This window comes from Cervus canadensis, chromosome 6 (assembly GCF_019320065.1).
Source record: "Cervus canadensis isolate Bull #8, Minnesota chromosome 6, ASM1932006v1, whole genome shotgun sequence".
NCBI classification, from domain to species: domain Eukaryota; kingdom Metazoa; phylum Chordata; class Mammalia; order Artiodactyla; family Cervidae; genus Cervus; species Cervus canadensis.
The window spans coordinates 30778071-31066428 of NC_057391.1; the positions used below are offsets into that span (position 1 = coordinate 30778071).

At 38.7% G+C, this 288358-nt stretch overlaps 1 protein-coding gene, 1 long non-coding RNA gene and 1 other non-coding gene across 3 annotated transcripts in view; 1 reads left to right on the top strand and 2 right to left on the bottom strand.

Annotated features, from left to right (window-relative positions):
* Window positions 1-18783: 18783 nt before the first annotated feature.
* Window positions 18784-164644, bottom strand: LOC122443357. The gene is made up of 3 exons (XR_006269992.1): window positions 164606-164644; window positions 163838-163934; window positions 18784-18894 (listed from the first exon to the last, which is right to left on the bottom strand). It is a non-coding gene; the product is annotated as an uncharacterized LOC122443357 (long non-coding RNA).
* A 33485-nt stretch (window positions 164645-198129) lies between these two features.
* The window catches only part of SPRED1 (sprouty related EVH1 domain containing 1), a 111264-nt gene continuing 21035 nt past the window's right edge, over window positions 198130-288358 (top strand). Inside the window, exons 1-4 of the mRNA XM_043471423.1 lie at window positions 198130-199031; window positions 253705-253879; window positions 275938-276106; window positions 278435-278484. Coding sequence (XP_043327358.1) covers window positions 199000-199031; window positions 253705-253879; window positions 275938-276106; window positions 278435-278484 — 426 coding nt within the window. The 5' untranslated portion in view covers window positions 198130-198999. The remainder of the gene's footprint in view (window positions 199032-253704; window positions 253880-275937; window positions 276107-278434; window positions 278485-288358) is intronic.
* Window positions 218394-218524, bottom strand: LOC122444450. The gene has a single exon (XR_006270282.1). It is a non-coding gene; the product is annotated as a small nucleolar RNA SNORA70 (small nucleolar RNA).

Sequence of the window (288358 nt, forward strand, 5' to 3'; positions counted from 1 at the left end):
CCCGTTTCCCTGTTGCTTGATCCTGTACTCTTCCAAATCTTCCTGCATTTAACACACAGAATCAGTTCTTTGTGGTAAGAAGCTCCAGTTTTATCAGTCTTAAAGGTGCCACTTTCTCACCTCTGTTTGTTTTAACTGTTTTAACTTGGGGGACAGAACACACCGTCTATAACCCTGCAAGGGTATAAATTATGGCACTCTATTCAGTTAGATTTGCAATCACAGTCAGAGTACCTTTGTTTGCAAAGTCATTCTTTCTTTGCTCTCTGCTTCAAGATTAACTATTTAGCTTAAGTTTGCCTCTCCTAGTAGGACTTCCTTGCTAACAGAACCCCATCCAGTATCTGAACCCAATTCAACCTCTACATTGTTCCTCACGTATCTCCAGGGAAACGTGCAAGGAGAGATCCTTGCAACATAGTTAGAAAAATCATAGATTAAAAACACACACCCATTTACAAGTAAATTACCTGAAATTAGACCCCATGTAATTTACTTATTTTGACTGGCAACTGGGTAGTATGAGGGACAGCTAGGAGGGTTTTGTCAACGTCATCTCGGGTCAATACTTCTTATCGTTTGCCCAAGTGACATGGAAATAGAGTGACCAGCACTTGAGAAAACCAATCAATATATTTAGCATAAATTTATGAAAATCTGCAGTAAAATACTTCAGTTATTTTTCTTTTCCAAAGCAAGTGAAGATAAATCCGAGAAGAAAAAAATAAATCCAAACTTTCCCTGATGGCCACATTTATTTTTTTATGCTGTTGAACAATACATGTATATTTATATATGTATGTATATTTGCAAATTCTTTTTGGAAAGAGGCGAGAAACAGTAGAAAAGGAGGGGTTCCAGTTCATGATGGTGACATAAAGGGTTCTGAATTCAACTCCTCCCACAAACACACCAGATCACAGATATATACGGAACATGGTCCTGTGTGGGGCAAAAAAACATGGAAGCTGGCTGAACAACTCCTACATGTCAGGCCACTGAGAGAAAGCCCACATTAAGAGGGTAGGAGAAGCTGAGACATAACCCCACACTGGGAGACGCAACCCACATAGCGTAGGAACTCAAAACCGGAGCTTCTCCCTGAGGAGCAAGGGGTTGGATCAGCCAAAAAGGGCATTTTAAGACCTGCACCTGAGAGATATTCCTCCAAAATGCCTAGTGTTGAAAATCAACAGGGCTCTGTGCCCGGGAGACCCACAGCTATGGGAATCTGAGAAAGGGCTCCTGCTTGGACTTACCTGCCCAGGGTCCAGCATGGAAGCAGCGGGTCCAGGGCAGCCCAGAAGGTGTAAAAGAAACTCATTTGCTTTGTGCTTGTCCTAGAGCTTCAGCCTGAAGGGCAGGCAGCAGATTTGACACACCCTGGGGTCCTGCAGGGCACCCTCCAGCTCCGAGACACGGGCGCCATCTTTACGCTCTGCACGCGCGCCTTCCAGGTTCCGTGGGGGAGGGGCGGGAGGAGCTTTTTCACGCGGCAGGTGCACCAATCTCTGCAGCAGCTGCCCAGAGAACAGCCCGCTGATCACCTGTGTCTGGAAGCTGAGGGGGCTGAAGGGGCTGTGACGGGCTTATGCTTGGGTCGCACAGGACAATATAGAGTTGCTCACTTTAAAAGCTGTTGCCTGAGGAGCCAGCTTCCAGTCAGCCGGAATCTAGACCCAATGTCCTTTGGGACATTGACAGGTGTTGGCCCCCCCTCAACTCTGGGGGACCGTTAAAAGGAAAATAGGTTGCTTGGGCACTCAGAAAGGTTTCAAAGACAACCGAAAGCTGGGGCAGCGTTCAGCGATAAATTTCAACTCCTACACAAAGCCACTCCTTGAAGACTCGGAGAGGTAAGTGACTTTTCTCTCCTGCATAGAAGCCAACAGATAGAGTCAAGCAAAAATGAAGAAACAGAGGGAAGGAGGGAGGTAAGACAATGCAGTGGCAAGATGGAAAAAGGAACGCTATGTGTGATAGAACAGATCAAGATCCAGGGGTCAAAATGGATAGATTCAGCCACTCAGTATCTATTTATTAAATAATAATTTTATTCTGGGCTTTCCTGGTGGCCCAGATGGTAAAGAATCTGCCTACAGTGCAGAAGACCAAGATTCGACCCCTGAGTCAGGAAGATCTCTTGGAGAAGAGAATAGCACCCCACTTCAGTATGCTTGCCTGGAGAATCCCATGGACAGAGGAGCCTGGTGGGCTATGGTCCAAAAGGTTGCAAAGAGTTGAACATGACTGAAGTGACTTAGCATACAGGCACATAACCTAACCTTGTGTTTACTACTAATCCCTTTAAATTCAGGTATCCATAATTCTACCAAATTCAGGTAATCATAATTCCTCAAGCCAGGTGCTGGGAGTACAAAGATGGAAGTGCTGCCTTGGTTGTGCCTGCGAGCTGATGGAGACAAGGCTGTGGTGTTGCAGAATTTCAGAAAATGCTCTCTCAAGGCATACAGTAAAGTGGTCTTGGGCACACTAGACTTGAAAAATGAAATAAGTCCTATACGAGTCAAACTCTGGGAGCAAAAAATCAGTTATTAAGACAGTCTAGATGAGTTAGGGAAAGCCTTATATAGAAGGTGGTAGCTGAGCTGACTTCAGAAAATGAGTGGAGGGTTGCCAGGCAGAGAAAGGAGAAGGGTCTGCCAAGCACTGGATAAGATAAACATGTGTCAGAAATATAACACTCTTCTGACGCCTAAAATCTCTGTGTTCCATAGGATACCTATATTAAAAACAAACAACCTAGTGTGTAAGGAACTTTTAAAGTCACACAGTTCGTGAAAACTCATTTGAATCAAGACTTAAAATGTTCTGCTTTTTTGTTTCTGTGATAAGGACAACCAACTTGGGAGCCCTCTCTGAATTACCTGCCCCTCTCAACATACAGAAACATCAAATTTTGTGTGAAAACACTAGACTTTTTCAGTTCCTCCATTGTACCCAACTTTTCTTCCCTTCTTAACAGTACAAGGAAGGCAAAAGAAGTCACTAGGGCAAGTCAACAATTCTGCAGCATTTGATGCAGGTTGTAGTGACTCTACTTCAAACTTTTTAAATCTAGAGGTAAGAAACATTTAGATAATAATTAGCCTCTGACCTACTCAATGGTAGGGCATGAAATGCAAGACACTTGTTCTACAAAAAGGTCATCTGGTTTACAAGCAACCTCAGGATCCAGAATTTGCTGTTCTGCCTTCCCTAACAGGAACACTAGACAGAAGAAAAGTCACCTCTTATATTAACTGCTCAGCATGAAAAGTAATTTGCCTTAAGACCAAAACAACTTTAAAGACTCAATTTACATTTAGACCTAAGAAGAGAAAAACAAATGGAAGGCTCTAGATTCTGATGTTTTAACCCTTCCTAAACTATTCAAACAACTGAAAAGCTTGTTTCCAAGGTGCAGCATTTTCTTAACTCCCATGATTTATTGTCTGGAACAGATGATAAATAAGCCAAATATGCTCAAAGCATCCATTTTATCAGTTAAATCTCTTTAAATACATTTTAAGAAGTATATGGGATTTCCCATGAGAAAATATATCATTGTTGCTAAATCTACGGTCTCTGAAATCAGATCTCCTTGGTTTAATTTCTAGCTTCACCCCACCTCCCAGTATAACTTTGGCAAATCACTGTGTCTCTCTAAACCAAAGTCTACTCAACTGCAGAATGAGGCTAATGAAACAGCAACTTCACGTGGCTGTTGTGAGGATTAGAGGATATGATCTGTGCAAACAACCTACTATACCTTACTCAATAAATCCAGTTTTTCTCATTTCATTCCAGTATTTTCCCTTTAAATTGATGATGAAAATAGAGATTTATGAGAATGCTTGGGTTTGTTTTGTTTTGGGGTGGTTTTTTTGTTTGTCTGTTTGATTGTTGGGTTTTTTTTTGTTTTTTTTTTTTGGTTTGGTTTTTGGTTTTGATTTTTTACTGAGGTATAGTTGAATTGAAATATTATGTTAGTTTCAGCTGTATAACATAGTGATCCAAAATTTTTCTAGATTATATTCCATTTAAAGTCATTAGAGAGTGCTTGGGTTTTAATGCACTTGCACTCTGGATTTATTTTGAGCTGCCCATATTAATAGTGAGAACACATCTTTCTTCTTTTACTCATGTTAGAAAGCCTTAAGCAGTGAATTGCAGTAGGGATGGCAAGCGTAAAATGAATGTATACAAGAATATTTGAGAGAAGGAATAAAAAAAGGAAATGAAGATCGAAGAGATTTACAAAATCATTTAAAAGTGACAATTGTATTTAGGACAATCTTTCAGTTATCCATAAAGATCATTAGATAAAGGAAGGAAGAATCAGTTGGCCAGTACAGCCCCAGATCTCAGTCTCCTTGCCTTTCCACAGATTTTAAGTACACTGAAATCACAGATTGATGTGTATTGAAGTCCCCTTTATTAGATCAGAATCAGGTCCTGAAGCTCATCATCAGTGACATGAACCTGAGTTCACTTGGATCTCCACAAGGCCACCTAACTCACCTTGGCAGATGAGATGAGTCTAGGCAGGGAATAGCTGCATTAAGGATATTTTGTTGTTATTTTGTTTTGTTTTAAAGGGGAGGTATTAGTTTTTTGGGAGCAGAGAAGTAAATAGAAATTTAAACTCCTATTTCCAAGCTACAGTCAATGGTAAACACTTGGCTCCTGCTCATGGTCCTCGATTTCAGCTTTTTTTCTTTTCCGGTAAGAAAAGTTTCCCCTGATGCAGAAATGACTTATGACATAGAAAAAAATGCTTGATTAGTAACCAATCTATCTGTCTCCAGCTGTGTAGCAGACTCATCTTAAAAACGTTTGGAAGGTTCTACTTGAAGCTGTGGGTTCATTTCAAAGGAATCCAAAAGGCGGGGGTGGAGGAGTGGGATATTATACAGGAAAATCTCTTCCCTTTGTCTTCTGTACTCTTCTAGAAGGAGAGCACAAAAAGAAAATACGCAAGTAAAGGAGGTTCAAATATAGTAAGAATCACGGTTTCTAAACGATAGTGAAAGGTCAGTGATTTGAGAGTCAAGAAACTCATGTCTAATGTTTACTTCAGCTGTGACTCATTATGAAATGTTGGCGAGGGTCACAGAAACCTCCGGCTCTTGGTTTCCCCATCCATAAAATGAAGACTTGAATCCACATTACATCTGATGTATTTTCAGAGACTAAGAATCAAAGTCATGAGCATGTATTAATACAAAGACTAGAGATCCCCTTCTGAGAAGGACTAGACTAGCAAAAAATAAAATTCACATTTGGATGCTAATTGGATGTCCCAGATAAAAATAATTGAGTAAAAATTAGTGGGAAGAAAAATCTGTGGTTTGGTGATAAAGAGAGAAGATTTCTATAAGAAGAGGCAGACAAAATCGTAGAGATTCCATGACTCTTATCTACTTGGAAGAATTAAAATGCTTCCCCTTCATCCTATAAGGGAAATCCTTGAGAAGTTTGCGGACTGTCACCATCTGCTCAGCAAAACATGTATCAACATAATATTTTCCACATGTTACATTGTTTTTTTTTTAAATTTGAAAACAGAAATTAATCTTTTCCTAGCCAAGTGTTTTACTATAACCATTGTCAAGGAAAATTAAATAGAAGCTCTCTGTTTTGATCCCTGTCTTCTCTCTACCCACACCCACCAGCAAATCAATTCTATGCATTTTCTATGGCAATGTATGGCTTAAAGCTACAAAGAAGCTAGTAATTTGACTTTTTTCCAAAACATAACAATTCTATATTTCCTAAGTCTGTAGAACTGCTCTGAAGCCTATCTTTCATGTAGCTGTAAAGTCTAAGCTCTCCATTTTCCTTCTCAGAACCCCATAGTGACATCCATCAATGAATTGATTAAGGCTAAGTTTACCATCACCACCTGAGTACCCACTCTTGGTTGTACCATGGCAGCCAACCACCCCAGACCCCTACCACCGCTTCTCTGACTGATGCACTTAGGACCAGGCCTAGAAGCCAATACAGTCAGCCAACTTGTGCTGACCAAGGCCCAGTTCCATGCCCAGCAGCAGGCAAGGGACAAAAGGACATGGTTGAACAATGCTAGACATACTTTCTATCCATAAACTTGTTGGGAAGAAGAGAGAAGTAGTAGAAGATAAGACAGTAAAAAACATCCTGTGTGACATGGCAAAAATGATGACAACAATGATGATGGTGATGACCATAAGGATCAGTCAGGATCTCCAAGTTAACTACTTTTTTTCATCTGTGACTTCTCTTCCAAGTTTCTTGACATTGGTTGGCCATATGAAAATGAACTTTTAATCTGGTTTAACATCTATTCTGCTCTAATAATTTTGGTAGTCCCTTTAGGTAAGATTCAGTTGTGTATGCTTATTTTCCAAAATGTTAAAATCTTAGAGAATAGTAGTCCTGTCCATTTAACTGGTTTTGTGTAGCTCTGAGCAAATCTTGTTCCATCTATGACCTTTGATGATATTACTGTCTCTCTAAAAAGTAGATTTATTTCTACCTAGCGGCAATTCCCATAAAGAAAATAAACAATGATGTGCTTATGAAAGACATGTAGAACAGGCATTATTGCTTTTAAACAAGTAAACTGAGACCCAAAAAGTTTAGCAATACTTCAGAATAATTGATATGGACTGAGTGTGTCCCCCCAAAATTCATATGTTAAAGTCCTAACTCCAAGAACCTCAGAATGTGACTGTATTTGGAGAGTGTCTTTAAAGAGGTGATTAAAATTAAGATGAGATTATTCAGATGGACTCTCACCACTGTCAATGTGTCCTTCTAAGAAAAGAATATTTGAAGAATATATTAAACATTGACCAGCACAAAGGGAAGACCATGTTCAGACACAGGGATAAGGCAGGCCATCCGCAAGATAAGAACAGAAACCTCAGAAGAAACCGACTTTGGCGACACCTTTATCTCAGATGTCTGATCTCCAAAATTGTGTTTAAGCCACTTAGTCTGTGGCCCTTTGTCATGGCAGCCCTAGCAAACTAATACAATAAGCAGCCTCTAAAAACAGCTCTCTTTGAACAGCACAACAAAAAGATAGCATTTTCAATCTGTTTTTCCATTGGTATTAGCTCTTTTACATACTTCAATAGTGTCTAGCACAATAGATTTTAAATAACATTTGTTAGATTGATGAGTGAACATTATCCTTTTAGCTAATTCAAGATGTAATTTTAATGAATTTTACCAACCAAAATAGAAAATTAAACTGAAAAAGTAACTTCCTCATCTTAAAAATTTCTACATATATATGCTAGGTAATTTCTAGTGATTCTTTAAAAAGATTCTTTTAAGGTCAAAATAGTAACAAGCTACAAAAGTCAGTATTTCCATAAATGTTAATGAGTTACTTTCCTGGGGTAAAAGCTTCAAACTATGGAGAAGTAACTGATAAGTCTTTTATTTGAATTTTCATTTATGTTTCTATAGTCAGAGTCCTCATCAGATTCAATGCCTTGTTACCTTTTCTTTCTATCATCTCACTGATCTCTTCCAAATCCTGGTGAAGTTGTCAGTACAGTTTGTAGTGAGAAAGTAAACTGGCAAGCCAAGTCTTCAATATTGCAAAGCACGTTCGTAAGGAAGGCAGTTAAACCAGATGAGAACAGTGAAACATACGTACTTGGTAGAAGGAGAGGAGAGGAGGAAGGGGAAGGAACTGAGGAGGAACACAATCTTTTCCTCCATCTCCACCCATGAGTTTCATCATATATATCTGAAAAGAAAGTGATAGTTGCTCAGCCATGTCTGATTCTTCATGACCCCATGGATTGTAGCCTGCCAGGCTCCTCTGTCCATGAAATTCTCCAGGCAGGAATACTGGAGTGGGTTGCCATTCCCTTATCTAGGGGATCTTCTCGACCCAGGGATCGAACCCAAGTCTCTTGCATTACATGTGCAGTTTAGACTCCGAAAGGATTTGGTTCCAGAAGTATCTCCGAGATCTAATTGAAAGTCCTTGACCTCTATGCAAGCAGCCCCATTCATTCATTCATTCATTCAGTAACTACTCACTGAACACCTACTATGTGTAAGACACTCTATTAGGCTTTCATGTACACTGTCTTGTAGTGAACAAAACACCAAAACATCCCTGCCATCACAGGGCTTACATTCCAGGGGTGAAGACAAAAAAATAAAAATGATAAATAAGTAAAACATGTAACATACTAGAGAGTATTACATGCTAAAGAAAAAAATAGAAGTGGGATGAAGGGTATAAAATGTGACTGCTGGATTGAAATATTAAGTTAGACAAGATAGGTCTCGTGAAGATGTGTTAGGAGACTGACTGAACAGGTAAACACTGAAACACTTTCTTACCTTCTCAAACAGTATCCTGAATTTAGATCCAAACAGCCTGACTTCCACTCACTGCTTTGCTCTTTCTTTATGTATGAAATCGGAGCAAATTTCCCCAGTTTTCTGGATCTCAATTTCTTTATCTGTAAAATGAAAATTATACTTAACCTTACAGAATTGTTGTTGTTGTTGTTTAGTCACTAAGTCGTGTCTGACTGTTTGTAATCCCATGGACTGCAACACGCCAGGCTCCTCTGTCCTCCACTATCTCCCAGAATTTGCTCAAATTCATGTCCATTGAGTTGGTGATGCTATCTATAATTCTACTTGTAGAATTATAAGGAATTAACGTAATATATATGTCATTAGGTACAGATGTAAATATAGATATATACCTTTCAAATGCTTAAAACAGTGCCTGACATATAAGAACTCAATGAATAGTAGGTTTTGTAATTGCATTTTTATTAGTGGTCTTCCTATGACTTGATTTCAACATTGTAAAAACAAGACTAAATGCAGACCACCTCACTGGATTGTTGTGGAAATCAGATGTAGACACAGAAGGTGCTCTCGTAACCTGGATCACGTGAGTTTGTGCTCAGTTGGCTTCTGTCATGTCCAACTCTTTGTGACCCTATGGACTGTAGCCCACCAGGCTCCTCTGTCCATGGGATTCTCCAGGCAAGAATACTAGAATGAATTACCATGCCCTCCTTCAGGGGATCTTCCCAACCCAGGGATAAAACCCAGGGGTTAATTTCTGGCATCTCTTGCATTGCAGGTGGATTCTTTACCCACTGAGCCACCTGGAAAGCCTCAATCTGGATCACAGTGAGTGCAAAATACATTCCTCTTGCCCTTGTTATTGTTGTAACCAGGTAAAAGTTTTATTTTCATAACAATTGCAACAGCTTTTCTCTCAGAAAAATAGCCTTTGGGAATAGAAAGTGAGATCCTAGGGGCAAGGATGTGTGTCTACAATAATTAAAGCTAAAAAGAAAGGAGAGCTAGTTAAGCTGCACTGAACTTGAAAACAAGACAGTGGGGGTGGGGAGAAAGAGGGAGGAGGGAGGAGGGAGGAGGATCCAAGGAGTTGTTGTGAGGCTAGGGATTTTACCTGGCAAGGGAACTGGACGTGCTCTCTAAGGAGGCAGTGATGCAGAAACATGTTGCTCATAGGGATGCATGAAATTCAACTAGAAACTGTTCTGTTGCAACATGAACCCTTCTTCAGCCTGTTCATGACACCAAAATCTGTAATAAAACCAATTATACTCGCAACTGCTTTATATGAATAAATAAGTCTTTTGTACAAATTGGGAAGGGTTTAGTGAGCCAGAAGTGATCATGAAAATATAAGAGCTGCAAGAATTTGGAATAATCTTAGAGAGAAATTTAGGCTTCTATGGGGGAATGGATGAGGCCTTTAAGACAATCCTACCTAGTTCTCTGACATCTGGATGATAGTATTAATGATAACGACCACAGCATTGGAAGGTGTGTGGGGGGAGGGTGTTGGTGGTGGAGGGAAGTGGACATTATAGGAACCTTACACAATGGTGCGTGCTAAGTTGCTTCAGTCGTGTCCAACTCTTTGTGACCCTATAGACTGTAGCTCTCCAGGCTCCTCTGTCCATGGCGTTCTCCAGGCAAGAATACTGGAGTGGGTTGCCATGTCCTCCTCCAGAGGATCTTCCAGACCCAGGGATGGAACCGGTGTCTCTTATGTCTCTTGCATTGACAGCTGGTTCTTTACTATTAGCGCCACCTGGGAAGCCCTACACAATGGTGGAGACTAAACAGTTTCTGTTAGTCTTTTTTTCCTAAGGTTGGAGCTTGAAGTCCACAGGGCAGGTCATCAGAATAAGTAGGTAATATATAATGTTGGGGTAAGCAAGTACAGTCTGGGACCCATAGGGCAAGGACAGACTGGAACCATTGTCAGTGATAGCTGTCTCAAACACCGATGATGTGGACCTTCTGCCTGAAGAACCCAGGGCCCTTTGTCACAGAACTAAATACACATGTGGCCCAAGAGGTAGAGAACTTTACAGAGGATCCCCAGGAAGGTGGCTGCTGCCTGGTGCCAATCAGGTGAGCCAACAGATAGCAACAATGCCTGCCAGTGTGAGTTACCAGAGTGCCTGCTCTGATCTTCTGTTTCACTTTCAACCTCCAAATCTACCACAGATATGTCTTTTGTGGCTCATTCCAAACAAACACATTCAGAGAAGGGATTTCTCAGAAATGTAATTCAACCTGCATGCCTACATGCCAAGTTGCTTCAATTGTATCTGACTTTCTACAACCCTATGGACTATAACCCACCAGGCTCCTCTGTCCATGGGATTTCCCAGGCAATACTGGAGTGGGCTGCCATTTCCTTCTCCAGGGGATCTTTCTGACCCAGGGATCGAATCAGCATCTGTTATGTCTCCGACAATGGCAGGCAGGTTCTTTACCACTAGCACCACCTGGGAAGCCCCAATTCAACCTACTTACATGTTAATGTATGACAGAGCCACCACACTAATAATTCTCACTACAATCCAGCTCCATTTTCAATTGTGAAAAATGAGGTTTGGGTGAGGGCCCCTAAGTTGCCTGGAGTCACAGAGCTAGTAAATGGCAGAGCCAAAATTCCAAATGCCTCTAATTGCCTAATTAGACATATTAAGTAACTGTGGTCCAAATGGGAATAGTGATTTCATATGTATCCCAAAAGGACGTCTCCAGTATTGTTCATTTTTATGATAATAATCCGTTATAAATGTAAAGCACTGTACTTTTCAATATAGTCTCTTACAAGCTTTTCCTCTGGATCCTCAGAATACCACTGTGAAAAAAGTATATATTTATCACCTACATTATACTGATAATAATTAGCTGATGAGCAAATTAATTCTTGTTTAGACATTCCCTAAACCATACAGCCAGTGGCAGAGCCAACTCTGGAATCCAAGTTTCCTGACTTAACCCATTATTCCAGAGCCCTCATCACTTCAAAGTAGCTGACCAGAGTTGACAAATGACACAAGAAGGAAAGGAAAAGAAAGATGATAAAAGAGCACGAACAGCAGTAGACCTTGTGGCAATTCTGTTAAAAATTTTTAAAAACTTGGCCACAGAGCTGTTCCTTATCTAGCAAATGAATTTACCCACTTCCTCCTTACCCTCATCTCTGTTCCAGTAATAGTAAGAACCAAACAACTGCCCATGACCTGACATGGGTTGCAATGTTCCAGCACTAGGTTCTGAGTCTTTCTGGGTTCTCAGGGTAGGAGGTGGGCACAGAGTCCATCTAATTTAGGGAGAATCAATGGTGTCATCTGTGAAAGGAGTAAAATTCCCTTCTGTATATTACTGAAGACAAAACAAAACAAAAAACTATAGTTCTCTCTTGTCCAGACTTCAAAAAGAAATTCAACTGTGGTTATATGTTGTAGCTAGATTTTATTCATTCCTTCTACAAACATTTGTGGAATTTCTATCATAGGTAAACCAGAACATAAGGAACTCCACATACATAACATGAATCAAACATAGATTCCACCCTGAAGGAACTTACAGGAAATAAATGGGGAGACATGGGCATGAATCTGTGTACCATTGAAATACCATAAGAAACACTGTAGACCAAGTGCTTTGGGAGTTCAGTTAGAGAAACTCCTTCTGGTTGGGGATAAAAAGGGAGACTTTGTGGGGTTTGAACTTGAAGATAGTTTCTGAAGAAAGCAGCTTTAAAAATGTGGAGTCTTTTAGATTGGCATGACTATAGGCATGTGAGGATAAGTGGGAAACACAGTTAGAAGAGAGGGAAATAAAGTTAGAAGGGTAAGTTGGAGCCAGATTGTGGTGGGCCTTAACAATCTAGATAAGGAATTTGAAAGTTAAGCGTGAGAGTTGAAGTTCTCAAAGAGTTCTGAGAAAATTTGAAACACTTAGGTTAACTCTAGTTTGCAAAGTTTGAAGAAAAGCAAATCTCAACTTATTTACATTTAACCATTTTCTGTCCTACTGAAGGGTCATGGAATAAAGATGATTAATTCTTTTTAATCAAGGTAATGTATTAACTGGAGAAGGCAATGGCAACCCACTCCAGTACTGTTGCCTAGAAAATCCCATGGACGGAGGAGCCTGGTAGGCTGCAGTCCATGGGGTCACTAGGAGTCGGACATGACCTGAGCGACTTCACTTTCCCTTTTCACTTTCATGCATTGGAGAAGGAAATGGCAACCCACTCCAGTATTCTTGCCTGGAGAATCCCAGGGACGGCAGAGCCTGGTGGGCTGCCGTCTGTGAGGTCACACAGAGTCGGACACGACTGAAGCGACTTGGCAGCAATGTATTAACTCCGGCAATGATCCCTTCTGACTAGTCCCTTACCCTCAGTGATGAATGTCTGGGTTTGGATTGAGATGTCAGGAGAGGCAAAGGAAGGGAAAATGTCCTGTTGGTGACTATATCCGATGCTCAGTTTAACTCGTTCAAACCCCGGGATAAACCTGCTTTGTTGTCTTCAATTATTGTTTTCTATAAGCTGATGGCCCTTCACTGGAAGAGGAATCCTTAGTCCATCTATAAGTTCTAGTACAGGGAAAATAAAAACAGGCAAATCAGTACCTAATTTTCTGATGGAGAGAATCCATTATAAGGATGGTTGCCTCTGGAAGTATCTCAGCAGGAGTCCCATCAAGTCTTTTCATTCCAGTGACTAGGAAAATGAATAAACTTAGGCGAGACAGCTCATGAAATTATCCATCCCTGCATCATCCAGCAGTCATATGATAATGTCCCAAGCTATGGTGACTGTATAATACTCATGTGAAACTTCATTCTCATAGAGGAGAAGAAATCAAGTCATTATACTGGCACTGTCTCCTAAGAAATATTTCACAGCCTGAGACTGTGAAAGAATAGGGGGAACTTTAAATTGTTCCTTAAATATACATTTTTATGTGTACAAATACACAAGTACATTAAACATATTAACATTATTTAATATCATTTTATTATATTATGTTTAATTAAAATAGCAAACATTCTTGAAAAGTGAAAATTACCCATGCCCAGTAACATGTTCCACAGACTAAAGGGCACATATTCAGTTATCCTAACTGCTCATTTTTTTAGTAAAAATAGTTTACAACAGTCAGTTACAATACAAATGATGATAATGATATACACATTTTTCACACACTTAGTTATAAATTTTGGCTAAAACTACTTTATAAATACCACTGTCTTTGATGGGCATAAAAAGGCAAAGGAACCCCAAGTACTGGTGACCTGGAAAATTCCCCAAGTGAGGAAGGAAGGCAAGGCGAACAAGCAGAGGTGAGAACTCTGGACCAGCCAGGCCAGCAACCCGGGAGTGCTGGAGGGTTCCATCCGCCCCCCTCCTCACCACCACTACCCCCTCTCAATTTACCTTTCAAGTTTTTATTTAGTCTTTATTATTATTCTCCTAATATGAATACTGTTCCCTATCTAATGACTCCTTCCTAGCATATGAGTAAAACTCACAATTCAGAGAACAATCAAGTGAAAACGCAAGTCGCCCTCTAGCAAAACTGTTGAAAACACATTCCTTTAACGTTAAAATTAAACAGTCTCCTCTGACTTTTTTTCTTCCCCATGACTGCAAACCCTGGGTAGGTCTCACGCCTTCTCACACCTTCCCCGGCCACCCTGCACATTTATACCAGCTCAGAGACCTCCAAGAGGCAAGTAGCAAGGCAAATTAAAAAGAAGCAAATGATCCACAGATCTAGTGCTTTGTTTCTAGGAGCAAGTGACATCCACTTCCAGAATCTCTGAGGCTAGAATGATAGGGGAACTGTGTGGTCCAGAAGAAATTATGTGTGGACCTGAATGTCTTGGCATTATTAAATTTCCCTACTGGGCCAACATACTGCCTCCTGGCAGTTTACCAAATTTTGCCTAACCTCATCCACATTTAAAAGCCTATGGAAAAACAGGAAGACCTTTCAGGGGGAAATTCATTCATGTTTGGATTCAGGCAGACTGAGGAACCTTTAATAGCACTGTCATTATCCTGCAAGGCACACCACAGAGCAACCAGTGAGCTCTCCCTCAATGGACATAAAATTTCCTCTGGAATTTACAGAGCAGAAACCTTAAACACACATCGCCATAAGAACCAGATTACATAATGTCTCCATCACCCTCCTGACAGCTACAATTATGAGTCAATCCCTGCTTTAAATATGAAACCGGAAGCTCCGTGTTTCCCCTCTGACTATGTGGCAGGCTAAGTGGAGCTCTCCGGGCCTGTCAGTTTGGAGATCTGAGCTGCTCCCACAGTCACTAATTTAGCCTGAGACCAAATGATTGGGGTAATTAAAAGCAGCACTGCAGAGACCCACTCCAGGACCAGATGTTCTCCTTGTTTAACCATTGCCCACATAAGGAACAGAAATAATGCCCACCCACCTCTTTAATTTTTCCTTTTTTTTTTTTTATCCTCCCCAGCTAATTTCCGGCTTCTGATCTTTCAATCCCACAAAATAAAATAAAAATAAAAGCCCCATTACCAAAAGATGACATGTTATTGAACACATGCCTGTAAGTTGTAATGTGACCTGTAGTCTCTTCTTTGTACTTCTTGAAGCCTTCCAGCTCAGAAGACTTAAGTTGCCCTGGCAACCTCACAGGACCAACAACTCTAGAGAGCCCCACCTAGCTGCAAGAACGTGAATTTGAGTCAATACAGGCCATTCTGGCACTTAGTAGCCCAGAGACTAGCAAATAACACTGCTTTTTGTTCTATTTTAGGAGCCAAAAACTGGCTGAATGAGGCATCATCTCCCCTTTTATTGCCAAAAAACAGGACATGTAAATGTCTCCACCCTAACTTCTAGAATGCATTGGCTAAGACGGCCATGGATCATCTGGTAAATAAAGGAGAGGTCTTTTCTTCATTTTTCTGGCTACTGGACAAATAACAAGACAGAAAAAAAGGGAAGTTGAACTAATAAGTTAAATCTTTCAAAAAGGGAACGGCAGTAGGTAATACAGCTAGTCCAGTCTCGCAAATTAGGTGAACTAGCTTTCTTTGCATACGTCCTTTGGGATCCAGGATCTGGTCACCTTCTAAACTGCAAGCTGCCCTGGCACTAAAATACCAGAGATTGTAACGACTCTCTTGCAAATCAAGAGAATAGAGAATAATTCCCCAGTTTCTGACCATAGACAAGCCACTTTTACCTCTGTGAAGTAATGCATTGATCTGCAGTGGGGAATGATAGTTTTTGCTGTCTTCTTTTCGGGTTCTTATCTCTGCAAACTTCAACCTCACCAACTATTTCTAGGCATGTGCAGTTCTAGTTTTTAAAATAGAAGGTATTACCAAATCCTGAGGACATCCAAAAAAAAAATAGGTATAGTCCTTTAAAAGCTAAATGCATCTAAATGCATGAGACATGATTGTTTACATGGTATTTTTGACTCTATATCGGTGTTATAAGAACCTTCCATTCTGGCCTTCAACGATCCATTTGGATCATTAATTATTTGGGAGAGTCAAGTAGGTTGATCCAATCATTCCCTATTAATGACCCAATCGGAAATAAACATAAAACTGATCTGAAAGAAATACTGTAAATTGGAAGGAAACAAATCTTCAATAATTTGGAGAAAATTCAGGAGCTCTGTAAAGTGAGGGACACTGCTACTGATGCTGTATATAACTTTTGTTCTATCAGAGAATCATTTCATATGTGGGGTCTGATGTGGGTTGTGCTTACTCATTGAGAAAGACCCTGATGCTGGGAAAGAGTGAAGGCAAAAGGAGAATGGGGTGGGAGAGGATGAGATGCTTGGATAGCATCACCGACTCAATGGACATGAATTTGAGCAAACTGCGGGAGATAGAGGACAGAGGAGCCTGGCATACTACCATCCATGGGGTCACCAAGTGGGACATGACTTAGTGACCGAACAACAACAACAGCACCCCCCTGGCTAAATAGACAGGAAGGAACAATTTGAAGAGTTTCAACTCTCAGGGATGACAGCCACATCAAGACAAAAATGCAACTCAGAATAACAGCCAAGCAGGGCCACATGATAAGAAACAAAGTTGAGGACAGTTGTATGTTGGGCATACTGTACCCTGACACAAACATCTTTAAACTGGACTTTATATTTCTCAACACCTAACTCTGTGTGTGTGTGTTAAGGAAGCTGAGGGAGTTGAGAGGAACATCCATTTGTTTATATCAATGTCACTTCAGTGGTGTTTCCTGCAGATACCTGGAGATGTATTTGAAATAGGATGTTCTCTACTGTCTCATTTATGAGCATCCTCATTTTGGTGAAAAAAATTTACTGGTTTTTATTGAATGGTGAAAAAGTCAGGTATTCAAGCCCTCAGAGGAAAACACTCAAGTTACAAGTCTAAACAAAGCCCCAAATAACAAGAATCATGGAGATATATTTAGATCAATATATAAGAAACATGATACCCATCATACATAGCCACTGTGTCTTACTGTCCCACATCCATGGGATGTTCAAAGAATGAAGAATGAGCTATGCACACTCCTTGCAAATATAAAATGTGATTCAAGCTTGCCAGTATTAACCATCCACTCAGGGAAAAGAATGCCTCCTCCACCTCAGTGCCCCCCTCTGCTTGGGTCACTTCAGGAAACATTTGCGGCATGTCTGTGCTCTCAGAATGTCTTTCTGTTCCTTCTTTCAAACTTCTACCTAGCCAAGGGTCCCCAATACCCACCAAACTTCTATTTCTTGTTTACATTGTAAGTGACAGAAAATGGCATCAAGTTAGTATTAATTCTTTATATTCCACATATGTGTTGCCCACTCATGATGGTCAGGCAATGCTCCAGGGACAGGGGATGCCAGAATAAAAGACAGGTTCCTGTCCTCAAGAAGGTATATTCTAGTGGAAACAGATATTAGACTATTAGCCCTAGTTATAATTGGTGCAAAGTCAACAAAAAACTCTGCGATCCTTTTACATTGACATTTACTGCAGATTCAGGCCCATACATCTTACACAAGTGCTCACCTCCAATTCAGAAAGAATCCTGCCAGCACCCAGAGCTTTGTGGTATCAGTTATCTGGCCTTTTGTTATTCATTTTAACAGATGAAAAATATTAAACTCAGAGAGGCTACGTGGGTTTTCCCAGGGCCACACAGTTGTCTCAATGGAGGAAACAGGGAAATCTTAGAGAATAATCCTAGCACTAAAATAGCAGTCGCATCCAAGAACGTCAACGTTTTCAGGTTACATCATTTTACATCTGCATTTTACTGTGACCAATTCTGGACCTGCGACATAGCCGACTCCACCTCTGAGAAAATGGAAAACCGGGAGCAGTGACCTCAAAAACAACTTCCTCCTCCAAACGCCAATTTCTTGTCCGCCTAAACCTTTACAGCAGGGCAGGTGGTGTGAGTTTTACCAAAGAGTCTTTCAAAGCAGGAACTCTGGCCTGCAGGTCAGCCTGGATGTTGTCCAAATTGGGTTCCACCCACGATGAAAACCAATCTGTTTATGGGTGCTTCTTTACGATGCTACAGAATGTCTGCGAGAGACGGGCTCCAGTTCCCGCCTGCTCTCTAAGTCGCCCGCCCCACAAAGGTGCACACACAAACGCGAGACAGAAGAAGCAGCTGGATGGGCCTGCCCTCCTCCCAGGCCTGCAATGAAATGCGCTTTAATTGCATCAAAGGGCTCTTCTCAATGGGGTTTCAGAGCCGCGAGAGCAGCGTTCCCGGCGAGGGCTCCTTTCCGGCTTGCCAGCATTCCTCTGCTCGGCGAAGGGAAGGGGACGGGGCTCCTTCGGGAGGCCCGCAGGCTTATTTCCATTCCGTTCGCATACAGCCTCCGTTGTGCGATCTGGGCCTGCCGAGGGCAGCCTCGGCTGCCCGCGAACAAAGCCCCATTCATCGCCAGGGCCGGCTTCCTCCCGGCCGCGCGGCCGCAGATGGGCTGCGCCGGCACGCCATCCAGAGACCCGGGCGCGCGGCCCGGTTGGGCGCGCACAGGCCCGGATTCAGGAGGCCGGCTCTCGCCAGGGCCACCCCGGCTTCTATTTCGGCAGACTCTGCAGTGAGGATCTGCCGAACCCCGTTTCCACTTCAGGGCGGGAGATCTGCGGACACTGAGTCTTTTCAGCGTGGAAATTCTCAGTTTACTCACGAGTCGTTCAGAACCGAGCTGTCAGTTTCCACGGCCCTCCCCGCCCCCACCCTCCACCCCCGGCTCCGCCACCCCTGCCCCTCGGGATGGTACGGCCCAAAGTTCCCCGAGTTGTGAGAGGACTTTGTTTCTCGTCCGCGGCCTCTGAAATCCCGACGAAAGGGTCACTTCCTGACTTTTGTGTCTCTTCAATCCAGCGCCTGGAACGTTCTTACCCTCTTGTTGTGACTAGAAGTACATCATTGCAGGCCTTCTCCGTTAACTTTTTTTCAGAACTTAAACATTCCTCTAGGCTGAAGTTTGGAACTATGGCTTCACAACAAAGACCACTGTTTTTCCTCCCCCGTCTCACCCCTGGAAAAAAGGAAAACAGAAAAGAAAACGCACTTGTTCACTACCCCTGTTTACAGCTGTGAAGCACATTTCCTCTGTCCCACACATTAGACCAGCAATAGGTTAATGCCACGGAGAGCTCTAACGTCAAATAAAAGAGTTACAAGCCTCTTTTTCCTTAATTCCCAGGCAGTTGGAGGGGTGTGGTGAGGAAGGGGGGTGGGGAAGCTGGGGCTGGATTCCTAGTCCACAATCTAAAGCACAAAGTTCCAGATCCACATTCCTATGGAGTAGATGAAACGGGATGGCAAAATCAAAGAACACCAGATATAGGAAGACTTATCAACTGTAGTCCATTCATTTCACAGATAAGAGATAAGATCTGGGAGGGGAAATGACATGCCCACACTCAAAAGGAAGCTGGTTCATCTTAGTAAAAATTACCCTCAACCAAACCTGGAAAATAACCCCAAAACTAATTTTCAACAAGAAAATTTCCAAGAAAAATTATTGTTTAAAAAGATGTATTTGATGTCTTCTTTTCCCTCTGCATCAGAAAAGGCCTCCCCTTGTGTTGGTGGAGGAAAGGTGAGAACCTGGGATTGAAATGAGGTTTAGAAGAGAATCTTCCAAGTGTTTTCAGAAAGAACGCTCCCTGTGTTTTTTTGCTTCCTGCATTTTGAATACTGCTGACCTCCCTCCTTAAAGCAAAATATTGCATCCTTGATGTGGTTAAAAAACACAACAAAATAAAAACTTGTTACTCACCACTTTAAGACTCTTTTCCTCTTGCTGGAAAAAAACCTTCAGGATGTTCAAATGGTGATAGGTGGTTGCAGTGGTTGTTTGTGAAGGTACAAATGAATCAGAATATGAGAGAGAGCACGCAGGTGTATGCTTGTGATGTCCAAGGCACTGTTCTAAGCCCTTGACACACATTACCTCATTGGATCCTCACAGTAACCTCTGAGGTTTGCTATTAACCATACTTGAATTTTACAGAAAAAGAAATCAAGGCTGAGAGAGATTAACAAGATCTCAAGGATGTTAAGTGTCCAAGCAGGGCAGTCTGTTACCTGAGCCTGATCTCTAGCACACCAGGCTTTACTTAAACTTTATGCACAAATATGCAAGAATACACCCTGGGTACAGAGATCTGGAGTTGGGAGCCTCGGAAACTCTAACCAGACATAGGTCTTTGTGCTTCTGAAAGAGGTCACGCTATAGGCCTGAAGGCTATGGGAGGAAGAAGCTGCTTCATCCGGTCCCACCTGGAAAGAAACCATTTGAGGATTTCCTAATGTAACACTGAAACTACCCTTTCAGAATACAAAATAGTGGAAGTTAATTGTCACTACTTATTCTGAGCAGGCTTGTGATTTTATCTTTTAAGCAATATTCTGTAAACTTACAAGAGTGTCGCAGTGTGCCCAGTCAAACAAAACTTGGATTCAAATCCAGATCTGCTATTTCCAAGAGATGAGACTTTGGAAAATTTATTATACCATAAACCTCAGTTTCCTCATCTATCAATTGAGAAAATAAGAATAGCTATCTCATTGGGCTGTTCTGAGGATTAAATGAGATTTTCCATGTAAATGTTCACAATAGACTTCTTCCTACATTCAGCATTTGTATGAATCCCTGTAGACTAGAGTATGCTGTGGTTTAAAAAATGTGTATTCTAACAGCATAGATTTATTTCTCACCCACTCTGTATGTCCATCCCAAGTTAGCTGGAAACTCTGTTCCATTTCTCTTACTGGTGAAGTATCTGCCATCTCAAACAAACCTTGCTAGTTGTCATGGTACAGGGACAAGAGAGCATTGGAAAGTAATTATTCTGGTAAGAAAATGCTCAGTCTGGAAGTAACACGCATCACTTTCTCTCGTAACTCATCAGCCAGAACTAATACACTCCCTCCCATCTCACAACCCACCTACTAAAAGGCCAGGAAGTACAACCCTACCATGTGTCTAGAATAGGGGAGGAGAGGGACTGAAACTACATGGTGACCAGAATTAATGACTTCATCACACTCAATAAACAACAATTCTTCTTTCTTGTTTAGTTGTGAGTTTGTGACCCCATGAATTGTAGCCCACCAGGTCTCTCTGTCCATGGGCTTTCCCAGGAAAGAATACTGGAGTGGGTTACCATGTCCTTCTCCAGGGGATCTTCCTGACCCAGGGACAGAACCTGTGTCTCCTGCATTGGCAGGCAGATTCTTTACCACTGAGCCACAAGGGAAGCCCATTCTTCTTCCTTAGGATATCAAATACTAGTTCTTTTTCGCAATTTCCAAATGTATAGGTAGTCTCTGCTTTTTAAAAAAAATAATTTTGATTGGTGTACAGTTGATTTACAATGTTGGTTTAGTTTCTACTTATAGCAAAATGAATCAGTCATACACTACATATATCCATATACATAGTTTATAATTATACATATACATAGATTCTTTGTTATACATATACATAGATTACACATATACATAGAATATACATAGATTCTTTTCTCATACAGGTAAGTTATACATAGATTGTTTTCTCATATAGGTCATTACAGAGTATTGAGCAGAATTCCCTGTGCCATATAGTAGGTTCATATTAGTTGTATATTTTATTTTGTATATAGTGTGTATATGTCAATCCCAGTCTCCTGATTTATCTCTCCCCCTCCCTTTCATCCTTGGTAACCATAAACTATCTGTGACTCTATTTCTGTTTTGTAAATAAGTTCATTTATAACATTTTTTTAGATTCCCTGTATAATCAATGTCACATGATGCTTGTCTTTCTCTTTCTGACTGACTTCACTCAGTATGACAATCTCTAGGTCCATCCATGTCACTGCAAATGCCAATATTCATTCTTTTTTATGACTGAGAGTCTCTGTATTAAAGAGGCTTTGAAGCTGCTTTAATGCAGAAGGCTCTGTAATCTCAGGAGTCATGTTTTGATAAGATTCAACAGTAGCTTCTGGCTGCACCAAGGTATAGAGGTGTTCTACTTCTTAGGAGCTCCATAAAAGAAACACACACACACACACTTAAATTGCCTTACTTTGGCCTACCCAACTTGGAGTTCATCGTGGGAGGAAGCGGAAAACATGCAAATAAGGGCAAACACAAGTTTCAACCACAAAACTAGGAGAGTGTCTAGGAAAGCTGTTGCAGTGACAGGGAGCACCAATGATATTTTCTCTCCTACTGGCCCAGCTGTGTCTTGTGGAAATGATTCTTAACTTTGCCTCAACATTTCCCCTAGTCATTTCAAATGAACTTGCCTTTGTTTTCTGAACAATTCAAGCCTCATCTGGAGTTCATTTAACACATGCCTTGCTGATTGACTGACCTACACAGAAATGTTCATCTACTTCTCTCTTTTTTGCCTTCTGCATATAGTCAGTCAGGCTTCCCAGTGGTTTAGTGGTAAAGAATCCGCCTGCCAAAGCAGGAGACACAGATTCAATCCCTGGATTGGGAAGATCCCCTGGAGGAGGAAATGGCAGCCCACTCCAGTATTCTTGCCTGAAAAATTCCATGAACAGAGGACCCTGGCGGGCTACAGTCTATGGGGTTGCAAGAGTCAGACACGACTGAGTGTCTGCACATGCATGTATTACCCATATATTCATGTATATATACCCATATATTCGTGTATATATACCCATATACCCATGTATTACCCATGTATTCAGTTTCAGATCATCCTGTTATATTCTTATTTGGCCATTCCTTTACTGTTGGGCATTTTAGATTGTTATTGATTTTTAATGTTATAAATATAAAAAGTAACACTAAAATTTATGAGTATTATGATACATAAAATTTTGTCTGCATATATAATTCTCTTGAGGCTGGAATAACTAGGTAAAAGTATGCAAATTTGGACAGAGGAGCCTGGAGGGCTACAGTCCATGGGGTCACAAGAGTCGGACATGATTTAGAGACTAAACCACCACCACCATGCACATTTTGCTGCAGGAAAGCAATCAGACCCAAGTGTGTGCACTGCCGCTCAGTTGTGTCCATCTCTTTGCACCTCCATGCTCCTCTGTCTATGGAATTTTTCGTGCAAGAATACTGGAGTGGGCTGCCATTTCCTCCTCCAGGGGATCTTCCCGACCTGGTGTCTCTGGCTTTGAATCTGTGTCTCCTGCTTTGGCAGATTCTTTACCACTGAGTCACCTGGGAAGCCCAGTCTGATCCATGTGACAGCCTTTACCTTTACTGGTAGAAACACAGAACATAGAAAACAGTTGCTGTAGGAAGCTGTGTCATTACCTACTGCATCATGGGAACTTCCTGGCCCACAAGCCTCAGGGATGACAATGGGACCAGATTCTTCATGGTACTGTATAAAGTGGCCTGGTCTAATGATTTATAGGATCATGTTGAACAGAGAATGCTTATGAGTCACGAAGTGAAAAAAGCAGGCACTCTGATTACAACTGTACTTTTTTTAATGATTGTGAAAAGAATTATTGAGGACCATTTATACATAAGTTTTCATATAAGACATTAGGAATTATTTTTTTCCTTTAATCTTCCAGAATTTTAGATGACGGTTGTATTGATTTATAATAATTTTAAAAACATAAGTAGAGCAAGGGACACATCTGATGGGAATGCTAGCTAGGAAAGCTGTGCAGCAGCTGCTCTTTTAGAATTCCCAGCCATTGTTGCACTGGAACCAGCCCCAGTTGCCTGGATATGGAGGCCGCATTTGGGTTCCCCAGGGTTTTCTTGTAGCTGCTTCCTCCCCCTCGAAGGGGGGGAAATACCCGGGTGGCTAAGCAAACAATGCAATGTGGATCACCACCAGACCTGACTGGGAGGCCTTCTGAAGGCCTGAGACTTCAGAGAGAGGGGGGCTGAACTTGCAGGGGGCCTTCAGAGCAAGAAACCATTTAAAAGAAACAGGAAATGAGCCCCTCAAACCCAAACCATGTGGGAAGACAGGCCACATCATTTAAACAAACCAACAATACAAGTCTGTATGAATGCCCTGCTACTCCCACATTCCTGAAAATCATTTGCAGTCCAGTAGGGAAAATCTATTTATTTAGTAAACATTTCTTAAACACCTCTGTGGGTCAGGCACTGAGATCATCTTAAGATTTCAACTTAAATGTTTTGGCCCTCTGGGGACATACATTCTATGGAAAGAGACATGGAAATAACTCATCAGTCTGGAAGTAGGATAGATTTAATATAAGAGGCAACACATGCCTCTGTGTTAATTAACAGAAAAGGCACCTGAAAGATGCACTAGATTTGGGAATTGCAGAAAAAATTCCCAGGCTAAGGAATGAGAGATAGAGGTAGGAATGAAGTGCAGATCTAAGATGGTATGGACTGAATAAAGCCTTGTCTCTCCAGAAGCTTAGCCAACAGGAAAAGAGAAAAACAGGATAGTAGCTTAAATTGGAATTCAAGATCAAGGGAGTGTAATTTCCCAGACGGGAGAGGCCTAAACATGTTTATAGATTGAAAGGAAGAATTCCATGTAGAGGAAGAAATTGAAGATACAAGATAGGCAGGGGAGATGGGAGGTGAAGGCATTTGGTACATATTTCACTACTACTATCTCTTCCTCTTGGAATTTTTACCACATCAACAACAAGTTGTCAAACATTCCTCCCTGTTTAAAGAGCTCCTATTTTCTAGCTCTTCTCCTTGCCTGTTTTCAGCAGGACATTAGACCTAAGATTCTATCTTATGTAAATCCAGCAATTTTTAAATAATGATGATCTTTTACAGTTTATAGATTTTGTCTACTCTAAAAGGCATCAGACTTACAGTTATCTGATACTTCCCTTTGCCTTCTCTTCCTACCTCCAGATCTTGCCTAAACATGACCTCAACGTTTCAGGGGCCAAGAAACAAAGATGCACTGCAAAATCACTGTGTTGAGAGAAACCATTGATCGTACGTTAGAAGAAGAAAAAAGGAAAACAGTTATCTTAGGGAATATTACATTTTTCTTTTCTTTTTGAAGTGTTTTAGTTTTGAGTTACATTTCCTTTTAACCCACTTTATTTATTCTTTTAAAACCCATTGGTTTATTATAGCTATATACCTGGTGACCAAACATGAGTAATATAAAAGAATGAAAAAAATTAGTTGATAGAAATAATACTTTTTATATTAAGTAGCTACCTGTCTTTTTCTTCAGTTAATCTCACCCATGCTAATTTTCTAAACATAGATCTTTGAGTAGAAAAGACAATAATGAAATGAAACAATCCTTTGCAAGGAATTTTTCAATTTTTCTTTTCAAATATGAAACTTTCTACTGAATTCTAGTGGGCAAAGGAAATTATAGGATACAGGATCTAAGAAACTTGAATAGCAAATCTCCATCATTTAGAGATAGTGGTAGTCTAAAAACCATCACTTCTTGTTGCTGTGAGCAGTAGATAACCCTTTAGTGCTAACATGTAAGGTATTTGTTATTTCACTTTCACTCAAAACCAGCACCCAAACTAGCATGGATAAACCAAGGGGCCAGGAAGTCTGATGCGGAAGCAGAGCCACTGAAAATACCAATGTGTCTTTATTTATACCATAAATTAGTTGTAAGAAAGAAAATGGAGATATTTCTCTATTCATCAAATTTCAGATATTTACAAAAGTTCACTTCTTGACCTTTTTCTCTTTCAGTTCTCGAACTTTGCAAGAGTTTGTTTATTTTTTGGATTGTTAAGGTCTCCAGGTATATTTTCAGAAGAACACATTATGTTGTTATTTAAGGATTAAAAGAAGTTTTAAGAGACCATTATCTAGAACAAACTTAAAAAAAAGAGCTCTTCATATACCAATAAGTATCAAATGCCATCTATCAAATGCAGTGAGAACCATTTAGGCAGGTATCAGGATTCCCACTGGGAAATAAATATAGAATTATGAGTACACTGCAGAATGCTAAGTGACTGATCACTACCAAATAAACGATATTTCGTGAAGTTGAATACATAAGGCTTCTAGGAGGCTTCTAAGAAACATTTACTAAACATCTATTTCGTACAAGGCACTGCACTAGATACCACATAGGATTCAAAGACAAAACACAGATTGATTGTGCTTTCCAATTATTCTTTCATCTAGAGCCTGGGTTTTGTTTTTTTTAAAAAGGTGGGCAAAAGAATAAGAAGACCTCCTTTTCAGAAAAAGGAAAAAGAAAGGAGCTAGTAGGGCCACATCTACTTTGCTAAGTGTCATGGCAACAAAAGCATTACTTTTGAATAGCTTGATGAACAAGGACTTTTCAAGAGATAAAAACAAAATTTGAAAAGATTGAATGGTTGTTCCTACTGGTCAATCCAGGCATATTATAATCCAAAGGAAGGAATGATGAGAAGTTTATCTGTCAAGATAGTGACATCTTTAAGCCCCTGACACTGAGTAAAAATATGAACAGTAACTCAGTCCCATTTGGTTCTGCTTATCTCAGAATTCTACTCCAAAGGTATTCTGAGAAACCGAAAGGTAACCACCCATTGGTAGTTTTGTAAACTCACCAAGGAAAGAAACCGCACCCTGGGGTCCTTTTGGTGCCACTGGATTAACAGGAATCGCTAGGTTAGGGCTGCACTTTGTTGCCTGAATTTCGAGTTGAAATGATATTGAGACTTGGGTTTCCCTGAGTTAAACTCTAGTAGACTTGGAGCCTGGGAACTCTAATTATAGTAGTTTTTATTGAAGTACAAATAAGGTGGAGTTTTTAAACTTCCAATATTTAAGTGTTAATTCACATCTCTAGAACATGGAAGCCCTCTCTAAGGAAAAAAAAACCCACATAGCTCAGAAAACACCCTACTCCAGTACTCTTGCCTGGAAAATCCCATGGATGGAGGAGCCTGGTGGGCTGCAGTCCATGGGGTTGCGAAGAGTTGGACACGACTGAGCAACTTCACTTTCAGTTTTCACTTTCATGCATTGGAGAAGGAAATGGCAACCACACCAGTGATCCTGCCTGCAGAATCCCAGGGATGGGAGAGCCTGGTGGGCTGCCGTCTATGGGGTCACACAGAGTCGGACACGACTGAAGCGACTTAGCAGCAGCAGCAGCAGCTCAGAAAAGGTGTTTTACTCTATGAAAGTGCTCAGCTCACCTGTTCTATTGAGGACAAATCAACATTACAAAGTCAGCAGGATTGACAGTAAGGACTATTTATTTTGAATGAACAGAACAGAAGGCAGGAATCAGTTATTTTACCATCTGGAAGTAACTTCTGGTCTAGAGCAGGGATCAGTACCCTGAAGTCCCTGGGCCAAATCCAGCTTCCCACCTGCTTTTGTAAATAAAGTTTTATTGGAACTCAGCCACACACATTCATTTAGGTACTATCTCTGGCTGCTTTTGTGCTATGATGAGTTAAGTAGTTACAAAAGAGACCATATGCTTCAAAAAGTCAAAATATTTACTGTCTGGTCCTTTGCAGAAAAGATTTGCTAACCCTGGTCTAAAGGAGTGTGAAGGCTTATGTCTATTTCAAATATTACATAAACAGTTATACAATATTTTAAGCCCTTGGCTCAAAGAGTATCTGTACCTTTCCCTAAAAGGAGAACAATGTAAAATTTAGCCCAATAAACAGTTCTTTCTTAAACTTTTTAATTGTCTATTCATGTCAGCTGTAGTAAAAACTGGTAACTACTTTTCTAATACACTCCCCAAACTCCTCCAAACCCTTAAAAAGCATGGTTAGCCTTCCCATACCACTCTAGAATTTGAAGAGCCTGATCCACTACTTTATATACATGTTTTGGTCAAAGTGGTTTCTTCCCACTCTGTGTTCAGTTCTATTTTCAACGTTTACCCTTCTGTATGAGGTTTTTCCCTCTGAACAATAGATAATATCTCAGCCCACTTAGCTATTATTTCTATCCTTGGATTCCTTTCAGTATATTTGGGTTTGGTTTTTTCCCAGTGTGTCTCTGAAAATGTGCATTTCTATATTTATTCTGCACATGACGCTTTCAGTGTGCTTCATTTTACTTCCTTCCTTAATAAACTATTTTGTTAACAGTGTTTATTTTTTCCTCCCATCCTTTATCCTGTTGTGGTTATTTTTAAGGTGCTACTGATTCCCTGACACCCAAACTGCAAGGTGGAGTATGTCAGATCTACTTCTCACCAGGCTTGGCAAAAGGGCACATGAATCTTTGCTTTTCTTAGGATATTTTCCCTGAAAATCTGCCTTCTTATGAAAGATCCTTTCTTACTAGATTCAAATTACATGTTTTACTGAACATCTAAGTAGGTTGTTTTTTCTTGTATTTTTTTGGAAATATTTATGATATCTGTTGTTACACCAAAAAAAAAAAAAAATTCCAAGGGATGTAAAAGAGCAACAAACCCACCTTATACTAACCCACTTAAGTTACATGTTATCATGTGCCATTATGTGCAAATTGAAATGAAACAACCGTCTTTTCTTTAAGATGGAAAATATTGGCCAGACAATGTTTATTTAATGTGCATTCACAAACAGCTGAACAATTATGACAAGAGAATGTTTATCATTTGATGTCAACCTGTTCCGAGGTTGTCATCACTAATGACAGATCACAAGGTTCCATAATCAAAGCTGTGCTTTTCAATATTTTTATTCTGATTTAAATGAAAGCATCAGAGACTTGCAGTTATACTGATGGCAAGTTGGAAGGGATACCTACTAGGGAGACAAGCACTATGCTGAAATAAACAAGGTGAAATGAACAATGATAAATATAAAATTCTACCTTTTAAGTTTTACATAATCAATTGTTTAGTAGCCTACTAGGAAATTATGTTGGTGCAGTAACTCATGCCAACATGTGTCACAAGAATGGAACTCTTTAAGCCAACATTTTAATTTGGCTTATTTTAAAAATTTTAAAAATTAATCTTTGTGTTCATAATATTCTGACATTCCTAATAATATTAGTTGTATTCTGTGATAGAGCAATTCACAAGTGTGCTCTCTCGCGCTCTCTCTCTCTCTCTCTCTGCTTGTTCTGTCTCTCTTTCTGGGCAAGTGGAAGAAATGCATTTTTCTGTCCTTTGGAGTTCAGTCCTGGTCATATGATTTGCTTTGGTAAACGAAAAAAAAAAAAAGTAAACAGAAAAAAAATACATCCCTATGTCCCTTACTTATGCCAAGAGGGCAAGCCTCAGACAGAAGATCTAGTATGAATTTTGTCAGATGTTCATTTCCTTCTGCCACTATGACCAGCCACCTGTGCGCAGTGGTTGACCTATCTGACTGGTTGCCAGGGCAAAGATGACAGTGACAACGTGGAGCTCCCAGCCAATCCAAAATGGCCATGTGGAACGAGCCACTGAGATTTCAGCATTGTTGGTTAATAATCATGTCATAGCCTGTTTTCTATTAGCATGGTTGACACTACTTCTGGAATATTATGTCCCCATGCTTTAAATCCAGAGGCTGATGACAAAAATTATAAAGAAAAAAGACTCTCTTGTGGAAGAAAAATTGGCTTATTGAAAAACACTCCAAAAAAGCAAATATAAGCGAAACTTTGAGTTTATTCAATGGAGTAGACTTGTAACAAAAAAAGGCTCTCCAAAAAAGGAAAGGACTGGCTTATCAAGTGGTGATAACGGTGCTAAACAACAGAAGTGCTTAAAGAGTAACTTAATGGCTAGAGACCTATAGAAAAAACCAGAAAGCTTTAGTTTAGAAATAAATTCTAAAGTTCCTAGATTTTCTGAGATTATAAAACTGAAACAGTTTTAACAGTACTTGTCACATTTCCAAGACTGAAAAACTCATTCCCTACAGCCTTATAATATATTGGATGGAAATAAGTACATATATGATTATTTCTTCTTAATAATCATTGCCAATGACTTTCCCAATGGCTTTCAGAAACCTTGCCTTTCCCACATTAAGATAAGTCCCCAAATAATAGCTTTTAAGCACTGGATGGTTTCTATTGATTTATAGCTCCCTACTGAGAGATAGTTTTACAAAGATTTCTATTACCTCCATGATTTTAGGAACGATGGCTTTGGTTTTACCCCTGACAGATCCTATAATTTGAAATTAAATACTATGCTTATTTGCTAAAGTCCCTTAGGTAATGAAGTTTCTTATTTCGAAGGTTAGTAATAGTCTTAGAAAAAACTTGCTTGCCTCCTGATAAGAAAGTCTAGGAAATGCTCCCACATAGACCTTGAAGCATCCTCCTGGTTTTCAAAATGAAAATTCTTGTGCTGATAGAATATCAACCTACCTCCTCCAGTGCATTTCAGAAAGATGAACAATTCCAGCTTCTTTACATCCTCTAACATTTTGATAGCAAAAAAGTGTTGGAAGACTGCATGATTTCTAGATCACAATTTATGTTACTAATATTAGGTACATCGAAAGCATTAAGACAGAAATATTTAATATTTTGCTAAATCTGTCACCTACATTGGCATAATTCCATTTCCTTTACAATATCCTATTTGCTTTTGGTATTTCACAGGGCTCCAAAGCTACTAAAACATACTGTGAAATTATAATAGAAGACTAAACTCATTGTACTCTTTGCTATATCCTGGTGTCATCTGTAAGATAAATTGTCCAAACTCTATATCTCAATTTCTTCTACATATGAAAATATCTCAAGTATCAAAGATCTACAATCTTTTCTTCTAGCAAGCAAAAGCCCCACAATATGTCAAGTCGATGATATGTCTATTTAAGGAAGCAGGCAGAGATAGATCTTAGATGTGGCCAGCTTGACAAAGGTCATCACCAAAGCAATACAGGCCAATGGTTAAGAACTAGACTATAATCAAATTGACCTGGATTTGCATCTGTGCTCCCTCATCACCAGCTATGTCAGTTTAGGCAAGTCATTTAACCTCTCTAAATGTCAGGTTCCTTATCTATAAGGCAGAGATGATAATAAGGCAGTGAATTATCCTGTGAGTGAAGTAAGACAATACACTAATCATCTCGGTGTCTCATAGTAACTATATCAATTACTTATTGTATAGCAAGCCACTCTTAGGACTTACTGGATTAAAGTTGCTTGGTTTATTCATGATTCTGTGGATTGGCAGTTTGGACTGAGCTCATCAGGGTATTTTTTTTTCTTTCCATAGTGCAATGGCTGGACTCATTCATGCATTTATGATCAGTTGACATCTTGGCTGGGGCTGACTGGTCTTGGATGGCCTCACTCACATGTCTAGAGACTTAGGGTGGATAATTGGAAAGACAGGATGTCTGGGATGGTCTCTTTGCAAATGCTGTCTCCCTCCATATGGTATTGCATCCTAAAGGAAATTAGACTGGGCTTTCTCACCAGCAGCAGTTTTCCAAAAGGGTAAGGCTCAATGTGTAAGTGCTTTATCAAGCCTCTTCTTGCACCATGTTTACTGATGTCCTGTTGGGCAAAACAAGTAATAATAATCAACTTCAGAGTCATTGTAGGTGTCCACTGTACAAGTTGTAGATACCAAGATTCACAGCTCATTGGGGGCCATTCCTTTTTTAATGCTGCAATAAATTAGTAAACTACTTTAAGTTAGTAAATGATAGCTATCTTTATCATCATCATCACCATCACTATATTCAGGATTTATGAGTTATCTTTGAAGGAACAAAATTTGAGATTTCCAAGTTCAGCAATTTGGCTGTCAGACATACAACCCACAAGTGTTTATTGAGCATATACATACATCTGGTTCTTTTCTTGAGGCTGAGGATACAACAGTTACCAAGGCCCTGCCTTAAGGAACTTATGCCCACTAAAAGTGGGCAGAAAAGTAAACTTGAGAAAGAATGGTAAATATATGGAATGTTCAGGAAAATGGATAATATTATAATATTAGGGCTTTCATACTGAACTTTTGGACCTACTGAGAAATGTCCTCTAACAAATACTTCTTGAGGAAACTGCTAGTCTTAATCAGCCAGGATTAAAGGAGATAGAAGATTATAAAATAGTACAGTACATGATAACTTGTACATGATAACAGTATGTGATAATAGTACAGTACATTCACTAAGCCCTGGCCACATCAGTGATCCATTTTACTCCTTTAGGGAACTTAATTCCTTTTAGCTTGGTATATGACTTCAACTTCGGTATTAAATAGAGAATCTCATTCTTAGGCCAGGTTAGGATTCAAAAGGAATATTCATGCTCTGGTCTAGAGCAATGAAAGGTGATTAGCTTTATAAAGCAATGAGATCAGATTGAGTATTCCTTGAAATGTCACCTAGGCAATGTCCTGAAATAGGATTAGAAGTCTGCAGCCCTAAAATTCAGTTTGCCTTTAAACCATCACCATGGAGTAAATCACTAGATTATCTTATTTAGAAGTAATCTGAGAATCTCTAGAAATTATAAGGATATTCAAGGACCAACTTGGCATTTTAAGGTATTTAATCCAAAGATTTAATGAAGAGGCTGTAGCAGTATGTCAGTTATCAGGAGCCCAGGAGGAGAGCAGCAGGAGCCCAAGATTCATTGATTATGTATAGGACTCTGACCAGAAGTGGAGAGCCAAAAATTCCAACAAAAATTTACTATTAATATTAAAATCGAGAAATGTGGAATTAGACATGAAAAGGAAGGTCTAGCCTGTACATAAAGGAATGAGATTGGAAGTTTACTGAAGCTATGAGCCTTAGACATTTCAGCTAACATTGATTGGGGGCCTATTATGTGCCCAGCAGATAATCTTGGTCTAGATTCTAGGAGTATACAGAGGAATAGAATATAACTAGAACAGTCCTCAGGTGGACTGGCCAACCAAAGGAAATGATCAGAAGCAAAAGTTGGGTCAGAAATCAGAATACAGGAACTGGTTGGTCTCATACCACAAACTGTGTTGTTTTGACATGGGATGGAGTCAGTTCCTCCGGTTAAGCCTTCCTTGACCACAGATAGTCATGACTTCTTCCATTCCTACAGTTCTCTGTTCTTACCTTTAATGTAGAATTTATCCTACCCCCTTAAGTCAGGTTTTCCCTAGAAAACATGCCCACCTTCTAGCACAAAGTCTGGCACATAGCAGGCATCTAATAAGTGTGTTGTAATTATATGCTCAATTAAATAAATAAATAAAAGAGTGAAGCAAACTGCTTTGTTTGAAACCTTTCTTTATGGATACAGATCTTGCTTCTGAATTAGAAAAGGCTATGTTCAGAAACAGGTCTGTGCTGGAGTGAAACACACCATGTACTCACCTTACAATACTCTCTTTCCTTCTCTTCAGCTCATAACTTGATAAAACACTGCAAAACACTGCAAACACATCAAAACTAATTTGATGACTGTGTGTGCACTCAGTTGCTTAGTTGTGTCCAACTCTTTGTGACCCCGTGGATTGTATCCCACCAGGCTCCTCCGTACATGGCCTTTTCCAAGCAAGAATACTAGAATGGGTTGCCATTTCCTCCTATAGGAGATCTTCCCAATCCAGGGATCAAACCCATGTCTCCTGTGTCTCCTGCGTAGGCAAGTGGATTCTTTACCACTGTGACACCTGGGAAGCACTAATTTGATGATTATTCTAATGTAAATAATTTTGATTATCTAGAAACGTATGGGAAATAAGTCTTTTAATTATAGTAAAAGTCCATTTGTTTACCAGATTCTTCTTAAAGACAGAAGTAAAAAAGCATAGCTAAGAGAAAATAAAAGTTAAACATTTTAGGAAAATTAGAACACAGTGAGCCTCATCTTTCTCTGTGAGGGTTTTCATATCCACGTCAAGGATGAGATTAGATCTCAAGCACATATACACATACACACTGTGTTGTTACTTTAGTCTCATTAACAGGTGCCTTTCAGTTACTTCCTTTTTCTAAATCAAGAAGTACTGAGTCAGTGATTTGGCTGGGGGGAAATCTCCAAGCAACGACTATTAATAATGAAGACTTACTAAAGTTGGCAAAATCTATTTCCTCTTTAGAAAACAGAGAGAGCAAGCTATCAAAAGTTAGACTCACTCTTGGAGACAAAGAGATTAGGGAAAAACTACTTCTAGACGTCTTGGTTTAGTTAAAATTTGGACCACATATTTTGGGACATGTACTAGAGTTCTTTATGTTGACTATTAACAGAAGCAGTTTCCATTTCAGGGTAAAAGCTAATGGTTCCCCAGGTGGCACTAGGGATAAAGAACATAAGAGACGTGGGTTCGATCCCTGGGTTGGGAAAAGTCCCTGGAGGAGGGCATGACAACCTATTCTTGCCTGGAGAATCCTATGTACAGAGGAGCCTGACAAGCTACAATTCAGGGGGTCACAAAGAGTAAGACATAGACTGAAGTGACTTAGCATGCTTGCATGCAAGTATTTCTATTGCCCAAGTATTATGATAAATTCTTGTATATAAGTTATTCTTCAACCCCTCATAACAACCCTGAAAGTAAGACTGAGAATGGAGATCTGATATTTCTGACTTAAAGGACATGCTCTTCTCTGCTACTTTACACTGTTACCTACTGAAAAAAAAAAAAAAAGCACAACCTAAGAGTTTAGAATTATATTTTATTTGGCAGACTTTCTGAGAACTTCAAGCCAGGATGCAGTCTCTCAAGTATCTCTGAGAGACTGATCGGAAGAAGAGGTAAGGGAAGAGGCAGGATATATAGGAGTTTTGCAACAAAGACTTGGTAGTTAGAACATCAAAAGATTAAAGAAAAACAGATATCTCAAGGAATTTAGTGCTTTTCTACGTATGGGAAGATACAAGAGTCTGGGCTGATTGAAATCACTCCTTTGATATATATCCTAGCTATTTAGGGCCGGTATCCTGTTCCCTCAGGGTGCACCGTTGGGTAGCTGCTGTGGTTGATGGCTACAACATCCTTTTTTTACTGACATGGCTGACAACATTTTTCCTTCACACTGTATTAGCTGATATCCCTAATTTCAGGATAAATGTAATTGAAAAATGGATGGAGTCTCTATTTGGAAGAACTGTGTTCCACAAATTTCTCATTTCCCTTGTCAAGAGAGATTGACAGTTTCCCCAGATGTACCAGCAATAGGATTCAAAGCTTGGGACTGAATATCAGACAAGCTATTACATATTTCCTCTTTCTGTTTATAATTTAAGGGGGTTGGTTCATCTCTGAAAGACAAAGGCATTTAAACTGTCTCACTGACAACCCATGCAGGTCAACCCACCACATTCACTTGAAACAAGGAGTATGTGCAGTGTCTCAGGGTGACCCAGTTAAGAGCAGTCTCCTTTAAAGCTATTAAGTGTGGTTTCTTTTTCAGTGAGGTCATCCTGTTTAATCCCTCTGGACTGAAAGAGCCTATAAAGCAGTGTCTCTAACAGCTTATCTCAGTCCATTTCTTGGTGGACTAGAGGGCTCAGCTACTTAAGAGTGCTCTTTTCAAGTGAGAAGAAAAAAGAGGTTGGTAGTGAGGAGAGGGGGATAAGTATGAAAAAAGCTAGCAGTAAAATGCTAGTCACTTGGAGAAACCACCCCATGGACTGCAAAAAGACACAGAAGGAGGTTGGGAGCTTGTACAAGCAGGAAGTTTGAAGAGTCCTCACCCACTTCCTCAGCATTCAGTAAACCTTCCCTTGTGGAACCAACTCTACAAAAAGCAAAATACAAGAAGGACTGCATTCAGAGCATGCATCCCTCTGTTCCACCATGGGAAAAATGAGTAGCTGTAACTTCCTGGTGCAGGTTCATCTGTTCATAAAGCATCATAATGATGCCTTCCTGGAAACATGCATAAATAAAAAGGTACATTTTGTACGAAATATTTCTCCCTTGATAAACTTCTGAATCAGAATCTTTGGGTGGAATGTAACTAAACCAAATATTGCATATTAATGCATATATATGAAATCTAGAAAATGGGTACAGATGAACCTATTTGCAGAGCAGGAATAGCGATGCAAATGTAAAGAATGGACATGTGGACACAAGATGGGGGAGGGTAGGACGAATTGGGAGACTGACATTGACATATATATACTACCGTGTGTAAAATAGATAGTTAGTGGGATGTTATGTATAGCACAAGGAGTTCATCTCGGTGCTCTCTAATAACCTAGAGGGGTAGTGGTGGGGGGGATGGAGCTCAGAAAGGAGGGGAGATATGTATACATATAACTGATTTGTTGTACAGCAAAAACTAACACAATACTACAATGTGATTATACTCCAATAATAAAATTTATTAAAGAGCCCTTGGGTAAAGTTGGACTTCCCTGATAGCTCAGTTGGTAAAGAATCCACCTGCAATGCAGGAGACCCTGGTTCAATTCCTGGGTCCAGAAGATCCGCTAGTGAAGGGATAAGCTACCCACTCCAGCATTCTGAGGCTTCCTTTGCAGCTCAGCTGATAAAGAATCTGCCTACAATGCAGGAGATTGGGTTTGATCCCTGGGTTGGGAAGATCCCGTAGAGAAGGGAAAGGCTACCCTCTCCAGTATTCTGGCCTGGAGAATTCCATGGACTGTATAGTCCATGGGGTCGCAGAGAGTTGGACACGACTGAGCAACTTTCACTTTCACTTTGAGTAAAGTTAGGGAATCTGTGGTTTATAAAATTTTCTCTCTCCCACACAACTCCAGCATGAAAAGATAATCAAAACCATATGAACTTTCTTCAATCAGACTACAAGATGTTAAAAAGATAAAATAGATCTATATTTACTCAATGCTAAAGTGAAAAATAAGGTGCAGAATACTATGAAAGGCATGACATTTGTATAGTAAAAAGTTATCTATCTACTTATCTATCTATCTCTTCTGTTCATAAATAGAAAATTTCTGAAGGAACCATAAACAATTGTTATATCTAGGGATCAAGATACTTGGGATGGGTGAGAGGAGGGGAACATTTACTTTATACATTTATGGCCTTTTATACCTTTGTTTGGAGAAGGCAATGGCTACCCACTCCAGTACTCTTGCCTGGAAAATCCCATGGACGGAGGAGCCTGGTAGGCTGCAGTCTATGGGGTCGCAAAGAGTCGGACACGACTGAGCGACTTCACTTTCACTTTCCACTTTCATGCATTGGAGAAGGAAATGGCAACCCACTCCAGTGTTCTTGCCTGGAGAATCCCAGGGACGGGGGAGCCTGGTGGGCTGCCGTCTATGGGGTTGCACAGAGTTGGACACGACTGAAGCATCATCTTAGCAGCAGCAGCATATCTTTGTTTACCATAAGCATTCCTTCTTTTTATGCTTTTGTATTTTTAAGAGTTCACAGTCAATTCTAATGATCAACTGGAATGAAAAACCACTGTAGAGAAATGGTTGTTAGTTTTCATTATTTTAGTAGTCATTAAGTGACTATTTAAACACTTGTTCATTGACTCTGGAGTCTCTCAAGCTCGTTGCTTTCTGAAGCGTCTTCTAAGTCTTGCTCCAGAAAATGCATGTGTTTAAGATAGGAACATCCTTGGTCCTATCCTTGAAGCACCAGTCTTTCAAGACCAGTCTGGAGCTTTACATCACAGGATCCTCTCAAATCCGTTGTACAAAGTCCAAGTTTCCACATACTCAGATGCAGCAGCAGTGTGGCCAAATTCAGGAAGAAGATACTGAGAAATACAATTTGGTTTCCTTGGATTAATTAATCAAAAAATATCAAAACCATTTGTCGAAGAGGATCCAGCTTGCTCGCTCTATAGAGATCAGCATGCCCTGCTAGTATCCAGGAAGGAACATAATTTTCAAGAGCAGAACAAACCTGCGCCACTACTCGAATAGGCTGTCCTTTCCAGTCACCTAGAGGCAGGAAGAAAGCCAGGCAAAATTGTTAACCTACCCTAAACGAAACTTCAGGTCTTACTGCTTTCCCTTTTCTAAACCTCTCCCATTCTTCTACTGCTGAGAGAAATCTGAGCCTCCAGTTCTGTTTCCTGCAGTCCTCAAAACCGACATCAGACGGTTCAGGAACTTGCCTGCAGCACCCACCCATGGCTGCCCACCATAAAGCATCTTCAAAACTATTTCCTCATAATTACTCCTTCTGCAGAATTACTCATTTTGGTAAAATCAAAATTTTACCTTCTTCCTCCTTTCCCTATCCCAATGTCTAATCTCCTAATGTTCTAGTTTTCTGTAGCTATAACTGAAGAAAGTGATTCCAGAAAGTCAGTCATACCAAAGTCATACCAAGTACTTCTCAACTCCCGAAAACACCTGGGAATTAAGACATGAGATACAGTAAGGGAAAGGGGAGACGAGAAGGACTATATCAGAATTTTAAGGAGGATGAAGAGCCCCCATAGTCCTTGAATGACTTCTTTTGAGAATCACTGGGTTAGCTAGATAATAATTTCACAGTTAACTTCTCAGGGCTGTTTATGTGTTAATGGAGCAATTCTTTAAACCAAAACTGAATCTCTAACTGAAGCTACAGTTATGTTGCTGGTAGAGAAGATATTTTGGGATAAGGGAGACTTCCTGGGTTTTTCCCGAATATGTCATATCAACGGGTGCATATCTCACCCAGCCACTGGGCTTTCTCTCTTACTCAAAACTTGACTAAAGACTTGCTAAAATCTTTTTCAAGAGATTAGTGTGCTGTGCTTAGTCGCTCAGTCATGTCTGACTCTTTGCGGCCCCTTGGACTATACAGTCCATGGAATTCTCTAGACCAGAATACTGGAGTAGGTAGCCTTTCCCTTCTTCAGGGGATCTTCCCAACCCAGGGATCGAACCCAGGATTGCATTGCAGGCAGATCCTTTACCATCCAAGCTTCGAAATTCCACTTACTAGGCTAATTCTGCCGAAGTAAGGCAAGGGAGGAAAACTATGCATACTATCACCTCTTTACTTTTAATGGTATTGACTCTTGAAACCCAGAGGAATGCTAGCTTCCATGAGCTCCTCTCCACAGACTGGTATTTTAAGTATGGAATGCTTGGAACCAACAACTGTCATTTTGCCCTTGTGGACAGGACATGGTTTACCTGACCTAGAATAGGCAGCTCTGTTTTTCTGATGGAAATCTTGAAAACCAACATGGAAAATATAATGAGGATAGCCTCATAAAATAAGGAAATATCCACCCACAAATATATTTTTAGAGCCCACAGTATCACAAAATGCTTTGCTCCCATTTTGAATGGTCACTTTACTTTACCTACAACACCCCAAAATTACTCATTTCTGAAACCCCCTGGACACCACTGAAAATACTGAACTCCACTCTCCGTATTGGTCTACCCATCACCATCTAAAGCAATCTCCAAATATCTTTGCTATCACAAAAATTCAAAATGACACCATTATTACAAAAGCAAATGCCACTCCTATAAGTGGACTATAAAAGACACTACTAAACAGATGTTTGGGTTTAGCACAATTTGATTGGGATCATGGAGAATGGGACCAACTAATCCTAAGAGTGAAAAGGTAATAGTCTAAAAGCCAAATCAGATTGTTCACGAGATAAACCACAGAAAAGCTGAATGTTGATGATTCTGATCATAAAACTTCCAGCCTGACATCAAGAGGGCAGATCTAATGCCCTTTTACCAAGAAAAGCTGTAGTAATTTATTAGAAGCCCAAATATTGACCAAAGCCTCAGAGTGGCATTCCATTGAAATTTTGGCACTCAAAAACTGTAACCTTGAGCTGTCTAATAGGGATTTAACAAATACCTTAACACAAATCTCTTTGGCTGCAAATAACAGAAGCCCATTTGAACCAGTTTCACTAAAAGGGGAGAGAGAATTATTATAAGACTGTCTTATGGACCCCAGGGGAGGCAGAAGAGGCTTTATAAGGACTAGGATCAGACACCAGGAAACTTCCAGGAATTAAGGCAGTGATTTGATTCCCTTTTCTCTCTCTATTTCTGCCTCCTCCTCTTAGTCCCTCCCCACCTCCTCCATCTTCCCTCTCTTTTCCCTTTCTCCCCATGGTTTCTCATCTCTGCCTTTCTGAGGCTTTGCCTCCATGTTACCTCTCAGCAGAAGCACTTTCTTTGCTTCTCCATGCACCAAAGACCATCTCTCAATCAGCAGATTCTGACCAAAAGCTCAACTGCAAATCCTAGGAGACAACCAGCTAGCTCCAACATGGGTGAACTCTCTCTTTCTGATTAAGTCAGTGGAAATACAAAGGGGCTGAGTTTTATAGTATAAATGTGGCTTCTGAGGCTTCATTTTGTGATGGGGCTGGGAAGATATTAATTACTCCTATTAATGAAAAATAGTTTAAAATATAAAGGTCACAAATTGACAAATGGAAAAAACAGTAGACTAAACCTTTGGGAATTCTCCTTTTCTTTTTCCTCTCTCCCCATAGAGAAGCATGAGAGTTGATAAAATATCCTTTAATGTTCTTTCATGAGGAAAAAAATACATATATACCAACAAGATAAATTTTGTGTCGTCAAAAAATCAGTTGACTCAGAAGTTTTAGGACACTCAGGCTGCACTCCTAACCAGCAATGGGGAATACTGCCTGATTCGCTGCTGATCCCCAGGTCTCCTCATCCTATGTCCAGTCTCTAAGGCTCCCTCCATCTCTAACATGCTAATTCTTCTGTGAGGTTAATATCTGCTCTTACAATATCTACTTAGAGAAAAGAGCTATCTGGCTTCTGTGGTGCCTTTGGGAGGAATATTCATTCAGGGACAAGATCAAGCAGGTCTGCACCTTGTTTGGTTTTTTAGTTAGTGTTTGTGGACACTGGAGATTAGGATTCATGGGTTAAATCGGTTGCATATTGGTAGATTCATTCACTATTTCAAGCTATTTGGGTGCTAATTATGTGAGTCTCTAAAGGAATTGGAATCTCAAAAGTGAGTTAATTTACCTGATATTCACCAAGAAAATTAGTCTCCAAGGAATTCAAACACACTACTGCTAAATTGGGCCTTTTTAGTGTCACTTAAATTCCAATGTGCATTCAAAATAATAACCACAGTGATGATGCACATGGCCCTATTAAGCTCTACTCTTGAGTTCATGCCAGAGTGAGAGTGAAAGAGCATTAAACATAGAGAGCATCTTGAAGCTTGCTAAGTCATTTCCTTTGATGGAGATCAATAAGCTTTTGACCATCAACACATTATCAAAAAGCAGATACTCAACAGACCTGCCACACCTTAGATTTCATATCCTTTCCCATTAGAACTGCCGAGTGTGGCTTTTATACAAGGCCAGGTCAATCAGATGTAACAGAAGATGTTTCTTGTCTTCTCTAGCACAAATTTCCATTCTAAAAGGAAAATAAGTTCCTATTTTAAAAGATTGATAATAAAAGAGCGAAGTGTAGCATCCACTGTGCCAACCATACTTTTTTTTTCCTTGTATATTCTACTTTGCAATTGAAGATATTTAGGAGAATCAATTAGGGATTTTACCTCTAGTCAGTTGGGGAGTTTACAAATGGCCTGTCACTCAAGGGAACACTGTTAATACCCAAGAAAAAGATATCTGGTTATATTTGATTGTAATGTATATAGTGAATTAAGCACAAATGCCTGGCATGTAACTGGTGAGCAATAAATTCAGGTTTCCCTTCTTTTCCTGAGTTGAATCAAATGTGCAAGAGAAAAGAGAGAGGATGAAACTTGGAATTTTTAAAGAATTTGTTCACAAAACTATAATATTTTAATTTAATTGTAATTTTCTCCCCATGAACTTGAAGTGCTATCACATTCATCACTGATCTTTTACAATTACCATATGATGCAAACAAATATTATTAACTCCATCCTTAAGCATAGCAAGGAAAAAGAAGCTTGTTCAAGTTTTTAACAACTCAATAACAGCGGAGAACTCAAAGTCTCTGACTTTGGTTTATCACCCAAGTTATTGATAAAATGCTTCATTAAGAATCCAATACTAACAAGCCCTGTGTGACTGTAAAATGTTTTTCGTAAAGGACTAGATATATATTCTTTAAAAAGTCGGTCACCAATATCACACAATAAAAATTAATAGCCAAATTGACTCTATTATATATTTGTCTGTATATACATACATGGGCTTCCCTGTTGGCTCAGATGGTAAAGAATCTACCTGCAATGCAGGAGACCCAGGAGATGTGGGTTCAATCCCTGGGTTGGGAAGATCCTCTGGAGGAGGGCATGGCAATTCACTCTAACATTCTTGCCTGGAGAATCCCATTGACATAGGAGCCTAACAGGCTACAGTCCACAGGGTCCCAAAGAGTCTGATACAGTTGAAGCAACTTAACACACACAGGCATGTTTACACATACATACTTAAATATACACATATATACTATCTTATCATGTCCCAGAATTGCTTAAGAGAAGTTCTGAAAAATGTGAGGAATACATTTAAACATGAAAAGTAGAAAAGATGCCACCACATATGTGTTATTCATATTGCACTCCCATCTCAAGACAGTAACCCTCTTGATCTACTCTGATTGAATATTTCAGCTTGAGCAGAAATAATGCAGGATTTTAATAGTTTGAAACCTAGGAAAGCAACACCCATAGATGAAAAATTATTGTAGGTGTTAATTGTGTTCAGGGATGTTTAGAGAACTTAGCAAGTCTTGAATAATAAGCAGGAGGTTAATTTTTACTCTGGTTGGTAACAATTATCCTTATACACGTTCATCACGTGAAATCTGATGGACAGCAGCATTCAGCACTATCACATTTCCCAGACATGCCATTAACGCACACTCTTACCTACTGCCAAAGCCCAAATATGCAACATGATAAGGCTTTCAGTAAGAACCTTTCCGTTCCATTGACTTCCCTCTTCTGTCCTTCCCTTGATGCAGTTTGCCTCAGAGGCCTGGGCAGCATTCTCAGTCGGAACTGGCATATACTTCTGTACTTGGATTTGTCAAAACACACTGAGAGGAGAGGAGATTCATGGTTTGCCTTCATCTGTCCATGAGAATAGCCCTCTGGCCTCTTTCCTACTTTATTATATACCTATTACCATGTCTCTTGTTTTCTTTTTTTTAAATTTTGATTAAAAATTAGAATTTAAAATTCTATTTTATAAAAAATAATGTATGTGTATCAGGTCATAAAAAGGTCAAGTACAATTGTCATCCTGGGATGTTATATCACCATCATTCTGGAAATTCCCTTATTTTTCTTCTGTATTAAGTCCACTTTTCAGAATTCCATGTCTTTTTCTTTGTTGTTTTAGTCCCTCATTTTGATGGAACTTGTCTTCCAGTAAATTGCTCAGAAAGGCTACTTGAGAGGTAAATGGCATGCATGGCCATTAAATATCTTTGGCAGTCTGATTTGATAAAGAAATCTAGTGTAGAAATAATTTTTATGCAAAAATTTTGAAGATTGCTCCATTGCTTTCTAGCTTCTGATGTTGCTATTGAGAAGACTGATGTTATTCTAATTCTCAATTATTTGTGAGGTATTGTAGCAGGATGGTGGTGGTGGTGGTGGTTGTTTTTTTTTTTTTTTTTTTCGCCTTCACTGGAAATTCTAGATTTTTTCTTTAGCTGAAGTTCAGAAATGTCACAGTGATGAGGCTTGGTGTAGGTTTTTTTTACATTCACTGTTCTAGGCACTTGGTAGACTCTTTCAACCTAGAGATTTACAGTCTTCAGTTCTGGACATTTCTTTTGTATTATTTCTTTGATAATTCCTTCATCTTCATTTTCTCCATTCTCTCTTTGTGAAATTTATTTTGGCTGAAGTTAAATCTCTTAGATGAATTTTCTAACTATTTATCTTTTCCCTCTCATTTTTCATTTCTTCCTCTGGGAGATTTCTTTAGCTTTATTTTCCAATTTTTATTCCAAATATTTTTAGTTCTGCTCTCATATTTTTAATTTGCAAGCAACTTTCCTTGTTCTTTGTATATTTTACAGTGCAGTTTATTCTTTTATCTTTCTGAGGAGATGCATTTAGGAAATTTTTTTTTTTTTATTCTTCTTCTACTGGGAATAGGCTGCATTGCCTTTTTTAAAAAGTGTTTTTGGGGTTCAATTTCTTATTCCACATGAACAGGATCTGGGTATCCTTCACTCTCTGTTCATATTTAAGAAAGACACCTAAGAATTAATTAAAAGCATTTGGGGTAAGTCATACACTTGGTAGGGTTTCATAACTGGTGGGCCTTGCTATAGTATGATTAGGAATGGTTATCTAATATACCAAATGTCAAAGCCTGTAAGCCTTTTTTTTCCTAGGCCAGATTTCCTGGAGAATAACCCCTGTATCTCCTGCCTGGCTGCTAGGACTCTGCATATCATGTTGGAACAGGAGGTTGGGGGAGGGTCACACTCCTCACAATGTAAATTGTCATAAATCTTCCCAATTTTAATACTGCTTTTCTTGCATATCCCCACATATGCCTTGTGTTCCCTAACACAAAGCCTTGCTGGTTAAACCTCTTTAGTTTTATTTGAGCCTTCTGCCAGAGGAGATGGAGTAGTCGCAGTGGAAATGATTCAAGGAGTATCTGGGCATCTAATACTTCTCTTATAGACCCCAATTTCTAGCTCCTTCTACACCCACTTCCAGAGTAGTGTGCCTCTAATTCCAGAGTTTTTCTCAAATTAGTCAGCACAGATCCACTTGTTTCCTTTTATCCTACCTCCTGCAGGCACTTAGTTTGGGGCCTCCCTTCCTTACTAAGTTATAACATCTTCCAAAGTTTGATGACATTTCTTTGGCACTTTACATCTCTTTTCTCTGTCAGATGAATTTGAACCTTTGTCTTCTTTGCTGCCATTTTAGTGGAGTTTGAGGAGATGACTGGTGTATTCCACCTGACTATAGCTCCCTCATTCCTCTTTCCACCATGCTTGATTAATTTATTTGGCCAGTGTTCTCTCAACACTACTATATACTCAGGAGAGTAAGATATAGATACAAGATATTCTTATCTGATACAAGATATTCTTATCTCTAATGGAAATTTTACCCAAGTTAAAATACAGAACACAGATAGATGAGCAAATTAAATGTACTGGAATGGGTTGCCATTTCCTTCTCCAAGGGATCTTCCCAACCCAGGGATCAAACCCAGGGGTCGAACCTGGGTCTTCCACATTGGAGGCAGACGCTTTAACCTCAGAGTCACCAGGGAAGCCTTTAGAAATATGATAAAGTGCTAATTCAGTACTATATGATTAACTGAAAGGAACTGATAAAGCTAATTGCTGCAGGCATTGAGAATTGAAAACAATCTTATTGGTCTAGAATTCAAGGGGAGGTTTACCAAGTAGAACTTAATGCCATAGAATTTAGAAAGCCACTGAGAATGAAGGAATTCCAAGTGAGAGAAACTGAGAAGGATGGCAAATGGTGAACGCATTTGACAAAAACAGGAGTTTACTATAAGGAAACTATAAATAGGTGATCATCAATTACACATTTTAGATGAAAAAAATATGATAAGAAAAATATGGATAACAATAATAATAATCCCTGAGACTCCAGGTTATGGTCCTAGCTTAGACTTGATGTTCAGTGAGGGTGAATCACATACTGCTTCACTTCCAAGTTCCCACCCATATACTGTGAATTATACCTATCAAAACTGTTCTTCTTTATGGTGGAACTTCTGGGCCCAACAATTAGCCTCCCCTAAAGGAATTAGCAGTTGAAGGAGCAGATTCTGCAACATATGCTTTCTGAACACTTTGTAGAGAAGAAGCCAAGACGTGCTAGGCTAAATGTTTTTAAAAGGGGGAGAGTGAGTGGGTGCATTACAGCTATCAAGGAAGTGGTCATGAACTTTTAAATAGAGAAAAGGTGAACATGGGATAAAAGATTCTCTGGGACAACAAATATGCTGAAGATGGTAGTTGCATAAGAGTTCAGAATGTAACTTAACAAAGAGGTAATTCACATTACTCAAAAGAGGAGGAAGATGGGAGAGGGAACATTTAAACTGGAACACTGCACTTATAAGAAACTCAAGTGCAATTGATTTATGTTTGCAGAATTGTATATGACTAATTGGTAGCAGGAAAAATTGTAAATATCTGAGTCTTATAAATATATGGCAGGCAAATATCTTCCATGATGAACTAAAAGCACTAACAAGTTTTCTCCTTATTTTTTTCTTTATTCTTCTTCCTCTCTCAGAACTGGTGTATCCCCTCTTCCCACCCAGGACTCATCCAGGATCCTGCAGTGTTCACAGTTTAATATTCTTTCTTCCATTTTCTTCTTTTTCTTGTTTGTTTTGTTTTGAAAAGTACCGAGAAATCCTTTGTATCAACTCTCTTGACAACTGTCTAAATGTGTAGATATCTGTCTTTTCTCTGGAAATGCTGAAAGTAACCCAGTGTTTCCCTAGTGACCTTTCAAGGAAGCTGTCTTTTTCAAAGGTGAGTAAGAAGGAATCCTAATCTGGGAGGTGATCTAGAGCTATGATCTTCACCAGATTCTTGCTCTAGGAGCATAGCTCCACTGCTGATAGTAACAGATACAATTTCCTGAAGTGAGGCTCTATACCATGCAATAGCCAGAGTCACTCCAAAAGCCAAATTTGCAGTTACTTCCCTCACATTCTAAGAAATATTGTGTTTCTAAGTTACATATATATTCACAGAAAAGGCCAATAGTCTGTAATCACTGTCAGTTCATTTTTCTTATGTGTCGTTATACTGGATACCTTCTGTCTGTCTCTCCAGGTCCTCTCTCCATTTTTCTCCATTCTGCTCTGTCTTGCTCAGCTGGCCTACAAAAACCATGTCATCAAGAGTCCCATGACCTCTGGTTTCTTGGGTTTGGCCAAAGAGAGCCTTGGCAGGAGATAAAAGAGTGGGATGAGCATGAGATCAGGGTGTGTATTCCTCTCGGAGGCAGCTTTGGTTGGACATGTCCTTTCAGATGGCTCAGGGTGCCTTTCTAGGTGATCTTCTCCACCCAGCTTTTCTTTCTGGTCAGTAACTGTTACCTTCCCTCATCTTTTCAGATATAAGTGTAGTAACACTTCATCCACTGCTACTAGCCTCAAATTGCTGCACTATGTCTTGTGGTTTCCCTACACTCTATCTTCACCCTTAACACGTAACTTTATAAACAGTCTCCTTATAAATAAACCCTCCTGGAATCATCCTGATTTGGGTATTCCACCTGTTTCCTGCTAGGAACTGAAAGAGGTAATCACTCAAGAAATAAGTCATTTTTTAAGAAAGATTTTATTGAAAAAAGTCTATACCTGAAAAGAGGTGAAACTAATTCAGCAAGTGAAGACATTCCAGCTTTGAAGTCATAGATAGTTTGGTTCAAGTTCCAGACCATCCTTTTATAAACTGTGTGTCCTTGAACAAGGTACTCAAACCTTCACAGAAGTTGTTTAATCTTTAAATGAACATAGCTATAGTACCTATATCACAGGATTGACAAAGATTAAATGAAACAATTTTAAATGAGATTTTAAAGTTTCAGAGATAGCAAGTTCTTTATTCTTACTAGCTAATAAAAACAATCATAAAATAATATATTTATTAGATAATAACTATTCTTCTGAAAGAGGCTACATTCACAAGAGGAACTTGAATTAGATCTTAAGGACTGAATAGCTGAAATATATGTTGCTAGGCTTGGGTAGGACTTACTCAAGATGTGTTTCTTCACACAGGATTATTGATTCAATCTCCCATCAGTGTTCTAACTTCAGACTTCTAAAAGGAAAGTTACCTTGAGATTTTGGCAGAGAATCAAGATCAGAAGTCACTTCATTTGTTACTAGATATAATAACTACTTTGTCCAGAAATTTTCCTTAGGACATCATATACAGGTAGCATTGCATATACCTGAAACTTCTGTCAAAAGCAAAAGAAGCCTCACCATTCCCCTATCAGCAGCATGAATTAGTCACTTGCTTTAATTAGGAATCACATTCTAGAGGTTTCTATAATTGGAGAGTTAATTGAATGAGCTATTGCAAGGTAAAGTAATTTCTACTTCCTTGAACTTAACTGTGGTGAATGGAATTTTTTTCAGGAAACCAATTATCTTAAGCATTTCCACACAATCTACTTGTGATCCTGTTTGCTCCAATCCTGCAGGAGTTTGAAATGAGAAAGATGCTGACAGTACATGCATAAGGCAGATGTACTTTTTTTGTACAGAGTTTACATATATTAATAGGCTTAAATTGATCTATGAACAAAGTCAATTGCCATCTCTTAATTATTTATGTAAATTAAAGGACAACTTAATTTCTACCATATGAGCCTTCTGGCAGCAAAGGATACTGAAGGTTTCAGTCCTCTTTTCAAGGGTTTGGAGAAGAAAGACAACCTACTATCTGCCAATAGTTAGCTATACTTCATAGAAGGCCGTTATTTTGGATCCTATAATAATCTAATCAAGAAAACCATGGATCTGATGTAACTTCCCCTACTCAGCTCCAGCACCTCTCCTAGAAAAGACCATAAACAATCTGCAAACAAAAGAAATAAAACTGTATAGAATTTCACCACCAGGCACAGTCCCAAACCAAAACATGCAATTTTAAGGATCTTAACATCGTGACCAAAATAGACAAAGAAGATGTGGTTAGCTTAGTTGACCATGGATTACTGGTATAAAATGGAATCAGGATAAGTTAACCCCTGCACCCAGAACCAAGGAATGAGGTGCTTCAGCAGCCAAGAAAGAGAGATTGTGCTTCTTTACCAATACTGATATGTACATATTTGAAAACAAACATATATATTGAACACTATAATTAGGTTGCTCTTTTCTAGCACCCTTTCGATAGTGCATCTCCAACATGAGAATAAATAGGAGAAAAAGAAAGTTTTTCATTTATCTCATATACAGCCCTTATCAAGAATGGTTTTCCACAATAAGAGTATGTAGGCTATATGGTTTTTTGCCTGGGTTTCCCAACTCAAGAAAGACATAATCTAGTTCTATTTATTCTTGTACTCTACTCTGAGAAAAGGTAGAGAGGGAAGACCATGTCACACCACCAGCATTAACTCGAATCGCATTTCTGCCTCTAACTCACTTCTATTGGGGGTGGGGTGGGGAGGGGAGCAAATATCATCTCTGAGTTTAAAGTTCAAGTGAGATCATTCAGTGCAATGAGATAAAATATATATATGAATTTTAGAAATTCTAAAGTGCTCTACAAATGAGGGTTAAATGAAAAACTTAGTTCTGTTTCTCTTTCTTAAAAGTGTCCAACTTCAATAGTTCAGTAGAAAAAAAAGGAGTGCAAATTTTCTCATTGATATTCTTACATTCAATACAATAGGTATGATAAGTAAAGCCAATGCAATTATCCATTTTATATAATAAAAATGTTTTATGTAAAAATGTTAAAATGCAGCTTGTAAACATTTTTTTTCTGAATCACTTTCATGAAAGAAAAAAAGAAGTGTTTATCAACAGCTTAAAAAATAAAATCAAGGGTGATAAATCCATGAGGGGTAACTAAGAAAAATTGTGCTATAAGGTTATATACTTAAAAAAAAATAAACATTTTTTATCTGACTGCAAGAATAGCACATGCTCATTGGAGGACAATTGAAATTATTTTTTATTATTAACACTTTTTAGTGTTATGGTCCCTTTTATCCCCCAGTCAGTTCAGTTCAGTTGCTCAGTCGTGTCTGACTGTTTGCAACCCCATGGACTGCAGCACACCAGGCTTCCCTGTCCATCACCAACTCCTGGAGCTTGCTTAAACTCTTGTCCATTGAATCAGTGATGCCATCCAACCATCTCATCCTCTGTCGTCCCCTTCTCCTACTGCCTTCAATCCTGCCCAACATCAGGGTTTTTTCCAAGGAGTCAGTTCTTCACATCAGGTGGCCAAAGTATTGGAGCTTCAGCATCAGTCATTCCAGTGAATATTCAGGACTGATTTCCTTTAGGATTGACTGGTTGGATCTCCTTGTAATCCAAGGGACTCTCAAAAGTCTTCTCCAACATCGCAGTTCAAAAGCATCAGTTCTTCAGCGTTCAGTTTTCTTTATGGTCCAACTCTCACATCCATACATGACTACTGGAAAAACCATAACTTTGACTAGACAGACCTTTGTTGGCAAAGTAATGTCTCTGCTTTTTAATATGCTGTCTAGATTGGTCATAGCTTTTCTTCCAAGGAGCAAGTACCTTTTAATTTCATGGCTGCAGTCACCATCTGCAGTGATTTTGGAGCCCAAGAAAATAGTCTGTCACTGTTTCCATTGTCTGCACATCTATTTCCCCAGTCAAATGTATGTATATATTACTTCTTATAAAATTTTTTCTCTCTTACCAAAGGTGGGACTATTGGCAATCAAACCCTCCTGGTGCTACCTGTCTGTGCCATAGTTAAAGTGAGGGTACTGGACTCAGTGGGCCAGGTCTAATCCTCTCTGGTAGTTGTTTTGTTTTCATACTCTGTTTTGACATAGCAGAGAAAGGGGTTAAGTTAAGAGTTGTGGGAGGCAGAGTTTTAGGTGACCCTTAAGATTTCTAGCCCCTCATATAAACACATCTTCTCCCAGGTATCCTATCAAATACTAATCCAGGGGCTGCTAAGAAGAAATTTGCAGATGTAATGAAGGTCACAAATTTATGACCCAGCAATTCCACTTCTAGGTATTTACCTGAAGACAAGATAAAACTAAAAAAGACATCTATATGCAAATGTTTATTGCAACATTGTTTACGATAGCCAAGATACAGAAACAACCCAAGTGTCCATCAATGTATGAATGGATAAAGAAGAAAAAGTATATGTATGTATACACACACACACATACACACAGCAAAATATTACTCAACCATAAAAAAGAATGAAATTATGTCATAGATGGCCCTCAAAGGCATTATGCCGAGTGTAATAAATCAGGTGAGAAAGACAAATATCATATTAAGGCTCTCTTAAAGCCTTAAAGATAAAGGCTTTTATAGATAAAGAGAACAGATTGGTGATTGCCAAAGGTAGGGGGCAGGTGTGGGAGAAATGGGTGAAGGAGGTCAAAATATTGAAAAAAAGTGTGGTGCATTACTGAGTAACAACAACAAAAATCCAGTAATCGTTTAAAAAATACTTGCAAGGAATAAGTTCAAAGGGCTTGTTTTGTATACATTTCATGAACAGCCTATAATTTTCACATATACATATGGATATTTTATATATATATGGAGATTATCCTTAGTAGGCCTGATTTAATCAGGCAAACCCATAAAAGGGACAGGGTTCTAGCCAAAGAAAGAGATTTGAAGCACTAAAAACCTCTATGAACTATGAGTAGCACCTGGCTGACAGCCAGCAAGTCAACAGGGATCTCATCCTACAGCTGCAAGGAACAAGATTCAGTCAGCAACCTAAATGAGCTCAGAAGAAAATCCTTCTCCAGAGCCTCCTGAAGAGAACACAGTCCAGACAACACCTTGATTTCAACCCTCTAAAACTCCAACAGAGAAGCCAGTCATTCTGTGCTTGGGCTTCTGACCTACATAATTGTGAGTTAATAAGTGGATATTGTTTTTAGCTGTGATGTTTGTGGTAATTTGTTGTATAGCAATAGAAAACGAATGTAAAAGTTCTATTTCTGACGTCTCCAGTTTACTTGGATTAAGGGAAGCAGCTCTTTCTTTTCTACGGCTGCTGTAGTATTCTATTGCATAACCACACCACCATTTGTTTATCCATTCAGCTGTTGAGGAACATTTGGGTTGTTTCCAGTCTGGGTCTATTCTGAATAATGTTGCTATGAACATTGTGTACAAATCTTTTGGGGACATCTGGTGCTACACAGAAAACACAGGAAACATATAGGGAGCCATTAACTCAGGGACATTTCAGTTGAAATCTTCTGACCTGTGACTCCCTCTCTCTGAGTTCTGATCCTTGAGAATCAAGCACCCTGAGTCTCAAGGAGCCGCCAAGAGGCCTGGCTGAGTCCCCCGCTGCCTACCTCCCCACCTTCCAGGGGATGCTCCATAATGCCCACTTTGAACTTTACTTCTGGCAGTTCTATTAAAAAAAAAAAAAACTAAAGATATCTACAGACCACAGTAACTTACATTCGAACTAGTTAGCCTATAAAAAGGAAACAAATAAACAGAACAGAAACCACCTGATCTCCACATCATGCTCCTCACCATGTAAGTTAATTTCAGGACAAGTGCGTTCATTGCTGTTAGCAATGATTTTGAGATTTCCCACCAGTTTTCACTGTATTTTCCCAGCCCTAAAAAAATATCAGAAAAGTATTTCAGAGTCACAAACACCGTATTTCTTATTTACTTACAGAAGATGATAACAGGTGTTTTTAATACAAAAGGTGAGAAGACCAAGTTTAACCACTTACTGAAAAATTCAGAGTCAAGATTGGAGTAAGATTTCAAGTGTTAGGAATTCTCATCAAGTACACTCCACATTAACAGGTAGTCCTTTTCACTTGAAATAAACCTGGAACCAGAGACACTAGAAACGCATTCAATCACAATGAATACAATACTTACCTTAAACTTTTGCTTAAGCAAATTTAAGTTCTTGCTTAAGCTTAACTTTTCATGGTTTTGTAGGGGGGAGGAATTAATTTGATCACTTAATTGAATGTGATTTGTGTTTGTGAATGTGAAGAGCCACAGGGGAAAAGATGGGAAAGTGGAGGAGATACTGACTGGGGTAACTGCCCTGAGATGCCTAATTTCAAATTTATATTCCCTCAAAATCCTCTCTGTTGATAAAAGGTTATCTAGTTTCGAATAAACAGGCTTTGGCAATGCTAACTTCAAGAATGATCATCAGTCATGTAAGCTAGTGCCTTGAGATAACCAGAATTGAGGAAAGAGAAGTTATTTCTAGAAACTGGCACAATGAGATGTACAATTTATTTGAGAATAGAGAGAAAGTTCTCCAAACAGATAGAACTGGCCTATGCAAGAGAAATATGCCAAAAGAAGTCCTAGAAAAGATAAAGTCATCTGTTTAGAGTTCAGCTAATTGTTGAACGAGTGGTTTTGACTTAAAACAACATCCATTTGACCTCCTCTCTAATGCTTGAAATCCTGGCTGACTGTGATGTCACCTCTTCTATCTGAAGTCAACAAGCATGATTCAGTTCAGTTCAGTTGCTCAGTCACGTCCGACTCTTTGAGACCCCATGGACTGCAACACGCCAGGCCTCCCTGTCCATCACCAACTCCCGGAGTTTACTCAAATTCATGACCATTGAGTCAATGACGCCATCCTACCATCTCATCCTCTGTTGTCCTCTTCTTCTCCCACCTTCAGTCTTTCCCAGCATCAGGGTCTTTTCAGATGAGTCAGTTCTTCACATCAGGTGGCCAAAGTTTTGGAGTTTCAGCTTCACCATCAGTCCTTCCAATGAATATTCAGGACCTATCTCCTTGCTGCCCAAGGCACTCTCAAGAGTCTTCTCTACCACCACAGTTCAGGAGCATCAATTCTTCAGTACTCAGCTTTCTTTATAGTCCAGCTCTCACATCAGTACATGACTACTGGAAAAACCATAGCTTTGACTAGACAGACCTTTGTTGGCAAAGTAATGTCTCTGCTTTTTAATATGCTGTCTAGGTTGGTCATAACTTCTCTTCCAAGGAGCAAGCATCTTTTAATTTCATGGCTGCAGTCACCATCTGCAGTGATTTTGGAGCCCAAGAAAATACAGTCTGTCACTGTTTCCATTGTTTCCCCATTTATTGGCCATGAAGTGATTGCTACCTCTCAAAATGCCCACCTCATTCTAGGCTGCTTTAATGACCCAGCTCATGCCCCTTTTACACTCATTGCCCTGAAGGTGTTCTCACCCTATAGGGTACCTGACATTTTCTCAATTATCCAGTGCTGGTTCTTTACCCTGAACCTCTGGACCACTTCCCACTCTCAACCCCTTGAGTGGTGGCAACAGGGTGTTCTTGGCAGGAGAACAGCTTTTAGTGAGGGGCCCATGAATCCTTCAGCCCCTCTGCCAAATCTAAAGTTAGTCGCAATCTGGAACTTCCATACTGATGGTTAATCTGGTCAAAATCCAATCACACCCAAGCCCCAGGGAGTGACTGGTTTCCACTTGGGGGTGATTCTATCTTATGTTCCTTTGAGCTTACTCTCCCCCATGTTGCTTATAATGATTTTAGCACACAGGTACTGTGAGTTATGGGTTGTAGAGACTTTATAGCCCAAGGGGCCAATGCTATGGTTTTGACATTGTCCTTTATTTGTGGTAGAACTGTCTCACAAGTGACTTTAGGAAATGGTACTCTTTGGCCCGCAGAGTTGGGGAGGTCCAGTGCATTTAATAATACCTGGGATTCCCAAGGTACCAACCCCTACACGCCACTGGAGCAGGCAACTGCCTTGGGCATGGAGTTTTTATAAATTTCCCACTAAAGCCAATACCAATCTGCCTGGATTGAGCCTCACAGAGGGAGGTCAGTAACTTGTAACACCTGGCTGGGATGAAAGGATTCTGGGTGGGTGTGTGTACTTGTGTAAACACATGTACCTCAGGGAAAGCAGCAGCTTCTCACAGGTAAAAGTTTCTCCCACAAAGTGAGATCTTGAAACAATTTTTCTTAATCTTTCTTCTCTTTTTGCCAGGGTTTGGTAGTTTTCTAAAGGAAAGGTCCCACTGAGAGAGTGATAAATCATAATGGAAAAGGCAAGTCTCACTTCTGACACCACTCTGTCCCCAACTAACTTTGTGACCTTGAGCTAATAGCTTAATTTCTTCATTAGTGAAATGGGAAAGTCCCTCTTAGACCACGTGCTCTCATAAGGATTTTTAGCTCTATGAGTTGTCTACCTCCCATATATGCCTAAATATATGACAAACTTAAGAAAATGCTCTTCTGGCCATTTTTAGGGCTGTGGACAAATAAGTCAATGTCTTCTCAAAATCTTTTGTTGACTACTTAGTAAAGCATACATATTTAAAATCATATTTATAAAATAATGTATTGATTTTTAATGTTAATATTTGTCCAATCACTTCATAAAACAAAACTATTCCTCACTAGTGTTGTTTTGTGACTAATTCAACAGTTTTTCAGACACAGAATTGTCAGTTCCTTCTATGTTGCTGACGCTCTTTGAATCCATATACAATGCTGTCACCAGAAAAGATAATACTAAGTCAGTTCAGTTCAGTCGCTCAGTTGTGTCACCCATGTACATAGCACTTGGTGACTTTTTAAATTTCCTGTAAATTCATATGTATAGTCTTCATAAAGTACACTCACTGAATTCATTATTTTTATGTGTTCTCTAAAAGGTCTATTTAAAAACACACCTGACATTTGCATTTCAGGGCTAATAACTTCAAGAATTGTTACTAGATCAGTAATAAATTTCTTTTCCTCTCTTTTTTTAACCAGTTCTGATAGACAACCTCAATAAGCCTCTGAAACAAACATTAACTTAGATCATTTCACCCTGATGCATCTTCCCTTCACAGTAGTTTGTGGTTCCAAATTCAGATATTGAGGGAGTACCAGAAAATGGTTTCATAGGATGTGTACTGAAGATGACTTCCCTTTTTCTGGGAAATAATTTTGGAGACTAAAACTTACCTTTTATGTGGCTAAATGGGGTTAATATAAAGCCATTAGTTCAAATTAATTCCAGAGTTTTAGCTTAGGCTTTTTATTTCTTCATTTAACTTTGGAGCCCAAGATCACAGCACTCTTAAGTAGAAGATTTTCTTTAAAATTACATTACTATCATTCTCTTTTTAAAGGAAGTGTTAGGTAGTTAGAATAGGGAAAAGGAGTCCAAAATGGCGGTGGCTAAAAGACAAGGAAGGGAAAAGCCCGTGAAAATAGAACAGAGGAAGGTCAAAGGAAGGTCTCAAAGACCAGAGAGAGGACTTCAGGTAGAACAGCACTCCTGCCTAAGCCCAGCTTGCATAGGACAGGCCCAGAGGGAAGAAAAAAACATATAAAAAGAGCAGCCAAAGGGCTCTCGCTCGCTCTCTCTCTCCCGCACGATGGGGTGCTCTTCTCTTCACGTCTTTGGATCCACATGCCCTCACGCCTCGAAGATGGATTTTCCTGCTATCTTCTAAATAAAATAGAGCTGTAACACTGATTTCTCTAAGAGCCATAACACTGTCCGTTCGAGACCTGAGAGCTATAACACGGTCTGTCCAAGACCCAAGAGCTGTGACCCGCCGAGGGGGCTTTAATGTCCGTCACTCCAAATCTTTGTTGTGACGAGACAAAGAACCAATGAGCATACACTCGCCTGACAGGAAGGATCAGAATTTAATGTATATACTTAACCAACAAGTCTCACTCTGAACCACCAGAAAACTAAAAGGAAGTCCTTTAAAAAATAACCACTTGACTAGTTTATCACATGCAGCCCAATACAGATCAAGAAGATAGAAAAAGAGAAGTTCACACATAGCACTTTATGCTTTTTCAGATTTTCTTCGAAGTCAAGTTTCCAGCAACCTGGACCTTGTCTTTCTCTTGTGACTCTGCCCTGTTTATGGAAGGGTGGGGAAATGCTGGTGCCTGTCTGTGACCATTGCTGGTAGCTGCTACTTTCAATTTGCTCTCCCTGTCACACAAGAAAGTATTGCTACTCCTGAGCAGCCCTCCCCAAGATACTAGGGCATGCCTGCCAGGAGCTGACTATGAAAACTTTGTTTTTTTGATCAGGCAGGAAATGAAAAGAAACCTGTCCTTCCGTTTGGCTCAAAATAAGAATGAGTGTCTATAGAAGAGTCCCAGGGGGAAAAAGGCAAGAAAAATAAACATAGCTTTCCACCACCAACACCCTTTTTTGCCCTCAGTAGAAACCTACAGGCAAGCTGTCTCAGTGGATATTAAATATTCAGAATTCTGTGAGGGAAGTGTTGCATGATTAAAGCAACAACAAAACACAGGAGCAAAGCCGTTGTGATCTCTCTTGAACTCTGCAACAGGCAAAGTTATTGTTTGTTATTGACTTGTTGACCACACCTCTCCTTCACCTACCTCAGCTGGTGTGGATGGGAAGAACTAAAGACCTTGGCTTCAGCATAAATAAGTCAGTTCTAATGAGACTGACAATCACCTTATTAGAGCCTAACTTATTTTCATGCGAATGGAAAGCTCAGTCTAAGGGAAGTGTATCCTCAGACAGCCAATCACTGGGGTTCCTTCCTCTCAAGCCTCAGGAGTCCCAAGGGAAATCTCACTGATGAATGCCCTGCCCCCATCTGAGACTGGCTACTGGATTTCAATAGGCCTCTGTTCGCTATTTCAGAGGGAAAAAAAGGAAAAGTTTCCTAGTATCCTTATTAGGAGAATTTTCAATAGAGTTGTTTAAGGAGAGGGTTAATACTGATTTAGTGTTCAAGATGGCCAACTCCACCTCCATATGAAAATCTGAAAATAATTCTGATAAAAAGAGCAGCTCTGCTTGTGAGCAAACCAGATGGCTATCCACCCCTTCATCAAGTCTGTTAGTTTTCACGTCGCTGCCTTGGAAGTTTCTCCCCAGGAAAACACATGGACATGAGACTTTTTGACTGAGTTAGGAATCTGTTTTAAAACAAGGTCCATCCACAACTAACCCCTGGGTCTGCCCAACATAATTGCCTGTTTCATTTTCTTCAGGATATTTTTTCTAGCAGATTGACTACCCTTCTGGATAACTAAATATATCACTTATGGTCAACAAAGTGAAAATATTGAGGCTTCTTTGTGGAGAATTCAGACCAAAACTTGGTGTTTGCCTGAATTCTGTGGATCTGTGCAGTATGTTGCAGCTGGGCGTGCTCTGAAGGGTTGAAGCACACATATTTGGAAAATGTCTCAGATTCTACTTGAAGGTTTATTTATGGAGCTGCTCATTAAAGCATAAGTAGAAAGAACCTCATGGGCCACTTACTAAGGGGAGCTTCTTGTTTCATCGGGAAGTGGGGATTGAACATTTTATAATCCTACACAATTCCACTTCCTCTAAACAGTTGTCATATCCCAGACAGATATGATCATCAAAGTCCAACCTTGGAACTGACAGAGTTGGTGCTAGGGTGGGTGTCTATTGCCCAATATACTGTGTTGAGTGCACTAATAAAAAGTTTAGCATCTTGGCAAATGTAGAATTACTGACAATAGCTATAACTGACCAAAATAAACATTAGTATGGAATAAACTATTCTTTATATGGGCGTGGAATTCTCAGCATGGGGTGAAGAGTCCATGAATAGATTTCAGAGTGATCCTCCTAAGAATTCTGTGGGAATAAAGTTGGCATCTGTATATGTGTCTTTTTTCCATATTCTCGAAAGGGCACCCAATAAAAACTGCAAAGCAGAAGCATTCGTCTAGATTTATAAGCACTGTACATTAAGTAACATGCTATACTCTCAAAACTTGGTTTTACCAGTTTAACCTTTGAAATGAATTTATTATCCTCTCTCCAGGCTTCCCAGGTGGTGCTAGTGATAAAGAACCTGCCTGCCAATACAGACATAAGAGATGTGGGTTCGATCCCTGGGTCGGGAAGATCCTCTGAAGTAGGAAAGAGCAACCCATCCCAGTATTCTTGCCTGGAGGACCCCATGGACAGAGAAGCCTGGCTGGCTTTCATGGGGTCACAGAGTCAGATACAACTGAAGCAACTTAGCACTGGCACCCTCTCTCCAGATCCTGATTCTACCACAGGCTTACAACCATGTGCTATAGTTCAAGTAATTTAGCTTTCCACTGTGTGAGATCTTGATAAGCAGACTTTCTTCTCTAAATCTTTTTTTTAAATCTTTCTTTAATAGTATGATATATACTAATATAGTATATAATATATTTATATATTATATACTATATAGTAATAGTGTGATATATACTAGCTCTAAAGAGAATAAAATACATCTTGTGAAACAACTTTGAAAAGAAATTGAAACCAGTGATATTGTTTGGTACCCTTCTCACTAGTTCTAATTTAATGTTAATCATCACTATGAACTATAATCTGGCTCATAAAGGTCTAGTCTTGTTTAGCATCAAAGTACACTCAAATTTTATAGTATATGTGAAAACAAAGTTTTTTTTTTTTAAAACGTTAGTTATGTATTCTACCTGCTAGTTATAATCAAAGAGACCCACTGTATGGTTTAGACTTTAACTCTGGATTTAAATGAAATGTCAGTATTTTATGGTTTATCACTTGGTCATTGCTTAATTCAATTTTAACATCTCTATCTCAGCATACTGGCTTACCAAAATTTTCACAAAAGTGTCTCAATATTTTAGTTTTCAAGAACAGCTTGAGATACAATTCACATACCATAAAATTCACCAGAGTGTACAATTCAGTGGGTTTTTTTTAGTATATTCACCAGGTTATGCAACCATTACAACTAGCTAACTTTAGAACATTTTCACCACCTCAAAAAGAAACCTCATATCCATTAGCAGTTGCTCCCTGCCCACCCCGCTCCTCCAGCCCCTGGCAACCACTAATCTACTTTCTGTTTCTATTGATTTGCCTATTCTGAACATTTTATGTAAGTGGAATCGTACAATATGTGGCTTTTGGTATCTGGCTTTTTTTTTTTTTTTTTTTTTTACTAGCGTAATATTTTCAAAGTTCATCAAAGCATCCATCAGTACTTCATTCTTAGAGACTGGCCTTTCAATATTTTAAATGAGTTGTGTTTGGGGGGTTTGGCTTTTACTGAGTATTTATAGTATTGAGGTGATGTCTGTCGGATGTAATTTTGTTGAACGGGTCCTGTGACACAGTGACTACCAAGGTATAGGGGGAAGAGGTATAGGTCTGGTGCCACACCAATCCTAGAGGGGCCCAGAAAGAGCACTGAGCCATGGGATCCCCTCACAAGCTAGCGGAGAGCTGAAGCCAGTCAGGTGAGAATAGTCACTGGGTGGGGGGTAGTTTAGGGCACTGAGACATGGATTGTGGTCCTACCAAATGTCTTGTTTCCTCCAAGTATGCTGCCCCAAATTCTAGGTGTTCAAATATGTTCAGGAGACACAAAACATTGAGAACCTCTATTTTATTTACCCTGGTTTTCTCTGTTTGGCTAGATGGAAATTGCCATGAATATACATAGAATCCTTTTGGGGGGTAAAAACAAAATATTCTTGATTTGGCTTAATTAAGGATTGCTTATCTTTTAGCAGAAGGTCATGCTTTGCTTGGTCATGACCACAGGTGATCCATTTATTGTAGCTTTTGCTCTCTTTCTCCACAGGCAGAGAAGGGACATGATGCTATGGTGCTATGATGCTACCGAAACCGTAAATGGACTGCCCTTCTTTCTCCCTATCATAAAGAGAATCTTTCCCAGTTAGTTCTGTTTAAGCACCATACCAACCCCCTCCTCTTCTCATAATGCATCTACCAGTAATGAGAGTTTCAACTGATTTACCTGGAGCCAGGTGTGATTTTGACTACAATTACAGGAGTCTTGCATATTTTAAGCACAATCCTAGGGTAATGCTTGCCATATGATCCACCAGATCACAGAGAAAGCTTGTTAAAAATGTAGATTTCGGAGCTTCTCTGGTGGTCAGCTGGCTAAGAATCCACCTGCAAAGCAAGGGACATTGTTTTGATCCCTGGTCCAGGAAGATCCCTTATGCTGGAGGGCAACTAAGCCCACAGCCTGCAACTACTGAAGCCCACACACCATAGAACCTGTGCTCCTCAACAAGAGAAGCAACCCCAATGAGAAGCTTGCACACCACAGCTAGAAAGTAGCCCCCACTCCCTGCAACTAGAGAAAGCATGTGCAGCAACAAAGACCCAACACAGCCAAAAGTAAATAAATTGATATTTTATTTTAAAGTAACACCAATTTCCTTGGTTTGATTCTGGAGTGGAGCACAGAAATGTGTGTTCTAAGTAAGCACAATTGTCCTATGTCAATCAAGGAGATCCATTAAAAGAATCTAAGAAATACTGCCCTACCGGCTTGTTTATAAACTGCCTCAGACACAATTTCCAAAGTGTCTCTTTTGAATGTTTATGTATTCCAAAAAACAATAAAGCTGAGGAGGAGGGCACAAATTTTTATTTTGTTTTTGCGTCTGAGTATGCTTCAGATGCCAATTTTTATCCTTGTCTTTCTCCACCCACCATGTAAAATAATGGTTATGTTCCTGCTGCTTGACAGGAAAGATGGTGACTTATAGAGAAGACCCTAGAGACAAAAAGCTAGTTCAAGGGCAGGAAAAGAAGGAAAGGCAATTTAGTGTGCTTGTACTTTGAGAAAATTGACTGGTGCACTGAGGAAATGCTCTCTGGTGTTTCTATTTTGAGGAAATAAATGTTATTTGTAGCAGGGAAATGCTTTTAGAGAGTGGGGACTGTTTGTGCAATAAGGACTATTTCCTTTTAAACTTCTGCAGAAAACAGTTTCAGGACATGGACTTGGAACGTGAGATGTGTGTGTCTGGAAAATTCAACACCAATATTCCTTTTCCTAACTTTGCTAGAAAGTAATTTTGTTGAACAGGTCCTGTGACGCAGTGACTAGCAAGGTATAGGAGTAAGAAGTACAGGTCTGGTGCTTCACCAATCCTAGATGGGCCCGGAAAAAGCGCTGAGCCATGGGATCCCCGGGCCCAGGAGATCTTTTGCCTTTGACTCCTTCTTCAATTCTTCAAATCACATATACTGTCTTGCCTATTGAAGAATTTTGAACAACATACCCACTATGGAACTCCCGTCAAGGTTTCAGCAGTGGGTTTAGGGCACCTGGTGCTAGCAACTGGACATCATCTTACATGTTCATATATCACTGTTAATTTTGTTTAAGGCTAAGGGAATACATATAACTGTCAGTGGACATTTCCTACCTGAATCTAAAGAATTCCTTTTTCATCCAAAGGCTGTTCATCCATTTGTAATAATCATTCATTGTCAAAGGTTTTTGAGAATATTTCTCTCCCAGAAGTTTTCTCTGATTAAGGAAAAGCAGTAAGATTTCCATATCTCACTTTGGGATCTATTCCTGAGTACCTAGTGTTAATTTCTATCTGCTGCCAAAATTCTAACTCCTAACTGAACTTATGGAATACATGAGTGCACAAGGCAAAAAGCTTGGAGACAGTTTGTGAACAAGAGGCAGAAATATATCTAAGGCTAGAGACTTGACTAAACATGGCTCAGCAAGTCCAGAAGAAAACAGAAATCTAAGGTCAGCTTTAGCAGAGAGACAAGAACTAAGCGAGGAAGCAGAAACGAGATTTTGTAAATAGATGGGAAAGCAAAAAGCTAACAAGAGCACAAGATGAAAGTTCAGTACTAGGGAACCGCTCAGGTAAGTAGTCGATAACCAAGAGATCTGCCTGCCCAGAAAGCTAAGGCAGCCCAGTGCCGAAATAAATGGGGAGCATCCGATGCAAAAAAAAAATAAAATAAAATCTATTCTGGATAATAAGGAGCTGTCCTGGTCCAAAGTGTCTTAGTCATTTTCTGTCAAGACTGAACCCTGCATATAGCCTGGGAAGTTAACAGAAAGGAAGACAAATGATTGGGAAATAAGAACAGATCATATCCTTAAAGTTAGTACTGATAAATTGAAATATGGATGAGAGGGTAAGAAGTGATGTGGAAATGGAAAACAAAAATTATAAAAGATTCCAACCAGGCATCATGTTCTCAGGGAATCCATTCTGGAATTCCCTGCCTGGGTTCAGGGCCCCTCCTGCTGTTCTCAGAGCCTCCTTTTTTTTTTTTTTTTTTTAACCCATTCTGGTATCTGCCATACCTTCTGATGATTGTTCATCTCCCCATACAGGCTGCAACCACCTTAAAGTTGAATCTTATGGCTTAATTATCTTTGTGTACCCTATACATAGCGGTTTTACAATAAAGGTTTATCAAATGTCAATAATTACCTTTGCCTTATCACACTACAAGTTCCTCTAGACAAGAAATAAACCTTTATGACGCTTCATAGGCACAGTATTTAGCTGATAAAGAAGATGAACATTTCATCCATTGGCCCTTACTCTGTTAAAACTTATTCAAGGAAATTCCCTGGCAGTGGCTAGGATTCTGAGCTTCCGCTGCAGAGGACACTGATTCGATCCCTAGTTGGGAAACTAAGATTCTGTATTCTGTGCAGCGCAGTCAAAAAATAAAATAAAAAGGCTACCCCTAAACCCACAGGGTCATTTGGGCTTTTAAAAAATTATAATAAAACTCATTCTAGTAATATTTCATAGATACATACTCACATAGTCACACCAAAGAACCCCTCCTACTCCTACAAGAAGTATATTCCTCTTACTGATTACTTTATAGAAAGTATTTGACTGAGTTAGTGACTTAAGTTTCAAGAGTCTCAGTCTTTGAAACACATTCCTGTCAGCACTGTTTTCTATAAGGGCCCTTGATCATTTTTCAGAGGAGTAGTTTCATGTAGTGTTTAAGAACACAGGCTCAAAAGACAGACTGCCAGAGTTGTATACCAGCTCGTCCACTTATCTGGTGACCTAGGACAAATTATATAACCTGTCTGTGCCTCAATTTTGCCATCTGTAAAATGAGGATAAAGGTCATTGTTCAGTTCAGTTCAGTTCAGTCGCTCAGTCATGTCCGATTCTTTGTGACCCCATGAACAGTAGTACGTCAGGCCTCCCTGTCCATTACCAACTCCTGGAATCCACCCAAACCCATGTCCATCGAGTCGGTGATGCCATCTAACCATCTCATCCTCTGTCGTCCCCTTCTCCTCCTGCCCCCAATCTTTCCCAGCATCAGGGTCTTTTCAAATTAGTCAGCTCTTCACATGAGGTGGCCAAAGTATTGGAGTTTCAGCTTCAACATCAGTCCTTCCAATGAACACCCAGGACTGATCTCCTTTAGGATGGACTGGTTGGATCTCCTTGCAGTCCAAGGGACTCTCAAGAGTCTTCTCCAACACCACAGTTCAAAAGCATCAATTCTTCGGCGCTCAGCTTTCTTTATAGTCCAACTCTCATAAGGATAAACTGTACCACTGATAATTTTTTTAAGTACTTAAAAAAATAAGTACTTGCCAGTGCCTGGCAAGTAGCAGTCTGTATAGATTATATAAAAATTAGCTACTGTCATACTTTGCTGGATACTACTGATTACTTTGATCAATAATTAGAATACCCACAATGTATTTGGGACCTTCCTCAAAAACATTACTGCTCTCTTTATTTCATATTTTCCTCTGGTTTTTGGTAAAAGATATTTTTCTGTAAAAATAGCAAATATGCTAAAATGGAGAAGATAATAAGTTATTGCTTCACTTATCAAAATAAGCTATAATAACTTTCTGAATCTATCAAATTCAGAGAATTTACCTGAAGAATCTATGATGGGGTACTGGGGAAAGTGTCTCGTTTGTCTTAATCATTTCCTAAGAAGTTACTAAACCTGAGGTCATTATTTTTTATACAGGAAGAAAATCTCTTATACTTCTGGAAAATTTCAAAACTTTGCCAACATATTTTTTGATCACCCTTACTTCCTGTGGTGGGGTTCACAAACCACACCAACTTTCATAACTGCTGAGATTTACAGAGTGAAGCCTCATTTGATAATCTTGCAAAAACTGATAGTACTTCTCTTCCTTTTCTAAATCACATATGTCTGCTTTTACAGAATGTTAAAAAAGAAAAATTTCCAAACAGCCCCAAGTCAGCTCCAAGCAGGTATGCATGCTATTTCCCAGCTCCATTACCAAGGTAGCCTGGGATATACCTCTCCCTCATCAACTCCCTTACATCTCCCCTAGGTTAACCCAACCTGGAATCTGTTTTATAGAGAGAAAGAGTTAATCTCTGGCCTCCGGGCTTCCCTGGCTAGTGTCTCTAGTATTTAAATAAATTAAAACTGGGAGAATGAAAATCAAATTTTCATTTACCAAAAATGATCAAAAGCTGGGATGTAATTAAAGGTTATCATTAATAGATTTCTCTGATTAGCAACTTTCAAATATTTTTGAGTAAAGGAAGATAGCATATAACAGTAAAATCACACTGGAACATAACTTCTCAAAGACCCATGCTATGCTTCATGATCATGCCCAGGAAGAGCATTCACTGTTTAATAGAATCAGAAAGTATAGACAATGGAACTATAAATAAGTTACTTGTGGAAACCTTCCAAAGTTGCTTTTTAAAGCATGGTTAATTTTTTTTTTTTTTTTTGTAAGCTTGCTATTTGTCTCAAGTTGAAGAGAGAAACAAATTCCACTTATCTGAGGTTTCTATTTTTTTTCTTTTTTTATGTTGCTCATCTTGGCCTTTATAAAACACTTTTTAAAATTTTTATGTCGCTCATTTTGGCATTTTATATTGTACAATGTGCTTAACTCCAGTTTAAAGGTGTATTAATAGGCATAGGCAGGCCAATGATATCTCCTTTGTAAAACAGCAAAAAATAACTGCTTTTTGAAGTCCAACCAGCTCCCAGTGTTAGAAGTCTAGAGCATAGTTGAGTCCTCTTCCTCAAAAACCCTGTTGTTACCATGGGAAAACTGTGAAATGCTCAAATGTGGGCAATGTTATAATTAGAACCAAGCGTGGGCTTCAGAGGACCTGTCATGATGTTTCTAGGAAGCAAGTTCTGCGTTGGCTTCGTAAGACATCCTTTTCCTACAATCATGACTCACTGTGACTTCCAAGGCTCTCTCCTCCTCCCAACTTACCCCTTACTTGTTCTGGGGTGGAAGACTGCCCCCACTGCAGAGAATGACCAATGAGTAGGTGGGTGTGCAGTCCACTAACAAGAACTCACTTCTAGGCATTGTGGAAGTGGGACAAAGGATTTTGCTGGGCATAGTCAGAGCTAACGATGTGCTGGGTATATGTTAATCATACATGGGGAGACTCATTGCTTTGGCAGCCTTAACCCACTCGCTAATCCAGCCAAGCCCTCCCATCCCTCCCTCCTTTCTTCCTTTCAGGAAAGCATGTGCAAGTTCTCCGCAAAACGATGAATCTCTTCTCCTCAGGGGAATGTACGAGTCAGAAATGCTTTTAAAAAGGAAAGAGGAGCCAAAGCTTTTGCATAAGTAGGCCAGCTGCAGAGCCTCAAGGGGGGAGTTGGGGGAGAAACCTCCTTGCGGCCAAGGCCCCAAACCTCCCGGCTGCCACTTGTTTCCATTGTCTGCCCACAACCCCAAACAAGCCAACCCACACCTCGATGACTGCACCCACTGTCATTTTCAGGAAGAGAGATGTTCTGAGTCCATCCTGGCATTTCTGTGAAATCACAGAAATAATTCATTGAATCACAGAACTGAAAGAGATTATCCAATCACTTGCATTTTTTAAATGATGAAAATGCAATCAGGAGAGGCTCTCTGACCTGCCCAAGGTCACATAGCTCTGGATACATAGAGCCAGACCTTGAATCTGCCATCTTTTTATTCCCCCTCTTTGGCCTTTTTCACAGGAGGCTTGTAATAGAAAGCCCTGATGGTAGATAACTTTCATCTCAGTTCTCTTGCTGTGGTTTCCTTTACTGCTCTCTTGTCATTTGTGTAATGTGTAACCAGCATACAGTTGAGCCGAGTCTGATTATGAAGATTTATCTGCAGTACTTGTTAAAAATAGAAATTCTTAGGACTTATCCTTGGAAGATTCTGGGATAGGTCTCAGGAATCATCTAACAAGTTTCCCAAGTGAATCTTCAGATCAAATCAGTTCAAGGGAAAACAGGGTACAGCAAAAGTCAGGGGGAAAAAAAATGTATATTTGATAGGCAGGGTGTTCCAACAAGAATAAAACAGGGGAGTGGAGAAGACCAGGAATTTTGCCTCCTAGCTGCTTTTTTTAGTGGGTTAACCACTAGACCACACTTCCTCTCTAGGAGAGGCAAGGAATTAAAATCAAAGGTTTACCACTGATTCATGCTGCCTGCTAATGCTGCTTATTGCACCATGCTGTGACCCTGCTCTCTAGGGCTTGGAAGCAGATGTGGGGAGTGAGCAGCCTGGGGTACTGGGGGGCGGGGGAGGCGGGGTGAAGGCAGACAGCCAGGAAAAGAACTTCCTCTGCTGCTAAATTTCAGGCAGGAGTGGAAGTCAGTCTAAATTGTTACCATGCAGATCTGGAATCATTTTTGCAATCGCCTGGCTCTAGTTCCAGGTTTGTGCATTCTATGACAAGAACTGAAAACTTGGTAATGCCCCTGACCTGACTTTTGCCTCTGCCCTCATCTGAATACATATTATGAAGTTACACATTTAGCTTGACAGTGATTTCATTAGGCAAAAGAGTTTGGTTACCGTCCTTGTAGTGACCCTCCCTCCCCATACATATTTTTTGAAAGGAAGTATAAAAGGGTTAAGCAATTTGACTAAGCTTACTCTAATCTCAATATTGTGGTTGTTTTGATTAAAAGTGCAATCAAACCATTTCAACTAAGCTTTCCAAACTCCCTTCATTATATTCTTATTGGGAAACTGAAAAAAACACTGTATTTATTTTCTCCCATAAAATAAATACTTAGGTATGCCCTCAGACATGTAGTTTACCATGTCAATGTTTATCAAAGACACATGTTTGTTGAGTGTTAACTATTGATTCTAGAGAGAGTTTTTGTGATTCTTTACTAAGCCAGAAGCTCCATGGCGGTGGGGCAGAAATTTCAGCTTTGGTTTTCACTAGAGGTTGCAATGTAGGAATGCTTAACTGCCAGGGGTATAGCACTGGATTTCAGGCCCACAGGGTTTAAGGTTCCCATTTAGCAAATAAAAACACAGGACAGCCAGTTAAATTTGAATTTCAAATTTTTAACAATGTTACTCTAAGTATGTCCCATTCAATATTTAAGACATAATTATACTAAACAAATATTATTTATGACATTCAAATTTAACTGGGCATCCTGTTGACCAATCAGGCCACCTTAGCAAGGGGGCTTCCCTATTAGCGCTAGAGCCTCCAAGATTACCTCAAAACTGAAAAACTGCACCCCCTTGCCACCAGAAGGTTTCCAGTGTAGTGCCTGAGGAGAACACGGTCTGTTTACACAAGCAGCATACTGTCATTGTTCAGTCACTCAGTTGTGTCCAACTCTTTGTGACCCACGGACTTCAGCATGCCAGGCCTCCCTGTCCTTTACCATCTCCCAGAGTTTGCTCAAATCCTTGTCCATTGAATCTGTGATGCCATCCAATGTTTCATCCTTCGCCACTCCCTTCTCCTTTTGCCTTCCATCTTTCCCAGCATCAGGGTCTTTTCCAATGCATCATCTTCCCATGAGATGGCAAAAGTATTGGAGCCTCAGCATCAGACTTTCAAATGAATATCAGGGTTGATTTCTTTAAGGCTTGACTGGTTTGATTGCCTTGCAATCCAAGGGATTCTCAGGTCTTCTCCAGCACCACAATTTAAAACTGTCAATTCTTCGGCACTGAGCCTTGTTTTTGGTCCAAATCTCACATCTATGTATGTTCAGGTCAGTTCAGGTACTTGGTCATGTCCGACTCTTTGCCACCCTGTGGACTGCAGCATGCCAGGCTTTTCTATCCATCAATAACTCCCGGAACTTGCTCAAATTCATGTCCACTGATTTGGTGATACCATCCAACCATCTAATCCTCTGTTATTCCCTTCTCCTCCTGCCTTGACTCTTTCCCAGCATCAGGATCTTCTCCGATGAGTCAGTTCTTCGCATCAGGTGGCCAGAGTATTGGAACTTCAGCTTCAGCATCAGTCCTTCCAATGAATATTCAGGACTGATTTCCTTTATGATTGACTGATTTGATCTCGCAGTCCAAGGCACTCTCAAGACTCTTCTCCAACACCGCAGTTCAAAAGCATCAGTTCTTCGGTACTCAGCTTTCTTTATGGTCCAACTCTCACATCAATACATGACTACTGGAAAGAACCATAGCTTTGTCTAGACAGACCTTTGTCGGCTAAGTAATGTCTCTGCTTTCTGATATGCTGTCTAAGTTGGTCATAGCTTTTCTTCCAAGGAGCAAGTGTCTTTTAATTTCATGGCTGCCATCACCATCTGCAGTGATTTTGGAGCCCAAGAAAATAAAGTCTGTCACTGTTTTTCCACTGTTTCCCCATCTATTTGACATGAAGTGATGGGACTGGATGACATCTTTGTTTTCTGAAATTTGAGTTTTAAGCCAGCTTTTTCACTCTCCTCTTTCATTTTTATCAAGAGGATCTTTAGTTCCTCTTTGCTTTCTGTTATAAGGGTGGTATCATGTACATTTCTAAGGTTCTTGATATTTCTGTTGGCAATCTTGATTCCAGCTTGGGCTTTTTCCAGCCCGGCATTTCACATGACATACTCTGCATATAAGTTAAATAAGCAGTGTGACAATATACAGATTTGATACACTACTTTCCCAATTTGGAACCAGTCTGTTCTTCCATGTCTGGTTCTAACTGTTGCTTCTTGACCTGCATGCAGATTTCTCAGGAGGCAGGTCAGATGGTCTGGTACTCCCAATTCTTGAAGAATTTTCCAGTTTGTTGTGACCCATACAGTCAAAGGCTTTGGTGTAGTCAATAAAGCAGAAGTAGATGTTTTTCTGAAATTCTCTCCTTTTTCTATGATGCAACAGATGTTGGCAATTTGATCTCTGGTTCCTCTGCCTTTTCTAAATCCAACATGAACATCTGAAAGTTCTCAGTTCACGTACTATAGAAGCCTCACTTGAAGAATTTTCAGCATTGCTTTGCTAGCATGTGAGGTGAGTGCAGTTGTGCAGTAGTTTAAACATTCTTTGCATTGCCTTTCTTTGGGATTGGAATGAAAACTGACCTTGTCCAGTCCTGTGGCCACTGCTGAGTTTTCCAAATTTGCTGGCATATTGAGTTCAGCACTTTCACAGCATCATCTTTTAGGCTTTGAAATAGCTCAACTGGAATTCCATCACCTCCACAAGCTTTGTTTGTAGTAATGCTTCCTAAAACCCACTTGACTTCTCATTTGAGGATGTCTGGCTTTAGTTGAGTGATCACACCATCATGGTTATCTGGGTCATGAAGATTTTTTTGTACAGTTCTTCTGTGTATTCTTGCCACCTCTTCTTAATATCTTCTGCTTCTGTTAGGCCCATACCATTTCTGTCCCTATTGTGCCCATTTTTGCATGAAATGTTGCCTTAGTATCTCTAATTTTCTTGAAGAGATCTCTAGTCTTTCCTATTTTATTCTTTTCCTCTATTTCTTTGCATTGATCACCTAGGAAGGCTTTCTTATTTCTCATTGCTGTTCTCTGGAACTCTGCATTCAGATGGATATATCTTTCCTTTTCTCCTTTGCCTTTAGTTTCTCTTCTTTTCTCAACTATTTGTAAGGCCTCCTCAGACAACCATTTTGCCTATTTGCATTTCTTTTTCTTGGGGATGGTTTTGATCACTGCCTCCTGTACAGTGTCACAAACCTGTGTCCTTCAGGCACTCTGTCTATTAGATCTAATCCCTTGAATCTATATTTGTCACTTCCACTATAAGGGATGTGATTTATGTCATACCTGAATTCTCTAGTGGTTTTCTCTACTTTCTTCAATTTAAGTCTGAATTTGGCAATAAGGAGTTCATGATCTGAGGCACAGTCAACTCCCGGTCTTTTTTGGCTGACTGTATAGAGCTTCTCCACCTTTGGCTGCAAAGAATGTAATCAGTCTGATTTCAGCATTGACCATCTGGTGATGTCCATGTGTAGAGTCATCTCTTGTGTTGTTGGAAAAAGGTGTTTGCTATGACTGACCAGTGTGCTCTCTTGGCAAAACTCTGTTAGCCTTTGCCCTACTTCATTTTGTACTCCAAGGCCAAATTTGCCTGTTACTCCACGTATCTATTGACTTCCTACTTCCATACTTGACTACTGGAAAATGGTAGCTTTGACTATATGGACCTTTGTTGGCAAACTGATGTCTCTGCTTTTTAATATGCTGTCAAGGTTTGTCATAGTTTTCCTGTGGCTCATAACATGAACTCCTTATTGCCAAATTCAGACTTAAATTGAAGAAAGTGGGGAAAACCACTAAACCATCCAGGTATGACCTAAATCAAATCCCTTATGATTATACAGTGGACGTGAGAAATAGATTTAAGGGACTAGATCTGATAGACAGAGTGCCTGATGAACTATGGACAGAGGTTCGTGACATTGTACAGGAGACAGGGATCAAGACCATCTCCAAGAAAGAGAAATGCAAAAAAGCAAAATGGCTGTCTGAGGAGGCCTTACAAATAGCTGTGAAAACAAGAGAAGTGAAAAGCAAAGGAGAAAAGGAAAGATATACCCATTTGAATGCGGAGTTCCAGAGAATAACAAGGAGAGATAAGAAAGCCTTCCTGGGTGATTGATGCAAAGAAATAGAGGAAAACAACAGAATGGGAAAGATTAGAGATCTCGTCAAGAAAATTAGAGATACCAAGGGAATATTTCAAGCAAAGATGGGCACAATAAAGGACAGAAATGGTATGAACCTGACAGAAGCAGAAGATATTAAGAAGAGGTGGCAAGAATACACAAAAGAACTGTACAAAAGAGATCTTCATGACCCAGATAATCACAGTGGTATGATCATTCACCTAGAGCCAGACATCCTGGAATGTGAAGTTAAGTGGGCCTTAGGAAACATCACTACGAACAAAGCTAGTGGAGGTGATGGATTTCCAGTTGAGCTATTTCAAATCCTGAAAGATGATGCTGTGAAAATGCTGAACTCAATATGCCAGCAAATTTGGAAAGCTCAGCAGTGGCCACAGGACTGGAAAAGGTCAGTTTTCATTCTAATCCCAAAGAAAGGCAATGCCAAAGAATGCTCAAACTACCACACAATTGCTCTCATCTCATACGCTAGTAAAGTAATGCTCAAAATTCTCCAAGCCAGGCTTCAACAATACGGGAACCATAACTTCCAGATGTTCAATCTGGTTTTAGAAAAGGCAGAGGAACCAGAAATCACATCCACTGGATCATGGAAAAAGCAAAAGAGTTCCAGAAAAAAAAATCTTTTCTACTTTATTGACTATGCCAAAGCCTTCGACTGTGTGGATCACAACAAACTGTAGAAAATTCTGAAAGAGATGGGAATACTAGACCACCTGACCTGCCTCTTGAGAAACCTGTATGCAGGTCAGGATGCAAGAGTTAGAACTGAACACGGACCAACAGACTGGTTCCAAATAGGAAAAGGAGTGCATCAAGGCTGTATATTGTCACCCTGCTTATTTAACTTATATGCAGAGTACATCATGAGAAATGCTGGGCTGGATGAAGCACAAGCTGGAATCAAGATTGCTAGGAGAAATAGCGATAACCTCAGAAATGCAGATGACACCTCCTTTATGGCAGAAAGTGAAGAACTAAAGAGCCTCTTGATGAAAGTGAAAGAGGAGAGTGAAAAAGCTGGCTTAAAGCTCAACATTCAGAAAAGTAAGATCATGGCATCTGGTCCCATCACTTGATGGCAAATGGATGGGGAAACAGTGGAAACAGTGGCTGACTTTATTTTGGGGGGCTCCAAAATCATTGCAGATGGTGATTGCAGCCATGAAATTATAAGACACTTACTCCTTGGAAGGAAAGTTATGACCAACCAAGAGAGCATATTGAAAAGCAGAGACATTACTTTGCCAACAAAGGTCTGTCTAGTCGAGGCTATGGTTTTTCCAGTAGTCATGTGTGGATGTGAGAGTTGGACTATAAAGAAAGCTGAGTACCAAAGAATTGGTGCTTTTGAACTGTAGTATTGGAGAAGACTCTTGAGAGTCCCTTGGACTGCAAGGAGATCCAACCAGTCCATCCCAAAGGAGATCAGTCCTGGGTGTTCATTGGAAGGACTGATGTTGAAGTTGAAACTCCAGTACTTTGGCCACCTGATGCGAAGAGCTGACTCATTGGAAAAGACCCTGATGCTGGGAAAGATTGAGGGCAGGAGGAGAAGGGGACGACAGAGGATGAGATGGTTGGATGGTATCACCAACTCAATGGACATGAGTTTGGGTGGGCTCCAGGTGTTGGTGACAGACAGTGAGGCCTGGCGTGTTGCAGTTCATGGGGCTACAAAGAGTTGGACACGACTGAGTGACTGAACTGAACTGAACATTGTAATAAACTGTATCAGAAAATGGAAAAGAAGTCTAGAATCACAGAGCATGGAGCAACTGCACAAAATGACCATAGTCGTGAAAGTTCTCAGAATTAGTAACATTTGAGCTGAGCCTTAAATGATAATCAGTTCATCAGACAAAGTTATGGAGAATTGAAAAGCTATACATTCTTTATTCATTCATCTGTCGATGGACATCTAGTTTGCTTCCAATCCTAGCTTTTGTCTGCAATGAACATACATATATGTGTGTGTGTGTGTTTATATATATGTTTATATATATATATTTTAGGCTTCCCAGATGGTGCTGATAGTAAAGAGCCTGCCTGCCAATGCAGGAGACTTTAGAGATGCTGGTTCAATTCCTGGGTTGAGAAGATCCCCTGGAGGAGGGCACAGCAATCCACTCCAGTATTCTTGCCCAGAGAATCCCATGGATAGAGGAGCCTGGTGGGCTACAGTCCACGGGGTCACCAAGAGTTGAACACAACTTAAGCGACTTTGCACAGCACAGCATCTACATACATAATGGAAAATTACCCAGTCACAAAAAGGAATGCATTTAATCAAAACCTCAATGAGGTACCATTACACGCCAGTCAGGATGGCTGCTATCCAAAAGTCTACAAGCAATAAATGCTGGAGAGGGTGTGGAGAAAAGGGAACCCTCTTACACTGTTGGTGGGAATGCAAACTAGTACAGCCACTATGGAGAACAGTGTGGAGATTTCTTAAAAAAACTGGAAATGAACTGCCATATGACCCAGCAATCCACTCTGGGCATACACACTGAGGAAACCAGATCTGAAAGAGACATGTGCACCCCAATGTTCATCGCAGCACTGTTTATAATAGCCAGGACATGGAAGCAACCTAGATGCCATCAGCAGACGAATGGATAAGGAAGCTGTGGTACATATACACCATGGAATATTACTCAGCCATTAAAAAAATTCATTTGAATCAGTTCTAATGAGATGGATGAAACTGGAGCCCATTATACAGAGTGAAGTAAGCCAGAAAGATAAAGAACATTACAGCATACTAACACATATATATGGAATTTAGAAAGATGGTAACGATAACCCTATATGCAAAACAGAAAAAGAGACACAGAAATACAGAACAGACTTTTGAACTCTGTGGGAGAAGGTGAGGGTGGGATGTTTCAAAAGAACAGCATGTATACTATCTATGGTGAAACAGATCACCAGCCCAGGTGGGATGCATGAGACAAGTGCTCGGGCTTGGTGCACTGGGAAGACCCAGAGGAATCGGGTGGAGAGGGAGGTGGGAGGGGGGATCGGGATGGGGAATACGTGTAAATCTATGGCTGATTCATATCAATGTATGACAAAACCCACTGAAATGTTGTGAAGTAATTAGCCTCCAAATAAAAAAAAAAAAAAACAGGAATGCATTTGAGTCAGTTGTACTGTGGTGGATTAACTTAGATCCTGTTATACAGAGTGAAGTCTGAAAGAGAAAAGCAAATATTGTATATTAATGCATATATATGGAATCTAGAAAAATGATACTGATGAACCTATTTGCAAGGCAGGGATAGAAAAACAAACATAGAGAACAGACTTTGGACACATTAGGGGAAGGAGAGTGTGGGACAAATTGAGAAAGCATTGAAACATATACATTACCATTGTAATAGATAGCTAATGGGAATTTGCTGTATAATATAGGGAGCTCAATATGGTACTCTGTGACAGCCTAGAGGGGTGGGTTGGTATCAGGGGTGGGGGGAAGAGGACATATGTGTACTTATAGCTGATTCATGTTGTTGTATGGCAGAAGCCAACACAATATTTTAAAGCAATTATCCTCCAATAAAAATAAATTTAAAAGAAAAAGAATGAAATTGTACATTCAGTGTGCTTGATGCACCTCGCCAGCGGTGATGGGTATCCAGAGGTGAGGTTTGGAAGGTTGACTGGGGTAGCTTTGTGAAGTGCCTTTATGTCATGATGAAGAATTCAAAAGTTATATTGATGGATAGAGAATCCAGCAAGGGTTTTCAGCGAAGTGGCATAATCATATCTGTTTTTGAAAGATAATTCTGGTGACAGATTGGAGTGGGCAGAACTTGTAGGCAGGGAGACCAATTAGGAGTTTATTGAAATAGCCCAGGCAAGAAAAGATGAGCTTATTTCAACTAAAGCAGTGGTGGTTGAAACAGTGAAGAAAGCAAAAATTACAGAGATATCTAGGTGGTAGAATCAATACAACTTGGTGATTGATTGCATAAGAGCAGTAAGATAGAAGATTCAGTTAATGTAGTATAAGTCTCCAAATAAATAAGGGACATTCTTTTTACTCCAATTTTCAATCTGTATACTGGGCCAATACTACTTACTCTATTCAATTTTTAAGGTTTCTGTGAAGACTAAGTTTATTTATACCAACCAGTTTGTCAAGTATAAAGAGACATAAAAATGTATTGGTTCTAACTGGATATGCATCTCTCTCCATAGACACTGAACTATTTGAAGGCAGAAATTACATTTTACTCATCTTTGATATCCCTTAGCATACTACCTTGAATGTATAGATAATCAACACATGTTTGGAGCATTAAATCAAATTTGAAATCCTATAATGCCAAACCAAAGCAATGAACACAGTTTAATTTAGATTAGCTTTTTTTTTTTTTTAACCATCCTGTTGGTGTGTCTGAAAGCATATGATGCATCTAGTGAAAATGCCAACAAAATCAAGGCCACAGGAGAATCAGTTACAGGAGAAATATCCACTTCAGTAATGCTGATACTGAGGAATCTCCTTTCTCTTTATTCACAGATATATCAAACAGTGAAGGCCATCTTAACTGCCCAGATATATTTCCCTCCTTATGTTCCTCCCCTTTCTTATAAAAGAAATTATCTTCTTAATCTGCTTTATACATCACCTTGGTAGTGTCTGATAAATACCACTAGACTCAGCTTGATGAGGAACACTGTTCTTATCTCTGTATTCAGTATCTAGCACCATGTCTGTGCTATGGTTGGTGCTTAATAAGAATGTTTTAAATGCAAGAAGATGATAATTTCCAAACTGAGTAATGACTCAGACTTTTAATATGATTGAGTCTCCATTATCATTCAAGCAAAATAAACTGTAATGTTGAATCTTACTATAAAATATGGGTACCACATTTTCAAATAATATGTCCATCACATTTTTCTCCTCCTAAAATAAATCCATTCCCTCACTCTTTTTCCTTTTGATTCTCCTTCTTCTTAGGCTATTTTAATTCTAAGAATGATCTTTTTCACTTCCCCATAATTGTTTTCTCTCTGTTTAGTGTCAAAATAATATCCACAGAGACTACCATAAGTAGAAGTCTTCTGTTTCTGGCTGGTAGAAATTATTATTATTAGTGTCATAATAATGATGACATAGTTATCATTTATTAAGCACATATCATTTTTACTAAAAGTTTTACATAAATTATCTCATTTAAATCTTAAGCAGTCCTATAAAATAGCTCCTCTTGTCCCCTTTCTATGTATGAGGGACCTGAGGTTTAAAAATATTAATTGCATTATTCCAGGTCAAAGTGTTTAACAGAGGCAGCATTCAACCTGGGTCTTGCTGAGCTCACCAGTCATCCCTTAGCTACTAAATCAATGGTTCTCAAATATTAACAGGCAACAGAATTCCTGGGAGGGCTTCTTAATCATAGATTGCTTAGTCTCACCTCCAGAGCAATGCAGAATGATTCAACAAAGCTGAATGGGATATAGGCTTTTTAGCCGTCACTAGTTCCCAGATGATACTGATTTTGTCTGATCCATCAAACATACTTTGAGAACTACTGGACTGAACAACACTGCCGAATATTGGCCCGTTATTATTCTCCAACTTTCTGACAGTCATTGACTTGAACAGTGAGGATACAAAGATGAATTAAGCATTTTTGCACTTAGAAATTTGCAGTCTAGTTGAGGTGACAGACAAGCAAACAAAATATCAATAATACAAATATGATAAGTTCTGTAAAGTTGTATGCACAGAGTGTTATGGAAGCACTGAGGGTGTTTGGTAAGTACCACCCAGGTCGGGGTAGCCAAAGAAGGCACACTGGAAAAAGTTATTCTTAATCTAATTTTAAAGAATGACCAAGAACAAGAAAAAAGCAGAAGGGAAGGGTGTTTTGTTTGTCTGTTTTTCATGGAAACAGCATGCATAAAAACACAAAGATTTTACATGTTTGTTGTACTAAGGAAATGACAAGTCTACTAAGTAATTGAAGAATGCTAGAGGTTGTCTTACATGTGACCCTGAGTTTGGATTTTATCCTTGAAGAAAGACTGTCCCCTTGAGACATGGGAAGATTCAAAATGGGAACTAGAGTTACAGTAATAAATAATGGATCAAGAAGGCATTTCAGTATCATAATTATCTGTGAGATCAATTTAAAAAATAGATGAACACCTAGCCAAGTTAACCAGGATAAAAATAGAGAAGACAAAAGTATTAATATCAGGATTGAGATAGGGGATATCCAGTGAATTTGACTACTTAGATGAAATAAATACATTTTTGAAAACTCGCTCAAGAAAAATAGATACTAAATAGTTCAATATTTATTAAAACACATAAATTTGTTAAGAGCTTAAATTTGTTTGTTCCTATAAAGAAAACTCTAAGCCAAGATAAGTTTATTAAGAAATTCTACCAAATACTTAAGGAAAAAAAAAATTTTATACAAAATCTTCCAGAAAATTAAAGATGGAGTATTTCTCAACTCATTCTATGAGGCCACCATTACCCTGACACCAAAATGAGACAGAAGTATAAAAGAAAATTACTTTCAATGTTTCAGATAAAGATTGATGCAAAATTATTAAGGATTTACAGAATTAAGTCCAACAATATATTAAAAATAAAATAGCCCAGGAATACAAGTTTGGCTTAACACTTGAAACTCAATCAATATGATTATCCATATTAACAGAAATTTTTTGACTTTACTTCTTTTTTTTTCATTTATTTTTATTAGCTAATTACAATATTGTAGTGGTTTTGCCATACATTGACATGAATCAGCCATAGAGTTACATGTATTCCCCATCCCGATCACCCCTCCCACCTCCCTCTCCACCCGATTCCTCTGGGTCTTCCCAGTGCACCAGGCCCGAGCACTTGTCTCATGCATCCAGCCTGGGCTGGTGATCCTCTATTTCTAGTTTTTTGAGACTTTTTATCAGGCATAGATATTACAGTTTCTATGCCTGATAAAAAGTCTTGAAAAACTAGAAATAGAGGAAACTGTTTTCAACCTGAAATGGCAGCTACAAAAATTATACAGCTAATGTCATACTTCATGAAAAGGCTGAATGCCTTTCCCATAAGATTAGGAATAAGGCAAGGTTAAACACTTTCATGACTTCTACTGTATTATAGTTCTGGTCAGTGCAATTAGGGAAAAGAAAAAAGAGATATCCACATTGAAAAGGAAGAAATAAAACTGTCTTTATTAACAGACAGTGATTTTCTATCAATAAAATCCTGCAAAATCTACAAAAATGCCACTAAATCATGTGTATATTACTAAATGGCATGTAATAGATGAGTTTAGCAAAACTATGACACACAAGATTAACCTATATTAATTGTATAAGCTATACAATAGCAATGAAAATTTAAACTTAAAAAATACAATTTACAATGACATCAAAAATACTTGAGGATAAATCTGGAAAAAAGAGTTATATGATGTGTTCACTGAAAATTATAAAACATTGCTGAAATAAGAATACATGAATAAAGAGAAATACCATATTCAAGTACCAAAAGATTTGTTTTGTTAATATAAATTCTCCTCAAATTGATCTGTAATTTCAGTACCACCTCAATCAAAATCCCAGCAGGCATTTTTGGCATTACGAGTTCTAAAATTCATAAGAAAATGTAATAGACCTAGAATAGCCAAAATAACTTTTTAAAAGAAGACCAAATTTCAAGGACTTAACAATATCTTTTCAAGACTTATCCTAAAGTTACAGATAAGCTACACTGATCCCAATATTATGTCAATGGAACAGAATCAAGGGTACAAAAACAGAGCTACGCGTGTACCAACAACTGATTTTGACAGTGTGAAAGCTATTCATTGAGAGAGTACAGTGTTTTGACAAATGGTGCTTGAACAATTGGATATCCATATACAGAAAAATAAAATATCTCCCAGCATACCTCTCACTATATATTTTAAAATAACTAAAAATCAGAGATTAGAGACCTAAATGTAAAATCTAAAATTTTTAGACAAAAACAGAAGAAAATCTTTGTGATGTTGAATTAGGTAAAGATTTGTTGAATACAGCAACAGAGGCACAATCCATAAAAGAATGGTAAGTTTGACTTCATCAAAATTAAAAACTTCTGCTCTTTGAAGGACACTTAAGAAGATGGAAAATGAATTCACATGTCTGATAATGCCCTTGTAGCCTTGAATACATGAAGAACTCTCAAAGCTCAATACTATAAAAATAAGCAGCCCAGATAAAAAATTGGATGAAAGATTTGAACACTTTCCCCAAAAGACATACAAGTAGCAAATAAGCACATGGAAAGATCATTAATCAATATTATCAGCTATTAGAAAATTAAATAGAATAAAAGAAGACCACAGTAACAAATGTCTACATACCTGTTAGGATGGCTAAAAATTTTAAGGCTGACCCTACCAAGTAAGTGGAGCAATTGGAACTCTCCTGCCTCACAGATGGGAATGCAAAGTAGGTTGTTATTGTTTAGTCGCTAAGTTGTGTCCAACTCTTTTGCAACCTCATGGACTGTAGCCCACCAGGCTCCTCTGTCCATGGGGTTTCCTAGGCAAGAATTCTGGAGTGGGTTGCCATTTCCTTCTCTAGGGGATCTTCCTAAGCCAGGGATCTAACTCATGTCTCCTGCATTGGCAGTCAGATTCTTTACCACTGAGCCACCAGGGAAGCCCATGTAGAGTAGGACCACCACTTCAGAAAAAGATTTAGCAGTTTCTTAAAATGTCGTACATTTACTATAGGATTTTCCTTCCATTCCAACCATTCTTCTTCTAGGTATATAATCAAAAGAAATACCCATATAGAGACTTGCACACAGATATTCAATACAGCTTTATTTGTAATAGTCAAAAATTGAAAATAAATAACTCAGATGTTCACCAAATGAATGAAAAAACAACATGTGATGTAACTATATACTGAGCTAGATCACAGCAGTAGTCAAATAAACCATTCATACATGCAGTAACATAAGTGAACCTCATAGTTGCTATGCTGAGAGAAAGCAGCCAGAGAAGAAAACCAGTACCTACTCTATGAGTCCGTTTACATTAATTCCTATATTATAAACTAATATACAGTGACAGAAATCAGAGCAGTTATTGCCTTGGGATGGAGAAGATGTGGGAAAGTTTGAGAGGGGGTTAAAAGATGCACAAGAAAACTTTTGGGTGTAATAAACGTTTATCATCTTGATTGTCATAATGATTTCACAGGTACATATTTATTTCAAAACCTATCAAGTGTAAATGTTTATCCTATGTCAATTTTTAATGCCAGTTTATGTCAGTTATACTTTATTAAGACGTTAAAGAACTTATTTGTGTTGTGTGCCTTCAGTGTTTAGGACAAGAGAGGATAGAGCTCTAGTCTATAATCTATTTCAGTTAGTATATGGTTTCTGTTGTAGTTTAGTCGCTCAGTCATGACCTTCTCTTTTGCAACTCCATAGACTGTAATCCACCAGGCATCTCTGTCCATGGGATTCTCCAGGCAAGAATACTGGAGTGGGTTGCCATTTCCTTCTCCAGGGAATCTTCCCAACCCAGGGATCAAACCCATGTCTCCTGCATTGCGGGCATATTCTTTACTGCTAAGCCACAAAGGAAGCCCTATATGGTTTCTAGATATTATTTAGTGGATTGACCAAAAAGTTCATTCGAGTTATTGTGTACCATCTTAAGGAAAACCTGAATGAACTCTTTGACCAACCCAATAGAAAGAATTTTTCAATATTATACACTTATGTCCATAAATCACAATATCATGGTCTCTTACTATAATAATCTCACAGAAAGGTTTAGCAGGAGTCAAAAGGCTATAATTCTAGTTCTGACTCTGCCATTACCTAACTGGGTGGCCTCTGAAATCACCATGCCTATGAGCCTAGTTTCTGCATTTCCAAAATGAAGGCTTTGTACTACATGAAACAGCATCATAATACAGAATAACACAGGAAGTAGAGAGAGAGAGGATGGTAAGAGGAGCCAGGCTGGCAAAGCACCAGAACCCTTTCTCCTTGCTAAGGGCTAAATATTTGTGTCCCCCCACCTCTAATTCATATATTAATGCCTTAATCCCCATTGTGACGGTATTAAGCAATGGGGCCTTTGGGAGGTAACTACATGTAGATGAGGTCATGAAGGAGAGCCCCCGTGTTGGAACTGGTCCCCTTATAAGGAGAGCAAGAGGCCAGAGCATGTGCTCTCTCCACCATGTGAGGACACATCAAGAAGAAGACTACCTACAAGCCAGAAAAAGAATCTTCACCCAAACCTGACCATGCTGTATCCTAATCTGGGACCTCCCAGTCTCCAGAACTGGTGAGAAATAAATGTCTGTGGTTTAAGCCACACAGTCTATGGTATTTTGTTATATTAATAGTAGTCAGACTGACTAAGTCCTCCAACCAAAGTGGTTCTGCTCCTATCAGTTCTATGTAGTAACTTTGTCCATAACGCTTATTTTGAAAACTTGGTTTTCACAGCCTTCAAGAGGAAATTTATAACTACTGTAACTGTTAGAGCAGATGACCTCCACAATCTCCTATGATGTTCTATAATTCTAATTCCTAAAATTAAATCTGCATCCACCAGGAGCAGACATTTGTTTACAAAGCTACTTCATAGATGATTAAGGAACTCCCAGCAAACCTCCAGAAGCTTCCTAGCCAAATCCTCTTGGTATTCTATTTTGATCCAAGCGGAAGTGATGCTCTTCCCTGTGTTTATCGGCAGTGTGCTCCCAAGGGTTCGTGTCTGTAAGCAGAGGACAGCGAGATGTGGGGCCAGCACTTCCTGTTTCTCCATGTGCAGAGTCCAGCTCCTGTCCTAACAGCTCCTCCAGTCGCATTGCTCCTGTCCATTCTCATGGTGGTTCTTAAGACCCCGAGAATTTTCCATCAGTGAGTCTAAGTAATTCAGAAAATCAATCTCTCATAATTTTTAGGCAGTCATGTGCCCAAATCTGCTGGTTTGTGTGGGAGTCATGTTTTCCAAGAGACCCCATCTGCTTTGCAGCCTCACAACTCTTCCTACCAGCTCCTTTTCCTCCTGAGAAATTTATACATTGTGCCTGTGTTCTTTTTTATTCCACTAATTGTAGTGACTCAGTTTGTTTTTATAGTGCCCACATCCTTTCCCCACAGACTTGGAGGATTGAAAACCTGGTGCAGTGGAAAGGAAACCTAGACTCTAATTCTGGCTTTGCCATTCAACTTCCTGCATGATTTTGGGGGGACTTAAGTCATCCTTCCAGGCCTCAGTTTTCTCATCTTAAAATGGGAGAGTTAGATTCATTTTTTCTAAAGTATTTGACCTACTATCGCTGATATGGAAGATAATTTTATATTGTTATAAGCATGGATTTCTTTTAATATATGTTAGAAAAATATATGGTTGTTATATCAAAACAGGTTAAATTAGATTTTAATCTGATTAGGACATTATCCAAGAATAATTGGGCTTCCCTGGTGGTGCTAGTGGTAAAGAACCCACCGGTCAATGCAGGAGATGCAAGAAACTTAAGAAACGCGAGTTCCATCCCTGAGTTGGGAAGATCCCCTGGAGAAGGGAATGACTACCCACTCCACTATTCATGCCTGGAGAATTTCATGGACCGAGGAGCCTGGCAGGCTACAGTCCATGAGGTCGCAGAGAGTTGGACATGACTGAAGCGACTTAGCACACATGCTAAGGACAATTAGATTTTTTTTCAGTGAACTAAAATATTAAGCAGGTCCAAGGGGTAACTGGATATGGAAGGTGGTTCATAATAGTGACCTGGAAATGGTGTTATATTTTGTCTCCATGTTTCACAGAAAAGCTACATTTCCCAGCTTTCCTGTGTTAAGAGTCATGTACTTGAATTCTAGCCAGTGAAATATAAACACAAGTCATGTATCTCTTCTGCTGGGGACTTCCTTGGTGATCCAGTTATTAAGACTCATGCTTCCAATGCAGGGACACTGGTTTGACACCTGGTCAGGGAACTAAGACCCTACATGCCACTTGGTGCAGCCCCCCAAAAAAACAATCAAATTTTTAAAATGTGCCTCTTCTGTGAGAAGCCAGGGTGCCCTCTTCCTCTTTTTATTCTCTCACCACAGCAACTTTGGAAGCTGTGGTGTTGTGATCTAAAAGAGCTGAGAACCTTGAATAATCAGATGAATGAACATGCCAACCCAAATTAGCCATGTGTGGCTAAGAAATAAACTTCTGTTGTGTCAAGCCACAGAGATTTCTGGGTTTATTATCTCAGTATAGTCTATCTTCTCCTGGTAAATACAAAGCATGATAAGATTATCAGGTTCCATCTAGCTCTAAAATTCTGCATTCTCTTCTTTGGTCTGGTCCCTTCTTACTCATTTTTAACCTGTACTTTTTTCTGACCCTCTAACTTCAAAGAAGTCCCTTCTAAACTAATTTGCTTATGTTTTGCCTTTCCAACTATCTCTGTTTTTAGAAGTGGCATTTATCTTAATGATGGCTGTAGTTCTGGATAACTACATAGAACCCTCCCTGCTTCCAGAGAGGACATGGCAATTAGTGCTGTTGCCTGTGGTGCCTTTGTAAATAGTCTTTGGTGGCCATCAGCTCTTTCAAGTTATACATAAATATGACACTTTCTGCAAGCCTTGTTCACTATTGAAATCACTACTTCCAACAGTTAATGAGCCTGTATCCTTCTTTTGAGAAAGTCACTTCTCTTACTCTCTTGTGTCAGACTAGCCATCCTCTAGCTATTAGTTACCAAAGGCCACTAGCGAGATACGTTGTTAGAAGTTGTGCTACAAGAAGCTCATCTATCAACCTTGTTCATGGTACCAACCCTTTTCAAATCCCAAACAGCTAGAAGAGCCTACTTTCCTCTAGCTTCATCATATGCCAGAAGAGCCAAACTACATGATGAAAATCATCGTTTCAATTCTTGGAAGCTGTTTACACTTTGAAACGTGTTGGCTTATGTTGCTTTGTTTTATCATTTAATGAATGGTCATAGATATTTGTTTGTAAAATGATATTTTTCAAGAATCTTGACTGAAGGTCTGGATCAAATCATAGCCTCTTAGCTTTAATCACTGCCACTGTTCTATATACCTTCAATTTATACAGTCTGCCAAATTTCTTTTCTGCCTGTTCTCCAAAGAACGTTAAAGTTTGATTCAATGTTTTGTTTTTTTTTTCTCATGCTTGATCAATCAGTATAACTGGTATACTGAATGTGCTGCTCAGGCAATGGAACTAAGAAACAGCTTTTAACAATGTAAACTGATGGAAATTTTTGTATTACGTATAGTGTTTTCTCTGCTCAAGATAATACAGAAAACTAGTTCTCTCGAGGTTCAATGCATATACCAGGGGTGACTCTTCAAATGGTCTCAGAAAGCAGTGGTTTTTACTCTGTGAGTTTAAAAATGGAATAATCCTTGATTTGTTATTTATACCATAGAAACTTTCCAAACTGATTTGAAGATTACCTTCGAACTGCTAAAAATCTTTAGCTATTAAAAATACAGTATGGGTGACAGTATTAATGTTCCTTGGTAATCACAAAACTGTGGAATTGTAGACGAGTGGAAATGGAAGAAAGCCATGCACCATGAACCATATAACTTAGTTCCTTATGTAACAGAAATGAGAAAAGTGGGACACAAATGATGACATGTTGTTACCTGATTTTTTCAATAAGAAGTTTATTGAGATATAACTCAAACATGAAAAAATGTATCAATTTTAAGCATACAATTCAATGAGTTTTAGTGTGTTTGAAAAGTTATGCCACCATCATTACAATCAAATTTGGAACATTTTTACCACCACTCCCCCCAAAAAAAGCCCCATACTCATTAGTAGTCACTACCCATTTTCTCACAGCTCCTCTGCAGGGGCTGGTGCCGCTCAGTCACTTCAGTCGTGTCCGACTCTGTGCAGCCCTGTGTACTGCAGCCTGCCGGGTTCCTCTGTCCGTGGGATTCTCCAGGCAAGAGTACTGGAGTCGGTTGCCATGCTCTCCTCCAGGGGATCTTCCCGACCCAGAGATCAAACCCAGGTCTTCCGCACTGCAGGGGGATTCTTTACCACTGAGCCACCAGGAAAGCCCCACAACTCCTCTAGTCCTAGGCGAACAATCATCTACTTGCTATATTTACCTATTCCCAACACTTCATTTAAATGGCACCATGTAAAATGTGGTCATTTGTGAATAGTTCTCTCACTTAAGTGTTTTTGAGTGTTATCCATATTGTAGCATGCATCACCACTTCATTTTCTTAAACTGCTGAATAATAATATATTATTGTATTGCTGACTCATATTTTGTTTACCTGTTTGTTGATGGACATTTGGGTTGTTTTCACCTTTTGGCTATTATGAACAATGCTACTATGAAAATTCATGTAGAAGCTTTTTTGTGAGCATATGTTTTCATTTCTCTTGGGTATATACCTAGGAATGGACTTTCTGGATTATATGGCGACTCTGTGCTACCTTGTGAAGAACTGACAGATTGTTTTCCAAACCAGCTACACTATTTTACTTTCCTACCAGCAGTATAAGGAGGCTCCAATTACTCTGCATCTTCACCAAAATTTATTATCTCCTTTTTTAAAATATTATTATAAGCATTCTAGTGGGTGTGAAGTGGCATCTTTTTGTGATTTTTGTTTGCATTTCCCTGATGGCTAATGATGCTAAGAATGAAGATTCTCATATGCTTATTAGCCATTTGTGTATTTTTTAAGATTGATTTATTTTTATGTATTTATTATTTATATTTTTTGGCTAAGCTGGGTCTTTGTTGCTGTGCAGGGGCTTTCTCTAGTTACGGTGAGCAGGGACTATTCTTCGTTGCAGTACACAGGCTTATTGCGGTGGCTTCTCTTGTTGTGGAGCATGGGCTCTAGGCACTTGGGCTTCAGTAGTTGTTGTGCAAGGGCTTAGATGCCCCCATGGCATGTGGAATCTTCCTGGACCAGGGATCGAACCTGTGTCCTTTCCATTGGCAATCAGATTCTTAACCACTGACCAATAGAGAAGCCCTGTATATTTTCCATAAACATCCATTCAGATCCTTCACCCATTTTTAAATTGGCTTGTCTTTTTATTATTGAATTATGAGTTGTTTATATATTCTAGATATGAGTCCCATATGATATATATGATTTTAAAATATTTTCTCTCATTCTATTGGTATTCTTTTTGCTTTCTTGATGGTATCCTTTGAAGCACAAAAAATTTTAATTTTACGGAAGTCCCATTTGTCAGCTTTTCTTTTCCTTTGTGGCTTGTACTTTTGGTGCCCATCTAGCCAGTCTCTGCCACAATTATCATTCTCCTCTCTGATAAAGTTGGAGAAGGAAATGGCAACCCACTCCAGTATTCTTTCCTGAAGAATCCCATGGACGGAGGAGCCTTGTGGGCTGCTGTCTATAGGGTCGCACAGGGTCGGACACGACTGAAGCGACTTAGAAGCAGCAGCAGCTGTGATAAAGTAGCAAAATAAGAAAATTTTACTCCAAAACCTTTCTACCCAAATTGAATGTCTAATATATATCTAATGTATGTCTAATATCTCTTACTAAATCTCAATCTTCCCTTGACCTAAACTTAGAAAACTATAATTTTAGATTCAAAATTCTTTTAATCATCTTTAATGCATTTTTGAAAATGGCATAATATAACAAATTATTTTTATATCAAAATTTAATTGTTCACCATATATGTTGGCAAAGATTGTGCATGTTTAAATATTTCTAATGTGTGTATCTTAACATATATGTCTTATGTAATTAGACTGAATTTCATAGGGGAAGAAAAATCAATGTCTTAGCTTTGCATCCCTGGCACCTGGAATGATATCTAGAACATCATACTCATTCATTTATTCAGCAAACATTTGTTGAGAGGCCACTTTGTAAAATTTAATGTGTATGTATTAGAGTACAGAAGAAGACAATAAAGAAATTTCTCTATTCTCGGAAAGCTTACAGTCAAGACTTCCATATTAACCAACAAGGTGACCTAGAGATCCTGAAAATCTATCCCTACATAACATCTGGAAATGCCTCGTAAAATATTAAAAATACTATTGTGGTGGCTTTGTAATATGTCGATTTGGCTAGGCTGACCTATGTTTTCCAGAAATCCCTTTCCTGAATGATTCCAGTTAGGGGTGGGCCCCAAGAGAGGTTTGGAGAGGGGAAGTGAGTCAGCAACCATTTTGTAATTCATACGGGTTGCTTCTCTGCTGGATTATCTACTGACTTGAAGAAACAGCTACATCAACTGCTCCACCTTAGCTCTTCACAAATCTTCCTTCGGCTGCTCGGACTCCTGAGCCAGGGTGTTTAACTCTGTGGCAAAGAACCATCTGCAGAATACTGGTATCACCAATGTCAGAGACCAGAAGTCCTGACATGGTCTTCACTCTGTCCTCACTGCCCACTCTCATGCTTGTGAGCTCTAAACTTTTATTGCTCTCTCTCTCTCTCTCTATACCCATCCTTCCTTGCCTGCTGTATTGACTTCAAACCTCAGGAAAGACAAGTACCTTACAGAGAGTTCTAATCGACTTCTACAGTTGCTTAAGGTCAAATCCTTGTAAAACAATAACAAATTCTTCCTCTCCTTGTCTACCTTTCTTCCTTTCTGTTTATCTACATTCTGCTTCTCTGAGTGAACCTTAAACCCTGAATGATACAACTATTTCAAATAAATAGTTTAGCCTGAAATAAAGTAAGAGAAATTGGCTGAGGCCAAAAATGAAACACAAGTCTAGGAAGCTAAGCAAGAGCTGAAGTTTTCCATTCATCCAAACATCATAAATAAATGTGAACAAAGTGGACTTGCTAGGTGCCAGGCATTTTTCTAAATATTTTACATATGTTAATTCAGCTAATATCCTTGTTAACTTTACGAGGTATGTGCTATAATTATCCTAATTTTGTGAATGCAGAAATTAAGATGGTTAAGGCCACAAAATTAAGGTCACAAAGCTAGCAAGTTGCAAAGCAGAAATTGGAATCTAGGTAGTCTGGCTGCGGAATCTGTGCTTTAACTCTGCACTTTAAGCCCTGTGGCCAAGCACTTCAGCACATAGTTGGAGTAGGAATAATTTTTAATACTGTGAGGACAGAATTATAGAACGAACACTTTTCTATATAAAACCTGAACTCAGAAAACCATTGATTTACGTGGGAATTCCAAAATAAAGATCTCTCTGAAGAATGCATAACCTGAAGAAATCAAGACTTCACTTGATTATGAAGCCTGTAAACTTAGAACTATAATTTAAAGTGCTCTAAGGTCTATAGGGGAGTCGGTGATGGACAGGGAGGCCTGGCGTGCTGCGATTCATGGGGTCACAAAGAGTTGGACACGACTGAGCAACTGAACTGAACTGAACTGAAGGTCTATAGGGCCCTGAAGCATCTATCTGGCAGAAGCAATTAATAGCCCTCTGTAGGAGAATACAACCTCAACCTTAGACCTCAGAGAACTTCTATGCATAAGAGAAATAACAGAAATTAATTCATAATTCTTTAAATTCACTATACCTACAAGGAACAAGCCACCATGTTTACAGAAACAAGCCACCAAAAATCACAGAAACAGACATACACAGCTTTTAAAATAGACCCACAACATTTTCAGGTATTAGAATCATGGATATAGACCATAAAAGACATATGCTTAGTGTGTCTTTTTTTAAAAATTAAGGGAATGATAATATGAAAAAGAGCAAAAGACTATAAAAAAGTAAAATGCAACTAAAAAACAAATATATCTCAGATATAAAATGTGTAATTCACATTCAGTGACGACCTCTGATCACCTTATGTCTTGGTTTATAATAACATTCTCCAGTAAAGGAAATCAGGGGTCCCTGGAGAAATGGCTGATTCTAGGACTTCAGAAGAAATATACAAAGTTAGGTTATAGTGAGGTTATATACAAAATGAGGTTATAGAAAGTAAGAAAGTACAAAACAAAAACAAAATACAGGGACACTGGAGCCAACTGAAAGAGCTCCCAGTAGCCAAAGCTAAAACAGTTTGAACAATAAAATAAAATAATATTGGATTACATATAACTCAAAGTGTAAAATAAATGGTCACAGTCTATACTGACTTAAATAAATGATTGAACCAATAAGTAAATGGAGAAGAAACAAATCTCCCATGAAGAATTCCAAATAATTTATCCCATATTCCATCATCAAAGAGATAGAGCATAACTCCCAACACCTCAGGCATGGGCTGTACTTAGTGACTTCCTTCTAAGGAGGACACAATGGAAAGTGGATTATGCGGGGAGAAATTTTATAGTGGAGAAATCTGACCAACACTACATCAGCCAGGTGATAAAAGTCAACATGAACAATGATAAGTCTTGTCAATAGTCTATACTTGAGATAATATGATGAGAAATGGTAGTTTGACCTCTGTGGTCAGAAAGGTTCTAGTAGAAAGACATTTTACAAAACACATGACCAGGACTCCTTAAAATTGTTATGGTCATCACCAGGCAAAGAAAGAACTGTCACAGCCAAGATGTGCCTAGGGAGACATAACAACTAAAGGTAATGTGCGATCCTGGATGGGATTCTGCAACAGAAAAAAGAAGACGGTATTAGCTAAAAACTAAGAAAATATAAATAAATGTGGACTTTAATTGGTAATACCATATCAATATCAGTTCCTTAGTTACAATGAATATACCATACTAATATACTATTCAGTTCAGTTCAGTTCAATTCAGTCACTCAGTCGTGTCTGACTCTTTGCGACCCCATGAATTGCAGCATGCCAGGCCTCCCTGTCCATCACCAACTACCGGAGTTTACTCAAATCCATCGAGTCAGTGATGCCATCCAGCCATCTCATCCTCTGTCGTCCCTTTCTCCTCCTGCCTCCAATCTTTCCCAGCATCAGGGTCTTTTCCAATGAATCAACTCTTCACATGAGGTGGCCAGATTACTGGAGTTTCAGCTTCAGCATCAGTCCTTCCAATGAACACCCAGGACTGATCTCCTTTAGGATGGACTGGTTGAATCCCCTTGAAGCCCAAGGGACTCTCAAGAGTCTTCTCCAATACTACAGTTCAAAAGCATCAATTTTTTGGTGCTCGGCTTTCTTTACAGTCCAACTCTCACATCCATACATGACCACTGGAAAAACCATAGCCTTGACTAGACGGACCTTTGTTGGCAAAGTAATGTCTCTGCTTTTTAATATGCTATCTAGGTTGGTCATAAGGAGTAAGCATCTTTTAATTTCATGGTGGTAATCACCATCTGCAGTGATTTTGGAGCCCAGAAAAATAAAGTCAGCCACTGTTTCCACTGTTTCCCCATCTATTTGCCATCAAGTGATGGGACCAGATGCCATGATCTCAGGTTTCTGAATGTTGAGCTTTAAGCCAACTTCTTCACTCTCCTCTTTCACTTTTATCAAGAGGCCTTTTAGTTCCTCTTCACTTTCTGCCATAAGGGTGGTGTCATCTGCATATCTGAGGTTACTGATATTTCTCCCGGCAGTCTTGATTCCAGCTTGTGCTTCATCCAGCCCAGCATTTCTCATGATGTACTCTGCATATAAGTTAAATAAGCAGGGTGACAATATACAGCCTTGACATACTCCTTTTCCTATTTGGAACCAGTCTGTTGTTCCATGTCCAGTTCTAACTGTTGCTTCCTGACCTGCATATAGGTTTCTCAAGAGGCAGGTCAGATAGTCTGGTATTCCCATCTCTTTCAGAATTTTCCACAGTTTATTGTGATCCACACAGTCAAAGGCTTTGGCATAGTCAATAAAGCAGAAATAGATGTTTTTCTGGAACTCTTTTTTGATGATCAAGCAGATGGTGGCTATTTGATATCTGATTCATCTGCCTTTTCTAAACCAGCTTGAACATCTGGAAGTTCACGGTTCACGTATTGCTGAAGCCTTGCTTGGAGAATTTTGAGCATTACTAGCGTGTGAGATGAGTGCGATTGTGTGGTAGTTTGAGCATTCTTTGGCATTGCCTTTCTTTGGGATTGGAACAGAAACTGACCTTTTCCAGTCCTGTGGCCACTGCTGAGTTTTCCAAATTTGCTGGTATATTGAGTGTGGCACTTTCACAGCATTATCTTTCAGGGTTTGAAATAGCTCAACTGGAATTCCATCACCTCCACTAGCTTTGTTCTTAGTGATGTTTCCTAAGGCCCACTTAACTTCACATTCCAGGATGTCTGGCTCTAGGTGAGTGATCACACCATTGTGATTATCTGGGTCATGAAGATCTTTTTTGTACAGTTCTTCTGTGTATTCTTGCCACCTCTTCTTAATATCTTCTGCTTCTATTAGGTCCATATCATTTCTGTCTTTTATTGTGCCCATCTTTGCATGAAATGTTCCCTTGGTATCTCTAATTTCCTTGAAGAGATCTCTAGTCTTTCCCATTCTGTTGCTTTCTTCTATTTCTTTGCATTGATCGCTGAGGAAGGCTTTCTTATCTCTCCTTGCTATTCTTTGGAACTCTGCATTCACATGGGAATATCCTTCCCTTTCTCCTTTGCTTTTCACTTCTCTTCTTTTAATAGCTATTTGTAAGGCCTCCTCAGGCAGTCATTTTGCCTTTTTGCATTTCTCTTTCTTGGAGATGGTCTTGATCCCTGTCTCCTGTACAATGTCACGAACCTCCGTCCATAGTTCTAATATACTATACAAAATGTTAATAGAGGAAACTGGATTCAGAATTTATGGGAATTCTCTGTACTATCTTTTTTATTTTTCTGTATATCAAAAACTGTTCTAAAAAATAAAGTTGATTATGTTTCTTTTTAAAAGTCTCTCTAGATGGACTAAACAGTGGTTTGGACATAGCTGAAGAGAGACTTATTTTTCTGGAAAATAGACCTGAAGATACTACTCAGAATTCAGCTCATAGATACAAAAAGAGGTTAAGAGACTAAGAAGGTATAGCAAAAAGCCCCAACACATGTCTAATTGAAACGCCAAAAAAAGAACAAGGAGAATGGATGAATGATGAAAGTTAAAGACAAAAAGTCAGAGAATTTTTCTGAATGAGAAATATAATTCCTTAGACTCAAGAATTTCAATAAATACCAAACAGGGAAAAAAAAAATCAAGACAAATTGTATGCAAAAAGACAATCTTAAAAGCAGTCAGAGGGTAAAAAATCATAACTACCTACAGGGTAACATGAATGAGACTAAAAATTGACTTCTCAATCAGAAGATAGTGTAATAATATCTTCAAAATTGTGAGAGGAAATAATTTCTTATTTAGAATTTTATATCTGAAAAAAATTATTTTTGAAGAATGAGAATAAAATTAAGATATTGAGTATTTGGATAAACAAATATATAAAATATATTTTATGACAGAGGTCATGTAAAACACACTGTCCATTGTTGTCTATTTACTCCCTCATTTATAAGTGCTACTAGAACAGTAAAAAAATGAAACATAATCAAACTTGTCTGTCACCCATATTTCAGCAGCCTTGCCAGCCTATGACTACAAAATAAAGACACTGTTTATATCCAAACTATAATTACACATGCCCCAGCTGGCCTATTTTTGGAAAACAGTCTTAGAGCTTCCCCCAGGTATTTCTAAGAGTTTCTCAGTGTACTGCCTCACATAAACTTTGAAAAAAAGAACACCAGTTTCTTCCACACCAGCATTCTAATATTACACTTCATTTCTGCTGTGAATGATCTTATGTGCTCACCACTTCAAGGAACATGTCCATTCGCTGCTGGTGAACTACCACTGAGTTTCCCCTACTCTGACCTCAGGAAATACACATTCTTCTCCCTGAGTTCCCATATCATACCTATCTGTGACTTTCAGCATTATTTCACTAAAGATGTAAAGAATAACGTGATTAACTATAACATGAAGTGGCTAACAGAACATCTGATTATATCCAAAGAAAATATGACCAACAGATATATAGCCAACAAATGGTCAGTGGACACATGAAAAGATGTTCAATATCATTAATTATGAAAGAAATGCAAATATAAGCTGCCATAAGATACTGCCTCATACCTGTTAGGATGGTTATTATCAAAAAACAAGAGACAGCAAGTACTGGTGAGGTTGTGGAGAAATTAGAACCATACTACACTGTGGGTAAGAATGCAAAATGGTGCAGCCTACCCTTGAAGACAGAATAGAGGTTCCTCAAAAAATTAAAAGTAGAACAACCATATGATCCAGCAATCTAACTTCTGGGTATTTATCCAAAAGAACTGAAATCAAGATCTTGAAAAGATGCTAGCACTCCCATGTTTATTGTGGCACTATTCACAATGCCAGTATGTAGGAACAATCTCAATGCCCAAGATAGATGAATGGATTAAAGAAATGTGATATAAACCTGTAATGGAATAAGCCTTTGAAACAGAGGAAGTCCTGAAATACGTGACAATATGGATAAAACTTGAAGACATTATACTAAGTAAAACTAGCCAATCACAGATACTACATGATTCCATTTACATGACATATCTAAAAGAGTAAAGGTCATAGAAATGCTGAAGCAATTGGTTAAATCAATGGTTCCAATCCATGTATTGCTGCACCAAATCGCCACTGGTCCCTTTTCATGGTCTCTCCTCACATATTAAGTGAAGAGATGAGTCTGTTTGTATGTGGGGTAGAAGTCTAGTTCCCCAGTGTGCTGTGAAGAAGTGCTTGGAAAAGATCATTGTATGAAAAGTGTCATATGAGCTGCTATTAGAAATAAGAAATTTCAACAGATATGCTTTATTTCCCATTAATTTAATGATCAAAGAGAGCATTCCACACCTGCAGTAATGTTCCTCTTCAAGGCAGTTCAGGGATCTGGGCTTCTTTCTTCTTTGGGCCCTGCCATTCTCTAGACACTACATCAATTGAATCCATCAAGGGAAAGAAGAAAGAGAACATGGAAAAGTCCAATCCACTTCTTAAGAGCCTTGGCCTAGAAGCAATCCACATCATGTCCACTTACATAATTTCAACAATGAACCAATCACAAGGTCAAAACTAATTGTAAGGAAGGCTAAGAGATAATAGTCTGGCTCTGTGTTCAGAAAAAAAGAAAAAAGAGGAAACAGTTCATGAACAGCAGTTTTTGCAACCACACTCACATACAAATAATCAAAGAAAAACCAGCTTCTGTCCATAAGGCAACCTCCGTCCAAATTTCAAGGGAAAAATTATCCAGTTCTGCTGGAGTACAGTTGTGCTAGTACACTCAATTTATTTAACTAATTATTTTACAGCCCATTCTGAAGCAAGTACATTTACATTGCTTTATTGCATTCAGAGCTCCCCAAACAGTAGGTAGGGAGGCCTCTGATTTAAATCTGCATGACTAAAAGCATAACAATCCCTCCCAAGACGAACAAAAAGGTTTCCCTAAAGACTGATTCCTACCTGTCACTTTATGAGCCAAAACTAAATTCAACTTCAAAATGGCAGTACTCCACCTTTAAAATTTTCAAATTCAGTCTCCACTGGCTCCCTGTTACAATTAAATTATAAAGTCTTTGGGAATTCTCCATCTTCATATGCCACATGATGACTCACACGATGCATCTGACAAACCCGGCTGTCAATAAACATGTGTGAAATTGAACTGATTTGATATTGACGACTTTCTTCATCTTCAGTTCTCCACTGGAGAACAAGCCCTGAATAGTGACTTATGAAGACCCTTTAGTCTGTGTTTCCTCTTCATTATGTGGGAAAGCAGTCATGGGAAAGGCTGATGATTTTTTTCTATCAGACTGGAGCAAGAATACATGTGCACAGAGAGAGTTTACCTGAAATATCTGTAGCATAGCCTCTATATAAAAGTAAAAATGGCTGTACAGGTTTTAGATTCAAACAAGCTAGTTAACCCAAGCCATTTGCATAAGAACTTTGAAGAACTTTTGTAATCCTGTTGTGTTAAGTAGGTGTGCCTTCCCACACGTATTTGTGTATAGTACTGACTACTTATCACAAGCCCAGAGCCTATATGTTGCAGCAGGCTTTTTGGCTTCACTAGACTCCTATACCTCTTCAAAATCCTGTACCCAAGGAAGACCTGCATGCATGGATTCAGCATGTGTGTGCGTATGCTCAGTCACTTCAGCTGTGTCTGACTCTTTGCAACCCCATGGACTGTAACACACCATTCTCCTCTGTCCATGGGGATTCTCCAGGCAAGAAAACTGGAGGAAGTTGCCATGCCCTCCTTCAGGGTATCTTCCCAACCCAGGGATCAAACCCATGTCTTCTGCATCTCCTGCGTTGCAGGTGGATTCTTTACTAACTGAGCCATGGGGCAAGTCCTGGATTCAGCATAGTCTCAGCATTTATTAAATAGAATTTTTTGGCAGTTAGATTCTCATGTAAGTCACAGATTTTTTTTTTTTTTTCCTCCTGATTCTAAAGTTTAAGCCGGTAGCTATCATGTTTTCAGCCTACAATGTATTCTCTACATACCAATGAGCTGATTTTTTTTTTTTAAGTAAATCTAAACTTAAAGATTCCCTGATGGTTCAGATGATAAAAACTGTGCCTGCAATGAAGAAACCTCAGGTTCAATCCCTGGGTTGGGAAGATCCCCTGGAGAAGGGAATGCCTACCCACTCCAGTATTCTTGCCTGGAGAAGCTAAACCTATAGCTGACACAATTTATGAAGCCGCCCAGAAGGTGGCTGACAGAAAAAAAAAGTTTAAAAACTTACAACAAACTGGGAATAGAAAAAGTTTCCTTAAGCTGATAACAAACATCTATTGAAAAGACCCCAAACAATACTTAATGGCAAAACAATAGAAAAATCCCAAGTTTCGTATGAAAGATTATATGGATGCCTGTTTTCCTGGTTTTATTCAACATTTTATTGGACTATTTTTATAGTCCAATGAAACAAGAAAACAAAGTAAAATTTGCAGATAGGAAAAGAAGAAATAGAAATTATTGGAATTAACAGAAGTATGTTTCTAGATAGGCAATACATTACATAAAAAGATAGCAATGGTTTCATCTGCTAGCAATAATCAATTATAAAATATAAGATCAGCTTTTCTAAAAAGTTCATTCACTGTAAGAATAAAAATCCTAAGTGTATATCTTACCAAACATGTTTAAGATATTTATATACACTATTTTTAATAATATTTTGAAGGGCATAAGAGAAGGTCTCAATAAATGAAAAATGTGTGATTTTTGTTGAGAAAAATTTAATATCATAAAGGTGGGAATTCTTCTCAAGTTACCCTATAATTTCAAGACAATCAAAATCCCAACAGCATTGTTATAAAGCTGATTCTGAGTTTTGTGTGGAAATATAAAAGGCTAAAGCAACTAAGACAGTTTTGTATTGAAGAAGTGAAGGAGGAATGATAATATCTCACCAACTGTCAACTTATTATAAACCTGTTGTTTAAAAAAATGTGTTATTTGCAGGGATAAATAAACAGACTGATGGAACAGAATCAAGAGCCCAGGAAAATATCCACATATATAGGAAAGCTTGGTATTTGACAGAAGGTAAAAATGATAGACCGTTAAATGAACAGTACAAGAGCTTTGCCAACAAAGGTCCATCTAGTCAAGGCTATGGTTTTTCCAGTGGTCATGTATGGATGTGAGAGTTGGACGCTAAAGAAAGCTGAGCACAGAAGAATTGATGCTTTTGAACTGTGGTGTTGGAGAAGACTCTTGAGAGTCCCTTGGACTGCAAGGTGATCCAACCAGTCCATCCTAAAGGAGATCAGTCCTGGGTGTTCATTGGAAGGACTGATGCTGAAGCTGAAACTCCAATACTTTGGCCACCTGATGCGAAGAGCTGACTCACTTGAAAAGACCCTGATGCTGGGAAAGATTGAGGGCAGGAGGAGAAGAGGACGATGGAGGATGAGATGGTTGGACGGCATCACTGACTCAATGGACATGGGTTTGGGTAAACTCTGAGAGTTGGTGATGGACAGGGAAGCCTGGCGTGCTGAGGTTCATGGGGTCGCAAAGAGTCGGACACGACTGAGTGACTGAACTGAACTGAACAAGAACTTACCTACATGGAAAAAGGTAAAATTAGAATTATCTCTACTATGCTCAAAATTATATTGCAGGTGGATTAAAGACTTAAACAAGAAAAGCAGAGTCTTAACTCTTTTAGAAGAAAACATCGGTGAGCATAAGAAAGGTTTTTGCAAATAAGGCAAAGTTTAAGGCTTTTTAGAAAATGGATACATTGACTTCATTAACATTTAAAAATTTGTATTTCACAAAGTATCAAGAACAAACAAGACAAACTATGTACTGGGAAAATGTACTGACAACATATATAACAAATAAAGAATAGGTACCCAGAATATATAAATTATGTTGACAAATCAATTTAAAAACAACAACTGAGTAGAATATTGAGGAAAGCTATGAGCAGGCAAGTCAAACACACAGGAAGAAAGCCAAATATAATAAAGCATATAAAAATGTCATCTACAACACTAACAAAAGAAATGCAAATTAAAACCGTGAGATGTCCCTTCACTCTCACAAGACTGACAAATATTTTAAAGTTGGTAATTCCAAGGATACATGAGGATGGGGTAAACAGGAGCTCTCATATATGCTGGTGGAAGGGGAAACTGGTTCAACTGAGCAATGTCTAATAAAACTGAGGAAAGAATTTTGAGGGAGCTCTTCTGTGTAGTTATATATCCTAGTACTCTGTGTATACTAAGAACAGTATGCAGGCATGACTGCGTACTGAAGTCACTTCAGTCGTGTCTCTTTGCAATCCTATGAACTGTAGCCCTCCAGGCTCCTCTGTCCATGAGATTCTCCAGGCAAGAATACTGGAGTGGGTTGTTGTGCCCCTCTGCAGGGGCTTTTCCTGACCCAGGGATTAAACTCGAATCTCCTACATCTCCTGCGTTGGCAGATAGGTTCCTTACCGCTAGCACCGCCTGGGAAGCCTAAGAACAATAATTGCAGTACTGCTTGTAAAAGTAGCAATAAGTTGGAAAAAAAAAAACCCTACATATTATCTTGGGGGGATGAGTAGAAAAACAAATAATACAATTGAATACTACATTATAATTTTCATTTCACTTTATTTTATTTTATGTCTGTGCTGGGTCCTCATTACTGCTCATGGGCCTTCTCCTGGTGCGGTGAGCCAGTGTTTAGTTGGGGTGCACAGGCTTTTCATTGCAGTGGTTTCTCTCGCTGCGGAACACTGGCTGTAGGTGCTCAGGCTTCGGTAGTTAGAGCGCACAGGCGCTTCTGCACAGGATCAGAGGTTTTGGTGCACGGGCTTAGTTGTCCTGTGGCATGTGGGATCTTCCTAGACCAGGGACTGAATCCGTGTCCCCTGTGTTAGCAGGTGGGTTCTTCATCACTGAGCCACCAGGGAAGCCCTACATTATGATTTTTGTGCATCCTACTTACATGTATGTTAACACATTATTAACAGACAAAACTAAAAGCCATAATTGGAAACATTATTAAATCTGCTAGTGGAAATATGAGTATCTACTAGATACTTTTCTAACCTTTGTATATGCATAAAATATTTTACAATTTAAAATAATAACAAATTACTATTTTACAGAATATTAAGCAGAATCAGCTGAATCCAGGTATTTCCCAAATGATCTTCCTCTTGTGAATTAGTCAGTGTGGACAACATTTCACAACAAACTGATGAGTCAATTATGGCACTGAATTTTTACTGATTTTTGTTGTTGTAGTTCAACATTAGGATGTGTCACCAATGAAAATAGTATTTGTTAAATGTTGAAGTAATAAAACATCTTTTTTGCCTAAATAGCAAAATGATCACCCTCCTTTGGACACTTTATGAAGAATTCTGGGGCTTCCCTGGTGGCTCAGAGGGTAAAGAATCTGTCTGCAATGCAGGAAACCTGGATTCGACCTGGGTCAGGAAGATCTCCTGGAGAAGGGAATGGCAACCCACTCCAGTATTCTTGCCTGGAGAATCTCATGAACAGAGGAGCCTGGAGGGCTACAGTCCATGAGGTCACAAAGAGTTGGATACAACTGAGTGACTAAGCAGGCATGCACACGTGAAGAGCTCTAAAAAGATAAAGCATAAATTCTCTAGGTTTCAGGCCAAGCACCTGTGTTGCTAACGAGTCTCAAGGATTTGGGAAATTTATATTTCTCCCTTGATTCAGTGTCATCTTCTGTGTAATAGAAGTTTGGACTAGGGGTTTCCTAGCAGGAATACTAATATTCATAACTCAGTGACCTACAACTTGACTTGAGAACAAAAAAGTAAACTTAAGTTCAAGCATCTCAAGCTCAAACAAAAATGAAAAAAAAATCTTTTTGATTAGTAATATTTCATGAAGAAGAGAAAAACTACTAATTGATTAAATGAGTGATTGAGAATTTTAAACCTCATCATAAATGCAAAGCATAACCTATTAATATTCTGGTTTTTGAAGGTCAGTGGCTGGTTGATAAACTTAAGCAATTGAATTTAGAATATTTGCAAACATCCAACGTTCATAAAGCCTGTCTCTTTTTGAAGTCAGACTGCTACAGGCAGACATATCGTAGCTTTGACTTCAAGATATGTCCACAACAACTGATTACTCCAAATCCTTTTATTTTTTATTTTATTTTTCTCTCCCAATGACTAAATGCTTACATTTTAAATACCTCTTTAATTATAGTAAGCATAGATAACAGTCTCTAAAATTGCAGCATACTATTTGGTGTTTCTAACCTATGGGCTGTCTATAAAGAGCTAGATTAAAAGAGGCCATCTGGGAAGTGGACTCAAACACCAGATTCCAGGTGTTTGAGAGGCAATGCAAAGGCATTTCCTTCTTTTCAGTACTTAATGAAAATGGTTTACTTACAAGCTATTTTCTAGCTTATATACAGAAAACCTGGAAATCTGTCTAAAACTATATTATGAATAATATTTTAGTTGATTTCCATCCCCTTGTCATTCTTTTCCACTCCTTGACCCCCACAAGAAATCTAGAGTAATCCAAAACTCTATAAAATAGAACTAATGATTAAAATATGTTCAGCAATCATTGTTCTTTACATCTTTCATTATTGTTGTTCACTCGCTAGGTTGTGTCCCACTCTTTGCGACCGCATGGACTACAGTATGCCAGGCTCCCCTGTCCTCCACCATCTCCCAGAGTTTGCTCAAATTCATGTCCATTGAGTTGGTAATGCTATCTAACCATCTCTACCTCTGCTGCCCCCTTCTCCTTTTGCCTTCAATATTTCCCAGCTTTAGACTTATTTCATTCATCTTTTTCTGTTTTTTGTTTAGTGGCCTCCCCCACCTCCTTTCCTATTTTTAGTTAGAATATAAGGTTTTCTATTTGTTGGTGGGTAAGCTGTAGGTCATATTTCTATTCTAGTGATTTCTCTGAACGTATATACTTAACTTTATGTTTTTCTAACAAAATATAAAGTATTAAGTATTGCTCTCTTTCAAAGAAATGCACTTTCCACTTAAGGATTCAATTCAGGAAAATTCTCAGCCAGTTTTCCTTCAAATATTGCCTCTCTAAGACTGCCTTCTATCTCATCTTTTATATAAACTAGATTCTCTAAACCTAATATCTATTTGCTTTCAGGGTCAATGAAAGCATTATTTTTGTAGCCACCCACAGAAAAATCAGTATGGGTTTGCTTATACAGTAAGCAAATATTCAGTTCCTCAACAAAACAGATCTTTTAATTCACACTATTTCCAGTAGTTTTTCTTTGAGTGAACCACTCTTGTTTGGCTCAATGAAAGCATTTAACTTTGGGTAAACTCCTTTTAAATTCTCAGGCTCATATAATGTGGGAAAAATTCTAAAGCATGTGTCTGTGAATGAATAGGGCCTATGAATTGCCTGGAAAATGACTTTACAAAGGTCTATAGCAAGGTCTATCATAGTACAATTATGGAATGGTAGAGATAAGGAAAAGTCCCTAACACATTTCTTTCACAACAGTACTAGAAACATAGGAACCATAAAATGTTCAATCTAAAGGAAGAATCACTTTTCAAAAAATACACTTGAGACATAGAAAGATTAGGGATGATTTCATTTTCCTTTCAAGGGGTTGCCAGATTCAGTATTAAATCCCAAATCTCCAGAATTTCAGTATTCTTAATGCCATTTCACATTTCCTTCCTAAAATATTAGAAATACCTTAGCTATCACATCAAAATCCCTGCTCAGTTCATTTTCTAATCCAACAGTGGAGAGTCTTTAATATCAGGGGATCCATGGAGCACCAATGGAATAATGAGGGGTTACCCTACTCACTCACCAAATGAATAAATTAGCCGTCCAACACTGAGCCCTGCCCAAGCAGCCAAACAAGAGTGGTTCACTCAAAGAAAAACTACTGGAAATATTGTGAATTAAAAGATCTGTTTTGTTGAGGAACTGAATATTTGCTTACTGTATAAGCAAACCCATACTGAGTTTTCTGTGGGTGGCTACAAAAATAAAGTTTCTACCAATTTCTTAAGAACTATATTGTAAGAGCTAATTGGTGGGAATTGATTTAACTAGAAGAACTTTTCTGTGGGCTAAAGAATGTCTAATCATAAGTACCAGAGAAAACTGATGCTTGACTGAAGAAGGGGGGAAAAAAGTAAATCAAGCATGGAGGTAATCAGGCAGGCAAGATGAACTATGCCAGGGGCATGATTGTCCCTTGAAAAATGGAACTGAACAAGAGTTGAGTACTCTTTTAATCTAACAATTGATGACTAATTTCAGTATTTCAGTTTGTGTTATATGCCCAGCATGCTACTACAGGTAGCATGGGAAAGGGTCAAAAATTATTAGCAGCTGAGTTCATAAGCACACTACAGTGTGTTTTCTCTCCCTCTTCACACAGCAACATGAAAGAGAGAACTTGCAAAAGGGAAGAGATCCCATTTGTCCACTCTGGGTAAGGCAAAGCTGGATATAAGTGGACTTTGCACACAAGTATATAAAGACAGGGAAATGGCAACCCACTCCAGTGTTCTTGCCTGGAGAATCCCAGGGACGGCCGAGCCTGGTGAGCTGCCATCTACGGGGTCACACAGAGTCGGACACGACTGAAGCGACTCAGCAGCAGCAGTAGCAGCAGCAGCATATAAAGACACAGTTCTAAGTCAAACAAATGCAGATCTTCAATCTGGTTAAGGAATCCAGAAAGAACCATTCATAAGCAAGAGAAGAGTAAGGGTATTTCTTAGCTGAGCTTAGAAGGGAGAAGCAGATGAAGGTAAAGAAACGTGGACATATCAGGATGAAGATAAAAAGAGCCTAATCTTGCTGAAGAAATGCGAGACTGTCGGTATGTCTCTACCATTGTCTGCAGTGTTAAAGAAAACAAGCTGGGGGTTTGTATTTGAAACAGCCATCAGGGGATGGAGTTAGGAAGGTAATAGAGGAGGAACGAACAGCAGAGTTGATGTCCAATGGCCAAGGAGGAAATATAAGATTTTGTGGGCCATTTGGGTTTAATCATGAGTCTTTCTTTAGCAGCTTTTGTAGTTAGGAGCAGTAGACAAAAGAGGTGACTCTGAGGGTGTCAGAATCTGATTAACAGGACAGAAAAGTCAAACAGGCTAAAGAGATGGCTCTGAAGATATGGAACTTTTAATCTTTGGTGAGGGAGGAGTCTAACATGGATGGGGAGGTGAACTATAAGGACTGACAGAACTTTCAGAGAATTGGCAAGGAAAGAACCAGGAGGGATGGTCCCCAAATGTATGGCTCATTCCAAAGAAAGGTGGCCAGTAGTGCCAAATTGTTATCCCAAGGGACGTAGAAAACGCGTGTCCAATCCAAGGTAATAACAATATCCATCAGCCTGTTTGAGCACAGGGAACCACAGTAGGAGTCATCAGGCAGTAACACATAGTCCAGGTAGTTGCACAGTTAGAGGCCCAAGGAGGTGAGAACGTCTGATTTAAGTAGCAACGCAGGCAACAATGGCGTATGCACTGACCGGGTCCAACCCCCAACAGGACAAGTTGACAAGAAATCAGCCCCTCAGTCAAAGCATTAGGATTATGCTTGAATCGCCGCAGAGACTAACGTACAGATCGGCAGTCAGGGCAGCAGACGGTCATAGAGCCCGGGTCTGTGCAGTGGGACGAGGGAGAAAACGCTGAAGTAGGAAGGGCACTCAGGGCATTTTAAGCACATAGGCCACAGACCATTTCTCAAGTCTAACATGAATCCTGAGGAATAAAAATATTTTTTCTGACTCTAAACATATATCCAGGCTTGGTCCTTATCAGCTCAGAGGTTGAACAGAGCTAGCTTCAGGTTGTGAGATTCCAAGTCTATAACTCAGTGATTCTCAAACAGGGACAATGTCCCCCATCCAGCAATGTATGGAAGCATTTTTTATTATTATGACTGGGAGGACTGCTACTGCCCTCTTCTTAATAGAGGCCTAGGCTCTGCTAACCCTCCTACAATGCACAGGACAGCCCCCCACAGCAAAGAAAGATCTGGCCCAATGTGTCAATGGTATAGAGGTTGAGAAACTGCATAAGGATGGCTCTGGTGGGGACAAGCACCAACAATCAAAGACCAAGTGGGGAAGAAAACAATCATGTGGGAAAACTGCTATTACATCGTGTTCATTCATTCATTCAATCACGCTTTCAGCAAACATTTAGCATTTATTATGTGCCAAAGACCACCCTGGGCACAAGGTGATTAAGAAATGATCCCTGCCTTCAAGAAGTCTAAAAGGAAAGTCTGAACTTTACAGCCTTTATTCACTTTTATCAAAAAAATGCCAAGGGGAATTCCCTCCTGGTCCAGTGGTTAGGACTTGTGCTTTCACTGCCAAGGGCCTGGGTTCAGTCCCTGGTAGGGGAACTAAGATCCTACAAGCCTTGTGGCTCAGTCAAAACACACACACACACACACACACACACACACACACACAAACAAACAAGAAACCAAAATATAAATTTATTTCCTTTTAGTCTGTGTTTTGCAGAAAAATATCGATTATTCCCATAGGTCAGCATGGTTTGGGCTTAAAATCAGAGTGGATGCTTTCAAAAGATAGGAAATATATCTAACATTTCCAAGAGCATGAACTTCAATGTCCTCAGGAAGAAAAAGGCCAAGAATAAGATTAAAGGTAGAAAAAGTGACAGATGAGGCCAACTCCATACAGAAGCCTCTTGAATAGCTTCCACAGTGTGATCACCAACCAAGAAGATTTTTTACATTTTTTAAAATGTAGCTTAGAAGTGGAAGTGTACTTGGAAGAAGTGCACTGCTATTTGCAACTCACTTTGAAATGCACCAAAATATACATTGAGGCTGGACAGAAAGATGATAGTTTGATTGAAATGTGGAAAATAAGAGTAGTACCATGTTAATGGTATAGTCTACATGATGGGTTCACTATAAAAATCGTTCAACTTTTCTCTGTCTTAAAATTTTTATAAAATTTTGAAACAAATGGAACTTAACTCCTTGCTTAGAAAAAAATATAAGACTAAAACATACGCATTTAAGTCGACTCTACAAAAGGTTCTGGCAAAACTGAGATTAACTTTTGCTTCAGGAGTACAGCTGCAGTAGAATACTTGTCATGTGGTCCATGGACTTGACTCACTAGCATCATATGAGATCTTCTGAGAAATGCACAGTCTCAGAATTCAAGACATTCTCAATCAAATATGGATTTTAACTAGATCTCCAGGTGATTCATATGTACATTTAAATTTGAGAGGAGCTGGAATAATAGAAAGGTCAATAACCTAGCAGACCCAAGTTCTGCTTTCCATTCATTCATAAATTTTAAACTATATTTATAGAGTCCTATTGTTGTACTGGCCACTGTTTTAAATTCTGGGGACACAGAAATGATGAAAATAAATTTTTACTTAAATTCTAATGACAGTCGATAAACAAGAATACAATACTTCAGAAAATATATGTGCAATAAAACAGGTAAACATATTTAGAAAAATTGGCCAGAAGCTATTTTGATTAGGGAATTCAATAAATTCTGAGCAGAGTACTGAGTAATGAGGTGACAAGCAAAGCAGAGATGAGGAGACAGACGGACCAGCAAGTGCAAAAGCCCCAAGGCAGGAAATAGACGGTGCAACACCTCACTTATCTGGAACAGAAATTCCTCTTCTCAAAATAAAGTTGTCAGACAAGAAGATCCTTGAAGTCTTTCTAATTTTTGATTTCATGGCTATTTTTAAGATGACTATTCACGAGTGTCCTAGGAAGAATAGAGAACTGTATTTTCAGTGGAATCAAACCCATGGCTACACTTTTAAGGTAGCAAGTGTTAAAATGCCCACATGTCCAATGTGGTTCTAATCAGCATTTAAGTTACTCATCATTCAGAAACTATTCTTCTGGTATTCTCTCACTTCCTCATCCCTCAATTCATACAGACAAGTTAAAGATAGTTGATAATGATCAATCACCAACTAAGTGCTCAGGAAGCCCTTTGTATCTAGGAGTCATTCCAATCATATGAAAAGTGTGTTCATCACTCCGTCGTGTCTGACTCTTTGCGACCCCATGGACTGTAGCCCATCAGGCTCCTCTGTCCATGGAATTCTCCAGGCAAGAATACTGGAGTGGGTGGCCATTCCCTTCTCCAGGGGATCTTCCTGACTCAGGGATCGAACTCAGGGCTCCCGCATTGTGGGCAGTTTCTTTAACATCTGAACTACCAAGGAAGCCCTGTTTCCATCCGGTCCCCCTCATCTTTCATTTATTAGTTGATACATTAAACAGTCAATTCCACCTGCCAAGGATGCCAACATCCCTGGAGTTGAGAGCAGTTCTGATATTTAACAAGTGGGCCAAAGAATATACATAAATCTAGCCCCATCAAACACCTCTTGAGCTTCCTTTGGAAACTGTTTACAATTGAAACAATAGCAGGATGGGAACCAAGGAACCAAGTTACACACCTCTCTCGACAAGTTTCAGTTAAAGCAAATGGCTTGGGCCCAGAATCTGCAGGGAGTTTTACCTTCCTCTCAATCCTAAATCCCCACCTCACCAGCATCAGGCTGCTGAAAGGAAGACAATAGGTATCCTGCACACTTCATCTCCAGCTACTTCTCCTGCTACATTGAGATACACTGAAATGAGTTTAATTCCTCAAATCCACTTCATTCTCTCTTATATCTAAGCCTTCAGTTCAGTTCAGTCGCTCAGTTGTGTCCTTTGCGACGCCGTGGACTGCAGTATGCCAGGCCTCGCTGTCCATCGTCAACTCCCGCAGTTTACTCAAACTCATGTTCATTGAGTCGGTGATGCCATCCAACCATCTCATCCTCTGTCCTCCCCTTCTCCTTCCACCCTCAATCTTTCCCAACATCAGGGTCTCTTCAAATGAGTCAGCTGTTTGCATCAGGTGGCCAAAGTATTGGAGTTTCAGCTCAACATCAGTCCTTCCGGTGAATATTCAGGACCGATTTCCTTTAGGTTGGACTGGTGGATCTCGTTGCAGTCCAAGAGACTCTCAAGAGTCTTCTCCAACACCACAATTCAAAAGCATCTATTCTTCAATGCTTAGCTTTCTTTATGGTCCAACACTCACACCCATACATGACTACTGGAAAAACCATAGCTTTGATTAGATGGACCTTTGTTGGCAAAGTAATGTCTCTGCTGTTTTAATATGCTGTCTAGGTTGGTAAATAGCTTTTCTTTCAAGGAGCAAGTGTCTTTTAATTTCATGGCTGCAATCACCATCTGCAGTAATTTTGGAGCCCCCCAAAATAAAGTCTGTCACCGTTTCCACTATTTCCCCATCTATTTGCCATGAAGTGATGGGACCAGATGCCATGATCTTAATTTTCTGAATAGTTGAGTTTTAAGCCAACTTTTTCACTCTCCTCTTTCACTTTCATCAAGATGCTTTTTAGTTCCTCTTCACTTTCTGCCATCAGGGTGGTGTCATCTGCATATCTGAGGTTATTGATATTTCTCCCAGCAGTCTTGATTCCAGCTTGTGCTTCCTCCAGTCGAGCATTTCTCATAATGTACTCTTCATATAAGTTAAATAAGCAGAGTGATTATATACAGCCTTGATGTACTTCTTTCCTGATTTGGAACCAGTCTGTTGTTCCATGTCCAGTTCTAACTGTTGCTTCTCGACCTGCATACAGGTTTCTCAGGATGCAGGTCAGGTGGTCTGGTATTCCCATTTCTTTAAGAATTTTCCACAGTTTGTTGTGATCCACATAGTCAAAGGCTTTGGCATAGTCAATAAAGCAGAAGTAGATGTTTTTCTGGAACTCTCTTGCTTTTTCAGTGATCCAGTGGATATTGGTAGTTTGATCTCTAGTTCCTGTGTCTTTTCTAAATCCAGCTTGAACATCTGGAGGGTCATGGTTCACGTACTGTTGAAGCCTGGCTTGGAGAATTTTGAGCATGACTTTGCTAGTGTGTGAGATGAGTGCAATTGTGCAGTAGTTTGAGCATTCTTAGGCATTGCCTTTCTTTGGGATTGATTGGAATGAAAACTGACCTTTTCCAGTTCTGTGGCCACTGCTGAGGTTTCCAAATTTGCAGGCATATTGAGTGCAGCACTTTCACAACATCATCTTTTAGGATTTGAAATAGCTTACCTGGAATCCCATCACCTCCACTAGTTTTGCTCATAGTGATGCTTCCTAAGGCCCATTTGATTTCGAATTCCAGGATGTCTGGCTCTAGGTGAGTGATCACACCATCGTGGTTATCTGGGTCATGAAGATCGTTTTTGTATAGTTCTTCTGTGTATTCTTGCCACCTCTTCTTAAGCCTTAAAATATGTCATTCCCTCGCCCTGGAACACTCTGCATCCACAACTCTCTTCATCTGGTTAAATTCTGCTCATCCTTTGGATCTCTGAACCTCCTCCTATGTAGCCTTGTGCTTCTCCTATCAGCGCCTTTATCACACTGTATTGTAGTGATGTGTTTACTTGTCTGCGGTCCCCTAGGCTATTAAGGAACAGGAAGAGTCAGGTACATCTCATTTGCTTTGTTAACTCAATTGTATCTACAGTCCTTGGAACAAAATGGGTGTGTAATGATTATTTATTGAACAAACGAATATAATTTCTATTTGTCCTCATTATTTTTTAACCTCACTAAAAGGTTAAAGATCTGTGTTCTTTTCAACAAACTTTTCTCATCTTTTTTTAAAATTTTTATTGGAGTACAGTTGTTTTACAATGTAGTGTTAGTTTCAACTATACAGCAAAGCAAATTAGTTATATGTATACATATGTCCCCTCTTTTTTATATATCTTTACCATTAAGGTCACCTGAGAGCACTGAGTAGAGTCCCCCATGCTATACAGTCAGTTCTCATAAGATATTTACTTTATACAGAGTACTGCATATATGTCAATCCCAATCTTCCAATTCATCCCACCCTCCCTTTTCCCCTTGTGGTGGTTTAGTCACTAAATTGTGTCTGACTCTTGCGACACCATGGACTGTAGCCTGCCAGGCCTCCTCTGTCCATGGGATTCTCCAGGCAAGAACACTGGAGTGGGTTGCCGTTTCCTTCTCCAGGGGATCTTCCCAACCCAGAAATCAAACCTGGATCTCCTGCATTGCAGACAGATTCTTACTCACTGAGCTATGAGGGAAGCCATTTTCCCTTTGGTGTCCATGTTTGTTCTCTATGCCTGTGTCTCTATTTTGCTTTGAAAATAGGTTCATCTGTACCATTTTTTCTAGATTCCATATGCTTGCATTAATATGCAATATTTGTTTTTCTCTTTCTGACTTACTTCACTCTTACTTCTGACAGTCTCTAGATCCATCCACATCTCTGCAAATGGCATGATTTTGTTTCTTCTTTATGGCTGAGTAATATTCCGTGGTATATATATAAACCACATCTTCTTTACCCATTCCTCTGTTGATGGACATTTAAGTTGCTTCCGTGTCCTGGCTATTATAAATTGTGCTGCAGTGAACATCAGGGAGCATGTGTCTTTTCAAATTATGGTTTTCTCTGGGTTGGGTATATGCCCAGGAGTGGGATTGATGGGTCATATGGTAGTTCTGTTTTTAGATTTTTATGGAGCCTCCATACTATTCTCCATAAGTGTGTTAGTCACACAGTCATGTCCGACTCTGCAACCCAGTAGACTGTAGCCTGCCAGCCTCCTCTGTTCATGGAATTCTCCAGGCAAGAATGCTAGAGTGCATAGCTGTTACCTTCTCCAGAGGCTCTTCCTGACCCAGGGATTGAACCCAGGTCTCCTACGTTGCAGGCAGATTTTTTACTGTCTGAGCCACCAAAATGGCTGTATCAGTTTGCATGAAGGATAAGTTTCAGAATTGAAAACTTGCTCCTCTGACATCTTAATGTCCAAAAAAGAATTTCTTTTCAAGAGCCCCTAGGAAGGGAAGCATAGTATTTTTTTTTTAAATACAAGAGAACTTTTTAAAGTCCAGGAATCCATGACTCCTGTGACAGCTGAAATAAATATACTGTCTTAATCATCACTATTCTCTTAAACCAGTTTGAGGAAATATGTTTTGCTTTTTGTTTAAACAGGAACAGATTGCTCAGGGTTTGGGGGAGCCAGACACAAATCAGAAAACCCTTCCTCTTTCATTTTGCAAGTCATTGCTCTCTGCCCAGCCCTGAGATATTTACTGAACTGCACATGAAACAACCTACTTTCTCCTCTCCTGGCAACCTTGTGTGGTGTTGAAGAGCGAAAGAAACGGTGAGCACTCCTGTAGCTGCCAGCCTCAGAAGCTTAGCACCAATGGAGGAAGGCCATGAATTTTGCTCACCCTGGACACAGGAAACTTTGAACCCAAGTGGCCTGAGTCTAAACTTGGAGATGGAATTGGGGTTGAAAATTAACTCCTCAGCTGCTGGACAAGCTTAGCAAGTTGTGGAATGCTACTATTTACCAGACCAAAGGAGAAGCAAATAATTGATATCTACTCCGAAAGTCTTCTGGCTTTTTCCCTCTGGCTCTGGACTAACCTGTTCTTTTAAAGTTTCCAGAAGTACACAGAGAAGATCCCCTGTGCACACACAGAGGAAAACCAACATTTACTGGGTTCTTTTTATGTACCAGGTACTACGCTGAGTGCCTTACAAGCATTATCTTATTTAATCATCCATACAGTCAAGTGAAGTATTTGTATTTATCGTCATTTTAGAAAGAAATTGATGCTCAAAGAAAGTAAGTACCTTGGCCACTTCATAAACAATAGAGCCTAGGTTCAGATACAAATCTAATAAATTCAAAGCCCAGTATTTTTTTCCTCCTGCACCTGAGGATTTGTACCTTGAAATCACAGGAAATTGTCTAACTCTTTGGAGGTAGCACAAAATTTTAAAAAGTTCCACACAGCTCATAACATCATGACTATTATTATGATAAACTAATAGTTGATCATTGCCAGAACATTGTCTCCAGCTGTATTGATAAGACTTTTCTGAAAGACCATTTTGACCAAAGTTAACTATTTTAAAAAAAATTTTGGCCATGCCTCCCAGCATGTGGAATCTTAGTTCCCTGACCAGGGATAGAACCTGCACTCACTGCATTGGAAGCAAAGTCTTAACCACTGGACTGCCAGACAAGTCCTGACAAAGGTTAATTATTTATTCAAATAATCCAGCTTCCCATTACAACTGAGCATGATTCTGATATCCAGAAATTACATATTCCTGCCTTAAACAATAGCCCTAAGCACTTAGAATTTTCCCTAACATTATATATCTGTATTTTATAGCCTCTATCCAGGTAGACTGTAATGATTTATTTATCTTCCCCACTGCAGCATGAGTGTCTAAAGGATAGAGAAGCTAGAGGGAACATGATTCACTTTTGTGTTGCTTAACCCAAGTCCTGGCACGCGTGGCCACTCAGATGTTTTTGGATTGATTTGGCAGAGACCATGATTGTGAAAACAACTGGCTATAATGCAATTTGATAAGAACAGCCATTAAAATAGGTTCAAGATGAGGTATAAGCATGTAAAAACAATCAATTAATTCTCATTAAAAGAAGACATGTTTGGGATAATTGCACAATGTAATGAGTTCACTAGGTGGAGAAGGAATTAGAAGAAAGGCATTGCAAAGATAGCACAGCAAAGGCAAGACAGCAAGAAATATGGAGGAAGTACTTAGGGACTTGTCTTCTTGTACTTTTCAGTAAGACAAAGAAAAAGCAACAAGACTCAAAAGAGTCAAGATTTTTGTCAATAATATCAAAGTGTACCTACTTATTTCCTTACATTTTGTGCTTAGTATATGAAGGAAGGCATGGCTGTAGTTCACAGGCTATGAAGCCTGGGACATGCTTATACATAGGCCATTCTCTTAGATTGCTTACTCCAAATACCACTTGTAGGACTTCAGGGGGAAGTGATATTGAGTGACCTATAAGAGTACAGATCATCAGTACTGAAGAAAACTTTTGGGGAGAGACAATCTCTTCCTCCTAAGAGCAAGAAGTGAAGTGCTTCTCACAGTATTTGTATATCAACATATCCCTGAACTAGTTCTTTTGGGAAGCCCCGTGGCCAAGGACAATGAAGGGAAGTAACATTGAAATCATCAGGAGCCCTAGGACAGGTAGTTCTAAACCTAAATGATTCTAGGATCATTTAGGGAGCTTCCAGATACCCTGATCCTCAGGCCATGTCACTAACCAATTGATTCAGAATCTCTGAAGATGGAACTAGGCATCATAATGCTTTAAAGCACCTTGAGAGATTCCAATACAAATCTCCAATACAAAGAGATTCTCAATACAAAGTTTGAGAGCAGCTGCTTCAAAGAGTAAACAAATTGGTGGTGGTGGGTAGCTGGGATGGTGAGGTTGTGATATATTAAGAGTAAATCTGGGATGAGGGAAATCTTTTTCCAAGGTTGAATTAATAGTTGAATTAATATTTAATAGTGCTTAAACAACTGACTTTAATGTGGGATATTTACAGACTTCTCAAGCAGGGGAAAAAGTGAAAGCAGTGACAGATTTTATTTTCTTGGGCTCCAAAATCACTGCAGATGGTGACTGCAGCCATGAAATTAAAAGACCCTTGCTCCTTAGAAGGAAAGTTGTGACAAACCTAGACAGCGTATTGAAAAGCAGAGACATCACTTTGCCAACAAAGGTCTATATAGTCAAAACTATGGTTTTTCCAATAATTATGTAAGAATGTGAGAGTTGGACCAAAAAGAAGGCTGAGTGTAGAAGAATTGATGCTTTAAAATTGTGGTGCTGGAGAAGACCCTTGAGAGTCTCTTGGACTGCAAGGAGACCAAACCAGTCAATCCTTAAGGAAATCAACCCGGAATATTAATTGGAAGGTGATGCTGAAGCTGAAGCTCCAATACTTTGGCCACCTGGTGCAAAGAGCTGACTCATTGGAAAAGACCCTGATACTGGGAAAGACTGAAGGCAAACGGAGAAGAGGGTGACAGAGGGTGAAATGGTTAGATAGTATCACCAAATCAATGGACATGAGCAAGCAAACTCCAGGAGATAGTGAAGGACAGGGGAGCCTGGCATGCTGCAGTCCATGCGATCATGAAGAGTTGGACACGACTTAGCAACTAACAACAAGAAGTAGGTTGATTGTGAATCACACTAGGAAAAACCCTGGTATAACAGATTGGCCTCTCTTAGCTCTACAGTGAGGACCACAGAGCTATTTGGAGCCTGGTAACCACGTGTGAAAGCCATTATGTAGTAATGGATCATTGTTACATAACAGCAATCTCTAATCTATTCTTATTCCCAAGGACAATAATGCAAATATTCTTCCAGAAGAGCCAGGGCAGTATGTCAGAACATGAAGTACAGAATGTGATGTAGCACACAATTGCAATCTCACACACTGCTTTTCCATTTAATCATATGATTTCTCCAGCACCACCTACACTCCTGAATGTTTGGCTGAACAATAGCACATATTGGTCAAAATATTAAGACTGTGGAGGAAACCTTATTAATTTCAAAAGAAAATGCACCTATAGGGCAAAGGCAAACACTTAAAAAAAATAGATGTATGCAAATATGCAAAGAAGAATTACAAGGAGTTTCTTTTCTCCTGCTCAGAAGATGGAAAGTTTTTTTCCAAGGTTGAGTCAAAGGTTTCTTTAATAGTGCTTATGCAATTGATATTAGTGTAGCATGTTTACTGAATCCTACAAATCTGTAGATTAGAAAAGCAGCTTTAGGTTTTAACAAATTTAAAGGAGAATACATTATGTTTGTGAGTTTTTAAAAGCAGTGAAGATACTGTCTTACTATATATCTATATCTTGAACGGCAGTGGTCTTCCTGAATATATTTGTGAACTTGTAAGTATTTGGTAGTTGATTGACAAAGCTGTATTGTAGATAATTATCTGAGGAACTGGGTCCAGGAGCCAGATGCCTTTAGAAATGGCATTCCAACTCTTCTGGTGTCTTCACCATTACCAGAGAAATGAGAGTCCAGGAAAGCGAAAAGAAGATTTCTCAGAGGTGCATAGTGTCGCATTGCAGCAATTTTTCCTACAGAAATACTGAGTCTTTTATGCCTTCAATATTCCCTTTTATAATGCAACCTCTCTCCAATAATTCACTAGACTGTAGCATTTCTGAAGAGAGTAAATGTTTACCAACTGTCCTTGAGGCATCTCTCGTACAGAATCTACTAACTAGTAGACCCTTCTTCTGCCAAGAACCTTGATGGGTTTGGGAACAAAACTTGGGAACTATGGATGATTGAACTGAGTCTAATTCATGAAACCAGGAAGCCCCAGCATCTGGCTTATTAAACTACTTCATCACTATGCTTTACAGGAATGTCATGGCAAAAGCCATGTATGAATTAAATAAATTACTTATAGTTATCTCGATGCAATTAATTTGATAGATTCAAACGCTAGTCAATCCACGCTAGTCATCCCTGGCTTCCTATCACTACTTCTAAATCAGCTGACTCCCATAACTGCAACTATCATTCCTTGTTTATCCTCTCTTCTTCTAATCCCAATCCAGTGGTGAAGTACTTCCCTTCATTCTCACTGTCCCTATGGAAGAAAAGTCTTTTTCTGTTCATGCCCTTGATAGACTCTTTGGTTGAAGGTCTTCTCGGTCACCAGACCCTCATCTCAGTAGGTCCACTGAGCTCCAGTGACTAACTGCCCTAGCAGGTGTTCATTTGAGCTGCACCCTTTCAATCTCAGTCATGAGCCTCTCTGAATTCTAATGACTTTCTCTTATACTAATTTCATTAACTGTTCCTGTTACCTTCAGATCATTCTAGGTTCTCTCCCCTAAGGTTCTGTAAGTTCCCTTCTATGTCTTAGTCAAGGCTTTCTTCTCTTTTCTTTCTTTGTCTTCCCTTCTCGTCTTTTAATCTTGATTCCAAGGAAAAGAATCTCATCCACACTTGGCAAATATAATGGAAGCTTTATGAAAAGATCTCGGATAACGGAATCCAATAGTTTCATCAGGGATGGTGAACCATGAAATGCAAAGAAGGGAAATTTTCCTCTCTTTAATACTGCTTCACTTCCTCATTGCTTTCTTCTCCTTCTTAACTGTCTCTCTGCAAAATGACAAAGACAACCACACCATAGCTCCCAAGTATACATCAACTCAGTTCAAATCCCAGATTCTAGGACCTAAGAATCCACTTTTTTTTTTTTCATTTATTTTTATTAGTTGGAGGCTAATTACTTTACAATATTGTAGTGGTAGAATCCATATTTAAAACAGCCCAAACTTCCATGAGCTCTTCACTCTTCACTCAGTAAGCCATGGCCTGATCAGGTGGGAAATTATGGTTTCTGAGACAACGCGTGGGTGGAAGAGGATCATTTTCAAAGAAATCTTATGGGTACATATTATGCTATAAAAGTCCCTTACCTTTTTCTGTTATTTATTTGGCTTTGCTGAAATTTGGGTTTTTAATCCAAATCTTTTTGACAATGCATCTTTTCCCAGATGATGTTTTCCAAACATTTTTAAAGCAGTGGACTTTTTTTTTTAGCAAAATATTTCACTGTAAACCAAGATGTAAAACAGACAAAAAGCAGAGTTGTTCTGATTGAACAGGAGAGGGTAGAGAGCAGAGGCCACTTCTTCCATACATTTTGCTCCATGGTGCGCCCTGAAGCCCTGCTTCAGCGCTTAGGGAAGCTCTAGGGAAGCCTCTTACATTTATAACCAAAGATAGTCACTGCTATCACCAGAAAAAAGGTTACTCTCCTGAGTCCTGACTTACCGACTTTAGACAAGACAGTACCTTTTTGATTGCCCCCTATAAAAGATAAAGCACTTTGACTCAATTCTACTTCCTTCCCCTCCCTTCCTAGTTTGTAAAGTCAACTTACTTGTCCTTTTTTTCATTACTGTTAGAATTTCAAATATTATACTAAAGGAGTACTGCTTTTTTTTCTTTTGACTTGAGATGACATCTCATCTCTTACCAACTAAAATAGCATCCTTGCACTGTCTACCACTCCTCACCCATTCCAATACACACATACATATATACACACACACATATATATATCACTTTTATCATATATACATATCATATATATACCACTTTTAACATCTGAACACGGGGTGGGGTAATTCATAGCCTTTCTAACTGTCATTTCCATTCCTTGAGATACACTGTTGCATAATGTACTTTTTCTTGTGTGCTTGCTCAGTCATTCAGTCGTATACGACTCTTTGATACACCATGGACTATAACCCGCCAGGCTCCTCTGTTCATGGAATTTTCCAAGCAGGAATACTGGAGTAGGTTGCCATTTCCTACTCCAGGAGAATCTTCCTGACCCAGGGATCAAACCCGTGTCTCTTGCATCTCCTACATTGGCAGGCAGATTCTTTACTATTCTGCCACCAGGGAAGCCCACTTTTTTCCTCACTGGTCTGTAAATGCAAAGTTCATTTTAAAGCATAAGCTCCTAGGAAGCAATGGGAGAGGTGGTTTATATTCTTTTAAATGGCACCACTCACAGGAGAAAAAGCAGACAGATATAGTGTGATGGTGGAAGTGGTGGAATTCATCATCTCTGATTTCAAGAAGCTGAAAATCTAAATTTGAAACATTCTGGGGAGAGGGAGAAGAGGAATGGTTTCCTGTAGAAACTGAAGCAACCCTTAGATTTCATCGTCTATTTTCCTCCACAAATGCCTTTATTTTTTATTCTATACAACACAACAGAGCATTGCCACATTCAAGCATTGCTGGTATTGTTTTCAACTAACAGCAGCTAGTTCTCTACAGTTTTGTCAGGGAGACCCCATGCCATAACCTCAGACAGCTATTGCATTGTATATGAGATGCTCATACTATTTTCCTTGTTTTTGACAAAAAAAGTCTTCCCTCAGTTGCTTCCTCATACTCTCTTCGACTTTCCCAGCCCTTCTATGAGAAAAATGAAGACACTTTTTCAATTGACCTTCTCCATCAACATTACCTCCCTCTGTAAATGATTTTCTCAGTAATTCACTGACTCTCTTGGGCTCACTTCAGTTTCCAAGTAATTGGTTAGTAATTCAACACTTATGTTGGAGAAGGTGCTGAAAAACTGATGAGGGAAGAAAACTTTCATTAGTGCTAAGTTGTCAATGACTTTCATAAGTGGTGATAAACATTGAGAATACTCAGGCAGAACAGATTATCCTGGCAGTGTCAGAAATAGGAAGGGACCACTGGGGATTCTGTGGAATATGCTTCTCTGGAGTTTTCTTCTTCAGTTGTTCTTATTTGGCTCTGAGTTTAGGATGGCGCAGTCCATGGGACAAAAGGGAAAGATTTTATGAGCTTTCAAAGTACCATCTAGTCAAGGTACATTCACCATTGAGCACTTAATTGATTGTGAGTACCTACTGGAATTTAGGAACATTTTCAAGTGTACAATCTTATTTGATCTTCCCAATCATATTGTAAAATCAAGAAGGCAGGTCATATGTGTTTTCAATCCAAATCTTTTTGACAATACATCTTGTATTGAGTACCTAAGTACATGCAATAATCAAAACTTCAAACTGGATATAGAATTAAAACTCCATCCCTCCTCCTGTTAGGCTTTTGATGGGTAGGAAATCAGGAAAGTGGTTGGGTGGAAGAAGGAGAGTTCTTCCTCGTATCTCTCCTCTTATCCTTTGCTAACCAAGTTGTGATCCTTTCTTCTAAGGCCAGAGGGTCTGAGAAGGTAGAAAAGAGACTAGGGAGAACAGAAAAGTTCTCACCTAATTAATGCTATCATAAAATGGTCCTGTGCTCTGATGAATAACACTGACTCTTATGGAACTATTTAGCAGATTCTTAGAAAGAACCCCATCACTGAGCACTTCTTATCTGAGAGTCCCTTGATGAGTCAGGCAAACTCCTCCAGTTCATCCATCTAAAGCAAAGCAGCCTGTCGGATGCCTTTTAGATTTCTCAAAGAGGAGGAAAACTCGGGTTTTCTCTCTATTCTAATTTCCTATCAAGTTCAGTAAGGATTTCTAATAAGTCCTTTGCACTGGACTTAAAATAAAGTAAAAGTACCTCATCTTCCCCCTTAGGGAAAGTTAGAACCACAACTGCTGCAGATATTCAGTAAAACTGAGAATGCATTCTATGTCTTATATAATGCTGTGTGCTTAGTCACTCAGTCATGTGCAATTCTTTGTGACCCTTTGTACTGTAGCCCACCAGGCTCCTCAGTTCATGGAGATTCTCCAGGCAAGAATACTGAAGTGGGTTGCCATGCCCTCCTCCAGGGGATCTTCCCAACCATGGAATTGAACCCAGGTCTCCCACATTGCAGGCGGATTCTTTACCAGCTGAGCTAACTGGGAAGCCAAGTACTATATTACAACAAGCAAAAACTACAACAAAATAGTCATTCCAGAGTTGACTTACATACAGTTCAGTTCAGTTCAGTTCAGTTCAGTCGCTCAGTCGTGTCCAACTCTTTGCAACCCCATGAACTGCAGCACACCAGGCCTCCCTGTCCATCAACAACTCCTGGAGTCCACCCAAACCCATGTCCATTCTGTCGGCGATGCCATCCAGCCATCTCATCCTCTGTCGTCCCCTTCTCCTCCTGCCCTCAATCTTTCCCAGCATCAGGGTCTTTTCAAGTGAGTCGGCTCTTTGCATCAGGTGGCCAAAGTATTGGAGTTTCAGCTTCAACATCAGTCCTTCCAATGAACACCCAGGACTGATCTCCTTTAGGATGGACTGGTTGGATCTCCTTGCAGTCCAAGGGACTCTCAAGAGTCTTCTCCAACACCACAGTTCAAAAGCATCAATTCTTCGGTGCTCAGCTTTCTTCACAGTCCAACTCTCACATCCATACATGACCACTGGAAAAACCATAGCCTTGACCAGACGGACCTTTGTTGGCAAAGTAATTTCACACAACCTACAACACTCTGTTAGTTCCTGGTATACAGCATCATGGTTTGATACTTCTGTATGTTTCAAAATGATCATCAGGTTAAGTCTAGTTACCATATGTCATCATAAAAAAATTATGTAATTATTGAGTATATTCTCCTCACTGTACATTTCACACCCATAATTCGTTTATTTTGTAACTGGAAGTTTATACCTTTTAATCTCCCTTACCTATTTCTCTCACCCTGCCCAGCCCCCTCCCCTCAGGCAACCACCTGTTTGTTCTCTGTATTTATGACTCTTTCTATTTTATGTTTGTCCATTTGTTTTGCTTTTTAGATTCCACATATAAGTGATAACGTACAGTATGTGTCTTTATCTGACTCATTTCATTTAGTAATAATTCCCTTCAGTCCATCTATGTTGTCACAAATGGCAAGATTTCATTATGGCTGAGTAGTATTCCTCTGTGTGTGTGACATCTTCTTTATCCATTCATCTGCTGATGGACACATAGGTTGCTTCCATACCTTGGCTATTGTGAATGCATTTTAACAATCATGCATTTTTACTGCCCCTCCAATTTTCTGTGTTGATATCAAATTTTACACCTCTTTATTTTTTGTTCTGTGCCTTAGCTACTTATTATGGATATAGATTATTTACTATTTTTGTCTTTGGACCTTCCGACTAGCTTCATAAGTAGTTGCTCTATTACCTTTACTGTATATTTGCTTCCACCAATTAGATTTTTTTCTTCCATAATTTTCATGTTTCTAGTTGTGGCCTTTTCTTTTCATCTTAAAGAAGTCTCTTTAACATTTCCTGTAATGCTGGTTTCATGGTGCTGATTTTGTGAGCTTTTGCTTGTCTGTAAAACTCTTAATCCCACTTTAAAATCTGAATGATAGCCTGGACAGGTAGAGTATTCTTGATTGTAGTTTTTCCCTTTCCACACTTCTGGACTACAGTTTCTGTTGAAAACATCAGTTGATAACCTATTTTTTCTGGGCTCCAAAATCACTGCAGATGGTGATAGCAGCAATAAAATTAAAAGATGCTTACTCCTTGGAAGGAAAGTTATGACCAACCTAGACAGCATATTAAAGAGCAGAGACGTTACTTTGCCAACAAAGGTCCGTCTAGTCAAGGCTATGGTTTTTCCAGTGGTCATGTATGGATGTGAGAGTTGGACTATAAAGAAAGCTGAGCACTGAAGAATTAATGCTTTTGAACTGTGGTGTTGGATAAAACTCTTGAGAGTCCCTTGGACTGCAAGGAGATCCAACTGGTCCATCCTAAAGGAGATCAGTTCTGGGTGTTCATTGGAAGGACTGATGTTGAAGTTGAAACTCCAATACTTTGGCCACATGATGCGGAGAGCTGACTCATTGGAAAAGACCCTGATGCTGGGAAAGACTGAGGGCAGGAGGAGAAGGGGACGACAGAGGATGAGATGGCTGGATGGCATCACCGACAGAATGGACATGGGTTTGGGTGGACTCCAGGAGTTGGTGATGGACAGGGAGGCCTGGCGTGCTGCGATTCATGGCGTCGCAAAGAGTCAGACATGACTGAGCGACTGAAATGAACTGAACTGAACCTTATGGAAGTTTCTTGTATGTAACTGATTGCTTTTCCCTTGCTGTTTTTAATATTATCTATCTTTAATTTTTGTCATTTTAATTACAGTATGCCTTGGTATGTTCCTCTTTGAGTTAATCTTGTTTGGAACTCTCTGTACTTCTTAGAACTTCTTGTCACTTTCCTTTTCCCGTTTAGGAAAGTTTTCAGCTATTATGTCTTCAAATATGTTCTTCAAAGCCAAACATTCTAGGGGCTCAACTTTCCAATCAAGCTGGGGAGCCCAGTAGGGGCTCAGACCCTTTGCTCCTTTGGGAAAGCCTATTAAATTGTGATAATCTTCCTGTTTGTGGATTACTCACCCAGACAAGTGGGTCTTAACTATCTTATATAAGATATAAGGGTCTTATATCTCTTCCCCTCTTACTCAACTCAGTGTGGATCCTTCTTTTCATCTTTCGTTGTAGAAGATATTTTCTGCTAATCTTCAGGCTCTTCTCATTGACAGTCCTTTGTAAATAGTTCTAATTTTGGTGTGCCTGTGGAAGATGAGCTCAGGGTCTCCCTACTTTGCCATCTTGGCCATTCCTCTCACTGGTAGGTTCAATGATTGACCTGCATTCTGCATTTATTCCCACCTCCAAAGAGTCAGACACGACTTAGCAACTTAACAACAACAAACCTCCTAGTGTACCTTCCTTTTAGCCTAGAAAGCTAAAAACCACGTTTTCTAGACTCCTCTACAGCTAGGTTGTGGGGAACTGTGAATTAGTTCTCATCAATCAGATGCAATTACTCAAAGATCGCAAGGTAGAAATGAATGAGAAGCTATGTTCCAGCTGTGTTTGTTTTCTCTGGGCAAAGAAAGCTGTGCAGATTTGGCTTTTTCTCTATTCCTATAGTTTCCAGCTACATGGATATTATTAGCAGCAATGGCTTCCTGATTCTAGCTTCCTGATGCCTGGATCACAATCACAGAATCGTGTTCTTGAAATTCATAGGTCCAGTAAACCTCTTCATTTCCACCTCCTGAATGTGACAAGATAGTATTTCCCATAATAGGTGGTATTCTGTGAGTCATTACTGGAATCTTGGGCTAGAGCTCATTCTTCTAGCTCCTCCAGTAATCACATAAGCACACACATGCACACACACACACATGCACACACACACACAGAAACTATGTTTAATCCCTTTCTACTTAAAATACTTACAGTACCTTTTATTTTTCCTATATAAAACTTGTTTGGTTCACCCTCTAATGTCAAGTCATTCCATAGGTTCCAATTCAAATGTGTCTTCATCTAGGAAATTTGAGTCATTGCAAAATAAATGAAAATAAACAGGAGGGTATTCCAGATGGGAGGTTACATTTTCTCCTACATACTTTCACAGTGCCCTATACATACTGTTAACATTGTATATATCACAGAATCTAAAAGTTTCCTTAAATTTATCTTTCTTCCTTGCTAGACTCTCCTACTTCTCCTCTAGAAAGAGCAACCTTATCACAATCTTTTTTGTACTCCAGTCTCCTAGCACAGTCCCTAGTACTTGATAAAACTTCAATATATGTTAAATGAATTAATTACTGAATGAATGAATAGGTGAATGGAATGTAAATAGACACTCAAACTGAAGTGAATCACTTCTTTTCTGTTTATACATAGCTTATAATTTTCATCTTCATACTGAGAAAATTTTAAGAATATCTACTAACTCATGGATGTCAAATTGTGGGACTTTCTTAATTTTCCTTTCTGAAGCACTGTTACTAAGGAGGAAGTGTAAAATTGCGTGAGTATTTTCTCCAGATTTAGTTTCACAATGATGGACCACAAACTCAAACAAAAGTAAAGAGGTGCTTTCCTCTTATCGTAATATAAATGATGTTACCATATAATAAGGACTACACTGGAATAGAATTTATTTAGAATAAAAATAAGAAAAAAATCTACCTCTAAGAGGACAGATTGTATCTACTGAATACAATAATTAATGGTACAGTTGTCCCTTGATATCTGAAGGACCCCTGCAGAGGGGATTGATTCTAGGAACCCCATGGATATCAAAATCTGTAGATGCTCAAGTTTATTATATAAAACATATAGCATAGTACAGTCAGCCCTCCATATCTACAGTTTCACAATTGTGAATATGGAGGACAACTGTAATCATAACTATTATATATATAACCCTTTTATAGTCAGAAAATTAAGCTTTAACTAATAAAGAGCAGAGGAACTGACATTCAAATCTGACTTTGATGAGAAACATACCTTAAATATGAAGACTCAGAAAGGTTGCAGTGAAAGAGTAGAAAAGATATACCATGTCAACTTTCCCAAAAGAGAATTGATAAAAGTATAATAACATTTGATTAAGAAGAGTCTAAAGCAAGAAGTATGACTAGAAATAAAATGGATATTTTACATTGGTACAAGTATCAACTCAACAGAAGTCAGAAATTTCTATGCTTTTAATAACATAAATTCAATGTATATGCATATATGTATATGAAACAAAATGGTCAGATTTATTAAAACAACAATTGAATATTTTAACATCTCTTTCAGTAACTGATAAAATATGCAAAGAAAAAGATTAGTAAGGATATATGACATTTTAATGATATGATTAAAAATTATATAATTAATACATATATAACACTATACTCAACAACTTTGTAATATGCATGTTTAATAAATGCACCTGGAACATTTACTAACATAGATCATAAGAAGAGTCTCAACCAAGTTTAAAGGATATAATCACATGGAGTAAATTCTTGGACCACAGTAGAATTAACTTAGAAATCAATAACAGAAAAGAAACTAAAATATCCCAAAATATTTTAAATTAAACAATATACTTCTAAATAGCCCATGCATCAGTGAATAAATTACAATGTAAATTTGAACATATTTTTAACTATATGATAAGAAAGACTTGAAATATTAATACTTGTGGTCTGCAGCTCAAGCAGTGCTGAGAGAGAAATATATAACTTTAAATGCATATGTTAGAAAGAAAGGCCATATATCAAAACTCTAAGCTTTCTTCTCAAGAAACTAGGCTGAAAAATACATCAAATAAATCCCAAAGAAAATAAGAGCAGAAATCAATAAGATAGAAAGCAAATATACACGTGGGGAAAATTAACAAAGGCGAAAAAAGATGATTCTTTGAAAACAGATTTTAAAATTGATAAACTCCAAGAAAGCTTAATCAAGGGAAAAAAGAAAAATGTAACTTGTTAATATCAGCTATAAAAATGGAGACTTCACTATAAAATCACAGACATTAAGAAGATAATACATAAACTTGAGTTTAAATGAAATAGACAAATTACTTGAAAAACACAATTTGCTAAAAATGACAAAAAAATAGAAAATCTCAATAGTCCTGTATCTACTAAAGAAATTGAGTCCATATTTTAAAGAATAAAAACTCCTGACCCTGATGTTTCACTGGTAAATTCTTCCAAACATTTAAGGAAATAAGAACAATCTTATGCAAACTAATTCTGATAATGAAAAAGAAGGACTGCTTCCAAACTTATTTTATAAGGCCAGCATAACTTTGACACCAAACTTAGCATTAACATTACAGTGAAGGAAAATTGCAGGCCTGTGTTTTTCATGGACTTAATGCAAAAATCACAAATAAAATATTATCAAGTTACATCTATGGGTACATCCTAATCGCAACAATAACTATGTGTCAATCAAGTAGGGCTTCTTACAAGAATGCAAGGTTAATAAAGATTTTTAAATCAATGAAAATGAATAATGGAAGAAATCCATATGATTATTTCAGTAGAAAAATAAACTTGAGTCAGTCTCACTTAAAATTCTAGGCTTTAAGAAAAGTAATTGAACATCATTGTATGAATAAGAAATATATTCAGCTAAAAATAAAAGAAAATAATAAAATTGCGTAAAGGTAGCCTAAAGAAAGGAGTGTTCATGAAGTCTGGAGGGAGACAGTTAAGCTGTTTCAGTGTTTAATGATGCCATCTGGGATCTAGATTCTTTCTGTCTTTCTGCTCTGCCACTTTTTGAAGTTTCTGTAATAGTGCCCAGCACTATAGTAGGTGTTCAGTAAATATTTGTTGAATGACAGAATCAACATGTTAATCTTCTGAAGCTTATGATCTAGTGACCACAAGATGAGCCTAATAATGGCCTTTTGGTCCATGTTCTAGGTGCAAAGAACAAAGCTGAAATGAGTTTGGTACCTACATCCAGAAAGTTAGAAACCCTCCGATTTTAACTCTTCATATAGAACTGACCCATTTGGCAAGAGAATTTGGAGAGTAAGTATTTTTAGCTGGGCACAATATTGCCCTAAAAACAATAGGAGTTCTATTACTCAAAATAAAGAAAACATAGGTACTGGGTCCCTCTTTGTAGAAGGTAAAACCACAGGATAAGAAAAGGCTCCATCTCTAAGGAGACTGAAGTTTAACAAGGAGATAAGAGAAGTAGAAAACAATCATAATACAGGGAAGAGGAAGATAAAATCCCTGAAAGAGGTTCAAACAAAGTGGTCCAGGAGATCAGAGGCAGAAATGGCAACATCCACTAGGGACAACTGAACAGCTTCATAAAATAAAACTTCTGAGAAGTTTTAAATGGCCAAGATTTTCACAAGTAATCATGAGCAGTAGTATATTTTAGCTGTAAAAGAACCAGTGAAAACAGTTAAGCAATCTATCTGATATCTGAGGAAAAATAAATGTATGCTACTGTATCAGATAGTCACAGACTTTGCTTGAGATAAAACTAGAAACATATATTTGGGATGTATCATGTGCTGTGTGCTGTGCTAAGTCGCTCAGTCATGTCTGACTCTTTGCAACCCTATGGACTGTAGCCCGCCAGGCTCCTCTGTCCATGGGATTCTCCAGGCAAGAATAGTGGAGTGGGTTGCCACGCCCTCCTCCAGGGGATCTTCCTGACCCAGGGTTCGAACATGCCTCTCTTACAACTCCTGCATTGGCAGGCAGGTTCTTTACCACTAGCGCCACCTGGGAAGCCCCGACTGGATCATAGGGTCACCCATGACCCTTTGAAGTTTGAAGAATTCAAACTTCATCCTTTGACAAAGAAGAAACAGTGAAGGATTTGGGGAAGGAAGACAAACATATGTGATACTTACCCCAAAGTTTATTGAGATGATTGTGTGATACTATGATTTATAATAAGAAATGTATGTTTAGTCTTTCTTCATCCTTATCTCTAGCACAGGTCTCCTAAAACTCTTGGAATTTTCTAAGTGATGACAGTAACAAAGGTGTCTTTTGTGATATTTCTGAGGTGACTTCTGGATGGCAAGGAAGGAAGGACTGGTGGCTGGTTGCCCGGGGAACCACCCCTGTGATTAAAGGGTTGGAACTTTCAGTTCCACCCCTCAGCCTCTGGGAGGGGAGAGGGGCTGGAGGTTGACTCAGTCACCAATGACCAATGATTCAATAATGGAATCTCCATAAACTCCAAAGGATGGGATTCTGAGAGCTTCCAGGTTGGAGAACATGTGGCAATTTGGGGAGATGGAGAGTCTGGAGAAGGTAGGGGAGCTCCACACAATGCAAGCTCCAGACACTTCCCCCAAGCCTTGCCGTATGCTTTTGTTTTACCTGGCCATCCTGAGAGGTATTCTTTTATAACAAACCTGTAATCTAGTAAGTAGACTACTTCTCTGAGTTCTACAGGTGGCTCTAGCAAATTAATCAAATCCAAGGAAATTGTCATTGGAAGGCCTAATCTATCACCAAGTCAATCAGAGGCCTGGGTGACAGCTTGGACTTTCAACCAGAGTCTGAAATGCGGGGAAGGACAGTCTTGTAAGCCGGAACCCAGAACCTGTGTGATCTGACATGATCTCCATGTAGATAGTGTCAGAACTGAATTGAATAGTAGGACACCCAGCTGGCATCAGAGACCTGCTTGATGGTGTGAAGAATCACCCCTCCCCACTAGGCTGGAATTAGTACTAGAACCCTTACATTTTCTTGTAACATTATATCAGTTTAAGGAATACAATGCAATGATTTGATATACAGTTGATCCTTGAACAACATAGGAGTTAAGGGCACTGACCCCTACACAGTCAAAAATCTTCGTATAGCTTATATCTTGACTCTCTGCATAAGTGGTCCTTTTCATCCACATTCAAGGTTATGCATCTGTGGGTCCAACCAACCAAGAACTGTGTAGTACTGTAGTATTTACTATCAAAAACAAAATCCATGTGTAACTGGACCTCAAAACTCAAACCTCTGTGTATATATTGTGAAATGATGATGGGTGTGGTACTTTTGAAAGTTTATTCCAGTATGTAAAATGTTTAGAACAGGGAGACAAATTTCCAGGTTATTGTGATTATTTCAAGGAGAGATCCACATTTTAGGCATGAAGAAGAACCAAACAGAAAGTTCTCACTGCTATAATGGTTTCAATTAAATAACAGGGTGAACAAGTAAAGGAAAGGCTGAGAGAGGTGCTGGAGAGGAAGATCCATTTGGACATGGCAGTTGGCTGGATGCTGAGAATAGAGAAGAGCTGGCAGTCTTAAGGTCTGAAAGAGGGTGGTACATTGTAAACGGGAAGAGGAGGTCATCTAAGTGAACTGATTTAGCCAACCCAAGTTGCAGCTTTAGGATTCATCCACATGGACACAAAGAATTTCGCTGAAGAAACATGCCTAGGGAGAAAAAACCTACCGTAAGCTCTTGGAAGGTGTTTGATTGGTGGAAAATGGAAGAGGAGCCAGTGAAAAAGAGAGAGCGGAAATGTAAGGAGGAGTTAGGAACATGACATTAGCAGGAAAGGGCCAAGGCCTTCCTGGCATCAAAAACAGAAGGAACAGAATTGTTTTAACAATTTTGTTGACTGATTGATTTTTGGCTGTGCTGGGTCTCTGTTGCTGTGCAGGGCTTTTCTCTAGTTGCAGAAAGCAAGGCTACGCTTCGTGGCAGAGCTCAGGTTTCTCTTTGCGGTGACTTCTCTTGTTGTGGAGCATGGGCTCTAGAGCATTCTGGCTTCAGTAGTTGCTGCATGGGGGCTCAGGGGTTGCGGCTCCTGGGCTCTCGGGCACAGGATCAGTAGTTGTGGTACAGGGCCTTAGTTGCTCTGCAGCATGTGGGATCTTCCCAGATCAGGGATGGAACCCACATCTCCTACACTGGCCGCCAGAGTCTTTACCACTGAGCCACCAGGGAAGCCCAGAACAGGTTTTTGTGAAGTATTTGCTTATAACCTATGTCCTCCGTGATTCTAAATTGCTTAAAAACAAGAAGGGCGTAATTCATTCTTGTGTTTACCGGGCATAGCACAAAGCCTGCCACTGAATAGTCAAGTAATGCAGAGGGATAAAGGGAGATTGGAAGAAAAAAAAATAGGGAATTAGGAGGCAAGGAGGAAGATTCTTTAAAGTCAGTTGGTGATCAAGAGACTGTTTTCAATAGAATGGTAGTAGTAAAAGCCAGCTTGCAAGTGGTTAAAGGTGTGACTAACACAGAATGAGGACAATGAATACAGAAAGGTTGAGGGTGGTAAAGAGATCTGGGCAGTGAGTTTGGGAAAGTCTGAGGCTGCTTTTTGTTTTGTTTACTGTGATTGGAAACTCATTTGAGATACTGTTCTACAGTTTTTCCTTCTGATGTTTAAAGCATTCACTCAGCTCTGTCCTTTCTCAAAAGTCTTCATGGCTTTTTTTTCTTTTTCGGCATTGTTCTCCCAAACTCTTAAGCCCTTAGGAGAAATGAGGGAATTTGTGGTTAAAGAAGTTTCTTGAAGGAAAATGAAGGGAGACATATTTTCCCCAGAATAGAGTCTTCCTCAGTCAGGGCAGGAAGAGGAAATAGAAAGTCAGGTTCCCAGAGAAAACATGAGGGGCCCAGCAGTCCCTCAGGAGGAGGTAAGGCCTGAGAGATGGGGTGCTATGTGCTCTGTCTAGAAATAGGGGATCCAGAGCAAGCTCGGGGTGGTGCCCGCATGCCACAGAGAGTGGAAACAGACTTCTCAATGGCGACCAGGGACCAGGAGAACAATGGCTGCCCTCATCACTCTTCCCCCATTCTCAACCCTTCCTACTGCAGAAGCTCTACTGCAGAGAAAGCATAAGCCCTAAGAGGGAAAGAAGTGAACATATTTTTTACCACACCAGCAGAATGGCGCTTTGAGTCAGGAATATAGTTGCATTATAAGGACAGAGAGGTGGGTTGTTAGCTGAGTTCGTGCGTGGACTGAGCTTCACTGGAGCATGTTTGTAAGCAGAGAAGTAGGGGCCTGGAGACGGCAAAGTACAGTCAGAGGCACCCTGCACACACGCCATGATATGGGCAGAACCCCACAGATGGCCAACTGGGCTGTCCTGAAAGAGGAGCTAGGATAGGAGAAACAGGAGTTAAGGACATGCTCCTCAGATGGTATCTAATTTTTACCTAAAATTTTGGAGCCAATTCACTAAAAGAGAGGACAGTAAAGCTTTAGAACAGCAATTTTGAGGAGTTGTATGAAAAGACAAACAGTATATGTGTAGGTGGGCAGCAAGAAATGCCTTTGGGGAGCATGCAGTCTGCAGTTATGGAAACAAACATGTGTGTATGCATTTATGCATTGATCTCTGTGTGTAATTATATTCTACCTTGTTCAACAAGGCATAGAAGGTGCTTACAGGACATAAATGAGAACAGTAAAGTAAAAAATAAACCAGAAGCTGAGAAAATATATAAATATAGACTAGAATTCCTAAGGAGGATGCTCTAGGCTACAATTCTGTGTTTCTCCAGCCAACTCTCAGCCACCTGTACAAATGTTAATAGCTGGGCTGTGTTGTGGGAGCAGTGTGAGAACAAAGAAGGTAAGGAAGTGAAGCCATTGGCTGCTCGTGGCACTGAGCTTTGTCAGGAGAGTAAAATCAAGACGAATGGATAGACTGAAAGAATTAGAGAGGGTGAACTTCAGGATACAATTAAGGAAAGGGGAGGCTGGGGCAGATAGGAGGGACCTTGGGTGCCACCGTGGAACCCACTGGACAGAGGAGGATCTGAAGTTTTTGTTAGGAAAGTGACAAGGTCAATGACATGGAAAACTATGTCTGGCAGGAGCATAGAAAATATCTCAGTGGTTGTAAAGATAGCAGTCAGGGATACTGCTTAAGACTCTAATGGAATAGCTCAACGGAGACCAAACTGGAGTGAAGTAATCACAAGTAAAGTGTGCGGATAGGTGCTCTGAAGACAAGAGTTCTCAAGGATTCAGTAAAATGGACTACCTTATTCATGTCCAAGGGGACTACAAATAAGCATGACCTTCCAGGAGGACAGCTACAATAGATACATGTAACTTTAAAACTGTTTGTACTTTTTGAGCTCAAAATTCCTTTTCTAGGGATCTACCTTAGGAAAATAATCGGTACCACAAAAAAAGGTTTATGGTCAAGGATGCTCACCATAGTGTTTTCTAAAATTCAAAAATTCAAGGATGCTCACCATAGTGTTTTCTAAAATTCAAAAACATCTTAAATGTGCAGGAATGGGGGAACTATTAAAAAATTATAGCATATTTATATAACACACTACTATTTGATCATTAAAAATTGTGTGCTTAAAGACTGTGGTAGAATAGGAGAAGCTCACAATAAACTATTAAGTTAAAATATTATCTTTTATATTAAATCTAAAATGATAGTTTGAAACAAATTTTCTAAATAAACATATGCATGAATTTGAATATTAGATTAAAATTCACCAAAATGTTAATTGGGTTTGCCTCACAGTGGTGAGACAGTAGATAATTTTTATTTTCTTCCCTCTACCTTTCCATATTTTCCAAATTATATTCAGTGAATACACATCAATTATATAACCAGACAGTTACTTAAAAAAAATAACCAAATACTATAAAGCAAATTCACAATTCATAAAAAGTTTGTGCTACTAGAAAACACAAGTACCTGAGAGAGAAATAAATCTGTGTCTCAGCAATCAAAGATGCAGTGAAAGTGCATTATCATATGCTCTGTGACATCAGCATTGCTTTTGCCATTACCAAAGATACTGAATCTAATTATGTTATCTTTGTCGTTTTACTATCCAAGAAAAAGGCAAATGAGAGGAATAAAATAAAGTGTTACTGTTATGCTGTCACAGGTACAATCAAGACATGGACTTCTATGATGATATTCTTATTACATTTAGTGACATCCCTTTACATATCTTTTTAAAATTCTTGATATAGTGTATTCAGGTTCCAAATGGCCAGAAAATTCAAATAACCAGATTTTTCCGTAGGATATACAATCATCATTACTCTTCGTAACAATGACACTAAACTGCCTCAAGATACTTGTTATTGTCCCAAACTCTTATGTGATGCTCAGAGTAGGACTATTTTTCAATCTTCTAATTCTATAAAAAATTAACTCATATATGATATAATAGACTTAATTATCTAAAATATTCAAGTAACCAGAGGAACCCCCTTATTCTCTAACAGTGCTAAGTGAAGACAATTTTCCACAAATTTATAATTTCTTTATTACTTTAGTAGCTGGCTGTGAGATATGAACAAGCCACTATGTCATCCTCATTTGCACAAATGTTCCTCTTGAACAGAAGGTGTGTAACTGAATGGAGCTAGAAGAAACATCACCCACACTGACCAATCTTCCTTTAAATTCATGACATTCACAGCACTAATTCACTTTAATTTCAAGCATGCCCTTCACAGTGCCCAGCAATCACCGTGCATTTCCCTAGTCCTAATCCTAGGAAGATGATTCTGTATTTTCTCATCTCTCCTCAACCTTCCCACACCTCCTCTGCCATCTTCTCTCTCAGCCCTCGACCTTGATTGTTATTTCACTGAGAAATAGAAACAATCAGAAGAGAACTTCCACAAGTTCCCACCCACACCTCCACCCACCCATCAGCATCTGGGCTCTAAATGCTGCCTTCTCTCCTGTTACCAGGGATGAACTGTCCGCGTTCCTATCTGAGGCTGAACTTTCCGCTTGTTCACTAGATCCCAAGTGTTCTAAATATCCAAGAATATAGCTCCAGAAGTCCTTCCTCTTTCTCCTGCATCACCATTTTCCCCTCTTCACTGGATCATTCCATCAATATACAAAGTGATATTATTTCTCTATGTTGCCTTCCATCTACAAGCTCACATTTCCATTCTTTACGGTAATTCCTCTAAAGATTTTTTTCCACTAAAGATTTATCTCTAAACCCTATTCTACCATTCTGTCTAGAATCTCCTTTAATCAAGCTTCTGCTTCTTCTGCAAAAGAAGTTTTCCACCAATGGTACCCCACATTGCTAACCCAACAGCTAGTGCCTTTATTTGACCCCTCAATAATGTTTAACACCATTGTTTGTTCCCTCCTTATGGAAATACTCTATTAACTTGTCTTCCAGGATTTGCACTTTCTTGGTTTTCCTCCTATTTCTCAGCCTTTGCTCATTTCTCCATATTTCATCAACCGCTAACATTGGGGTATGCCAGGATTCAGTCCTTGGCCCTCTTCTCTCTCATGTGCATTCTCTAATGATTGCATTTCTCATCATGGCCTAACATTCTACCTATAAACTAACAACTCCTAAATTTATATCTCTGGTCCAGACCCCTCCCCAGACTCCAAACCTGGATGCCCAACTGCCTACTCAATATTTCCACTTGAATGTCTAGTGGGCATCTCTAACTTAACACTTAATCTTCCCCATAGAAGGCTTGCTCCTCATTTCAGTCTTCCTATTTCTGTTTTGTGATCCACACAGTCAAAGGCTTTGGCATAGTCAATAAACCAGAAATAGATGTTTTTCTGGAACTCTCTTGCTTTTTCGATGATCCAGCGGATGTTGGCAATTTGATCTCTGGTTCCTCTGCCTTTTCTAAAACCAGCTTGAACATCTGGAAGTTCACGGTTCACATATTGCTGAAGCCTGGCTTGGAGAATTTTGAGCATTACCTTACTAGCATGTGAGATGAGTGCAATTGTGCGGTAGTTTGAGCATTCTTTGGCATTGCCTTTCTTTGGGACTGGAATGAAAACTGACCTTTTCCAGTCCTGTGGCCACTGCTGAGTTTTCCAAATTTGCTGGCATATTGAGTGTAGCACTTTCACAGCATCATCTTTTAGGATTTGAAATAGCTCAACTGGAATTCCATCACCTCCACTAGCTTTGTTCATAGTGATGCTTTCTAAGACCCACTTGACTTCACATTCCAGGATGTCTGGCTCCAGGTGAGTGATCACACCATCGTGATTATCTGGGTTATAAAGATCTTTTTTGTACAGTTCTTCTGTGTATTCTTGCCACTGCTTCTTAATAGCTTCTGCTTAGGTTAGGTCCATACCATTTCTGTCCTTTATCGAGCCCATCTTTGCATGAAGTTCCCTTGGTATCTTTAATTTTCTTGAAGAGATCTCTAGTCTTTCCTATTCTGTTGTTTTCCTCTATTTCTTTGCATTGATCACTGAGGAAGGCTTTCTTATCTCTCCTTGCTATTCTTTGGAACTCTGCATTCAGATGGGAATATCTCTCCTTTTCTCCTTTGCTTTTCACTTCTCTTCTTTTCACAGCTATTTGTAAGGCCTCCTCAGACAGCCATTTTGCTTTTTTGCATTTCTTTTCCATAGGGATGGTCTTGATCCCTGTCTCCTATACAATGTCACAAACCTCCGTCCATAGTTCATCAGGCACTCTATCAGATCTAGTCCCTTAAATCTATTTCTCACTTCCACTGGATAATCATAAGGGATTTGACTTGGGTCATACCTGAATGGTCTAGTGGTTTTCCCTACTTTCTTCAATTTAAGTCTGAATTTGGCAATAAGGAGTTCATGATCTGAGCCACAGTCAGCTCCTGGTCTTTTTTGCTGACTGTATAGAGCTTCTCTGTCTTTGGCTGCAAAGAATATAATCAATCTGATTTCGGTGTTGACCATCTGGTGATGGCCATGTGTAGAGTCTTCTCTTGTGTTGTTAGAAGAGGGTGTTTGCTATGACCAGTGCGTTCTCTTGGCAAAACTCTATTAGCCTTTGCACTGCTTCATTCTGTCCTCCAAGGTCAAATTTGCCTGTTACTCCAGGTGTTTCTTGACTTCCTACTTTTGTATTCCAGTCCCCTATAATGAAAAGGACATCTTTTTTGGGTGTTAGTTCTAGAAGGTCTTGTAGGTCTTCATAGAACCGTTCAACTTCAGCTTCTTCAGCACCTACTGGTTGGGGCATAAGGATTGGGGGCAGGAGGAGAAGGGGAGGACAAGGGATGAGATGGCTGGATGGCATCGCCAACTCGATGGACATGAGTTTGAGTAAACTCCAGGAGTTGGTGATGGACAGGGAGGCCTGGCATGCTGCAATTCATGGGGTCACAAAGAGTTGGACATGACTGAGCAACTGAACTGAACTTTCTGTTTTGACCAAGGAGTCAACCTTGACACTTCTCTGTGTCTTACACCCTGGTCTGTCAGCAACATGTCATCTCTGTCTTCAAAATGTATCCAGAATCTAATGACTTCTCATCTTTTCTACCACTTCCTTCCTGACCCAAGGCATTGTTATCTCTCTCCTGAATTATATAAAAAGCCTCCTGACTGGGCTCCCTTTCTCCCCTGTGCTCTACTCTCTTAAGAGTCAGAGAGACAAGTCTTTACTGTGGTCTACAAGACCGTACACAATTTACCTCACCCAAACCTTCCCTCTCTGACCTCATTTCCTATGATTCCCACCCCCTAACACACCCACTCTGCTCCAGTCACACTGACTTTCCAACATAGCAGACACACTCCCTCCTAAAGACCTTTCACTATAATTCCCTCTGCTCTTCCCGAGCTATCTCCATGACTCACTCCCTTGCCTCCTTCACATCTTTGCACAGATGTCACCTGTTCCATGAGGCATTTCCTGACCATCCTATTTAAAACTGCAACCCGCCCTCTCCACCAACACACCCTACCCCTTTTACCTGCTTTATTTTTCTTCTCAGCACTTATCACCACCTGCCGTGCTATCAATTTTATTTATCTGGCTAGAGGTTAGGCTGTGTTTACTGTAGCTATGGGTGTCATAAATTATATTTTCCTCAGGTGTTCTTGTTTTTGGCTCCCTTGTCTTTGCGTTCCCCGAGACGCAGTCCATGGGGTCGCAAGAGTTGTACATGACTTGGCGACTGAATAGCAACAATGGAGGTGCCTTAAAGATCATTTGAGATGCACAGTTCTTTCAGTGGTTATTCTAAAGGAGCCCTGAGGATGTGGTGGTCAGGTGTGGGGGAAGAGGAAGTGTTTTATAATCCTGTGATTAGGTCTCAGCCTTCAGTGAGCTTGTCTCCCTGGGCTGTGATCTTCACAGGTGCTTTTGATTCCTCCCTCCACCCCACCCACCCGCATTACACACTTATGACAGACAAGAAGGTTAAAGGGTGTGGAGCTGGGTATTTCCCTTCCCTTGGGTCAGTTAGTAAAACCCTGGTAGGTTAGGCTCTGATAAAACAGTTTCTCTTAAGGGGTGTGCTCAGTCACTCAGTCACGTCCAACTCTTTGGGACCCCATGGACTGTAGCCCGCCAGGCTCCTCTGTTCATGGGGATTCTCCAGGCAAGAATACTGGAGCAGGTTGCCATGCTCTCCTCCAGGGGATCTTCCCAACCCAGGGATCGAAACCAAGACTACCGTGTTGCAGGTGGATCCTTTACTGTCTAAGCCACCAGGGAAGCCCAAGAATACTGGACTGATAACCTATCCCTTCTCCAGGGGATCTTCCTGACCCAGGAATTGAACCGGGGTCTCATGCATTGCAGGCCGATTCTTTACCAACTGAGGATCTCTTAAGGGCAGACCTTGTTAAAAAGAACAGAATGTTTTGGGTGTATTTCAAAATGGCTACTTTCCCCTCCCCTGGCAGAAACACAAGGGGATTTCTCTCTGATCGTTACTGTGAGAACCTAATAGGGCTGCTGGAGGTAAAACTCATAAAAGTGTGGGGTCCTCCCCTAACAGTGAGTCCCTCTGAAGTTTTCATCTCTCACACTTGTCCATAGCCTCTAGCAATTTGTCGATTAGGTTTTCCAACTCTGGCACTGGTTCCCAAGGAGTTTTCTGCCCCTGGGCTTCTGATTCTCTGGAACAGCCTGTTTATCACTCCAATTTTCATGGCAGTGGTTTATCTTATGACCTCAGTTTTCTGATGGATCTAAGAAGAGTTGTTGGTTTTCAGTTTGTTTAGCTTTTTGTTGTTGTGTGGAGGTTGGAATATTCATTGAAGGACTGATACTGAAGGTGAAACTCCAATAATTTGACCACCTAATGCAAAGAACTAACTCACTGGAAAAGACCCTGATGCTGGAAAAGATTGAAGGCAGGAGGAGAAGGGGATGGCGGAGGATGAGATGGTTGGATGGCATCACTGACTTGATGGACATGAGTTTGAGCTAGCTATGGGAATTGGTGATGGACAGGGAAGCCTGGAGTGCTGCAGTCCATGGGGTCGCAAAGAGTCAGACATGACTGAGCAACTGAACTGACTGGAGGTGAGAAATGACTTCCAAGCTCTTTACCTGCTGGACCAGAAACAAGAAGTCCATATTATGTATTTTATTCATTTATTTTTATCTATCGTCCTCCTCTCCCACTAGGATGCAAGTTCTATGAAGGGCAGGGATGTCCATCTGGTATGTTCACCACAGTATCCCCAGTGCTTAGAACAGTGCTGATGCAGAGTAGGCCCTCGGAAATTATTTCCTTAAAGAAATTGAATAAATGAAAACACACAGTCCAGTAGTTTCTACTAGCCCAGAAACTTCTTATTGGGCCACTGAATAAGGGCCTTCACCTATACTGTCCCCCTACCTGGGAAGCTCTTTTTCATCCTCCACTTTGCTCTTTACTTGGTTAATTCCTGTGCATTCATGTGTGAGTTTAAATGTCAGTTCCTCAGGGAAACCTTTCCTGACCTTCAGGTTGAGGATCATGAGCACTCATAACCCTGCTATTCTCTCTCACACTTATTATGGTTAAATAGCTATATAATTATTTATTTAATATTTAATTTATCACATGTTTATAAATTCTTTAAAGGGAGGAATTATATCTCTTCTATTCACTTTAGTATCCCTGGCACCTAACAGACTGCTTGACATACATTGTGTGCTTAATCACTCAGTCGTGTCCAACTCTGACACCTATTAGATACTCAGTAAATATTTGTTGTATGAATACAGACAGCAGTTGTCTAGGTAAGATAACTGTATTATTGCTACTTAACAAATTGCCCCAAAACTTAGTGCTTTAACAATAACAGCAATCATGTATTAATCTCTTACATCTTCATAGACCTTCTATGGGTCAGGAATTTGAGAGTGGCTTAGCTCAATGGTCTGACTGGAGGTCTCTCCTGAGGTTACTGTTAAGACATCAGCCAGAGCTGCGACTATTTGAAAGCCTGTCTGGAGCTGAAGGATGGACATCTATGGTGGATCTTTCACATGGCTGGCAAGTTTGCAGTGACCATTGACAGGAGGTCTCTGTCGTTTTTCCTGGTGACCTCTTTCAAGACATAGTCTCTTTCAAGACATATTCTCATAATATGACAATTAGCCTCCCCCCCAACAATATGACAATTAGATGGCCCGAGATGGGCCATCTAAGAGATATCAAATGGAAATGTAATATTTTTTATGAGATAGTCTCAGAAGTCACAAGTTGTGACTTATGTCACTTTCTGTTTGTGAAAAGGAAGTTCCTACATCAAGCCCCATTTAAAGGGCAGATAGTTTAGATTCCCACATTTGCAAGAAGTTGTGCCAAAGAATTTCTGCACATAAATTAGCAAATTAACGGATAAAGGAATGAGGAAGAATTGATGCAGTAACTCAAAATCAATTTTCCTAATTTTGAAATAGAGAAGGAATAACAACTCTGCAATAGTTTAAGAGCAACAGAATAAAGAATCAAAACAGTAGATTAACATCTGGAGAGATTACTTTTATAATATGGTTATAGAGGTCTAATATTCATAAATTATTTTCTACATTAGAATATCTTAGGGGAAAGAAATAACAAATGCTGGAAGATCAAAGGCCAACAACCAACACAGTGATGCTGTGTGTGTGTGTATGTATAATCAGTGTATGAGGTAATGAATGTGTTAGTCACTCAGTCACTCAGTTAGTCCAACTCTTTGCAGCCCCATGGACTGTAGCCCGCCAAGCTCCTCTGTCCATGGGATTCTCCAGGCAAAGATACTGGAGTGGGTTGCCATTCTCTTCTCCAGGGGACCTTCCCAACCCAGGGATGGAACCTGGGTCTCCCACATTGTAGGCAGATTCTTTACCATCTGAGCCACGAGAAAAATAAGGTAAGGAATGGTAGTTGTAAAATAACTGCACTTTACATCCTTTCAGGGGTTACAATACCCCTATAAATATCTGAAAAAGAAAATCTTCAGTCTCTCCACACATTATTGGGGTTGTGGGTGAAGGGCAGGGAGCACATAGAATTACTTTTTCTACTTACTCATAGCAGCCAAATATCTGACCCTAGGATGAGAGAATTAAATAAATAAAGCACAAGGTTAGAATTTGAAAAGGCATCAATTACATATTCTATTGAAAGAGTACAATCATGTATATTGCCAAGCATAACTTTAGTACAAGCCAAGATCCTCAAACCACATTTTGTAGAGAAGATAGCCTCAATGTCTTAGTTCTCTTCCAGTTTGAGTGTATAATCTCTGTCTGCTAAAAATCCTTCTCTAGTTTTAATTGACTGCTGCCATCTCCTTCCCTTCCTTTCCAGGGCCATTTCGAGCACAGAAGAATGGTTTGTAAATCACTTAAATAAGAAATAGCCCATGCCACATAAGAAATATGTGAATGTAAGAATGGTGGTAATTTATAGGAGATGAAAAATCTAGTTTAAAAAATACATGTGTGCATGTGCATCTGTTTGTGTGTATTCCTTTTTCTTCTGACTTCCTACTGTATAAAAATTTCACATCAGTGACCTTTCCATGTCACAAAAACATATTCCTTTAGGTTCTCAAACATCGTTATTTTAATTTAATCACGATTAATAGATACTTTGTAAAATAATATAGATTTTTCTACATTTTTGAACAAAGTATGCTAAATATTAACCTTTGCATGATGACTCCAGATTGTCTTTATGATTATTAAGCATTGTTCTATATTTTACAAGGCAATCTAGCACAACAGAAAGATTATTAGATTAGGGAATCACAAAAAACTTCATCAAGATCTTCAACACCCCCCCCCCGCCCTTATAGTTTCTTCATCTATAAAATGGAAACTATCTTTCCTGGATGCTTCATTGTTTATGATAATATTATATTATATAACATATGTAACTGTTACCAGTTAATTTTTGATTATAAGAATGGTTGTTGTTCAGTTGCTCAGTCGTGTCCAACTCTTTACAACCCCGTGGACTGCAGAATGCCAGCCTTCCTTGTCCTTCACTCTCTCCCAGAGTTTGCTCAAACTCATGTCCATTGACTCAGTGATGCCATCCAACCACCTCAACCTTCGTCATCCCCTTCTCCTCCTGCCTTCAATCTTTCCCAGCATCAGGGTCTTTTCGAATGAGTCAGCTCTTTGCAGCAGGTGGCCAAAGTATTGGAGCTTCAGTTTCATCATCAGTCCTTCCAATGGATATTCAGGATTGATTTCCTTTAGGATTGACTGGTTTGATTTCCTTGCAGCCCAAGGGACTCTCAAGAGTCTTCTCCAGCACCACAGTTCAAAAGCATCATTTCTTTGGTACTCAGCTTTCTTTATGGTCCAACACTCACATTCACTCATGACTACTGGAAAAGCCATTGCTTTGACCAGACAGACTTTTGTCAGTAAATATTGGGGGAAAGTACTACAGTGATATATTTCTAATATTATCATCAGATTTTACTACACTGATTTCTCAGAAACCACAGGTTTGGCCAGCCACATTACCAAACAGAGTGGATAGTATTTGGGGCATTCTCTCTCCAGAGCTATTGTATAAAGCATGGAACCTCTCCTCCAGAGAAAACTTTCAACTTCACCATCCCAATTCTATCACAGACCAAACAGAACAACTGAGCTATGGAAGCTACAGGATCCAAATTTGACAGAGATTTTAAAAGTCACTTCACTGTGATTGATACCTAAGACAGCAGTTTCTAAACAGTGAACTGTGGCCCAGAGCATCAGAATCAACTGCCAAACCTACTGCTGGTTCTAACCTCATAGTATTGAAGATGAAGTGTAGGTATCTGTACTTTGAACAAATGTCCAAGTGATTCTCCTGAACAAGTCATTTTTGAGAATCACAGGTCAAAACTGGAGGACTCAAGGTGCCCACCTCTCTGCATTATCTCACTGTGGACAGAAAATTCCATAGAGAGGCCCAGGATTCTGCCATGGCTGCTGTTGTTATTGTTTAATCACTCAGTAGTGTCTGACTCTTCTGCAACCCCATGGACTGCAGCCCACCAGGCTCCTCTGTCCATGGGATTTCCCGGGCAAGAATACTGGAGTGGGTTGCCATTTCCTTCTCCAGGGTGTCATCCCGAGCCAGGGCTCAAACCCAGGTCTCCTGCATTGAGGGCAGATTCTTCACCATCTGAGCCACCAGGAAAGCCCTCTAAAAAACATTTACATTAAAAAAAAAAGTTAAATTGATCAATGATGATAGCCAATGCCACAGTTAAAAATGATCTGTGTGTTGGAAAGCAAAGAACAGCTGGTAAAATAAAATCTAAGGTGACCTGAACACCAACTATTAAAGATAGCCTCCTGGCTCTCTACTTCATAAATGGACGACCCCCTCTGGCACTCCATCTATTTGTATAAGGCAAGCCTTTATGCCTAGGAGCTTTGTGTGTTGAGTTGCAAAAAAAGATGTAAATGTGGGCTTAGAATATCTTTTCCCTCAGAAAATTTGAAGTCCATTGGGAAAGACAGAACTAATAGTCACTAAATAATAAAGAGGATACAGTGTAGGAACTCACTGAGACAATGGAAGTTCAAGAGATGGAAAACAAGTTGCACTAAGGCTGGGAAGATCAAAAGTGATAAGAAGGATGGGACTTAGGTGATCTTGGAAGGAGGAAAAGAAGTAAACCCAAGCAAAGAAGTAGGAGTAACAATGATAGGGAAAAGAGAATAACAATCATAGAAAAGGGAAGAGACCTACCTTTTGTCCCCAAGGTGGGTGTTGGGAGCAGGAAGAGATCAGCTCTCTATCCAGGGGATGTTGGCCAATAACCAACGCCATTATTACATCTTGTTTTTCAGAGAACTCTTCTTCATAGGCATCTTCTGTCATAGTAAAGAGGACTGATTCTGTTTTTCCATTTTCCTCCATCAGAAAAGGGACTAATCTTTGATTTCCCTTTTTAAAAATATTTATTTATTTGGCTGTGCCATGACTCTTAGTTACAGCACACAGATCTTCATTGCAGCCGGCGACTCTTAGTTGTAACATATGGAATCTATTCCCTGACTAGGGATCAAACTCACATCCCTGTAGCGGAAACCTAGAATTTAGCCACTGGATCACCAGGGAAGCCCCTAATCTTTCATTTCTGAATGTTTTGATGTAAACTAACAAATTTCACAATTTTTAGTTCTCCCAGGTCCTCCAGTCCTCGTGTCATAGGTAGATAAAATAGCCTTTCATATTTTAATGACATATTTTGATCAATCAGGTACATGTGTACCTAAAGGAAAATCAAAACATAGCTATATCATATCATGCCAGGCACCACAGGAAGCACTAACATACAGTATCTTATTTAATTCTCACAACATTTCACTAGGAAACTCTTATGCCCATTTTTCAGATGAAAATCACAAAATACAGAGAAGGTAAGCAATTTGCCCAAGTTCACACAGTAAGTGGTAGAGGCTAGACTTGTGCTCACATTTACTTTACTGCAAGTTAGTTAAACTAACTCAAATTTTCTAACAGAAAAGAAATTAAGATTCCTGATGTTACTTTATTACACCTAAGACCTTATGGTCACTGTGTACAAGAACCACCTATGATATATTTTTAACCTGTAAAGCTTGGATCCTAACTCGGAACTCCTGTATGAATGTGTCCAGGGCAGGGCTGGAAATCTGGAATAGTCTCTAAGCCCCACAGGCGTTTATTATGTGTAGCCTGGAGAACAATGATCCAGTTTAGTGGCAAGGGCTGAGAAACCTGAGTGTGGCCTAGATGCTACTTCTTTTGAATATATATAAGTCTGCATAAGGCTCCTCACCTAGAAATGTGTAGCATCTTTCTATTCATACCACTGGAAACAACCATAATAAAGAAAGCAGTGATGATGATAGAAGCAAGTTTGAGAAGACACTCTACCTTAGAAGAGCTCAACCAATCCCAAATTTGGGAGAGTTATGAAATGTCGCTATTTCTAGTCAGCAGGGGCCTATGGGATTGTTGCATTCTCCAAAAAAAAATTTTTTTTAATGTATTATACTAGCACTGTTGTTTGTGGTTTACAGATACACTTCTGGAGCTGAACCCTATTTAAGATAAACACAGTTACTGCCTTTGGTCATTTCAACATATATTTTTTTGCATCCTTAGAAATGATTTTATTTAAATACTAAGAAGGGTCAGATTTGGGTATCATCAAATAACAACAGTCTTGTTGATCATGATCTTAATAGATTTAGATGTTTCCTCAATGAGCATGTGATTATTGTAGGCAAATGGGTTTGAGATTACCACAGCAGGCTGTGAGAATCAAAATGGAAAGTATTTGGAAATAAAGTGGGATACATAAGTTTGGGTCAATCCTTCATCCTTTTTTGCTATGCTAAGTCACTTCAGTCATGTCTGACTCATTGTGACCCTATAGACTGTAGCCCACCGGGCTCCTTCTGTCCATGGGATTTTGAGTTGGACTATAAAGAAAGCTGAGCGCCAAAGAATTGATGCTTTTGAACTGTGGTGTTGGAGAAGACTATTCAGAGTCCCTTGGACTGCAAGGAGATCCAAACAATCCATCCTGAAGGAAATCAGTCCTGAATATTCATTGAAAGGACTGATGCTAAAGCTGAAACTCCAATACTTTGGCCACCTGATGCGAAGAACTGACTCATCTGAAAAGACCCTGATGATGAGAAAGATCGAAGGCAGGAGGAGAAGGGGATGACAGAGGATGAGATGGTTGGATGGCATCACCGATTCAATGGACATGAGTTTGAGTGAACTCTGGGAGTTGGTGATGGACAGGGAGGCCTGGCATGCTGCAGTTCATGGGGTTGCAAAGAGTTGGCTGAGTAACTGAACTGAGACTGTAGTCTTCAGGGCTCCTTCTGTCCATGGGATTTTCCAGGCAAGCACCCTTTTGGGGAGCAACAATTAATATCCATGTTATTCAGAGGACCATTCCAAAATAATTATACTTGAAACTGAATTTTCTTTATTTGGGGGCAAAAAACCATCACTTGAGTATTGTCTATGTGAAATGAGACCTATAAAGGAAACTCAGCATTCTTTCATCTTCCTTAAGAACTGAGACACAAAGTAGAAGGCAAAAATGAAACTAAGCTTCATAAGTTTTATAAAGCATCTATCAATCATTTGCTTGATTGTGGCATATTTGAAGCTCTATACTAATAGGTCAGTTCATAAGCAATTGAAAATGGCCAAGAAATGTATTTGTGTTGAGTTGTTCAACAGTTTCTAAATATTAATGCAAGAGAATATATGTGATAAGTCAACTTCTGGAGATAGGAGGTTCACCTATCATTAGATTTTATGTAACAACTTATAACTGCCTAGGCTTTCAAAAATAGACAAGGACATAGCAATTAAAGAGCAGTTTTGAAACACATAAAACTCACTCCAAGCAATAAAATCAAGGTCATAAATTTATTTGCCTACCAGTTCCTGCATATTCATTTGTTGTTACAAATGGTTTAATACAGACAGGGAGGGCAACCTACCTAACATCCCCATATTCTATGATTCCCTAGGAAGTGGCAATTATCACTGGAAGTTAACAGAGAGAGAAAGTTGAAGAGAGCAGTTAGCATCATAATTTCTCTTGTTTTACCTGTCCAAACAGCAACAGATTTTTTTTTTCAAGTGACTAGTTTTATGCAATTAGAACCTTCTGCCATTTGATGAGAACACATTGTTGGAACTTATTCTTAGAGCAATTTCACCTAATAGAAACATCTCCAAAGCATCAACTGAAAAACTGACTTGTACTTAGCAGAGTAAAATCTAGAATAGCGAGGTATGTAGAGCAGTTTTACATAGATACTTTTGAAATCACAGGTTTATGGTGGTTATTCTGAAAGCACCATAGTTAGACAGAGGATCTGCTGTTTATCCGGTATCATTTCACCAAGACCCAGTCTTCCCAGCAATGATTCTTTGCTCTCAGTGAGTCAAGTAGACTCATTCTGCAAAGGTGAAGAAAGGCAAGAGGCTGAGTAATGTAACATTTTTTAAAGTGAATTCCCCATTTTACATCTTAGTCCTAGATTTATGGAATCATAAAATATTCCATCTGGAAAGAACCTTAAAGATCATCCAGCAAGCCCTTCATTTTACAGGTGAGGAAACTTAGACCCAGAGGACTTAAGTGGCTAGTTCAAGGTCATATTCCAAGTTCACTGCTGAACTACTGGGTATATCATCAGTTCCCCAGCTTATTAGAGAGAGAAAAAGACAGATTTCCCTTTCACATTCAACCAACTATAAATTCTTTGAGGTTAACAACTAGCTCTTTTTTTTTTTTTGGAAGGTGCTAAACCCGTTGGTCATTCCCATATTAATGCCTTGAGTGCTTTAGACATGCAACATCTAGATGTTTCTGTGGAAGTGTGAAAGAGAGGTTTGTTTGCAACTATGTGGAGGGGAGCAGGGAGACTCTATCCCACAGGAATGTAGGAGGTTTGTTGAACTTGCCATCACATTTTAAAATGTCTATCCCTACGTCCTAACTAACTACTTGTATGACCTTAAGAAAGCTACTTGATGTCCCTATGCCTCAATTTCCTCATATAATCAGGATAATAACAATTACTTCCAAGGTTGTTATAAAATTAGATTTCAGGTTGTCAAGTAAATTATGAAAATACCAAGGAAAATGCCTGGCATTTGCTAGGTACTCTGTAAACATTAGTTCTCTTTATTGTTGTTTTCATTCACCATTACCCCTATCAGAAAGATCTAATAAAATTAAAATGGTTTTTATATCCCTGAGCCTAAATTTCCTTATCCAAAGAAGAGAGATAAGATAACCTACTTCATGGGGTCCTTGTGAAGATTAAATGTGATAATGTCTATGAACAGGCTTGTAAATTATACACTATTATACACATAGGGTACTGATGCTGTTATTGTTGTGATCCACATCCAAGTATTCCAGACTAAACGCTTTGTTTTTCAATTGGCTTAAAACCTTCATCATTTTCCTCCAAATACCTGACACTCATCCTTCAATTCCTAAGTTGCCTTCTTCTCTGCTCAAATGAGCCTTTGATGTATGCTGGGGTGCTGGGTGCTACATACTAAAGCCCAGTCTCTCTGCTCTACCCAACTCCTTTACATACATGTGTATTATTTCATTTGGCACTTACCATATATTGTTAGCTGTCTTTTTGCTCTTATATATTTGGATTCCTTTGGACTACCCAGTTGGCACTAGTGGTAAAGAACCCGTCTGTCTCCTGCAGGAGACACAGGAGACATGGGGTCAATTCCTGGGTCAGGAAGATCCCCTGGAGGAGGAAATAGCAACCCACTCTAGTATTCTTGCCTGGAGAATCCCATGGACAGAGGAGCCTGGCAGGCTATGGTCCATGGGGGTCGCAAAAAGTCAGACATGACTGAAGCGACATAGCATGCAAGCACACATTTGGATTCCTTTACTAGATTTCTGGACTCTTCAAGGACAAGTAATATATTTTTTGTTTTTGTTTGTTTGTTTTTGCAAACTCACAAGTCTAGCAGAGTACTTCAAACCAAGAAGGCTTTACAATACTTAGCTGTTGAGTGATCAACTGCTTACAGTATTGAATTTGGTCAATATCTTTGTTTTATACTGTTTATCTTAAAAATAACCAGAGGGAATTCCCTGATGGTCCAATGGTTAGGACTCCATGTTTTCACTACCAGGGCCCAGGTTCAACCTCTGGTCAGGGAACTAAAATCCTTCAAGCCACACATTGTGGCCAAAAAATAAAGTTTAAAAAAAAACCCACAGAAACTTTAGTGGAGTAAAACAACCCTTTATCATGCTTATTGATTCTGTAGGTCAGGAATCTGGACAGGGCACTGGGGAATAGCTCATGTCTGTTCCCATGAAAGGCTTGAACCCTGGAGGCTCTAGTCACCTGAAGGCTATTTGCTCACAATCATGCTAGCTGTCCCTGAGAACTTATTAGGAGCTACTGACTACAACACACATATATGTGTGTAATCCACATGTTACACATCTCTTCATGTGACTTTGGCTTCTTCACAATATTGTGCCTGCAAAAAAGAGGCAGGCAGAAGGTGTGTCCTTCATATAATACAGTATCACTTCTGTCATATTCTATTGGTCAGAGAAGTCACCAGCCCCACTAGGTTCAAGGGAAGGGGAAATAAACTTCACATCTAGCCTGAAGGAACATGTAACAGTAGAAATGCCACTGTACCCATTTGGGGGGAACTATAATCTGACACAAGTCTTTATTTTTCTAATGAACTTATACCAAGTTTCTCTGTGTTTTAAATTTAAGGGGCTGTCTTACTCTTAAGTCTCTAAATTGATGAGTATCCCATACTGTTCTCCATCAAAAGGTGGCTTATCTTTACTAATACCACAAAGTTGGGTCCCTGATTGATTTCCTTGCTTGAGAGTAGAACCTTTCCTTGACTCCAGTAACAGTCTATTTCGGATGCTCTCATGCTCAATAGCTTACCAGTGACTGCATAGTAAAGGGAGAGTAGAAGACTGTTTTTCAAGTTTATATGTTCTTTACTTTTCTATAAGATGTTCAGGACTCCCTGGTTTGTGTGTGTGTGTGTGTGTTAGCAGTCAGTCATGTCCAACTCTTTGTGACCCCATGGACTTTATTTAGCCTATCAGTCTCCTCTGTCCATGGAATTCTCCAGGCAAGAATACTGGAGTGGGTTGCCATTTCCTTCTCCAGGGGATCTTACCGACCCAGGAATCAAACCTGGGTCTCCCTTGTTGCAGGCAGATACTTTACCATTTAAGCCACCAGGGAAACCCTTACTTTTCTATAAGAGGTTTAGGGCTTCTTAGTATCAGCATTTATCCATGCCTAACCACCAAAAACACAAGGAAAACAAACAAACATGGATAAGGTGTCAAATAAAGACGTTACATCCCACCAACTATGAAAAACTAATTTGCAAACATACATTATCATAACAGTGAAGCAGGCTTCTCTAAGAAAGATGCACAGTAGAAGTTCTCCATAATCATCAGTTTAGTACAGAAAACTTGTTCTCTTCCAAGACATGAAACAGGCAAAAGCATGAGACAGTAAAGTCTGTATTTTGCCCTTCCTCCCCATGCATTTACACATATATACACACACACACACACACACACACACACACACACATCCACCTCCTGTTAGCGCTTGTTCCTGCTCTGTCCACACTTTAACAGTACAGGCTCCCGTGATAGCTACTCACACAGGCCTTCTGGTCTGCTGAGAAAATTTCTTTAGTCTTCCCCATATAAAACATGATCTTCTAGACTATTCACCCAGCTTCTCAGAGTCCTAAAGTCAATTTGTTCTACCAGTCATGGTTCATTGGTTAATTAGTTATTCCTTCCAGATAAACTATTTGTTATCAAGATCTTCTGGAGACCTAGATCCTTGGGCTGCAAAAAACAGTAACAAACATCAGTAATGCTTAGCAAAAGTCTTAAAAGAGTGAAAATCTTTTGACTTGCCAATTAGACTTCTGGAAATATATACCAGGTAAAAGATATGTGTAATGTAAATGTTTATTACCATGTTACTTATCATAATGAAAATTTGGAAATAATCTGAATATACAAAAGTAGGGGAATGGTTTAATACAGTAGAGTATATCCAATTAGTGAAATAATGACAGGGAATTCACATAGTGGGATAATATACAAATATTTAAAATAACAAATATATATTTATTGCTATGGAAATTTTTAATAATACCAGTTCAGTTCCGTTCAACTGCTCAGTCATGTCTGACTCTTTGCCACCCCACGCACTGCAGCACACCAGGATTCCCTGTCCATCACCAAGTCCTGGAGCTTACTCAAACTCATGTCCATCGAGTCAGTGATGCCATCCAACCACCTCAACCTTCATCATCCCCTTCTCTTCCTGCCTTCAATCTTTCCCAGCATCAGGGTCTTTTCCAATGAGTCAGTTCTTTGCATCTGGTGGCCAAAGTATTGGAGTTTCAGCTTCACATCAGTCCTTCCTATTCAGGACTGATCTCCTTTAGGATGGACTGGTTGGATCTCCTTGCAGCCCAAGGGACTCTCAAGAGTCTTCTCCAACACCACAGTTCAAAAGCATCAATTCTTCGGTGCTCAGCTTTCTTTATAGTCCAACTCTCACATTCACACATGACTACTGGAAAAACCATAGCTTTGACTAGACAGACCTTTATTGGTAATATATTATGAAATATAAAAGTAGATTATATAGCATAATATAGATAACCCTCTGGTCATTGTAAATATATTTTTCATATATATATAAATATTTTCACATGCATATTTTTCTAGGAAAACCCTGGAAGAATATCTACCCAAGTGTGTTATAAAATCTCTGGCAGATGTTTTGGGATTACTTTAATTTTTATTAATTTTGCTTATGTGAATTTTCTACTTTTACCCGATGATGAGTAATACTTGCATTTTTTACTGTTAAATAAGTTACAATTAGAGGTAAGTCAATAAAAAATGATTTTAACCAAATAGAGTTTTCCATTTCCCATCCAATATTTCCATCAAAGTATATCAAGGACACAAATCTTACACACTGTTATATTTAAAACAGATAGCCAACAAGGACCTAAATAGCACAAGGAACTCTGCTCAACATTCTGTAATAATCTAAATGGGAAAAGAATTTGAAAAAGAATAAATACATGTATATATATATAACTGAATCACTTTGCTGTATACCTGAAACTAATGCAACATTGTTAATCAACTCTATTCCAATATAAAATTGAATTTTTAAAAAATTTATCCCATAATCAGCCATCCATTCTGTCCATAAGTAGTCTGAGTTTTAAGGGGCAGTAGGCAATTACTTTGTCAAAGTATATCAAGGACACAAATCTTACAGCTTAATACATGTATTAGAGTAGGTAATTATCTTTAAATTAAAATGGAGATCAGTATCTGTACCTATAACAAAGGGTAAATAAGAAGTAGAAATTCTGGTGTCTAGATGATGTCTCTCCATCCCCTAGGTTCAATCAGAGTCAGAAGAAGCGACTGTCGACCAGGGAATCAACATAGTAGGGAGTAATTAACCTTTGTGCTAAGTAATGAGTGGGAGAGCATATACTTACAGAAATTTTCTCAGAAAGAATGAAATACATGGCTTAAAGAAACATTTGGATAAGGCAAGCACTGGGATGCCATATGAGACCTCTCAGGGGGCATGCTTCAGACCCATTTTCTAAGGAGATGGGTCAAGTTAACCTCAGGGTGTCTGATTGGTGAATAGTGTATGTGAATTCAACAATAGCACTAAAGTCCTTGGACCTTAAAAGAATAGACCTAACTCTGCTTCTAGCATTCTTTCTTCTGCACTTTCCCCTTGTAGTGCTCAGTCTCTCCTGTGCATAAATATTTAAAGAAAGCTGATTTGTAGGAGTGCCAAATTTTTAGTCTGCCTGGGTCACTCATATACTTCATTCCAATTCTGAATCCAGTACATAAATTCTCAGGGCTCAAGTCTCAGCAACATTACCAGCACTGGAGCTTCTACCTGTGTGACCATGGTGATGGCCACGCCAATCCACGCATATAATAAAATGGCATAGAACTAAGCACACATATACAAAGAAGTATATGCGAAACTGGAGAAATCTGAATAAAGCCTGCAGGTTGTATCAATGTCCATTTCCCAGTGGTGCTATTTTATTACAGTTGTGCAAGTTATGCATGAAGGGTATACAGGATCTCTTTATATAATTTCTTCCAACTGCACGCAAATCTGCAAATTCTCTCACAATAAAAAGTTCACAGACATACACTCTAATCTTTCCTAATGTGTTAACATTTACCTTTCTCAAGGAATAGACATGTATTTTAATGGCATCTTATGGAGACACTGCCTTTATCCAGAAAACCAATTGCAGTAGCTGGCTGCATTACAGTATCTAGGATAGACCCAGGGGAAAGATATTTTTGTGCAGGCAAGTCTTTTGGTAATGTTCATATCTCACGACATTGGCAGCTGCCTACTCCACCTACTCCATCTCCCTTCAGTGGATTGAAACTGAAAGTTTGTTCTTATTCGTGAGGAGCTGTGCTTAGCCTTGTTCAGCTTGGTGACTATCTATGTACATTTCTCTGGGTTATAGAACAAAACTTAAGGAAACTGTTTTATTCTCAATTTTTCCTTTTATAAGGTGAAAGAAGAGATCTATTCTTGAAATGTATGTCTAGGACCTCAAAGCATGAGAAATTAAAAAGCCAGATTTAGTTGGGTGTGTAAAAGCTTCCTCCCTCACCCTCCTCTCAGGCTCGGTGGAGGAGTAAAAGCCTTTTTTTCCTGTCGAAAATCAATCAACAAATATTTACAACCTTTTCAACAAGCTTTTTCAACCATTACTGGGTCATTAGAGAAGACTTCAAACTCCCTGGCCCTTTAAAGGCTTCAGGGATTTAGCTGCAGAAAATACAGCTACAGTTAATGGAGCCCCCGCTCTGCACCATACTTCAACCGCAGGTAGCTTTTAGGAATCAATTTGTGGTCCTGGACAAACGGGCTGCACCAAAACGGGAACCCAGTAAAGAAGCAACTACAAAAGGAGATAAGCAATTAGAAAATTCTAGTTATTGTCAAAATACTACTCAACTATATTAGGTCTTTAAACTAAAACGAAAATACGTTAAGCTATAAAATAAACATTCTTCACTAATTGTACTTCATATTGAATAATTGAAAGTGAAGTGAAAGTCACTCAGTCATGTCCAACTCTTTACGCCCCATGGACTATACAGTCTATGGAATTCTCTAGGCCAGAATACTGGAGTGTGTAGTCTTTTGCTTCTCCAGAGGATCTTCCCAACCCAAGGATTGAACCCAGGTCTACCAGATTGCAGGCAGATTCTTTACCGGCTGAGCCACAAAGGAAACCCAAGCCTGTCCCTTCTCCAGTGGATCTTCCCAAGCCAGGAATCAAACTGGAGTCTCCTGCATTGCAGGTGGACTTTACCAGCTGAGCTATCAGAGAAGCCCAAATAATTGAAAATGCCCTGCAATTAGGACATTTAGTAATTTGCCTTTATAAATAAGCTGTGGGCCAAGATGATCAATGATCTACTTAGAATGCTGACTTTATTCACTTCCCTGCACATCACTCTGTGCTTCGGCAGCTTAGAAATGTTGTGCTTACTTGCATGACCATGTTTATTCTTTCAGCAAAACATAAATTCCAAAACTGAGCACTTCCAACCTCACAGAGTGGGGAGAGGTGGTATATGGCAATTCTCTGTACTAGCTCCTCAATTTTCTATAAATTTGAAACTTTTCTAAAACATAAAATTTGCTAATTAAAAACAAAAACCTAATGGGGAACCAGAGTTAAGGTTAAATATATGTCTGAATAGTTTCTTTATTTTGTGTACTGGTGTCCTGGATCCCTCCTCTTTCAAACAAATGTAACAAAGGCCACCTGCACCCATATCCCCTGCCCTCTATTTGCTGGGTTTGTTTGGGAAAGAATCTGTTCATGGAGGTGGGAAGAAATAATTGGGGGAAGAGGCCCTGAGACTGTCCTGAAGGGAAGAAAGAAGGGCGGGCCAGCATGGTCTTAGGGACCTCATTCCTCAAGAGGAGAGCTGGGTGGGACTGGCTGATGTGGGATGCAAGAATCCCTAAGAAAGACTTGCACAGAGAGTCAGTCATCCTCTTTGCCTTCTGCAGCAGAGAAAATGGCCACATTTGCTGGAAATGGAGAAGAGAAAAGCATTCTGCGTTGGCATGTGGAATATTTAGGCATGCGAGACGGGACAGGCAAGACTGGAACATGGTCTATGGCCTGTGGCTGGGTCAGGAAACACTGGCGTTGCCAGACACAGAGAGGAAATGTGTAGGAGAGACAGCAGTTCCTAAGACACGCACCCTACAGGGATTTCCCTCCCCTGTCTGAGCAGAGGGAGGAATCAGATTGAGTTGCTAGTTCCCAGAGGGCACGGGCAAGGGGAGCAGAAAATCAATTTGCTGCAGTAGGACATCCCGGCTCTATCCCATGACTGGTATGGCTGGAGGGAAATCCTTGTTACGTAAGTCATCTCTGAAATGATTCACTGAATCACGCAGTGTTGTTAAAATGCTGCATCCTTTGTGATAAACATCCCCATTAATTTTTTTTAAGTACACTTACTTTAAGAGAGTCAGATGATGCAACCCATTTCAGAAAGAGTAAAAAATGGAACGGCTCTGCCATGTCGCAGCTTTCTCACTTTCCAATCATGAGAAGACTCTTCAGAAACATCAGACCAATTAGACTTGAAATCCTGAGACTCCTGCCTCCACTGTACACACTCTACATGGCCTTGGGCAAGAAGGTTCACTCCAAATCTCCTTTTGAACTGTCTATAAAAGGAGGACAATATCTTTCCAGGAGCAACCACCATATCTAAAGTGCCACTGGGGACACTTTATCAACTGTATCAGTATATAGAGAATGCTAAACTGCATAGGGTACAGCATAGGGTGTGAGATGCCAAGATCTAATCTAATCTCAAACTTATAGAATGATTCACATGGACTTTTCAAAAAAGTCAGTTAATTCTCTTTCCCCAGTCCTAAAAAGCCTAGAAGGGCTCCTCTATTCATGGGATTCTCCAGGCAAGAATACTGGAGCGGGTTGCCATGCCCTCCTCCAGGGGATCTTCCTGACCTAAGGATCGAACCCGAGTCTCTTACATCTCCTGCATTGGAAGGCAGGTTCTTTACTACTAGCGCCACCTGGGAAGCCCCTAGAAGGGTATATAGCACGGTAGTTTCCTATCATAGGTCAACATGGAGGAAGCAACATCTGGGGGTTTCCATAGCTCTTTTACAGTTTAAGGGCTTGGAAAGGACACTGGGATTCCCAGCAGCAGCCTCAGGAGTAGAGTTTCAGGATTAGAGACAGTGCATGTGCAGAATTGCCACAAACCTTCAAGAAATGAGAAGGGTTTCCTGATCCAGGCATAGCAGCTGATTGCTAGCATCTATTGTACTTTCCCAGATAAAATAACAAATAATTCCAAAGTTGTAGACCAAACTATAAATCTTACTCTGCTCAAGACTCCCTGCTGTGCCCAAGAGATGGATTATGGCTTCTAATTGTTCTTGTCCTTGGTGTCTTTAAATGAACCCAGCTCACCCACACAAATGCATGGTACCATCACATGGAACATCCGTCAGCCATAGGAATTTGAAATTCGTCTAGACCATTTCCTTTACAGAGATGAAGAAATTTGCCCAAGGTCATACAGCAGGGATGGGCAAAACTGGGGTTCAAATTAAATTTGCAAAAGTGCAAAGCCCTTATGATGGTAACCATTGTTACTGGCGGCTCTAAGTGCTTCTTTAAAGGGAAAACAATGCTGCCAATTTGGTTTGACAGAAGACCTGGCCCAAGTTAAGAGCACTAGTGCTCACGAGGCTAATAATACAACACACAAAGAATCTCAGACCCAGGTGGCTCTATCAATTTCAAGAGGCATCATTATTTTATCTGCCAGGATACATCTCCTCTACCTACATCTCACTCTCTACAGGTTGCCAGTTACTGAACAGTATTAAAGTGAGTTAGCACATATTTTGCATTTGCTATGTTCACTGCATTTTACTGAGTGCTGTATGGGATTAAAAGAGGAGTAAAACATCTTTCCTGTCCTTTAGCAACTCAAGTCTAAAGGGTTGGGGGTAAGAGTACCCCCAAGAGTTTTATTTATGGCGAATAAAACAAAACACAAATGTCTGTTATTCAGCCCAGGGTAAGGTAAATGCCAAGAGGGAAAAACCAAATCCTGTAGGAACACAGATATTACCCAAATGATTTTTTTTTAAGTACCTGAAGTTCTTTGCCATCAAGTTAACCCAAAGTTCAACTAATAACGTGTCTATCAGTTTACTTTGCCTGAAAAAGGTCTTAACTTGCCATTGCCTTAAGCCCCTCCTTCTTCTATTTTTATAATAGAGAAGCAAAATTCTCCACTGTTGTTGTTTTTTTCCCCCGAGCATTCTTAACATGTTAGGACTTAGTTCAGATCTTTTTGAGAACAGCATAATTGGTAGGAATGTGATCAAGGGCCCTATTCACCAGAAATGTACACACGATTTATATGGCCGAGTTATGTCAATTTCAGGGGCATATTCTCAAGTCACGTAGAAGGAGCTTGAAGATTAATGCACACCAAGAAAATATTCTTTTTTTTCCCTCAGATTGTTGCAGCACTATAGTAAGGCCATTCTCTCTGCTGGGCTTGTGTCAGCACTTCCCATCTAACCCTGTTTTTTCAAGTCTTTCAGACTTGGCTGTGAAACTGCCCTGTGGGTCTGAAATTCAGGAGACAGTATTGTAAGGCTGTTTTGATTAGATTTTTGCAAGTTTCCCTGTCTGAGCTGTCTGCTTATTACATGATACCCAAGGAAGGTTGCATAATTCTTTAGCTGCTGTGTTTCTAAAATGAAATGGGATTATCTACCTGACAACCAGGACTGGGTTCAGTATTGCTATTCAGGAACCAGTTAAAATCAATTGCTTGGTCCTTTAGAATTATATCTAAAACACTTTTGAGTTGCCTAGAAATTTGAGATATGTGATTTTAATCTCCATTTTGTGACATGTGAAGACATTATACATTTTGTCTGATTCTCTCCGTCCTGCGATTTTCTTCACCCTCTACAATCTGGACCTAAAGAAAACCTTTCACATGCTTACTCTCACCCTCAAGTGATACACTTCACTCTGATGCATGGTCGTTGGCAGCAACGGGTACCCTGGTTTCCATACAATTACTCTGTTTAGTTCCAATCTGTAACACACAGATTTCTCATTTCTCTTAGTGGTGTCAAGAAACGGGGTGTGTTTTTAGAGATGAAGCAATAAGGGAAGTTCACAGATGGGAGTGTTTCCTTGAAATCATTTTGCCCTTGGTTTCTGCAGGCTGCTGAGAAAGGCAGATTGGTGTGGTGGAAAGGGCATGGGCTCTGAGTCAACAGAACTAGGGTGAAATATCAGTTTTACCACTGCATGACCAAGGGTGTACTAATGGGCCTTAGTCCCCTCATCTACAAACCTGTGAAAATAACACTTCATTTATAAGGGATAGGATTCACTCATTTATTCAGTCAATACGGGGGGTATGGGGTGTTTTCTGTGTGCCAAGCATATAAGCGTTGAAACTACAGATGTAGTGTCAACCCTGTGAAGTCTACGGTCGATAGTCAAGCTTGAATCTGATAAGGACCTAAATAAAAGTAAAAAGGTAGAGTTACCAAATGACAAAGGAAAGGTGGCTTCCCTGGTGGCTCAGATGGTAAAGACTGCCTGCAGTGCAGGAGACTTGCGTTTGATCCCTGGGTCGGGAAGATCTCCTAGAGAAGGAAAGGGCTACCCACTCCAGTATTCTTGCCTGGAGAATTCCATGAACAGAGGAGCCTGGTGGGCCCAATCCATGGGGTTGCAAAGAGTCAGACTGGACTGAGTGACTAACACACAAAACACAAAGGAAAGGTGCATGCTTGCTTTGAGGGTGATCTGCTTTATTTAACACCTATAGACTTAAATGTTGATCTCATGTAAATAGCACCATTACAGAAATAGCTGGAGTAGTTTTTGAGCAAATATATGAGTACCATAGCCTAGCCAAGTTGACACATAAAATTTACCATCACAAGGGCCTGTTGGTACAGGTGAAGGAATGAGGTTTTGACCCTTCTGGTTTTTGGAGAGTTAATTGTTTCATCCCAGTATTCTTGGAATCTACTCCCAAAATGTATTTACTTCCATAGATTCTCATGGCATCTCTTTATAGGGACACCAGCTTGATCAAGACAGTTTCTGAACAGACATAGCAAAGTTTTAGAAGAGGCACAATGGTCTTTGTAGTCCCCAGGATTCCCACCCACCACAGGCCCCATATGTCCCATGTTCCAGAGTGAGGTGGTCAGATGTCCTATGAAGGGGTATGGTTGAGGGACCTCCCATCTTAAGAGTTTCCCACTCTGAAAGAATAAGGCAATAACTGTTTGGTTTGTCAAGGAAATTCCCTCAGGGAAATACTAGCTTTGAAACTTCACAATTTCAACAAGGAAGTTATAAAGGCCAACATCTAAGAGCTGAAACTCTTCCCCCACACTCTCATTAAATAAGAAAAGGAAGTTGGGGGGGGGAGACTTATCATAAGTAGCTTCCCTGTGATACTTTTGTGCTTGTGTGAAGAAATGAGAGTTACACATTATAGTTTAATCACGTGGACTGCATCTGTGATGCATGCATGCTCAGTCACTTCAGGCACATCCAACTCTGTGACCCCATGGACTGTAGCCCACCAAGCTTCTCTGCCCATGGGATTTTCCAGGCAAGACTACTGGAGTGAATTGCCATTTCCTCCAGGGAGCATCTGTAGTACCAAGTCAAAAATTCCCCTTGGCATTAGCATTTTACTTTTTAATTCACAAAAAACCCCTCCCTTCTGCTCATGAAGAAAAAAATGGCAGGCTCTGGTTTTTTGTTCATATATCCCCTTATTCAAGAAGATAACCAAGAACAGAGAATGCAGAGGGTATAAGGGACTCTGAAGACATTTAATCTAATGCACCCATTTTTTTTGTCTTTTTACAATGCAAAGGGGCAGCATACTTAATAAAGGGAAGAGAAAGTTTTCAGTAATATGGATCATTCTGCAGACCAGCTGATTTTTAGCTTCATTATATTTCTGGGGGGAGGCTGCACTGGGTCTTTGTTGCTTTTGCATATGCTTTCTCTAGTTGTAGCAAGTGGGGGGTACTCTTCACTGAGGTGAGCAGGCTTCTCACTGCAGTGGCTTCTCTTGTTGTGGAGCACAGCCTCTAGGCACATGGGCTTCAGTAGTTGCAGCATGCGGGCTCAGTAGTTGTGGCGTATGTGCCTAGCCAGAGCAGCATGTGGAATCGTCCTGAATCAGGGATTGAACTGGTGTCCCCTGCATTGGCAGGCAGACTCCTATCCACTGCTCCAGGGAAGTCCTAGCTTTACTCTAAATAGAACAAAAGACAATGGGCTTAAGGACTTCCCTAGAGTTCTAGTGGTTAAGACTCCATGCTTCCAATGCAGGGGATATCGGGAATCTAGGATCCCATGTGCCATGCAGTGTGACCAAAAAACAAAAGACAATGGGATTAGGCTTAGCATAAGTGATTGGAGTTAGGAGGATCTGTGTGATATTGAAAAAATTGTAAATGAAAAAGGGTGTCTGAGACAGACTGTGGACCCTGCTTCCTGAAAAGCTCAGAGTGAAGATAGACCATGATTTTCCATACCAGTAATATGAGGACACACCGGTGTGCTAAATATCAAAGTGTCTCATCAAGAATTTTTCCCCACACATCCCAAGAACCAGTGGCCCCCAGACCTGTTACTATTCAGAACCCCCAAACTGTTTCTTACTTTTACCGTTTCAGTTTAAAACACACCCAGAACTTGGGAGAAACAAAAATGGTTTGGACTGCCTGCTCCGAGGTGTGCCCCTCACTCCAGCAGCCGGCACCACTAGTGTTACTCTGATTTCCTTTCTATAGTGTACATGATAACAAAACACAGACTCATTTGTGTTGACACAAACCGTGTAACTACACAAGCCAACCTAAAGACAATATAAATGGCAGATTGATCTAAATACTGTTCTATAACTTTTTTTCACTATGTGTAAAAAAATACTGATTTTTTTTTTCCGAACAAAGTGATGAATTGCTCTTCTGCAGAGATACAGTATTTCCACCAGATTATCCAGTTATTTAGAAGTTGAGACAACCTGAAGTTTGCAGAGGCTTCATCATCAAGTGCCAACTTGACCTGAGGAACCATCTAACACCAACTTATACCACTCTAGACAGCAACTGTCTGTTCTTCTATAGAGGTAGAACTGAGCAAAAACAAAGAAACCAATCAGACTCAAGGGAATGGAAAGGTAGAGGAAGAGAAAAGGGAAGTGAACTACTTATGTGATCACTTTTTTCATCCTATGATTGATCACAAAAATTATTTGTCAAAGGAGAGACATTTCATTCACCCCCCACAACACAGCTTTCCATTCTCTCCTCTCCTTAATGAAACACTTCCAATAAATTTTTATCCATGACTGTCTGTTCTTGTTTCCATACCCTCTTCACGTTGTAGAAGTAATCACTGGCCACTTCATAAATGTGTAAATTCAACATAGAATGATTATTTATAATACAGACCACACCTTACCAGGGTGACATAATGTTGTTCTACCTGAAGATAGGACAGAATGCTTTAACTGTAAGTAATCTGTCAAGATCCTCATGATGTATGTTTAGTTTAAATTGAGTTTGATTTAGATATTTCCAAATCCTGCTATATTTTTTAAAACAATTTTACACCTATTTATAAGAATTTGAAAAGATTTATTACCTTGTGAGTATGAGAGAAAGGGACTTATTTCCTACAGGGAGGTCTGACATTTGTTTTTGACATGATGGATCGGAGGATGAGATGGTTGGATAGCATCACCAATTTAACGGACATGAACTTGGGCAAGCTCTGGGAGATTGTAAGGGTCAGGGAGGCCTGGCATGCTACAGTCCATGAGGTTGCAGTCTAGGATGTCACAAAGAGGCAGACATGACCTAGCAACTGAACAATAGCAGCAAATCAGGAATCAATGCAAAGTCCATGTTCCAAGGGAGAAAGGCTATCATGATCTGAACTGTTTCTCCCCCAAACTCATATGCTGAAGTCCTGTATCTGTAGATATAGCCTTTAAGTCTGAAGTCTGCAGAGTCTTTAAGGAGGTGATAAAAGTTAAATGAGGTCCTAATCCTCGTACCTTGGCGTCCTCATAAGAAGAGACAGCAGAGGTCTCCCTCTGTGTATGGACATAAAGAAGAGGCCATGTGAGCACAGAGAGATGGTAACCACCTACAAACCAAGAGACAAGGCCACAGAATGAAACCTATCAAGCCAGCACCTTGATATTGGAATTCCCAGCCTCCAGAAGTAAGAGATATAAATGTCTTGTTGAAGCTTCCCAGTCTGTTGTATTTTGCTATAGCAGCCCTAGAAGAGGCAGACAGAGATCACATTCATAATTGGGAGGACCAGAAGATGGGCCAGGACTCGAAAGCCACTGACCAATCTGACTGGCTAGAATACCCCCATGGTTTAGGAAATAAAAGGGAAACACCAGTGTACATAGAAATGGGACATGCATTTATAGTGAACTCTGAGAACCAAGCCAGGAGATTAAATTGGCAAGTGCAGAGCTTAGTGCCTTTAGAGTGGAACAGGATTTGAATCCCTGCTCTTCCCAGCTGTGGGAACTCCAACAACTTTTCTTCAGCTTTAGTCTTCTAGTTTGTGAAATGAGGATAAAGATCATAACTATTCACTGTGAAGATTAAAGGAAATATTTAGGCAAAGAGCTCAGCACAGGATGTGCCTCAATAGGAACCACTTACTCAAATTATCCAGAGCAAAGAAAGAGTTAGAGCAGATAGGCCAGGGTTGCCACTTAACAGCTAGCTTAGCCAGAGGATGAAGGCCAAACACAGCAAGGAATGACAGTTTAACATGAGGGTCTGGGAACCACATCTCCAAAGGTGGAATGACTACCAGGAGCCCACGGCACTATAAGATATAATTGTTGGACCCATATCAGGGGCTGGTTGCTTGCTATCTGTTCTAAACAACTTTACTAATGTGGACAGATGTACACCATCATTTTAGCAGAAAATGAAGAGTATAAAAGAGTAACTGGCCAAGGAAAGTCAACAAAGGACAGTGAGGCATCCCTGGGCCAGCAACCCCAGGCCTGGGCAGCAAGGGGTTATTGTGTTTGCTGGATCTAGTGAGATCTGTGTTATAGGAAACGGTCCCAACAGGAACTGTGGCCTTTTCTAGTAGAACACAACTTTTACTTTTGTCTAGCTTGTTTCACTTTTTCTATTTCATATTCAGTGCTCCCATTTCATTTAGTCTATGTTTTCCAATCTCTCCATCTCTTTTTTTATGTTCTTTCTCAAGCCTTTATCAAACACAGTAGAAAAGCTTTTGTATACCTATGTATAAATACTATGTATAACATATATTTTAGAAAACACAAAATTTTGCCTAACTGAAAAGTTTATGACATTTTGATTCCACTTGTTTTACTTAGTATGAATAGACTGCTAGATTTCTAATTAAAAATAAATATGCAAGAAGCAACAAAGGTTGATGATAGCACAGGGACCTATAGTCAATATCTTAAAATAACCTATAATGGAAAATAATTTCAAAAATAATATGTATATATGTACAGCTGAATAACCTTGCTGTACAGCTGAAATACTGTAAGTTAACTATACTTCAATAAAATATACATATACAAAAAGAACACAACCACTGATAACCTGAGGCCTGGCAGGAAGGATGATGGGGAATAGGTAGATTCACCTCTCCTTCCTGTTGCCCTCTGCCTCCTTGGCCAGTCCCTCCCGTCAGCCAAACCCAGAAGCCAGAGGTAAGGAAGCCCAAGTGGATTAGTCCCTGGACATCAGCCTCACAGGGCTCAGCTCAGAGAACAGAGGGTATGAGTCTGAAGGGCACAGAATACACAGTACAATGAAACAGCGCTAAAAGGAGGGTACCGTCACTCCGAATAAGAAGAGCTTCTGAAGGAACTGTTCTTAGAATTGAGACCAAGTCTTCTTAAGAACCCTCCCCAGTGTAACCACATACTCATCAAGGCAGAAAGGAGCTAAGAAATTCCTCTGTCTCCTCGGGGGCACAAAGGGCCCTCCCTAACTCCGTCATCCAACACATCTCCTCCTCTGACTATATTCCCTCATGTGCATTTCAGAATCCTCAACACCTGGCTTCTGCCTGGGTGGCTGCTCTTTTCTCCTTCAGCTTCCTGGAAGCTTAAAATTTTTTCTAGAAATTCTATCTCCAAACAAGCTCTGATGACCCTATCCTACGATACCTGGGGGGTGAGTTTGACTTCAAATGTTTTAGAAACTGATGCACATCTGAACACAATTCAGGGAGGAAAAACTTTAAAATCTTTTGCTCTTTCTGTAACCTGTGTCCTGTGTGTAGAATGCTCTACTTTGTCTTCTGTTAGTCATTGAAGACTAATGGGACTTTGATCATTTTCATCTTGGAATGTATCGCAAAGATGTTGACTTTGGGATCTAGTCCCCTTGCCTCCACCCCAGCGGATATGCACTCATAAGTCTTGTTGACATTAATGAATAGTTGTGTGTGCACAGTGCAAGGATAAGAGAGACAACCACGGGGTCAGAGCAGCCATTTCTTTGCTAGAAGCGAGAGCAATAAACTTTGTCCAACCAAGGAACCAGGGGAGTAGCAGTGTAGGCTATTCTGTTTTCTTTATTCTATAGGGAAACATTATAAGTTCTCCTAATTAATAGGATCTTTTGTGCATCACACTCAGAAGAGCTTTTCCCTTTCAAGGAGGAATCTAACAGCACAGCAAACATATGCATTTTTGGCTTCTTTTCAAGCCATATTTATTAACTAAGTGCTAGGGTGGAGGATGGTTTTCTTGCCAACAGGATTCACAGCACACAGCACTTGAAAGCACATCAAGGAATGAACCATTTCTATGACAAGCACAATCGCTGCCTGTAACTCTAACTGAGCTGGTGCTGTCAGCGCTGACCGCACGAACCACAGACTAACTGAAGAGCTTCAGACACCTGGGATTAAACACAGTCTCCCAGTATTATGAGGTGCCGGGGCCGATCCCTGGGGCCACTTGCATTTAGAGAAAATAGCAGCTGGTCAGACAGAGACCATTTCCGACTTCTCCCCACCATTTTGGACACAGTGATCTCCCTGGGGCTGAACTCTCCCATATCCTGTTGCTGGAAAGGAGTAGCCTGTTCACCAGAGGGCCTGCACTACTCCACACGCCCTTTGCAAAACAACGTTTCTGGAAGAAGTCCAACGGCCTATGAAACTTAGGGAATCTGCCAGATACTTAAGACACAGGCAGGTTTTCTCTGGTGCCTCCCTGCCCCCTCCCCCTTCTGCCCACCTTCTCTCTGGTCTCTCTCAAACTTCCAAAGTCAGAAATTTCTCCTTCCCTCGGAGGCAGCCTGAGAGGATGAGGTTGGAATAAAAGGTAGTTACAGAGTTCATGCGAGGTGACAAAGCCGGCACACACTAAACACTTAGCATTATACAGCCACCCCTTAAGACTGCTCCAAATCCATCAGTCATCATGGAAAAATTAGAAGCTTTACTGGATTCCTGCCTCTCCAAACAGATCTTCTGAACTTCTTAATGGATTCCGTAATTCAGCACTTGAGCATAGAGCTTCAGAGTAGCAAGACTGTCTCTACAACACACTGTCAGGCAACTTGGAACAGGCAGAGAGGAACAAGTCAAAACAATCAGCTATTTCATTAAGGGGATAAGATTAACCCTGAATAATGCCTAAGTCTGACTCACATTGTCAAATGTTATATATGATCTCTATGAGCAGGCCATTTTTCCAATTCACTGAAACATCTGCACATTTCAATGGGCTGAGCTTTACCCTGTCCACTGCCCTCTGGCTGTTTTTGTTGGAGATTATATAATTTAGTGAATGATGCAATCAGAAGAATGCTTTCTACCTGCGCTTTGTACATGATGTCTGGTGATTACTGCAACAGGCTAGATGGCTCGGAACCTTAAATTTCAACACCCTAAACTGCTCTGTGACCTTGGGCCTGTTACTTCTCTTCTCCTGGAATCCACTGTAAAAATGGGAAGGAGCAAATATTCTTGCCTCTTTCACTGCTGGATTTGAAATACATTGTAAGTGCCATGAAAATAAGTACTGGTCTAAGAGACCAATGCTCAAAGAAGTCAGGCTAAGAATCCTGGAAAGTAAGCAGTAGGGATCATTTAAAACAAAACTGTTTTGCTTTTCTTATTTATTTACCTTTGTGTTTAACTATGTGAGAAGCTCTGTGTTTAAAAGAGGACTCTGACTTAGATTTTCATCCAGAGATGTGAATTAAGAGAAAGAGAAATTAGAAAAGTTTAGGAAGTAAAGAGTTTGCTTTGTTAGATGTAAAAAAAAAAAGCTCACACTTTACCCTAAAATATATTCCACAAAGATCAATAATTTAAAAGTAAAAAAAAATGATGTAATGAAAACCCTAGAAGAAAATGGGGGAATATTTTTAGAACTCTGGAGCCTTTCTAAGGATGTCATGAAATCCAGATGCCACAAAGGAAAACATGGATGGAATTACTACATAAAATTGGAAAACTGCTTTATAGAAAAACATTCAAGATATACAGAGTCAATATATTAAAGAACAAGAGACAATGTTTCATTCACATGTCAGAACAGTCAAATGTCCTCAACATACAAAGTCCTCTTAAAAAAAAGATATGAAAATTATGAATATCAAAATGAGCAAAGGAAATGAAAAGGCAATTCAGAAAAAAGATTCAAAAGGCCAATAAATGTATGGAAAGATGTTCTACCACGCTCATAATTAAAGAAACCTAAACCAAAATCATATACATATGGATATATGCATGCTAAATCGCTTCAGTTGTGTCCAGCTCTTTGCACCCCTATGGACTATAGCCTGTCAGGCTCTTCCCTCCATGGGATTCTCCAGGCAAGAATACTGGAGTTGGTTGCCTTGCCCTTCTCCAGGGGATCTTCTCTACGCAGGAACAGAACTGGCGTCTCTTATGTAACCTGCACTGACAGATGGGTTCTTTACCTGTAGTGCCATCTGGGAGGCCCACATGGATATATACACATATGTAATATATACATTTGGCATTCCATGTTTCTAATCATTAGAATAAAAATTGATAAAAAGTTAGCAAATTGGCAATATATATTCAAATTTTATTTGTGATTCAAAGTGATTCTTCCAGGAATTTGTTCTGCAGATATGTCCCCAAAAGTATACAGAGACTCTGCTTTAGTATTGTCATAACAGAAATCTGGAGATGGTCAAGTGATGCAATACTCTAGTGAATTGTACTGACGTATGATACAAATTGTTGGAGATTTATTCTTAAGAAAACAAACTCTAGAACAATAAACAGTATATTTCCATTTGAGGTCAAGAAAGGATCTGTAGTATTTAGAAGTGTGTGTGTGTTGCTTAAATGGACTTTCCGCTCTATCAATCTGGGCTGAGGTTTCAGCATTAATAATAGTAAGCAATATGTTCCTCCATATTTTAAATAACAATATTATTCATTCAGAACTTACTTAAAAGTATACAAAAATTTATACTTTGACTTAGCTCTTCACCCACCTTCAGTCCAAAGGATGATCAGAGTGAGGAAGAAAAAGGGTGTGCACTGGTCGGACAGCATTATAGCTCCATGGGATTCCCTTCCTCATGAGGGAGGCTGAATGGAATGCCAAGAAGAGAGAAAGAAAGAGAAAACCTAAGAAAATGGCAAGCTCACCAAAAGGTGAAAAAGCATCTGCCTCATCTCATTGCTTGTCAATCTGCAAAAATTCAGAGGGACCCCTTCACACTGCTCTTATAACAGAATGTGGTCAGAGAGCTCTTGGGTGAACTTAATCTGTGTTCCCTGGAACTCAGGAGCACAGAATGAGGTGTCTGCCTCCCGCCTGGAGAAGGGTAAAAGTCAGAGATTGCGTAGCATGACCTGTAATGGCAGAGCAATGACAGCGGGCTGCAGAGGGAATAGCCACTTTTCCAGGGTTTGGTGGGGCAAAGATGCTAAATTTTCGCATGAGCTAGGCTATCTGGAAGTCAGTCAGGCTAGTGCGATCTTGAAAAGATCTTGCCCCAGAGCTCTGCCTGCTGGGGCAAGATAATTCCAGCAGTAATCTTCTGAGAAAGGAGAGGAATCATAAGACTGCTCTTGAAGGAGATTCGTGAGAGGCGAGGCTGAGAGAGAGCATCTCCCACCGCGGGAACAGTTCAGAGAACAGAGAGCAGGGTCCCTGATTGGGCAGAAGCCTCTGAAAACCCACAAAACTACTTGATGTAAGAAAAAGCCAGCAGTAGGTATCCACCACCGGAGGGTTTAGATTTCTGATTACATACCACGCTTTGAGCAAGTCCTGTCCTTTACCTCGGATCCGCCTCCGCCTCCGCAGCCTGCTCCTGGAGGGGCGGGGACTGCAGGGTTGAGTGCCGGAATCCGGGAATGAAGAGCTCTTTACCGGAGGGAAAGCCAGCGCGCACCCTCCTGTCTCTACCTGCAGTTTTCTGAGCCAAGATCAGGCCCAAGCCCCAGGAAGGGGGGAGATTTTAAACTAGATGTAAGAAGGAACTTTTGATTTGGATCAGATTGGCATCGAAATCATCCGAATTGGCATCCAGTATAGTGGAGGGCTCCACTCTCGTTGCAGGGCTTCCCCGTGCCCAGGTTTCTCACTAACGCAGCTTCTCCTACGGCAGAAGTTGGAGTAGGAGCCCTTCTGTGCGTCCCCCCGCTTCAGGAGTTGTTGCGCAGGGGCTTCGTTGCCTCACAACATGTGAGATCTTCCTGGACCAGGGGTGGAACCCATGTCCCCTGCATCGGCGGGTGGATTCATAACCACTGGACCACTAGGGAGATCCAGACTGGCCTTTTAAATACATTTAAAAACACACACAAACACCCTGTTTTTAACATCTAGATGTATTTGTAAAAGTGACAGGGTCTGCCCAAGGTATTGTCCAAGGGTGGTGCAGAGATCTGGAGAATGACTCTGAAGTGTTTGGGTTAGAGGAAGACGAAAACTACTTTTCTGATTTTACCTCATTTAGTCGAGCCCATTCGATATACCAGTTAGCCATGATTAAACACTCCTGAAAAGATAAACAAGAAACACTTAGCTGTGCTTACTCAAGGTGTGGGAATAATGTGTCACACAGGTGGGGGCTTTACTTTCATTCATCTGTACTTTTTGCATTTTTTGTAATAAGGACAAGTCACCCTGAAAATTTAAGATGTTTTAAATATGGAGCTAATATACATTTTGTAGCCAGATGAATTTATGACAACACTCTGCCCCGGGGCATTTATATTAACAGTATCTTTCTTAGAATCTTCCCCGTCACCTCTAACACAGCTATCTACTGCCTACTTGACCTAATCAGCTAGGATTGGGTGGAATTTCCTGGACACATAGTTGGCCCCATAGTGCACTAGAACTTTCTGGCCTCTATCCTTGGAAGTGTGCTAGAGAATAAATACCCCTCCAAAAGGAGGCTCCAGACAGCTGAGGCAGTGGCCAGTCAGGCTCATGGAACTAGGTGAATCTGCAGGTACATTCCTCAAGTCTTTAAAGATGCTGATACATATATAAGGTACCATGAGGCATTCCCAGGGTGAACAAGTGCAGGTCTACAGAGTTTTACATCTTTCACTGAGATGCTTATTCATCCTCCCATCAATCCTCCATTCAATGTATTTTGACAGTCTAGCATTGTGACTGACCACAATGTACCTTACTTAAAAAACAAACTGCTGACAATGCTGAGAAGAGCAAAGAGAAATTTCCCTCAATGGCCCTTTTTCCTAAGGATTATTTTGTCTTTATTTCTGTACTCCGTTCGTGTCAAGTCGATGGGGTATTTGGTCTGCATTGTGTGTGCGTGCTCAGCGGCTAAGTCATGTCCAACTCTCTTGTGACCCCCACAGACTGTAGCCTGCCAGGCTCCTCTGTGCATGGGGTTTTCCAGGCAAGAATACTGGAGTGGCCTGCCATTCTCTTCTCTAGGGGATCTTCCTGACCCAGAGATCGAATCAGCATCTCTTGCCTTGGCAGATGGCTTCTTTGCCTCTGAGCCCCCTGTGAAGCCCTTGATTTGGTCTGCATCCTCATGAATACCCATGGCTATGGTAAGGTAGTTTCTTGCCTTCAGATGAAATGGCCTGTGAGTGGGCTGCTCACCTGCTGATTCCATCAAAGAGACAGAAGGAATCTAGGAAAGACCTTGCTTTAAAGTCCAAGCAAAGGCGTCATGCCTTTGAGTGACAGTAGCAAAAAATTACAGGCCATCTCACTTTTGTCTTGCCTTTCCACGGAGGAAAAGTTTATGTATTTCACTATATTTACTCTTCTAAAAACTGATTAGAGAGCTAATCCTCCAGGCTCAGGGTGTAACAACCAAGGGCCTCTTTGTATTTGCTCTGGAAAATGCTGAGGAGGCAGTGAAGGAAAGGGGCACCGCAGAGGCTGTGTGGTCATCGAGCCCAGCCCTGTCCTGCTGAGGCCTCTTGACATCTGAGCACCACCCTGGGGTACCTGCGTGTTGGGTCTTCCCGGCAATTATCACTCTGTCCTGTGATAAATCCAAGGCAAGGTGAGAACCAGGGGTGAAAAGAGTCAGACACAGGCAAGTGAACAATGTGGGGAAAGAGGAAAGAATCAGGAGTCATTTCTGGTGGTAGAATCCATACCTGTGGCCATGAGCCAGGATGACATAGGTACCTGAGGTCAGTGCGGGGCAGCAGAGGGGAAAAAGGCGATGAGGGAAGGCAGAGGGAGGTGTGTCAAGAACTTGATTTGGAAAAAAAAAAAATGCAGAGGCAAAGAAGAAACTTGAAGCATGGACAAATTCAGCATAGGACTGGCAGCGTTTCCTGTTTCAGCCTGTTCTCAGTCTGCTGAAGACAGTGTTCTGCTAGGTCATGCCATGACCACCCGCTTACCCCCACACCCCAGTAGGTGGCTGTACTAGTGAAACAACTAAGAGGATCATTAACCTGGATTTCAGAATGTGAGCATGAAGATAAAGGTAGATGCTAACACAGCTCTCTCTGGCTAGTTATGTAGTATGACAAGACTGCTGGGAAAGGAAGTTGCCCAGGGCTGAAATATAACAATTAATTAACAATGCAAAAGAACAGACTCTGAAAGGTAAGGACAGGAAGCACTCTGTAGTCCTATAAATTATTCCTGTTTATTGAGTGCTAAAAGCACAAGTTCCAGACATATATAAATAATATATTCGTATAAATAATTGAAAACACAAGGAAAATTACATAAGCAAAAACCAAATCTAAATTTAGCAAGGCTGCTGGCTTTCAGAATTCTTATAAACTGTGCTTCTCACTAAGCCCCATCACCTCATCCAGGAGAAAATAGAGATGAGAAACATTTTACTGTTGTGTGTGTACCACGCCACAGTGTTTCCTTTCTTTGGTTTCCAGTTTCCACACCTAAAAAAAAAAAAAAAAAAGAGGAAAAGAGGAGTGTGAATAAATGAGCTTTAAAATCCCTTCCAGCTTTGTGACCATATTATTTCCTTAAAAATTACTATAATATTCACTAACTTGGATCCGGTTTATACTTCTATAGTTCAGGATAACAACTTGTTTCAGGCTTGATTTTCTGTCTTTATTGTAAAAATCTTCTATGTAAATCCTAACATTTCTGAGCATGCCAATCATCTCTAAATTTCAATTTTGTAATTTATGGTTTGACTTATCCTTAAACAGCACGTTCTCAACTAACATTGGTAATCTTGGTTTGGTGCTATTTAAACTTACAAATTACTCTCTTTGGCAAAAAGAGTATACTGTAACTACAACCTTAGTTCATGAATTGGCTAAATTGTTTCTCTGTCTTTGGGACATTAGCTTGTTGGCTGTTTCCTCCAGAGGAAGACTTTACAGGATGCCCAAGAGCTCTGGTGTAAATTAAATAAATGGGCTTCCTCTTCTGAGTTGTGCAAAATGCAGAAAGTACATGCACTCCCTAGTCTTCTTTCCTTTAGCAATGGTTACACTCAGTTCTAGCGACAAGTTCTCAAGTAGCCAACCGGAAGTCCTGGTTAATGAGAAAAGGGAAAGTCAGGTGTTTCTGAGTTTGGCATAGCATTCAGCATTCTTCCTCGATGACTCTGTTTAAACTCAGAGATAACAGTTAAATCAAACTATCATTTACTGAGGAGTGACCATGTAGCAGGCACACATTATCTCTAATCTAAGGCAATTTGGCAAAGAAGATACTATTATCTATACCCTTAGATACTAGTACTATAGATATCAGTAACTACTATAGATACTATACTATAGATATTAGTGTCTATACTACTGACCTTTGAGTCTCAAAGGTTAAATGCCTAGTCTCTGGGCACATAAGAGACAAAAACAAGATTTAATCCTGGGTCTCCTCTGACTCCAATATTCACACACTACTTCTGAGATCCTTTTCAAGCAACACATTGCAGGGGTGAAGCCTATCAGCCCTAGAAACAGAATACCTGGTTTCAAATCCTTGACCTAGAATTTACTATAAAAGCTCTGAGGTCTTACCACACAAGTTTCTTAGCTTCTTAGAGCCCTTCCTTTATCATCTATTGATACTACTTACCACATAGGGTTAAATGATACAATATTGTATAATACAATAATGCTACTCCATGCACTTAGCATACTCCTTGGAAGTATTAATAACAAGCAGTTTATGGTGGTGGTTATAGTTGTTGTTGTCATATTGTGCTCCTCCTAGAAGCAGAATTAATTCAAGTTCTGCAGTGAAGCAAGGGCCTTTGCCTCAGAATCCACTAACAGCAGGTTCCTCATATGTTTGTTAATGATCTCTGTGGTTTGTTTGCATGCTCAGTCACTTCAGTCATGTCCAACTCTTTGAGACCCTATGAACTGTAGCTTACCAGGCTGCTCTGTCCATGGGATTCTCCAGGCAAGAATAATGGGGTGAGTTGCCATGCCCTCCTCCAGGGATCTTCCCAACCCAGGGATCAAACCCACATCTCCTGCATCTCTTGCATTGCAGGCAAATTCTTTACCCACTGACCCACCTGGGAAGCTTAATAATATATTTTTGTCTGGGCAAGGGGATATGTGTATATTTATTTTACTTTTATTTACATTTCCTGCATTAGAATGAATATTTTTCTTTACTTTATGTGTATGTGCGCATGTGCGTATATATATTCTATATATGCAGGGTCACAGTTTATCACAATGCCACAGAAATGTTTTATTCTAGAGTTTATCATGTGGTATGAGATAGCATTTCTGCATCTGAAATTGCTTATTGACTATTTAGTATCAATACAACACATGTACTTTGAAGAGTAACAAAGAATAGGGATTTTTCTTCATTTTCTATTCTTTCAAAATGTTATGAAATATTTATTTATATCTCTCAAACTTTACTTGGAAGGCAAAATTTACATCTTCAAAGACTAGGTTTTGGATCAAAATGACATATTGAAGATGTGTGTGTGCCTGTGTGTCCCATATCATTCATTTACTGTGTCAGTATGATGCTATCAGAAGAAGGAAATGGCAACCCACTCCGGTATTCTTGCCTAGAAAATCCCATGGACAGAGAAGCCTGGCGGGCTACAGTCCAGGGGGTCATAAGAGTCGGACACAACTTAGTGACTAAACCATCACCACCACCATGATGCCGCCAAATTCATCAGTTCAATTCCTGGAGAGATAACAATTATCCTTACACTATATCCAACTTATAGTTGATAAATGCAGGCAGTTAGAAACAATTGTTCCCTCCCAAGTTATTCAGTCTAACAAAAAAAATTAGTATCCATAATTGAGTTGGTTGCCTATGCTATACCTGTTCAAGGAGGCAAATGAGATCCTTAAAATATGGCCAAGACTGGTCACAGTCACTTTCTGAGCCAAAATCACAGATATTTGAGGCATTAAGGGTTATGAACCTTGAATAGAAAGCTGGGGAAAAGGTGTATTTATCTCCCAAACCCATGAAGTGGAGTATAATAACCTCTCCATGAGTAGAATGCCATTCTCCTTAGTTAAGAAGACAGTGAAAGGGAAGGTGAAACTTGCTCAGTCATGTCCGACTCTTTGCGACCACATGGACTGTAGCCTGCCAGGCTCCTCTGTCCATGGGATTCTCCAGGCAAGAATACTGGAGTGGGTTGCCATTTCCTTCTCCTGGCAGCATCATACTGATATAGTAAACGAATGATATGGGACACCACACACACACACACACACACATCTTCACACACACATCCATGGAATTCTCCAGGCCAGAACACTGGAGTAGATAGCCGTGCCCTTCTCCAGGGGATCTTCCCAACCCAGGGATCGAACCCAGGTCTCCTGCATTGCAGGCAGATTCTTTACCAACTAAGCTATCAGGGAAGTCCAAGAAGACAGTGAAGCTTGTGATAATACTGACCTTAGGACCTTTGCACTGACTGTTCCCTCTTCCTAGAAGGGCTCTTCCTATAGAAGCCACATGTCTGACTCTCACTTCCTTTGAGTCTCTGCTCACATGTTAGGTTCTCAATGAAGCTTACCCTGATCACGTTGTTTAAGGCTGCAGCACTCCCCTCTAGCACTCCTGATTCCCTTTACTCTGCTGTACTGCTTTATTTTTCCATACTATATTCTTCTTCCTTAGGTTTGGTATTTACTGTCAATCATCTCACACTAACATGTAAATTCCATAAGGTCAGGCATCTCTATTCTGTTCATGAAAGATGATGAACAGAATATTTGTATCTCAAGACCCTAGAGAAGCATCTAGAACATAATAGGTGCTCAACAAATATTTGTTGACTGTAGGCAGATACTTCCCAATCCACCCTTCTCCCCTACCCTCCCCCTTGGCAACACCAGTCTGTTCTCTATGTCTGTGACTCTTCCTGTTTCATAGATAAGCTCATTTGTGTCATATTTTAGATTCCACATATACATGACATCATATGGTGTTTGTTTATCTTTTTCTGACTTAACTTCACTTAGTATAATAATCGCTAGTTGAATCCATGTTGCTGCAAATGGCATTATTTCATTCTTTTCATGCCTGAGTAGTATTCTGTTGTGTATATGTATCACACCTTCTTTATCCATTTGTCTATCAATGGACATTTAGGTTGTTTCCAGGTCTTAGCTACTGTGAATATTGCTGCTATGTATCTTTTTGAATTATAGTTTTATTACTGTGTACATTTCTTGAGCTCGGAGATCCTGGCATAGTGATGCAGTCACACATAGTGGATCTATCTATACATACATAGATCCAATCACACATACATTGTGATAGTCTATTCATTTCAAGTATCTGAGCAACCAAATCACACACAGTGGCCTGTCCAGTTCTTTCTCCAAGTAATGTCTATTCACTTAGGGGTGATGAGCACTAATCCTCATACAATTAGATCTGCCTCAAACTGTATCACAATTCTCCAGGATTTTTTTCAATGGCTTTTGCAATCTGCCTCACACAGAATCCTAGGGATTCTCTGTTGAGGTGCTGTCAGAACATTTCACACCAAGAGCACAATAAGTGCACTGTGAAAGAGCTGCTCCCCCCTGGACAATATCTGAAGTTTACGTGAGGATATAATTTCAGAATCTAGTGCCTTCCTCTGTTACTGTTTCCAGGTTATTCTCATCCTTACCCTGTAGGACAGCAGTTCTACCCAACCACAATTAAGGATGATGCCTCTGGTGTCACCTGAGTTTCTCCACCTTGTTATCTCCACCTATATAACTGGTATTGTAAAAAGAGAAGAAATAAATTGTATTACCACAACTTACCACACTTATTCATCCTTCCTCAGTTTTTTACACCTCCCCCTTAAAGTGGACCAACAGGTACACATGTATATCTTTATTATCATTTGTCATGCACATTTACAACAATCAACAACTAGGTGGGTAGATAAAAATGCTAAGTCCTTGATCATTTTTAAACAAAATGCAAATGTTGTGGATTTCAAAGCATTTGAGAACTTCTGATTTAAGAATCATTTGAAAATTAATTCTGTCTTCCCTAGAATGAATTGGATTTAGCCCAAGGTGGATGTTAAAAATCAAAGCTTCTTCAAAAAGTGTATCTAATTCAAGTGAAAGTAAGCATATATGCCCTTACTAAGCATGGATCTAAAATCACTGGAAATGCTGAATGGTTGTTACAGTATTCCAATACTGTACTCACAGTATTGAACAGAGTATTACTAGGATAAAAAATTGTTTAAATCTCATGAAAAAGTAACAGGATTAAATGTGTCTTTGATGAATGATATTTAAAGAAAAAATTCTTTAACAAAAAACTCTCCACTCATATAAAACCACCCAATCCCCCTTGGCCGGCGTCACCGTGATTTCCTGATCTGTGGCGTCTTTGTCTCCATCTCCACGCTCTGATTGCAACTGTCACTGAGTCACACAGCATGCTCTAGGCATGGAGCCAACTTGATTACAACAACTGCTTGTGTGACAGAGAAAGGTGGTTTTCAGGGCCCTAGCAAATGGCTCACCCAAGCTTCTGACTCTGGGGCATAAATTTTGACTGTCATTCACAAGATGGAAAATAAATATCCGCCTAACCTAATAAAGCAACAACCTGGAAAATACGTATGGACCCAGAGTTCGACAACCAGAACATGGTAGGAAGGATCAGATTGATCCCACTCTAGCCTTAAAATAAGCACAAATGAACACAAACACATTCCTCAAAAGCAAAATTTCCATGTATGCTTGATGCATTTGCAATCATTTTTGTTTTCCAAGCTGACTGCTCTGGCTTGCTCATGTTTTAATCCCTCATACGCTGCATATGTATAAACACAATCGCTATTTTCACTCTACATGACTAGTTAATTCATATTTAAAATACTAACAAGTCACCTAGAGGCAGAAAGGTACCTGCTAGGTAGCCTCATCCATCCAAAAACCTGCTAATTCAGGAGGAGAAATTTAAGTACTCTTTTAATCTCTAAGACTAAACTGCTCTGTTTCAAATTAGTTTTTTAGTTTCATGGAAACTAAGCCCTGGTTTGCTTTTGTTTTTAACTTATCAAATAGTATGGCATTCTATCAATATAGTTAGTGCAATAAAAAATTATTTCTGTAGGGAAGTCTCTGGTGGTCCAGCAGTTACGACTCTATGCTTCCACTGCTGGAGTATGGGTTCCATCCTTGGTCGGGGAACTAAGATCCTGCAAGCCACATGATACTGTAAAAAAAAAAATTATTTATATAAATAAGATGTCCCTACCATGAGAAGAAAGGTCCAATGCTGTAAAGAGCAATATTGCATAGGAACCTGGAATGTTAGGTCCATGAATCAAGGCAAATTGGAAGTGGTCAAGCAGAAGATGGCAAGAGTGAATGTTGACATTATAGGAATCAGCGAACTAAAATGGACTGGAATGGGTGAATTTAACTCAGATGACCATTATATCTACTACTGTGGGCAGGAATCCCTTAGAAGAAATGGAGTAGCCATCATAGTCAACAAAAGAGTCCGAAATGCAGTACTTGGATGCAATCTCAAAAACGAGAGAATGATCTCTGTTTGTTTCCAAGGCAAACCATTCAATATCATGGTAATCCAAGCCTATGCCCCAATCAGTAATGCTGAAGAAGCTGAAGTTGAACGGTTCTATGAAGACCTACAAGACCTTTTAGAACTAACACCCAAAAAAGATGTCCTTTTCATGATAGGGGACTGGAATGCAAAAGTAGGAAGTCAAGAAACACCTGGAGTAACACGCAAATTTGGCCTTGGAGTACGGAATGAAGCAGGGCAAAGGCTAATAGAGTTTTGCCAAGAGAACGCACTGGTCATAGCAAACACCCTCTTCCAACAACATAAGAGAAGACTCTATGCATGGACAGCACCAGATGGTCAACACCGAAATCAGATTGATAATATTCTTTGCAGCCAAAGATGGAGAAGCTCTATACAGTCAGCAAAAAAGATAGACCAGGAGCTGACTATGGCTCAGATCATAAACTCCTTATTTCCAAATTCAGACTTAAATAGAAGAAAGTGGGGAAAACCAATAGACCATTCAGGTATGACCTAAATCAAATCCCTTAAAATATACAGTGGAAGTGAGAAATAGATTTTTTTAAATTTTTTATTAGTTGGGTGAGAAATAGATTTAAGGGACTAGATCTGATAGAGAGCCTGATGAACTATAGATGGAGGTTCGTGATATTGTACAGGAGACAGGGATCAAGACCATCCCCATGGAAAAGAAATGCAAAAAGGCAAAATGGTTGTCTGAGGAGGCCTTACAAATAGCTGTGAAAAGAAAAGAAGCGAAAAGCAAAGGAGAAAAGGAAAGATATTCCCATCTGAATGCAGAGTTCCAAAGAATAGCAAGGAGAGATAAGAAAGCCTTACTCAGCGATCAATGAAAAGAAATAGAGGAAAACAAGAGAATGGGAAAGACTAGAAATATTTTCAAGAAAATTAGAGATACCAAGGGAACATTTCATGCAAAGATGGGTTCGATAAAGGACAGAAATGGTTTGGACCTAACAGAAGCAGAAGACATTAAGAAGAGGTGGCAAGAATATACAGAAGAACTGTACAAAAAAGATCTTCACGACCCAGATAATCACAATGGTGTGATCACTCACCAAGGGAACATTTCATGCAAAGATGGGTTTGATAAAGGACAGAAATGGTATGGACCTAACAGAAGCAGAAGATATTAAGAAGAGGTGGCAAGAATACACAGAAGAACTGTACAAAAAAGATCTTCACAACCCAGATAATCACAATGGTGTGATCACTCACCTAGAGCCAGACATCCTGGAATGTGAAGTCGAGTGGGCCTTAGGAAGCATCACTACGAACAAAGCTAGTGGATGTGATGGAATTCCAGTTGAGCTATTTCAAATCCTAAAAGATGATGCTATGAAAGTGCTGCACTCAGTATACCAGCAAATTTGGAAAACTCAGCAGTGGCCACAGGACTGGAAAAGGTCAGTTTTCATTCCAATCCCTAAGAAAGGCAATCCCAAAGAATGCTCAAACTACCGCACAATTGCACTCATCTCACACACTAGTAAAGTAATGCTCAAAATTCTCCAAGCCAGGCTTCAGCAATATGTGAACCGTGAACTTCCAGATGTTCAAGCTGCTTTTAGAAAAGGCAGAGGAACCAGAGATCAAATTGCCAATATCTGTTGGATCATCAAAAAAGCAAGAGAGTTCCAGAGAAACATCTATTTCTGCTTTATTGACTATACCAAAGCCTTCGACTGTGTGGATCACAATAAACTGTGGAAAATTCTGAAAGAGATGGGAAAACCAGACCACCTGACGTGCCTCTTGAGAAACCTGTATGCAGGTCAGGAAGCAACAGTTAGAACTGGGCATGGAACAATAGACTGATTCCAAATAGGAAAAGGAGTACATCAAGGCTGTATATTGTCACCCTGCTTATTTAACTTATATACAGAGTACATCATGAGAAACGCTGGGCTGGAAGAAGCACAAGCTGGAATCACGATTGCCGGGAGAAATATTAGTAACCTCAGATATGCAGATGACACCACCCTTGTGGCAGAAAGTGAAGAAGAACTAAAAAGCCTCTTGATCATCTTTATTGTTGTGGTATGATTTTCTGAAAATAAATTCAGAGATAAGTAACAATAAAAAAAAATAAAAAGCCTCTTGATGAAAGTGAAAGAGGAGAGCTTAAAGCTCAACATTCAGAAAACTAAGATTATGGCATCTGGTCCCATCACCTCATGGGAAATAGATGGGGAGACAGTGGAAACAGTGGCTGACTTTATTTTTGGGGGCTCCAAAATCACTGTAGATGGTGATTGCAGCCATGAAATTAAAAGACGCTTACTCCTTGGAAGGAAAGTTATGACCAACCTAGATAGTATATTAAAAAGCAGAGACATTACTTTGCCAACAAAGGTCTGTCTAGTCAAGGCTATAAAGGTTTTTCCAGTGGTCATGTATGGATGTGAGAGTTGGACTGTGAAGAAAGTTGAGTGCCGAAAAATTGATGCTTGAACTGTGGTGTTGGAGAAGACTCTTGAGAGTCCATTGGACTGCAAGGAGATCCAACCAGTCCATCCTAAAGGAGATCAGTCCTGGGTGTTCATTGGAAGGACGGATGCTGAAGCTGAAACTCCAGTACTTTGGCCACCTCATGCGAAGAGCTGACTCATTGGAAAAGACCCTCCCACCTCATGCTGGGAGGGATTGGGGTCAGGAGGAGAAGGGGACAGAGGATGAGATGGCTGGATGGCATCACCGACTCGATGGGCATGTGTTTGAGTAAACTCCGGGAGCTGGTATGGACAGGGAGGCCTGGCATGCTGTGATTCATGGGGTCGCAAAGAGTCGGACATAACTGAGCGACTGAGTGACCTGAAGCGACCATGATGACAACTGTGGAGGATATCACTTTGTATTTATTTTCATGTCTTTATGCTTCCTTTTCTGGTTTGCAACTAAAATATAACCTAGAACATGAAAAGTCTTCAAGCCCCTGGAAAGAAGTAAGCTTTTTTCTGTGATATACCTTTTGCCCTAATGGTGGTTTTTTTTTGTTTGTTTGTTTTCCCATTCATATCGTTCATCTGACCAAAACCTTATTAAACTGAGTACTTAGGTATTTTTAGGGAAAAGAAAAATAGACTGAAAAATGATCATTGGAGCTACTATATAATGAATATCTCTTAGGCTCCACTCCTATGCAAGTGCTCTACGTGTATTATCTCAAACAAATCTACATGGCTGTTACTATTCTTATGCTTACTTTCCAAATGAGCAAAGTTACAGAGGTTAAATTATTTGCCGAAGGTGACTTAATAAGTAGGGAGCTCAGCCCATGGCTCTTTGACCCCAAAAGCCCATTCTTTCCTGTTCACATACAGAGTTAAAACCAAAGGAATAGATGCATTTTGCTATTCCAGCCAGTAATTTGGATGGCAAATGAGACACGTGTACCTGAAACAACTTGAATGATTCTACAGGAATACTAAAGGAAATATAAAATGTTTTAGGCAAAGGACCACTTTCTAGTAAAATAAACCAATGATAAAAGTAGAACTTGGGGAAGTCAATCCCAGACTGGAAAGAATCTGCAATTTTTAGTCATCCTCATTCTTCCTCCCTCTAGAACATTCATCTCCCAACTTAGCCAGCTTTTTGTACTTTTGTTTTGCAGCTGGGATGGCCCCCAGGGTACTCCGCTTTCCGTAGATTTCTGGTCAAAGTATAAACTTACTCTTCTTTCCTTTTAGCTGAATCAAAGCGGGAGGTTTCCAAAAAGTATTCTGTGTATGTGTGTGTGTGTGTGTGTGTGTGTGTGCTCAGTTGTGTCCGACTCTTTTCTTCGACCTCATGGACTGTAGCCTGACAGGCTCCTCTGTCCATGGGAAATTTTCAGGGAAGAATACTGGAATGGATTGCTATTTCCTCCTGCAGGGCATCTTCCTGACCCAGGGATCAAACCCGAGTCTCCTGCATCTCCGGCACTGCAGGTGGATTTTTTACCACTGTGCTACCTGGGAAACTCTCAAAAAGTATTCTGCTGCTGCTGCTAAGTCACTTCAGTTTTGTCTGACTCTGTGCGACCCCATAGACGTCAGCCCACCAAGCTCCCCCATCCCTGGGATTCTCCAGGCAAGAACACTGGAGTGGGTTGCCATTTCCTTCTCCAATGCGTGAAAGTGAAGTTGCTCAGTCGTGTCCGACTCTTAGCGACCCCATAGACCGCGGCCTACCAGGCTCCTCCATCCATGGGATTTCCCAGGCAAGAGTACTGGAGTGGGGTGCCATTGCCTTCTCCACGAAAAGTATTCTACTAAGAAACAAAGGGAAAAATTAACAGTGAGGAGAAAGAAGAGAAGGAGAGTAAGTAAAAAAAAAAAACAAAATGGAAAGAAGAAAGAATATTTGAAATTACAGAAATCAGTGTTAACAAATGCCAGATTTATTTTTTAAGTTTTTCTTTTCTTCTTTGTTTTGTTATCCAGTCCTAAGGAAAGTCTACTCCATGTCTTTTCAATTTAGCTAATTCAAAGATCTCAAGTTTCTTTCTTTGCTTTTCATTGGGGGTGGGGGTAGGTGACAGCTAAGGTTTCTCTGTGAATAAAATGCATACATTATCTTATTTCACTAGAAGGACCAAATACAGAATAGAAAACTGAGGTTCAAAAAAATGAAATACTTTTCCAAGGGTCTTGGGCCAATCAAGAAGATCTGAGCAGGATTTCAGACACTTCTCTCGCAGTTCCACTTTACAAACTTCAGAATTCTCCCCTTTTTGCCCTGAGGTACCTCTTCCCACTCAGTCCTTTACCTTCCCTCCTCCACCCAAAGGTTTTTCCAGTAGAGGAAGCAGAAATTCCGTACTAGGGTAGTACAGTTAAGATTGGGCTTAGAGGTCACATGCAGACTCTTAGAATGCTTGGGTTCAATTCCTTGTGGAATTCCTTGTGTGTGTAAACTGTGTGATCCTAGGCAAATGCCTCAGCCTTCCTGAGGTGAGATTTCTTCATCTGTAAAACAGGGTTGAATCATGGTGCTATCACCTTACGGGTGAGCACTAAATATGTAAATACCTTGGTGAAGTGATTAGAGCAGGCACAGATAGGCATTACATAATTGTAAAATGCTGCTATTAGGGAAGTTGCTGTGTGGGAAGGAATAAGAAATTAGAACTTTAACACTCTTCCTAAAACGACAGAGCGTTACTCAATGCGTGAGTGGTGGGTCAGCTGATGGATCATCTCCATGGTTTGGAACAATACTGATAAAGAGCAAGGAATATCTCTGAATTCCTACACCTTGGAATTGTCAGTTTTAATACAATCTATTATGTTGATCTTTGAAGTAATAGTTCATGAGGAAAAAAACCACATCCTGTTGTTGAAAGATAAACTGAGGCCTATCAAAATTTTAAGAGTTTATTTGAGCAAAAACTGACTCAAATCAGGCAGAGACAAGCCAGAAGTGGTTAGGAGTGCCTCATCAAAAGAGCTAGTGGAAAGACTTTTCTAGACAAGAGGCAGAAGCAAAGCAAGGAAATTATTGATTGGCTGTAACTTGAGCGTTTGCCTTATTTGGTGAAGCCGAGCTGGCTGTTTGTGATTGGTTGTTCTTAGGTTTCTGTTTCTTAACCTTGAGGCATTTCAGCTTAAGTCTGGGTTTGCTTACCAGAGCTACCAAGGCATTAAAGCCACCTCAGGGACTTCCTTGGGGGTCCAGTGGTTAAGACTCCGTGCTTCCATTGCAGGCGGCATGGGCTGGATCCCTGGTTGGGGAACTAAGATGCCGCATGCACAGGAGGGCCAAGGAAAAAAAAAAGGAAAAAAAGGAAGCCACCTCAGTCTAATAGCCTTGTTTAATTAATTTCACATGGTTGGCCATTTTCTTTTAATTTTTAATTGGAGAATAATTGCTTTACAATGTTGTGCTGGTTTCTGTCATAGAACAATGTGAATCAGCCTTAAGTATACATATGTCCCTTTTTTCGTGAACCTCCTTTTCTTGAACCCCACCCCATTCCACTCCTCTAGGTTATTACAGAGTACCAGATTGAGCTCCCTATGTTATAAGCAACTTCCCACTAGCTATCTATTTTACGGATGGTGATGTACATGTTTCAGCACTACTCAGTCAATTCGTCCCACCCTCTCCTTCCCCTACTGTGTCTGCAAGTCTGTTCTCTATGTCTGTGTCTTTATTCTATTCCTGCCCAGCAAATAGGTTCATCAGTACCATTTTTCTAGATCCCACATATATGTGTTATTACATGATATTTGTTTTTCTCTTCCTGACTTACTTCACTCTGTATAACAGGCTCTAAGTTGGCCATTTTCTTAGTGTGTATATTTCTTTGAGCAAGAAAGAAATCATACAGATAAACAGTTGTTTATCTTGGGGCTGGAACAAAATGCTTTCATACTCAACCACAGGCTTCCAACTATCTTTCATTCCCATATAGATGTTATGAAAACACAGAGAGAAGAAAGATCGAAAAGACAGCCCCAAATGTGAAATTCTTCTCCAAATGGACTGTTCCTCTTGAAGGAAAGTGTTATTTGTTTATCAAACAGATATCTATCTATCTAGAAAGAGGATTGCATAAATTGGAGAAAAGACATTTTATAATGATGTTCATTTAAAGAAAAGTTCAGTGAATGAGATGTAGCTTCAAGTCAGGTCTGTTTTCAGTGACCTGAAGGGTTTAAATGGGTCCTTTTGAAACAGATGAATAAACAATTCAATAGATCGAATACGTTTCCAAGTCTCTGATACAAAAAAATAAAGCTTTAAGAAAAAATAATATTCCTTCCATAAAATATACTGAGTTCATATGAAGCCTAACTACTGTCTTACCTACTGACCTTTCCAGTTTTAGAATAGTTTGGATGGGGTCTGGGAAACTGTTTTTAACATGTTCCTTGGGTAATTCTGATGCACAGCAAAATTTGGAAACCACTAGCATACTTTTTAAAGACTGCTAGTAGTATATATTCTGGAGGAGGAAATGGCAACCCACTCCAGTATTCTTGCCTGGAGAATGCCATAGACGGGGAGCCTGGCAGGCTACAGTCCATGGGGTCACAAAGAGTCGGACACAACTTAGCAACTACACACACTGTCATATATTATATCGACGTGAAACTATTTATTTCATCAATCTCCTTGTCTTGTGCATCTAGGTTTAATTTAAGTTTCCACCCCTATAAACTGTGCTGTTATAACTTTTCTTTATAGTAACAGCTAACATTTAACAAGTTAACAAGCTAACAAGTTTCCTAGGTATCAGCCACTATCCTACACACTTATTTCCTTAGGACAAATTCTTAAGAGGCAGAATTATTCAGATAAGTTTCATATATTTTAAAGGTTTTTGATGCCCATTGCCAAGATGCCACTCCAGAAGGTTTGCTCTGTGGCTGCTTTTGAGGGGGAAAACACTGACAGTTATGTTTCATGAAAACTAGTATTCAGCTATCAGCACCCACAAACAGTGGCTCATTCAAGAGACTTAGAAAAGATGCAGCACAATGTTCTGACTCGTTCATCATATCTTAGCTGCTATTGTTGCTAAAAGTAGCACTCCTGAGTGGCTGCTTCCAGGAATGGCTGTCCTGATCCGGCCACAGAGACTGTATGCCGTTTCTGGGAACTGGCACATTTCACAGGCTGTCCCTTCCAGGGCCCATCAAGGCACAGCCATCTCCGGTAGTCAAGGGAACAGAAGGCAGTGTTGAAGTGCTGGATCCAAGATCTTTTTTAAAAAATACAATTTAATATGAAAATGTTCTGATAGGAGACCAAAAAATATGTACTGACCTATGTGTACAGGTAATGAAGACATTAAAGCCCGTCTGAAAAAAAGAATCAGGTAGGCATACTGGAGTCATCCAGTGAACAAAAATGAAATGTTTTTCTCTCCATTGCTCTCTTAATTTTCATGGAATGAAGTGTGTGGAGAATTCTGTGGTATGAATTACATAGTCATACCACATCTTAGCCTTCTAACGTGGAAAGGGGCAAAAGAAAGCATTTGGAGGGCTGGCATTTTTCCATGCAAGGCCAGAGAGTCCATGCAAAATCTCACGATATTTTGGCTACCTAAAGAGGTATTTTTAAAATCACAGCAGCAACTCATTATAATGCTAGCACTGGGAGACAAAGTCATCTTGTTTTCAAAGAAATTTGGTTGATTTAATTAACATAAATTAGATCATTTAGGATCTGTGTACAAACAGTAAAATGTAAGCACTGTTTCACCTTTGCAAAGCAGAGGGAAGCCACTTGCCATTGTCAAAGTGTAGGATTTTGAAACTGGAAGGGATTTTCTTTTTCATTGGCTTCTCTAATCTTTTTAAGAATATAGCAACAATAGAAATAATAAATAATTTCAATAGAGATGATCTAGTCCCCATTCTTATAAGTTAGAAAATTAAGGCACAGAGAAGTTAAGGAACTTCTGAAGTTCACAGAGCGGGCAAATGAAAAGTGTGTTGTCTGACTATAAACCAAGGCTCCATGTACTGTCGATTCCTTTATATTCTTTCCCTCTTGGCATTCACGAAATTTCTCAAGGAATTTGCAATTGTACATTTAGAAGTTCCTCCTTTGAGGAAAAGTAGTCAATAGAGGATCGCAACTACTAGCTAAAAGTGTTTATTTTTTCCTCTCTACTTACAACATCCCTGCTCTATGATGAAAACATCTACTCCTTCAAAAGCCTGGTGTATATTAAATGTGTATCTTATGACTGGGTGTGTCTCAGAGCAATCACTCTGTGTGGATTTTAGAAAAGCTAATACCGGAATCAAACGGTGTGTGAGAAAGCAATGAAGAGGCAGAAAGAATGGGTTATTTTCTTGAGTTTTCAATCAGGAAGATTAGGAGCAGTGATTTTAAAAAAACAAAAACAAAAAAAAACTAAGCTGTTTAGAAGAAGGTGATCAGAAGACCACCTGTTTGATCTAAGAAGCAGCTGAGGAAGGACAAGGGCTTCCTTGGCTGTTCACTGTTGTAACCATCTGACCATTGAAAGCAGCCCATCCGGCTCATACAGAATGCTCCATAAATGTCCATTGAGTAAGAGGACACAAGCTTAGCACTAAGGAGACCTGGAATCTGCTTTGAGCTCTCTTACTAGCCTCAATCCACTCACTTCTCTGAGCTTCATTCTCATCATCTACTACATGAAAGATACAGAATAAAGTATTTCATGGTAGATACAGAGGCTTTCTTCTGCCAAGCACCCTCTTCAACTCCATCAACTCTCTGGTTACAGTGGGACCTCACTGCAAGTCACCAAATTCATAAACTCCAACGCATCCCATGGACAAGGTTGATTGGTCCATGTGGGTAAATATGAGTTTTTTTCTCAAGGGGTTACAGACCTGGAACCAAAAAATTAATGTCAGCCTCCTTCTGGTGACTGAAACTGATAAAATTGAGAGTACACAAACTTGCAACTGGTTTGCAGCCACTTTCCTCAGTTCGATCTGAGTGGTAGAAATAGCCAATAGATAGGAAAAAGGATCAGACACAGAGGTAGAGCAGAATGACAAAAACAACTTTTAAATCCATGACCCTGAGGCCCAATGCGTTCTTGTCCTTTATGTAATTAGATGTCTTAGAATGCTCACATTAAATTCCATATTTTAAAAAATTAAATGAGACATGTAGCCATTAAATCATCTACTGAGATGAGAAATTATATCTAAGTATATTCTAACAGATCTTTCATTTCTAAATGTTGAAGATTTTAAGGACTATGAAGTCTGCAATGTAGCCACTCAGGAACATGATACTTTGACAGGAAGCAATTTAACCAGTATAGACATGAAAATATGGGCTTCTGTGGCAGCTAAGATTATTGAGAATCACCATGTTGCAGCAAATGGCAAAATTTCCTTCCTTTATATGGCTGAATAGTATTCCATTGTATGTATTTATCATACACATACATATCCTATATATATATACCTATATATACATACATATCCTATATATATTTATCACTCCTTAAGCCAAATGCCTGTTGATGAGCACCTGGATTGTTTCTATGTCCTGACTATTATAAATAATGCTTATATGAACAATAGGGTGCATGTATCTTTTTGAATTAGAGTTTTCATCTTTTCTGGGTATATGCCCAAGAGTGGGATTGCTGGATCAGATGGTAGCTCTATTTTTAGTTTTTTAAGGAACCTCCATACTGCTTTCCATAGTGGCTGCATCAATTTACATTCCCACTAACAGTGTAGGATGGTTCCCTTTTCTCCACACTCTCTTCAGTATTTATTATTTGTAGACTTTTTGATGATGGCCATTATGATGGAAAGCTTCCCAGGTAGCTCAGTGGTAAAGAATCCCCCTATCAAGCAGGAGATGTGAGTTCAATCCCTGAGTCAGAAAGGTCCCCTGGAGGAGGAAATGGCAACCCACTTCAGTATTCTCGCCTGGAAAATCCCATGAACAGAGGAGCCTGGCAAGCTACAATCCATAGGGTTGCAAAGAGTCAGACACGACTGAGTGAGCACGCACACACCCATTCTGATGGATGTGAGATGATATCTCGTTGTGGTTTTGATTTGCATTTCTCTAAGATTTAGAGGATGAGATGGTTAGATAGTATCACTGACTCAGTGGACGTGAATTTGAGCAAACTCCAAGAGTTAGTGGAGAATAGAGGAGCCTGGTCAGACACAATTTAGTGACTGAAAAACAATAGAGGAGAAAGTTAGGTATCTGTTTCATAAGACCTTTTGAAATAATGCTGGTTTTATTTAATATCTTTGGCTGGGGAAACTGTGCTAAGGGAACACTATGGACAGAAATGCACTTTACAGTAATAGAACATATGTAGTTCTCCTTGAAGTATATGTATTGTTATTGCTAGTCAAAATACAGCGTATACAGCCTTGCTGTGAGTGGAGATAAAGCAAGTTTCAAAAGTACATAATTAAAAATAGAATATCAAATACAGGAAAGAAAAATTTGAAAAGCCTTATTTGAATCTTGAATACCACAGGTTTGCACTGTGTCGGTCCACGTATAAATGGATTTTTTTCAATAAGAAATACTACAGTACCACACAATCAGGTTGACTGAATCTGTGAATGTGGAACTTTCAATATGAGAACTGACTGTGAAGTTATAGGCAGACTATCTGCTATATGGGTTGGAGTCCCTAACCCCAGCATTGTTCAAGACTCAGCTGTACTTCTATTTTTTTAAATCTATTTTTCTTAGAAAAGACAATGACCCATTCAAAATAATGTTTAATAAATGAGGATTTTCATAACACTTAATTCACAACAATATTCACCTAAGGGGAACAGCTAAGGAAATTGAGGCACATAGAAATTAATGAGAAACAGCTAGACTAGGAAAGTCACTGAAGAAGAAACATGAATAAAATTAAACCTTATGATTAGGGAAGTACAAAATAAAACAGCAATAAGATAACATGTTGGGTGTACTAGACTGATAAAAACTAAAAGAGATTGTTAATAAACACTTTGAGGGAACTACCTGATGGTCCAGTGGTTGGGACTTGCAGTGCAGGGGCTGTGGGTTCCATCCCTGGTTGGGTAGCTAAGATCCCACTTGTCTCGTGGTCCAAAACCAGAACATAAACAACAGAAGCAATACTGTAACAAATTCAATACTTGAAAAAAACAGAACAAAACATTTTGAGTGAGGGTATAGAGAAAAGGGTACTCTCATACACTATTGGTTAGAAAATAATTGATTAAAAAAATGGAACTGTGTTAGGGAGCTTGGGACCAACATGTAAACACTGCTATATTTAAAATGGATAACCAATAAGATCCTACTGAATAGCACAGAGAAACTGCTCAATGTTATGTGGCAGCCTAGAAGGGAGAGGAGTTTGGGGGAAAATGCATACATGTATGACTGAGTCCCTTTGCTGTCTACCTGAAACTATCATAACATTGTTAATTGGCTACACTACAATATAAAATAAAAAGTAAAAAAAAATTTTTTTAATGTAACAGTTTTTGGAGGACAATTTGGTATTATCTTTCATTATTTAAAATGTTTATTCTCTTTGACCTTGTAATTTCACTAATATAAATCCAAGAGAAATCTTCACTTTTAAGCTCAAAGATATAAGGGTGCTTACTAAAGGATTGCTTCTAAGAGAAAAATCAAAATCTGCAAACAATTTATGACTGATATCCATTTATAGAGAGAATCAGATAAACTATAGTGTGAAAGTGTTAGTCACTCAGTTGTGTTCAACTCTTCAAGACCCCATGGACTGTACCTGGCCAGGCTCCTCTGTACATGTGATTTCACAGGTAAAAATACTGGAGTGGGTAGCCATTCCCTTCTCTGTCAGGATCTTCCTGACCCAGGGATCAAACCCAGGTCTTCTGCATTGCAGGCAGATTTTTTATCAACTGAGCCACTAGCGAAGCCCAAATTATAGTATACTCACATTATAAAATACCATATAACCATTTATAGGAATGAACTCTTAATGCTGAAAATATACTTGACATGTTAAAAAGGAAGTAGAATAGTAGAAGAATATATAAAACCTGCTTTATTATATGAGTATGTCAATAAATACATAGAAAAGGATCTGAAATTATTTATTCTAAACTGTTAATCGTGGTCAGCTTTAGGTAAGTGGGATTGGAGTCCTCACTTTTACTTTTGTACTACTTAGAGTTCTAAGTTTTTACAAGAGCACTTATTTTAATTAATTTAAAATTGAAATAGAAAAGATAGTTTAATATTTTGTCTTTGCACTTGAGGATTACTGTGATGATATATGGAAAAGTCTATATAAACTTTCAACTCTGATATATTTAACTTGAGGTAGTTGGTTAAATCTTAGGATTTTTTCATTTTGATATTGTTTTGTACCTTTTAAATTCACAGCTCTGAATTGCACATGGTGCATGATCACCCAGCTTCACGTGAGTGAAGTTGCTCAGTCCTGTCTGACTCTTTGTGACCCCGTGGACTGTAGCCCACCAGGCTCCTCCATCCATGGGATTCTCCAGGCAAGAATACTGGAGTGGGTTGCCATTTCCTTCTCCAGGGGATCTTCTGGACCCAGGGATCGAACCCAGGTCTCCCACATTGCAGGCAGACGCTTTAACCTCTGAGCCACCCAGGGAAGCTCCCTTCAAATTCTGAAGAGGCAGTGAATAACTTCTGTCAACACTGTTGAGGGTACAACACTAGACATTTTGAGAAGATAAAAGAAATCTTAGAAAGTAAAGCCCCTTTGTCTTAACATGATATATAGCAGGAATCTAAGAACATTTTTTTGGAACACAATAAATACAACAGAAAATGTCAGGATAGAGTTATTGCATGCATTCAGAAAAGATGAGAAAAATGGAAGGCTCAGTGAAAACTATGAGAAGCGGCCTTGGGCATTTTTGTGCGCTTGTGTACACAAAAAGCAGACACAGACAGCTCTTGAGTTGAGAATCAAAACAAAGTACATTATGTAAAAGATCATTTTCTCGGGGTATTTAGCTACTAATTAGTAGATTGCTGAAATAAACCAAAAGGGTCTAAACAATAAATAACTGCCAGAAAACATCATTGAAAACAAACAAGCCAGCTACATAAATACCCATTAGGTCATGGGGTTGTATCAAACAAACACACTCCAGGGAAAGTGAAGGTAGGTATCAGTGAAAATGGGTAGAATATTTAAATAGGCTGAAATCTGGGGAGTGACTGTAATAGCTTTACCCTCTGGGGGCTTCATCTTCAGCACTGACCTTACTGTCATATAAAAATGTAAAAAAAGAACCAAACATGTATCAAGTCTCTCTTAGCTCTAACTGTCCCTTTGGAGGTAGAAATTTTACAAATAAAAAACATTCACATTTTTTTTTCCTTTTCATGCTCTCCTTGAACATGTGTAAAGACATTTTTAAAAACGGTTTTTCATTTCATTGTTCTTGCTTATGTTTCAAAATAATGTTTTATAGTAACTCAATGTGACATAAATTGGGAAAAAACACGATAGATGGATAGACAGATAGACAGACAGATCTACATAGATTAGATATATATTGTCTCTGCCCTTGGTTCCTGGCACAGAGCTCTAAAACCCTTGTAATTTCCTAAATGCTAAGAACCCTAGAATGATCTCTTGTTCTAGCGTTTGTCTTTGGCCCCTGTCCCTTACACAGATCTCCTAAAACTCTTGTAAATTCCTACATGATAAAAGTTCTGGGAGCATCTTTTATTCTAATAAGGTGACTCTGGGCAGGTTCCTGGATAGCTCCTGAATCAGGGATAAGTCATGATTAGAAGCTTGGAGTTTTTGGCCCCATCCTCTGTCTTCTGGAGAGGGGAGGAAGGGAGAAACTGACTTCAATATTGATCATGCCTATGTGAGAAAGCCTCCATAAAATCCCAATAGTAGAGAGTTCAGAGAGTTTCTGGTTTGGTGAACACATGGAATCTCCACCCCTTTCCCTATAACTTGCCCTACATATCCCTTCTATCTAGATATTCTTCTGTATCCTTTATGATATCTTTTTATAATAATCTGTTGTGCTTAGTCAGAGAAGGCAATGGCAATCCACTCCAGTACTCTTGCCTGGGAAATCCCATGGATGGAGGAGCCTGGTAGGCTATAGTTCATGGGGTCACAAGGAGTCGGACATGACTGAGCCACTTCACTTTCACTTTTCACTTTCATGTACTGGAGAAGGAAACGGCAGCCCACTCCAGTGTTCTTGCCTGGAAGAATCCCAGGGATGGGAGCCTGGTTGGCTTAGTAGCTCAGCCATGTGTGACTCTTTGCAATCCCATGGAGTGTAGCCTGCCAGGCTCCTCTGTCCATGGAATTCTCCAGGCAAGAATACTGGAGTGGGTAACCATTTCCTTCTCCAGGGGATCTTGTGACCCAGGGATCATACCCTCTTCTCTTGCATCTCCTGCATTGCGGATGGATTCTTTACCATCTGAGCCACCAGGGAAGCCTATGATAAACTGGTATGAGTAAATATTTCCTTAATTCGGAGAGCCGCTTTAGCAAATTAAACCTGATGAGGGGCCCTTTGGAATCTCCCATCTATAGGCTATTACTTGGGCTTGCAACTGGCACATGAAGTTAAGGGGGAAGTCTTGTGGGGCTGAGGCCCTCACCTGTGAAATTTGATGCTACCTTCAGGCAGATGGTGGCAGAACTGAGTTAAATTGTAGGACATAAAGCTTGTATCATTTGTGTGGGGGAAAACCACTACATCAAAAGTGAAGTGTTCTGTGTAAAAGTAACAGAGACACATAGAAGAGAAACACAGAAGGGAAGAATTGCTTTTCTCTACACAAAAGGAGAAAACTGATTTTTTCTTCCTAAATACTCACCTACTGTGAATCCTCTATCTTAAGTAAAGCCAAAGCAGTTGTTTCTGTAGCACTTTGTTCATAACGTTACAGCACTTACCATGGTGATTTACCAACTTACATCTTATTTTCACCAGACGTGAATTCTCTGAAGTCAAGGACTGCTTTAATTTCATCTCTAGTACTTTGCCTGGCATATAAATTAATTGATCAATTAATTAATACCTCTAATATAGATATCTTTTGTGCACTTATCAAAGATGGATTTTTTTTTTTGAGAGGTGGACTTACCACCACTCTGTAATGAATTTTGATGACAGGTTTTCTGAAGTGTCTCTGTCTATCCCTTACTGAGTACTTTTGGTTTTATAAAAGAAGATCAATATCAGAAGTGAAGGTGATGAAAAAAGAATAAAAAAAATCAAGAAATGATTATTGTTAGAATTAAATGAGTTACATTTCAAGTGATTGCCAAGGAAATTTGACATGTATATATATTTTCATATAAAGTATAAAAGAAACTAGAATTATACATAAATAGAATTTGTGAATTTGAATGAAACCTTGACACAACCTCTAATGTCATTTATACATTTGACTGGATAGGAGTTCCAGAGATAAAAATTTAAAATATAAATTAAAAGTTGTCCTTTTGGAGTAATAAATTACTAACACCATGTAAAATATTTGATAAACACCTATCAGACAGCTCACTTTATAGGTTATTATACAAAAGTAATTTGATACATATCAATATTGAGGTTTCATACAAACTTGGAAGTGATGGATAACTAAATACAGATATTAAACAGATATACAGAGTTAACAATAATGTCATGGGACTATCTAGAATAACTATATTTCTTTGATGTAGACTAGATCAAATAATGTAGGATGGTAGAAAACAATTTTATTTTACCAAATCAGTTCTAAAAAGCTCTATGAAAACTATCAGGGGATATACTTAAAATAAACCAGGACAATATGTTAGTAAAGAAAGACTGTTCAAAGTACTTGGCACAGCTTGGCAGGGCACCCAGAAGGAAGACTGGGATGATCCAACAAAGGAAGGAAACTTGAAATAAACAAAGACTGGCTAAGACCCAGAAGATAAAAAGGGTGTGAAGTGTTTTAGGGCTTCCTGATAAGCAGCATTAGAGCTGAGGGTGGCATTCTCTAGTATGAGTGAAAGTCAGTGTCTTTTTAGGATTTTAAATCTTATGGAGAATGAAAGCATCTCTCTCTAGTGATGTAAGGACTGGGCAGATATCACTGGAACCGAAGTTTTCAGGATCTAATGACTTCTACACACAGCATTTTTTTTAATCAAAGATACTAAAGGTATTATCATAGGATTCCAAAATGGATAAATTTGTGGATGTTAATAAGGCTAGTGTCATAAGAGATAAACAACAGCAATTATTTTTATTACCTGCCATGACATTTTCTCATATAACATTTTGTATTTTCTAGATGCTTCCTTTTGATTTTCCATGTCTCCCTAGTTAGAATGCAAGTTTATGGGGAAAAAAAAAAAAAAGATTCACTCCCAGAACCTAAAGTAGTCCTGAATATTCTGTTACTTACAGGTATCGGGTTGGGCTAAAATATTCATTAGGGTTTTTGAATGCCGTTATGGGAAAACCCCAATGAACATTTTGGCCAACACAATATTTCTATCCATTCTCTTCTCTCTAGCCCCTGACCAGTACCCTAATTTTTCTTATGTAGACCATTGCAATGACCTTTTTATTGCTCTCCAAAATCCTCACAAATATATCTAGGAAGACATGGAAAACCAAAAGGAAGTATTTAGATAACAGAAGGTATTATATAAAGCAGATAATAAAAATACTATCTTTTCCCTCTAATACTGACATTTCATCTATAGCTTTCCTTCTGTCACTATCACCTAACCTTCTACAGTCTATGAATCATAACTAGTAAACTATCTATTATATATGTACACACACACACACACAAGGAGGCACATTGCCAACACAGGTTGGGGGCTGGAAGGGCCAATGTTATATGTAAACATAGGATCTTAAGTTTGTTCTTACATTATAGTAGAGCAAGCAGAAGTTAGGACAAATTTACAAAGTTTGAAGACTCCCTGAGTGGGTTGTGTAAAACTACCAGGGTTCACACATGCCTAGTAAAGTGTGACAAATTCCAATTAAAGTGCAATGTTGCAGAGTGAGAAGAGAAGGGAAACTTCAGCTTAGAAGTAGAGTTGAAAAAAAAGAATTTTTTTAGGAAAATAGGAAGATTTGAGAGAAGAGGGAAACAAGGATGGAGAAGGAAAAGAGTAGCTCTCAAGGGCATAGTCCTCTATCACAGAGTCCCAGCACTGCAAGGAGCTCAGAGTTCATGGTAGGCTTAATCCAGAGAGAAGCAGAGATAAGGTGCTGAGTGGTCTAAATCCTAGATTGGAAGGAAGAGGCTAAAAGGTCCCTCTTTGGGGGACCAGGTAAATGGGTTGGAAATAATGGGGGGAATATTTGACTTTTATACAAAAGTCTGAAGAACAACAGATCTATTCAAGGTTAGGAAGGACCATTTTTAGCAAGAAATCTATAGCAGGACTTAAGCTTCAGTGTGCAGGTGAATACTGGGGGATCTTGTTAAAATGCAGATTAGAATTCAGCAGGGCTGGGGTGGAGCCCAAGAGTCTACATTTCTAATGAGTTCCCAAGTGGATCTATGCTGCTTTGAGTGGCAAGGATTTATCTGGTATTAAATAAGGGCATTTAAAACATTTTTATAAAAGAAACAAATCAATGAATTAGTGCTTCCCAATATAGAGAGCTTCAGTGGGTTTATCAAAGACTTTAATTATGAATTATCTTCCCTTTAACCCTTAGTTGAGGGCAATGAAAACATATTTAAGATCAAAAGAGGGAATACAGTGCCCCAGTTCAAACCAAAGATAACATTTGAGAACATAATTATTGTTAAATGTCTACCTTATTAAGAAGGTAACTATGTTGTTTACAGATGCACATCTTCCTGTTCAAGTGCCCCCAAAGAACTTCCTGTGATGAAAGAAATGTTCTATATCTGGACTGTCCAATATGGTAGCCACTAACCATCTGTGGCTACTGAGCACTTGAAATAAAGCTAGTATAACTGAGAAGTAAATTTTTAATCTTACTGAATTTCATTAATTTAAACTGAAACAGCCACAGGTGGCTAGATGCTGTTGTTCACTCAGTCATATCTGATTCTTTGCGATTCCACGGACTGCAGCATGCCATGCTTCCCTGTCTTTCACTATATCCCAGAGTTTGCCCAAAGCTGTGTCCATTGAGTGAGAAGGGGATGACAGGGGATGAGATGGTTGGATGGCATCACTGACTCAAAGTAGCTAGTAGCTTCCATAATCATTAAAGCTGCTGGCATCACCAAAAGACAATCAGATGGTTTTGCCTTCCGATGGAAGTAGTTTTCCTATCAAGGCTCTAGAATTAGCTCCCAGTCTGCAAAAGAGACCCCAGAAGTGTTTAGATCACATTCAGAGCACTGATAGTATAAGGGAATACATGTGCCTGACACCCACAGAACACAGCTGAGAACAGCTAGGGAATTCAATCCTCCTTTTATCAAAAGCAGAGTTCTCCTACCAAGTCATCATCTATAGTAACACTAACTTGAAATAGAAAGAATATTCCACGAAGGACCCTGTCTTTGATAATAATATAATATAACATTGATCTAATATATTGTTTTATAATAACATAATACACAGACACAGACACATAGACAGACACACAGACAGACACACACACACACACACACACACACACAGAGGCTTTCAAAGGAGAAAATTTGAGTTTCACCTCTAGCTACATCCTCACCAGTGTATGGCCTTTGGCAAGCCACCTAACCTTGCTAATCTTCAGTTCTAATTCTCTCTGTAAATTGGAGTTGGTAAAATGCCTAGTGGATAAGAGTGTTAGGAAAGTAACTTCCTGAAGGGCCTTGTAAGTTTTAAAATTCTATGCAATGGCTAATTATTTATTACTCACTAAAAGGGAAGTGATATGCCATATTTAAAACAGAATTCAAGGAACTGCCCAGATTTCTTTTGTTGTATTGAACTTGTGTAGCATGCACATGGCCTTGGAAATGTTATGTAACGGGATATTTCAATCTTTCATTTTTGTTGAAATGGGATATAACCTTCAAGGGATGAGCATTCCAAAGCCATTTGGGAGAATGATGGTTTAAGGGAGGAGTGCTTTATTTAGTAGCATGGGGCCTGGTAAGCATCCTCCCTGCTAAGATTATACTGAAAAGAAAGGAAATCACAGACTGCTCATTTCCCTTGTACTGCTTGTAATCTCATGGAAACTTCCTGTAAAAGGCAGTTATAGCATTACATGTAAACTGATTTCACACTTACCGGATACTACCAGACCAACAATTGAAGTCCTTTGGGAGAAAAATAAAATAGCATACTTATTCTTTATACTTTGTATTAGTTTGGAAGAACATGGAAACCCTAGTGATGGAGAAACAGACTCGTGCCAGAGGCAAGGAAACTATTTAGAAACATGGTTACCATTTAGTAATTCCACTGAGAGGCCAAGCTCATTAGCCAAGAGACTGGTTACACTTAAAGAAAAAATTATTCATTAAACAAAGTACAGCATGAAGAAAGAGTTCCCTTTGATCTAGGTACATATTAACTACAGTTTTAAAATACAAAAGTTTAATAACATCTGCTAAGAAGTAATGTTAAGAGTAATCTTGGAAATGTGTACATATATTTTATGTACTGTTAGAACTTCAAATGTTGGCATGGCTGTCTCCTTTTGGCTTTCCAAGAACACAAGTACCAGCTGAGAGCTTATTAGTACAAGGGACAGTGTGTGTGAAATGCTGAAGTGCAGAAGTGTTGAAGTCACAATAGGAAGCCAGAAGGGACTCCTGATTTCCATTGCAGTGTCAGTCAATACAGCTTCATTTTTATACATGCATAAGGCCCTTGCATGATATCTGAAAAGCCTCCATTACTGAAAGTCAGTGCTAAAGAGAATGCCAAAAAAACATGAAATACAGCCTCTGCCTTCAAGCCTTTAAAATAAACATTAAGTCAAAAAGGTTGATTAGGAAAGGGGAGGTGGTTATCAATACAAGTACAAAACAGTGAAGGAAAAAAAAAAAGAATTTGTGAAAACAAAATCTGAGTACATGAGAAAGATAATCACTATGGAAGAAGTGGTCTGGAAAGATGGAGAAAGCATTGGAGTGCTACCTGCCATCTATCAGTGCCTCCATGCCTCCACAGACCCTTCTCCTGTGCTTGTGAACCCTGGTCTGACACTGGCATGGGACCCAGAACCCACTTGTACTTTGATGATGCTTTATACTGGCAATTAGGTGGCAGCTGTGCTGTTGGTTCATGGATGCTCTCAATAATTAATCATCTCCGGTCACAAAGAGTCGGACACAACTGAGGGCCTTAGCACACATACACACAACAGGGGGTGGCTGTGGCTAATTCCTCAACCTGAGGACAATAGTCCTGAGAGCCACCTGTGAGCACCAGCAATTGTGACTGGCCTCTTTCCAAAGATCCACCGGAGGAAACACAGCAAACATGTGTCCCCTGCCCTGCTGACCCCTGACTTGGCCACAGAATCCTTCTTGACTAGTGTTCTCTGGAAGCTATACCATCTGAATGGAGTTGGGACTCAGGTGAAATTGTGGTCTATATCTATCTTCTCATGTGGCTTGTCAAGTCTTATTGGATCCACCTTCCCTGCTGCACCAGCCCTCCAGCCTTGATCAATATATGCTTCAGCCTGTGATATACCCTGGACTACCCTTTTTTGTGTTCTGCTGGAATGAACTCTCAGCAAGCGATGTGTTCAGAGATGGGGTGACACAAGTAGTTGCAAGGAAAGCGGGAGAAGACAGTGAAGAGCAAAGAAGGACCAGGCACCCGGCATGCTTCTGAAAAAGCAGATTTCTCTGTCCCACTGCTAATCACAATCGCTGAAGTGGGGCCTAGGAATCTGCATTAAAGCAGTGCTTGCAGTGTACTTAAAAAACGTTTTATTATGGAAACTTTCAAATATATAAAATAATACAGAGTATCCAATCTTGTTTCATTTAAACACCTGAATACGGCTCTCCACTCCTGACCCCACTGGCTTTTCCTGAAGCCAATCTCAGATATCACGTCATTTCATCTGTACATATTTCTGAAAGATAAGGATGTAAAAGGCACAACCACAACACCAATTCTTTATAATCATCAGTCTCCACTGAAGTGTCCTGAGAAAGACCTGGGAAACTCTAAAAGCAGTGACCAGATTGGTGACTGTGTCTTGGTTACGCGATTGAGAACAATTTGGAAAGCATTAATTCAAGCTGTTGATCATATCGTGCCCCTTAGGTAAGGAACATGTGTATAAGTGGCCAGCACAGTGCCTTGCACATGACAGCCAACATGGTTTACATATCTTTTCTCAAAACCTGTAATTGATACATTGCCTGATGCACCTGAACCTCAAACAGATACAAATCTTCTTCAAAAGAAAAGGGGGCCTTTGCAAGTGATCCAACTTTTCTTGTACTCACCCATAATAACCCCAAGAGCTATGATTTATTGATGGCTTATTAGGGACCAGGTCATGTGTCTAGCAAGCGTGGTACATGGAAGAAAACCTATGGTTTTCTGTTAAAGGAATCAACTGGCTACTGAACACTTTACATTGAACTTTCAGAGGAACTGCTACCACCTTGTCATGGAGTTTATTATTATCTTTGTTTTACAAGATCATGGTAAGAGTGAAACTTACTGAGTTCCTGGTCTGTTCTAAGTGCTTTCTGTGTATTATCACCTCATTAATCGGTACAGCTACTCTAAGAGTTAGGTACTATTAGCCGGATTGACACAGGCACAAAGTTTAAGGAACTTGCCTGGAACACAAACTGTCTAGAACACAAATTAAAACTGATGGGACTTGATTCAAATCGGAGCTGCCAAAGTGGTGAGCAGTAGCGCTGGAAGGAGAGCGAGGTAGTACCAATACCCACAGTTACAAGTTCCTTGCAGAAACAAGACCAAAAATGCAGGTTCAGAGGTAAGGGAGGTAACCTCTGACTCTGCAGGATCTCCTTATTTCCCCCTGTAATCAACACAGCCCCTTCCTCGCTCTGAGAAAGGACAATTCTGCTTTGAGGCTGGAAGCAAGAGTTACATAAAGAAACCTTAGAAATCAATAGGGTAGTTTTCTGGGCAGACTGACTAAACTCCTTTATTCCCCAAACGTTTATTAAACACCTACTATGTCCAAACAGGCTTCCCTGGTGGTGCAGCAGTAAAGCGCCCGCCTGCCACGACAGGAGATTGGGATTCCATCCCTGAGTCACGAAGCTCCTCTGGAGAAGGAAATGGCAACCCACTCCAGTATTCTTGCCTGGGAAATCCCATGGACAGAGGAGTCTGGTGGATTACAGCCCATGGGGGCGCAAAGAGTTGGACACGACTTTGTCACTAAAATGACAACCTCCAAAACACTGTTAGCAGGCTAGTGTGGGGCTCCTGAGAACAGCGACCGCGACACTTTCTGGAGACAGCACGAGCAGTGCTGGTTTGTTGAGGAGTCCTCCCACTTTCTTCTTCCTCAGGAACTGTCCTACCCTTCAAGGTGGCAGGAGCAACGACCTTCGTTCTCAGGTTGCACAAACCTAAGAATGACAGACAAGCACTGCATTCAGAGCTGAGCTAATACCTAGGGAGATGCGTCAGAAACTTGGGACTCAGTCCCCCAGGCCAGATCATGTATAGGCTGGCTTTCTAGGTAGAGAAGGGATAATAGAATTTGCAGAGACAGGAACTCGGAGTCCTCCGGTCCCGCAGACCTCGACTCCAGCCCGCAACCCCAGCAGGTTTCTGTGCAAAAACCTTTTGAACTGAATGCACACACTGTCCTCTAACAATGCAAACGTGACAGCTGCCTATTGAATAATCGTTCCGCCTCCGTTTCGAGCAGTTCGTGCGTGCCACAGAGGCATCTTCTGCGCTATAGTTATGCAACCTCACTCGCAGCGGGAGTTATTTCCTGTGCTTCTGGCTGCGCCAGATTCTTGTAACACGCCTACCCAGGGCTTCAATGGGAGTCGTTCTCCATTAACAACCAGTCTAGCTTTCAGAGATGAATGCCCCGCGCAGCATACCCCTTGCGCAGTAAGAATCCAAGATATTAAAACTCTTTCTCTTCTCGCTGTCTCTCTCTCATGCACACACACTCCGGGCATGCAGCTCGGAGACTGCAGCAGTGCAACCAGAGGGACAGCAGGCGGAGCTCTCTTTGTACAGTCCCTCTCTCCAACCCCCACCAACTAAAGATGAACTCCTGCCAGTTCCATTCTTTGCAAGGAAAACACACACACACACACAAACGCATAGCAGAAGAGAGCGGCCTCCAGTTTCCTCCTGGAGCACACTGTCACTCTAGCTTTTCTGTTCAAACCACCAGGATATTTGAGAGCAAGTGACGGGGAGCAGCGCGCCGCAACAATGCAACCTCCGGAGCGGCTCCCCGTGCAGCTCCCACCCCCGCCCCCTTTCGCGGCGTGCCAAGAGTTTGGAGCGCGCGCACGCACACGAGCACGGTGCCTGCGTATCCCTCCGCCTCCCTCCTCCTCTCCCCGCTCGGAGGCTCGACAACGATTTGGGAAATGAAGGGAGGAGGGAACTACTTTCCTGAAACTTGCTATGCTGCACACGACTTCGAGTTGCAGTGATTCGCCCGGAGGTCGCAGCTTTTCGTCCTCCTACCTACACACCCTCTCAGGCCGGGCACTCCGCGCGGCAACCCCGCCCCGTACCCGCTCTGGCCCTCCGGGAAGCCGGCGGCCTGCAGAAATCGCCAGGGACTACTTCGCCTCCTTCTCCCGCGGGCGCCCCCGGTTCGGGCAGCGGCGGCGGCGGAAGGAGCGGGCGGCGTGAGCGCTTCCGCCGCCCCCCTCGCGGCTCCCCTCTGGCGAGCGTGAGGAGCTGGCCCGCGGAGCTGCTGGTGGGCACCGTCTGGTGGGGGACCCGCGGCCGGTCTCCTCGCTCTCCCGCCTCTTCTCGGGACCCTGCCCCTCGAGCGTGCTGCTCTTCTCCGACCCGGGTGAAGACGATACGTTCGCCCGCCCCTGCCTCACACGCGCCCCGCCGCCCCCTCCTCCCCCTTCTGGAGTCGTCCTGGCCGGAGCGTGTCTGGAGGAATCCGCCGCCGTGAGGCCCCTCGCCCGCTTCTGCTCGTCCGGAAGGACCGGCCCGGTCGCCGCCCGGGGCTGAGCGGGCAGCCGGCGGCGAGGCGGGAGATGGTGGGGTGGGCTCCGGCAGGACCGCGTCGCCGCCGCCCGGAGCCTGGGCTCGGCACCCCCCCGCCGGCCCCCACCAAGCGGATCCTTGCTTCCTCCTCGCCGCATCCCTGAGGGAAGCGCCGCCTCTGCTCCTGGGTTCTCAGCCCGCCTGCCTGCTCCTTGCTGGCCGGACCCCGCCGCGCTCCGCCAGTGGCCGGCGGAGCCGGTCTCCAGTCAACCTTCGCAGCCCCCCTTCCTTTTTTGCTTGGCTCCCACCCTCCCCGGCCTCCTCGGATCCTTTGGCTGGACGCTGAGGCGGGGGAAGAGGCTGGGGTCGCCACGGTGGAGGTTGTCGCCGCCACCCCCCTGCGGGGGTGGCCGGGGTTCCCGGCTGGGGGGGCACCGTTCCGGGTGAGGCATCCACCATGGTGAGGCCCCTGAGCCGCTGCCCCCGCGCCCCCCCGGCCGCCGCTGCCTCCTGCCCCTCAGTGCTGCTGCTGCTCCTCTGCCTGCTGTTGCTCCTCCATCTCCAGATCGGATCGCGGTGAGGGAAAGATGAGCGAGGAGACGGCGACTTCTGACAACGAGTAAGCACCTCACTGATCTTGATTACTAACCACCCCCCCCCCCCCATTTTTCCTCGACACCTCTCCAGACCTCCTCGGGGAGTTGGGTGCTTGCAACCGTGGAGAGTTTGCGTGCATCTTGTTCTGGAGAAAACATTTGATTTCTTTAGCCATTTTATTTAATGGCAGGACCCCCGGACCCCCACCCCCAGCATTTAGTTGGCTTTCTTGTGGGAGAAGGTATTGAATTTGGGCTGGGATGGCAATTGTTTGTCCATGAGAAGGAATAATATGGATGGATGGAGGAGGGGTAGCAATTATCCCACCCAGTGCCTGGAAGACCTCTGGCCTGTCCTTTTTCACTTTAGCACACCAATCAATACACCTTAAATATCCATTTTGCCTCCTTTATAGCTGTTTCACTTGGAAACTAATGTGTGGGAGCACCTCCTGCATCAAACTGCACTTGAATCTTAATTCGATGAGTCAGTGTTTCTTAAATACCGATTAAGCCTCCCCCCGCCCCTCACCCTTTTTAAACTTGTGACCTGTAAAATTTTTGTAAAAAATGGAGCTAGGGAAGCATTTTTATAATTTCTGTAGCGTTGGGGACACCTGGAGTGTGGGCGATGTTGAACTATTCTATTTTGCTTTGCGAACGCTGGACTTATCTTTATGAGGAGCATAGGAAAATTTTGAAAGCTAAATTTTATCTTTCAGCTACATTGAAACACACCGTTCACGTCGATTTAACAGTGTTTACATTGCTGAACATGTTGATGACTTCATTCATTAACTTGTAGAGCATCTCGGCTTAAGTTTTTGTTTATTTGGGCTGTCCTTATGTTTTCCAAGCAAAATACTTTGCCTATTAAATATTTTGCTGTAACATAACGGCTGCCTGGAGGAATAATGAGGCTGCAACAGTTTTCTGTTGAGACGGAACTTAATTCCATGCGAATATTAGTGTCCGTTTTCTTGTTATTAAATTCCAAGTTTTGTTTATCTTCGGAGGGTTGGAAAGAGTTAAGTGAGTTAGGACTAGTCCTAGGACGCATTCCTTTAAGTAAAGAGCATTCCTCGAGTCAGACCTTTCTGAGAGCTTTAAAGTCCAAAGCCTAGGCTTGTTTAACATAAAATAGCTTGAGAAATGCCGGGCAGCGTCCACCCTCCACCCCCACCCCCCGCCCCACAACACGCTCCTCTGACGAGCGGGGTGTGGGAGAAGGTGGATTGCTGCAGTGTCAGTGCAGTCTAGAAGCAGAAGTGGCCGCCATGTTCTCTCTCTTTTTGTGAATCGCCCTCATTTGCATAGCACACTTTTCATTCATAAAAAAATAATTAAACATCCATCACCTTGGACATCTTGAAAGGATTTCCCAGGAAGAAATTCGAAGCTCAACTGCCAGTCTTCATGTAAAGTTTTGAGGTCAGAAAGTAAGGAGCAATCGAAGTTATAGGTTAAATTCAAAAATATACGCCCACACAAACAACTACCCCTGTTCTCAGAATGTTGACACAGTTATGTGGGAAATATCAGTTCGGGGAGGTTCTGGGATCACGTGATCGCCTCCATTCATAAAATACCTGGCTGGCCATTCACAGTGCTGTACACTGTCTCACAGCCTTCCGCAGATTAGACCTAGTTTGAGAGAGATCAAGACGTATCTCAGATAACGCTTAGTTAGGAGAAAAACTGCTAAAACCCGTGAACAGAATGACGGTACTTTTTGCTGATAACCTTCTTTTAAGAAAGTAGCCTGGATCAAAATGTCAGGTTCTATTTTGGGGATGGGAGAGGACTAATTACCATATTTAAAGTAAAATATTGAATACCTCCTTTTATGGATGCAGCTAATAGAAACGCTAATATGGAAATGTGAATTGACACACGTGTAAAATACAGTTTTTAAGTGGACTCTTGTAATACTTACCATGGACAAATTGAGAGTACAAGTTTTTTGTTGTGATTATTCAGTGAATGATAATTTTTTACACTAAAAATGAATAAATATTCCCGGTGGTTTAATCTCAAACATTTTGATATTTGAAGCACCTAATGACAATATTTATTAATGATAAAATTGCCTTTAAAATAATTAATGTACTTAGTATGGGACAATTTGGAAATTATCTCACTCAGACTTAAGAATTCTGTTTTCACTAATTTATCCTGGTTTGTTGTTAAATTTTTTCCTGATAGGGGCTTTGTTATGTTAATTTTGATAGGTCGAGAATAATATGTTTTAACATACAATTTTTGCCATGAGATGTTAACTCTTCGTGGGGACAAACTCTTGTGGGTTTTACTTTTATTTTTTTGTTTAGAAAGTGATGTGTTCATCTGATAATCAGTTTTATTAGAGCCTGCATTGTTTGTGCAATAGGTAAACCAGAAAGAGTGAACTTTTTTGGAATGTAGACATTATCCTGATAATTTAGGTATCTGCTCTTTAATATATAATGTTTTCAAATGGAAATTCCTTAATTATAATTACATGTATTAGGAAGAAACAAATGTTATGGTAGATGTCCTTAAAGCCTTAGCATAGTTTAAAACTGCCCTAATATATGGCTTTTATTGGAGCCTTATGTGTATTTTTTCCTTTTTCTTTTCTCTCTTTTTTTAAAATCCATAATCAATAGGTAATTAGAGACTGTTCTTAACACTTGTATGTTTTTCACGTGATTTTGACTTTTAAAAAGAGTGCAAATTACCAGTCTTAGAAAACCATTAACCTTTTCTAGATAGCCATTGTGGTAAAATCAAGTAAGGCTTTTAGAGGCCTCATTTTGAAACCCTCTAGTACATGCTTATTTGAAATTAGAGTTATGTGTAGAGAGAGAAATAGTTCTCAGAGGTTGATTGTGGGTATATATTTAATTAAGTAATATATTTAAACTAAGTAAGTAATTCTGTAAGTCTGTAACACTTCGTCTTATACAATGCCAGACTTGGGGAGGGTTGGTGAAAGTCTGCTTTTCTTCCCCAGCCTTCAGTAGGAACTGTAAGTGCGTTAAAAGTGTTATTAAAAACAACAAAAAAACAAAACCCTCCATGCAAGAGTGATAGTTTATTTCAAATGATGCACAAACTGGTCTTTAAAGTGAATAAGTAATGTATTTGCATTTCTACCATTCACATAACAGTATTTAAACATTTGATATGTAGTCAAACTCTCCCTTTTCTGTGATGTTGATAATGAATCATGTTCATTTATCTGATTTTTACTATGTGCCAAGAGTAAAAATCTGTGATAAATGCTTTACACATGTATTATGTAATTTATATATACACATGTAGTTTTAGCAGAGTTGCATAGTAGGGTACTGTCATACCTTAATATATGTGAATATTTTCTGGTATCATTAAATATTTCCTAAAACATAATTCTTAACACCTGCATTATGTTCAGTGTATAACATATTTTAATTGATCTACTATTTTTCTGTTATTTCTGAACAGTGATGCGTTTGATCCTAAGTTGTGTCTTCATCCAAATCTTTTTCTCCTTGAAATAGTCTAGAGATTGAATAAAATACACAAATTTTAAGTTGTCTTACTCTTTCTGCTAAATTGCTCTCTAGAAAAGAAGACTCAGGTGTGAGAGTGCTTATGCCTTTTTCTCTTTGAAAAAAAATTTTTGCCCACTTTGAAGGTGGAAATGAGATTGTATTCCTATTTTTTAAATGTCTGGATAATAAAATAAAATTGATTTTTTAGAAAACAGAAAACTTGTTAGTTGGTTGTGGGGCAACTGCACTGTTTTTAAACATAAGGAGAATTAAGATGATCATATAAAAGGCATTTACTAATAATTTATGTAACTCTCACCAACTTTTATGCGGGGCTTCCCTAGTGGCTCAGATGGTAAAGAATCTGCCTGCAATGTGGGAGACCCAGGTTCCATCCCTGGGTTGGAAAGATCCTCTGGAGAAAGGCATGGCAACCCACTTCAGGATTCTTGCCTGGAGAATTCCATGAATGGAGGAGCCTGGTGGGCTGCTCTCTTTGGGGTCACAAAGAGTCAGACGCGACTATAATGTAAAGAATGTTGGACTTGGATTTGGGAGTTGAGTTTCTGTCCTAACTGTACCTAATTTATTCTCTGATTCTGGGCAAGTGACAGCCTTTGGGGTACTCAGTTTGCTAACTTGTAAATCAAGGAATTTGAACTAATCATCATTATGAGCTCTTCTTGTTCTAAATTATCCTAAAGTAATACAGTGATAGACACACTGTAAGTCTTAGACTTAATACATAGTAATATATGTATTTTTTAATTGGTCAGTTTGATTAGATTGTTGATTTTGATATGTTTAAGCAAATGAAAAACTTCAGTAGATCTCATAGGATGATGAAGTAGAAGCATGAATTTTGAAGAACCAAGATACATTTGGAAACCGTTGGTGCATTCCTAATCTCTAAAGGCTTCCTCATTTTGAGCTTAAATTAATAGCCGTGTGTCTTTGATAATTATAATATTCATTACAGATAGAAAACTTTTTTTTTCCCCCCAATAAATATGGTCTTTAGATGAATAAGTGAATAAAAGGCTTTTGGGGTAGGTCTTAAGAGGAATATATTAAGATACCAGCTCTCATGCTTTACTTCCTGGCCTAGACGTGTCAAAAGTCAGTCTTTTCATTTGGTTATTCACACAAATGTTAATCTAACACTAGAGGATAATTTCACATTTATTCAGTGTAAGAAATTAACTCAGATAATGAATTGTTTTGTTCTTTTAAGTTTAATTTGCTGTTTATTTCAAGTTTTGTGTGATAGCGTTATCTCATTTTTGAGTCTAGAACCAAAGTCTTAACAGACCCATAAGGTGTTGTTTTTGTGGCACGCAGAATGGTTTGTAATGGGAAGGAAAGAAAATTGTTGGTATATTTTTGTTTAAACATAGTTCATTATTTTTGCTAAAACATAGTTAATGAGTACTGGATCTCAGACTGAGGTGGTAATTGATTTAGACATAAGGGCTTAGAACTCAGAGTGCTTTTACGAATCTGTAGCTGAAATGTGTCTGCATTCATAATTGAAAATACCAGCAACCATAGCAGGGTTAGAGGTACTTGTGACAGCAACTATGTTAGCTTCACAAGGCTGGTCTAACAAAGTACTGCATGTGTCTTATGGCCATCTTCTCATAAGGACACTAGTCATAATGGATTAGGAGCCCACTCAACTCCACTATGACTGTCTCTTAATTAATTACATCTGTGGTGACCTTCTTTCCAAATAAGGTCACTTTCTGTGGTACTGCTGTTAGGACCTAACATCTTTTTGGAGAGATTCAGTTCAATGCATAACACCAATAGACTCATATTTTTTCCCCATACAGTACATTTCCTGTTTAGTTGTTTCAGATATCTTGAAATAGCACTTACTACCATCACTAGTTTGAAATTATTACAGTTATTAAGCCATTGGTAGAGCTTGTATTTTAATATGTTAATACAGGAACATTACTACTCTACCAAAATCAAAAATATTTTAGTATATGTGCTGCCGAAGCAAGCACCAAAATTTAAAATAGTTTGATAATTATTTCAATATAATTGATTTATTTTGTAATCTTACATATTTTGTTTAAAGTCTTTAATATTCTGAGAAAGGGGGCCATTGACTTCGCTAGAACTGCCAAAGAGGTCCATGGCGCAAAAGGTTAAATCTTCCTGCTATGACTGAGGTCCTAAAGACTGAACCCAAAGATAGAGATACAAAATAGGAAGGTTAAGAAATGTGAATGATAAGATGAACCAGTCCAAGATGCAGCTAACAGTTCTAAAAGAAGAAATAATGGGGGAGAGGAAATACTGAGAGATACTGGCAGAGAATTTTCAAAAAGTAGCAAATTAAACACAATTCAGTGAACTAAAAACAACAAAGCCTCACAGTCAAACTGGATTTATTGTGAGATTGCAAGAATGTCAACATGAGAAAATCAATATAGTTTGTCACATTTGAAGAATAAGGAAAAGAAATGATACAATCTTAAATGCCGGATTGTCATTTGGTCTCTGCTTATAGTATGGAAGTGAATGTCCATACTTCATAGATTTATGATATAAATGTTCATAAATATGGATTTATATTATTTTTCTGCTCTAGAATTTTACTTTTTCTGATTAAAATGAGTATTGTATTTGATCAACTTTTTAGGATTGCTTTTAGTTCAAGAATCCTGAGTGACTTTCTTTGTACTTTGGAAATCCACATTTAATAGATCATCCATGTTGCTTGTAAATGTAGGATTGGACAGTAGAAATTACCTAGCATATGAAATTTTAAAATTACTTTGGAAGGCATTTTCTTTCTATATTTAGAGTGTGAAGAATAAGCATTTCTAAATTTAAGAGTAATTGGAAATTATATTTTAATATCAGTTTTATCGTTTTATTTCTAAATGTTATCTGTGAAACAGGTATTATAGTTTCGATAAAGGCCATTATGACTTGGAATGCAGAATTTAATCGTCTGTTGGTAGTATATAATGATACTATACTTATGATTAGACACATTTTGTTTGTCTCTTCACTTGGTTAGAGATTACTTTCACAAATAAGCAGTATTTGTTAATGTTTTAGTATCCAGTAGTTGGATTACCAAACTTTAGATGGAATTTGGTGAACTTTGACTTTTTTGATGCTACTTTTTCAAAGTTATAACTTTTACCACGTCAGAATGTTAATGATTAACTTTGGCATAAAATCACCAAACTACTTTCACTGTTCTGTTGTGAATTACACTGATATTTTGAGATTGGAATTCGGGATCAGTTCTGGGTTTGTCCCTTTAATAATATGTAAAAGCATTTCAGAATTTTAGTTGCTGAGTTATATATATGGATACAAAGATAAGTAAAACCTGATAACTGCTTTCACTATCCAGCAAGGAAACTAGATCCCTCTGAAATGTGCTGAGTGTTCTGGTTATGAAGTCTTCAAGGCTTAAGAAGAAAGCAATTTTACCTTTGGTGAACTGCAGAGTGGAAGTTGTGTGTGAAGGAGGCCTTCAGAAAAGAGATGGTATTTAGGAGTCAGCCAGAGATGAGGGCAATGGGAAGAGGAGGGGCGTTCCAAGAAGAGAGGCTTGGTGGGGGGTGGGGGGTGACTGAAAAACAAGCATAGAAGATATTTCAGTAATCTGAAACTGAACTACAATATCTGCAAAGTATACCTGTAGTTGAAGCCAGTGAAAAATTGCCCAAGGATAATGTTAAATAGTAATAGAAAATGAATAGTGAGAATCAGGAGTGTTTTTAAGGGAGAGGGAGAAGGGACAATAAAAGACAGAAAAGTCTTGAGAGGTAGGAGAGAAATTAGACAAAATGGGAAGTGATGAATGGAGACAGCAAAAAGTAAGAATACATAAATTTAGGGGGAAGTTTGGAGTTGAGATTATTTATTGAATGAGGTGATGTTGATAATGGAGAGGAGGAAAACAAAAAATAAGGAAAGGTGGTTAATTGGGAGAGCACGGCCCAGGAAAGAGGAGTCTTGCAAACTGTTTTATTGCTTGGGTCAGATACTGGGCTAGATTTAATCCTTCTAATGACCATGTGAACTAAGTATTATCCATAGTTTACAATTGAGATAACCAAGACTTAAAAGAGGTTTAGTAACTTACTTGTAGCCACGCAAGGGAGTGAGTGGTAGAACTGAAATTCAAATTGCACTATATTTATACCACACTGTACCTCATATCGGAGAAGGCAGTGGCACCCCACTCCAGTACTCTTGCCTGGAAAATCCCATGGATGGAAAAGCCTGGTGGGCCAAAGTCCATGGGGTCGCTATGAGTTGGACACAGCTGAGCGACTTCACTTTCACGCATTGGAGAAGGAAATGGCAACCCACTTCAGTGTTCTTGCCTGGAGAATCCCAGGGACAGGGGAGCCTGGTGGGCTGCTGTCTATGGGGTCACACAGAGTCGGACACGACTGAAGCGACTTAGCAGCAGCAGTACCTCATGTATTTCATGGCCAGACTAGATTTTGAAGAAAAAAAAATAAGCTCGAAGTGATAGGTAGACAAGTAGAAGTGATAAATGTCTTGAGAGACTATAAGTTTTGATAAAGTTAAAGAACCGGTAGAGCGCAAGTAGGGAAATCAAAAGATAGATTTTGATCAAAGAACACAGACTCCAGAGTGGTAACATGATGGAAGATTAAAGTAGAAACAGGTTGTTGGAGTAGAGGAACCAGGATTTGTTGGGATATTTTAAAAGTTCACCAGTATGGCTGTTCAGTTTCCTGGGTTGGTATCAGAAGTTGAGGTGGAGAGGAATCCTTAGCCAGGGCCATTGTATTTAATTAGTGTGTGGGATGAGCTGCTTAAAATGGGAGTATGAATATTGACATCTGCCACTGCAATTTTAAGAAACAGGAGTAAGGGTTTTGGAATTGGAAATTGAAAAGGAGGGTGTCATAGAGGATAAGAAAAGGGAAGGGCTCATCCTAGAGGAGTTGGGAGTATTAGAAATGATAGGATCTCATGTAATAATGGTGTTGGGAATTAGGAAATAGAAAAGAAGCTTAGACATGTGAGTGAATTACCCAGAGTTGGAACTTACCATGAAGTTAAAGATTTTTCTGAGACTGACCAAAATGTTGACTGATACTGTAGGGCTTTATCCAAATAAATTATATTGTCTTTGACAGAACATTTTGTATTTTGGGGATACTTTAATCCTAATGTGGTTAGAAAGATTTTTTTGAAACAAAATTCACTAAATTTCTATAATTGACTTGGTATTCATAATTAACACAATCCTGTGGTTACTCCTGACTGTCCCATTAAGACTTTGGCAAATCATGTAACCTGCCTTTGTGCTTGATTTTCCGTCTGTAAAACCAGGATAACATGTCCCTACTTCAGAGGGATGTTAAAAGATAAAACATAACCTTCCCTCCTCCCTCCATAACATTTTTTGATTAGAGATAAGAGAATATTAAAAAGAACTTTCAGTTCTTGGGAAGAAAGGTACTATGTTCATGAAATCAGTACACATTTTCATTTAGCCTGAAGGTAGGGTTACTTTTTGAAAAGGATTATGGACCTGATGGAAAAATTGTATTTGAGTTTAAATGTTAAAAAGCTGCTTTTCAGAAAAACTTAAAATTTAAACATTCCAACATGCAAAAAATAATATAAATCTCTATTGTGTATATTTTTTAAAACAATTTTAGTATCTGAGCACATTTTGGAAATACATATAAGTAGGTTTGATATCTCTCCATCACAATTGGCTTCCTTGATAGCTTAGTTGGTAAAGAATCTGCCTGCAGTGTAGGAGACCTGGGTTTGATTCCTGGGTCGGGAAGATCCACTGGAGAAGGGATAGGCTACCCACTCCAGTATCCTTGGGCCCTTGTGGCTCAGCTGGTAAAGAACATGGCCTGAAATGTGGGAGACCTGGGTTCGATCCCTGGGTTGGGAAGATCCCCTGGAGAAGAGAAAGACTACCCTCTCCAGTACTCTGAACTGGAGAATTCCATGGACTATAGTCCCGTGTGGTCATGAAGAGTTGGATATGACTGAAAAGCTTTCACTTTCATCAAAATTAGCTAATTTCAGTGGGAAAAAGCCATCATTTGCAGAGTTGAATGAAGGAACTTTCAAATTATATGGAGGGGGAAAGAAACTACTTTCATGGGAGATGGGAGGAGGAGTATTTTTTTCAGGTTATTAAAGATTTAGATTTTTAATTTTTTGCCTGTGTAATCAACTAGGAACTCATAATAGGTGACATGAGCTAGATCTAGGTAGAAGTTTATTGCTGTGGTTTACTGCTGACTTTGATTTGGACAGCTAAAGGTCTGTAAGCTTAGGTTTATCATTTTATAATCATCAACAACTAAAGCAAAAATTTGTTTATATTTTGATTTAACCTGATGTTTAACATTATTATTCTGATACTGTGTCATTTGTTATTTAAAAAATAATAGCCTTAGGTATGTAATTACTAAAACTTGGTTTAGGAATGAGTTTGAAGTTATCTGTGAATCAAAGTCCTAAATGAACATAAATTAGGAGCTTAAAAATATGATGAAAAATGTGTATGCTTTTTCTCTTGAGAGTTATTTTATTTGATCCAAAAAACTTAATCAACTCAGTAAGAGTTAAAAAAATACAACAAGTAACTTTAGTAAGTAGTCTATCAAATTAAGATATTTTTTCAACTCTGTATTATAATTTTTTCAAAAAAGAAGGGGAGAGAAGTAGATGAATGAGTGGACAGGCTGGCCTCTCTTTAATCATATGAGTTTTCCTTTGCAGTTTTTCCTCATCTTGATACTTCTGGAGAGAGCGAACTTAGCTTCTAAGTTTTATCAGTTCAGCTCAGTCATGTCCAACTCTTCGTGACCTCATGGACTGTAGCACACCAGGCTTCCCTGCCCATCACCAGCTCCTGGAGCTTGCTCAAATTCTTGTCTGTCGAGTCGATGATGCCATCCAACCATCTCATCCTCTGTCATCCCCTTCTCCTCCTGCCTTCAGTCTTTCCCAATATCAGGGTCTTTTCTAATGAGTCAGTTCTTTGCATCAGGTGGCCAAAGTATCGGAGTTTCAGCTTCAGCATCAGTCCTTCCAAAGAATATTCAGGACTGATTTCCTTCAGGATTGACTGGTTTGATCTCCTTGCAGTCCAAAGGATTCTGAAGAGTTTTCTCCAACACCACAGTTCAAAAGCATCAATTCTTCAGCGCTCAGCTTTCTTTATGGTCCAATCATATCCATACATGACCTCTGGAAAAACCATAGCTTTGACTCGATGGACCTTTGTTGGCAAAGTATGTCTCTGCTTTTTAATATGCTGCCTAGGTTGGTCATAGCTTTTATTTCAAGGAGCAGTTGTCTTTTAATTTCATGATTGTAGTCACCATCTGCAATGATTTTGGAGCCCAAGAAAATAAAGCCTGTCCCTGTTTTTTGATTCCCGCCCCCCCCATCTCTTCGCCATGATCTTAGTGTTTTGAATGTTGAGTTTTAAGTTATATAGGTCCTGTTGAGTCTGAATCTATACTGTGTACTCGGTCCCAGCATACATCATACAAAAATAGTTTGACTTAAATAATTACTGGCTAATGTCTAGTCATTTTTGCATTTTACACTATTTCAACTAGGTCTTTAGTAGGAAGAAAACTGAGTTGAATCCTTTTAACTGACTTCTGACGTCTGAATGTCCCCACCAAACTTGTATGTTGAATTCCTAACCCCCAGAGACAATGGTATAATGGTGTGGGGCCTTTAGAGGGTGCCTAAATCATGAGGATGGAGGTTCCACAGAGTCCCTTGCACCATGTGAAAAGTCCCTAGCTGTGAACCAGGAAGAAGGCCTTTATCCAACCATGCTGGCATCTCGATCTTGAACTTCTCAGCCTCCAGAGTTGTGAAAAATAAATTTCTGTTAGCTACCTGCCTCCATTCTGTTGTATTTTGTTATTGCAAGCTGATGGACTAAGACACTGACTTTGTTTTGGGGAGGACAAGAAAAAAAACAAAATCAAAAGTCAGCATAGTTTTCAGTTGCTTCTAGTCCCATACAAATATGTTTTTATTTGTTTTAATAGTGTATATATGAATATTATTTATTTTCATCAAATATACTTAATTTCTATACTTATACATGGCTTTTTTAGTAATCATTATTTTAGCATTTATAATAGTTCATCAAGTTGTACCATAAATTTACATAGGTATTTTCTTGTTAGTGAATATTTTGGTACCCAGCTCTTGGCTTATCAATAAAATTGTAATGAGCATCTTTTTTGCATACATTTGTTTTTTTTCTGTTCAATTAATTTCTTAGGATGCATTTACGGGAGTGAAATACTTAATGTCCAAGAACATAAGTGGCCTTTAAAAAAATTCTAATTATGAAGTGTTGCTTCCAAACAATTGTATTTTTTGCCTGTCGTGGATTATTTATAAATGCATTCTCATATTTCTTAGATTTCATTTTTATTCTTTAGTACCTTGTGGGTTTTTTACATAGCTCCCAATATGTAATTAAGTGACAGCTAATGTTTGAATGACTACCAGTATTGTCTTAAAATCATTTGATAGATTTAGTCTTGATAACAGCTACTTGAAATGTTATTGCTATTATTACCTGCAGTTACAAAGGTGAGAAAACTGGGACTTAGGAAAGTTGAATAGCTGGTGAAGACTCCAAGGCCCATGCCCTAAAACAATAGCTTTTAAACTCTTGACTGTAACAGTAACAAATACTTTATACTTTTTAACAAAGTGTGCATACATACATACATGCATTCATACACACACATACAAAACCTTCTATAAAACAACTTGGACTTACTTATGACACAAGCTGATTTCTGTATTCTATAGATTAGAATTATAGAATATTTTATCTATTCTGTGTAAAAATAATGCTGCTTAAGACACTTGTAGTTAAAAGTTCCAGGTTCTGAACTACAGTGCAATTTATGGAATATTGTCCTTTAAAGATGTGTTTTCTTATTGGTACTAAAGATTTACATTTGTGTTCAGCTTATTATTTCATGAAAATAGATAATATGAAAAGGTATAGGATTCTCAGGGCAGTACATTTCAGGGTTGAGTTGTGAGGCATTGTAGGGGAATTGAGGTTTGAATCACTAAAGCTAGGTTATAGATAATAAGTGTTACATCATTGCATCTCAGATTTCTTTAACTGAAGTGCCCCGAATTTATCATTCCTGAATTTAGGAATGTATCCCAAAGCAGCTTGTAAAAAGTATATAATTATTTTGAAATCTGATAAACAATTTCAAAGATATTAAGAATATTGCATTTTAGTCAATAATTGAGTTGTGTTTTAAATATGAAATGAAATGTTTTTAATCATTTATATTAGGAAAAAAGGAAAACTTTTAACTGTGAAGTCTTTGTGTATTTATATCCTATGGCATTATATGCCTCTAACTTGTGTGGCACATTTCTGGGAGGAAGTGTACTATGGTTAGAGGCAGTATTTAGGGTACATTAGGGTGTTCCTCAAGGGCAAGTCATGATTGTGCACTGTAATTACAGCAGCTGCCATTTTCAAACAAAAAGTAAGAACGTAAAAATCCAGCAAAGATTAATAGAAACTTTTTGAAGTACAAAGAGAATGCAATCACATTGTAGGAAACTTGGAACGTAGCAGGAAATTACCCATAGAAGAAGTTTTCTTCTTTGCACTCATGTTAAATGGCTCAGAGGTTAAAGCGTCCGCCTCCAATGCGGGAGATCCGGATTTGATCCCTGGGTTGGGAAGATCCCCTGGAGAAGGAAATGGTAACCCACTCCAGTACTCTTGCCTGGAGAATCCCGTGGACGGAGGAGCCTGGTAGGCTACAGTCCACGGGGTCGCAAAGAGTCAGACACGACTGAGCGACTTCACTTTCACTTTCTTTCACTTTAAAAAGTTTTATAAAGGCAAAAAATATATAGAAAGGATTTTAAGTTTAAGATTTGTTTCTCTAAAAATGTCACATAGATCATATGATTTATATAGATAGTGAGTTACCTGTATCAGAAAGAACAGAATTATGCCGATTGGCACATTATGAAATCTGGAAATCTATATAGAAAAGAAAAGAAACTCAGATTCTAGTCTCAGTTTTGCCATTTAGAGCAAGTCTTTTAGTGTCTGAGCATCTGTGCTTATGAAGTCAGTACTCTTTTCTTACCCACAAATTACTTTTTGCATGAAAATTATATAAAAATGGATTTATGTATGTATGAGTTTTGATTTACCAATGAGGGAAAGAAGTGTTTTTTAGATGATCGAGAAAAAAAAATAGAGGTAAGCAGAGAAGGCAGAAAAAGGGAAGGTTTTAGAAGACTTTAGGAAGAAGAGGAAAGCCTAAGAATTAGAATTGAAGTGTCTGGGCCTGTTTGGGGAACTAAATGGTATCGGTACATATAAAGAGTATAGTAAGTTAAAGATTATTTGTTGTTGTTCAGCTGCTAAGTTGTGTCCAACTCTTTGTGACCCCTGTGGACTGTAGCATGCCTGCTTCTGTCTTTTTTAGATTTGGTTTCCACTTTAGGAAACGGGAAAGAGGTTAGTTTAATGTGAGAAGAGATTTTAAATCTTGAAATGTGTTTTATTCTATAAATCATAGGATTTTATTCTAAGATTTATTCTATGCATCATATGAATTTTATCCTGATACATTGTTCCATTTTGGATAATATTAATAGCTGAAGTGTATTAAGTATTTTGCTGTATGTCAAACATGAATTATCTCATTTGACCTTTCATTCCAAAGCAGATTATGATTAACTCTCAATTCTTTTTTTAAAAACCTTTGGTGCACAGAATTAGACTAATGATTATCTTAATTCATACTGTCATCATTGGTCTATGTATGGACCTCTGTAGTCTATTATTTTTACTTTTTTATTTACTTGACAAGTATTCACTCAGTATAATCCAAGAATCGGGACATTGATGATAACTAAAATCTACCTAACATACTGCTGTTATGTTCCTTTGACCTCTTCCTAGAGGTTACTTTATCCCCTGTTGTGTATTTATCATTTGGTTGCTGTTGTTCAGTCACTAAGTTGTCCATGGGGTCGACTTTGCCATCCCACAGACTGTAGCATGCCAGGCTTCTCTGTATTCACTATATCCAGGAGTTTGCCCACATTCATGTCCATTGAGTCGGCAATGCTATCTATCTCATCTTCTGCCACCTGCTTCTCCTTTTGCCTTTAATCCTTCCCAGAATCAGGGTCTTTTCCAGTGAGTCAGCTCTTCACATCAAGTATTGGCCAAAGTATTGGAGTTTGAGCTTTAGCAACAGTCCTTCCAATGAACATTCAGGGTTGATTTCCTTTACCTCCTGTTAAAAAAAACCTTTATCATATATATGTACACCTAACAGTGTCTCGTTATTTTTGAAATCTATAAAGGGAATATGGGCTTCCCTGGTGGCTCAGTGGTAAAGAATCTGCCTGCCAATGCAGGAGACAGGTTCGGTCCCTGGATTGAGAAGATCTGGAAGGAAATGGCAATGCACTCCAGTTTTCTTGCCTGGAAAATCCCATGGACAGAGGAGCCTGACAGCTACAATCCATACGACTGAACAACAACAACAGAAATATACTTATGTATATATCAACTCCTGAACTGATTTTTTTATGCTCAGTAATGTATTAAGATGTCTCCATTCTTTTTGTTATAGTTTTTAATTCATTTGCCCTGCCATATAATACTCCATTGTGTTACATTACCACAATATAGACAGTCTGTTGTCTAAGAATATTTGAGTTATTTTTAGGTATTTGCTATCACAAGTGTTACCACTGTGAACATTTTTGCAATATTCTAATGCATATATGCTAAAGGTTCTCTTTAATGTATTTAGGGTTAAAATAGTTGGATTTAAGTTATGTTGTAAATTTTCAAGTTTACAAGGTAATACAAAACTGTCCCCATGTAGTTCCAGTTTGTACTCCTACTGGCAGTGTGAGAGAATGGGTATAAAAACTGAATTTTTGTAACAGATGATATTTGCTAACATGTTTTTTGCTTAGTGTGTGGCAGACAGTGTTCTAAATGCTTAAATGATTAATAAATTTTTAAATTCCCACATCCATCCTATTGGGTACTGTTACATCTGTTTTATAGATGAGGAAACTGAGGCATGAGAGGACTAACCTATTAGTAAATGATAGGATTCAAACTTCGTTAGGTCAGGCTTCAGCGGCCAGCCTCCGAACTGTTGTGATATCTTAGCTTTCCAAATGGCTATTTATGGGTTCACCTTCTCTTTTCCTTTTCCTCTGTCCCCGTTGGTTTCTTGACCTTTATTTGCTTTTGATAGTGAGTTTTGGTTATTGTTTCCTTATATTATTTTGTGTTAGCATTGTCCATTGTGTAGTCTTCCTTTAAAAAGCAATTTCTTAAAAAACCGAAGTTTTCTTATTTATAGAATGAGTAAGATAGTTCAGATGATACCTAGCATTTTTGGCTCTAGGATTTTGTAATTTGACATAATCTCCTATATAGTTCATAATTAATTTCAGAATAGTTACTCACATTTTCTTTTTCTTAAATATTAAGATGTGAAACAGCTTAGTATGCTTTATTTCATTGTAAAATTTGATTTAAAGTTTATTTTTAATAGAATATTGTCAGCTTCCCTGGTGGCTCAGACAATAAAGAATCTGCATGCAGTGTAGGAGACCTGGGTTGGGAAGATCTTTTGGAGAAGGGAATGGCTATCTACTCCCGTATTCTTGCCTGGAGAATTCCATGGACAGAGTAGCCTGGGGGGCTATAGTCCATGAGTTGCAGAGTCACACACAACTGAACGACTATCTGTACATCAGTAAGCTATTAAGTAGCTAATGAAATTCTGGCATGGATGTGAATGTATACTGATTTCAACGTAGGTTTTGTGTATACATCTGTTGAGTTGAATGAAATTTTTTCCTTTGGCGTTTGTAGGTATTGTTCTTGAGGGTTTTTTTGTTTTGTTTTGTTTTTTTAAGCCAGTCATCTTTGTAATCTGCTGCCAGTTGCTCGGTAAATGTTTTGTTTTTTGTTTTACCCTTTAGGTACTTAGTTAAGATAAAATATTATTTTAAAATTCTGGTTCTAGTGATAGAAGACAGTTTATTTGGTTAATATTGAATGACAAAGTTCTAGACCCAGTTATATATACTTAATTATCTGTGTATCTTGCCAAAGTAGGATATTATCTCAACCTCAGATCTTGAAATGTTTAGGTACTGTAAAAATAGTACTTAGAGCTGTTTCAATAAAGAAAAGTCTGTTAATTCAAATTCATTATGTGTGTGCTGCACATTTAGTAGTAGTTAATGTTTCAGCGCAGTGAGCCCTATAAGGATCAGTCATACATGTGTGTTGAAGTGGTAGGCTGATAGAAACAGCCAAACAGATGGAGGTCAGGATGTTGCAGCATTTCTTACTAGTCAAATTTAGTCCTTCTTCTGGTTTTTACATTGCTCTTAGCTTTGGCACAATCATTAATATTGATTCTGAGTGAAATAGATTAAAACAAATATTAATTGAGCATTTATTATATGCTGGAGAAAGGAACTAAAAGTTTTTGTTTTCTGGTGTTAAGCCAATAAGCTTTGGCGAGACAGATGAGTAAAATCTAAGTCTTTGCCTTCACAGAGTTCTCAGTCTGATACTGGAAATAGATGATTGGTTCTTTGGTAATGAAGGACTTGATTCCCTGCTATTGGAAAAGATAAGTCCCAGGAGAGTGAGGAAAAACACTGAAAGTAAAAATTACTTCATTTTGGAAAGACATGTTTACATGTTATATATAGTGTAGTTCAGTAATCTGGTGATTAAAGTAGCTACAGTCTTGTCTTTCAGTTCACTTTGAAGTTTTTACAGTAGGATAGATTGTGTGTAAATGTGGCACTGTTAGTCGCTTAGTCGTGTCTGACTCTTTGCGACCCAGTGGACTGTAGCCTGCCAGGCTCCTCTGTCCATGGGATTCTCCAAGCAAGAACACTGGAGTGGGTTGCCAGCCCCTTCTCCAGGAGATGTTCCCCACCCAGGGACTGAACTGAGATCTCCTGTATTGCAGGCAAATGCTTTACCATCTGAGCCTGCAGGGAAGCTGTGAATTTCTCCAGGCAAGAATACTGGAGTGGGTAGCCATACCCTTTTCCAGGGGATCTTCTCAACCCAGGGATCGAACTCAGGTCTCTGGCATTGCAGGCAGATTCTTCACTGTGTAAGAAAGGTAAAAGATTTAAGGACTTCCCTGGTGGTCCAGTGGCTAAGACTCTAAGCTCCCAACACAAGAGCCCTGAGTTCGATTCCTGGTGAGAGAACCAGATCCCAGATGATGCAACTAAGTTCATGTGCTGGAACTAAAGATATAGCATGCTGCAATTTAAAAAGATCCCGCATGCCACGGTGAAGGTAGAAATCCTACATGCTGCAACTAAGACCTGGAGTAGCCAAATAAATAAAAATAAATTTTTATAACGAAGGTAAAAGATTTAGTGTCTTATCAACTTAGAGCTGAGAGTAGATGATTGTGAACTTAGTCTTTTTATGACTTTAGACTATGTGTTATAAATAGGTATATTTATTGATGTTTACTTAAAAGATGTGAAATCTTTTATATATAAATCTAATATATATATCTGATATATATAAATCTAGTATATATAAATAAAATTATATAAATGTTTACTTAAAAAGACTTTTTTCTTTTTAAAAAATCATTTCTTTGATTAGCAAGAGCTTTGAAATGAGTAATTTGTAATATTTTAGTCCACCTGGGTCAAGTTTTAGTGTAGGAACATGAGCTGTGTTATTCAAAGATAGATCAATGGTGCAAACAGCCTAAATTTGATAGGGAGACAAAGGGGGCATTTTACGTGAAGTACGTTGTTGTGGTTCCAGACTCCTCAAGTAACTTGCCATGAGCTTAATGACCTACTGTAATTTTTCTGTTTCTTAATTATTGTATTAAAAACCATAGATTTTATGGGCAGAGAGGTCAAGGTAGAAGCACTGGAGGGTTTACATACACATGCTGTTTTGTCATTGTCTCCCATCAGCCTACATAATCTTGAGAATTTTTCTCTATTGTATACTAAAGAGCTTTCAAAAGTTTGTGGCAGATACTGGTAAAGCAAGCATAAGGTAGTTCTCATATTGCTGTGTTTCCTCAGAAATTTCATGTGTGTATACAGTCTTACTTGGAAATAATTTTAGACCTACGAAAAGATAAGAAAAAAATGTACCAAGAATATTCATATATTCTTCGACTGGCTTTCTAAAATGTTGGTATCTTAAATAGCCAAACAGGAAATTAACATTGATAATAATATTATCTACAGACCTTATTTCAAGTTTCATAAGTTGCTCTACTAATGTCCTTTTTTCTAGTTCAGGATCCAATCCAGCTTGCGTGTTGTATCAGGTATTCACGTTTCTTTGTTTCCTGTAATCTGAAATAGTTCTTCAGTCTTTCCTTCATAATTTTGAAACTATTTTGAAGAATATTGATCAAGTATTTTGTAGAATGTTCTTCAGTTTGCATTTATCTGACGCCCAGTCTTGATTATTGAAGTTGAACACTTTGGGCGACGACACTGTAGAGCGAAGGTGTGTTCTTGCTTCAGGAGGTCGATGATGGTGACACCTCCCGCACTAATGGTGTGAGCTTTGATCATTTGGTTCACGTGATGGCTGCCAGGTTCTCAGTCAGGGCGTCAGTCGGTTGCTTTTTGTTCTGTAGCTTGGCACACATGGACATCTTGACTTAACCAGTGTGGATCCTTGCCGGTGTGCCCTTAGGCTTTCCAAAGGCATTGTCATACCTGTCTGGGGCCTGGACTGGGGACACTGTGCCAGTCCTGAGTGTCCACTGGAAGGGGGTCCCTTAGAGCAGCCCAGCCAGGCAGCATGCTTCATGCATGCCAGGAGGCTGCTGTCTGCAGCCGTGGTACCCCAGGCCCCTCAGGGAAACGAGCACAGTCAGCTTAGCTGACTGCAAACGGGCACTTCCACTTTGTCTTCACAATATGTTCTGTGTTCATTTGGTATTTTCCCTGCCACAGCTTTAGAGTCATTGTATTTTTATTGGAGAATTATATTGAGAAACTGTTACCTGAGTCGTAAGTGTGCTTATGGGCTTGCCACATGGTACAGTGGTAAAGAATCCACCTACCAGTGCAGCAGATGCAAGAGACGCAGGTTTGATCCCTGGGCCAGGAAAGATCCCCTGGAGTAGGAAATAGCAACCCACTCCAGTATTCTTACTTGGAAAATTCCATGGAATGAGGAGCCTGGTGGGCTACAGTCCATGGAGTTGCAAAGAGTTGGACACGACTGAACACATTCGTACACACAGATGTGCTTATTAGCATTGGTATGAAGCTGGTGGTACAGACCCCATTTTACAGATGAGGAAAGCTAAGCTGAAGGTTAAAAGTCTTGTTCATAATGGTCAGATAAAAGTGATGTGTTGGGACATAAACTCAGGCATTTTCAGTCCAGAGTCTAGATTCTTTCCACTTGCTCTCCTGTATCACTGTAGTTCCTTCCTTAAACACTTGTCATTTCCATTATTTCTACTATTTGCCTTTTCTGGCACAAATAGGTACACTCTAGTTCTTAATATTCCAGAAAATTATTAAATAGTATAATATTTCAAAACAGAAAATAGTCTTTACAGTTTGAAAAATATTTTATTATATGCTTACTGTGGTTAAGGCAGTATGGTGGACGTTGGTAGTATTTGTGTATGTGCTTATGTTTTGAGAGGACATCATGCTGAGAATTTTTTGTTTGTTTGTTTACAATGGTATTTTTTTCCCCTCAATAGATAGCTGAGGGGTTGAGGTAGATGAGGGGTTGGGGCTGTTGTGAACTGATTCATTGTCCAAGAATCTAAATGGCTTAGAGATTTATATACTATATATAAATCATGCTAAATAAATATATAGTATTTAGGTTAATATATATTTATATGTGCCTCTTTTTAATATACTGCCACTTAATACTTTTAGTAATATTATGCAACCATTAAACAATATCTGTTGGCTGAGCACACTTAAATAAACACTTTGTTGTTGCTTCTAATTCTTGCATTAATTTTTTGAGTTGATACTGTTTTTCCCATATTCTATGTGAGCAAAGAGAAGTGACTTGCCTAAGATCATAAAATTTAATAAATATCATAAAGTGGTTTTAAATCCAAGTTTTATGCTGCCTACTGTGTAAAGCACTGTTTATGTTATATATGTATTTGCACTTTCAGCGTGTCCCTTGGTTCTCATGTTGAGGGTGTGATGAAAAAGTTTATTCTGTATACCTACATATGGGATTTTGAGTTCATTCTGCCAAGGTTGGAAGCCCAGTTCTGTCACTTATCAGTTTTGTGATCTTGGAGTTTTTTTAAATCATGTCTGTAAGATGAGGGTAATAATTATATCTGCTTTGGAGGGTTATCTTGAGGATTAAATACAACACATGGAAAGCATTGAACCGTGCAAATAGCAAGTACTGAAGTGTTAGCTGCCTGTTAATAATAGTAGGGGTAATAGAAGAAGTAACTAATACATTGTAAAGAAACATCAGAAGTTCCACAGTAGAATAAACACTGGTAATTGACAGATATTATGATGGACTACTTGGGATAATTTTGTGACTATTGGATAATTCATAGAATCAAAGAAATTGGGAATGAGAAAGGGATTTGATTAAATAGCATCTTTATCTCTGATTTTTTTGAAAGAGGGTACTAAGGCCATAATGATAAAGTAACTTGCCCAAACTGTTGAAGTTGCATTGTATCACTCTCAGTGGAAATTTTGACTTTATGGCTGTTAATTCAATGTTCTTTCCACTACAGATTTTTTCCCCTAATCTCTGTTAAGGGAAATAATTTATGTGGGATATCATTCTCTTCTTTATTTTTAGGAGTCCTTGATACCGACTGGTATCAAACAGTAATTCCTAAAAGATAGCCAATTAAGTTGGAAGATAATATATGATTTGCCTCTTTAGAGGGGTTTGATAGCATAGTAATACTTTAACTCAGAATCCCTTCATTAATAGGAACAACGGATAAGTAAAAAAGCATCTCTGAAAGCTTGGTTTAGTTTCTCTTGCTGGGCAGCGGAATGTTGGCATGAAATAGTTTATTTTTAGCTTTAGGGTGAGTTCTTTATTAATTTTTAGAAAAGTAAAAAGCAGATGCAAAGAAGATAATGATCATCTATATTCTTATCCAAAATTAATTGCTAACTTGGTGTATTAAAACGCAGAGACATCATTTGCCAACAAAGGTCCATACAGTCAAGGCTATGGTTTTTCTAGTAGTCATGTTCTATTGGATGTGAGAGTTGAGTGATAAAAAAGGCCAAGCACCTAAGAATTGATGCTTTCAAACTGTAGTCCTGAAGAAGACTCTTGAGAGTCCCTTGGACTGCAAGGAGATCCAGCCAGTCCATCCTAAAGGAGATCAGTCCTGGGTGTTCATTGGCAGGACTGATGCTGAAGCTGAAACTCCAATACTTTGGCCACCTCATGCGAAGAGTTGACTCATTGGAAAAGACCCTGATGCTGGGAAAGATTGAAGGCAGGAGGAGAAGGGGACAACAGAGGATGAGATGGTTGGATGGCATCACCAACTCAATGGACGTGAGATTGGGTAAACTCCGGGAGTTTGTGATGGACAGGGAGGCCTGGCGTGCTGCGATTCATGGGGTCGCAAAGAGTAGGACACGACTGAGCGACTGAACTGAACTGAACCTCTTGAAACTTTAGTTTCCATATCTGTTATATAGGATTAACACCATTTTGCAGGGTTATTGTTGGAATTAAAAATAATAACTTTACTCCAAATAGATTGGGTATATAGTAAAATCTACATAAATTTTGCTGTTAATGTTGTTAGACCTTGGATTGCTTTGTTTCATTTTGGTACTTTGGTTGTTTTTATGATTATAAAAGAAGAGAATAAAGGTAACCTCTAACTCTGCTACTAAAGAATAGCCATGATGACATCCAGCATGTTGTGAATTTTTCTAGAATTTTTTTAAGGTATATTATGCACATTTTATCTGACTATTTCTCTAAAACTGAGTCTTCAGGATTTGGCCTCTTACCATGAGTGAAATATATAGCTCTTGCAGAGTTTTCAGCAAGAGTCACATGACCTGACTTATGTTTTTGTTTTTATTTTTTTGACCACACCGCACATCATGTATGAGATCTTAGTTCTCCAACCAGGGATCAAACCTGCACCCCTTGCCTTAGAAGTGTGGAGTCTTAACCACTGGACTGCTAGGGAAGTCCCTTAAGATTTTTAAAGATCACTTAAATGTTATTGGCTTCTAAATACACTAAAGACACTTTTTTTTTAAGTTACCTTCTTCCTCAAAAAAGTCCATTGATACTTTAAACTGAATTTCCAGTAGATAAACAGAATTTAGACAGCATTGTCATCTTTGTAATATTGAGTTTTGCTTTTAGAAAACATAAAATGTGCTTTTATCTGTTCAGGTCATTTATGCTCTTCCATGAACATGAATTTTAAAGATTTCTTTATATTGATCCTGCACATTTCATTTTAGTACATTTATGTCTTATTGTTGTGGATTAGCTTTTTTTGTAATCTTAACTCACTGGTAAAGAAGAAAGCCAGTTAATTTTGATGTATTTTTTATATCCAACTGCTACACTATGCTTTCTGTTTTTTTTTTAATAGACCTTATTTTTTAGAGAAGTTTGAGGTTCACAGCAAAACTGAGGGGGAGGCACAGATTTGCCACACACTCCCTGCCCAAACAGGTACCTAACTGCTGAGTTGTCAACATCCCCCACTAGAATGGAACATTTGTTACAATTTATGAACCTACGCATCAATCATCATTATCACCCAGAGTCCATAGTTAACATTTAGGGTTTATCCTTGGTGTTGTAGCATAGTAATCACAGTTGTTTTAAATTCTTGGTTTGGTAATTCCAACATCTCTACCATGTCTGAGTCTGGTTCTGATCTTTTGTTTCTTTAGATTGTGTTTGTTACCTTTTATTATGATATGCCTTATAATTTTTTCTTGATAGCCAGACATGATGTATTGGCTGAAAAGAACTGCTATAAATAGGCCTTTAGTAATGTAGTAAAGTGTGTGTGTATGTGTGTGTGTAGGGGATGGGTGGGAAAGTGTTTTATAGCTCTGTTACTGTGTGTGTGTGTGTGTGAGCGCATGTGCACCCGTGCACTCAGTTGTGTCTGACTCTTTGTGACCACATGGACTGTAGCCTGCCAGGCTCCTCTGTCCATAGGATTTTCCAGGCAAGAGCACTGGAGCAGGTTGCCATTTCCTTCTCCAGGGGACCTTCCCCACCCAGGGATCGAACCCGCGTCTTCTGCGTCTCCTGCATTGTCAGGCAGGTTCTTTGCCAGTTGAGCCACAGGGGAAGCCCCCCAGTTCTGTTATTAAGTTTCAGTCTTTTTTTGCTCCAGCTTTACTGAATTATAACTGTGACAAAAATTCTTTATACTTAAGATGTACATCTTAGTGTTTTGACATCTGTATACATTATAAAATAATCACAGCAGTCAGTGTAATTAACATATCTATCACAGCATATAGGTACCTTTTTTCTTTTTTCTGTTAAGAACATTTAAGATGTACAGTTAGCAAACTTCAAGTGTATAATTAAGTATTGTTAATTATAATCACATTGCTGAACATTTGGTCTCCAGAACTTAGCTTTTTGTGATCCTATGTCTCTGGATTGTGAACTTCTTAAATGCTGTTTGTCCCTCACCCCTCTTAAGGAGGACAAGATGGCTGAATTGGGCTGAGGTTGGATATTTATTTACCTTCCCTTAGGTCATTTAGGTTCTGATACAACTTTAGGTGGTTATTGTTGTTTCAGTCAACAAGTTGTGTCTGACTCTTGTGACCCGATGGACTGTCACCCACCAGGCTCCTCTGTCCATGGGATTTCCCAGGCAAGAATACTGGAGTGGGTTGCCATTTCCTTCTCCAGGAGATTCTCCTGACCCAGGGATTGAACCTATGTCTCCTGCATTGGCAGGTGGATTCTTTACTTCTGAGCCACCAGGAAAACCCATTTAGGAGGTTAAACTCTGGTTAAATAATTTCTCCTGAAGTCAAGCTTTGTTAAGAAGAACAGTGTGCTCCAGTATGTTTCAAAATGCTTTCTTTCCCTCTTCTGGAAATATGAGGGAATTTTCCCTGATATTCACTGTGAGGACTTGTTAGAGTGCCAAGAGGGAAAACTAACAAAAGTGGGTGGAGGGGCATTTTGATGACTGAATTTTTAATCTCAGAATTGTTCACTCAGTCTCCAGCAGCTCATCAGTACCCCAGGTTCCCTACCCCAGCACTGTTTCCCAAAGAGCTCTCTGCTCTCAGGTTTCTGATCTGATAAACTGTCCTTCTCCATAATCTCTGCCTCTTCAAGTTTGGGGGCAGTAGTTTGCCCTGTGACCTCACTATTATTACTGATCCCAAGAAGTGTTGATTTTTCAGTTTGTTAAGCTTTTTACTTGTTAGCGTAGATTGGTGGCTTCCAAGCTTATTATGGGCTGGATTGGAAACAGATTGTCCTTATTTTTCTAATAAAAATTTTGTTTTAAAAGCGATCATATAATTTTAAATAAGGATAATTTTAAAATCTGTACTTCATTTCTCTTTTCTTCCCTCACTCCTCTTTAATCATATTACTGTAATGTTAATTTTTTAACTTCCTCAGAAATGTTGTCCTATAGCTGGCTGTAATAGAAGTGCCTCAGATATTTTCACTTATAGGTGTGTAGTAATTATGGAGCTTTTAATAGCCTTTACAATGTTAGGTAAGGATTTTTCTGTATTACTTTGTCGACAAAGGTCCATCTAGTCAAAGCTTTGGTTTTTCTAGTAGTCGTGTATGGACGTGAGAGTTGAACTATAAAGAAAGCTGAGTGCCGAAGAATTGATGCTTTTAAACTGTGGTGTTGGAGAAGACTCTTGAGAGTCCCTTGGACTACAAAGGGATCCAACCAGTCCATCCTAAAGGAGATCAGTCCTGGGTGTTCATTGGAAGGACTGATGCTGAGGCTGAAACTCCCAATACTTTGGCCACCTGATGCGAAGAACTGACTCACTGGATGCTGGGAAAGACCCTGATGCTGGGAAAGATTGAGGGCAGGAGGAGAAGAGGACAACAGAGGATGAGATGGATGGATGGCATCACTGACTCAATGGAAATGAGTTTGGGCAAGCTCCAGGAGTTGGCGATGAACAGGGAGGCCTGGAGTGCTGCAGTCCATGGGGTCGCAAAGAGTCAGACAAGACTGAGTAACTGACCTGAACTGATTTCTGTATTTCTTTAGCAATATATATTCTTTCAAGAATATTTTCAAGAGTTAATGTTGAATTTTTTTTAGCATCATTTAAGGTAGTAAAGTCTTTCTGAAACAGTGTGTCTTCATTCCCAGGTTAGTTCCTTTTTCAGCGTTTGAATCTGGGGCTACAAGCTATGTAAAATAGTGTTTCCCTACTTTATTGCGTTTATATTTAAAACTCTGCTCACGTTTCTATGTGTTTTTATTTATAGTACACATTATTATGTTGCTGTCTGTATTGTCTATTGTGCTCTTTAATAATGCATTTTAGGTGGTGAACTCCTTGAAGAAAGTGGTGTCTTTTACAGAAAGTAGTCTTCAATAAGAAAAAGCACTATCCCTTCCTTCATATTTCCTCTTCTTTCTAATTTACCTCCATTCATCCTTAAGCTCTTAGATCCAGACTGCACTTATTTCCTGGGAAGACAAATCACTCTAAGATCCTCGGTAGTCTTCCCTGAATGACACGTAGTTGAAACAAGTTTTAATTTATATCTTTTGGGTTTTGCTTGGATTGTAAGAATGTACTTGCTTGCAACTCTCAATGTTGTTAGAGTTGGTTTTGGAGGCTCTTAGGCTTACCTGTCCCAAGTTAAAATTACTTGACCACAAGGGTGCAGGGGAATGACTGCTTCTGGAGGAAGGGGCTCAGAGGAGAAAGGTAGAGGAAGCTAGAGAACGAAATTTTCCCATTTTAATCTTGCTTAGTACTAAAAGTTGTATAAAACAAATATTGTCTTCACAGAGGCTTATCAGCGTGGCAGATTTAAAAATAAGATGGGATTGTATGTTTTTCTGTTCCTTGACTCAACAATTACATACGTACTGATCACTAATTGTATCTCTAATTACATTCTACTCAGTACAGTAGTAAATGAGGAAAACAACATCCCTGCTCACATGGAACGTAAGTTCTATTAATAGGAGACAGACAATAAATACCTAAAGAAATAAGTAAATAAGATAATTTCAGATAGTCATAAGCGTTATGAGGAAAATAATACCAAGAAAAGAAATAGAGTGGAGGGAAGCTGGATGTTGGAACTAGTTTAGATTGGGTGAGTCTAATTTGAGGAGGATTCATGTTATCTAACAATTAAGGAGGAAACCAATAGAATATCTCAGGGGAGTCTCCAAGTAAGTGCAGGGGATCTGGGGTAGAGGGAAACCATTTAAAGAGTGGAAAGAATGCTGTTGTGGTTGGAGATAGTAAGTGAGCTAGGAGAGGTAGTCAGAGAAGTGCTGTTTTGTGTCTTTTATAAGTCATTGTAATGAGCTGTTAAAAGATTTTAGATTGCCAAGCTATTTTAAATCAGTTGTTTAGTTACGTATATTGAATTCTTGAGTTAGTGCTTTCTTTTGGAACTTAATTTTTAAGATTATCTAAAGCCAAATACAAGAGTAACCTGGCTATATTGCCTGAAATGATAGGCAATAAAGTATTCTGAATAGAATTTATGTGACAGATTTTAGTCAATGTATTCAAATTGAAGATTAGTTTTATAGTTTATTAATATTCTGAGTAAGTAATTATTCCCCAATACAGCTACAAATCAGAACTCCTTCAGAAAAGTTTAAAATACAGCATTCCTAAGCCTCATCATTTCGGAATCAAGGCAGTAGACCAGTAGACTTTGGGAGTCTGTTTTTTTTTAAAGTTCTCCATATAATACTTAGAGAATGAACATGAGTTTTGGAACCTCTGAACCAGTGGATTTTTTTTTAATAGCAACTTTATGGATATATCATCCATATAGCATACAATTCACTGATTTAAAGTGTAAAATTTAGTGGGTTTTGGTATATTTGCAGAGCTGTACAGTCATCATGGCAATTAATTGTAGAACATTCCCAGCACACCAAAGGAAATCCCGTCCCTATCTGCCATCTCACCCTTTCCCCTCAACCCTCTCCCCAGCTCTAGACAACCACCATTCATACTTTGTGGATTTGCCTGTTTGGATATTTCATATAAATGGAATCATATAATACATACATAATACTTCTATGACTAGCTTCTTCATTAGCATAATGGATTTTTTGTTTGATTCTTTTTAGATGAAAATTTTTATTATACAATGTTTTTTTTCAAAAGAGATAAAGTACGATTATCAGAAAAAAGCAACTGAAAAAACTGCTAAAATTGGTATTTAATATCTCAAGATTTCTAAAATTAGTTAAGTAAATTATAGCAAAATACCATGTAACAACAGTTGCTAAGTCCTGTCCGACCTCTTCAACCTCGTGGACTGAATGAAGCATGCCAGGCTTCCCTGTCCTTCACTATCTTCCAGAGTTTGCTCAGACTCATATCCATTGACTCGGTGATGTTATCCAACCATCTCATCCTCTGTCGCCCCCTTTTCCTCCTGCCCTCAGTCTTTCCTAGCATCAGGATCCTTTCCAGTGAGTCGGCTCTTTGCATCAGGTGGCCAAAGTATTGGAGCTTCGTTTTAGCATCAGTCCTTACAGTATATATTCGGTATTGATTGCCTTTAGGATTGACTGGTTTGATTTTCTTGCTGTCCAAGGGATGCTCAAGAGTTTTCTCCAGCACCGAACCAGTGAAATTTTTGTCTGGAGCAGGTTTGGCTCATGGTCACTCATGTGGTCATTATTAAAGAATTTGTTGGATTTTGCACTTCTTGTGTTTCATGTTTAAGACCAAAGTGTATTCAGCACTTTGAAATGAAAATATATTAAAGTGACATTTAGTTTAGGGAATTAAAGATAAAGTACTAATTGGTTACTTGATGTTTCTTATTTCTTGCAGTGTGTTGGAGATCCCAAATGCTGTGTTTATTTGCCTGGTTTTTCAGTTAAAAAGAAGTACAGTCATTAAAGTGTATAAAAACTTTTCATTTCAGTTCAACTAAAGATTCACTATTTAAGACAGAAGATGAAAACTGCAGGTGAAACCAGTCCACATAGAAATGAACCATTATTTAAGAAATCAAGGGACTTGATATAGGCAGGATTTCCAGCTTCTCTGAAAAGATCAAAACATTCTCATAATACTGAATTGCATTCCTGCAAGGCAGCTGCTAGAATGGAGTGTTGTATATTCCCTTTAGATGGCCATAGTTCCCACCACTACAAGTATTATAAGCACTTAAAGTAGTAATCTTCATTCGTTTGTTTTTGACCTTTACCTTAAGACCTAAGATACTATTAGAGGTGTCTTTATAGGCTGAATCTTGGGTCTTAAGTGAAATGAGAAGAGAGAAAATTCAAACATTTATAGTTAGTAATTCCTTTCTAACAGTCTTAAAATGATTTAACAAAAAGGTATTAACAGAATCTGAATCATTGCTTTAATTCTCTATTCCTAGAGAAATGAGTGTGTCAGTCCACTAGTACTTTTGCATTCAAATCATGTTTCCAGTAAACTAGGCTTCTCTTTGGCATTTTAAGACAAAACCATTGTCTTGGTTTTCATTACATTGTATTCCTCAAATTTTCCTACCTATCTTGGTACTCTGACCCATATCACTGACTCCTTTCTTCTTCCTTAAAAGGAGTATTTCTCCCAGAGTTTAGTCTCAGTATAGTCTGCTTTTCTTTTTTACAGGCTTTTAATTCATTTTTGAAGCTTCCATTACCAGAATTAGTGGTAATTAAAAACTTATTGCTCTCATTACTTATTCAAGTTAGTTGTATTGTGATTTCTTTGAGAACAGGGACTGTGTCTTACTCATTTTTTGGATACTTTTTGTTTAATGTATTTGCTTGTAAAAGACATCCAGTCATTCTTCCTTATTTCTGATTTTTAATCAGCCATCTATTATATGCTTGGAACTGTTGAATTACTTATGTTCTCCATGGCTTTTTAGTTATTTCCTTTGAGTGTTCTCACTACAGTTGATGACAACTCTTATTCTAGATTGATGGCAGATTCTTTTCTGCATCCTTTACACTCTGCCACCACTGGACTGAATCTTTACAAGCTTACAATCTTGGAGGTTATTTTTTTTTTTTTAACTTTTTTTTTTTTCCTTTCTTTCTTTCTTTATTTTTTCAGTGGGTTTTGTCATACATTGATATGAATCAGCCATAGATTTACACGTATTCCCCATCCCGATCCCCCCTCCCACCTCCCTCTCCACCCGATTCCTCTGGGTCTTCCCAGTGCACCAGGCCCGAGCACTTGTCTCATGCATCCCACCTGGGCTGGTGATCTGTTTCACCATAGATAATATACATGCTGTTCTTTCGAAAACATCCCACCCTCACCTTCTCCCACAGAGTTCAAAAGTCTGTTCTGTACTTCTGTGTCTCTTTTTCTGTTTTGCATATAGGGTTGTCGTTACCATCTTTCTAAATTCCATATATATGTGTTAGTATGCTGTAATGTTCTTTATCTTTCTGGTTGGAGGTTATTTTTGACTCTATCTTTTGTATCCTTTCCTTATTTTCATGAAATTTGTTCTGTTTAAAAGAATAAATTGAGGATTCTACCTTGAACTTCTATCTGTAAAGAAACTGTTGTGTTCCCAGGTTTCATTATTGAAATAGCATTTGGATTCAAATAACATCGTCCTAGCTGCCTTTCTCTCTCTGCTTTCTGAATCTTCCAAAGTTCCCTGGTCTATTTTTCCATATAATTACTCTTAGATATCAATTTAATTGGCTTCTCAGGTGATGCTAGTGGTAAAGAATCTGCCTGCAATGCAGGAGAGGCAAAAATCACAGGTTTGATCCCTGGGTTGGGCAGATCCCCTGGAGGAGGAAATGGCAACCCACTCCAGTATTCTTGTCTGGAAAATTCCATGGAGCCAGGAGCCTGTTGGGCTATACAGCCCGTGAGGTCCCAAAGTGTTGTACATCTGAACATATACATACACACACCAATTTAATTATATCCTCCCTGCACAGAAGCCTAGAATAGCTCCCTTTTGAATATGCAAGACCTTCACCAGTAGGATTCCTGTTTAGTCTAATTCATTTTTGTTGTCTTCAATAATCTTCCAACTCAAGCAAGAAGAAGTTATATTGCATACTCTTATGGCCTGTTTTATGACATGCAACCCATTTTGAATAATTTTTTATCTTATCTTGAGTCCAAGACCATATTACCTTCTTCAATATTGTAGTGGTCATCAGTTGTTTTATTATGTCAAGTATACCTCAGTTCCTCTTCTGTTAAGAGCTCTCTATTTTTGGCGGGCGGAAATCATCCCTTCACGTTTATTTTAGGCCTTTAGGTTTGAGTGGGCTCGTGGATGTGATTGGTTTAGGGCAGACAAATGAGTGACAGTGAGACTCCATTCTAGGACTTTTGGACGCTGAGAAGAGGCATTCTCTGCTGCAACTATAAAAATTTTGCATTTCTAGAACTAATTGGGTTGGTGGAGATACATAAGGAAGCTTAACCAGAGCCAGCTTTACAATGAAGTCAGTTTTATTTAAAATTAAAACCCTTCTGGTTTGAAGCATTATCAGCATACTTCAGACAGCTCAATAGCAGAGATCCTGTTAAATTCCCATATTAGCATTTGCATATTATGTCCACATGCAGCTAGTTGTGTGTGTGTGCGCACATGTGTGCATATGTACACATGCAAGAGAAATTACTTAATCTACAGAAATCCAACAGCTTTTTGGAACTGAAAAATGAGATTAAAAAATTTATTTTTGAGTAAATGAATAGATATAAATGTGAATATCATTTTTTATCAGTGAGCTATATCAACTGTGCATTTACTTGGTTGTAACAGTGATAAAAAGCATAGGATTTCTATTCAGACCTTCAAATCCTTGCTCTATCACTATCTATGTAATTGGATATGGAAAAATTGAGGAGCTAAAAAACTTCACTACAAGGTAAGAAAAAGTAGTTTGGAAATTGAATCTTAGTTATTTTAGTCTAACCAGAGAAATATTGAGAATGTCTTTGTTTTCATCCCCAAGGGGATCCCTGTTTCTTTCGCCAATTGGCAGGTGCCAGACTTTCTCCTCAGAAGACTTGATTCGGAGGAGCGTATGTCCTGTCTTCCCACTTTTAAATTCTACTCTGTGAACACAAGTTATCTGGCACTTATAAACTTTCTCACCTGTTCTCTGTCCCCACAACTCCAGATACATATCAGATGGTTATTTCTAAATGTTTGGTCACAGTCCACTTTCTGAATAAGGTTTTGCTAGAGTTTTTTTGCCCCATCAGAGACATTTCAGTTCAGATGTTGTTGGAAGATAGTTTGCTTGTTGAAAACGGCAGTGTTCTCACATTCAGAACTTATACTGTTAAAAATACATGTGTAAGAAACTTTAGTCTTAAACAGTTAGACTCTTATTATAATTTAAGTTACATATAATTAGGTAATACCCATTTTCTAATCAGTGATACCAGTAAAGTGAATTACATTGAGCAAGCACTCCTTCTGTAAGTGTGTCCCCATCTGCTTAGCAATTTCTCTTGTTTTGCATAATAAAGACCTAACCAAATCTTTTCTCCTTTATGAAAAATGACTTTGGGGTAGGCTCTGGTCCTCAGGAATTCTGGTGAAGCGAGAACGTCCGTGTGTTAGTGGGTGACATTGCATGTTGTATGTGCATGTGTGCTCAGTTGTATCCTGCTCTTCTCTGTCCGTGGAATTCACCAGGCAAGAACAGTGGAGTAGGTTGCCATTGCTTCCTCCAGGGGATCTTCCCTACGCAGGGACTGAACCCATGTCCCTGTGTCTGCTCCATTGGCAAGTGGATTCTTTACCACTGGTGCCAGCTGGGAAGCTCACAAGGCAACATTGCTGATTGGTAAATGGCATTTGCCTTGGGAGGATTGTGAATGAACTAAATGTATATACCTGGTGGGAAGCCAGAACTTTGATTTGTCTTGAGTGTGGCATATTTGTTTACCTTGCCAGGACTTCAGGAAGCTATGGCCATGGAGTGTAATGACATATTTTGGTTCTTGTTTAGAATGTGGGGCTTATAAGCTAAGAGTGTTTCCATACATTCATGATTGTATACCCATGGGATTTCATTCCGTTGTAACTGAACTGAGGACATTGCAGTTGTCCTTTTGGTATCATCATTACCTGCATGTGAAATACTGTTTATTAGTCGTAGTAGGGGAGAGAATAATGATGAAACAGGAAAATGTTGACTGTTAAGTGCTTGCTGTATACAAGGCCTGTTGGTGGTACAGGGAAGTTTAAGATGTGATAAATGGGAGGAATAGAAGATAATCTTAGAGGAGTCATAAAATTAATAAGTGCCTGGGGAAAGACATGGAAAGAATACATTGAGTTCATCAGAAGGAGCTTTTATAGTCTCTAAAAGACAATAGGAGAGCTAAGTGATGATCTTTTACCAAGCTATAAAGACAGTTTCAGGGAGATAACCCTATATGCAAAACAGAAAAAGAGACATAGATGTACAGAACAGACTTTTGGACTCTGTGGGAGAAGGTGAGGGTGGAATGTTCTGAGAGAATAGCATTGAAACAAGTATACTATCAAGGATGAAACAGATCACCAGCCCAGGTTGGATGCATGAGACAAGTGCTCAGGGCTGGTGCACTGGGAAGACCCAGAGGGATGGGATGGGGAGTGAGGCAGGAGGGGGGATCGGGATGGGGAACACATGTAAATCCATGGCTGATTCATGTCAATGTATGGCAAAAACCACTACAATATTGTAAAGTAATTAGTCTCCAACTAATAAAAATAAATGAAAAAAAAAAGAAAATATGATTGAAGGTAGGATTATACATAAATTTATTTGTTTCATGGCTACTTATATTTGTAAAAAAGAAAGTACTAGAGATTTCCCACAAGTGTTGTAAGATAAGAAGTGAGTATTCCTAATTTTAAGAATGTCTTCTTTCAACAGATGCTCACCTGACAACTTATTTTTGTAATCTTTTTAATAAGATTCTCTGGCCAGTAAGGTAGCTGTTGGCTGCATATGACTATTGAGCACTAGTCAGAATTGACACGTGCTATATGTGTTTGTAAAATGTGCACCAAATTTCAAAGACTTGGTATGAAAAAAAATGTAAAATACCTCATTGATTATTTTGTATTACCTATTTTAATGATATGTTGGGATATAATGGATTAAAGTATACTATTAACATTAAGGAGAAGGAAATGGTTAACATTAAGGAGAAGGAAATGGCAATCCACCCCTGGACAGAGGAGCCTGATGGGATACAGTTCATGGGGTCAGAGAGTCAGACACAACTGAGCGACTGACACATTAACGTTACTTCTACCTGCTTTTACTTTTTTTAAATGGCGCTCAGATTCACATACAACATAAATTTAACCATTTAAAGTATACAATTTAGTGGCATTTAGTACATTCATGTTGTTTGCCACCACCATCTCTGTGTAGTTCCAACCCTTTCATCACCTTTAAAAAAACACAAATTCGTGGGAATTCCCTGACAGTCCAGGGGTTAAGACTTCACTTTCACTGCTGAGGGCCCAGGTTCAGTCCCTGGTTGGGATGGGAAACTAAGATCTTGCAAGCTGCAAGGCCAGAAACAAAACAAAACAGCTATCAAACCCATATCCATTTAGCAGTTATTCTCCTTTATCCCCCCCTCATAATCCCCTGGCAACCATCGGTCTGTTTTCTGTGTGTAGATTTGCCTCTTCTGGATGTTTCATATAAATGAAATCATACAATGTGTGATCTTTTTTCATTTACAATATTTGTGAGATACCATTTTGCAGCATATCAATACTTTATTCTTTTTTATTAGATGATGTTATGTTCATTATTAAAAGTATGGTAGACATTAAGGTCTCCAACTATTATTGTAGGTCTGTTTCTCCCTTCAATTTTGTCGGTGTTTTCTTCATATAGTTTGGGATGCAGTTGTTTGATGCACATATGTTTATAAGTGTTAGATCTTCTTAATGAATTTACTTTTTTATCACTATATGATGACTTCTTTGTCTCATAATAATGTTAATATAGCCACCTCAGCTCCCTTGGTTACTGTTTCATGTTATATCTGTTTTCATATTTCCATTTTTAACCTATTTGTAGTTTTGGATGTAAATTCAGTGTCTTATAAACAGTATACAGGCAGTATACATGTTAATATAGTTTAAATTGATACTAACTTAGCTTTAATAGCCTGTAACAGCTCTGCTCCTGTTCATCTCCACTACCTTTTATGTTGTTATTGTCACAATTTACATCTTTGTACATTAATGGGCCCCTTATATTATATAGATGAATAATTATTGGAAGCAAAAAGAGAAGTTACAGTCCAAAAAATGATAGTTTTAATGTATACCTATATAATAACCCTTACCAGAGTTCTTTATTTTTTCATATGGCTTTGAGTTACTACCTGGTATCTTTTCATTAAGGATAGTTGCAAACTCCCTCAACCCTTTAGTTATCTGAGAATGCCCTAATTTACCCTTCGTTTTTGAAGGATAGTTTTGCTGTATATAGATTGGTTGACATTGTTTTTTCTTTCAGCACTTTAGATATGTCATCCCACTGCCTCTGGCCTCCATTGTTTGCAGTGAGAAGTCAGCTGTTAATCTTACGGAGATTCCCTTATATATGATTAGTAGCTTGTCTGTCACAGCTTTTAAGATTCTTTGACTTTCAGCAACTCCAGTTTCTCTCCTTGTATCCATTTTTGAGTTTAATTTCTTGGATGTGTAGATTTGTGTCCTTAACAAATTTGGAAAGTTTTTTGGAGACTTCAGATATTCTTTTTAAGATTTTTAGTTGGAAGATACTTACTTACCAGTGTTGTGTTGGTTTCTGCTGTTCAGCAGTGCGAGTCAGCCGTAACTTCCCTTCCCTTCTTTTCTCCTGGCCTCCCCATTACATACACATACAGCATCCCATAGACTTCTTAGGCTCCCCATTACATACACATACAGCATCCCATAGACCTCTTAGGCTCCCCGTTACATACACATACAGCATCCCATAGACCTCTTAGGCTCCCCGTTACATACACATACAGCATCCCGTAGACCTCTTAGGCTCCCCGTTACATACACATACAGCATCCCGTAGACTTCTTAGGCTCCCCGTTACATACACATACAGCATCCCATAGACTTCTTAGGCTCCCCGTTACATACACATACAGCATCCCATAGACTTCTTAGGCTCCCCGTTACATACACATACAGCATCCCATAGACTTCTTAGGCTCCCCGTTACATACACATGTAGCATCCCATAGACTTCTTAACCTCCCCGTTACATACACATACAGCATCCCGTAGACCTCTTAGGCTCCCCGTTACATACACATACAGCATCCCGTAGACTTCTTAGGCTCCCCGTTACATACACATACAGCATCCCATAGACTTCTTAGGCTCCCCGTTACATACACATGTAGCATCCCATAGACTTCTTAACCTCCCCGTTACATACACATACAGCATCCCATAGACTTCTTAGGCTCCCCATTACATACACATACAGCATCCCATAGACTTCTTAGGCTCTTTTCATTTTTCTTTCTGCATCTCAGACTGGGTCATTTCAGTTGGCCTGTCTTTAAGCTCACTGATTCTTCAGCTTGCACGGATCTGCTATGAAACTTTCTAATGAAGTTTTCATTTCAGTTACTGTACTTATCAGCTCCCAAATTTCTTTTTGGCTATTTTTCATAATTTCTGTTTCTTTAATAATATTTTCTACTTGCTACTATGTTGTTTTCCTGGTTTCCTTTGCCTCTTTATGAGTATAGTGAAGACAGTTGACTTAAAGTGTTTATGTAGTAAGTCCAATGTCTGTGTTTTTGTTAATTTCATTTTTGAGTGGCCATACTCTCATTATTCCTTTTCATACACTTCATACATTTTTGTTAAAAATTGAACAGTTTGAATATTATAATGTGACAACTCTGGAACTTGTATTCTTCCCATTTCAGTGTATGTTTTATTGTTGGCTATAGGCTGTGGGTATTTTGTTTTGTTGTTTTTCTCAACTGTTTTTAAGTCTTTATTCTTTGCTATATGATTCCTGAAGTCTCTGTTCCTTTTGTGTTTTGATGAAGATTTTCTTAAACACCAGGAGTTTAAAAAGAGAGACAGGGAGTGAAGGAACTCTGCTGTTGTCTGCAGATTATCTCTGTATCTTGGCACTCCTTTAATGCTTAGCCAAGCGATTTACAACTCTGCCTTACCCATTGCTTCCTGCTGTGCTGAGCCTAGATGAAAACTTTGGTTTTTCACACATCTTTTCTGAACATGTGTTCTTCCCTGGGTATGCACATGGTTTTCTTAATTTCCTTAAAAAAAAAAAAAAAGACCGTCTCTCCAAGCTTTCTCTCCTAGGCTTTTGGTATATCTATTGTTGGCCTCTTCTGTGATATTGCCCCCAGCAGAGGCTGGTCGTTTGTTGCCTTACCATGTGTTTGAGGAATACAAGTGCCTTATGTCCTTTCTTCACATGTCTCCAGGTAGGATTCTTTCAGACTCAGGTCTGCTGTGCTCTTTGGAACCAGGGAGCAGGATTCCATGCTGAGAATGCAGACTGACATCTTTAAGAGCATTGCTGGGGCAGAGGTAGGAAGTGGGGTTAGGCCACTGGCAAGTAAAAGTGCCACAAAGCCTTCCTACCATTTTAAAGTTGCCTTTTGATTTACCATTTGCTTCATTACTGTTAACCTTTGATTATTTTCTAGAGTTCTGACAAAGTTGCCTGACAATTTTTTTGTTTGCTTTAGTATTTGTGTTGTGGGATATGCTCTTTGAGCTACTTTTTCTGCCATTTCACTGCCATCCTCCTCTTTACTTTTTATTCTCAACTACCATAAAGTTGAAGACTACATATATGGCTTCAGTTGTATTCTGATTGGACAACACTGCTGTAGGATGCCAAATTTTCAGTAAAAATTGAATCTATTCATGTTGAATTTGGAAGGAAGAAAATGTTCAAAGGTCCCACAATTACACAATTAGGATTAGCTATTCCCAGATTAGTGTGACATTTTCAGAGGAACTCTATATACTCCTCTCTGTAGGATAGTGTTATTAACATTGTGTATCTGTGTACCTCCTTCACTGAAGGCTCCTAGATTTTTACTCCGTTAGCATTTGATTAAGTGTTTAAGCTACCTTGTGCTGTCTGCTTCTCTCCAAATGCACTCTTGATAAGAAGAGCTGAGAATTCTTCATGCTTCTTCATTGGATTTTGTTTTTTTATTTTTGGACTCAATTATACACACATTTGCTAAATGTCTATTTTATACAGGTACTCATTGGACTTACTTTCACGTGTTAGCCATATCCCACACTCTTGAGATGTTGGTGATTTTTAATACTGAATGTGGAGATACTTATTTTCTTCAGGAGATTATTCTAGTGGTTAATTTGGGTCCATGCCACTGATTCCATATCTTTGGTGTCCTCAGCTTGTTGCTTGACCCCTGAAGAATTGACATTCTAGATTTACGGGGTTGGCGGCTGACCCTTGTTACTCCTCTATTCCTTGCCGTTAAATGCCAAAGTGCTGTGTGCATTCTTAGTATGTGCAAAGGTGCTACCTAAATACTTGCCTCTAGGTGCATTTGAAAAGTGAGTGCTCTTCCCCGCTAATAAAAGTAAGGTAAGATGAACAGAACCATATCTCTGGCACCATATTCAGAAGTTGTGGATACTAAATGTAAGGGAATCTTGTGGCATCCTTAGGGAAAGCTATCTTTTGTTGACAGTGAAAGAATTCCCTCTTCAGAAGTGTCAGTTGAATTTCCCTGAGCATATTATCTGACTAGAGAGAGCAGTGATCTCTCACTGACTGTTCTTGCTATTGCCCCGATGCAGTCAAAAGATTGTTACTTCATCTCAGGCATAAACAGACAAGGTTTTTGTTAGTATCTTTGGTAGCACAGTTGAGATCAGACAGTAGGAATTTACTGGAAACCCTAAGAAACTACAGTAATAAATTACTTTGCCTGCTTCCTACTTGGTAAAAAGGAACTTCTCATATAACTACATCAGTTAGTAAGTTCAGTTGCTCAGTCGTGTCTGACTCTTTGCGACCCCATGAACTGCAGCACGCCAGGCTCCCTTGTCCATCACCAACTCCCAGAGATTGTTCAAACTCATGTCCATTGAGTCAGTGATGCCATCCAACCATCTCATCCTCTCTCCTCCCCCTTTCCTCTTGCCTCCAATCTTTCCCAGCATCAGGGTCTTTTCCAGTGAGTCAGCTCTTTGCATCAGGTGGCCATACATAGTATTGGAGCTTCAGCTTCAGCATCAGTCCTTCCAATGAATATTCAGGACTGGTTTCCTTTAGGATTAACTGGTTTGGCCTCCTTGCAGTCCAAGGGACTCTCAAGAGTCTTCTCCAACATCACAATTCAAAAGCATCAATTCTTTGGCATTCAGCTTTCTTTATAGTCCAACTCTCACATCCATACATGTCTACTGGAAAAACCGTATCTTTGAAAACTAGTCGGACCTCTGTCAGGAAAGTAATGTCTCTGCTTTTTAGTATGCTCTCTAGGGTTGGTCATAACTTTTCTTCCAAGGAACAAGTGTCTTTTAATTTCATGGCTGCAGTCACCATCCAGGGTGATTTTGGAGCCTCCCAAAATGAAGTCTGTCACTGTTTTCATTGTTTCCCCATCTATTTGCCATGAAGTGATGGGACCAGATGCCATGATCTTAGTTTTCTGAATGTTGACCTTTACGCCAACTCTTTCACTTTAATCATGAGGCTCTTTAGTTCTTCGCCTTCTGCTTCTGTGTATCTGAAGTTACTGATACTTCTCCCGGCAGTCTGGATTCCAGCTTGTGCTTCAGCCAGCCAGACATTTCACATGATGTACTCTGCATGTAAGTTAAATAAGCAGGGTGGCAATGTACAGCCTTGACATACTCTTTTCCCAATTTGGAACCAGTCTTTTGTTCCATGTCTGGTTCTAACTGTTCTTGACCTGCTTCTTGACCTGCATACAGATTTCTCAGGATGCAGATAAGGTGGTCTGATGTTCCCATCTCTTTAAGAATTTTTCATTTTGTTGTGATCCACACAGTCAAAGGCTTTGGCGTAGTCAGTGAAGCAGAAGTAGATGTTTTTCTGGAACTCTCTTGCTTTTTCGATGATCCAGTGGATGTTGGCAATTTGATCTTTGGTTCCTCTGTCTTTCCTAAATCCAAATTGAACATCTGTAATCTAACAGTTCACATACTGTTGAAGCCTAGCTTGGAGAATTTTGAGCATTACTTTGCTAGCGTGTGCGATGAGTGCAATTGTGTGGTAGTTTGAACATTCTTTGGCATTCCCTTTCTTTGGGATTGGAATGAAAAGTGACCTTTTCCACTCCTGTGGCCACTGCTGAGTTTTCCAACTTTGCTGGCTTATTGAATGTAGGACTTTCACAGCATCATATTTTAGGTTTTGAAATGGCTCACCTGAAATTCCATCACCTCCACTAGCTTTGTTCGTAGTGATGCTTCCTAAGGCCTACTTGACTTTGCATTCTATGATGTTTGGCTCTAGGTGAGTGATCACACCATCGTGGATATCTGAGCCATGAAGATCTTTTTTGTATAGTTCTTCTGTGTATTCTTGCCTCCTCTTCTTAATATCTTCTGCTTCTGTTAGTTGTCAGTTGAATTTCCTAACTGACCTATATAGACCTAACATACAACTACATAGTATACACATAAGCATATACTGTACCTAATCTAAATCAGAAAAATGGAACAGCATTTCTTTTTTGCTTTAAGTAAGAATTATCAACCACAGCGGACTCTCAAATATCAGTTGAGTCCCTATTCACACATTATCTGGTGGAAACATTTACAAAAGATATTTAGTCCAAATGGTAGACATCAGGAAAGACTTTCTGGAGAGTAATAAATAGAGCTATATAATGTATTATAATTTAGTGATTGTCCATGTTCACCTGGGCATCCGTATTACCATGTTCAGCAGGGCATACTGCTCTGCTAAACCTATGTCTGCTTTCAGAGGGTAGAAATAATTTTTCTCTTACCACCAAGGGACCCCCTCTTAAGCATATCTTTCCTTCACACAACCTTGTTCTAAGGTGTGAGAGTAGTCTGAAGTCTTTTCTCCTGTCTCTCCACCTTCTGAGTTTGTTTCTCCTCTCTTAGGATATGTACAATATGAGAATATCCAGTTTTCTTCAGGCAAGACCTTATTTGCTATCTAACTTTCTACAGAGCAACTTCTTTAAGTTTAGTAAAATGAGCCCAGCATCTTTAGAAGAAATACATGCATATGAGATGATTTGTGGGATATTCTGCAGAAATATGTGAAGAGCTGGAATTCCAGTCCCTATGTTTGAACAGGTGTCTGTGACTGAAGAGAACTGTAAATTGTAAATAAGTGGGAACAGAACAGAGGCATTTCTTCTGTCACGTGGATGGGAGGAGTATAGCGTACAGCAGGTTTTGACAGGGAGGGGAACAAGGCAATTTAGATTAATCTGTGTTCCGTGAAACAGTTGTCATTTTACTCTTAATGGCAAGTTCTAACTCCTGTTAGAGAGACAAATACTGTTTTGAGATCATAGCCCTTCAAGGTGGGGCGGGGGGAGAATGTGTGTGTGTGTGTGTGTGTGTGTGTGTACGCGTGTACATGTGTAAGAGTTTGGTAAATGTGTTTTTGAATGGGTTATATGTATACATGGTACAAAATTCAAAAAATATAAAAGGCTTTAATGGAAACAAAATTACCCTTGTACTTATCTTATTTCCCCTCACTAGAGAGATAGTTACTAGTTTTATTATGTAAAGTGAAAGTGAAGTCTCTCAGTCGTGTCCGACTCTGTGACCCCATGGACTATAGCCTACCAGGCTCCTCCATCCATGGGATTTTCCAGGCAAGAGATGGAATGGGTTGCCATTTCCTTCTCCAGGTGATCCTCCCAACCCAGGGATCAAACTTGAGTCTCCCACATTGCAGGCAGACACTTGACCGTCTGAGCCACCAAGGAAGATTCTATTCATATACAAGTGTATGTGTGAATTTGTTTTCTCCCACAAATGGTGGTATACTAAATATACATATGTGCCTTTTAAAAATTTAATAGAACTTAGAGAGATGAGCTCACTTTAGTAATATAAAGAGCTTGCTTATTTTTGTCATGGCTACATAATATTGCATTGAATAGGTGTTCCATAATTTAATTTCCTATTGCATCTTATTTAGATTGCTTTCATATTTTTTTCTGCTAAAAACAGTATTTTTTTTAAACTTTGCTTATAAAGGTATAATTTCATGCATATAAAAAAGTGGGTAGAAGTAGTGTTTGCTAAGTCATAAAATAACATACATCTTAAGTTTTGATAGGTATTTCCAAATAATTTTACAAACAGATCATACTTCTGTACTACTCACTAACTTTTGTGTTAACTTATTTCTTGGTATCTGCCAATCTGATAAGTGAAAAATGGCCTTTGATTTGCCCTCTTATTTCGAACAAAGTTAGGGGTTTTTAATATATGTATTTCATGGCACCTGTATTTTTTTTCCATAAATTTTATTCATGAACTTTGTCTATTTTATTCTGGATTGTTGGTTTTTCTCTTACTGATTTTGAAGTTATTTTTAAGGAAATAAATACTGTGCTTTATTGTCTGTTGTTAGTGTTAGACAGAATAATGTGTTGATCCTCCCCTCACACCCCTAGACCCCATACTTCAAAGATATCCTCACCCTAGTCCTTAGAACCTGTAAATGTGTTAGGACTTTGCAGATGTGATTAAGGTTATGAACTTTGATATGGGGTGATTATCCTGGATTATCTGGACGGGTTCAGTCTAATCACACAAATCCTTAAAAGTGGAGAACCTTTCCTGTCTGTGGGACTGCAGTCAGAGAAAGATGTGATTTTAGAAGAAGATTCAAAGAGAAAAATGTTCCTGGCATTAAAGATTGAAGAAGGCCACAAATCAGGCAATGTGGATGACTTGTAGGATTTGGAAATGACGAGGAAACCTGTTCTCTTCCATGGCTTCCTAAAAGGAGTGCAACAGTGCCAGCACCTTGATTTTAGCCTTGTAAAGCTCTTTGGACTTCAGCTCATAGAAGTGCATACATTTGTGTTGTTTTAAGTCACTAAGTTTTCGGTAATTTGTTACAGGAGCTATAGAAGACTTATAACATATTGTACATTTTCCCCCACAATTTGTTACCCTTTTTTCAAAAATAAATTTTATGGTATTTTTACTGTGCAGGAATGTTTGTATAGTTGAATTTATCTTTTTAATGGCCTCTGAATCTTAAGTCTTTTCTACTACAAGATTAGTTTAAAATTTACCATATTTTATTCTAATGCTTTTATCTCATTATGAACTCTGGTATTAATGTTGTTCCCTGCCTTCTGCATTCTGATTTCTGACAGTGAATACCTTACTTATAGTTCAACTCTTTTGACATAGACAACTTCCAAAGATGAAATTATAGCATCAGTGCTGGTAATCAGGGAGTCAGAGGAATGGATAGTAGTCTTGCCAGAAGGCAGGGACATACTAAGTGTTGGAGTTTTAAACTACTTTGGCAGGTTGATGATAACTGTTTAGCAGAACCTAGAATGGTTGATTTTAAAAGAATATTCTGTGAATACCTCTATGTATATCCTTCAGATTTTAGTTTTATTTTTCATTCTTGTGGAAGGCTTCCCAGATTCCTATGACTTGGTTAGATATAAATGCTTCCATTATGTAAGCAGTATGTGGAAGATTTAGATATCTGATACTTAGGTGTTTTTACTAAAAGAAAAAAGTTCTGATGGGGGCTGTCTCCTGGGTTTGTTATATAACACTACAGAACAAAACAAATTTAGACCATTTCAGAACACAGATATTGGAACATCATAAAGTTAGTTTAATATACCAAGTCATTATAAAAGTAACATTTATTGAGCACCTAACTGTGGACTTCACTAGTGGCTCAAGACAGTAAAGCGTCTGCCTACAATGTGGGAGACCTGGGTTCGATCCCTGGGTTGGGAAGATCCCCTGGAGAAGGAAATGGCAACCTACTCCAGTAATATTGCCTGGAAAATCCCATGGACGGAGGAGCCTGGTAGGCTACAGTCCACGGCGTCGCAAAGAGTCGGACACGACTGAGCGACTTCACTTCACTTTAACTATGAGCCAGGCACAGCGCTAACTAAGCACTTTGCACACATTTCCTCATTTAGTTCTCAAACCCTGCCATAGATGCAGTTTATAGACCAGGAAAATGGAGGTACAGAAAGTTAAGTGATTTGTTCAAGATTATGACTTTCAAATGGCACAACTGTCTTTGGAATTTAGGAAATCTGACTTGCTGTTAAAACACAGTGTTATTAACTGCCATGTGGTCACTTTAGATTGATGATTACTATGTGGGAAATTATAACTTAAGAGTTTTTAAAGTTGCCGATACAAAAGGAGTGTTTTAAGACCTTTGTCTTTTTAATGTGATTCCTTAATTTCCATATCTGTAAAATGAAGAAATAACCCATCTCATTAAAGTTGATGCAGTAAAAGTTCTGCTAAAAACACAAATCAGAGTATTCTATTCCATTGCTATTTTCACCCTGTGGTCTCTTCATTGTGTACTAACTTTGTGCATGATGTGCAAGGCTTGATACAGTAAAGTCTGGTAAGTTTTCCAAATTTGCTGGCATACTGAGTGCAGCACTTTCCCAGCATCATCTTTTAGATGATAGGTCCATAGTGGACTGGAATACTTTAGATGGGTCCATTATGGACTGGAATAGTTTACGCTATGTGTACATAGTGGACTGGAATACTTTATTTTTTTTTTTTAATTGTAATCCCTTACTTTTATTTATTTATTTATTTTTATTATAATCCCTTACTTTTATTTTTTTTGTTTGTTTGTTTTTTTTTTATTAGTTGGAGGCTAATTACTTCACAGCATTTCAGTGGGTTTTGTCATACATTGATATGAATCAGCCATAGAGTTACACGTATTCCCCATCCCGATCCCCCTTCCCACCTCCCTCTCCATCCGATTCCTCTGGGTCTTCCCAGGTACCAGGCCCGAGCACTTGTCTCATGCATCCCACCTGGGCTGGTGATCTGTTTCACCGTAGATAATATACATGCTGTTCTTTCGAAACATCCCACATTATCAGTTTATATCACAGTCACAACGCACACCCACCTGTAAGGGAAGCTAAGAAAGGTAGCATTCCAGTCCACTATGGATCCATAGTTGTGACTGTGATATAAACTGATAATGTCCATATAAATATTTATATTTATTAAGATACTTTATTATATAAAGTTCATTATAATAACTTCCTAGGTATCTTCTCTGCCCATAGTCTCTCTTTGTTGTGTTTTTTTCCTGCATTTTGAAGCTGTGTAAATCTTTATTGAACACCCTCCTTCCTCCTTTGGTAGGAAGCTTCTTAGGTCAGGGTGTAAATGATGTGTATTGGCAACAATGTTGTAATAAGTGGTCATTTTTTTTGGTGAAGGTATAATTGAAAACTGTTTAAAGTAATGTTAAATATATCATGAAGTTTTTAAAAAAATGTGCACTTAGAAGTTTTAAAGCATGAAAAGGTAGGAAGTTGGGTTAAGCTTATGGAAATTTGGGATGGAGAAATTATCTGGAACAAATCCACAGTAAACCAGGATGGCCCCTATATACAAAAAGAAACTAATGAAAATAGATTGCAATTCACCAACCCTGTACAGCAGCTATGAAGACCTGGTAGCTGTTCCTAGTGGAAACAAGGTCATATGTAGCTGAGAAACAAAAACCAATTTGGATTTAACTTCTGGATAGTGGAGAAGAATGTGTGCTCTAATTTAGTAAATAACAGAAATACTTGCTCTGCCAGACATGGGTGATTTTAGGGACTTTCTTACTTTCACAGAAAATAGAATATTCTGTTTGTTAAAATGACTTTAAAAAGAAAATAAAGTTTTATCTCTTAATTGGATGTAAAAAGCTTTAAAATAGGTATGTATGAGATCTTGGAAAAAGTTGACAGCAAAAATCATAAAGGAAAGAAATGTTTGACCATGGTAAGATAAAAGTTTCATTCTTCAAAGGACATTAAAAAATAAAAGAAGCCATAGTTTGGAAGAAGATATATGTAATTCACATAACTGGCAAATGATTAGTATGTATAATATGAAGCATTTATGCAAATCAACAGAAAAGGACAACTGAGTTGACAATTGGGATAATATAGAAGGAGTGAGGAGAGCGAGAGGGGGTAGTTGAGTGAATATATCCTATAATCAGCTTGGTAATCAGAAAGCTAGAGGATCTCCGAGGAAGAAAAGAAACTGAAAAGGTCATCTTGTGTATTAGACTGTTGTTGTTTAGTCACCAAGTCGTGTCTGACTCTTTGCCACCCCATGGACAGTTGCCCGCCAGGGTCCTCTGTCCATGGGATTTCCCAGGCAAGAATACTGGAGTGGGTTGCCATTTCCTTCTCCAGGAGAGCTTCCTGAACCATGGATAGAACCTGTGTCTCTTGCATTGGCAGGTGGGTTCTTGGCAGCTGGGTTCCCAGGTGGGAGCCGCAAGGGAAGCTATTTTAGACTTAAAAAATTTTCTATAACTGTACTCTTAATTTTATTTTAAAAATTGCCAATTTGCGTTTGAAAATTCAGTCATAATATGTATTTTTTCACAAAATTTAATAAAGTGTAACTTAAGAATTATTCTGGATCGTATATAATATGGTACTGCTATTTCAAAAGAAACTACATGGATCAATACAACTGAAGCAAAGTTTATCTTTGTGTTTGATCATCTTTTGCTCTATTGAAATAATAAATTCTAGATAATGAAGCTGGTGACTGTTAAGAATTATAGATAATTATCTAATTAGAGATAGTTTAGAATATTTGCTTTGTAGTTATAACCACATCAACAGATCTCCTTGGCTTTTCTTCCAAAATAGACCCCCCCCTCCCCACATCAGTCCATTCCTTTTGTGTCTGTTATCATCTTAGTTCAGTTCAACATTACCTCTCACCTAGACTTCTGCATTAATTGTCCAATTCCCCTCCTGTGAGTGAAGGATATATTTGATGTAGTTATTCAAATAAGATGAGAAATTAATGGTTGAGATACAGTTTAGATTTTGCAGAAAATACGGCAAACCAAGCAATTTATTACAAGAGCATCTTCATTTCACTAGAATGAAAACTTGACTTGAAAAGTGGTTATTATGTAGTCCAGTACCAAAGGGACAAATAGAGCTTTAGTTTTTAGCCATTTTGGAAAATAAGTTGTTGTCATATTTGACTTTTTATTTATTTGGTTTTGAAACAGAAAGCTTTTTTAAAATTGACATTTTGTTTGCTTTGTTTTTGTTTGGGGATTTTTTATTTGTTTATATTTGTATTTTTTGCTAAGCCACGTGGCATGTGGGATCTTAGTTCCCCAACCAGGGATCAAACCCATGCCCCTTTTGGTGCAAGTGTGGCATCTTAATTACTGGACCACTAGGGAAGTTCTAACTGACATGTAGTTGAGTTATAATGCTATGTTAGTTTCAGATATACAGTGTAGTGATTTTTTGTAGATTCTATTTCATATAAATTATTGCATGATAATGTGTATAAGTCCCTGCACTGTTCAGTATATCCTTGTTATCTGTTTTACATATAGTAGTTTGTATCTGTTAATCCTATACCCTAATTTGTCCTTACCTCTCCCCTTTGATAACCACAAGTTTGTTTTCTGTGTCTGTGAGTCTGTTTCTGTTTTGCTGCAGATGGCATTATTTACTATTTTATGACTGAGTTATATTCTTTTTTATTTATAATGTGTGTGTTGTGTGTGTGTGTGTGTGCCTGTGTGCATGAACACTCAGTTGCTCAGTCGTGTCTTATTCCCATGGACCCCATGGACTGCCATCAGGCTTCTCTGTCCATGGAATTTTCTAGGCAAGAATACTGGAGTGAGTTGCATTCCCTACTCCAGGAACTCTTTCTGACCTTGGGATCAAATCCGTCCCTCTTGCGTCTCCTGCATTGGCAGGCTGATTCTTTACCACTGTGCCACCTGGGGAGTGTCTCTATATAATACATTATACATACTGTAAACACACACTGTCTCTTCTTAATCTAGTCATAGTGTTGATGGGCACACTTGGGTTGCTTCTGTGTCCTTGCTATTGTAAATACTACTGCTGTGATCATTGGGGTACATGTATTTTTTCAAATTAGTGTCTTCATTTTTTCCAGGTAAATATCCAGGAATGGATTATATGGTAGTTCTATTTTTAGTTTTTTTGAGGAACCTCCATACTAATTTCTATAGTGGCTGCTCCAGTTTACATCCCTACCAGCAGTATACAAGAGTTCCTTTTCTCCACATCCTCTTCAACTTTTTAGATAAATCAGTGGGAACAAATGCCTTTCAACTATTTTAAAGAAGCTCCAGAATGAAATTCTGAGATTTTGACAATAAGAGTATATTGTCAAGTAGCAGCTGTTGTCTCAGAGACTAACAGATTGCAAATATGATACCAGAGAGAGTAAAAATCCAACAAATGCTAGAATTTTAATTGCATGATGGCAAATACTATTTTTCACATTTACTAGAGTGGGCATCTATTGTTTACGTGACCAGAAAAAAGAAAAACATTTATCGTTAAATAGGAAACTATGATTTCGTTCCTTGCTCTTAAGTCACATTTATCTAAGGAGTGGACTACAAACAGATTTTTATATGCTACAAGGCAGAGTATGATAAAGTTTGTAAGAGCTGCCACGAATGTCTTTGGGACATTGGTTGCATATTTGAAACAAAAGAGTTAGTGATTTTATGTTGGAAAAGAAGATGACATTTGAAAGCAAGGAGGTTATGCGATTAAAAGCACAGGTGAAAAGATTTAACTGTGGCACTTGGGAAGGTCTGTCAACTACCCCCCGCCCCCGCCCCAACATTTACTAAACAGATTGAAAATTTTTGTGTTAAGTATTCTAGTCTTAGGTCTTAAACTTGGAAGCTGAGTTGTTAAATTATAAGCTGATGAAGGTTGTTTATATAGGAAATACAAATTTATTTACATAAGCTTCTGGAGTACTTTAAAGTTTGAATGATCTACTTGGATTAATAAGGGAAACAGTTATTTATTTGGTATGGTTGAAAACATGAGATTCAAAAAAAAAGTTTATGTAAGTTATTAGCCAGCTTTAAAACCTTTTGTTGTATTAACGTGAACTGTGAAACAGGCAACCTTATTCTTCCAGTAATGAAATCTTTATTTTATCCAACTTTACTAGAAAGGGCAACACATCTTTTTTAGGTGGCACTTTGATAAAACAAAAGCAAATTGGGAATAGTGAGGGGAATTATATCAGGGATTCTTTTGTTTAAAACATATTCTTACACTTATAAGTAACATTCTAAAATTTTTACAGTATTTTGAGTAAAGCCAAGATAAAGCTAAAATGTGAGTTTTTAATTTATTTAAATTACTTTTATCAATATTAATTATAAGATTTAGATCTGATAAGATCTATATCTATAAGATATAGATCTGATAGAGTGCCTGATGAACTATGGATGGAGGTTCGTGACATTGTACAGGAAACAGGGATCAAGACCATACCCAAGAAAAAGAAATGCAAAAAACCAAAATGGCTGTCTGAGGAGGCCTTACAAATAGCTGTGAAAAGAAGAGAAGCAAAAAGCAAAGCAGAAAAAGAAAGTTATACCCATTTGAATGCAGAGTTCCAGAGAATAGCAAGGAGAGATAAGAAAGCCTTCCTCAGCGATCAATGCAAAGAAATAGAGAAAAACAATAGAATGGGAAAGACTGGAGATCTCAAGAAAATTAGAGATACCAAGGGAACATTTCATGCAAAGATGGGCTCAATAAAGGACAGAAATGGTATGGACCTGACAGATGCAGAAGCTATTAAGAAGAGGTGGCAAGAATACATAGAAGAACTACAAAAAAGATCTTCATGACCCAGATAGCCACAATGGTGTGATCACTCACCTAGAGCCAGACATCCTGGAATGTGAAGTCAAGTGGCCCTTAGGAAGCATCACTATGAACAAAGCTAGTGGAGGTGATGGAATTCCAGTTGAACTATTTCAAACCCTAAAAGATGATGCTGTGAAAGTGCTGCACTCAATATGCCAGTAAATTTGGAACTCAGCAGTGGCCACAGGGCTGGAAAAGGTCAGTTTCTGTTCCAGTCCCAAAGAAAGGCAGTCCCAAAGAATGCTCAAACTAGCACACATTTGCACTTATCTCACACATTAGTAAAGTAATGCTCAAAATTCACCAAGCCAGGCTTCAGCAATACATGAACCGTGAACTTCCAGATGTTCAAGCTTCTTTTAGAAAAGGCAGAAGAACCAGAGATCAAATTGCCAACATCGACTGGATCATCGAAAAAGCAAGAGAGTTCCAGAAAAACATCTATTTCTGCTTTATTGACTATGCCAAAGCCTTTGACTGTGTGGATCACAATAAACTGTGGAAAATTCTGAAAGAGATGGGAATACCAGACCACCTGACCTGCCTCTTGAGAAACCTGTATGCAGGTCAGGAAGCAACAGTTAGAACTGGGCATGGAACAACAGACTGGTTCCAAATAGGAAAAGGAGTACGTCAAGGCTATATATCGTCACCCTGCTTATTTAACTTCTATGCAGAGTACATCATGAGAAACGCTGGGCTGGAAGAAGCACAAGCTGGAATCAAGATTGCCAGGAGAAAAATATCAGTAACCTCAGATATGCAGATGACACCACCCTTTCGGCAGAAAATGAAGAACTAAAGAGCCTCTTGATGAAAGTGAAAGAGGAGAGTGAAAAAGTTGGCGTAAAGCTCAACATTCAGAAAACTAAGATCATGGCATCTGGTCCCATCACTTCATGGCAAATAGATGGAGAAACAGTGGCTGACTTAATTTTTTGGGCTCCAAAATCACTTCAGATGGTGATTGCAGCCATGAAATTGAAAGACGCTTACTCCTTGGAAGGAAAGTTATGACCAACCTAGACAGCATGTTAAAAAGCACATGCATGAGACAAGTGCTTAGGCCTGGTGCACTGGGAAGACCCAGAGGAATTGGGTGGAGAGGGAGGTGGGAGGGGGGATCGGGATGGGGAATACGTGTAAATCCATGGCTGATTCATGTCAATGTATGACAGAAACCACTACAATATTGTAAAGTAATTATCCTCCAACTAATGAAAAATGAAAGAAAAAAAAAAGCAGAGACATTACTTTGCCAACAAAGGTCCGTCTAGTCAAGGCTATGGTTTTTCCAGTGGTCATGTATGGATTTGAGAGTTGGACTATAAAGAAAACTGAGCACTGAAGAATTGATACTTTTGAACTGTGGTGTTGGAGAAGACTCTTGAGAGTCCCTTGGACTGCAAGGAGATCCAACCAGTCCATCCTAAACAAGATCCATCCTGCGTGTTCATTGGAAGGACTGATGTTGAAGCTCAAACCCCAATACTTTGGCTTTGGCCACCTGATGCAAAGAGCTGACTCATTTGAAAAGACCCTGATGCTGGGAAAGAATGAGGGCAGGCGGAGAAGGGGAAGACAGAGGATGAGATGGTTGGATGTCATCACTGACTCAATGGACATGGGTTTGGGTGGACTCCGGGAGTTGGTGACGGACGGGGAGGTCTGGTGTGCTGCTGTTCATGGGGTTGCAAAGAGTCGGACATGACTGAGTGAACTGAATTATATGATAATTTTTGGAGAAAATGAGAAATGAAAGGGAAATACTTAATTTTACCATCCTAAAATAAGTGGTAGTATGTTTATGTATTTTCTAATAATCCTACAGTTTAATATTTTTAAAATATAAATATGCAAGAAGCATTATAGAGATTGTAAATGAGAATTAGTAATAATCACAGATGATAAAATGAGAGTCTGTGCTCTGAAGAGGATAAGTGCTTCTGGCCCTCTAAAGATAAAATATACTCTGCTCTTCTAAATTGGGTTATTTTGCTCCTTAGGTTTCTCCAGTCTTGCAGAATCTAGTATAAAATTCTCAAGTTTCCAGTTTACTACATAATCATTTGAGAAGAAAGAGTCAGGATCCTGTAGTGAAATAAACACTTAAATGATTATTGGGAACTTGAATTTTAGTGTTGATCCAAGTTCCACCTTGTGACTTTGTAACTTCACTGAACCTCAAATGCGCTGAGCTTTAAATGCATGAGTTCAATTAACAAATATTTAATTTGAACCAAATACGTCGAAGTTTATGTGCTATGTTTCTGGGATATCCTTAGGTTAAATTCTTGGTTAACCAAATAGCCTTCATTTACTATTACTTTTATCCCACCAAACTTCTTGGGGTGGTACTTGTCCCAGCTCAGCCCATGAGGATTACAATTAGATACCTAATTCAGTTTGGTCTTTATGTACCCATACCTCCTCTGGCCAGTTCTCTGAACTGAAGATTGTTAACAATTGAGCCCAGAGAGGAATCAGAGCCTGTAAATAACTGAATCATAAAAAGTTTAGAATGGTCATCTGTAAATTTAAAGAATTTTAGAACTTCTTTGCAAAGAATTATTTTGACCCTAGTAATTATTAGAGAGTTATGTTTGAATTTGCAGTTTTTTTTTCCTCAGATCCTACCTGGCTTTGAATTACCAGTATGACAAATACTTCAATTTTAAAATCTTTGTTGTAGTACTAGTAATTAACTTAAAACAATACAGTATAGAGTCGAACACGACTGACCGACTACGCACAATAATGCATAGTGTTTATTAGGTGTTAGGCTTTGTTTTAGTTTATTGAAGGTGGGTGTTGTAACTCTCTCAAGGACATGTAGGTAAGATGCTGAGCTAGGATCTAACTTTATAATGGAGTTTGACTTTAGACTTCTTACTCTACCCCCAACACTGTGCAACTTTAAAAGAATACAACTCTCTGACAGAAAACTACTTGTGTTATGAAATATGAATAACTTCTAAAAACCAGTAATAAAAGGCAACACAATACAAAATAAATGACTTAAAAAGAAGGCATAGAAATGGCCAGCCAGCATATGAAAAAAATGCACAACGTCATGCTTTCATCATGGAAAATAGATATTAAAATCATAGTGGGTTACCACTTTATACTTACTACAGTGAGTACAGTTTAAAAAGTTGAAAACACCAAATGTTGGCACAGATGTGGAGTAACTGAAACTATCATACATTGTTGATAGGAATGTAATGGTCCAGTCACCTTGGAAAACAGTTTCTTATATAGTTAAATATACTCCCCTATGACTCATCAATTCCATTCCTAAGTAATTATTCAAGAGAAATGAAAGCATGTCTACAAAAAAACATATAAGAATGTTTATAAAAGCCTTATTCATAATAGCCAACACCTCGGAACGTTTCAAGTGCCTATCAGCATCAATGTATGACAAAACCCACTGAAATGTTGTGAAGTAATTAGCCTCCAACTAATAAATTAAAAAAAAAAGAAAAGAAAGAAAAAAAAAAAAGAAAGAATACATGAATTGTGATGTGTATTTATTCAGTGAGAGGACTGACTACTTAGTGCTAACAGAGAATGAAGCCCTAATATGACAACACGATAAGTGAAAGAAGTCAGATAGAAAGGGAGGGTACAAGTGGTGATTCTGTTTGATTCCATATATAAGAAGGCCCAGAGCAGGCAAAACTAATGTATATATTGCAAACCATGTATAGCAGTGGTTACCTTGGTTACCTATTTGATGGGCAGGAGGCCTCAGGGAATTTTCTGGAGTCATGAAAATGTTCTGTATCTTGATGTTGGTTGTGTAGATGTGTGTGTTTGTCAGAATTTGTGGAATTTTATATTTAATATCAATATATGTGATTATATGTAGAGTATACACCTCAGTCAAATAAATGTCAATATATAAAGTAGAAAAAAAAGCAAGGAGTGGGTCTCAGACAGGCACTCGGACAACGGAAATGACAACTGGCAAAGAGCATTCAGAGATATTAAGTAGCACAGAATTATTATGTTGAGCCTCAGTTGATAATTGTAATAACCAAGACCTGTTTAATTTTCAGTGTAATTTTCTAAGAAACTCAGTGTAATTTTCTAAGAAATTGGCAAGATATTTGACTTTTAGAAAGAATATAATGATGATTATATTAGAAGTTTTAGAACTAAAATGCTTAGGTGTCAGTTATCTAGAACATTACTATATGAAACATTTCTTAGATTTTCTGTAAAAAGTAGTTGTGGAATATTGGGAAATAATTCTGAATGGAACTGGAATGTGGTGTACCTCAAGAATAGTTCGCCAAAAAGAGAGCATGAAAAGACCAATTGGCCTGATAGGTTACTAAAACAAAACATTTCTTTATATATGTTTGTGTGGTTTAGATTTCTAATTGTTATAAAAAAAATTGAAAATGTATCTGAGCTAAGCATGTTTGTTTCAGCATTTTATTTATAATATATTTCAGAAATGTTAGAAGCATAGAGGTATCACAATTAAATGTGCTAGAATACAACAGCATTGTCTGGTTATATGCTAGGAGATGGACATACGCAGACAACTGATGGTAGGCTCTGCAGTTTGTCTTCAGGATCCTTCATTACTTGTTCCATGGCAGTCAAATGTGCTTCAACTACTCAAGTGGTGGAATGAGAGATCTGTAATCTTTTATTGTGAGATTGGTCCTCAAAATAAAAGTTAACCTCTAAGTTAGTTACTCTGGGTTTTGACCTTTTTCAATTAGGTTCCTTTCTCTGGACTGTCATGGAAGTAGTGAACACTTAGGTACCACACATTAAGCGATGTGGTCTTTGGTTTCTCAAAGAAGACTGACATATTGGCTGCTTTTTTGTTTATGGAAAAGCTAATTTCTAATCTTTGCATCTATTTTAGTAATAGTTATGCACGAGTGCGAGCTGTGGTGATGACCCGGGATGACTCAAGTGGTGGATGGTTACCACTTGGAGGGAGTGGACTAAGCTGCGTCACTGTCTTCAAAGTCCCTCACCAGGAAGAGAATGGCTGTGCTGACTTTTTTATCCGTGGAGAGCGACTCAGGGACAAAATGGTAAGAATAATGCATCTTTTGCTATAATTTTAAGTTGTACAGAATGAATTCTCTATGTAAAATTATGATTAGTATACTGTTATTTATGGAAATTGTTTTTATCCGGGATTGATGATTGTTTCTGTAACTCTTTTAATGTTAAAGATAGCACAATGCCTGTTTTCTTTGCGCCTGGGACTGGTATTAATGTACACATGTTAAAGGGGAGCTGCTTTTCTGATTAGGTTTAATGCAAGAACATTCATGAATAGTCCCCCTAGTTTTTAAACCAGGTGCACCTTCCTCGCCTTTTCCCCACTATTACTTAAATTGGAGATTGGCACTATAGTCCACAGGCCAAATCCAGGCCTGTCATGTATTTTTGTACAGCCCATGAGTTAAGAATGGATTTTGCATGTTTAAATGACTGAAAAAAATCAGTAATGATTTTATGAACATGAAATTCAAATTTCAGTGTCCATAAAAAATTTATTGGAAGACAGCCAAGCTCATTTGCGTATGTTTTGTCTGTGGCTGCTTTCACACTGCAGTGATAGAGCTGAGTAGCTGTAGATATCTGGCCCCTACTCTAGACTCCTCTGTTCTCAGATTCTTGCTCCTTCCATCCCCTCTCAACCTAGGCTCATCATGTGACTAGTAGGTGGCCATCCTAGGTTATAGCTCTACTAACGTCCACACAGATAAGTGTTTCCTTACATTCATATGTTTTAAATTTTGAATTCAACCTTTGGTAATGTTATGCATCTACTCTTTTAATTAATGTAGAAAACTGTTTCTCCTTTATTTCATTTATGAGCCGAAAAATAATCATATCTGAGAAGCTGAGATATGTTAATGTTGTTCTGCATCAAGCAGAACTTAGAAAATGAGAATAAAGTGCTCAAAATTTCCAAGGCTCTTGAAAATAGCTAGAATTCCCTTTAACTATTTTGTGAACTCATTCAGCATCTATAATATTATTTCTATTGAAAATGTGTTTTAAGTTTTGAATAATTTTCATATATAAACATTTTGAATAAACTTACTTTTAATTTTGATTCTTGATTTCTGCATAGTTTTTATTCCTGAATTATTTCAGTAATTTAAAAGGTTAGCTAACTTGTCTGTGCTCCAGTTTCTGTCTCAGTTAAATCTGATTTAATGACTTCCCTAAATCATCTTGAAAGACTTTTAACTCTTAATTTTTTACGAATTTAGGATTCCCTTTTGACGGTATATCTCAGTTAATCAGAATGTAGTTTTAGGCTTATAAGAAACCCCAGTTGAAGTCAGAAGTATATATAATAAAGTTAACATGTCATCTCTGAAAGTGTAAATATTTAAATGTGGTTCTGACCTTGGATAACGCAGTGGCCAGCATATACTGATGCTTATTTAAAATAAAACCTGTAGACCGATTCTAAGAAAGAGCCCATGGTGACCTGTACTTACATGTAATGCTTTTTGTCCAAGCTATTGATGACTGGGAAGTGTTATTGGAGAAGTTGTAGATTTTAGAAACTGAGTAAAACAGTCACAGTCTAAGTGGTTAAATAGTCCACCTGCCAGTGCAGGAGACATAAGAGATGTGGGTTCCATCCCTGGATCAGAAAGATCCTCTGGACGAAGGCATGGCAACCCACTCCAGTATTCTTGTCTGGAGAACCCCATGGAGAGAGGAGTCTGATGCGCTACAGTTCATAGAGTAGCGAAGAGGCAGACATGACTAAAGTGATTTAGCACACAGCACACAAAGGCATTTCTTAATAGTAAAGATGGAAAAAGAGAAGAAAGATATCAAAGGTGGAAAAAGAATTGGAGAAAAACATCTTGCTGAGAAAGCATAAGAACATGAAATAGATATGAAATAGAGAAAGAAAAAAATCAAAATGAAACAGAACTCAGTCAGCCCTACATATCCATAGGTTTCACATCTGTGGATTCAAACAACCACAGATGGAAAATATTTGGGAAAAAAATTACATAAGATTCCAAAAAGTGAAACCTGAATTTGCCTTGTGCTGCCAACTATTTACATAGCATTTACTTTGTATTTGGTATTCTCAATAATTTGGAGAATCATTTAAAATATATGGGAGAGGGGATGCATATGGATATATGCAAATTCAGTGCCATTATATGAAAGAACTTCAGCATCTGCAGATTTTGGTATCATCAGGGGCCAAACAGACAAGGCAGATACTGGAACCAGTCCCCTGTGGATACCAAGGGACTACTGTATTGGCCATATTAATGAATGTGGACAGTTTACTTGAAGATAATTAGATAAGGAGCCAAATTTGCATCACTAGGAGTGAAGGCTAGTCAGAGAATAAGCTCAGATTGATGTTTCAGGTGGTTGCTCAGAGTGTGATTTTTGACATAAAGCTTAGTGAGAATAAGCCTGGGATTCAGACATAATCCAAACTTACTTCCTGTGATGAGACATAAAAAAGTGCCTTTAGCGTAATCCTAAGGTGTAAAATAATTAACTAACAAGAAAATATGTCCTTTTGATGGAAACACTGACCTAGGAATCAGAACTGTTGTTTCAATTAGCCGTTTCTCCTTGAGAAAGCTTACTGTTTGTGAAATAGGAACAATAAATATATCTCTGTGTAGGATTGCCTTATTTCTGTAGGGAATAGCTATAATAAAGCATTTGAATTGTATGTTCAAATCGTATGATCAAAGGCAGAGCAATAATACATGGCTCTAAATTGAAAATAGCAGTTTTGTGATGTCTCAAGACAAATGGGACAGTGACATTGAAATAAGCAGATTAATTGGCCTCCTCTGCTGCATAATACACTTCTAAGATACTTCTGAAGCAGTTATAGAATTGAAGTATGAATTGGTTTTCACTGCATTTTGGGGTCATTCATGTCCATTTCTATAGATATTTTTACTGATTGGTTTTATTTTAATCCATTTTTCTGGGTTCTAGTACTATAAAAAAGATGTTCACTGTGATGGTTGAATCCATAAGTTTGCAAAGTTATTCCCAAATTAATGATAGTTTTCTTTAAAATCCTTCTTGATGATAAACTGCATTTTAATACTGTTCCCATGTAATAATCATTTAAAAGATACTGGTAAAAAAAACTCTGTTCTCTGTTCATTTTGTCTGTTGGTGACATCTTAGAATCCTCTACCTTGGATGAATTCTAGAAATAAAGTGAGATACCTGCCCCTCATACCTCAGGAAAAAACTTATGCCCTTTAAGAAAGAATAGATAATTATTAATGAGGTGCCTATAGCCACTGGCATAGCTAATAAACACTAGATATTTTAAAGAGGGCTTATAATAGTCAAAACACTGGTAACAGTGGTGAAGGTGAAAGATGACTTTTCTGAAGAGTGAAAGAGGCATTTGGTAGAAGGTTTTTCCAGTCTTAGGTTTATACTACTTGTTCTTAAAATGTCCTGTTACGCTTCCCAGAGGGTTATGTTTCACTCTTTTTTGTTTGTTTGTTTGTTTGTTATTAATAAGAAAAGGACCACAAATCAAGAGAAGGCTGATGAGGATTTTTTCAGAAAGGTGACATTTTGTATAGTTGGCTTGGTACTAATTCATTCATTTATTCAGAGTGAACTGAAATTATTTCCTATGATGCTTGCCTATAACTTGCTTGTTTTTGTGAGTTTATTTCCAAGTTGACCTTCTGCTCATCTACTTTAGAGCTTCCCAAGCTGTATGCCATGAATAGGTAGATATAAGTGGCAGGAGCTGCCCAGGCTGGTTACCTCTTAACCACGAGGCTCCTCCTCTTTCCCGATTGCCTTATAATCGTTATTTTTCTGAGTATGCCTGAGGAAAAAGTTGGAAAGCACTGCTTTATGTAATTGGCTTTCATACTTTGTTGATAATTCAGAGAAATTTAAAAAAACACTAGGCTTTGGTGGTATAGCCCAAGATAATCAAAGTACTATCTTTCTCCCAGACACTTGGAGATATATAGAATGGTCTCTGACAAGCATAGATTCTCAGAACCCTTTTCTTGATATGTATCAGTTGTATCCTCTGTTTCCTTCTAAATCTTTATAGCCTTGATTTCTCCCTTAAATGCCAACTAAAACTTAACTGTTAATTTGTATAGATAACCTTTACTATAGAGCTTTAGATTCCCCATGATAGAAACTCTTTTGTATTCATTTTTATATAGTTGCTATTCTCTATTAGTGTGACATTTTTATTTTATAGGCAGACATTTTATCAACTTACTATATATAGGTTAAATTATTTGACCATTTTTAGTTGAATTGTATGTGATTAGAAAATCTAAAACATTAAATTATAGCACATTTTAAAGTCTTTATAAGTACCTGAATAAACTTTCAGTAATATCAAAATTTTGCTAAAATAGTTCCTGCTAAACAAAGTTTTAAATAACTTTGGGATCTAAATTAGCCATTCTTAAGCTTCTGTAGTAGGCCAATAAAATACTATAAATTCACTACTTAATGTTATTGTGCTTTTTAAATACTGTGCCAAGAGATGACAAAAGTGAAGTAGGCTATGTAGAAAGATACAGTCAGACTCTACAACCCCTGGATGTTCTGTGGAAAATAGAAGAATTCACTGTGCAATGTTAAAGTAAACTTGGAAGATAGCTATCATTATGAACTTAGAATTTATAATAAGTTAATACTTGAAGAAAGAAAAAAATTGGAAACATCAAGTTTAGAAAGTTGCCAAGGAGATTAAGTAATTTTTTTGATTAATAATTAGCTTGTGGATAAAAAGTGGTTTATAAAAATTAAAATGCCTATGAGATGTGGCACTAGTGGTAAAGAACCTGCCTGCTAATGCATGAGATGTAGGAGACGCCTGGGTCGGGAAGCTCCCCTGGTGAAGGGAATGACAACTCACTCCAGTATTCTTGACTGGAGAATCCCATGGACAGAGGGTCCTATGGGCAGTCTGCAGTCCAGAGGGTCGCAAAGAGTGGGCACAACTGAAGTGATTTAACACACAACACACGCATATGAAGTAATAGTTATATTGTTTAAAATGGTACATTTAAAAACACTTTTGTTGTTGTTACACTGGGTCTTTGTTGCTCTGCATGGGCTTTCTCCAGTTGCAAGGAGCAGGGGCTACTCTTTAATTACCACATGCAGGCTTATCGTTGCGGTGGCCTCTCTTGTTGCAGAGTGTGGGCTCAAGGGTTTGCGGCTCACGGCCTGTAGAACTCAGGCTCAATAGTTGTGGTGCATGAGCTTAGTTGCCCTGCAGCACATGGAATCTTCCCCAACCAGGGATCAAACCAATGTCCCCTGCATTGGCAGGCAGATTCTTAACCACTGGACTACCAGGGAAGTCCAAAACTTTCTAGCTTTTTAGAAACGGAGTTTCTTTACAGTTATTAGAGCCTACAGCAAAATTAGAGTATTTGTTTTTTAGAAAGAGGGTAGAGTGATTATAACATAGCAGTAGCTTTATTAAAAATGAGACTCATTCTCCTTACCACCATGGAAAGCCCCAAAAGAACAGGGAAACATCTTTGTACCTTGGATTGAACTTGATAAAAGTACAGAATAACAGTTTTCTACTTAGCTTTTTCCACTGTGCCAACTGTGAATTTTTCCATTGTGAAACTTCAGTCCTTCACAGCACTCTTCCCCCTCTAAAAACCAATTCCATTAATTAGCTTCCCCTTAGGACTCAGGAGCCCTCTCTCAAAAGAGACTGGTTCTCCTATTCACCATAATACTGGAGAGTTAGGGAAATGAGTGGACTGGGAGTAGAGGTAATGTCAGCATTTTGTTCTTATTCTTCTCACAGAAAGTTCTATGTAACCCACACACTTAAATTTTTTATTGATACTCTCTGTACCATTCAGAACACCATCCTTTAGCTTTTGTTTTCATCTGTTGATCTTAGAAACTCCCTCTCAATGCCAGCTTTTCCACACCGGACCCTCCACATCCTTTCTTGGCTGTTTTACTTTTCTTCTGGTATTTATTCAGCAGGTTACTCTTCTGGATCTGCTTGTTACCAGAATTTTTCCATATGAGGAATTTTGTGGTTTCATGTCATTTCTGTTATATTTCCCATCCCTTTCTGTACAATTTCATGCTTACTATATTATCTGTGTGTCCCATTTCACTAGGTTTCTTCTGACTTTAGTATCTTTTATTTCTTTTTTTAATCCAATCTAAATTTTCCTTGTGAGTCATTTAAACCACCCATTTATACACATTTCAGTGGACAGTATATTGCTGAGTTTTAATCTTACCTTACACTAAAGGAATATCACTGAATCCACATTATAAAAGGGAAAGTTCAGTATTTAAAGATGAGTCTTTCATGTAATAAATATTTATTGAGCATCTATTTGCTAGATATCACTTTTCTAGGCACTGGGGATATGTAAATGAATGAAGACAGAAACAGTTCAGAAAAGGCTTCTAATATTTTTTCAAAGCACAGTTTTATCTCTTTCTAACTTTTATATTGCTTACAATACTGAACTTTCTAAAGCTTGTGTCAGATAATTCCTTTAGTAGTTCCCCTCAGTTTCCTAGAGACAATTTCATCTCCTTAATTTCACCACAATAAACTTGTGTAATCTGACCCTTACTTCCTTGAATCTATCTGCTTATTTCCCAAAAGCAACATTTCTGTGATATTGTCTTACTGAATTACTCATAGTTCACTAAAAGCATACATTGAACGTAAGGAAATGTTACCCCCTTTTCCCATAGCACATTGCAGGTTTTATCTGGAATGGCGAATGTGGACATCTATTTTGCTACTGCTAAGTCGCCTCAGTCGTGTACGACTCTGTGTGACCCCATAGATGGCAGCCCACCAGGCTCCTCTGTCCCTGGGATTCTCTAGGCAAGAACATTGGAGTGGGTTGCCATTTCCTTCTCCAATGCATGTGTCCACACTAAGTCGCTTCAGTCGTGTCCGACTCTGTGCGACCCTATGGACAGCAGCCCACCAGGCTCCTCCGTCCACAGGATTCTCTAGGCAAGAAAACTGGAGTGGGTTGTCATTTCCTTCTCCTTCCATCTTGCTAGTCTTGAGGAAATAATGCCGGGAACAATTTCCATTTTATTGTCACAGGTGAATCACAGATGGACAAATGGGAAAGTTGAGTTGGAGGAAGCTCCTTGGGCAAACCAGTTTTGCTGTGAAGGGTTGTAATGGAAAGAAATGCTAATAATAACATTCATTTAGTTTAGAATAACCTGTTCGTTTTAGGGTCAGTCCATTGAAAAAGATAATAAATTGTACGGCTAACTTTTTGTACAATGATGAATTTTGTGATCTCACTGCAGTTTGATAATGGTTCCTTCTTGTGTATTATCGATATTCTTTGAAGAGGAAGAAATGTGCCTGCTGTATTTCTCTTCTCTTTCTTTGGGAGCAAAAAAAAATAGTACACACTCTGTATGGTTTCCTGAAAATTTAAGTTTTAGAATATTCTCATAATACCTTCCTGGTTGCTTTTATTTCCTCTTTTTAGAAAACATCAGCTTAGCACTTCAGCACTCTCTTTACAGATGACAGTACAGTTCCTCTTAATTTTTTTCAATTTTTTTCATATTTTATTTTTTTAATTATGAAAGTATGATACAACACATTTACCAGAGACTTGGAAAATACAGAACAGTTATTAATGCATACGATTCTACTATATACTATTCTTTTTTTAAGTAGATAAAATAACATTTTCAGTTGAAGTTTCAATATGAAACTCTCAAAAGTTAGTAGAGTGAATAGACAGAAAAGTAGAAGGATATAGTAGATCTGAAAAACACTATGAGCCAATTCAACGTAATTAAGATTTATAAAATATTCATATAATAGGATGCAAATTCTATTCAAGTTCTCATAGACTGTAAAGCAGAAGACATTGGAACATACCCAGGGATGTAAAACAAGGTGCAAAAATTTCATGGTCAAGAGATCATACAGAGTCTGTTCTCTTATCACTGTGGAATTATGTTAGAAATCAGTATTAAAATATTAAATATTTTTATTTAATAAAATAAAAAATATTAAAATAAATTTTAATAATAAATTTTAAAATAATAAATTTTAAATAAAATTAAAAAATATTTGAAATAACCTGCATATTGTCGTTGTTCAGTCGCTCAGTCATGTTTAGTTCTTTGCAATCCCATGGAGTGCAGCACACCAGGCATCCCTGTCCTTCATTGTCTCCTGGAATTTGCTCAAACTCACGTCAGTTGAATCAGTGACACCATTTTGTCATTTACTTCCTCTTTATTTGTTTTGAATTAACATCATTTCACTCTTTAGTTATTGATTTATATTGGTTGATATAGTTAGTGAGGTTCATGATTATCTTGGCTTCATCTTTTCCTTTTATACCTGATTGTAATATATTTCACATTCTTTCCATTACATTCTCATTGCCATTAAGCTATTATAATGGCTAATGTGTACATATGAATGTGCACTCAGCTGTGTCCAACAATCATGTTTTATGTAGTCAGTGTTTTTCAGTTGTGTTGATAGGTGCGTACAGGTAGCTCATTGTAGTTTTAATTTGCATTTCCATAATGGCTAGGGTTGAATATCTTTCTGTGGACTGTTTGTATCTTCTTTGGTGAAATATCTCTTTGTGTCCTTTTCCTGTTTTCTTATTGGATTGTTTGTTTTTTTGCTGCTGTGTTTCAAAAGTTTCTCTTTTTATTTTCCAGATACTAGTCCTTTATCAGGATTTATGATTTGCAAATATTTTCTCCCAGTCTATAGATTGTCTTTTTAACCTTCATGGAATATTTTGTAGAGCAAAGTTTAAATTGATAAAGTCTGAATTTGGTAATAAGGAGTTCATGATCTGAGCCACAGTCAGCTCCCAGTCTTCTTTTTGCTGACTGTATAGAGCTTCTCTATACAGCTGCTTTTGAACTGTGGTGTTGGAGAAGACTCTTGAGAGTACCTTGGACTACAAGGACATCAAACCAGTCAATCCTAGTAGATATTGACCCTGAACATTCGTAGGAAGGACTGATGCTAAAGCTGAAGCTCCAATACTTTGGCCATCTGATGCAAAACCTGACTCATTAGAAAGGACCCTGATGCTGGGAAAGATTGAAGGCAGGAGGGGAAGGGGATGACAGAGGATGAGATGGTTGAATGGCATCACCAACTCAATGAGCATGAGTTTGAGTAAATGGTGGGAGATGGTGAAGGAAGCCTGGCATGCTGCAGTCCTTGGGGTTGCAAAGAGTCAGACACGAATGAGCAACTGAACAACAGCTCTTATTAAAAACCAGCTGAACATTTTTATGTAGGTTCTCCTTTTTCTTCCATTGCTCTGTCTGTCCATAGGAATCACACACTGTTTTACTGTAGCTGTATTGTAAGCCCTAATTGTGGGCAAAGTGATCTCTCCCATTTTATTTCTCCTTTTCAGTATTATTTTAACTGTCCTGGTGTCTGTGCCTTTCCATATAAATTTTAGAATGAAATTGTCATTATCTACAAAATTGTTTACTGGATTTTGATAGGAATTGTATTAAACCTGTTGGTCAGTTTTGGGAGAACTGACTTCTTTATTGTGTTGAATCTTCCAGTCTATGAGTGTGATTTGTCTCCAGTTTAGATCTTTCAATTTCATTAGCATTTTGTAATTTTCAGTGTATAGATCCTAAAGATACATTTTGTTAAGTGTATACCTAAGTGTTTGGTTTTCCATGGAGCAATTTTATATACTGTTGTGTTTATAATTTTGGTTAGTGCATGCTCATTTTGTGTGAACAGATATTCACTTCATCAGTCTTGTGAACTATGAGGTTTTTTGGTTGATTCCTTGGAATTTTCTAACATAGGCCATTGTTGTCATCTACAAGTATGAGCAGCTTTATTTCTTCCTTTTCCATCTGTATGCCTTTTATTTCTTTTTCTTTCCTTGTTACAGTGGCTAGAACTTTAAATTCTGTGTTGAATAAGAATGATCATAGTGGACATTCTTGCCTCTTTCAGATCTTAGCAGAAACAATTAACTCTTTGACTCTTGAATATGATATTAGCTATAAAGTTTGTTACGGATGATTTTTATTGAGTTGCTGATAATTTTTATTATGAATGGATTTTTAAATTAGATGAATTTTCTGTGTCAATTGATTATGTTCACATCTTCAGCTTGTTGATACCATACATTACACTTTTTTTTTTCCAGTGTTGACTCAGCCTTGTATTTCTGGAATAAGTCCCACTAGATCATGGTATATAATCTTTTTATATGTTGCTGGGTTTGTTTTGCTGCTATTTTTTGGAGGAGTTTTGTATTTAAGTTCTTGAGAGGTACTGGTCTGTAATTTTCTTTCTTTTGGTATTAAATTACTATCTTTGTGTGGTGTTGGTATCAAGGTACTGGTGGCCTCATAAAATGAATAGTGTAGTATTCCCTCCTCTTTTGTTTTCTGAAAGAGTTTGTGTAAAATTGATGTTAGTTCCTCTGAAAATATTTGGTAGAATTCTCCACTGAAACTGTCTCAGTGCATAGAGATCTCTCTCCTCTCTCCCTCTTTTGGCCACTCTCTGCAAGTCTTGGGATCTTAGATCCTCAACCAGGAATTAAACCTAGGCCCTTGGCAGTGAATGTATGAAATCCTAATAACTGAATGGCCAAGGAATTCCCAAGAAAAGTCTCTTTGCAAGCTTTTAAATTACAAATTCAATTTCTTTAATGCCTATAGGACTATTTAGGTTCATCTGTTTTATCTTGGTTGAGTTTTGATAATAATGTGACTGTCAAATAATTGGTCCACTTCCAAGCTGTCTAATTTGAGTGTGAAGGTGTTTTTAGCATCTCAAGTACTCTTTTTTTTTTTTCTTTTTTGAGGCAAGGAATACAGCTAGTCGGAAAGCTAGCTGACAGGGAAGATGGCAGACTAATGTCTCAAAATAACCATCTTCTCAAGTGCTCTTTGAAAGGCTACAGGATCTTAGCAACAACCCATATTTCATTCCTAAAATTGGTGATTTGTATCTTTATTTTTAGCTTGTCAATCTTACTAGCGATTTATTAGTTTTGCTTTTTCTTTTTTTTTTTAGATCAGCTTTTTGTTTCTTTTTTTTCTCCTCCTGTCTATTTTCAGTTTATTTCTGTTGATTTCTTTTCTTTGGTATTTTCTTCCTTCAGCTTGCTTTGTATTTATTTTGCTCTTCCTTTTCAAGTTTCTTGAGGTAGAAACTTCAGTTATTGATTTGATACCTTTCCTCATTCCAATATCCATAGCTTTTGGAAAGACTTCAATTTACTGTAACATAAAAGTTTCACTTTATAAAATTTAATCTCACTTATTAAATTAATCAAATATTACATATCCTTTGTGTGTGTGTGTGTGCTTCAATTTAAAGGTTAAAAATCTACAGCTGTCATTATGTATTTGGATATTCTTGTGTTTCGAAATGGTTTTTGTGTTATGTGCATATTGCTGTGTAAGTCAGTTAACAAAGATTCATGGCTGTTAAATTCTTAAGTCACCGAGATTGATTTCATCAGAATTGTATGGACCTCTCTCCAAATTATGCAGACCCAGTTGAGGGTGAAGAGAATTATTTAAGCTTATTTAGTTTTATTCTTTCAATTCAAAGTTCTGACATCCTGTGGGGACTTGGGAAAACATCAAGTAAAGAAGCTGGGTCATATTGACTGTGCCCAAGAATTTGCCACTAGGAGTCAGAGTAGTAACCTAATTGTGACAAGTTCACTTCTCTGTTTTGTATCTCATCTCCTCTTCCCTCATAACACCCCATTTCAGTATTATTTTCTACTGATCCAGTTTCTTTAATAGTTACAAGTTTCTAATGGTTTTCTATTTTTTTTCCAGTCAGTTTTGATGTTATAATTTTTCTAGGAAATTGCTGTTTCACTTAGGTTTTCAAATTTGAGATCTTAAAACCTTACACTGAATTCTTTATTACTTTCTAAATCTTTACTCTGCCTTCCATTTTAATTACATAGTCACAGTATAATTATCATATTTAGGAAATTTAACATAAATATAGGGCTTTAATCTACAGTCCGTACTTCAGTTTTGCCACCTTCTGATAATGTTCTTAAAGCATTTTTGTTCTCTCAGTACAAGTAGCATTTAGCTGTCATGTGTCTTTATTCTCCTTTAATCTGGAGCAGTTCCTCAAGTTTTTTTTCATGATATCAGTTCAGTTCAGTTGCTGAGTCGTGTCCAACTCTTTGCGACCCCATGGACTGCAGAATGCTGGGCTTCCCTGTCCCTTCACTGACTCCTGGAGCTTGTTCAAACTCATGTCCATCCAGTCGGTGATGCCATCCAACCATCTCATCCTCTGTCTTCCCCTTCTCATCCTGCTTTCAATCTTTCGCAGCATCTGGTTCTTTTCTAATGAGTCAGTTTTTTGCATCAGGTGGCTAGAATATTGAAGTTTCAACTTCAGCTTCAGTCCTTCCAATGAATATTTAGGACTGATTTCCTTTAGGATGGACTGGTTTGATCTCCTTGCAGTCCAAGGGACTCTCGAGTCTTCTCCACCACCATAGTTCAAAAGTATCAATTCTTCGGTGCTCAGCTTTCTTTATAGTCAGACTCTCACATCTGTACATGACTACTGGAAAAACTATAGCTTTGACTAGATAGACCTTTGTTGGCAAGGTAATGTCTCTGCTTTTTAATATGCTGTCTACGTTGGTCATAACTTTTCTTCCAAGGAGCAAATGTCTTTTAAAATTTCATGGCTGCAGTCACCATCCAGGGTGATTTTGAAGCCCCCCCAAATAAAGTCTGTCACTGTTTCCATTGTTTCAGCGTCTGTTTGCCATAAAGTGATAGGACTGGATTCCATGATCTTAGTTTTTTGAATGTTGAGTTTTAAGCCAGCCTTTTCACTCTCCCCTTTCACTTTCCTCAAGAGGCTCTTTAGTTCCTCTTCACTTTCTGCCATGAGGGTGGTGTCATCTGCATGTCTGAGGTTATTGATATTTCTCCCAGCAGTCTGGATTCGAGCTTGTGCTTCATCCAGCCAGGCATTTGGCATGATGTACTCTGCATGTAAGTTGAATAAGCAGGGTGACAATATGCTGACTTGATACACTCCTTTCCCAATTTGGAACCAGTCCATTGTTCCATGTCCAGTTCTAACTGTTGCTTCTTGACCTGCATTCAGATTTCTCAGGAGGCAAGTAAGGTGGTCTGTAATTTCCATCTCTTTAAGAATTTTTCCACGGGTTGTGATCCACACAATCAAAGGCTTTGGTGTAGTCAATAAAGCAGAACTCTGTGATGTTTTTCTGTAACTCTGTTACTTTTTGATGATCCAACAGATGTTGGCTATTTGATCTCTGGTTCTTCTGCCTTTTCTAAACCCAGTTTGAACAGTTGTAAGTTCACGGTTCACGTACTGTTGAAGCCTTGCTTGGAGAATTTTCAGCATAACTTTGCTATTGTGTGAGATGAGTGCAATTATGTGGTTGTTTGAACATTCTTTGGCATTCCCTTTCTTTGGAATTGAAATGAAAGCTTACCTTTTCCACTCCTGTGGCCACTGCTGTGTTTTCTAAACTTGCTGGCATATTGAGTGCAGCATTTTCACAGCATCATCTTTTAGGATTTGAAATAGCTCACCTGGAATTTCATCACCTCCACTAGCTTTGTTCGTAGTGATGCTTGCTGAAGCCCACTGGACTTTGCATTTCAGGATGTACTTGGGTGTAATCTCAAAAATGACAGAATGATCTGTTTGTTTCCAAGGCAAACCATTCAGTATCACATTAATCCAAGTTTCTGCCCCAACCAATTATGCTGAAGAAACTGAAGTTGAATGATTCTATGAAGACCTACAAGACCTTCTGGAACTAACACCCAAAAAAGATGTCCTTTAAATCATATGGGACTAGAATGCAAAAGTAGGAAGTCAGGAGATACCTGGAGTAACAGGCAAATTTAGCCTTGGATTAGAAAATGAAGCAGGGCAAAGGCTAACAGACTTTTCATGAAATTGACATAATTTAAAAATACTGGCTCCTGCCCTTCTTTTTGTGGTAGCTGAATTGTTACTATTTGTGAAGAAACACTACCATTTTGCCTTCTGTTACTTTTTAGATTTTTTTCTAAAGTCCCATTCATCTCAGAACCCAACTTTAAACACAAATTTCTGTTAGTAGATAATTAGTAAAAATGTGTTGTTCGATAACAATATAGTTTCATATTTCATAGAATGCCTTGGTGTCCTTTATAAAGGGTTTTATATCATCCAGGTACAAAGTTTTTTATATCATCCAAAAAGCTAAAAGTCATAATAGGAGGCACCTTTTGAGTTACCAGTTATTGATTTTGTTTATCAAGTAATTTAACTTGAAAATAAAGTTTTTATTTCAGAAATGAAATGTTTTTCTTTGATTCAAAGATACTTCTTAAAGTTACCAAAAAAATTTCTTTGTCTAGTTACCAACTATACTACATCTTAGATAATGCTTTCTGTAAACATGTAATTATTTACTTGTAAGGTAGCATATGTAATAAAGTTACATAGTAGTTTGAAAGTACATATTTATTTTTACTCTGCTTTCCCAAATTATTACTTGTTATTAGTGAGACAGAAATGTACTTATATCTATTTTTGGCTTGGTCTATTTTAAATGCTTCTGGCAAATAGTCCAGTAATTTGCTCTGTATTTCCCAAAATAACTTGAAATATATCTTCAGAAGTTTTAGTTATTTAGTGACTGTCAAACCCACCCACCCCCCTTTTTTTTTCTCTATAATATATCCTAGAATTTCTTTCAGAGAAAGGAAGAATGTTGGAGATTGTAATGTTTTCACTGTCTGTAGAATCAATCTGTTAACAAGCTCTTTAAGGTCCTGAGCACCTTTATTTATCATTCAAACTCCTCCCCATCCTGTACTCAAAAAAGTAAATACTGACCTCTCAACCTTTATGGCAACTTTTCTATTATGGGCTGGTGGCATCACCTTGTGACTGATGACTAACGTCACCCTTGCTGCTAATGTGTATTGAAGATCTGTGTGTCAGATGCTATTTGAATACTTCGTGTATATTACCTCATTTAATTCTTAAGTCAGATGGGTAATGAAGGATGAAAACTGGAGGGGACCCAATTACTGTAAGCTTCAGAGCCCATGAGCTTAAAATTAATTTATATACCGACATCCCTATTATACTTTAATAGCATTTTTCTTCTTCGGAAGTATATGTGGATTGTTCTGTTTCTTCTGTATTTCATATTTTAATCATTTTACTTTGGAAATGTTTTGCTCATGTGAAGAATATCCATTGTCATTAACCATCTTTCTTCTTTTCCTTTCTCTTTTAACTCTTAGCCTGCTACTGTAAGAAAACCACTTCTCTTCCTTTTCTCTCTTCATCTATAATAGATTTTGATATATTTATGCTTACCGTAGGTTTGCTTTCCTTAAATTCAGAGTTCACCTATGCATCTGGTTGCTTTTTTAATAATACCTATTTAACCTTTTTAATAATACCTATTTAACCTTTCTAGAAGAAATAGAGTATTTGTTCTTTTTGTTATCAGTAGCTCAAAAGACCTTAAGATCTTATTAAAACAGTCATGTTCCAAAAGTATTTAGCTAGAAAAGACTTGTATATCTTAGCCAACTTAGATCTATTCAGATCTATATTAAAAATGCAAAGCTGTTATACCAAATACCCCTGTTTTTCTTCCTTCCTTAAAGTCCCTTTCCTAAAGCTGATCCAGTCAGTCTATTTGCAGTGATTAAGTTCTACTCAAACCTGATCGGGTCTATTCATATGTAAGAGTCTGAAATTTTCTCTCTCTTTTTTTTTTTGGAGGTGATCAGCATAAAAACATTTAAGTGCTTTGAATTTGTTGCTCTTTCTAGTTAAATTTTTTTCATTATGCTTTTTTATAGTTTATAGTAAATAATTATTTTTTCCGAATCCCAATAAACTTGTAGATGGTCAAGAGATCAAAAGTTATAGTGTTGATTTTAAAACTCTTTAATTTCTTCTTTGTTAACTAGCCACATTCTTAGTGGATCCATTAGGGGTTATTGATAACAAGTTAGTTTGCATATTCTTTTATAGTTATTCTTGTAAGTTACTCTTACATTTAATATTCACTTTGCAGTTGTTTATGCTCAGTATCTTTTCTGCTTGTTATTTAATATATAATCTGTCTTTATGGTAGAAACAGGGCAGGGCCAGTGATCTTGTTTCAGGTTTGTCTTATTAATACTTTCTAATTTATAAATCAAGCTCTGGGAGTTGGTGATGGATAGGGAAGCCCGGCGTGCGTCAGTCCATGGGGTTGTAAACAGTCGAACACGACTGAGCAGCTGAACTGGATGGAATTTATGAATGTCCTTCATGGCTACTGTGGAGGTCTGATGAAAGTCACATACTTCTAGAATGCCTTAACCCCAGAAAGAAGCATATTCAACTAAGAAGTAGCAAAGCTGTATTAACAATTTTAACAACTTGTTTATGGAGTATTTTATGGTTGTACTTTTAATGGCTTCTGGTAGTTGCTTTTTGGGTACTGTTCTTAAAATTATTCATTTCATTTTGTGTTAACTCTTCACGTAGAAAAAAATAAAAAGTTCTAAGCGTAAGTATAGGTCATGTATTCTGGGAGAGCTGTAACCACTTCAGGCCAGTAGAACGCCTGTTACTTTACTGGATAAGTAATTAATAGATATGGAGCTTCCCTGGTGGCTCAGCAATAAAGAATCCTCCTGCCAATGCAGGAGACACAAGTTCAATCCCTGGGTCAGGAAGAACCGTTTGGAGGAGGAAATGGTAACCCACTCCCATAGTCTTGCCTGGGAAATCTCATGGGACAGAGGAGCCTGGTGGGCCACAGCCCATGAGGTTGTAGAAGAGTTGGACACGACTTAGCTACTAAACAACAGTAACAATTAATAGGTATAACTCTCTATTGACCAGAAATAATTTATCTGGTCAGCTTACTTTTCCTGCAGCATAAATAATTCACCTGGCACCTTTGGATTGGTTGATTGTCATCCCTTGGCAAAAATGTAGTTGCCATTTTCTACAGTTTCTACAGTTCCAAACGCAAATGTGGTAAACATTGAACTCTGCTTCCTGTATGCCTATTACTGTTAATAATAATATGGTGATCTTACAATACAGAATTAATATAGTGAAAACTGCAATGAAGTAAAGGCAGAACACATTGTTCTGATGAAGTTGAGAAGTGGAAGTAGAAGATGGGAAGAATTCACTAATTTTTAAGAATCCTTTCAGCCCTTAAAATTATTTTTATTTTTCAAGAATGGAGATTTAGTATTGATGGTGGGTAAAAGCCTTTTGGGACATTCTTAACTACTTTCTCTTTTATACCTTTTTAATCTCATTGATCTTTTTTAAAAATTTGAGATAGATGGTTTTTACCCCTATTATTTAATAAAACTATTATTTATATTTCCTTAATGTTATAAGTGCATTTATTTTTTAAATGCTGAAGTCAGAAGCAAAACAATTTTTTAATATCTTGCATGACAAGAAATGTTTGTACTTCGGATATGGAGGCTTTGATAATTATGTAAATGCTGAGTGATGCAGAATGTTCTAGGAAGCATATTTTTTAAATTACTTCCAAAAATCATGAGTCAATTGTTGTGTCAATAGGTTACCTGCATTTTTCTTTTCTATGTTCCTAAATTCATAGTAGCAGCTACACTGCAGTAGCCTTTCCCTGTTTTTCATTCGCTGAATCCTGTCCAACTCTGCCACCCCATGGAGTGCAGCATGCCAGGCTTCTCTGTCCTTCACTATCTCCCAGAGTTTGCTTGTCCTAAATAACAGTTATTTTTATGGTATGCTAAATATATACTATGAACAGTATGATATATTTTATATCCTAATGTTACTTGGTAGGTAAAAATTAATGACATAAATTGACATCTACTTCAGAATTAGTTGGCATTTTGTTTTCGTACCCAGTTGGTATGGTGTGTAACCTCAATATTTATATGACTTTCAAGTGGAACACATTTTTGCATAAGTACTTGTGTGAGTCAAAGAGCTAGTTCATTATCTTTAACTATTTCCTGAGTGTATTTTAAAACTCATTTTAAAAACTTCTTTTTCTGTGTGTTTTGGGACCCTGTAAGAAATAGATGCTGTTTGTAAACCAGTGGTATAGGTGAGTATAGATCATGTTGAAAATTTTCTAGCAGATAATAGTTGGAAAAGAACTTTGGGAAGTTTTGGAAAAGAGTTAACAGCATTTTCATGTATTAAAAATTAATTCAGTGACATTTTCATGTAATAAAGACTATAGCACCACACTCAGGTTTTTATGTCCTTCTCTTTATTGACAATTGCAATTGAGCAGGTTTCCAAAATACATGTCTCTTTTCCACTGTTTATGAATTAATATGTTATTTTGTGAATTAATATAAGTTAACTTATGAAGTAATAAGTAAATACATTGCAGTAATCCATAATACCAATTTTAACTTCTTGAACTCCAGAACTTAATTTAATTATGAATTTTATAATTATTATTATTGCAAAGTAGTTTTTGTGACAGTTTGTAAAATGCAAGTGCTAACACACTTTGCCTGTAAGCAAGCAGGACATTATTTTGTTTTATTTGTCATTTCTTGCAGAATTAACAAAACTTGCTATCAGAGATGATTTTTTCAGTGATATGCTGGTAAAAGTTTAACAATAAGCTTTTGTTGGGGGAATTGGTAGAGAGAGGCAGTGGTTTTTAGCTTAACATCAATATGAGATATAATAGAATCAATATAACATCACATCATTGCATATGGCATTGTAAAGAAGTGATTAGTACTATACCAGTGTTTTTTCTTTTATTACCTGTGCTTTTGATGTCATGTCCAAGAAAATGTTGCCAAATCCAATGTCGTGGAGTTTTTGTCCTATGTTTTCTTTTAAGAGTTCTGTTGTTTTAGGTTTTCTTTAGGTCCTTAATCCATTATAAGTTAATTTTTGCATGTGGTATTAGATAAGTATGAAACTCCATTCTTCTGCATGTTAATAGCCAGTTTCCTAGGCCCATTTGTTGAAAAGACTTTTACTTCCTTCCATTGAACAGTCTTGTCACTGTTGTCAGATATTTTGATGTAGTTTCCTTTTTGTTAATTATTTTTGTCTTGAAAAGATGTTCAGTTCAGTTCAGTCACTCAGTTGTGTCCAACTCTTTGTGACCCCATGAACTGCAGCACGCCAGACTTCCCTGCCCATCACCAACTCCCGGAGCTTGCTCAAACTCAGGTCCATCAAGTTGGTGATACCATCCAACCAGCTCATCCTCTGCCATCTCCTTCTCCTCCTGCCTTCAGTATTTCCCAGCATCAAGGTCTTTTCCAATGAGTCAGTTCTTCACATCAGGTGGCCAGAGTATTGGAGTTTCAGCTTCAGCATCAGTCCTTACAGTGAACATTCAGGACTGATTTCCTTTAGGATTGACTGGTTTGATCTCCTTGCAGTCCAAGGGACTCTCAAGAGTCTTCTTCAACACCACAGTTCAAAAGCACCAGTTTTTCGGTGTTCAGCTTTCTTTACAGTCAGGCTCTCACATCCATACTTGACTACTGGAAAAACCATAGCTTTGACTACATGGACCTTTGTTTGCAAAGTAATGTCTCTGCTTTTTAACATGCTGTCTAGGTTGGTCATAGCTTTTCTTCCAAGGAGCAGGCATCTTTTAATTTCATGGCTGCAGTTACCATCTGCAGTGATTTTGGAGCCCCCCCCCCAAAAAAATAAAGTCTGTCACTGTTTCCGTTATTTCCCCATCTATTTGCCATGAAATGATGGGACCGGATGCCATGATCTTAGTTTTTTGAATGTTGCGTTTTAAGCCAACTTTTCACTCTCCCCTTTGACTTTCATGAGGTCCTTTAGTTGTTCTTCGCTTTCTGCCATAAGGGTGGTGTCATCTGTGTATCTGAGGTTATTGATATTTCTTCCAGCACTCTTGATTCCAGCTTGTGCTTCATCCAGCCCAGCATTTCACATTATGTACTTTGCATATAAATTAAATAAGCACGATGACAATATATAGCCTTGACGTACTCATTTCCCAATTTGGAACCAGTCTGTTGTTCCATGTCCATTTCTAACTGTTGCTTCTTGATCTGCCTACAGATTTCTCAGGAGGTCAAGTCAGGTGGTCTGGTATTCCCATCTCTTGAAGAATTTTCCATAGTTTGTTGTGATCTACACAGTCAAAGACTTTGGCGTAATCAATAAAGCAGATGTAGATATTTTTCTGGAATTTTTTTGGTTTTTCTATGATTAAAGGGATGTTGGCAGTTTGCTGTCTTAAATTTTGTTAAATGCTATTTCAGTTGAGAGCATTTGGACTTTTTCCCTTCATTCTGTTCACGTAGGATATTACTTTGATCAATTTTTATGTGTTTAATTGTCCTTGCATTTCAAGAATAAATCCAGTTTGGTCATAGTGTGTATCGTCCTTCTTATATACTGCTGAGTTTGGTTTGCAAATGTTGAGGATTTTTTCATCAAGGATCTTTGCATCAAGGATTTTTGCATCCTTTATATTCATAAAGGATATTGGTACATAGTTGTCTTGTAGTGTCTTTGTTATCAGGGTAATGCTGTCCTCATAGAATGCATTAGGAAGATTTTACTCCAATCTTTTGATAAAGGTTGAGGTGCTGGTATTAGTTCTTTAAATGTTTGATATAATTCACCAGTGACATTAGGCCCAGGGTTTTTCTTTGTCACGAGCTGTTTGATTACTGATTCAGTCTACTTACTGGTTATGTATTTATTAAGATTTTCTTTTTGTTTCTTACTCGATCTGTCTTATTTTTCTAGTAATGTGTCCATTAAATCTAGGTTATCTGACTTGTTGGTGTAAGTTATTTACAGTACTCTCTCATAGTTCTTTTTATTTATGTAGAATTGATGTAATAATGTCTCCATTTTGATTCTGATTTCTCTTTTTCTTCTTAGTCCTTCTAGCTCAAGATTTGTCCATTATTAAAATCATTTTGAAGAGCCAACTTTTGGTTTCATTGATTTTTCTCTATTGTTTTTCTGGTCTCTACTTTGTCTCTCCTCTCATCTTCATTATCTCCTTTATTCTTTTTGCTAGGTTTGGGTTTAGTTTGTTCCTTAAATTTTAAAGTTATACGGTTGATTTAAGATTTTTCATTTTTTTTTAAATGCAATTGTTTACACCTATACATTTTCCCCTTAGTACTGCTTTCTTTGTTTCCTATAAGTTTTGGTATGTTGTAGCATTGTTTTCATCCTCTTTAAGTGTCTTATAACTTCCCTTATAGCTTCTTCTTTGATAAGTTGGTTGTTTAATTCTCAGAATATTTTGAATTTTCCAATTTTCCTTTTGTTATTGGTTTTTAACTGTATCTTAATTTGGTCAGAAGTACTTTGTATGATATCCATATTCTTTAATACAGTGAAATTAATTTGTGGCCTAACATATGGTGCATCCTGAAAAATGTCGCATGTGCATTTCAGAAAAACATGTGTTCTGTTACTGAATAGAGTGTTTCGTGTGTCTGTGTTTCGTATGTGTCTGGTCTAGTTGATGACGGTGTTAAATTCTCTATTTCTTGAAGGATAAGGTTCTTTCTACTCACCTTGGCTTTTGTAATTTGTATGCAAGCTGTGCCAGGAACATGTGCACAGCTGTCTGCCCTGTGGCTGGGAGTGGGTGTGAGGGTTGGTGCTGCTACTGTGCTAGTAGCTGAAATTGACCAAAATGAACTGCGGTTTACTGTCCATGTCTTTTCCTGAAAATTAAAAGCTTTCAACAGACTCTAAAGTTCCAACATAGTTACATCCGATAGATATTGCCAGGTGGTTTTGTCTAGGTAGGGAGACAGATACCTGGGGCTTCTTAAGAATTCTGCCATCTTTCCACAATCTTCTTTAATCCCATATTAATTTCTGTATCAAGTGACTTTGTGAGTAGATTAAGTAACAAGACCTCACATTAATGGAGGGATGCTTTTATTAAAATATAACAGCCCTTTTCTCAGCTAACTTTGTATTTAAGAGCTATGTTAGATTCATTTGATATATGTATAGTAATTTTTGGCATTTAACTTTTGGCAGGTGGTTTTGGAATGTATGCTTAAAAAAGACCTTATTTACAATAAGGTCACTCCAACATTTCACCACTGGAAGATTGATGACAAGAAATTTGGCCTTACCTTTCAAAGTCCTGCTGATGCTAGGGCTTTTGATAGAGGCATTCGGAGAGCTATAGAGGATATTTCTCAAGGTAGGTTGTTTTGACTGTTTCCTTAATTTATTAGTTACTTATAGTAGAAGTGACTTCAAGCAAGTCAGCTTTTATGATATGAGATCAGGTTTTAAAAGCTGATTGTAGGTGAAGATAAAATAATGGGCTCCTTAATCTGTTTTATATTTGTCATATCACAGTATATACATCAACGGCACACATCAGATAATTCTAAAGTTTTAAAATAAGGGCTCAAAAAGAGAGGAGCAGTCAAAACTTTCAAAATCCCGCATGTGTGTGTTACTCATATCCTTGTTTTGGTAATTATAAGCAGAAAATATATAATAATTAAATACATGTTGATTCTAGTTACTCTATGACAAAACCTTTCTTAAGTCTTCACCTGATTTCATTAATAAGGATTGGAGGAGACAGCAATGTATCCCTTTGTGTATCTTATGAGTCTGTTAGATTATAAACTAAAGCTTGCAAGTTTAAAAGGGAGGAAGAATATTTACATGTAAGACTGGCTTTTGCTTAATTAAACAAAGGAAATCACGTTAAAAATCATTTCTTTCCCCCAAAGAAGTCATAACTAAGATTTAATTTGTTTTTTTAATTAAGAAAGAAAATACCTCTGTTAGTAGAAACAACCTTCTTATACAAAGCAACTGAATGAAAATGTGTTGACAGCATTGTGACTTGTATATTTTGAAGATGGGACTTTAGTAAAAAAATTAGAAAACATGAACTAATTATGAGACAAGCCAGAAGCAAGAACATCAAAAAACTTAGCACAAATATGTGTTGTTAGTGAGTGAAACTGTAGTTAAATGATATTTTAGCTACTTTAAAAGACTAGAATTTGGTAAACAATTCTTGATTTCTGATTCAGAAAAAAATTCCATGAAACGATGGCAGTCATCTTATCCTTAGTACCAAAACCCATAAATTCTCCCTATATCAGTGTTCTTATTGTTGACTGAACATGTGAATCAACCTGGAAGGCTTTTGAAAAATAGAATAACTGGTCCTCACTCAAGACCACTTGAATCAAACTACTTGGGGAATAGAGCTGAGGCATTCTTTTTTTCTTTAAAGTTTCTGTGCATTTCAAATGTTATGAGGAATTATCAAATTATATATCATGAATTTAGGCAGGAGGTGGGGGAGGTGAATATGAATCTTTAGATTCTCCTGTAGTGGTTATGGTTCTTAAACTATTGCAAGAAACTTAAAAAAATATATGATGCCAAATGCCTCATCCAGCAGAGATTCTGATATCATTCGTTTGAGATTGTACCCTGGCATCAGTTTTTTTTTTTTTTTTTAAGTTTCCCAGTTCTGATATTTACCTAGTGTGGAAGAAGCAGTACTTTAAAAAGAAAATTGTTATCCATGACTGCTGGAATTCTGTGTTTTGAATTAATTTTATCCCCACACTCATACTCCCATAAGAGCATACTTCTTTCCCTAGGGTCGGATAGAATGGTCTATCTTTTTAAAAAAGTAATTAATAAGGAGACGCTCATAAACACCTTGCCAAATAGAGTAGATTACTCTATGAGTAGATTACAGCACTCAGCCTGTCTCATTGTTTTTGAACTTTTTAAAAAAATATACTTGGTAGCATTATTACCAGCCACTATTACAGATTTTAAAAATCACACTAAATATTGCTTACTTAGCCTTTTATGATAGTAAGAATAAACTATGCAGCCCTTTCCATAGGTCAACTTTCTCTTCAAGGGTAGCATATAAACTCAGGATACTTCGCTAAAATAAATTCTTCTTATTAATTTGTTGAAACTAAAGTCACTCTTGAATGCCATGAAAAGTTTTATAGCGTCATTGGTGCTCAAAAGTCAGTAACAACAAATGGCTGTTGATTATCAATAGCAGATTCAGGCTCATTTGTTTTCGTTCTTACTAAAGCAGCTAAAATCCTAGTTTGAGGTACTGAATACTGTTTCGTAGGTCAGGGTATTTAGAAAAATTGAGTAAATCATGTGGGTATCTCCTAAATAGCAGAGGAATGTGATGCATGTACTCTTCCTAGCAGTTTGATATTTCAGAGAAATCAAGGGGGGAGGGCTTAGTAGAGACAGTGCACTTTCACAGAACGCACCTCCTTAATAAGGAACTGGAGATTTACCTGTAGCTGAGGAAATCAGTCGCTTTATTCTCTGTTCTTCTAACAGAGGGGCAAGTATGAGTGGCCACCATCTGACTAGTTGCCGGGCAGTCCGTCCAGAATGATCTCTGATCAATCTTCTATAGTCTCTTAATGATATTATCAATTAGTCAGCAACTCGAAAATCTAAGACAAAAATTCTATGCTTAATCAACTTTTACTTGTTTTCTTAGGATGCCCATCATTTAAAAATGAAGCTGAAGGTACAGAAGACAATTTACAAGTAAGTAGTTTGACTTAAAAGGAATTTCAAAACCTGAAGGATGTGGTGGAAATCACTAGCCTTAATAAATAAACAATTCATATAAATTCTTAAGAAATTTTTAGATGCCATATTTGTCAGGAAATTTGTGTGTGTGTGTGTATGTATATATATACATTTTATATTTAGAGAGAGAGGTTGATTTTGTTCAGTTTTTTTATAATAGCATCAAAAAGTATAAAGATCCTAGCAATAAATCTAATAAAAGACGTGAAAGAGAAAACTTGTTAGGAAAGCCTAATTATAAAGACTGAAATTTTCACAATTAGAAGATTCAATTTTGTTTAAATTTCAATTTCCCCCAAAATTGATTTGTATGCAAACCCATTCAAAATCACAAAAATTTTTGTATAGAAATTTATGATGTGATTCTAAAATTTTTCTTTTCTTTTTGTAAATTAATTTATTGATTTTAATTGGAGGCCAATTACTTTACAGTATTGTAGTGGTTGCCATACATTCACATGAATCAGCAATGGGTGTACATGTGTCCCCCATCCTGAACCCCGCTCCCACCTCCCTCCTCATCCCATCCCTCAGGGTTGTCCCAGTGCACTGGCCCTGAGCGCCCTGTCTTGTGCATCGAACCTGGACTGGCGATCTGTTTCACATATGGTAATATACGTGTTTCAATGCTATTCTTTCAAATCATCCCACCCTCACTTTCTCCCACAGAGTCCAAAAGTCTGTTCTTTACATCTGTGTCTCTTGCTGTGATTTTGTTCAGTTTTATAAGGAATTGGCTCATTGGGTTGTGGGAGCTGGCAAGTCCAAAATCTACAGGGTAGGCAGATACGCAGGCATCTTGGAAATTCTGGCAAGAGTTGATGTTTTGATCTTGAGTCTGAAGACAGTCTCAAGGCAGATTTCCTTCCTCTTTGTGGAACCTCAGTCTACAAGTCTTTTCATAATAGGTCCCACCCACTTTTTGGAGTATAATCTCCTTTACTGAGTCTACTAGATTTAGATATTTGTCACATATGAAAATTACCTTCACAATATTTAGGCTGATGTTTGCCCAAATCACTTGACACCATGGCTTAGTCAAGCTTACAAATAACATTAGCCATCACAGATATCCCGTTCCATACGTAAGGTACTTGTATTAAAAATTCATAGAAAAATAAGTGTGAAATGTTGATAAACTTGGACACCCTTTATCTCAGTAGGCAGTATAAATTAACATTCTTTAGTTACCAAATTATCAAAGATTTTAAAAGTTAATTTTACCCTTGACTGTGTCTTTCCATGAGGTTGACAGACTGACCCTCTGCTAGAGAAAATGTAGATTGGTAGATTGTTTTTAGAAAGCAGTTTGGTAATACATATTTAAAAGCCATAAAAATAGAAACATTCATGCCTATTGATCAAGTGAATGAATTTAAAGGGATAGAGATACACAGAAAAATTATATAAACAGATTTTTGAGCGTGTGTGAAATATTGATAATAAAAAATAATCTATCTAAATAGAATGGAAATAGTTGAATTAATTAAGGTATCTGTCATAAAACCTGTAAAAAATTTTATTATTTGTAATTTACTTGCAATGTATTGAGTAGTAAAAAACATAATTATATGGTGTTGTGATCCATCGTTACTCAACTAAAATGATAAATAATTTTGTTGGTTGCTTTTGGGATTCTGAGCTGTATGGTTTTCTTTTTAGTACTTTTAATATCCTAAAGTACTAGTACTTTTAGAATAATAGAGAAAAAAATTTATATGTATACCTTATATAAATAATTTTTCATATAATTATAAAAGTAGAAATCACCTAAAGATGTGACAGACTGTTTTATGTACATTTACTATCAGAAAATAAGAATGGTTTTCATTTTGAAAATGGGAGAAGTGTAGCAAAGTTCAAAAAATAAAACATAAGTATGCTGCCATTCATGATAACCATCATACATATTTTTAAATATAGCCTTTGAGTGTTTTTCCATACAAGTCAATGGGTACACATGTGTTACTATATCATTGTACTATAGATTTTTTCCATAACTTCACTTAAATAGAGAATATTTTTATATACCCTTAGTGTTTCAAGTTTACGATTTTCAATCTTTTTGTGTCTGTAGTTTGCTTTCAGTGGATGTATCCTAACACATTATATTTATTATACATTTAAGAGTTCTTATTTGTGTTTTAATATATGAATCTACACTTGATCTTAGCCAAAAGGCCGAGAAGCGATAATATATGAATCTATTTATTTTATTGATAGCTAGTTATTTTTATAAATAGTGAATTTTAGTTAATTAGGTGTAAGTAAGTAATAAAATACAAAATAAATATATTTTTTAGTTAATTGTTTTCCAAAGTTCTGTTTTGTTCCGGTATCAACAAAAATAATGCTGGACTGGATGAAAGTTAGAACCAGACATGAAACAACAGACTGGTTCAAAATGGGGAAAGGAGTACATCATGCCGAATGCCAGGCTGGATGAATCACAACCTGGAATCTCAATTGCCAGTAGAAATATCTGCAGCCTCAGATATGCAGATGATACCAATTAATGGCAGAAAGTGAAAGGAACTTAAAGAGCCTCTTGATGGAGGTGAAAGAGGAGAATGTAAAAGCTGGCTTAAAACTCAACATTCAAAAAACTAAGATCATGGCATCCAGTCCTGTCACTTCTTGGCAAATAGATGGGGAAAACGTGAAAAACAGTGTCGGATTTCATTTGCTTATGATCCAAAATCAATGTGGACAGTGACTGAAGCCATGAAATTTTTTAAAAGACAGTTGCTCCTTGGAAGAAAAGCTATGACCAACTTAGCATATTAAAAAGCAGAGACATTGCTTTGCTGACAAAGGTCTGTATAGTCAAAGCTGTGGTTTTTCCAGTAGTCATGTATGGATGTTGAACCATAAAGAAGGCTGAGTGCTGAAGAATTGATGCTTTCGAACTGTGGTGCTAGAGAAGATTCTTGAGAGTCCCTTGGACTGCATGGAGATCGATCAGTCAGTCTTGAAGGAAATCAGTCTGAATATTCATTGGAAGGACTGAAGCTGAAGCTCCAATACTTTGGCCACCTGCTGTGAAGAACTGACTCATTGAGAAGATCCTGATGCTGGGAAAAATTGAGGGCAAGAGGAGAAGGGGATGACAGAAGATGATGTGGTTGGATGGCATCACTGACTCAATGGACATGAGTTTACACAGACTTGGAGACAGTGATGGGTAGAGAAGCCTGGTGTGCTGCAGTTCATGGGGTCACAAAGAATCGGACACGACTTAGCAACTGAACAACAGCCACAGCAATCAAAGAAAATATTGGGCTGGAAATGGGGAAGCATTTTCTGAATTGCTCCCTATGAAGAGAGTGAATTTAATTAAAATTCATCTATTAAAGGATTTTTTTTTTTAACATTCTGCTTTGGTTTTGCTTCGTTTCTACATATGACATTGTGTAGAGGAATAACTTCTGCAGGATTTGTTGGCAGACTTTGTACATATCACAGTCAATGGTTTTGTAAAAACCATTGTCTTATTTTCATAATCTTATTTCCTTCTAGTGCCACATATGTCAAGTCTTTGAATGGAGTAGTAAAATGGGCAAGATATGAATGAGGAATAATAAATTTATCACAGAGGCAAAAAAAAAAATAGTGAAAATTTAGAAATAGAAAGGGATCCAGGGGATCTTCTCAACCCAGGGATGGAACTCAGGTCTCCTACATTGTAGACAGACACTTTACCCTCTGAGCCACCAGGGAAGCCTAGAAATAGAAAGGAGGAGCCTAGTGAAGAGAATTATGTATAACCAAAGCAAGAAGAGTAGTTATTCTGTTGCTGGCTTCTTGGAATCTCTGCTTCATAATAAAGTCTCTCGATTGCCCCCAGTGCAGCAGGTTACACAGGCACCCCTGAAACAGTTATTTATATTTTATCTTCATTAGACCCTTAAGCACTTGCTTGGTTTTTATTTTCATAGTAAAGTAGAAAATGTGCATTGTCACTAGAGACTGTAAAATAGGCTTCCACTTAAATATAATTTTACAAAGAGCAATTTTTATGTCAAATTTTAATTCTTGGTTTTTACTTACTTTGATGTTTTTAAAATAGATTCTTAAATTATATTCGTTTTGGTGGAATCTGATTCTTCTCCCTTTGAGAAGGCGCTGTACTTGGTGGGTTGTTACTTAACAAAAAGCATATGGTAGGAATGACAAGAGGATGACTTCCAGAGGTAGGCCATAGGAGATGTTGCAGCAGCTTTCTGGCTCTGTCAGTTCCATCCTGGAGGATGCTACCTGTCATGTCTCTGGGGACACTCAAGCAACTCTGGAGATGTTCTTGTGGTGAGGACCTGAAGCTTTGTGACAATAAACATGTTCATGAGCCATCTTGGATGCAGGTCATTCACCCCCAAATGAGACTTCAGATGACTGCAGTCATAGCTAATGTCTTAACCATAACTTCTGTAGGGAATGTGAGTCAGAACCACCTAGTTAAACTGTTCCTGAATTCATGACCTAGAGAAACTAAAATAATAAATGTCATTTTAAGACTTTAGGTTTTGGGATAATCTGTTCCTGATACAGATTTTGCTATCCGTAATGGGATGTTGCCATAACAAGCACTTTAAAATGTGGCATATAATTTGAACTTGGGGACAGTAGATAGAAGCTTAATGTTAAGCCTTTGAAAAGACTGCTGAGGAGGACTGAGTGAAAATGAAGAAAACCATATTGGAAACTAAGAAAGGAAATCACTGTTATATAGTAGCAGAAAGTGGAGCAATGCTGTCACCTATACCGATACGTGAAATAGAAAATGTTCTGCTTATTGATAAAAGAGAAGTTGGCAGAAACAGGCTTAGGAAGGACTCCTAAGCAAACAGACAAAAAAAGAAGCAGGACTTGCTGGTTTTGAAAATTCTCATCCTCTCAATATGTTGAACTATGCTAAAATTAAGACTTGGCTTCCAGGCAGAGATAAGTCTAGAGCACTCAGATAAGTTTGTCTAAAGATGAAGCCAGTGTTTTGACTATAAAATCCTTTGTTAACATCTTTTCTATATAATCAGAAAGATGTAGGGTGAGCCTCAGAGAACCTTTTAATCAAAGTAAGAGGGGTTACAGCAGATTAAGGGTGTTCTTAGCAGAAATTTGAAGTAGAGAAGAGTTTAAGTCAGATTTATGACTACGCTTTTTGTCTTAACAGAGTGAAGCTCGGTAAGATTCACAAGAGACCTATAATGTTTTCAAAAGAGTTAATTAGCAAAAATATCACCAAACTAAGGAGTGGCCCCTTAGATCCCCAAAATTCTACTGGCAGAAAGCAGGTTTAAAAATGTTGTACATGTAAAATTTGACTGCCTTTCATAAAATGGAAAGATAACTCAGACATAGAACCAAAATCTCAAAGGGCCGAGCCAAGGGCTGTGGAGAATTATTCCCATATTCAAGGAACTTCTAACATATTCCCAACTTGATTAGAGAATTACTTTGGATCAGCGACTCCATTTTCTCTTACTTTGAACCAGAAGGTTTTGTAGCAGTTATCCTCTGCCTGTCCTACCATTGTATTTTAGTTGTATGTGGGGCAGATAATTTCTCTCTTTAGTTCACAGGTCCTCAGAATGCGAGGAAATGTACTTATTCCTGTTAGTGAAAAGCTAAGTTGCTCCCAGATTTCTCACTTAAAGAAGCTATCAAACAGTAAATGTTCTTTGTGGTAATTTATTATGCAGCCATAGCTAACCAACACATAAGCAGAAAAGGAAGATGATTAGAATGAAAGCTAACATTTGTAGTCATGTTCATTTTATCTTACTCCCATACTTAACTTCTTTAGGTATACATCTACCTTAGGCTAAATTCCATCTTTCAAAAGAAGATTGTATTACATCTTGGTTTGATAATGCCTTTATAACTAAAAGTATGTTCGGGTAGGAAAAACATCAGTTCGTATTAGTTTAAAAAAATTCTGAGCCTGATGATGTATATGTGATATATTAACTTTAATTTATACCAAGAGGATTTGAAGGATACTGAGAGGCTAGCGAAATGTGAAATTTTTGAAAAGAATCAACTTCCGGAATTAAACTGACAAAAGTCTTAAGTTTACCATCATGCCAGTTTTCAAGTACCTCATTCTTATTTTTCAATGTATTGGAAGTTATAAAGTATTCTAATTAAGTTAGCCACCTTATTAGGAATAAAGTTTCATGATTCACCAATGGACTTGACATACATAAACATTTTGAATTTAATTTGAGTGCAGGTTAACTGTAGTTTGTGATATGTTAGGTTTGCTTTATTAGCAATTATTTGCAAAGGTAACTAAAATGGCATTAAAAGAATAACCCACTATCTTTTTAACCCCAAGAAAATAACTGTTATAGTTACATCATAAATGTTGTTAAGACTTGAAATATCAGAGTGGGAATCCTCTCCATTTTGAATATTTATTAATTTGCTCTATAAAGATTTGAGTAGCTGTTTCGTTCTAATAACTACACTAAACATTTGATTATTTACAGTAGACAACTTTGAGCTTTCAGCAGTTATCTTCATCAGTATTGTAAATCACTACAAAGGTATTTACCTTTTTCTTTCATATATGTCTTTGAAGGGTGTCATAGCATCATTATTTGGATTTAAAATCATATCTTGCTCATCTTTTATCCCTAATGTTTAGTACAGTGTTGACCATATACATGCCTGGTACTTAGGAAAAGTTTATTGAGGAAAAATCTTCAAAGCTAAGGTGTTTTTAAAAAAACAAAAACCGCCAAGAAGTAGTAAGGTATGAGTGTTCTTTCTTTTCATTTGGTTTCTTTCTCTATTTTAATAAGCCAGTTAAGGTGGGACTTTTTTTTGTTTTAATGCTAGCTTACATTTGCCTTAAGATTATTTTAAATTGTTTTTCCAACCAAAGTTATTAGTTGTAACAGCTCTTACTGTCCAGACATGCTAGGTTGGTAACAGCCCATAAAACTTGCCTCATTAAGGAGCATGTGAATTGTTCATGCATCCATTTTCAAAGGTGGTAGCACTTTAACATGGCTCTGTATCTGAAAGTGTTCGTCGCTCAGTCGTGCCCAACTCTTTGCGACCCCATGGACTGCAGCCCAGCAGGCTCCTCTTGTCCATGAGATTTTCTAGGCAAGGATACTGGAGTGGGTTGCGATTTCCTTCTCCAGAGAATCTTCCCAACCCAGGGATCGAACCCGGGTTTCCTGAACTGCAGGCAGATTCTTTACCAACTGAGCTACAAGGGAAGTCTCTTGTATATCTGAAAATTAAGTTAATTATTAGAACTAGCAAAATGGATTTTATATTACTGTGACCCCCTCACCATCTTACTTGAAGTACTATCTTACAGTTCAGTTCCTGTAACCTTTGTATATTTTAGACTGAGTTTTATTTAATTACTAACAAGGGAAAAAAACTGTATATAATCTTTTTGCATAATGTTTGTCATTGATTTTTTTTCTTGACTCTTAAACTTCATGTAGAATATTTGCATAGTTAGAAAACTATAAAGAAGAAGTCAGGAATCATTTATCCCTACCCCAGAGGTAATTGCTGTTTTGAAGATTTTGGGTAATTCTGCCTAAGTTTTTCTGTTGTATGCAAATACCAAGTAGGGAGAACCACTAGACCGTTCAGGTATGACATAAATCAAATCCATTACAGTTATACAGTGGAAGTGACAAATAGATTCAAGGGATTAGATCTGATAGAGTGCCTGAAGAACTACGGATGGAGGTTTGTGACCATCCCCAAGAAAACAAAATGCAAAAAGGCAAAATAGTTGTCTGAGGAGGCCTTACAGATAGCTGAAAAAAGAAGAGAAGCTAAAGGCAAAGGAGAAAAGGAAAGATATACCTGTTTGAATGCAGAGTTCCAAAGAATAGCAAGGAGAGATAAGAAAGCCTTCCTTAGCTATCAGTGCAAGAAAATAGAGGAAAACAATAGAATGGGAAAAACTAGAGATCTCTTCAAGAAATTTAGAGAACCCAAGGGAACATTTCACGTAAAGGTGGGCACAATAAAGGACAGAAATGGTATGGACCTGACAGAAGCAGAAGTTATTAAGAGATGGCAAGAATATACAGAAGAACTATACAAAAAAGATCTTCATGACCCAGATAACCACAATGGTGTGATCAGTCACCTAGAGCCAGACATCCTGGAATGCGAAGTCAGGTGGGCCTTAGGAAACATCACTGTGAACAAAGCTAGTGGAGGTGATGGAATTCCAGTTGAGCTATTTCAAATCCTAAAAGATGATGCTGTGAAGGTGCTGCACTCAATATGCCAGCAAGTTTTGAAAACTCAGCAGTGACCACAGGCCTAGAAAAGGTCAGTTTTCATTCCAATCCCAAAGAAAGACAATGCCAAAGAATGTTCAAACTACTACTGTACAATTGCACTCATCTTACACGCTTGCAAAGTGATGCTCAAAATTCTCCCAGCTAGGCTTCAACAGTATGTGAACCGTGAACTTCCAGATGTTCAAGCTAGATTTAGAAAAGGCAGAGGAGCCAGAGATCAAAGTGCCAACATCCATTGGACCTAGAAAAAGCAAGAGAATTCTATAAAAACATCTGCTTCATTGACTACACTAAAGCCTTTGACTGTGTGGACACCACAAACTGTGGAAAAATTCTTAAAGAGATGGGAATACCAGACCACCTTACCTGCCCTCTGAGAAATCTGTATGCAGAATAAGAAGCAACAGTTAAAACTGGACATGAAACAACAGACTGGTTCCAAATTGGGAATGGAGTATGTCAAGGCTGTATATTGTCATCCTACTTATTTAACTTATATGCAGTTAAGTGAAGTGAAAGTCACTCAGTTGTGTCCGAATCTTTGCGGGCTTCCCAGGTGGCGCTAGTTGGCCAACTGCCAATGCAGGAGACATAAGAGACGAGGGTTCGATCATTGGATCCAGAAGATTACCTGGAGAAGGGCATGACAACCCATTCCAGTGTTCTTGACTGGTGAAATCTCATGCACAGAGAAGCCTGTCTGGTTACAGTCCTTGGGGTCACAAAGACTAGGGCACAACTTAGCAATTGAGCACGGAGCACATGCAAACTTAGAAAGCAGAGACAGGGGGAATAAATTACTAATGATTCTACAAGCCCAATAAAATTACTATTTATACTTTGATGTAGCACCCAGTAGCAATGCATTTTAGATTTGACCACAAATGTCTCCTGTTCCCTAGATTTCTTTTAATTATTTTTCATTAGTTTAAGGGATAAACTAACCTTGAATTTTTAATTTTACAAGCCTATGAGCTTTGTCTTAAAACATTAATAGCATATGTAGTATTTTATTTAGCCAATCTGAACACAGTTATCAGTGATGAACTAATATGGAAGGAATATGAGAAAAGTACAAAGATACAATGTCCAGCAAAAACAAGAAAAACAAGTTCTCCAACCTAGATTAATCAACTGAAATACTAAACTGTCTTTTCTTTTTATTTTTTAAAAAATTTGTCTATTTTTTAATTGGAGGATAATTGCTTTATAGAACTTTGTTTTTTCTTGTCAAACATCAATATGAATCAGCCATAGGTTTGGCTTAAAAGTGGTATTAGGTGTTCAGGGATTGTTCATTGTCTGTAAATCTGTTTCTTAAGTTAATAGGCAGGCTGTAGTTGCATAGTTCCTACAAACTATACAAATTTTTAGACAATCCTTTAATTGGTGAATATATTTCTAGGATTTTATCCTAAGGTCACATTCAGAAATACCAACTATACAGTCCATGGAATTCTCCAGGCCAGAATACTGGAGTGGGTAGCCTCCAGGGTATCTTCCCTACCCAGGGATTGAACCCAGGTCTCCTGCATTGC